General features: G+C 38.6%; 9 protein-coding genes, 1 long non-coding RNA gene and 2 pseudogenes across 21 annotated transcripts; 4 read left to right on the top strand and 8 right to left on the bottom strand.

Moving 5' to 3' along the window:
- Positions 1–527: 527 nt before the first annotated feature.
- ckmb (creatine kinase, muscle b) lies at positions 528–5079 on the bottom strand. The gene is made up of 7 exons (XM_051679763.1): positions 4918–5079; positions 3639–3848; positions 3329–3483; positions 2961–3093; positions 2028–2323; positions 1535–1724; positions 528–1012 (listed from the first exon to the last, which is right to left on the bottom strand). Exons 2-7 carry the CDS (start codon positions 3826–3828, stop codon positions 834–836), a joined length of 1143 nt encoding a protein of 380 aa, XP_051535723.1. The 5' UTR covers positions 3829–3848; positions 4918–5079; the 3' UTR covers positions 528–833.
- An 8596-nt stretch (positions 5080–13675) lies between these two features.
- Positions 13676–30491, top strand: LOC127430192 (kinesin light chain 1-like). Of its 3 annotated transcripts, none has more exons than XM_051679764.1 (14): positions 13723–14151; positions 19452–19485; positions 19671–19896; positions 22527–22757; positions 23368–23461; positions 23823–24048; positions 24136–24223; positions 24822–24923; positions 25186–25359; positions 26865–26964; positions 27085–27134; positions 28170–28300; positions 28385–28451; positions 29301–30491. In XM_051679764.1, the coding sequence occupies exons 3-14, from the start codon at positions 19687–19689 to the stop codon at positions 29385–29387; spliced, it is 1560 nt and encodes a 519-aa protein (XP_051535724.1). In that variant the 5' UTR covers positions 13723–14151; positions 19452–19485; positions 19671–19686; the 3' UTR covers positions 29388–30491. The 3 variants fall into 3 exon arrangements, 2 of the variants coding, with proteins under 2 accessions (XP_051535724.1, XP_051535725.1); XM_051679765.1 differs by having other exon boundaries at positions 13727–14151; positions 23368–23440; positions 29301–30490; XR_007895423.1 differs by lacking the exons at positions 28170–28300; positions 28385–28451; positions 29301–30491 and having other exon boundaries at positions 13676–14151; positions 25608–26964; positions 27085–27131.
- An 893-nt stretch (positions 30492–31384) lies between these two features.
- On the bottom strand, positions 31385–36388 carry LOC127429674 (general transcription and DNA repair factor IIH helicase subunit XPD-like; annotated as a pseudogene).
- Positions 36389–37385: 997 nt separating this feature from the next.
- On the bottom strand, positions 37386–39209 carry LOC127430216 (cdc42 effector protein 2-like). Its single transcript, XM_051679811.1, has one exon. The coding sequence runs from the start codon at positions 38974–38976 to the stop codon at positions 38104–38106; it is 873 nt and encodes a 290-aa protein (XP_051535771.1). The 5' UTR covers positions 38977–39209; the 3' UTR covers positions 37386–38103.
- Positions 39210–46379: 7170 nt separating this feature from the next.
- On the top strand, positions 46380–51424 carry LOC127430049 (uncharacterized). The gene is made up of 3 exons (XR_007895401.1): positions 46380–46453; positions 47486–47522; positions 50421–51424. It is a non-coding gene; the product is annotated as an uncharacterized LOC127430049 (long non-coding RNA).
- LOC127430048 (zinc finger CCCH domain-containing protein 4-like) lies at positions 51401–63602 on the bottom strand. Its single transcript, XM_051679480.1, has 14 exons — positions 63298–63602; positions 59680–59911; positions 59457–59564; positions 58767–58998; positions 58347–58495; positions 58103–58199; positions 57854–57990; positions 57656–57757; positions 57375–57486; positions 57119–57228; positions 56594–57024; positions 55928–56250; positions 55362–55604; positions 51401–54622 (listed from the first exon to the last, which is right to left on the bottom strand). The coding sequence occupies exons 1-14, from the start codon at positions 63375–63377 to the stop codon at positions 53022–53024; spliced, it is 3957 nt and encodes a 1318-aa protein (XP_051535440.1). The 5' UTR covers positions 63378–63602; the 3' UTR covers positions 51401–53021.
- Positions 63603–65453: 1851 nt separating this feature from the next.
- On the top strand, positions 65454–83862 carry LOC127430320 (SUMO-activating enzyme subunit 1-like). 2 transcript variants are annotated; one of them, XM_051680046.1, is made up of 9 exons: positions 65456–65707; positions 66021–66132; positions 66232–66405; positions 70902–71047; positions 71129–71228; positions 78577–78682; positions 80680–80824; positions 82223–82292; positions 83223–83464. In XM_051680046.1, the coding sequence occupies exons 1-9, from the start codon at positions 65607–65609 to the stop codon at positions 83313–83315; spliced, it is 1047 nt and encodes a 348-aa protein (XP_051536006.1). In that variant the 5' UTR covers positions 65456–65606; the 3' UTR covers positions 83316–83464. The 2 variants fall into 2 exon arrangements, with proteins under 2 accessions (XP_051536007.1, XP_051536006.1); XM_051680047.1 differs by lacking the exons at positions 80680–80824; positions 82223–82292 and having other exon boundaries at positions 65454–65707; positions 83223–83862.
- Positions 83863–110829: 26967 nt separating this feature from the next.
- rad1 (RAD1 homolog (S. pombe)) lies at positions 110830–119526 on the bottom strand. Of its 2 annotated transcripts, XM_051679700.1 has the most exons (7): positions 119382–119526; positions 117717–117930; positions 117520–117628; positions 117136–117394; positions 116695–116793; positions 114704–114833; positions 114002–114150 (listed from the first exon to the last, which is right to left on the bottom strand). In XM_051679700.1, exons 2-6 carry the CDS (start codon positions 117909–117911, stop codon positions 114716–114718), a joined length of 780 nt encoding a protein of 259 aa, XP_051535660.1. In that variant the 5' UTR covers positions 117912–117930; positions 119382–119526; the 3' UTR covers positions 114002–114150; positions 114704–114715. The 2 variants fall into 2 exon arrangements, with proteins under 2 accessions (XP_051535659.1, XP_051535660.1); XM_051679699.1 differs by lacking the exon at positions 114704–114833 and having other exon boundaries at positions 110830–114150.
- A 257-nt stretch (positions 119527–119783) lies between these two features.
- On the top strand, positions 119784–124290 carry LOC127430235 (intraflagellar transport protein 20 homolog). 7 transcript variants are annotated; one of them, XM_051679872.1, is made up of 7 exons: positions 119787–119873; positions 122325–122361; positions 122702–122749; positions 123258–123419; positions 123593–123678; positions 123759–123862; positions 123984–124290. In XM_051679872.1, exons 4-7 carry the CDS (start codon positions 123293–123295, stop codon positions 124063–124065), a joined length of 399 nt encoding a protein of 132 aa, XP_051535832.1. In that variant the 5' UTR covers positions 119787–119873; positions 122325–122361; positions 122702–122749; positions 123258–123292; the 3' UTR covers positions 124066–124290. The 7 variants fall into 7 exon arrangements, with proteins under 7 accessions (XP_051535836.1, XP_051535832.1, XP_051535837.1 ...); XM_051679874.1 differs by having other exon boundaries at positions 119796–119868; XM_051679877.1 differs by lacking the exon at positions 122702–122749 and having other exon boundaries at positions 119790–119873.
- Positions 124291–124444: 154 nt separating this feature from the next.
- On the bottom strand, positions 124445–125871 carry tmem97 (transmembrane protein 97). Its single transcript, XM_051679871.1, has 3 exons — positions 125629–125871; positions 125402–125546; positions 124445–125226 (listed from the first exon to the last, which is right to left on the bottom strand). The coding sequence occupies exons 1-3, from the start codon at positions 125740–125742 to the stop codon at positions 124952–124954; spliced, it is 534 nt and encodes a 177-aa protein (XP_051535831.1). The 5' UTR covers positions 125743–125871; the 3' UTR covers positions 124445–124951.
- Positions 125872–126633: 762 nt separating this feature from the next.
- Positions 126634–139099, bottom strand: LOC127429673 (fibroblast growth factor receptor homolog 1-like; annotated as a pseudogene).
- A 935-nt stretch (positions 139100–140034) lies between these two features.
- Positions 140035–241503, bottom strand: LOC127429469 (ubiquitin carboxyl-terminal hydrolase 32-like). Of its 2 annotated transcripts, none has more exons than XM_051678471.1 (34): positions 241323–241503; positions 216541–216668; positions 202305–202410; positions 200415–200533; positions 196281–196440; positions 185281–185412; positions 184928–185035; positions 183546–183661; positions 183090–183152; positions 182906–182989; positions 182323–182384; positions 180738–180840; positions 179130–179319; positions 178194–178372; positions 177062–177202; positions 174042–174201; positions 167488–167642; positions 166728–166809; positions 166518–166592; positions 165945–166083; positions 165671–165776; positions 165143–165316; positions 164754–164928; positions 164519–164670; positions 162721–162832; positions 162434–162630; positions 162169–162353; positions 161499–161585; positions 161280–161400; positions 149714–149905; positions 149195–149444; positions 147888–148324; positions 143250–143342; positions 140035–142676 (listed from the first exon to the last, which is right to left on the bottom strand). In XM_051678471.1, exons 1-34 carry the CDS (start codon positions 241378–241380, stop codon positions 142503–142505), a joined length of 4815 nt encoding a protein of 1604 aa, XP_051534431.1. In that variant the 5' UTR covers positions 241381–241503; the 3' UTR covers positions 140035–142502. The 2 variants fall into 2 exon arrangements, with proteins under 2 accessions (XP_051534431.1, XP_051534432.1); XM_051678472.1 differs by having other exon boundaries at positions 174084–174201.
- Positions 241504–243793: the final 2290 nt, after the last annotated feature.

Here is a 243793-nt window from a genome sequence, read left to right as displayed (position 1 = left end):
AGAGCGGTTATCTGAGTTACCATAGACTTTGTCAGTTCGAACCAGTCTGGCCATTCTCTGCTGACCGCTCTCATCAACAAGGCATTTCCATCCACAGAACTGCTGCTCACTGGATGTTTTTTGGCACCATTCGGAGTAAATTCTAGAGACTGTGTGCGTGAAAATCCTAGGAGATCAGCAGTTACAGAAATACTCAAACCAGCCCATCTGGCACCAACAGTCATCCATGAGGTTATCTAATCAGCCAATTGTGTGGCAGCAGTGCAGTGCATATAATCATGCAGATACAGGTCAGGAGCTTCATGTTGTGGCTGATGAGTGTGTGTGTGTGTGTGTGTGTATATATATATATATATATATATATATATATAATGACTATACAGTATAGCAGTGAAGGGTAATTAGATGATGACCCTTTTTTTCTGTTTAGACACTAAACTAGATATCCGCATGTGTGGGTAGATTTTGATTTTTTTGCCTTAGTGTTTGTTTGTGTGCCTGAGTATATAAGAAGTTAAAACACGGGGTGATTGTTACTTGGGGCTGTTTATTAACTTTGTACAACCAAAAAAAAAAAAAGGTTTAGGTGAATACAACACAGCCAGATATTCCAGCCATGTGGACATTTGATCCCAGGATGTTACAGAAGGAACATGAAGTTGAGAAGTAAAAGGACAGGAAAAAGAAGATGACAGTAAAGAAAGGAAGGAGGAAAAAGTAGGAAAAAGGGAGCAGGGTGGAGTGTCTCTTGGAAAAGTCAAGCAAGTGTGCTTGACAGATGGCATGATTGTATGAAAGAAGAAAAATACAAAAAAAGAAGCACATTTGCCAATTTACTTCTGGGCAGGGATCAGTTCATCGATGGACTCGCCCTTCTCCAGTTTCTTTTCCATTTCAACCATGAGCTTCACACCATCAACCACCAGTTGCACCTGCTGCACCTCGGAGGAGCCCAGACGATCAGCGTTGGAGATGTCAAACACACCACCGACGGAGGCAGTGTCAACACCACCTGGATAATGCAGGTATGACAAATGTCTCAGACAGATCATCACAATGTATTCCCTTCCAAAAAAAAAAACCAACAAAAAAAAAAACAGCTGAAACAAGCTGGTCTTAGCTGGTTTATGCTGGTCTACTAGCCTGGCCAAGCTCGTTTAAGATGGTCTTCCAGTTCAACCAAGGTTGTCTAGTTTAGTGGTTCCAAACCTTAGTCTTGGATGACCACCAACACTTCACATTTTGGATGGCACCCTTATCTAACACACCTGACCTCAACTCCACTCATTAGTAGAGGCTCCATGAGCAGAATTGGGTGTGTCAAACAAGGGAGACATCTAAAATGTGCAGTGTTGGGGGGTCTCTTCTCTAAAACCAGTCAAAAGACAAGACAAGAATGGGAGACCAGCTAATCAATTTAGGCTGGTTTTAGCAGTTTTTTTTAGCAAGGTGTTGCCATTTCTCAACATGCACAGTCAAACTTGTTAAACAGAAATCACTTTGGTGTTCATCTTCGGTATGATTTCAAGCCTACCTGTGCCACGCTTCTGTAGACGCAGTCTGGTCAGGATCTCCTCGAATTTCGCGTGTGTGCTAAGTTTGGGCAGCTTAACGTGTACACCACCACGCAGGCCGGTACCCAAGTTAGAGGGGCAGGTAAGAACGAAACCGAGATGCTCATTCCACATGAAACCGTGGTTGTGCTTCTTGAAGACATCCTCAATCTGTAACATAAAACCCAAATGACTGAGGTCTTTGGTTGCTTAACACATAAGCCTAGCCAGAAGTTTGCAAGTCTGGCATGATCATGTAATACATACTCGAACAATTTGTATAAGGCAGTGTTTCCAAACCTTGTTACTTGAGGATCTACAACAATTAAACACACCAGATTCAACACGTCAACTCATCAGTTGAGAGTCCATGACCTTAAATGGGTGTGTCAGATAATAGAGATACCCAAAATGTGTATTGTTGAGGAGCCTCTAGGAACAATGATTGGGAAACGCTGGTATATATGGACTTACCTTCTGCAGGCCAACACAGAACCTCTTGAAGACCTCCTTCATGTTTCCGCCCTTCTGCATGGAGATGACACGCAGGTGATCCTCCTCGTTCACCCAGACAAGGAAAGTCTTGTTGACGTTGTGCCAGATGCCTCTTGCGTCAGGCCAGTCACGGGCCATACCAGCAGCCAACAGCAGTGGGGAAACAGGCTTGTCAAAGAGGAAATGGTCAGCAATGAGCTGCTCCTGCTCCTTGTCAGTCATGTCCTTGAGAGGGTAGTACTTGCCCTTGAACTCACCATCCAGACTGTTTAGAGCTGCAAGAATATGGAGGAACAATACAAACTTTAGTGAGATCAGGCGTTGCTTTGTGGAAATGGGGGCTTTCGGACTGCCGCTAAAATTCAAGGGGCCCAGCACCATATCTGAGGTGGGTTCCTTCTCACCAGGGCCTAATTAGAAGGTTTGTGTGAGTGTTTCCCAGCCCTGTTCCTTAAGCGTGTCATTAGTCACATTAGTCATCAGTACACATGTGTTCCTTATCTGACACACCTAATTCAGGTCTCTGCTAGCAAGCTGATGAAATGAATCAGGTGTGATTGATTAGGAAGACATCCAAAATGTGTATTGTTGGGGAGGGAAAGAGTAATTTATATTCATGAGGAAAGCATAACCAGGTTGGACGATTCAGTAACAGTCATATGGAAAGCGTTACCTGATTGGACGGAGAAACTTTAACCCAAACCCAACCCTAACAAATCAAGTTGCACTTTACTCATTAATATGATACGCCTCCTGGAACATGGTTGAGAAACAATGCCATAGAAGATCTTATTGGGCCCACTTCATCTCAAGACCTGGGACAATGTTCCTGGACACCCCCTGACAATGGCCCTGCTCATAAGATAACAGTGTTTATTGGAGTTGCTTGAGATGAATAAACTGAAGGCTTACCCTCAATGGAAAGCTTCTCCACAGCCCTACGCTCACCACGGCTGTTGTGGGGGGGCAGTGTGAATCCCTTGATGCTGCGGCCAGTACGCACACGGCTGCTCAGCACGTAGTTGGGGTCAAGGTCATCCCCACCCTGCGCAAAGGGAAATGTCAAACATGGGTTATTAAAAGTTTTGCTTTCCTCTAAAGTAAAGAAGTTTCATGCTGAATCAAACAATTTCAACTGATTTAAACTGTTTGATTTATCAGGGAACTTCTTTAGCTTCAAGCTAGCCTGACCAAATTGATGCTTGGCAGGTTTAACTGTCTTAGACTATCTTAGGGATTTTTTTCAGCAAGGTTGTGTTCATCACCACATTTTTGCATACCTTCAGGTTCTCCCAGTTCAGATCAGTTGCATGCTTGTCAGTGGGCTTGTAGCCACCATGACGGTCAGAAATGATGGGGTCGAACAACTCCTTGAAGACCTCGTAGGACTCCTCATCACCAGCCACACAGCCGACGGTCATGATGAAGGGGTGGCCTGAGGTCAGGATGAAAGAGAGATGCTTTATATATCTTTATGGTTCCATGTAAAACAATCAAAATGATGCAGCTAAACTGTCATAAAGATTGACAGAATGTTTTCATTGTATTTTGCTCAGACCAAATGTTTCCCATGTATACGCTTGTCCTTACCAGGGTTGTCCACACCGGTCTGGATGCAGTCATCCAGGGTGAATCCGCTAGGGGTGGATTTGCTCCTGAGTTTGTTGTAAATGTCCTTAGTCAGCACCTTGGCCATGTGGTTGTTGTGCTGAGAGAGGTCAGGGAACTCCTCCTCCAGAGGGAACTTCATCTTGTAATCATTGTGGCAGTTCTTAGTCATGATTGCACTTTTCCGATGATCTGCCAAAAGACGAAGGAAAGCAAGTTGACTAAAGTTGAAAAAGTACCAAAATATAACTGCATAAATGGAATTCTTGCATAGACATTGAGAATTAGGAAGAGCTAGTTTCAGAAAGGTTTTTAAAAAAATAAGTGAAGCTAGTTTCCACAATAAGATGCCAACAGTTGCAGACAAGGAACATAGTATACGTTGTGTCTAAAGCAAACCACAGTTTCTTAGTAATAAAATATGTCTACCTGCTACTTCATATTTCTACACGGAGTGGTGGTTGCATGGCTTGCATGCTTATGTGCATCAGACAGCGGACGGTATTTTTAGCATGGCTGCCAAATCCACTCCCATCGGTCACACCAGATAACACATTTACCTCTCTTATTTCTGCTGGGGGAGGAACGCATGCACACTCGCCCCATAATTGGTATTATGTCCGTGTCAAATGGCTTGTGCAGAATTTAAAAGGACATTAGTAGACATATTTAATGCTTAAAGTAAGAAATTACTCAAATCCATTTGTACACATATTAAAAGCTTTTGCAGACAGTTTGCACAAAAAGAACACAGCATTTGAGATATAAATTATAAACAGACTATAGTCACTGAATACATCATCTATAAATTTCTCCAGGTGTTATGACCTTGCGCCAAAGTAGCAGAACCCTCACAACAGGTGTCCCACACACACAACTCATTCCTGCCATAGACCACAACCCTTTTCCAGAATGCTCTTTTATTAGCTCACCAATGCATGTCTCTTTAAACCTTGCTAGGCAAGGACAAGCTCTTTACAGACCTACCATGAGCAAAATAGCCTTGGCTCCAAAAATAAACTGAGCATTTTATAATCCTGAAGAAACTACAGAGCAAATAAGAGAGAAAAATCCAGATATATTGTGTATGAGTGATCTAGTCGTTAACGCCAATGAGATTTTTAATTTGTATGGGGAAAACGTTGGACCAACCACACAGAAAGTCTTGAGAATTAAAGTATTGAGTCATTTTTGCTGAAGTTTTTCATGTTTCATCAAATACCCCTTATTCCCACCCTTTTCAAATTGCTGACCCATTTACCTGCACAGGAGAAAAGGTAACAGTCCTTGGGATCAGATCCTGTTCACCAAAGCCAATGTAGGGGTTGCCCAGCCTTTCAAGATGTCAGACTTTGGTTTATATACTTCGACACTTGCTGCCCATTGGTTGCTCAGTTCATACCTGCTTAAGCCCCATTGGAGAACTGCGCTTCTTGATAGGGGTTTCAGGTTCTAAAAGGAAAGAACGTACATCACAACACCCGAGACGGGGCGACAGCTGTCCCCACCCCTTCACAGTGGCCTGTCCTCCCATGTTCAGAGGGACAGAGGGTTATGTCATAAACTCCACGAAGGCACTGCAGAAGCACAAAGAAGACTAATTTCCACATTGTAATAAATTTGTGGTGGTGGTGTAGTGGACTAAAGCACTGAACAGGTCCCCACAGCCACCACTATTGTGCCCTTGAGCAAGGCACTTAACTCCAGGTTGCTCCAGGGGGATTGTCCCTGTAATAATGGCACTGTAAGTTGCTTTGGATAAAAGTGTCTGCCAAATGCATAAATGTAAATTAAAGGATTTTTCAGTTCTATTTTGTTGGCCAAACACAATCATCTTTGCTGCTTTGTCTGCCTCTGAGGGAAATTCTCAAACATGATTACAATTTAAACAAAAGCCTATTCGGCCAATAAAATGAACCTTGAACACCTTTGCCTTGTGCCTATGAGCAGCTTGAACATTGTATTTTGATTTGACAATGTATGTATGAGTTAAAATAAATCATAGTATAGTAAAGTACAGTACAGTGTGTATCTATACTATACTATACTATACTATACTAAACTACTTTATATTATGCATTACAAAACTATACTATAAAACTATACAGCCCGTGATATATCTGATTCGCGTTGTGTCTAATAATGCCCTTCAGTCATGACTACATTCACAATATAGCATGGCCTCTCATACCTTATTGCTTAAATATAATATAGTATAGTAATAAATAGTATAGTATAGTAAGTAATTATAATATGGCAGTCATACTATAATATATTATATTATACTACACTATACTATACTATTCTATGCATTAAAATACTAAGCTATATTTATGCAATAAAATACGAGAGGCCATACTATGTCCACTTCGCATCGTGCCTAACAACGCCCTTAAGTAATGACATTATTCACAATATAGCAAGGTATCTTGTACCTTATTACTTAAGTATTGTATGTATAGTAATTATAGTAATGAACAGTATAGTATAGTAATTGTAATAATGCATAGTTTTACTATACTATACCATTCAATACTGTACTATACTATACTGTTCAATTCTAAACTATACTATTCATTAAAATACTATACTATACTTATTCAAACTTTAAAGACAACTGTGGCTCATAGTTTACAAAAATAGGATGAATTAATCACACTTTGATGGTAACTGGCCCTCACATGTTAATCTGAGTAATGGATCCAACCATGTTTTATGAGATAATCCCAGTACTTCGCACAGGCTTTGTGAAGGCAGGTTGTGCCCAATATTATGCATGGCAGTTTTGACATACAAACCCTGCAATTGTTGAGGTGATTGATTGGTGTCGCCAGACTTTTGAACAATAGATTCATGTCTGTTTTTTTTTTTTTTTTTTTTTTCAGATCCTGAATGAGAGGGTTCCATCCCTGGGAAAAGCATCAAGAGCACATGACTGACTGATCACATGACAGGTGGGCAGAATGTTCCAGATCACAGGTGGGCAGAATGTTCCAGAGCACTGTGGTGTAGAGTAGAGGAAACTATAACATCAGTGAAGGGACAGGTTTGTGGAAGTATATGTGTGTGTACAGTACAGACAGATGGAAGTGTAAAAAACTCAACCCTCCCCTTACTCTTTATTAAAACTCAGGGTCCAGTTTCACTATTGCACCCTGCCTATCTAGCCCAATGTGACTAAATTAGTTTAACCATTATCTCCTTCTTGCCTGTTTGCCAAACCAAAATGATCCTACTTGAGCCGTTGCTCATTCTTGTAGTTACTGAAGTGATCTGCCCTGCTGAACAGAAAAAAAACATTTCACATTCCTTTATATGAGATATGGATATGTGTGTATGAGACTGAAGATCATTCAGTCTCATGTAGTCTCTGTGGGGTGTGGGAGACTTTGGGTTGGAGCAGAAAGGAGTGAGAAGAAGAGAGGGGTTAAAAGGAGAAAGGAAAAAAGCAACTGTTCCAAAATTAGCCATAACATCCAACAGCACTTCATGACTATCAGTAAAGGGGACCAGGTGTGGGTTTATGATTTCTGAGGCCCCAAGCAACCGATCAACCCGGGGCCCCATTTAAAAAAATGGCCTAAAAAAAATTGATTGAAAATTGAAAAATCAAATTGATTTGAAATAATAATTTTAAATTCATTCTATCAGCTGTTGTAACCAAGTACATTCAAAATGTTTAATGAAATAAAATTCTAGTTCAAGATAATTAATGCATGTTTTCTTGTTTTTCCGACAATACAGTGATAAAAAAAAAGCAATATTTACCTACATATATTTTTACAAAACACTTTTTTTTAATGAATAGGGTGTGCAAAACCTATTACTTACATAATACTATCATTTTGGAATACAGTTGTTATTTATCATTATTATAATCCAACAATTATTAATTGTTGTCCAGTTTTTCATTGTAATACAGTATGATACAGTATTGTTATTACTGGATTACAGGATTTGTTGTATACAATAGTAATATATTTCTGTCTTATTTGTTTACTTTGACCTGGAGCTTATATTCTGATGCTGCAGTGTACTGTTCATTGTTGCAAAAGGCTGTATTTTATGCAAGCATCATAGGCAACATTTGTAACAGTATTGTAACTGTAGACATACAAGGCACGGTGGCCCCTCAGCACACTAGAGCAGAAGAAGAAAAAATATTGCTGTTTCTCAAGCACTGAAACTTTGCTTGGTGCAGAATAATCTGGAATAATGTTAAACATTGTAACAGTCACCTCTCTGCAACCTGAACTTGTTCAGAACGTTAAATCTTTGTGACACCTGAGCTAAAAACAATCTAGATGCAGCGCAACAACTGAAACAGAACGCAGGTGCCTCAACGTGTTTTTGAGACCTGAAGTTCTTGACACAGTGTCTAAAAATGTGCCGGTCCTGTGAGACACTGAAGAAACAGCGAGACGCACCAGTCAAGGGGACAGTAATGTCAGAAGTGTTATGATCAGATTTAGAATGCTGTATTCTAAAGGAATCAGACTACAAACTTTTTATCGATGACTGGATAAGATTGAACTGAACCTGAGAAAAACTTTTTCCCAATTCCTCTGATTCTAACATTCCAATTTAAGATGATTGAATCCTTGGTAGATAACAGATGCTTTGCATATGCTGCAAGACATTTCCAATGTCAATAGGCTGTCTACACATTGTTACATAACTATGCTGGCTGAATAACTTTAGATATATTTAACTAAATGTGTATGAAGCTCATCTGTCATCTTATAGCTGCTGTATTTCAGGATTGTTTGGTGCACACAATCTTTTTTTAATCTTTTTTCCATACAATGACAGTGAATGGTGACTGAAGCTGTTAGTTCTTTTGTGTTCCATGGAAGAAAGAAAGTTATGTTGGATTGGAACAACATGAGGGTGAGTAAATGATGACAAATGATTAAATTTGGGGTAAACTTTCCTTTAATTGCAATATTTCCGAGTGAACTGCAATGTTTCTGTATGCAATTTGTGCACATTTGCATGCATGTTTGATATGGGAACCTCTTCCGTTGAAACAAGAGTTGGTCCAGTGGCTTGTGCTACAGGCACTATGTTTAGTGCCGGGTTGCAAGGTTGTCTCTCTCTTTATGTCATTTTTCCAGATTGAATTGCGCTGACTCAATTATGAGTCCCTGCACCCATCCTTCCCCCCACCTGTCCATTGACCTCTGCCCTCAGAATTTAGAGTGACCATAATCACACCAACTACCCAAGTCAAATAAAATAATAAACCTGTTAAAAATGCAATAAGGTTTGAGAATGAGGTCTAAATGTGGTGTGATTTCTATTGTATTAGTACAGATCTGTATATGAACAGAGCTGGATAACTTGTCATTGAGTCTCATGGTTCAGCACTAAAGTGCCAGATATGTTCTTACTTTCAGTTTAAAGTTCATTGAAAATTTGATTCACGGAGCTCCACATATAGTACTGACACTTTGCTGAATCTGTATTATGTTATATCTCCCACATCTCTACAGTCAAGCCATATGCTCACCTAAACTGCCCTACAAAACCGGTTTCTGTTTCTGTCAATTCTCAGTTCTAGAAAAAAAAAAGAAGTTGTAGTTATTGCGTTTTGCATGGAAGCATAGATATCATGTTACAAAATTTACAAAATGTATCTTTGAAAGCACAGCTATAACCGCTAGCATTAACAGCTGTGCTGTACACGTCACTTGGGGTGTGGAGGGGCTTTACACTGACATGTTCATTGCGTTCTCTTTGCTTAGCACTGTTCTCCCATAAACACCTGTCTGCTGAGGCCAAAGCTTGTCCGCCTTCCATAAACTTTCTTTAAAAAAATCCCCCAATTTTCTCCTGTAATAAATGATACAATCAATTTGGGTGAGAAACAAAGCAAAAAATTAAATTATTTTCCACAAAAACTCTTAACTTCTGCCCAGCTTTCATATGTATGATCATGAGAGAAGCTTGTTTACGGGTCCTCACACTTTACGCATGCATGCTTACATGTTCACATGTGAATTGACCTATACGCGGTACAAACTGGACGTTTTCGCATGAACATGCAAGCTTGCATAAGTTTTAAAAAACTGAATTTTTGCTTTTTTTTCCAACCCAAAACCGATTGTATCACCAGGGGTGTAAAAAGTTCTCAGAAATTATACCTAAGTGAAAGTATGGATATTGAGTAAAAATGTTACTCAATTAAAAGTCAAAGTATCTAGCCAAAAACATACTTGAGTGAAAGTAAAAAAGTATTCACATTAAACTGTACTTAAGTATTAAAAAATTAAAAAGTTTTCATAACTGAAAATGAAATCAAGGGAGAAGATTGTGTGAGAGAAGATGTTGTTAAATTCGATTGGATGGTTAAGTCGCCTTTTTACTGTCTCAGACGACTGTCATATTTCTCCCCCAGTGGCATTCGCAACCCGGTCAAAGAATCATGTTACAATAATTGCGTTTTTGCAAAATTCTTTTTATGTGGCCTATTGTAAGTGACACAACAATTTCCAGGCGGAATGAACACTGTAGGCGCTAAAACAACGAGTTTTAGGGTTTTAGGTTTAGGGTAGAGATGTTGGTTTTGTTGATTTAAATCTCGATAGAACATTAAACTTAAAAACCTCATCTGTTCAGGAGAACATTTCACTCGCTTTTAGTGCCACACAGTGGACATTTCACCTCAGAACTGCCCTGAGACGTGTAATGAACCACATCATTTTATTTTGCAAAAACTTTGCCACAGTCACACAATGTTCGTAGCATGGGAGAAGGCACTCACGAATTGCGATGTCAGAGCACCCAGCCCCTTGAGACATAAAGAAAGATCCAAAAAATTCAAATGAAGCTTTGAAGAAAGTTAGTAATGTTGTTGGTTTTGTTAATTGTATTCTAAGTTTTGCTACCAAACCTTGCTGTTGAGCAGATGGATGAATTCAATAAAATTCGTAATTAACATTTACTCAGATTACATTATTTTTATTATCATTATCATCATCACTGCTGGTTTTATAGATATTATTATAGTTAATAGTTGCCTAACAACAATAATTCAGCAAATAAGGAGTAGCAGTTCATAGATATGATTTAAATATGTGTAGAAATAAATGACATGTACACATTTAATTACAAAAGCCTTTTGATTTTATATATATATTTGCAACATGAATGATAATATTTTACTTCATAAATGTCCAATCTGTAGAAGTAGCAGGCGTTTAGAATAAAATTTAGTACAAAAACCGTCAGTCACATATGGTCTAGTCACATAAATGTTTCAACGTATCCGAAGTTCAAATCAGATCCGAAATTCTGCCTCTCCAGATGGTCGGAACTCCACACAGCCACCATGGGACACTCCATTTATAATGACTGACCTCTGTCTGATGCAGTGAAAAGGTGACTTCAGTCCAGTAAGATGAAAGAAAATGATCTGCCAAAATGTAACGAGTACTTTTCAAGTTTATATAAAATTGTAAGATGTAAAAAGTACTATTTTTAATGTAATTAAGTAAAAGTACAATTATTCTGTTTAAATTGCTCTTGAGTAAATACAAATCCCAAAAAATAATACTTACGTATTTTTACTCAGTTACTTTACACCCCTGTGTATCACTCAGAAGACACTGTGTTTATAGATATATATACATACAGTATGTATATACAGTACTGTGCAAAAGTCTTAGGCACATAAGATGTTTCACAAAAGCATTTGTCTTAAGATGGTTATTTATATCTTCAGCTTTAGTGTGTCAATAGGAAATATAAATGTTAGACTCCCAAACATTACTTTTGCAAATAGAAAATATTAGAATAGAAGAACAGGGAGCCCTGCAACACATGTCATGGCCCCCACAAAGCCCCGAATATTGATTTAGCTTTTTTTATGTTTACTGGACTTTGTATGACATTAAGTGATGAATGAAAACTATTTATGTCATTATTTTTGAAGACATCCTCACTATGCAACATTTTTCACAGGTGCCTAAAACTTTTGCATGTGTGTGATATATATATACGCACACTCATATATATATATATATATATATATATATACGCACACTCATATATATATATATATATATATATATATATATATATACACTACCGTTCAAAAGTTTAGGGTCACTTACTCATTCTTTATTTTTTATTTTTTTCACATTTTAGAATAATTGTAAAGTCATCAAAACTATGGAATAACATAAATTGGGAACACATGGGAATTATGTTGTGATTAAAAAAATCCCAAATAAATCAAAACTGTGTTGTTATATTTTAGCATCTTCAAAGTAGTCACCCTTTGCCTAGAATTTTCAGACATGTACTCTTGACATTTTCTCAACCAACTTCTTGAGGTATCACCCTGGGATGCTTTTTAAACAGTATTGAAGGAGTTCCTATCTACGTTGGGCACTTAATGACTGCTTTTCTTTATTATTCGGTCCAAGTCATCCATTTACAAAAAAAAATTTGTAAATACAATTTTCATTTTGTACTTAAATAAATTAATGTGTCGGCACAATTATATTTTTGTCTACAAAACTAATTTCAAACATTTAAGCATATGCCTTCAGATCAAAAGATTTTTAAGATCATGAGAAACATTTCAGGCAAGTGTTTCAAAACTTTTGACCGGTAGTGTATACACACACACACACACACACACACTTTTATATATATATATATATATATATATATATATATATATATATATATATATATATATATATATTTTAATGCTTTTGTGAGCCTTTTCTGATATGTGGTTTTTATCCCCTTTAAAAACAATTGTTTTATGTGTTTGAAATTTTAGTTGTGGGACTGACATCATTCAATTCTTTTTGACTAAATGGTTTAAACAGAAGTAATTTTTAGAAGTCATTTACAGTATTTATCTTATTTTTACACTTATATTACCCTCATCCAATTCAGTATTTCAACTCTGTTATAGGAATAACAAATGTAACCAGTTATCAGGTTTTTATTTTTTACAGACTTATTTATTTAGTTATTTATAGCACAAAGTACAATTATATTGACTGAATAATATTGTGTGATGTTATTTGATATTTTTTACAATGACTTTCAACATCTTAAAATTTGAATGTTGCAGGGTTAACTGGTTGTTGCATTTATAACAGGGCACACCAAAACTGAGTAAAACTATCCAGAATTTACAGTTATCTATTCAAATTACAGGGCAATGGTAATCAGAAAAGCATTGCAATCCACAACTGAATAATTTATTAAGTAGGCCTATCTTGAATTTGCATTCACTGAACATTTTTGAAAAGCAGTCTCTTTACTTACAAACTGAAACCAGTCATAGCACATAAACTGTTATGTAAGTAACCCAAACATAGAGGGAGAGCGTGAGAGAGACAGAGAGGTTTTAGTGATTCTATTGACTTGAACCCCATTACATTTAGAGATATAGATTTGCTCTCCCTATTTGAGAGCATTGCACTGTCAAGTTGCCCTTATTGGGCATGGGTCTGCTAACCCCCTGCCCGTAGCAGCTGAACCATCAATCACTCTACTCTCCTATATCTGCTCAGCAGCCACAGTTGCTCCATTGCTATCACACTCCTTCCACTTAATATCCCAGTGCTCACTTTTCCTCCCAGATCACCCATTTTGCTGTCGCTCTTTCCGTGCAGCAAAGTGGGCCAGTGCCACTATTATTCATTTTTCTATTGCATTATGATTATTCACTCATTGGTTATATTCCCTCCAATAAGTGCTTTGATTTTGATAAATCTGTATGTTAAGCTAAAGACTATTCCTAGATGCATCCCCATCCCCCTGATCTGTGTGGTTTTCAATCATCAAGTTAAGCAAGTCTGATGGGGCCAAGGCTAATGCTGCTTATTTTACACCCCCCCCCCCCCCCCCTTCACCCTAAGCGGTTTTATTGAAACTATGCCAATGCGGCGTCACAGAAAGACTCCTCCTTATGCATCTCCAATAAAGAGTTTGTCTAAATTGACTTGGACTCTCTGGTGTAATACGTTTACACAGACAGTTTCTTTGCATTTGCTGCAGGTATTGTGCTTGGAAAACCCAAACTAATAGCTTTAATGGTTTCAACCCTCAAATAAAGCTTCTCAGAGGCACCTATGATACCTAAAACTGCTGTATAGGTAGGTAGCTCAAGATTTACGACACAGCCATGCAGTTCAATTTTGTCAGTACTAGTGGGGTACTTTCTTAAACATCAGTTTTGAACATCATAAACATAGTTGGGTCTGTTTGGCATACGGCGCATGCGCATTACAGATTGTGAGCCGGATCAGGTAAGGGTTGTTAATTCAGGCTGTCTGAGACACAACAACAGGTGAATGATCGCAACGGAGGCTGTACCTGGCTGTTTTTGGATAAATATATCGCCTCTACATCAAGGACAATGAAGATGTGATGCTACTGAATGGATATTTCTGTTGGAATTATATTTTCCATCGGATCATATAAATTGGGCCACGTCCGGCGGCCGCCGACAGCTTCTCGGCAGGTAAATAAATATGAGCTGATATGTTGAGTCATTGAAAGAGTCCACAGCCTTACTTTGAGACGTCTTTTAAACGTATTGTTTTCGGTGTTTGTATTCCAGAATTAGACAAAGTATTCGTTATTAATGCTAATCTGATAAAAGCCAACAGTTTAATTAAGGCTGATGCAATTATGAGTATAAATCCAGTTTCTAAATAGATTGTATTTAATTATAATTTATCTATATTTTTTTCATTTATCGGACATTCATTCATTCATGTTATGTCGTGCAGACAGCTTAAACCAAAATTTTGTTGATGTACATCCGTATTGTTTTTATTGTTAAATTGTCATGATACATGTTGAATATCAGATATTATAAAAAACAAATAAATCATCCACATACAGAAACCTGATATATTGCCAAACACACACACATGTATATACACACACAATTATAGTTCATGTATTTACATGGCATATGTACATATTCAAATTTCACTATTTGATAAATACATTTATGAAATATAAATCAGTGGTGATATGTTGTATACCGTACAGTTGAAGTCAGAAGTTTACATACACTTAGGTTGAAGTCATTAAAACACATTTTTTAACCACTCCACAGATTTAATATTAGCAAACTATAGTTTTGGCAAGTCGTTTAGGACATCTACTTTGTGCATGACATGAGTAATTTTTCCAACAATTGTTTACAGACAGATTGTTTCACTTTTAATTGACTATATTACAGTTACAGTTTGTCAGAAGTTTACATACACTAAGTTAACTGTGCCTTTAAGCAGCTTGGAAAATTCCAGAAAATGATGTCAAGCCTTTAGACAATTAGCCAATTAGCTTCTGATAGGAGGTGTACTGAATTGGAGGTGTATCTGTGGATGTATTTTAAGGCCTACCTTCAAACTCAGTGCCTCTTTGCTTGACATCATGGGAAAATCAAAAGAAATCAGCCAAGACCTCCAAAAAAACAAAACAATTATGGACCTCCACATGTCTGGTTCATCCTTGGGAGCAATTTCCAAACACCTGAAGGTACCACGTTCATCTAGTACGCAAGTATAAACACCATGGGACCAAGCTGCAATCATACCGCTCAGGAAGGAGATGCATTCTGTCTCTTAGAGATGAACGTTGTTTGGTGCGAAAAGTGCAAATCAGTCCCAGAACAACAGCAAAGGACCTTGTGACGATGCTGGAGGAAACAGGTAGACAAGTATCTATATCCACAGTAAAACGTGTCCTATATCAACATCACCTGAAAGGCTGCTCAGCAAGGAAGAAGCCACTGCTCCAAAACCACCATAAAAAAGCCAGACTACAGTTTGCAAGTGCACATGGGGACAAAGATCTTACTTTTTGGAGAAATGTCCTCTGGTCTGATGAAACAAAAATTGAACTGTTTGGCCATAATGATCATCGTTATGTTGGAGGAAAAATGGTGAGGCTTGAAAGCTGAAGAACACCATCCCAACTGTGAAGCATGGGGGTGGCAGCATCATGTTGTGAGTGTGCTTTGCTGCAGGAGGGACTCATGCACTTCACAAAATAGATGGCATCAAGAGGAAGGAAAATTATGTGGATATATTGAAGCAACATCTCAAGACATCAGCCAGGAAGTTAAGGCTCGGTCGCAAGTGGGTCTTCCAAATGGACAGTGACCCCAAGGATAGCTTCAAAGTTGTGGCAAAATGGCTTAAAGACAACAAAGTCAAGGAATTGGAGTGGCCATCACAAAGCCCTGACCTCAATCCGATAGAACATTTGTGGGCAGAACTGAAAAAACATGTGCGAGCAATGAGGCCTACAAACCTGACTCAGTTACACCAGTTCTGTCTGGAGGAATGGGCCAAAATTCCAGCAACTTATTGTGAGAAGTTTGTGGAAGGCTACCCAAAACATTTGACCCTTGTTAAACAATTTAAAGACAATGCTACCAAATACTAACAAAGTGTATGTAAACTTCTGACCCACTGGGAATGTGATGAAAGAAATAAAAGCTGAAATAAATTATTCTCTCTACTGTTATTCTGACATTTCACATTCTTAAAATAAAGTAGTGATCCTAACTAAACTAAGACAGGGAATGTTTTCTACGATTAAATGTCAGGAATTGTGAGAAACTGAGTTTACATGTATTTGGCTAAGGTGTATGTCAACTTCTGACTTCAGCTGTATATGTGCAAGTATAGGACTTTTTATATCGGTGAAAAACAAATATGAACATACACTCATCAAGCACTTTATTAGGAACACTATGGTCCTAATAAAGTGCCCGACATGGTCTTCTGCTGTTATAGCCCATCCACCTCAAGGCTCGACATGTTGTGCATTCTGAGATGATATTCTGCTCAATAAAATTGCACAGAGTGGTTATTTGAGTTACCATAGCCTTTCTGTCAGATCGAACCAGTCTGGCCATTCTCCATTGACCTCTGTCATCAACGAGATGTTTCTGTCCACAGAACTGCCCCTCACTGGATGTTTTTTGTTTTTGACTCCTGTAGACTGTTGTACATGAAAATCCCATGCGATCAGCAGTTCCATGCCTCATTTGAAATCACTGAGATCACTATTTTTTTTCCATTCTGATGGTTGATGTGAACATTATTAACTGAAGCTCCTGACCCGTATCTGCATGATTTTATGCATTGCACTGCTGCCACACAATTGGCTGATTAGATAATCACATGAATAAGTAGGTGTACAGGTGTTCCTAAAAAGTGCTCAGTGAGGGTATATTTCATATATGTTTTTTTGCATATATTGCCATAAATCATATTAAGAATTCTAGATTATGGAATTACAGCCCAGTGGTAATTACATCCAATTATGTGTTAGGCCTTTATATTATATTATAAACATACAATATATTTACTGTATATTACATATGTTAATGTTTTGATGGTTTCATGGTAACAATCACTAAATTGCTATATTTAAATATACTGCCTGGCCAAAAAAAATAAAAACATTTGCATACTCTATTTCATTGGACTGCCTTTAACTTTGATTACGGTGCGCATTTGTTGTGGCATTGTTTCAACAACCATATGCAATGTCACAACTTATATTTCCGTACAGAGTTGCATTCATTTTTGGCTGAGATCTTGTGTTGACAATGGGGGGAGTCGAACCACTCCGTAAAGTCTTCTCCAGCACATCCCAAAGACTTTCAGTGGGGTTAAGGTCAGGACTCTGTGGTGGCCAATTCATGTGTGAAAATGATTCCTCGTGCTATCTGAACCACTCTTTCACAATTTGAGCCCGATGAATCTTGGCATTGTCGTCCTGGAATACGCCCGTGCTGTCAGGGAAGAAAAAATCTATTGATGGTATAACCTGGTCATTCAGTACATTCAGGTAGTCAGCTGACTTCATTTTATTGCCACATAACATTGCTGATCCTCAACCTGACCAACTGAAGCAACCCCAGATCATAACACCACCTCCAGTGGCTTGTACAGTGGGCACTATGCATGACGGGTGTATCGCTTCATGTGCTTCCCTTCTTACCCTGACGTGCCCATCCCTTTGGAATTGTGTAAATCTGGACTCATCAGACCACATGACCTTTTTCCATTGCTCCACAGTCCAATCTTTATGCTCCCTAGCAAACTGAAGTAATTTTCTCAGAATAGTCTCACTAACAAGTGGCTTTCTTGTGGCCACACAGCTGTTTAGTCCCAATCCTGTAAGTTCTCGTTGCATTGTGCATGTGGAAATGCTCTTACTTTCACTATTAAACATAGCCATGAGTTCTACTGTCAATTTTGTTTATGATGTGACTTCAAGCATTTTAGTGATCTCCGATCACAATCATTCAAGATTTTTTTTCTGACCACATTTCTTCCCGAAGCTGACTGTTCACCATTATTCTTCCAGGTTTTAATAATGCGTTGGACATTTCTTAACCCAATTCCAGTGATTTCAGCAATTTCTTTAGTTGTTTTCTTTGCTTGATGCAGGCCAATAATTTGCCCCTTCTGAAACACAGTAACATCTTTTCCAGAACCATGGGATACGTCTTCCGACATGGTTGTTTAAGAAATGAGAAGCTACACACTGCATCATTTAGGGTTAAAAGAATTGTTGCCAGCTGAAACATATTAATCACTGCAATAATGATCCAATCATATGCTCTTAAGTGTCTGCTTATTTAAATCAAAACAGCAACTTTTTTTTTGGCCAGGCTGTGTAATACTGTTGTTTGTTCGGAAGCTTGACTGTTGACACAACACATTGTTGTGTTTGGGAATAGACTGCCAGTGGTAGACCCTCAGGTACAGCATTCAATTTTCTCAAGTGTTATTGCTTTAATTTAAAATAGCTCTTTCCACTACCACTCCTGGAGTCATGAGTTACTCCAGCCAGGACTCCAAATTGGCCCGGTTGCTAGGGAGTGTAGAATCACATGGGATAACCTCCTCATGGTCGCTATAATGTTAGGTTTTCGCTCTCTGTGGGGTGCGTGGTGAGTTGGGCGTGTCAGGGTAAGAATTCGCCTAAATATAATTCATATAAAAAATAAAGCTCTTTAAGACATTGCATACAGATCTGGGACTGGTATCAGTACATATTGTAGTTGTTTGTTTTAGAGACTTTCAGAGCTGGTACTTAATTACTGTACTGTTCCTTTAAGGTTTGCACTTGTCTTTTTTTTATATGGCAGTCAGTTATATGATAAACAGTTGCCATCGGGGTATGCAGTGCAATTTCAAACAGATAGGACTGAAAAGTGAGCTCTTCTAACAGTAACAGCCAAAATACTGAAATGTAATTTGAAAGCCTAAACATCAAACAACTAAACTGGTACCCAGTATTGTTTGATGACCTCATCAGTCTGGTGTAAACATTAGCACACTCCTTTACCTCCCCTGAGGGATCTTTGTTCCTACCTGTAAACTGATTCTTTCCTAGCAACTGTCTGCATGTTTTGTCTCATGTTAATATGTTGGGGTGGTGGAGAAGCTTAACTTCAGTTTTCTCTCTTTTAATAAGAATATAAGTGGTCTCGGTGCTTACTCCATTAAAACTGTCAGAATTGTTGTTACGATATCAGATGGCATTTCCATAGTATTTTGATGCTAGTTTGATATTATCATGGTATTTAAATTGTACTCCAAGGTACTTAAAATAATTTTGTGGAACTACCACGGTACATGCCCAAAAAACCATGGCAGTAACATCGTACTTTTTTGTACTGTTTTGTTATTGAAGTTACTTTTATGATTTGACATGATGTTTTTATAATGACTTTTTTTTTTTTTTAATGAAAATACTTTACCTTCTCTTTCTCTACAGCCAAAGGAAAATCTTGTTTTTACTGAGAAGTAAGGTCAGTTCCTCTTATTCTGCATCATTACATAATTTCCCTGCGACATTTCTCATTCAACATTTCCAAGCCATTTTCCCCTCTGTGATCAGTATTAATTGCATCAACCCAGATTCGTAGTTGTTTTTATAAACCTTGCTTAATTTACACATTGAATGCACATTAATACCAAATGCTTTGCTTCTCAGGAACTGGGTAGCAGGCATGTTGTCAGGGGAGGAGATATTATGCAGCACACGGCAAGTGATCGCAGGGCTAGAGGCTTTGCGTGGGGAGAACCGCACACTGCTGGACAGTCTGCAGGAAAAACAGCAGAGCCAGACGTCCAGTGAGAGCGGCAGCCTGGAGCAAGAGAAGACCAGTATCATTTTAGAGTCTCTGGAGAGGATTGAGTTGGGCTTAGGAGAGGCACAGGTGAGCAGCACAGGTTCAGATGAGGCTGTTGTTTGCAGTTTACTATTTTAAATATCAAAGCAAATGCTATAGGTGAAGTGTGTAATTTTCAAATGGAACTGCAAAAATAAAAACTGTTTTCTACGTGGTTTCCTGAACACTCCACCAGCCTGCCACTGGTCATATAATACTGCCTTGAATTCACACCATTGGTTGAGACAATGTTGCTGTGTTGGGCCAGTTAGGATTTTCAAACAAACAGAGTAATGTTTTGAAAGGGCCACAGGGCCTCAGTGGTTACACTTTTTTAAGGGAAATCAACCTACCAATGGTTTACGTGCAGCTGTCTTTGTATGTTCAGCAGGGATGTGATTCTCTCCCCCCCCCCAGAATGGGTGGTTAATGAGCACTTTTTTTTTTCTCAAACAAGTGCCATTCAACCTGCCCTTGGATGGCACCACTGCTGCGTCATGCATGCACTAACTGAGTTTAGAACACACAAGACGGGCTACTGATTTTCGTCAATGTTTTTTTTTTTTTAAGAAATCCAGAGAAATAAAAGCTTATAAATGGTTGGGTATAAAACAGGTTTGCCACAGTAATAGACGGGTTAAAAATTGCTATCGTTAAGGATTTTGAATGTGAAACTTGTAATGAAAATGTGAATTTATCTTCATATATAAAGTACTCATTGCCAGCATATCATACCATTTTTATGTACAATCATAAACCCCTGCATATGGAGTCCTAACAATAGAAAATGTCTAGATAAGTGTTTTTCCATTTAGATCAGGAAATCACAGACGTGCTAAAAATAGACATGAGTTTTTGGGAGACAACACACACTGTAAGAACTCTGTGAATTGAAATGCACAGTCCAGAAATAATAATGGCCACAGAATGTAGAAGTGCCAACCACTCTTAAGAACATGTAATGTTTAGTTTTTATTCATTTTATATATATATATATATATATATATATATATATATATATATATATATATATATACAGGTGCATCTCAATAAATTAGAATGTCGTGGAAAAGTTCATTTATTTCAGTATTTCAACTCAAATTGTGAAACTCGTGTATTAAATAAATTCAGTGCACACAGACTGAAGTAGTTTAAGTCTTTGGTTCTTTTAATTGTGATGATTTTGGCTCACATTTAACAAAAACCCACCAATTCACTATCTCAAAAAATTAGAATATGGTGACATGCCAATCAGCTAATCAACTCAAAACACCTGCAAAGGTTTCCTGAGCCTTCAAAATGGTCTCTCAGTTTGGTTCACTAGGCTACACAATCATGGGGAAGATGCTGATCTGACAGTTATCCAGAGAACAATCATTGACACCCTTCACAAGGAGGGTAAGCCACAAACATTCATTGCCAAAGAAGCTGGCTGTTCACAGAGTGCTGTATCCAAGCATGTTAACAGAAAGTTGAGTGGAAGGAAAAAGTGTGGAAGAAAAAGATGCACAACCAACCGAGAGAACCGCAGCCTTATGATTGTCAAGCAAAATCGATTCAAGAATTTGGGTGAACTTCACAAGGAATGGACTGAGGCTGGGGTCAAGGCATCAAGAGCCACCACACACAGACGTGTCAAGGAATTTGGCTACAGTCGTATTCCTCTTGTTAAGCCACTCCTGAACCACAGACAATGTCAGAGGCGTCTTACCTGGGCTAAGGAGAAGAACTGGACTGTTGCCCAGTGTTCCAAAGTCCTCTTTTCAGATGAGAGCAAGTTTTGTATTTCATTTGGAAACCAAGGTCCTAGAGTCTGGAGGAAGGGTGGAGAAGCTCATAGCCCAAGTTGCTTGAAGTCCAGTGTTAAGTTTCCACAGTCTGTGATGATTTGGGGTGCAATGTCATCTGCTGGTGTTGGTCCATTGTGTTTTTTGAAAACCAAAGTCACTGCACCCATTTACCAAGAAATTTTGGAGCACTTCATGCTTCCTTCTGCTGACCAGCTTTTTAAAGATGCTGATTTCATTTTCCAACAGGATTTGGCACCTGCCCACACTGCCAAAAGCACCAAAAGTTGGTCAAATGACCATGGTGTTGGTGTGCTTGATATTGATATATATATATATATATATATAATTGAGGTAAAAACGGCATTATAGACATGACATCACTTTGTTTTTTGTTTTTGTTTTTTTAATCCCCTTTTCTCCCCAATTTGGAATGCCCAATTCCCACTTCTTAGTAGGTCCTTGAGGTGGTGCGGTTACTCACCTCAATCCGGGTGGCAGAGGAAAAGTCTCAGTTGCCTCCGCTTCTGAGACAGTCAATCTGCGCATCTTATCACGTGGCTCATCCCAGCCTGTGGAGGCTCATGCTACTCTCCACGATCCACGCACAACTTACCACGTGCCCCATTGAGAGCGAGAACCCCTAATCGTGACCACGAGGAGGTTATCCTATGTGACTCTACCCTCCTTAGCAGCCGGGCCAATTTGGTTGCTTAGGAGACCTGGCTGGAGTCACTCAGCATGTCCTGGATTCGAACTCGCGATTCCAGGGGTGGTAGTCAGCGTCAATACTCGCTGAGCTACCCAGGCCCCCCTTGTTCCACTGATTCTAAAAACGTGTTATCATGTTGACCTCCACTTACTTTAGCACCCTGTTTCCTATTTCTACAGGTGATGATGGCACTGTCAGCACACCTAGGCTCCTTGGAGTCGGAAAAGCAGAAGTTGCGTGCTCAGGTGCGGAGGTTGTGCCAGGAGAATCAGTGGCTGAGGGACGAGCTGGCACGAGGTCAGCAGCAGCTACAGGAGAGAGAACAGGAAGTGGTTACTTTAGAGGAGCAGAACAGACACCTGCAGTTCATGAGCAGCATTCGCAAGTACGACTTTGAAGAGCCGCCTCTGGTGAGGGACCACCTGAAAACATTCAAATGGTTCACCTGAGCAGCCCTTTTTTTTTCTTTGGGTTTGTGAAGTACCCATCTTATTTTTATCATGGACCATTACTACAATTAATTTAAATGTGCACTTACCAATTTTTTTTTTGTTGTTTTGTTTTGCTGGCTGATATTACAGTCATTTTGGTCTTATAATGACACTTATTATTGTGGAATAGTAAGTCAAATGAATATTATTAATCAGCTGGTCATGTGATCTCACTATGTCAACCAACATGTAGCGACCCACTCAATATAGTAAAAAACCCAGCTTTAGTCTAGGCCACTGATGTGACTGGAGTCTTCATCTCATATGAGTGTACATCACTGTATACATATTTTTCAAAAGTACTATTCTTTATGTGTAAAACCTTTTGAATAGGAAAAAATACTAAGTGCACTTTACTAATATATAGAAGCATTGTTCTATTGTTGCTAATTTTTGTTTCATGAGATAAAAAAAAAAACATCCCTGTTTAATTATTTCAACTTAAATGGCTTGTTTTTATGTGAAAATTTAGTTTATACAAAATATTAAATGGTACTATTAAGACATGTTCAATATTTTTTCCTTACAGGAGGATAAAGATAGTACTTCAGGCAAGGAGTCCCTTGACGATCTCTTTCCCGATGAAGAGGAGAAATCTCACAGTATGGCACAACTCACTAGCTGTACATACCTCAGCTTTTCCTTGAGCTTTCCAGTGCATATTTGTTTAGAAACATGTGCAAATAGGCCTTCTATGTTAGCTGTTAGAGTTAGTGAAGATTTATGGATGAGGCTATGTTTAGGCTTGTTGTTGGTGTTCAATTTCATGAGCGCCACCAACACATGCGCTAACCACGGATATGGGTTTGGTCAGAACGAAATGTGACAGTAGGGTGATTATTACTATAGGTCTGGATTATGGTTAGACTTTGGGACTTTAACTTTCTAAGCCACAATCGGGGTAGTATTAGTCATTTTCAGTTTCTACCATTTGTTAATTTCTTAATGCAAGAAGGAAGCTCAGTGCAGCTCTTGTATTTGCAGTGTCTCAGCCACACAGTAGTGCCGCAGCTGCTGCCCAGCAGGGAGGTTATGAGATCCCTGCTCGACTCAGAACTCTACACAACCTCGTGATCCAGTACGCGTCTCAGGGCCGCTATGAGGTGGCCGTGCCTCTCTGCAAGCAAGCTCTGGAGGACCTGGAGAAATCCTCAGGCCACAGCCACCCAGATGTTGCGACCATGCTCAACATCCTAGCTTTAGTCTACAGGTAAATATTGTAGAACATCAAACCACATTCATTTAACCTTTAACATTTAAACATTTGATATTAATTTAATGTTTTGTCCATCGACAGGGATCAGAACAAATACAAGGAAGCTGCCAATCTCCTGAATGATGCATTGGCCATTCGTGAAAAAACACTAGGCATGGACCACCCAGCAGTATGTACTGTTTGATGACGCAATGTGCTACTGTTAGTGTTATTGTCTACAAAGTCAACATGACATCCAAATATTCCCTATTTACTTTCATACACATTCCTGGTCTTATTGTGTTTAGGATGATTCATCAGTACACTTTATTCCATAGAAAAAATGTTTGCGTACATAATCCTTGGTAATCCTTCCTTTCAAACTGCAAAAACTTGCTCTGACTTGACTTTCCTTTTCGGCTGACGGTATCAAGGGTGCGTACGTTTCAACCAACCTGTGCAGTGTTTCAGAAGGGATGCAGTTCTCCCCAATTGACTGCAAACTGTAGCATGGAAGGGCACTTTTCATGATTCAATCAATTCCCAATGGATAAAATCAATACTTTTTTTTTTTTTCCCCTCATGGGATATCCTGTTTTACTCTCAAATAACACCACATTACAGTAGTAAAATGGGTTGCGAAATATGTTTAATAATTACTTTAAATATTGAGTTTGTTTTTTGTCTATATTTCTTTGCAAATAGTACCATATTTGCAATTAAGTCAATGCTCTTTCATTAAAGTCAATGCTCTTTCATTAAAGTCGCGTGTTTGTGGTTGTATCTAGGTTGCAGCTACACTGAATAACCTGGCTGTGTTGTATGGAAAAAGGGGGAAGTACAAAGAGGCAGAGCCAATTTGTAAAAGAGCTCTGGAGATCAGGGAAAAGGTACTGAGAAAGAAGCATGGTATTCCCACCTGACCTTACTGTAACAGCTGTTAGATCGGATCAACTTACATTATCTGTTTAGTACCAAATAATTTTTAAACCTATTTTTAAGGGCTAAATCAGTAGATGATAATAAATTAATTACAGGTGTAATCATTAAAAGCTGAGATTAATAATGCAAAAAACATGATATCTCTTAGTATCTTAACAACTACTGTATGTTGCCTAGCTAAATATCAGGTTGCTCTTTGTCTGTTGACAGCTGCTGGGGACAGAGCACCCCGATGTGGCCAAGCAGCTGAATAACTTGGCACTCCTCTGCCAGAACCAGGGCAAATACCAGGAGGTGGAGCAGTACTATGAGCGTGCCCTGCACATTTATCAGAGTCGATTGGGTCCTGATGATGCCAACGTGGCTAAGACAAAGAACAATCTGGTGAGGAAATTAAATTGCACAAGCATTGCTTGTATGTTGTCTTAGCTATTACATGGTAGTTCAGTATTTGTCAAATGCAAGTGTTTTAATAATGATAGTGTACACTGAAAAAGTGTAAGTTACTTCAAAAAAAAAAGAAAAACTAGGAAACAATTTCCATGCAGAAATTGCTAGTACATTTAACAGACCATGTTTTCTTTTTCTTTTTACTTTTTTCTTTTATTTTTTTTTATCCCCTTTTCTCCCAGTTTGGAATGCCCAATTCCCACTACTTAGTAGGTCCTCGTGGTGGCGCGGTTACTCACCTCATTCCGGGTGGTAGAGGACAAGTCTCAGTTGCCTCTGTTTCTGAGACTGCCAATCCACGCATCTTATCACGTGGCTCGATGTGCATGACACTGCGGAGACTCCCAGCATGTGGAGGCTCATGCTATTCTCCGCGATCCACGCACAACTTACCACGTGCCCCAATGAGAGTGAGAACCACTAATCGCGACCCCATGTGACTCTACACTACCTACCAACTGGGCCAATTTGGTTGCTTGGGAGATCTGGCTGGAGTCACTCAGCACGCACTGGATTCGAACTCGCGACTCCAGGGGTGGTAGTCAGTGTCAATACTCGCTGAGCTACCCAGGCCCTAACGGACCATATTTTCAACTAAAGGCTACACACAATTTTTAGTGCTTTAATTAGAAATTCTCAAGCAGAGTTTACTTTGCAATACTCCATTTCAAGTAAATTTTACTCACTCTTTGTTTGTACATTTTACTCAAGCAATGTAGCCCTGAATTAAGCCATGCTTTTAAAAGTGCACAACATTTCAATGCTTTTTTTTTACTTAGTCATGTACCACGAAACCATCGTCTAGCTTTAATGTTTATGTAATGTTTAAAGTTCCAGAGCTGTGCATGCAGTCCTAAACACTTCATGCACAAAACATGATGACAGTAACAATCAACAGATAATTTTTTACTCGATCCTGAACAGGTAATTTTGAGGAGCAAATGAACTTCAGACTTCACAAAACAAGAAGTTACCAAACGTAACAACAAAATCAACAATAAAAACAGTGCAAACCAACTTGCAGTGAAACCATGCAAGTTCATTAATTATTCAAGCCTGGTGCATGCTGGGAACACCAGCTCCAAAAATGTACTTATTTTATTTAAACTGGCAAATAAATATGAGGTTTTCTACTTTAGGATTGATACGTGATGACACATTGTAAAGATAACAAACAATCATAAATAATATCTTCTTACAAGCTAGAGCATACATTTTTACATGTTTGAATGGAGTACAAATGTAGAATTTACTTAATATTTTCAAGTTCATGCTTTAACTTATTTAATGTAAAATGTACATCATATTTTCCGCTTTTTTACTTCTCCACAAAATCATCTTTTTAGTGTAGTGTAGTGTACTGTTGTGTTTATGGGGTGCAGTGGTACACATAATACTATGTGTATGTATTACACTTATGCTGTTTATGTTCTCCACAGGCTTCTTGTTACCTCAAGCAGGGAAAATACAGACAAGCGGAGGCTCTTTATAAAGAGATTTTAACTCGTGCTCATGAGAAGGAGTTTGGCTCAGTGGAGGGTAAAATGAAACTTACATGTCGCTTCAGAGAATTATCTACACTTCATAGCTGTTCACTTAAACACTACTAAACATAATAGGGTTCTCCAATGGTAACTTTGTATTTTCATGTCCATACAGGGGATGGAAGGCCGGTTTGGATACAGACAGAGGAGGGGAGCTCTAGACAGGTATATTCGGTTCCATATGTAGTGAACTTTAAGGGATAATTCACAAAAAAAGGAAAATTCTGTCATTTACTCTTGTACACTATCATGTTGTTCCAAACTTGCTCTTCCATGGAACACAAAAGGAGATGTCAGGCAGAATGTTTTATTGTTTCGACTTTCATTTTCATTGTATGGAACAAAGAGCAGTGACCATGTTTACATGTATTTAAAAAAAGTGGTTTATAAAGGGTTTTTTGCAGAAAGCGACGCTGTGATATGTCATGTAAACGAGCGTTTTAACACACAGGTTTCTCCCGGAGAACACGGCTTATGTGGCCATGTAAACGCATAAGCAGCGTTCTAACAATGCACATGTGCGTGAACAGACCACATAACAAATGTCATAGGATGGAGACCAACAACACGTCAACACATGGAAAGAATATAAACTATACCCATTTATACACACCAATGTAAAATATAGACTGTCCCTCATGTTCGCATATATGCGCTCAAGTACACTGGGAGAATGCCAGAGTTTTACGAAGAGGAAAACCCCACTATTGCAGCACAATTCCTCTGCAGGTCGCGATTGAAAGTGAAGGAAACAAACACAGCAACAACTGTGATATATCCGGAAATAAAGCATAGAAACCGAGAATAAAATAGCATCTTACTCGGATCCCATGTTTATTATTTACACAAGTGTCACTGTAAAATTACGTTGCTGTGGAGAAAGCTGCTTACTGATCGAGCCGAATGAATACGGGAGTCAAGAGAAAGGGGCTACCACAGCTCATGTAAACACCTATTCCAATTTCGAGCCTTAAGCAGATTTCTCGCAATAAACGGCTTTCTGGTGTCCATGTAAACGTAGTCCATGTCAGCCTTTAACATTCTTCAAAATGTTTCCTTTTGTGTTCCACGGAAGAAAGAAAGTCATATGGGTTTGGAATAACATGAGGGTGAGTAAATTATATAATTGTTATGTTTGGGTGAACTGTCCCTTTAAGAAGAAATGCACCTATTTAATCGATTTCTTCTCTGTGTGTTTAGGATGGTCTGGGAAGTCTAAAGCGCAGCGGATCATTTACCAAGCTCCGGGAGTCCATAAGGAGAAGCAGCGAAAAACTTGTCCAAAAGCTGAAAGGAGTTGGAACACATGAATCAGCCCCTCGAGCGGTTGGGTAATGAGACCCTGCTTTTTGTTAAACTGCATGTTCAGTAGAATAAAGCAGTATGTTTATCTGGACGCCTCTGTTTTTGAACAGGATGAAGAGAGCAAATTCCCTCAATGTGCTTAATGTGGGTGCACGAGAGAGCCAAGTAGCTGCCACGGTAGGAACTGAATGACTCCCAGATTTGGTTTCAGATGTATTTAGAAATATTTAAATAGAATTCTGTTTTCAATAATTTTTTTTTTTTTTTTTAAAGGAATAGTTAACAGAAAAAGTGAAAATTCTGTTACTGTGTACTCATCCTCATGTCCTGTATTACTTCTGTGGAACCAAGTTTTTTTTTATATTTTTAAGACTCTTTTCCATACAAAGTATTTATGTAAAAAAAAACAATGACAAAAAAGTAGTCCATATGACTTGTGTGCTATGTGTGGGGAGCTGACTGAAATTTAAGTCATTATTCACAAATAACCTTCACCTCCAGTGAGCTGGTAACTCGAGAACCACCGTGACTGAATCATTGAATCAGTTGAACTTGAGAAATGAATCAGTCTGATTTGTAATTGGTCTGTTCTGCACACAAAGCTATCGATGACTTCAGAAGACTTTGAATATAGTGCACAAGTCATATGGACTAGTATTACAGTGTTTTGGTTAGGTTTTTTTTGTCATGTTTTGAACTCAACAGTCATCGTCACTATGAATTGTCTTGAATTTGTCTTGTTTGGAAAAGACATCTGTGAAAATTCTCAGGTTTGGAGCAACACTGACAATGAGTAAATAATGACAGAATTGTAATTTTTGCTGAATTATTCTTTTAATGGATATTGTCCTAATATCACGAATTTACCGCTGTTTTGGACTAGGTTTTGAGCATAAACTAATACTATACAGTAGATCATTTCACAGAAACCAGAAATTGGTTAGAGACTGGTTATCTGTCCAAAATAAGTAATAAATATATTTAAAATAATTCATTTAAAATATTTGTTTTATTTTGTCCTTTCAGAGGCCGAGCAGGCTCACAGAAACACGAGGCCTGAGTTCCAGTACCCAGAGTTTAGCCCGCCGTGGGTCTCTGAGTGGAGACAGCTAACTTCCACTACCAGCGGCTCCATATGACATCAGGACTCTCGGGCAGTGCAGATAAGCCCGGAAGAGCTATCAGCATTACATCTGACTGGTCTGTAATGACTGCGTAGATCATATTGCGAGTTATATGAGATTATATGAGGCAGATGCTTCTGAGCAGTCTGTCAAAGTAGTCCTAGGAAAAGGGAAACACATTTGATTTGGCTTTACCAAAAAAAAAAAAAAAAAAAAAAAGAGGCCAGCTCTTTTTAAACTGGTACTATGCAGAAGGTTCTGATACTTGGTTGATATCAGTTTTATCTCCCTTTTCTTTAAAGGCAGTTGCACTATAAAATGTTACAGAAAATCTTAACCCATTGCATTCCAAATGGCTAAGATTGAAGAGCAGATTGATTGATTAATTTAGCTAATCATTGTGTCCAATATTAATATGTTAATCGCTATACTATGAATACAACAGTAATCTTACAGCATCATCACACTTTTAATCCATGAACTGCAGGATGCCGTTTGCTCACCAATACGGTTTACTTTTGTAGCATATTGCAGCTTAACACAAAACATATTCCATGTCCTCACTCCACTGTAGAATAGAATTATAGTGTTAGAATTGAGCACTTTCAACATTTGCACTAAATCAAGAATTTCCAATTTAAAAGGTACATGGAGGGCATGTTACATTCCAAAATGAATGGGATTTTACATACAATTTGTACAGTTGAGGTATTGTCAAATGATTGTAGTACTTGTGCCTATAAATATTGACTTTTTATTTTGCAATTTTAAGCACAGATTTGTTTAGTAGTCTATTGTGTACTGACTGTTTTCATCTCGATACTATTCCACAGTATATGTGGGTAGGCTTTTTTATGAGCAGAACTTACATGTACATGGGTAAAATGGTTTGTTTAGTGAGTGATAAATAATTGATGTAGATTACATTTTTCAAGTAGAAATCAATAAACTGTTACATAATGCCATTTAAACGTTTTACATTCTATGGCTGAAGGTAGCATATTTAATGAGCTTAAGATATTTATGTACTGTTTGTTGCTGAAGAACCAAATAAAATTGTTCTACCTCTGTTAAAATCAAAATGTGTTAAAAACAAAAGTGCTGTCACATAAATAAGGGTCTGAGCCAGTGATCTGCGGGGATTTTACGCTGGGTACCTCCTGGTATTTTCCCTCCATTTAATAAGCAGCCAGTGGCAAATAGCATAGAATCTAATGTAGAAATCTACAGTTCTACATTGTGCTTTGGGTGGCTATTCCCTGGAACACAGTTAGACTGTGTATTAGGGTGTTTGTGTGCCCTCTACAGATCATTTTGAGATGGCATCATTTCCCATCAGACAGTACAAATAAATGGCACTGAATGTGTAAAAGAACAGCATTTATTAATGCCTTTGGGTTTGCAGTAGAAAACAGTATTAAAATATGAAATTGTATCTTTAATACAAAAAGAGTATATATATACAGAGTTTAATCTACCACTGAATTTGTTTCATGGCCCTGTAAGAGATGTCAGATTTGCTGAGCGATCTGGGCAATTTTCTTCAGCATTTCCTCAGACTGCAGCTGTTCCAGGGTCAGCAAAGACAGACCCAACTGATCCTCCTGCCATACAAAGATTACAACAAAACTGTGAGTGAGAATCCCCATAAAAAACAGCCTGAATTCAGCACTAATGATTGCATCATACTAGGTTTAAATATACATGATCAAGTTCGAAATGCATTTAAAATTAAAGTATTTTAAATATTTTTCATACATTAGATAAACTTCATGGCCAAATGTATGTGGACACCTATTTAATGGCTTTGGCTGAACAGGTGAATGAGATGATAGACAAAAGGCTTCATTCAGAACAGTAAATATCAAGGCGTTTAAAGGCACATCACAGCTTAAGGTCATTGATTAATTCGGAGGATGATCAGTACAGGCTGAGAAGGGTTAATGTGGTCATTCATGCATTGACCTTACCCATCTGAATGGCTGGGCTATCTGTCGTAGAAAGTGTTTGGCCAACTGCAGTCTCATCGATGGTCAGATTTAGGCTTCCATCTGTAAGGTGTTCTTGGATCCAGCGGGGCAGTTTCCCTCGTTTATCTGCTCGTGCATAACGCTGAGGGGAAAAATAAATCAAGAAACACTTTGGAATTTTCACGCCATCAGTTTACGTACCTTGTCAGCAAAGATCCCTCGGATGGCCCTACCCACACACTGAGCTGCATGACGCATTGCATCAAAGGTCAGAAAGCCATTTTCCTATGTTTGAAACTGGTCTCCAAACGTGGTATTCCAAACGTGCCTGATTACAACAACCGAAATTGGGACTTCTAGATCAATTAAACTGTTTGAGCATTAAGTAGAATAGGTGCAAGAGTAACTGATGGAGAGTAACTGAACTAACTGAAAAACAAAACTCAACTGTCCTTTGTAATTTGCTGCTTTTGAAATCTGTTGATCGTAATTTGATTGTTCATTATTGCACATTGATTGATCAAGAGAATAGTACCCATCAAAATCAATCCCCTCAGACACCTTCCCTCTTGCCACTGAAAGAATGGCTCCTCTGCCATTCTCATAGGCCTGAATCAAACAGCAGGTGGGGTTAGATTAGAAAGATGGATTATTTTAAATTTTCTGAATTAAAGTAAAGACAACATTACATAACATGATTAAGGAGAACAGGATTAGGGAGCATTAAAAAAACGAATGTTTAATAATCTGTTAATACTTCTCCAGGGCCATGCTGGTCTCTGCTGCATCTTGGGTCTCTATGAAAATGAGCTTGTTCTTCTGGATGTTCTCAAGAATCCCCTACAAATCCAGCAAGACAAGTATGATTTTTTTGAGTAACACCAATAATTAATAGCACTGAAAAGTAAACAAATTGTCTTTTCATACCATGAGACCACCAGTGTTCTCCATGTAAACGTAACTTGTGTAGAACGCTACGATTCCGTCAGGGAAAACAGCGGACATTTCCAGCAGCAGGTCTCCATAGTTCCAGATCACAGCTATGTTATGTAAAACAGTTATCTTTCAATAGCACTGATTACAAATAAAGACAATATCACAAACAAAACCACATTACAACTTACCAAAATGTTCCCTGGTCTCAAATTTGGAAGTCATGGCCACCTGATCATTCCTTCGTCCAACAATCTGAAAACAAAGTTCTTGAAAATAGTCTTGAAAGGCACCTAATATTGTTTAAAAGACCTAAAAGTAAGTGACTGCACAGATCTTAAATGTACCAATGTTTGTACATTTGTTTTCTTTTATTCCACCACATTTAAACAGTTTAGCAGCAATGACATCCTGCATTGCTGTAGTTACAACTCACGAGAGGGCAAAGGCAGGTTTGTGCCAGTGTCATGGTAAAGGATGCCATTGTGACAGGCCGGAAGTCAAGAATGCGTGGGTAGATGTCCAGCGGAGAGAGCGACTAATTAGCGAGAGAATTAAAGACAATTTTAATCCAATTTGCCACAATAGCATGAGACTTCAAGACAAATATAATTACAGGAAATGTAAATAAAACAGGCATTTAAGAAGTGTAAGCTATCACTGTTGGTTATAAGGTAAGATTTTAGACTGGTAATTGCTTTCAATCAATTAGAAAGGTAAAGAAACCATGTTTTAAATGAATAGCCTGGTGGCGAGTGTGAAGTGTGCCTTCAACAGATGGCAAGAGTGTTACATTGAGATTATAATGAGGAGATTGGTGAGCAGGCTGTGCTTAATCTAATATTCAAGGGACGATACAAGAAGAGATTTTGTAAGATAGCACTACTTCTATTGTTTTCTATGGAAGTTTATATTAAAAAAAAAAAAAGTATTTGAAACAAGACTCTGAATTGCTCTAATTGAAAAATAAATGCATTGCATTAACAGTGCTTGCATTTGAGGATGCAATTTCATATGGTTGTATATTTAAGTGTTGAATATTTAAACTGCAAACATTTCTTACAAAATTTCATCATTAAAAATTCTATAATAATTATTCATAATAAAGTTCTAAAATAAATATTCACCCTCAAAAGTTCAGTTCCAAAATATTCTGTTATATATTATTCGGTAGCTAACATTTGGTCCATTAGATTTTGCTTTTCAAATTAGTCTCTAAAATTACCACTTTGCGATTAAGCTTAGCAGTAATTGAAGATTTTTCATCGGCACTCTACTGCTTTTCCTCCAATGCCAGAATGTGCAAGGCTGAGTTACAACTGAATTTCAACCACTGAAATTTGAGATGAATTTGCCAAGTAAAATGTTTTTACCTGTCGAAAAATAAAGATGAAAAGAAAAAAATCCTGAACTGAACTTTGGAAGGGGAATATTTATTAGTGAATATTTTGATGAAATTTTGTTAAAAATGTTTTAAATTGAAATATTCTCTGCTTAAATATACAGCCATATGAAATTTTATCCCTAAAAATGCAAGCACTGTTAATGCAACTTTTTCAGTTTTTCAACTTGCTTTTTTGTTTCAAAGACATTTGTCATTAATAAACTTCCATAGTTTTCTCCCTTGAAATAATGACTTGTATTATTCTCATTTATAATTTTCTGTATAAAAGTGTAAGGATAAAAGTGTCTGCTAAATTAATATATGTCAAATGTAAATCTTGACTGGGAGCACATCTTACCCCTGATGTAATAATGACTGACTGAATGCGCCCAAACACAGGCTTGATGGCAATAGAGGGATCCATACAACTAGACAGAAAAGATCCAGCAAAGTTAATGATGGTGCTCAAAAGAAGACATTTAAGACATGACAGGTTGTATTAGAGTAGAATTAAGGCACCTGAAGTGAAGAACAGGATTTGCTATTTTTGGCATCCTATCCTCAAAGGGCTCAATGATGGTGGCGAAGCCTAAAAGAGCATGATAATTTGTAAAAACTCACTTTTGCAGGAAATGTTCAGTAGATTGAGAGGAGTTTGAGACATTGGCTATGTTAAGGTGGGAGAACGACAGGAAGAGGCTTTGTTACCTTTGCTGTAGGTGCTGACAAGTGTAGTAAAGTGAGAGATCAGAGTGATGGCTGAGAAGTCAGCGATGTCGGCAAAACGTCTTCAGTAGAGAGCGCAGCCGCTCTGCACAAAATCTGGAAATGGGTTAAATAGATTTTTAGGCTAGGGTGAAAATGTGGCTTTATTACTTAATGACCATCAGTATTTCCAGTACAGAATAACACAAGAGTCTGACTGTGTCTACTTACCTCAGAGGCTTGCTCGTTTGCTTCTTTAAGGCCCTCAACTAATCACCTGTATTCTTCTCTAAGTTTGGCAGCGTCTGTTTCCTTAAAAGACAAACAGCATGAAGGCATTACATTTATATTTAGCAGATGCTTTAAAAATGAGGAACGTAACATGCAATTTGTCATACAAAAGATCATTAACATTTAGAACATTAAAAAAATGTTTTTTAAATCAGTCTGTTAAAGGGATAGTTCACCCAAAAATGAAAATTCTCTCATGATTTACTCACCCTCATGCCATCCCAGATGTGTAGGACTTTATTTCTGCAGAACACAAATTAAGATATTTTATAAAATAAGAATATTTCAGCTCTGTAGGTCCTCACAATGGAAGTGAATGGGTACCAACATTTTGAAACTCCAAAATCCACTAAAAGGGAGCATAAAAGTAATTCATACAACTCCAGTGGTTAAATCCATGTATTCAGACACGATATGATAGGTGTGGGTTAGAAACCGATCCAATATTAAAGTCATTTTTTTGTCGCTCATGGAATCAATGTACACATTATCTATAGGCAATGAAATCAGCTTTAATAACCACAGTCTGTCCACATGACGTAGATGACAGTAACAAACATTGTGATTTACCTATGCTGTGAGCCTCGAACACAACTACAGATTTTTTTGCAAGCTCTTTTGAGAACAGGTCTGCAATTTTTGGATCTAGTATGTAATGGTAGCTGTCCACTACTATGTTTGCATGGAGAATCTGGATGTAAAAACATGAAAGAAACGATTATCAATTGCATGCATAGCAAGTTGAAAACATCCATCGTATTATATACTTTCTTACAAAGTATCCTAATCAAAGCACTCACTGAGTAACGTGCCAGGAGGTACAGGCACCAGCCTTTTCTGTTCCCAAAATCTTTCAGATCATCCAAGTTATATATACCAGAGGGAAGGGGCACCTGTTTTCCTACTGCATCAAATTCCTGCATGCAAAGAATCAAGCATAAAACAAGCTGGGGGACTCAAGACTAAAAGACACACAAAACACAGCCTGGATTGTAAACAAATTAATTGAGTGTCAGACCTCGGCAAAATGTATGAAAAACGGCATACCTCATAGAACTGGTAAACAGGTTGACTTGGGTTACTGTGATGCTGTGCTCAAATGTATGACGCAGTCAAGCTGTGACACTTTCCATCTACTTCTTTCCAAAATGCAGAGAGCTCACCTGTGATCACACATTCATTTCTACTTAATGATTTCACTTGTGAAACTTATGTAACTGTCTGAAAACCCCCAAAAATCTCCCATGTTCCATTTACCTCAGGATGAATGCACAGGTTTTTCCGTGAAGAAAGTGCCAGTGCAAGGAAGTTGTTTTTGGCTCTTGTTTCCTTGGCATAATAATCCATTAGCTTCCTTAACTCCTCCACAACCAGTTAGAGGAGACCAGAGAGTTGATAAACAGTATAACAACAAAGGAGATAGTGATTAAAGCATTATATAATGGGCTATAGACAAGCATTCAGTGTTGTTTATAACTACCTTCTCAATCTCAGGTACAGTGCGAGAGCAGTAGATGAGCTTAGTTACTTCTAAAGGGTAAGCCTGCAAGTGATCAAAATATAAACCAAGATGTTTGCACTTTGCACAGCTATTAGAGTCATTATAAGTTTAAAACTGTAGTACACAGTGATACTGAAATCACTCACCTTCTGGTAAGCAATGATGAGGGAAAGAAGGGAAATTGTTTTTCCTGTTCCTGAGGGCATCTCGAGAACTCCATGACCCTGTGCAGATAAAACAGTGAAGAAAAACTGTACTATATAAACTATACTTTAGGTTCTGTATCTGGTCACCGTTTCCAACAGGGTTATTAATTTTTATTTTTTAAGGTTTTAATCATCATTTTACCTTCACTAGCCCATTTAAATTGTCCTGCAGAGTTGCAAATTATTCTTATTTTAAAGTACAACTATTCCATGTAGTCTCATAATTATTATGAGGTTATAAAACTGCATCCAAATATGCCATGTGACTATGCTGGCACTGCTTGAAATGCCATGTTTAAATATAAAATATGTAAATATGTCATGTAATATATAGTGTAGCTGTTGGTTTAATAAAACAATGGTTTGATTAATTACCAGTCTGCAGATTTGCATTAATACCAGTAGTCGAAATGATTAAATAAATAAATAAAAGTTTTACTCACTTCATGTTAACTGGTGGAAAGACTCTGCAGCACTAGAATGTCCCACGTGGTCAGTTTTCTGGACTTGTACACATTCATTTATGTCTCTATAAAACTGTCATACATGTGAAGAGTGGATCATTCTCAGTCGCATCTACTATGTGTAAACTATTTTGCTTCTATGAAGCAAAATAGTAATTTGAACGTGTTTAATTTACATAATTGGCTAGAAAAAAGATTTGAGTTTGGGGTGCTTTTAGAGTGGGCTCTATAATTTAAAAACTCATTTTAAAAATAATAATAATAATAAAAAAAGGTTCAAGGCAAAACTTTAAAGCTAACGTAAACAGAAATTGGAAAACAATTTCCATATTATCAGATAATGCATGTATATTTAAGGTTTTTGCCAGATTAGAAATTAATGTAAGAAGTCCCACATTTAGGGGTGTGCTTGATCACATTATACTTTAAATATGTGATCAAATAAATAAATAATTTGCTATGCTTCATCAAATTATTATAAGTACTGTATGTCAAATAAATAAAAAATCTTTATTAAAACACAAGAGGCATACTTTTATATAATATTTTATTTGGTTGTGTTTTTAATATATTACAATAGAATAAAATATACTGTAATATAACATTCCAACAAAGATAAACATTTACAGAGAGATTTCGTTTGTATTCATCGGCAGAAAAAGAATTACCTTTCGAAAGTCACAGGCCAGACTGCATAATATTTTACATATCTGCATAATACTGTATGTTTATGCATGAAAGTAAATTTAGATGAAAACAGTGCCATGTCCTGGTAATAGTCTCCTAAATGTACTTCAATTTATACTTTTTAACCTTTGAGCAGAATCTTTGACACAAAATTTCACTTTTAGAAACCATTTAACCAAAATCTCAATTACTTTCCCTGCATAACATTGTATCATAAGTATCAGAGAGCAAATATACTGTACAAAAATTAACAAATGGTTAGTGTTTGAATATTTAACATCTCCAGTTTGGTCAGAATGCATAGTAACACAACATATTAATACTGTTATGTTATGCATTAACAGTTGTGTCATTTCTTGGGCAATTGTGTTTTATAATTAAAGACAATAATCATTTGTGATAGTTATGTTCGGTTACATATGTGCCATTAATTTGCAGTATCATTGGCACAACCAGTTATTGCCTTCCCAATGCTCCCCCATTGTCCTCTGAAACAGTCATAATAAGATGCATTGAGTGTGCTGACACCTATATTATTCTATCTGAGGGCGTCTCCTGGTCAGATCATATTTCGTGTCTCTCTTCAACAGTCTTATAGCGGTCCATGATCCTAAGAACATCCTCCAAAATGGATGGTCCCAGGTCCAGATCCAAACCCATGAAGGACTCAGAGCGTGACATGGTAGGTGAGACAGCCGGAGACTCGCAGTGTTCACTCCGCAGGTCCTCATTACTAAGGCCTGCATCAGAGTCCAGACTCAAGCCTCGTTTGGGGTCCAGCGGTCCACAGCCATCTGACATGGAATCATCTGAGGAAGCCTCAGACAAGGAGCCTGTGGAAGGCACCAGGTGCGGAAGAAGTGGGATTGAGGCAGAGAGAATAAGATCATGGTAGGGATCAACATGATGCCCGACTCCTTCTTCGCACACAGACATTGAACGCTGTTGCTGAATGTGTTGATCTTGAACCTGTGGATGTGGACTATGATGATTATTCTGCTGCTGCTGGTTCAGATGAACAGGCGATGTGTGCTCATCTAAATGCAGACGAGGTGGTTTAGGAGGAGGTTGCTCTAGAGCAATAAACACTGGCATGGAGATGGTGGTTTTGAGGAGTGAATTGTGGTGAAAATTATGACTGTAATGGTAAGTGTGGCTCTTGCTGTTCACATCAAAGATCTCACCTAGACTCCTGTCCATGCTGTGGGAACGAGAGCCGGGCGCTTGATTGAGGGTGGGAAGCATGTCAAGCTTGCCTTGTAAGAATCCCACATCGCCAAACATGTCACCCTCTCCTTCTGGACCGACATGGGCACTGTGACGCACATCACCCAGGGGTGGGCTGATCATGTCACCTGATAGAACGTCCCGTATTTTCAATTTCTTGCCTCGCTTTGGTGTGGAAGTCTTTAAGTACATGGGTGTCTTGGCTGGCATTCTGTTTCCCAGTATTTAGTGTCAAACCCCAAGTCTTCTGTGATGATGTATTGTCAGATATTAAGAGGAGCCAAGTCCTCAGTCTGATATTAGCTCTTTCATAAGTTTCAATTGGTTTGTCTCCTTTCTTTTACTTTTAAATCTCTCGATGGAAGCGATGTCTTTTGACTCCTAAAGCAGAACACTTCAGAAGCTCCTGGAATGTTTCATCACAAAACCATCACTTCCACAGATCTAAGAAACAAATAAGGAGAACAAGAAAGACTTATAACCTGAGAAAGTCGAGACTGGGTTGTAGCATAAAACACACACACACAGAAGCGACGACAAAGCAAACAACACTGTTTTACTTCTTCCCTGAGAGGTGATTTACATTTTTTTCTCAGGTCTTTCTAGTGGCTTTCTTATAAATGACATACCCCTCAAAATTGCCCACATTCCAAAAAGTGTTTCAAAAGGTGTAATAACAAAGAAGTTATTTGTGTGCATGTTTTTATGTACTATATGCTTAATGAAATAGTCCCAGATATTTAGAAGTTGAGAAAGAGATTACTTTCTTATTAGTCCCACATACTGTAGTTCTAAGATTTCCTTTGAACTCTAGCCATTAAATTAGATCCACACTGGCAAATGCTATTATATTCAACATTTTAATGTAGTGGGAAGATTGCACAGCATTTGGAAAACGTTACTGAATATAACACAATAACAGCACTGTTTTATTTATTTACTTGATATAGACATGTCTGTGGCTTTTCAATAATGAGATCAAGTTGCTCAACAACTTTATTACACAAACATAGCCCCTGCCCCAGAAGACTGTGAAATCCAATATCTGACTCCACACCAGCTTTATCTATGGTCTTAAATACCTTATATGTTTTCTTGTCTAATTAAATAAAAAAAAATATATTTAATACAAACCATTAAAGGGCTATTGTGGGTTCAGTAGTCAACACCATTTGTGGCATAATGTTGATTACAACAAAAATTAATTTCTACTCGTCCCTCCTTTAAACAAAAAAAAAAGAAAAAAGAAGCAAAAATCGAGGTTACAGTGAGGCACTTATAATGGAAGTGAATGTGGCCAATTTTTGGAGGGTTTAAAGGCAGAAATGTGAAGCTTATAAATTTATAAAAGAACTTCTGTTAAATCGCATGTGTTATTTGAGCTGTAAAGTTGTTTAAATTGTAATTTTTACAGTCATTTTAGGGTTTACATTATATCGTATTGGAAACAAAGTGGTAAAATTGTTTATAACCTTACACAGAAAAGTAAGTGGTTTTATCACAATAAAATCACACATTGTTTATGTCTTGTGGCTCTACTTACAAAACAGTGAGTATTTTAACATTTACAGATTGGCCTCTTTTCACTTCCATTGTAAGTGCCTCACTGGAACTCAGTGATTTTTTTTTTTTTTTAAAGAAAATGTTTATTTTGTGGTAATCAATATTATGCCACAAATGCTTAACTTGTATTGAACCCGGAATATACTGTAATCATCTTTATTATTTCTTCGTTTTTTGAAATGTGCAATATAATTCACATTTAATTTCTTCAAAAGGGTTAAATCATGTTTTCAAATCAAGTTTTTATTAAAAAAAAAAAAAAAAAACAGGGCAAAATAGAACCTCTGCTATCCAGAGAGGTACAGTGATATGAAGCTCAAACATATTGGTATGTTAAATTCAGGGACTAAAAACGGTTCAAGGAACGAAAACCAAAAACGAACGAATTTTTTAGCAAAATGTAACCAAAAACTGGAACAAATTGATTTTCAGTTGTTCCAGATTGAAAATATTATTTTAAATGCTGGTAACCGGTTATAACGGGTTAATTTTGTTCTGATACTTTTTTAATGAAACTAAAGGCCAAAGGGTTTATCACAGTAAAGGTTTGGAACTACACCCCATGTTGCCCGAAAAAAATGAAACATGTGCTTTGATCCTGAAGGAAACTGCTGCATCACACAGTTGTGGATGTCACATTCTCTGAATGAAGACCTTTTCAACAACTATGTATAATTTCTACATTTACATGCACAGCTAATCCAGATACAAGGAAAAAATTATTAGAGGTAAAAAGTACATTTCTCAATTGTTTCCAAGTCTTCACTGAATTATTGTTAGATATGATGCATTAATACAGATTTGATGATGCTGGGTTTTGACTCAGAAGCAGATCTGTAAACTAAACTGTTAATTAACTGCTTGTTATGATTTCTATGCGATAAATCCACCACACATGGAAAAGCAATTATTGCTTATTTTGGTGAGGCAAGTGGCTTATTTTGGGCTTGTTTTTCCAGACCATGTTGCTTGTTTCTCTTGTCAGATCTGGCAACACTGCTATTGGTATTTCACTCACCCCTTAGTGCAGAGTACTGTCATTTTTAAAAGAACGTTATTAACCGTTCTTTTATTTTGTTCTAACCGGTAACCTTTTGGAAATGAGGCTGCGGAACTTCTGAACCGGAATGAAAAATACAGTTTTTGCTCAGAACGAACCTAAATGAAAAACATTTCATTTCTATTCCCTGGTTGAATTAATAATATGGTCCTGTCTGACGGTAAATTTAAGTGTTCACATGCATGTGATTGCAAATGTTCACAGATTATAGACTGGGAGAGGACAACATCGCTCAAGAAGTGGTTATTTTTGCTTCACCCCACTGATTTAAGATAATTACGCTGTCTATGGCACACCACACATTAAAATGAGCAGAAGAAAGGGCACATTTCTGCAGGCTTGGGGAGTAACAGATTACTTGTAACAGCGTTAGGTAATCAGGATACAAAAAATAAGTAACTGTAATCAGTAACAGTTACATAAAACTATCGTAATCAGATTACATTTACATGAAAAAAATTTGGGATTACTGTCAGGATTACAAGTTTTAATTTCTGACAGAAGAAATAGTGAATTTTCCTGACATACGGTGATACAGACAGCTATTTGTTTAGAGTGAGAGATGTTTAGATGCACGTTCTCTTCAGGTTCTCCCTCATGACTCACTTGAGTAAGGAGCACCTCCTACTGTCACATGCACAAATAACACCTGTCTCACATCAGCACTCTGCTCTCGAGGCAAACAGCTGCTTCATCGTGATGGCCACGGAAAAACATGCATTATTTTCTTGGAAATTTCGACATTATTCGCTCTTTAAAAGAGAAAAGTGAAACAACACTAAAGTTCAGTGGGCCTGGGTAGCTCAGCAATTAAAGACGCTGACTACCACACCTGGAGTCGCGAGTTCGAATCCAGGGTGTGCTGAGTGACTCCAGCCAGGTCCCCTAAGCAACCAAATTGGCCCCGTTGCTAGGGAGGGTAGAGTCACATGGGTTAACCTCCTCCTGGTCGCTATAATGTGTGGTTCTCACTCTCAGTGGGGTACGTGGTGAGTTGTGTGTGGATGCCACGGAGAATAGTGTGAAGCCTCCACACACGCTACTTCTCCGCGGTAACGCGCTCAACAAGCCACGTGATAAAATGCGCGGATTTACGGTCTCAGATGTGGAGGCAACTGAGGTTCGTCCTCCGCCACCTGGACTGAGGCGAGTCACTACGCCACCACGTGGACTTAGAGCACATTGGGAATTGGGCATTCCGAATTGGGGAGAAAAGGGGAGAAAATAAAGAGAGAAAAAAAAAATAGTGAGTTGTTCAACATTAACAGCTCATTTTCTATTTACTTGGTAGGGTGCAGTGTCCATGTTTATTTTCCTTAGATATAATAACAGTACTCATAATATTACTCAAACATGTTCTGTTGTCATTCAAGACATAATTGAATGTTTTAGAGGTCATATTGATTTTATCTTGACTTTATTTACATATGTGCCCTTGTGGTAATCCAAAAGTAACTAAAAGTAATCTGATTACGTTACTTTCACATTGATGTAATTGGTTTACGTTACCCATTACATTCATTGTTAAGTAATCAGTAATCTGTAACTGATTACATAAAAAGTAACCCTCCCAACCCTGCATTTCTGTTGTTGTTTCTGTCTGAGGGCCATATGGTTTTACCATCACAGCCAGTTGCTGAGATTTACTGGCACGTGACGCAACTGTGAAAAGTTGGCAAAAAAGAAAACAGGAGGAGGAGGTGATAAAATTGTATTTCTATATTTAATTTTGCAAGCTGTTTTTCTCTCAAGAAATTCATGAAGAGCAACTTTCGTACATAACTTATGGAATCCATCCTCGTGAACTTGAGAAAATCTCTTGGATCAGTTTTCCGTTCCAGCGACACACATCATGTAATCGCTAAACACCGTTAGTCCTTGAGATCAGCCAATTCCCGGATTTCCCTAGTAAACCACATGGTGTCATTGCTTTTTCATAGATGAAACTGTAGTCTTCCCACTGTGCCATTTAGAAAGTTTTGTGACTGTACGTTATTACACATAAAATAGCATACATTTACTTTATTTTTACAGTTTAGCTAAATAAGACAACAATATGGTCGTGTAACATCTTGAATGATTTATAGCCACTAAATTCTACAAAAGCATGCCCCTGATGAATAACGTTCATCAGTAATTATTTTCCCAATAGAGTGAATATAGCGCGAGCAATGCATAAGCCAAATCTTTCTCATGATGGACAGCTGCGGTAAATTAGCCTATCTCTAATTTTAGGCAATGAAAAAAGTTTGTTAACGACACAGTTTCAGATTGAAAGTCTGCCTCAAGCATATGACAATGTCAATCATTAAAACAAAATTTTAAAAATCTCTAGGCTACATGACACATTTCAATACAGTAAGAAGTTGAAATGATTAAATTACAATACACAAAACTAAAGAACACAACATTTCTGTACTTGCCTTGCACTTGCGAAAACAAAATATCTCGCTTGTCCAGGAAGGTTATTCCAGGGTGTTAGTGGATAAGCTGTGCTCTGAGCGCGTTCTCGGTGGGGCAGGTATAAACCTCTTAAGTGCGCTGAAGTGGAGGGTGACGAACTGCACAAGAAGGGCAGGGAGGGACGAGGCGTGCGTGCATGATGCTCGTGAATGAGGACATTTTTCACAAGAGGAGGGTGGGAAAAGTTTGAGTCGAGTTTGTACAAACTATACTGTCTGTGCCTACTGCTCTTTATTGTTCTGATCTAAGCACTGAAATAGAAACAGTATGGATTGTGGAAACTTTACTTACTCCCTGAGGATACAGAGAGCGATAAGCTTTCTCCTTAAAGGGATAGTTCACCCAAAAATGAAAATTCTCTCATTTACTTTACAAAGATTTTTAGAACAATAGGCTATCTAAGCGCTGTATATCCATACGATGCAAGTGAATGGTGATCAAAAACCACATAATGTCAGCATAAAAGCTATCCATAAACTCCAGTGGCTTAATCCATGTCTTCAGAACAAATTGGATCGCGATCGGGCTTGGGTGAAAACAGACCAAAATAAAAATCTTTTTTACTGTACATCTTGCCATCGCAGTCTCTACACATGATCATGATTACACTTTTTAGTGCTTGACGCATTTGATGTATTAATTCAGTTTAACCTCTTGTCATTCATTTCAGACCACTTTCACACCAATGTGTCCTGTGCCATGAAATCAGCCAACTGATTTGTTAAGCATTAGTGTTTGTTAAAGGAATAGCATTAAGTCTGATAATAAGCAATACAATTCTCTCATAATTTGCTCACCCTCTCCCAGATGTGTATGATTTTCTTTCTTCTGCTGAACACGAGCAAAGATTTTTAGAAGAATATTTCAGCTCTGTAGGTCCATACAATGCAAGTCAATGGTGGCCAGAACTTTAAAGATCCAAAAAGCACATAAAGGGAGCATAAAATAATCCATACGACTCCAGTTGTTAAATCCATGTCTTCAGAACCGATATGATAGGTGTGGGTGAAAAACAGATCAATATTTAAGTATTTTTTAATTGTTTAATGTATTTAAAGTCCTTTTTAACTTAATGAAAGATTATAAAGCATTAGATCTTCAACCATTCTGATTATAATTTAAGTAGTTCTAAAAACAGGTCAGAGCATAATTGCATACTATTTTTCCAAAAAACCTGCTTGAAACAGTTATAGGCTGCCAGAACGTCCAGGGCTGATTGCTTAAATTGAGACAAAAATGCAGACGTGCGCTTTAGAAAGATGTTCAGAAGATGACTTTATATCCGCTGCAATTACATTTCTTCAAATTAGAAACATTTGTTCACAGTCCATGTAGTTTCACTAAGACTATGTGCCAAGTTGACCTTAGACTACAAATATGCATAAAAGGCCTTCTGAAACCATTCTGTGGGTTTAGGCTCTAGTTAATGTTTATATAAATGCCACTGGAATTATTATCCGACTTCCAACAGTAATAGAATTGACATTTATAACTTTAACACATTCAAAACACTCAGTCTCACCCATTTTATTTACAATTGCTCTATCATAGATGCAGTGTTTGGTGTGTTGGAGAAAGTCCATTTCTGAGTGTTTCCTGTAAATTTCAGCATTATTTCACTGAGTGTGAATCATACTATGATGGGCCACTAGTCTATAATACTTCATTATTTGTGTGGGAAAAAAATTCCTAGAAAGTTATGATTCACTGACCTAGAAATTCCCAACTCTCCTCCCACAGAAAAATTCTAATGGCATTAAATATTTGATGACATTTTGTAAAATTGGGGAAACTTTTCTTCAATGTGGCATGGTCACATACTCATTACAAACATCCAGTTCACAGAATATTGCACGAATCTGAGGATTAAAACTGTCCTCCTCCTGTCTCTTTTCTGGGAATGACTATGAATGTGTTTAATGTCTGTTCGTCTGGTTGAATTAATCATGGTGGCTCTAATCCTAACATCAGCACTTCTGGGTTCAGTTGCTGGTCAGCTCTGATGCAGAAGGCCAAAATGTGCACCCCGAGGTCAACCAGCACCCTTTCTGTAGAGCCCCAGCAAGTCGTCAATCCATCAAAGATGTTACTGTGCATATTGTATGAACAGGCACTAAGTGTGGAATGCAGAATGAGAGACAGATATTGTAGGACAATTGACTAGCTAAGTGACCTAAGTAGTAGAAATTCTTGGAATTTAGAGATGCAACATGTGGTTTGCATTAGTGCTCTGAGTGTTTTCACAGTGTCCAGCATAAAGGCCTGTCAGAACACATGCTGGGAGGATGACACACAAAGCTGAAATGAAAAAAAGGCCTATAATTCCACTTGAAAACCACAATGGTCTCAGACATCTGTTACACTGATAAAGGAATAGTTCGCCCAAGAATTACAATTCTGTCATCATTTACTCACCCTCGTGTTGTTCCAACCCCAAATGACTTTCTTTCTTAAGTGAAACACAAAAGGAGATACCAGACCGTTTGTTAGCCTCATTCACCATTCACTTTCTTGGATGGAAAATTATGCAAAGATAGCTGAGACTGTCATTCTGACTAACATCTCTGAAAGTCAGTCATATGGGTTTTGAGCAACATGAAGGTGAGTAAATGATAGCAGAATTTTCATTTTTGGGTGAACTATCCCTTTAAGGTGCTTTACTGACATGTGACATTTTGGGACTGCACAGATATGCTTAAGTTGCTGTAAAAATCGATTTGAAAGGGGGAAGACTTGATAAGTAGGACAGACATCATGTGACTTCAGTTTATAACGGTCTTTATTGTGTTCTGTAGGCTAGATTAACATTTAAAATTGTTATATTGTGTACATGACAGTTATTGATAAAAACCGTTAATTATCGTATAGTGACAGATGATGAAGTGTAACTTGGAATAGACTAGCATTTTGCATAGGAAGATGGAAGGATGTTGTAAAAGTGTCAGCATGCCACAAACATTCACGACACAAATAAATGAACAATAAACACTTTTAACTAGTTTGTTTCTATGTGATCAGATATTTCCAGAGCAGGAGTACAGTCATATTGCATGTTTTCATTCTCTTTTGTCTATTTTGTCATTGCTGCCAATGTGAGCAGTGAATAACAAGACAAGAACACAATACATAGTAAAGTACTGAAATTGTACAAAGAGAGGAACGGGGGGGGGGAATAGTTTTTGGGTAATACTGGTGAAACATGTCAAAAAATGTCCTGGTCCTATTTTACTCCAAAAAAACAAAAAAACAAACAAAAAAAACAAAAAAACAGAAGAGAATTATTAGAATTAATGTGAATCATAAAAAATGAAATGTCCAGATGCGTTACTGGGAACTGGGGGGTAAAATGTGCTCAAGTGTACTGAAAATTATGTCACAATGCAAAAAATCTTAATGGTTCTAAATGTAGGCTTCATTTTCTTTATGCTAAATTTTATTTCATATTATTGTATTAATTTGAGGTTAAATATGACCAGGATATTTTCTTGACAATTTTTGTGAGAATCACTCATTTTTCTTAAAGGGACAGTTCATTCAAACATGAAAACGGTCTTATACTTTCTTTACAGTGAAAGTGAATGGTAAATAAGGCTAATATACTGTTATACTAATATACTATTTTGTGTTCCACAGAAGAAAGAAAGTTATATGGGTTTTGAGCAACATGAGAGTGAGTAAATAATGACAGAATATTCATTTTTGGGTGAACTATCCCTTTAAACACAGTTCACTGAACAGAGCTCAACACTTCAGTTTCATTGACAGCTCACTAAATCGGTGTGATGTAGTACTACAATTTAACGAGAGTAGACTTGGGAAAAAGCACAGCTCAGTGGGAAAAGAAATAAACAGACTGTATGACTCATTTAGCGCAGATAGCTCCCAGAGGGCTGAGAGGCTGCTGTGGGAACTCAGTACATTTGAAATGGAAGCAGTAATTATCATTACAGAGCTCTTTACACACAGACACACACTTTCTACGTTTAAGTTAAAAATGAAAGTTGCTTACTGTAGTTACACATGACCAAATAAAAGAACATTGTATAGATTAGCATGTCCATCATTTCAATCTGACAGCTGTGTGAAGCATTAATGTGCATTTACATGGCCTGATTTAAAAAGTTGCATAATCACAAAACTGAGTGTGGTATATTTGGATATGAAACTTCAAAGCAAAACAGTTGTATTTTTCCAAACTATTTTTATCCCATCATGACCAAAGCTTTAAATAACAATCTATTTTAATATATTACTTCCTCTTCATCCACGTCAGTGTGTATTTGAAATCGGAAGAAAATGTTTTGAGCGAAAAGGAAGGCTCCTCTCAGTGAGTGACTGAATGTCCCACTCTGTTTTTTCCAAAGGAAGTCAGTTTTGTTTTTGAGGTCTCTTGAGCAGACATCTTGTTCCTACTGCAGTGCCTGGCTCAGATCAGTCTTCCCAGGAAAAATGAGCACTGGGTGGAATTCCTCAAAGAGGGCAGGAAATAGGGTGGAGGGACCAAAGAGAAGGTTGTAGGTGTGACCACATGGGAATCGCAAACATGACACTTAGTACGACTAAATCTCCTAAAAAGTGCTAGATTGGGGTGGGGGTTACATTTAAAGTTAAATTATAAAATAGGCTCACTGTAAAACATTTTCATTGTTGGTATTCCATGATGTTTTGTTTTCCACATACATTTAATTGGGAGTCAGTATTAATTGTGAACTGGATTGCAGAAACCTTCACTTTTAATGTATAACTTAAGGTCCTATATATTTAATTATATACAAATATATTTTTATATAAAAATGTACAACAATATAAAACTAAATTTCAATTAATTGAATTAAAAATGTAATTTTATAGCTTATTTAGGAATGTTCCGGGTTCAATACAAGTTCATCTCAACACTGTTTGTGGCATAATGTTGATTATCGCAAATATTATTTTGATCTGTCACCTGTCTCTAACAAATCACTATTACAGCAAGGCACTTACATGGAAGTGAAAGAATACACATTGTTAAAGAATACCTACAAGACGTAAACATCATTTGTGTTAAAGGATTATTCCGGATTCAATACAAGTTAAGCTCAATCGACAGCATTTGTGGCATAATGTTTCTTACCACAAAAATGTATTATGACAACCTTTTAAAAAAAGTAAAAATCAAGGTTACAGTGAGGCACTTACAATGGAAGTGAATGGGGGAATTTATTTAAGTTCAAATTCAAAAGTATAGCCACGAGACATAAACAATATGCATGTTAACATTTTAGTGTGATAAAATCACTTACTAACCTTTTCTGTGTAAAGTTATAGCCAATTTTACAACTTCGCTGCCATGACGATGTAATGTCAACAAATCCTAAAACCCTAAAATGACTAAAAATGACAATAAAAACACATTTACAGCTCAAATAATACACAAGTTTTAACAGAAGAATTAATGCAAGTGCTTTTTTTTTAAATTATAAGATTATAATTTCTGCCTTTAAACTGTCCAAAAATTGGCTACATTCACATCCATTGTAAGTGCCTCACTGTGCTTTTTGCTTTTTTTAAAGCCAAGGAGGGATGATTTGAAACTATTTTTTGTGGCACTCAATATTAAGCCACAAATGCTGTCGATTGATGTTAACTTGTTTTAAACCCGGAATATTCCTTTAAAATGATTTTATTGTTATAAAATCACTTAAAAACTTTATCTTACATTGTCATGATGACATAAATCTGGTAAACACTGTAACACTAAAAACCATGTTAACATGTATGTTTACATCTTGTAGCTATACTTTTGAAACTGTGTGTATTTTAATGTTATGAACTGACCCATTCACTTCCATTGTAAATGCCATAACCTTGATTTTTGTTTTTTAATAAAAAATTTTGTGGCAATCAATATTTATGCCACAAATAGTCAATTGAGCTTAACTTGTATTGAACCTGAAACAAGCCTTAAATATCATAAGATGTCTAAAGCAATAATCGATCAAAATAAAAAAAAAAAGGCATTAAATGTTGTTAAAGGACAAAGCAACTGTGGATAAGTGTTTCTTTGAATATTTGGTGCCCTATTGTAGATCTCATATGGAGTTAAAATTCAATTAAAACCACATTGTTGCTTACATGGTTAAAAAAAATCAAGGCATCATTGTATGACCTATATCAACTGCAATAAGATCAGGGATACTATATATACACAGCCCTCTCAATTTAATTCTTGCATTTAAGAGAATTAGAGGTAAAAATATTTGACAATGAAGCATTGTTGTAAAGTTTCCATAAGTGTTAATGGGACAATCCTGTGACATGCAGCTGTAGGTTAGTTCTGACAACAGCTTTGCATGCAGTTTAAAACAAAGGCACTGGGCTAAAAAAAACTACTTTATAAGAACATTACACAGATTTAGCCTCCATTTAATCAAAGCCAGTTTCCCCTGCCAAAGAACATCAACACAGTTGCCACTCCAGTCATAAAAAAAAAAGCAGGGTGTGGTAGTACGCTGTATAGAAACATGTTTACCACAGACTAAAAGTAAAACAGTCAAATAAGATCTTTTTCTGTGGTTTCTCATTTAAGGGTGGTTCAACGTAATGGCAAATGACAACACTGTTCAGTAATGACAAACAAAAGGACACTATTTCAACACTACTGAAATTTCTTAGGCGGCAGTAGGTACAAACTTTTGTGTTGGAAGAAAAATGAAGGTATGTTTATGTAACCAACATTGCACCTATCAGCTGTTTTATTTAAATATATCCAACATAAAAAGAGTAAAAGTTTCTTTGTGATTTTAATGAAAATGTTTCACTTTTGTTCTTTGATTTATGAGTTAGGAGTGTCCAAGACCTAGAATCTATAGGAAATGACTCACATCATGCTCACAACACAGACAGACAGGAGAAAAAAAATATTACAACAGTCACTGATTCACCCTTTGAGTCGCCGCTCGTTTTCAATCTGCTATTGCCTTTATTAAATACTTCACAACTCCACCTACAATAAATGGTTACAAAAAGTTACCTTTAGTCAAATATGGACACTTTTCAATATACAAAGCCGTCATTTTGCAGAGAGGCAACCCAAAGAAACAAAATACAAAAACCGATGCTTCTGAGCAGTCCTTGTGACATACCACCTGTTTCAGGGAAAGAGAGAACGAGCTAGATTCTTCCTGTGAGAGAACAAAAGAATGACATGATATATTTTCCATCAGCTGTTGCACAAGCCAAGTTAATTTACAAACTAGATGGGAAGAATATGCACTATACACTAATGTGTGTGTGTGTATATATATATATATATATATATATATATATATATATATATATATATATATTTATTTATATTTACATTCATAAAATGGCTCAATTTGAGAGCCACATTTCAAAGAAAAAGAGCAGACCGCTTAAGTATAAAAAATAAATTAAAATGATCTCATATGTGACACAAACACTAACAATGAGGGGTCTCAGACGAACAATTTTGTTGAAGGGATAGTTCACCCAAAAATGAAAATTCTCTCATGATTTACTCACCCTCCTGGCATCCCAGATGTGTGATGTTTTTTTTTTTTTTTTTTTGCAGAATTCAAAAGAAGATGTTTAGAACAATATTTCAGCTCTGTAGTTCCTCACAATGGAAGTCAATGGGTGCCACAATTTTGAAGCTCCAAAATACACATAAAGGGAACATAAAAGTAATCCATATGACTCCAGTGGTTAAGTCCATGTGTTCAGACACGGTATGATAGGTGTGGGTGAGAAAGAGATCAATATTTAAGTAATTTTGTATGATAAATTCTCCTCCCTACCCAGTAAGAGGTGATATGCATGAAGAATGTGAATCGCCAAAAACTGAAGGAAGAGAATGTGAAAGTGGAGACTGACTGAGCAGGGAGGAGAATTTATAGTAAAAAAGTGCTTAAATATGGATCTGTTTTTCACCCACACCTATTACATCACTTCTGAAGATTTGGATTTAACCAACAGAGTCATCTGGATTACTTTTATGTTGCCCTTAAGTGGATTTTGAAGCATCAAAAATTTGGCACCCACTCACATGCATTGTACGGTCCTACAGAGCTGTGAAATTCTTCTAAAAATCTTAACTTGTGTTCAGCAGATGAAAGAAAGTCATACACATCTGGGATGGCATGAGGGTGAGTAAATGATGAGAGAATATTCCTTTTTGGGTGAACTATTCCTTTAAGTGGAGTGGTATGAACAAACCAAACACAAATTTGAAACATTAGAAATACAAGGGCATCCAAACAGACATGAAAGAGTTAACTAGACTAAGCAGAGAGAGAAAACGGGAGAAATTTCTTAAAAGGATCTTAATCACTGGTGAGGAACAAATGAAAAGTGCTGGTGAGCAACTACATGACTTAAGGCCAAAGTATATTTCGGTTGATTGAGTGTCACTATGTCTTGCGCAAAGTGCACATGAAGTAAATTTCATCTTTCACACAGTCCTTGTGGACTGTTTGTGTCTGCACACGTGCCTGTGTTCAAATGCACTAAGAGTACGATGATGCAGTCACAATGCATATTTGTCGAAGGCGTCCATATGGGCTCATGGTCAAAGAAGTATACTTCGAAAGCTAGAATGCGTGACCATAAACGAGACTTAGCAGCACACGGAAAAACAAAGTATACCCTAGCATTTAGTTCAGTTCCGCTGCAGGAGGCAGAGGGAGTGGCAGTGAAAGAATATTCCCCACTGCCATGCTGATCAGGTGGAACAAGGTTAAAGTCACCTGTCAATCACACTGGCCACTTATGGTTAAATTCAAGCAGGATAATGGGGTGGGGTTAATGGGTCATAATCCAAAAAAACCTGTTTGGTATAGACTGATGAAAATGTTTGTCTTTCATAATGCCAAAATGCACGTATACAAGTGTGTCTTGATGTACATATTCATAGAGGTCCTTAAAATGAACATTTATTTAAAAATTTCTCATCTGGTTTTAAAATAGACATTTAGTTTTCATCTCCCCTTATCATTAGTACAGACATAATCTTTTCCAATCCTAACAGTCCAAATAGAAATCTATATGGAAATACTGTGGTGTGGTATGTGACCTGGTAGGGGTGAGTCTATTTGCATGTCAAGTACATGTGAGACCGCACACTACAGTCCTAAAGCGGTTCACAATGACAGCAATAGAGCAGAGTTCACTGGCAAAATGGTGAGGCCGTGGGGTCAAAGCCTTTGAAAACGTCTTTTAGAGATGCATTGTCCTGTTCAGCTGCGTCAGGCTGGGCGGGGCTATTGCCACCAAACGGGCTCCCAGTGCCACTGGGTTTGCTGGCCTGCTTTACCATAGTGAACAATGTGGACACGGGCAGATTGTGGACCCCAGCCGGCTGTTCTGCAGTGCCAGCAGGGCCTTGACCAGCTGTGGATGGACCACCTGTAGCAGGTACCCCAGCTGCAGACCCTGAATTGGGTGAGGGTGAAGGTTTGGGTCGAGGGCGGTTGTAGCTGTTGTAGCGGTCGGTAGTCTGCTCCGTTGTGTTCTTCTCGGGTTCGGGCTGGTCCAGTGCCGACTTGCGTATAAACAGTGGCTCTTTAGACTTGGGTTTAGCTGAAGCCGCTGTACTTTCACTTGACTTGGGCTCAGGGGGAGGACTAGTGTTTCTAGTGGCCCCCAAGCTCTCGGCCTTGTCTGAGCCCTGAGTTCGTGGGTCATACAGACTAATGCCACTCAATACACTGCTGCTGCTGCCACTACCTACATTCCCACTTCCAACAACTCGAACCGACCCTCCTGCTGACAGCAGCCTAGGGTCGTAGGGTGCGATAGTGGGGGTGGAGGATGGACATGAGGCGGCAGCAGGGGGCGAGACTTGAGGGGCAGGCGTCTCTGAGGTGGACTTCTGGAGCCTGGGGTCAGCAGGGGCTTTTCGTGCCATACGGGGGTCAACAGGCTTCTCTGCAGAGATGGACGGAGGTGAGGAGATTCCCGTAGAAGCACCTTGTGCAGGGCTGGATGAAGTGGCGTTGACAGTTTTGAGGATGCGGGAGAGCAGCTCGAAGTCTGGGAGGGAAGAGGAGGCCTGATTAGACTGCTCAGGAGTAGGAGCAGAAGGAGGCAGTGTAGAGGGCAGGGTTGAGTGGTGCTGGGGCGGGGTGCGAGACAGCCGGGGGTTTATGACTGTAACTGGAGGGATACCAGGAGGCAGTGGGAGCAAGTCCTGTTTGGGAATGGGGATAGGGATGAGGTCTTCAGGACTCCACAGTACAGCCTTGGAGAAAGAAGGCTTGTTTAGGACTACATCCTTTTTGATGTGGCTGAACTGCTGTAGTTGGGAACGGGGATCACGCAAAGCCATGCCCATTAAAGGGTCCAGAGGGATGGGCACGGGTTTGTCCCTCAGCATCCTCTCACCCTCCTCTTCCTCATTGCTGGCCGGGGCAGTCAGTGGCGGGGGTTTGTACACAAGTGGGGGCTCAGGTTTAGGGGGATGTGTGGCTGCATGCCGCCCAATACGGGGATCTAGAGGAGTGGAAGGGGATAGGGATGAAGCATTGGCCTCAGATGCCTGAGAAGAGTCTGTGTTTCGTGAGAGACGGGGGTCTCGTGCCAGCCGGGGGTCTGCTGGTCGGCTGGGTGCCTGTGCAGGCTGAGACTTTTGCAGACGAGGGTCACTAGGAGCTGCGTCTGGCTTGGGGGGGCCTTGAGTTTGTGTTTGCTGTCGTAAAGTTTTGAGAATGGAAGTGACACTGCCACCACCATCCTCATCTTCACTGGAATACCAGTTTGCTGAATCTCCTATAAATGGAAATAAATGTAAGAGACAATGAACAATGAGTCCATTCATAACTATATCTAAAATGTCCCTTTTCTGGTAGTAAAACGACTTTTTTCAAAACAACATCCTTAGTTACACTCAGTGCTAAGAAAGCACCATCTAGTGGAAAGACAAGATATTTGTGAGGCAAGATTGCACAATCCCAGGCCAGAGGATGTTTACAGTATTATGAGGTCTTGAGCAGTGTCAAGCTCTGAGAAGAGTCCTTGAGCTGTTTCCTTCCCAGAAATAGCCTTGGCAACATATCAATTTTAAAGTCAGCCCTTTAAATATCTCAGCTATTAGTATTTTAAAACTTTTATATAAATCAAACTAAGCTTTCCTTGTAGAGTACTTCAATAAAAAGGGCACGTTCCTCTATAAAGGTTATGCATATTGTTGCCACAAAAATTCTATACGTTATGACAGGGGTTCCCAATTTCTTTTAAGTATTGTTAACCTTTGTATATATGAGTTTTCCAGCATCATCACGTTAATCTTAATGTTGTTTCCATCACTACTGTCAATGAACCTTTGTAATTTACAAATTTTAACCATTATATATATATATATATATATATATATATATATATATATATATATATTTTTTTTTTTTTTTTTTTGCAATTTCTAATCATAAACTGAACCATTTGGGAAACGCTGCATTATGATATTGTAGTAAATGTTCCCAGTGCAGGTAACAAAGCAGTTCAATAGTACCTTCATTCTCCCTCTCAGTTCCTCCTCCTTCAGCCTGTCTCCTGGCTCTCTCCTCATCCTCCTGCTGTTTCTGCTGGAGTCTCATAAACAGAACACGCTGTGCTGGGGGCAGGAAATCTGGCACTACAATCCCAGACTGATTAGACTGGCCTACATTAGCTGGGCCCTCTACACTAACAGAGTTCTGGTTCCCAGATGACTGATTATTGAAGTTCCCACCAACAACTCCTTGAAAGTTGTCACCTGAACCACAAAGAAAAGAAATGGGCTTAATACTAATCACAAGTTTCAGAAATAGAAAAGAGTATGTGCATAAAACACAGCAAAGTGATGTTGAAGTAGCTCAAATTGTTATGCTTTGGGTTTGATGAGCAGGGAATGCATGCACTGATATTTAATGAAATGTATGCCTGCATCTTAAACCTACTCTCTCGTTAAATAACCGTGTCTACCAAATTTATAAATGTAAATGTATATATAAATGCAGAGTGAAGCACAGTTACAAAACTGAAGTTACAATAGAAAATGAAGTCTGTAACAGAATCTAACTAAGAATTTGGACTCACCATCTCCATCTATTGCCATGACTTGTTGTTGCTGGTAGAAGTTTTCATAAAAGTTGGTTCCAGAAGATCCACCCCCTGGAGACATCATTCCCTGGTTTGGTGGTCCTTCTCCCTGTCCATAATTCATTGGCGGTCCTGCCATTGGTGGAGGACCCTGATTCATGGTAGATGGACCCATAGGAGGCATATCATGAGGACCACCTGGACCCATGTGTCCTGGTGGTGGTGCACCAGGGAAGCGGGGTGGAGGTGCACCTGGTGGACCTGTAGGAGGGCCCTGAGGTCCTGCAGCACCTGCAACAGCAGTACCAGGACCTGGTCCTCTGTAAAGAGTACATATGTATTAGTGTTGTCTGTATGTGCTAGTTTTTAAGAGTTAGTTCCCCCAATTTTAAAATCCTGTACTCACACTAATACTGTTTCAAACCCATATGGCTTTTTTCTTCTGTGGAACTCAAAAGGATATGTTATCAAGCCTCAGTCCCCCTTCACTTTCATTGCACTTTTTATTCCATACAATGAAAGTGACTGGGGCTAACATACATCACCCTTTGTGTTCCATAGAAGAAAGAAGCCATATGGGTTTGGAACAGCCTAAGTGAATTATGACAGAATTTTAATTTTTTAAAAGCAATATGACTTGCCAGAAAGAATAAGAAAGCTAACCTGACACCCAGCTTTTGTGCCAGCTGTCCTGTGGGCTTCACTACAATCTCAAACAAAGAGGGGATCTTCTTCCCAGCATTTCCTCCACAAGAAGGTGGTGGACCCATTGGTGGTGGAGGACCGTTGGGGTTTGGTGGCCCTTGGAAGGCATTTCCATCAAGGCAGGGGGGAGGAGGGCCTGGGCAGTGCCCAACTCCAGGACCAAGAACAGAGCCCAACTCCGGTGGTCCACTTAGCGGCATATTACCATGTGTGGGTCCAGGCATTCCAAAGTCCATGGGCGTGGAGGAATCCCCTTGGTTAGCTCTTGGAGGAGTTGGGAGAAGACCAACACCAGGAGGTGGTTTTGGAAGAGGGTTGATGCCTTGTTTTTTCAGTTCCTCCACCTCTTTCTCATCCTCTGCACCAGCTTCTGCATCCTCTGCCAACATCTTCATAGAAAAAAGAAAATGAAGCGGCGTTACTCAGAGTGGAAACCAACAATGACATGAAGCCACAATTGCATTTAAAAAGCTGTGATGTCACCTTATCCAGGAGCTCTTGAGTATCATCTGTTAGGGAGTCATGGGAGAACATGCACTCCTCACCATTCACACAGTTCCCTGTGGTGTGGAATAACTTGCAAGGGAAATCACGTGCAGTGGAGTCAAGGAATTATTTAGACACGTGAAAACTCTTACTCCTTTAAGACTTCCACCTGTTCCATTGAAGAGCACGTATATAGATTTGAAGAATTACACATGGCATGACAATATCAGCAAGCAAGACGACCAAAGGATATCATGCATGTAAGGACAGTTTTCCGCTCGTGCACAGAAACCAGTGATGTAGAACTTGCAGAGTTCTTTCTTCTTAGGCAGCTCAATGTCATGACTGAAGTTACAGTGGTCACCCTAATAATCAATTGAGAGCAATTAGTACAGAGAATGTTCCTTTTGTTGTCAAATAAGCCAAACAAAATGATGTAAAATCGCATTAGACAGACATTTTAAAACATATCAAGCCTGTTGTTCTAATTAAAGACTTAAATTGTGAATTCCAAAGCTGAATGAATGTGCTTACCCAAGTACAGCGGCCCTCAATATAGTATTTACAGATGGCTTTGCCCTTTTTGTCTTGCCCATGTTTCTCTGGCTCGTTCCTCCTCTGGCCTCCAGTTCCATCCTAAAACAGTCAGAGAACAAAAAATTCCAATTAAAAATAATGTTCTGATGATTGATTAATTCTGTGCTGGGTGGATGATCTGGTAAACTGTCTTACCCCCATGTCCATTTCTCCACTGTTGTCTTCATCAGGACACTGGTCTCCTCCACGGCCCCTCCCTCTATTTCTCCCTCTACCACGGTTCATACCTCGACCTCCTTTGCCCCTCCCACGTCCTCTTCCACCTTTTCCACCTGAATAACATAAAACAAAAAGTTAATAAAGTTTACTTAAATTACAAACATTCAAATATTTGTCAAACATGGCACTCAAGATTCAGGCGTCCTACAGTTAAGTAGAACTCACCACGCCCTCTGTCCTTTGATTTCCTGTACTGGTTCAGTTCTTTTGAGTAGTCATCATAGTCTTCATCTCCCATGTTTTCATAGTCATCATCTCCATACTGTCAAAAAACATGCATGTCTTATAAGTAAGTCAAGGACGAACCAATTACGTGTATTTTGTGTAAAAAGTGACTGGTAATAATGACAGGGATAGGGTATGCTTACTAAGTTCTTTTGGTATTTGTAATTGATGAATTATGACCCACCTCCATGTCTTCTCCATACATGCCATCCCCATCATCATTGTCTCCTCCCATTTTTCCCCGTCCCCTTCCTCTGCTGCCTCCTCTCCCACCACGTCCCCTCATTCCTCCTCTGCCACGGCCTCGCTGGTTCTTCATGCGGTTTTTACCACCTGAGTAATAGAAACGAGAGTCAGCAGAAATGTCTGTAATGACACTGACTCTGACACACCGGTGTTAACAATTCTTAAAGGCAGGGAATGAAGCAAGTGGACAGTGAACATTTCAGATGACTTGGGACACTAAGTATTTGCTAATTTTAGAGATAGCCTAAGATATAGCACTGCTTGTGATGTGCATCATATAAATCAGCCAAGATCACTCAAGCTGTCGTCAAAACTATTCTGCTCATATTATTAAATTCACATTGAAATTAACAGCTACCTCTACCACGTGGACCACCTCCACCCTCTTTGGCCTTGCGGTACTGGTTCAGTTCCTTGGCGAAGTCATCATAGTCCTCATCACCCATCTCCTCATCTACTTCACCTTCATAGTTGTCCTCATCATAGTCATCATAGCCACCATAGCCTTGTTTGTCCAACTTCATATAGCTGCCTTTCTTTGGCATGGGGCCTCCATGACCAGAGGGAGCAGGAGGGTAACCTCCTTGAGACTACAAAATATAGGCTGCAATTAAAATCTGATCTGATTGGCTGGCTAGTTTAGGCATTTCTTGTAGTGTTACTTTAAAGCTGAAGTGTGTCATTTCTGCAGTACCAAACAGAATTGCCAAAATAAACATTGTTTTGAAAACAGCTCTCTGAATACGCCTCTAGTCTGCAGTGAATAGAACAAACAGAATGCCCAGCCCCCAACTCACGCAATTGGTCGAGTCAATGTTGGTGTGTTTTATGAGGCGGGTCACTCAAAACAAACAGAAGAATTTTCATAGTGCCACAGAGACACAGTGCTTACACTTTTCAAGAAAATTAACCTATAAATGGCTGACGTATAGTTCTCTCTGCATATTAAGCTGGGAAATGAGAAAGTATTTTAGCACCGAAAAAGTTACACACATCATCTTAAAATAAAATCTGCACTTTGTTTGAAACTTCAAAATGTTTTACTTACAGCGGGAGGATATTGAGGACTGTATTCCCTGTACTTCCTCTTTTCACTGGGACTGTAATCTGACTCGTCACTGTAGTCCGAGTGGTCATCGCTGGAGGACGCATGTCGCTGCATCACACAATATACATTTGAGAAAGTGATATGAAAAGTAAAAGTATATATGTCTTTGTATCTAGGCTATGTATTGTCTTTACATAATAAACACATATGCATAAACAATGACCTTGTGCTTTGATTTGTGCTTTTTCTTGGCCCTCCTTTTCTCTTTTTCTCGCTCTCTCTCCCTCTTTCTCTTCCTCCTGCGCCGATGCGACTTTTCATCGTCCGATTCACTCGCATGGCGCTCCTTGCTGCGGCGAGGCTTATCCTGGTGCTCATGTCCCTCACCTCTGGGCACCTCTGCCTCTCCACCATCATCCTCCAGCTCACCTTCCTCCAGTTCCCCATCTTCTTGCCTGTTTGACAATTACCATTCAAACACTCTTATTAACTTTTGGTTTATTACAATAGATTACTTGCACAGAGATCATTTCTAGGTAAGTTGGAAGTTTCAATTGTGCTAAAACAGAGTAATAATGGGTAACTAATACAAAGTGAGACCAGCTCAACCACACCATGCAGTCAAATAATGTGCAGAACAAAGGACTCACTCTATAGGTTGTTACGGAAGTGGGCCTACATTCTTAATTCAGAAATGGCTGACTGCGCTATTAATCCAGTACACACTTGTCATGGCGTCACAGACAACCAACCATATTAACATGGCTTAACAGTATCTTATCTTCTAACATTCAGCCTATAGACAAACTGTTAGGGTATAACTGAGCAGAAAGAGAGATCTCTTGATCAACAAGGCTGCCACTCTACAGACTCAATGATGAAATACTGTAATTTAGTCGCTTCAAGCACCAAACTAGGGGTGTCAAATGTTCACTACTCACTTGGGCTTTAATGAAAACAATTAAACAATGTGATTATACAGCCACCCTGTTGTTAGCAGATCTAATTATGTACAGTGTTTATGAGGAAATAATACACTGGACATAATCATTTAGGCAAGACTGCAAACACTTTGAAACTCATCTCTAGAAATAAGGAGTTGCCATCTAACACAGTCTAAGAGACGCACTGCTACACTTTCACAGGGTGCCAATACATTATTGCCTAATCCCTCAACTTTGACCTATAAAAACACAACACTGCAACTTCTGACATGTGCATGGGTGCAACCAAATGAACTAAACTGTGAGTGAGACACATTTCAAGCACTATAAGTTAAACTAAAAATAATTAAATCAGCCGACTCATCTGCATTCATCATGAAATGTGCTTCTGATTCCTTAACTAGCACAAGGAAGGCTACACTGGCAACCAGTCAAATACTATTCTACAGTCAATAGGGAGATTGAGCTGGGGGAGCATGATTTGTATTAATAAAGATTAATCCAATGATGTTAATCCATCCTTTCCAAAGTGGTAAAACTAATTCTACTGAACTATAAATGTTACTTTATAAGGGGGCATTTCTCAGGACTCTTTCAAAGTATTGAGCCTTTTACCATTCAAAATATAAAGGTAAAAACTTTGAAATAGACTGTGTGAGCCAAATATTGCATTCTCTTGCTGCCTTATCAGCAATGGAAAATCTAAGCTTGCTTGACATCTGCCCCTCTAAACAGTTAATTATGGCTTTGAAGTAGTAAAGAAATAATAAAATCTTGAATTATCACTACATGAGTTACAAAATGCCATTAAAAAAGGACTCTTCCTCTTCGCTATTCTCTCTATAACCATTTATAACATGCTGTGATAAAGAGATGCATAAGTTTCAGTGTTACCTAACCGAGGGGGTCTCTCTTTTCTGTATCCAAAGGTTAGACATACAACTGACCTAAAAGTTTTCAACAGCAAAAACTTTCAATTTGACGCCTTATGAGTTTTACAATCTTTCACGCCTTTGAGTTACAGAACATACTGAAAACCCAAAACAAGGTAGTCCGACAAGGAACTGACAAAATAATGGTTCTTTTGAGGGACACAAACTTTTGATAACACCTGTATTACTTTTCTATGTGAGAATAATTGACTGCTAAGATGCCAAAAGCAACCTAAGCATTTTAACGCTACATGACTTAACAATTGCTAAGTCACGCAGTGTTGAATCGTTCGACAACCACCTCTATCCTTAACAAACCGTTACTAACAAACTTTGTTCACTATGAGTATCCTGAGCATTAAGTGACAAACTCATGCAATGATAATCTCTTCACTCAGAATTGCTGTCAGACCCAAATTCAAGCACATTCAAATTATTAAGTATGGCCTTTCAATTTTTTTTAGCAATGTAAACAGTACATAATACACCTACTGTGTAATACTATTTTCAACATTATGACTGTCTAATTGATTTTAAAGGGAGGTGAGAGGTATTTCATTTTGGGCCAAAAAGACACTAAACTTGCAGGCAGTGGTGGTATGTTTAAGCACCTTTGTGAGTTGCTTCATGTTTTGGCAAGACCTTGAATGCTTCTGAGACATTGGATCAAGCACTGGTTCATGAGGGATGTATGTGAGAACAAAACTTGAACTGTCACTGGAAACAATCAGCAAAACTACTAGTTAGTTCAAAACAAAAGCTGGTGTGTGCTAAGAAACGGACTATTAATAACTGTATCTGGTTAAGCCATAATTTAATTACCCTAATTTCCACCCTATGTATTTTTTTCCAGTCAACAACTGAACCTTACTAATAAGGATACTATTTTCTGCCTTATAAAATCGTTTTTTTTCCCTTCTTTAAAACAAGTCTTTTTTTTTTATTTTTATAAGTCATTACATTCGTCTTAAAAATACGTCTGATAATTAAACACACTGTATAACAATTTAACTATTAATAGTAACAAATCCCAGGACACTAATACTATACAGAAGTATGACTATATAATGTCTACAAAATGCTTTTGATTTTTACGCAAAACTTGATGAGGCAAAAACACCTAAAGAAATAAAAATGCATGGCTGATAATTCAGTGACGTTTCCAAAAAATATAAGTGCGTAGCTCGTGGGCTCTTCAGCACAAAGGCTAAGTGCTAAAATGAACATTGCTTACAATAAATCACACGCGATCTGATTAAACCACGCTAGGCTACACGTCGTCATACTGAACTATTTCAGTCCACGATAACTAACTAAATTAATCGCGGATTAATAAAGCGGGCAAGTTGTAAACATGCCTAGCTCGCCGCTAATCATTAGCTTCTGCATGGCGTGTTTATGTTATATTTCAATGGCAGTCCACAGGCTAATGTTAGCACTGCTCGCTTTAGGCCTCGAAGGGAAAAGCTCTATATTCCTTACTGTGTCACCGAGGGAGGAATTTGACCAGTTCCGCGAATTTTGTCGACATGTAACAGTACATACAGTTTGCGTCTGGCATTAAATCGTATATTTTTAAAATAATAACAAATAATGCTATTTACTCGTATTTTACTTTTGTCAGTTCTTTCTTTATCTGTGATGAAAGCACGAGTTACTAAACCAGTGTTTACGCGTAGTGGTGGCCACTTGGTCTTCGATCACTTGAAAAGACTCGAAAAGTGACCGAAAATGTAAATGTGTGTGTTTGTCCTGATATCGGGTATGAGCTTCCAGATTGCGCTGTGTAACGTTTCAAGATGGCGTTTCGTTACCTCTGTACGTTTCCCAGAAAAAGCGACTTTTAATCCCTTTGAGAAAAAAAAAAAAGAAAAAAAAGAAAAGCAAATGCCCATGCTTTTTGTGTTTGGTAAAAAGCAAAGGACAAATCAATAGTTGGATAGAAATATGATGATATTACTCGACCTTTCGTCAGTGAGAAGGCTGTTGTGTTCGTGGTTGGCTGTTGGGGAGTTTGGATGGACAGTCATGCTTTCCACAGCCATTTCCTCTAACGTAATACATTCAGTGCAAAAAATCAACTGTCTTATGCGTTACTTGACTTTGATCTACTTGTTGATTGGCTTTAGGAAGAGATTCAGTTCATAGTAGTCAATTCCCCACTAACAGTTTAAAAGAGAAACAGGTTGAAAACGTTCCTGAGGTTCTCCGTCCTACAGTTGCGATGTGAAATGAAACTCTTTCTCTTAAAATGGCGATGCTTCTTCTCCGAGGAGAAGGGGCGGGGCTGTGCGTGATGACGTCAGCAACGGAAATGACTGATCGGGTCACGTAGACCGAAAACATAAACAACGCAGCAAATATGATGCTTTAATACTGATATACATTAGTATTACTCGAGTAACTGCTTCTCAATTATGTTGTTTAAAGGCCATGAAAATAAACATTTGTCGCATGTTTCTGTGACAGAAAGAAAAACATTATAGTCTTGGGTTATAATTAATCAAACCAAAATAACTTAATAGTTGTAGTAAAATAGTAATAGTAAAATTAATAATATTTTCTTTATGTTATAACTATGAAGTTCGTATATAGCTGTGCTACAGTTTCTGCTCCAGGAACATTTTATGTCAGAAAATTATAAATAAATGCAATACACCTGCAATGCTTCATCAAGCAACAGTATATGCTCTTCAAGTAAGACATCACAGTTTTGTAAAGATAAATAAACTTTAGTTGAATAATTCTGTGAGCATGCACCAGTGAAACCGTGATTGAAACAGCTCTGCAGCTGCAAAATAAAAAACACCTGCACATTTACACCACAAGCCAGGGAACAATCAACATTGTAAGACATTGTAATGACACTAAACTGCACTAAAACAATAGAGGAAGATAAAGCTTTAGTCTTTAGTTCTGAATATGTTTCACAAAATCACAAAGAAATACATTTAAAAAAGGGTTAACATTTTTCCATGTTCATCTGTGAATGTGATTTTTACAGTGTCAGAAATCTGGGGATTCAAATTGCTCTTGAAAAAATATATATACTTGTAGGACAGTGGGATGAATATCATCAACTTTAGTGACAGCAAGGTCAATTTTGAAGTAAAATCACATTGGAGAAAAAAAAAACTGTTCAAGTGTTTCAGAAAAGGAAGAGCAGAAGCCACATATCCATCTCAAACTGAAAAGTTTTCTAGAAAAATCACCTCCCAGATAAATCCTAAACTGGATTTTGTAACCAGTCTTTTTAACCTGTGGAGCAACAGGGTATGTCAAATGAAAGATGAAGGATTTATCCCTTACTGAAACTTCAACATCTCCAAAGGCATACCACTTTTTTCCAAATTTGGATTGCCCAATTCCCACTACTTAGTAGGTAACCGTGGTGGTGCGGTTACTCACCTCAGTCCGGGTGGTGGAGGACAAGTCTCAGTTGCCTCCGCTTCTGAGACCTTCAATCCGCACATCTTATCACGTGGCTCGTTGTGCATGACACCGCGGAGACTCACAGCATGTGGAGGCTCATGCTACTCTACGCGATCCACGCACAACTTTCCACATGCCCCATTGAGAGCAAGAACCACTAATCACAACCATGAGGAGGTTACCCCATTTGGCTCTACCCTCCCTAGCAACCAGGCCAATTTGGTTGCTTAGGAGACCTGGCTGGAGTCACTCAGCACACCCTGGATTTGAACTCGCGACTCCAGGGGTGGTAGTCAGCATCAATACTTGCTGAGCTACCCATCAACAACAATTATTAAAGAAAAGAACAAGAACTGTATTTGTGTCCTATTTTATCTCATTGAAAGGTTTAGAAAAGGTTAGTTCACATCATATTTTTTTCTGAGTGAAAATCTAATTATTATGATCTTATAAGTTCTTTGAGTTTAAAGGTTCAAATGCACCATTGACTCACATAAAGAAAAATCAGAACCAAACAGACCTCTATAATCAATTAAATAAAGCAGACACTCTCTTCTTTGATATTCAGTTTGTTGAGCTCAATTTCATGTTATAAAAGGAATATGCTTTTGTAAAATGTATATGGAAGTACATTAAAGCAGAATGGACAAAAGAGGACAACATTTCCAAAAACTGGCACGTTCTCACAGCTCTTACGTCATCACGCTGCGCCTTTACGAATATGAGCGGCACTTCTGTCCCATTGAATGGGCAGTAGGAAATTACAGTGTAGTCCAAAATAGTCAAACTAATCTCTCAGACTATTCCTTACAGTTTGCTGTAAAAACCGGAAATATTTTGAAATGATTGATACCATCGAAAAAGAAGACAATATTATCAGCGAGGAGGAGGCTGCTCAATATGACCGTCAGATTCGCCTCTGGGGTCTGGATGCTCAAAAGAGGTTTGTGGATAGCTGTAATACACAAAAGAAATCTGAATATATTAAATAAAATGTTTTAATAGTAATGTGTGCGTGAAAAGCAGCGTTTGTAATTCATGTTAAAGAAACATTCATATTTAAAAAACTGTTCTTCTTAAAATCATCACAATGTTTTTAAATACACTATTTGAGTATCATTCATATTCTTGCATCCTGTCTGAAGCAAATAATGTATTTTTGATGAATAAATGTATTGATTATTGGGCTCGATGTATAGTGTACAATGTATTATAACAATTATACTATATATAATATATAAACTTAAAATTTTCAGACTTAGAGCATCTCGAGTACTTCTGGTTGGACTCAGAGGTCTTGGTGCAGAAGTGGCAAAGAACCTTATTTTGGCTGGGGTCAAAGGGCTGACATTCCTGGACCATCAGCAGGTATCAAATAAAAATTTACCAAACAGAGGTTCAAATTTACAGCATCACTTTCAAAGGTACATATCCAATCATGTGTTATTTATGACCTCCACCAATCAGGTGACAGAGGAGTCCAGACGCACTCAGTTCCTGATTCCTGTGGATGCAGATGGTCAGAACCAAGCCCAGGCCTCCCTGGAGAGAGCACAGTCCCTTAACCCAATGGTAGAGGTGAAGGCAGACACAGAACCAGTGGAGAGCAAGCCAGATGACTTTTTCTTCCAATTTGATGCGGTAATTGTTGGAACAAGCAGGTGTATTGGACAATTTGTAGACTAGACATGACTAAAGCACATACAAGATCGCTTATTATGTCCAAGGTATTTTAGAATTGGTCATCAAGTATAAAAAGACACTGCAGAAGTATTTTAAGTAGAGGAGCATAAATAATACATAATACTAAAGAGCACAATGGTGATATTCATAGATCTCCCCTTGCTGAAGTTGAACCTTTCAATAACCAGCCCAGATGTTTAACCCCTAAACTACACCACCCCAAAGCACATTTATTTTTTATTGTGCAAAATAGTGAAATAATTTTATTTTTTTCCCAGCATCCACTGCTTGTTGTCATGATTTTAAGCACTCTATTAACTGTTCTTTCAAGAAGTTAATGTCTTAATCAGATAATAAATTTCAGGGTAAATATTGAACAGCCTCGCTACAAAACGCTGGATTTTCGTGAGGTTTGTGAATTACATCTGTTTAAATGTGATATCGGCTTATTTGCAGACAGTATATGATATTAGTTTTATTAATATTTGCCTTTTTATCATTAAACATAACAGTTAAAAGTAACGGAACTGTTGAAAAGAGAGAGATGGAGGATTAAACAAGCAAGTACTTTAACATTATGAGCTCAGACGCGTCTGTCACGGCTCTGATATGCAAACTGAAAAATGAGACGCACATCGGTCTATTATTGTAGTAACACGATGGCACATATCAACAAAACGAATTGTGATTGGTCATTTACAGTTGTGCTCAAAAGTTTGCATATGATCACTATCCTTAAATAAAAGTCAGTTTTTTTGCATGATCAGTCATATTTTCAAAATCAATGCCAAAATTTCACAATTTCTGCCAGGGTATACAAACTTTTGAGCACAACTGTACATGCCTCAGATGGTTGCTTCATGTGCAAGCAGGTGATTCTTGGCGCCCTCGTGGCCTTAAGGAACAAATCGGCCAAATGGGAACATTTATCAGCCAATGCCGGTAATTATAACATTCCAAATATCGCCTGATTTATCGGCCTCTGCGATATATCGGTCGACCACTAGAGCTCAGTTCCTTTTACGAATTTTTACCCATTTTCGAATGCCCAATTCCCACTACTTAGTAGGTCCTCGTGGTGGCGCGGTTACTCTCCTCAATCCGGGTGGCAGAGGACAAGTCTCAGTTGCCTCCGCTTCTGAGACAGTCAATCTGCACATCTTATCACGTGGCATGACACCACGGAGACTCACAGCATGTGGAGGCTCATGCTACTCTCCGCGAACCACGCACAACTTACCACGCACCCCATTGCGAGCGAGAACCCCTAATCACGACCATGAGGAGGTTACCCCATGTGACTCTACCCTCCCTAGCAACCGGGCCAATTTGGTTGCTTAGGAGACCTGGCTGGAGTCACTCAGCACATCCTGGATTCGAACTCACGATTCCAGGGGTGGTAGTCAGCGTCAGTACTCGCTGAGCTACCCAGGCCCCCTTTTATGAATCATATTTAAACATTTTGAGTTTTGCAGAGTCAACAGAAACATTTCGATGTAAAGTTTGATGGACAGAAGCTATTTGTTTGACTCTGTAACATTTTGATATGTCGAGAGAATGGACTGGGTGGGATAGAGGTAACACACAGTACATTGCATGTGCCTTTCATGTCCACTAGATGTCTCTATGCTCTTTTGATTAGTATGATTTATGGCAGTTATACCTTCTTATTTTGCTTTGCTTTGTTTCCTTCAAACTCAGCGTGAACCCATCTATGAACAGTCAGTGTCAGATCCAGACACAGAGGGAAAGTTGTTAAAGTTTGTCTTTACCAAGTGTATGCTCTTTTTCCAAGCAAATCAGGGCTGTTCTTGGCTATGGAAAATGCAGTCAACACAGACATTGTTCAAAGTGCAGACAGGCTGCCTTTCATCTTGTGTCTGTCTGGGAGCTGGATGAAATCTCCCTCTGGGAGTACTAGTGAGAGTTTAGGAGGAGGGGGAGAGATGGTTGGAGACAGAAAGGAGGGAGGTGTTTAACATCATCTATTCTCTTTCATCTGTCTCTCTTGATATTTCTTTAGAAAGAGCAGAGGAAACATTGTGTGTGTCTGTATCTTTTTGTCATCTCTAGTGTATGTGTTTAATTCTTTGAGACAGTTTCTTACAAAACAATGTGCATTTACATTTAGTCAAGAGCAAGGCAACAATACACTGAACATCTTAGCATGTCACTTTAATTAATTTATTGCCAGTATGAACTGTATAAATGCATGAACTATTTTAATCAAAAAGCACAAGGATTATTTGTGCAACAAGTGCAGGGCATTTGTAGTGCAGGTATTTATTTATTAATTTGAGAATCACAAATAAGCGCCTCATGTGGTGTCATTGTGGGATGAGTAGGTTAGTCCTGATGAGGCATGTCTTGGAGCTTCGTTTGAATAATGGAGATTCAGCTGTTCTGGTAGATAATAGGAGTTTTTTTCACCTATGAAAAAGCAATTTCCTGTTTGACAAGCAACAAGACACTTTATTGGTCGCTTGACTTTTGTTTCTGTTCACACTGGCTAGCCCCGCCCACTGTGTAATCCCATTTATCAAAAATTCTGTTCCACATCCACTGTATAATAAACATTAAATATGTTCTGATTGACTCTGATGGTGTCAAACAATATATAAGCTTTCAGTGTGGACAGAATTTAGGGTTCCCACCATTAAAAAATGGTAATTTCCAGGACTGAAAAAGTCATGGAAATGAGTCAAATCTGAGAACTTGGTCAACAGAGATATATCACAATATACATATTTTAATGCAGTGATTCAAAACATCATTTACATTTTTTGATTTAAAGGTGCACTCAGTATTTGTTTGTTCATTAAAAAAGTTTCACTTCTAAAGAAATGTATAGTAGTTTCGAAACGTATAAAATCTTGAGCACTCACATGTGATGAAGACATCAGTCATATCAGTAACCTTATAAAAGCCATTTTATTCTACATGAAGATGGTCCCCTCATTGGGGCAGCCATGTTAAGTTCACATAACCAGCTGAATACTTCTTGCTTAATCTTAATAAACGCTCTGTAATTGGACACTTTCACTCATGGATTTTATTAACAATGGCTAACTGTGAATAGTGAATTTCTACCAAGACATTGGTAACTGAAAAGTATTGCGTTTGAATGATGCTGCATCCAAGCCCCTAGGTGTCAGTGTCAAGTCCAAGTTGATGTATTAATAAATTACTGAGTGCACCTTTAAAATGATGTCCGAAGTATGACCATGGCCATGAAACGGCTTTATCGATAAATATCTATTTATAAAAAAATAGATATTTGATCTAGTTTCTCTGCACGGCATAGTTTTTCATTACAAGCAGAAAATGAGGCCTCTCTCTTTTTAGTTGAACATAAGCATTTACTTTGTAGTCACTCCACATGCACAGCTGTTTATACAGTATACTGCATTATGCACAACATAGCAACAAAACCGTCGCCACGATATATGTCACCCTACCGTCCAGCCCTATTCGGGATATTTGTACAATAATAAGTATAATCAATAAAAACTATTCAAATTATTGGTGCCTGATCAACATACAAAGGAAATTCTGTCCAGCAATCTCTGTCAAATGATTTCTTATCCAATAATCATGAATGACTGGAAAAGTCAAAAGGTGTGCTTGTCACTGGAAATTTGTTTAGGACATGGTGTAATTTGAGAATATTTCCAGAGATTAAAACCAAGTAAATCTGCAGCATTGTAGAGGAGAAGATGCTGTTTTCTCTTTACATCCTCTAGGGGTCAGTGCTTGATAAAGATGTGCTCTTTGAAGTTGTCTGGTTGCCTAGAGGCTTAGAATGTTCTCAGGAAGAATGTGTCAAATGTGTATTGCCGCTAGTTTAATATTTTTCTCCATGCACCCTGGTCCCAAATGACCTGCAATTGTAGTGAAGCTGTTACTCCTCAGGGCATTACTTCATCGCAACAGCATTTCTGAGAAGTGTTGTTGATGTTCAGGTGTCAATTACATAACCTCGCAACCTCTTTTGAACAGGCCTGCCTAGATAAATAGTTCACTTAGGGTGTTCTTTTTGCAAAGTTGTGAGTTTACAGATAGTGTTCTGACAAGCAAAGTAAACAACCAAAATCAATGGTAGAGAAACTCCAGGCAGCAGATAAAAAGATGATGCATCTGTCCTTGAAGATCCACCCATTTAACGCATCATGACTCTTGTGTGCCAGTATGAACTGCCAAAATATCTAACGCAAGCAAAGCAGGGAATTCAAATGTCACCCCATTCTTATCTTAAACCATAAATGGGGGGTGTGAGAGGTTTGGGACCTTGGATAAGATGTACCAATGTTCTGGTCAGTTTTCAAACTTGGCTTTGCCAATTTTTTTGTTGTACTCATAAGATGTGTTTTGTTTTGAAAGATACATCAAAACCCCTGGGCAGTGGAGTGATTTAAAAAATAACCACTTATTAATTAATTATTTGTTTTATTCAGATTTGCATGACTGGGTGCTCCAAAGACCTGATGGTGCGAGTGGACCAGTTGTGTACCTCCAGGAACATTAAGATCTTCTGTGGTGATGTATTTGGCTACCATGGATACATGTTCTCCAACCTCGGCCTGGAGCATCACTATGTGGAGTAAGTCAGGACACTTGGATGAAAAGGTGTTTGTGTTTGATTCTCATGTGAGAAACTGATGGTCCCATTCAATATCCCCAGAGAGAAGCCCAAAGTAGTGAAAGCGTCTGATGAGGCCAATGATGGTCCTGAGGCAAAGAAACCAAAGATTGACCCCAATGAGACCACCATGGTGAAAAAGGTGGGTGTATTGATAGAATTAGGGTCTGTTCTAAAACTTGAGCTTCAATGCTTACATACGCAGCTGTCTTCTATGGCAGCATCCTAACTGAAATGGAGCCTCATAAGAGACCAATTTGGAAAGCTCTAAATAGGTAGCAACTCATTGCGCAGCACATGGGAAACTTGACTCGCAACTGATTTAAATACAGGTGATGCGAGTGGTTCGATGCAATACTCTAATGAGCAAAAATATACAGCGCACACACTTTTGGGGTGAAATTGTCAGTTTTCTTTATTGAAATTTTTTTTTTATTGATACTTTTCAATATTTGTTTTGAATGGATTATATTTATAATCAATTTGATAAAAACAGCCACCTTGAATTTATTGTTCCACAAAGCTCTTCATGGTGCATTCTGGGATTGTCAACCCAGGGAAGGATACAAACGATGATACCTTAGAATTTGTCAGAAATGAGAAATCTTAGGTGGTAGCGTAATTAAGTTACCTACAGTATCTTTTGTAATAGATGCCGTAAAGTGCAAAAGATGCCCAAAACTCAATAGGTTCTGAAACAGACCCATAGTTTCTGTTAAAGATGCTGTATGTTTTTAGATATCAGAATACTTCTATCCCTGTTTTAGTATGATATTTGGAGGTTGATTTCCCTGAAAAGTGTAGACACTGTGGCTTTTTGGCACTTTGAATATTGATATAGCAATAGTAGCTCAACCAATGGCGTGAGTTTGGGGTGGTACTGCCTATTTGTCCTAACAATTGAAGATTAGGTGAAGTGTTTGGTAAACCTGTTCGAAACATTATTATAATTTTTTTATTTATTTTTTGCAATTCCATTTGGTACCACTAGTGGTGCAAAAATTACACATTGTAACTTTAAGTTTTTTTTCTGATTAACAATTTTTTATTGATTCACATATTGAACACAGAAAAACAAAACATATATATACACAGAATCAACAATTAACCCCCGCTATTACCCCTCCCCCTCCCAGTCCCCAACCCCACCCTGGCCCCCAACAACACCCCAGTGGTCATACATGATTATAGACACACACACACACACACACACACACAGACACACACACAAAACAATAAATATTTCACTCCTGAAATGAGGGTGCTCCAGCCGACCTCCATCCCCTTAAAATGATGACATTGTCTATTCTCTACATCGATGATCGCACCATCACCCAAAATACAGAGTCTGGGGCAAAATGAAACCCGAGTGCCCAATACATCACACACAAAACTCTGAACCTTCAACCAAAACTCCTGGATCTTAACACACCACCAAAAGTCATGGGTTATGTCTCCATCCTCTGATTGGCATCGCCAGCATGTGGGTGTGTCTTTAAGACCAAGCCTATACAATCTAGAGGGGGTCCAATAGAATCGATATAAAATCTTGAATTGCATTAGGCGCACCCTTGCGTCTCTATATGCAGACTTGAAATTTTTTAGAATCCTAGCCCACACTCCCTCCTCCAATACCAAGTTTAAATCTTTCTCCCATAATCTCTTGACAGAAATTAATGGTCCGTCCCCCAGACTTTGATTTAGCAGGGAGTAATACACTGATGCCTCATGACCTCTTCCAAAAGCAGTAATCACCCCTCCCAGAGTGTCTGCCGCTTAAGGGGGGTGTATACTACTCCCAAAATAGTACAGAGCAGATGGCGCAGCTGTAAATACATAAAGAACTGAGATCTAGGAATCCCAAAATGTTGAACCAAATTTTCAAAGGTTCTCAACACTCAACTCTCATATAGGTCACAGAGTGTAGTAACCCGACTCACAATCCACTCTGACCAGCAGAAAGGGGACTTATTAATACATAAGTTTGGGTTCAGCCATATGCTCGAGGCAACATTTAAATAAATGTCCGAATTAAACACTCTGGACACTTTAGTCCATACAGAGTGCAAATGCAAGATAACGGGGTGTAATTTAATTCTCCGGTTAGTTTGATAGAAAGGCTTCGTAATGGCGAAATAGGGGCAAGAACTTCCTGTTCAATACAAAACCAGGGAGGGGCTCTCTCAGGTGGAAGCGACCAATGAGCCAAATGTCTGAGATGGAATGCTTAATAATAAAAAAAAATCTTGGGTAGGCCTAGCCCATCTTTGTCAATGGGCCTATGCAGCTTACTGAAATGTAATCTGGGACGTTTACCATTTCAAATGAAAGACTTCGCTATGCTATCAAATTGTTTGAAATAAGAGAGGGGGACATCTATAAGGAGAGACTGTAGCAGGTAGTTGAATTTTGGAATACAATTCATTTTAATAACATTAAACTTCCCAATGATCGATAACGATAAATGTAATGAAGCCCACCTGCCCACATCGCTCAAACATTTTTATTAAAGGGTCAAAATGAACTAAATCACACAAATTTGCGGGGAATAAAATATCCAAATACTTAATGCCCTGTTTGGGCCACTGAAAGGCGCCTGGCTGAAAAGCTGCTATCGGGCAGTATGCTGTCAGAGCCAAAGCTTCGGATGAAGACCATTTAACTCTGTATCCCGAGAACTTAGAAAAGGAATGAAAAATTCTGTGGAGGCAAGGCATAGATGTAGAAGGGTCGGAGACGAATAATAGAACATCATCTGCGTAAAGCAGAAGCTTATGCGCCACACCTCCCGCCATCACCCCTGGAAAATCCTCCTCCTCTCTTATCGTGGCTGCTAATGGCTCCAGGGCAAGACAGAACAATAATGGGGAAAGAGGGCAACCCTGACAGGTGCCCCTATCCAGAGTAAAATAATCTGAAATTAATCCATTTGTTTGTACCGTTGCTACAGGGTGTCTATAAAGTAACTTAATCGATCCAATAAATGCTCTCCCAAACCCGTACATTTCCAAAATCTTAAAAAGTTAATCCCATTCTACCATATCAAGCGCCTTTTCGGTGTCAAGTGAGATGGCAGCCGGAGTCTGATCATTTGCCACTGACCACATGATATTGATGAAACTCCTAATGTTATCAGAAGAGTTACGGCCCCGAATAAACCCCGCCTGATCTGTATGTATAAGAGATGTCATAACTTTACTTAATCGGTTAGCCAAAATTTTGGACAATATTTTAACATCTAGCTGGATCAGGGAAATTGGACGGTAACTCTTACACTCGCTTAGATCTTTTTCCTTTTTAAGAATCAGACTGATCCGGGTTGGCAGAAGCTTTCCATTCTTTAATGATTCTGTATAAACTTCTAGCAAAAGTGGAGCCAATTCTGTAGCATAAGATCTAAAAAACTCAGCAGCAAAGCCATCTAGCCCCGGAGTCTTGCCTGTAGGCAAGGCCTTAATTACATCACCAAGCTCCTCCAAAGTTATCTCAGAATCAAGAGAATTTTTTTGCTCAGTCGTCAGTTTAGGAAGTTCTAATGGTTCCATACATTTTCTAATATTTTCATCAGTAGACGAAGATGTGGAACTATAGAGATCAAGATAGAATTCTTTAAAAGCATTATTAATATCAATGGCCAAGATAAAAATTTCACCACCAGCAGATTTCACTGAGGGAATGGTAGAAAAAGATTCTCTCTGTTTATATATCTAGCCAAAAGCTTCCCTGCTTTGTCCCCCAACTCAAAGCATGACTGTCTTGCCCTGAATAGCCAAAACTCCACCTTCGGCGACAAAATAGTATTATATCTGTATTTCAATTGGGTCAATTCTCTGAGGCCATCAGACCACATTCGGCGCTTCAGCTCTGCCTCGGCACTTTTAATATTCCCTTCCAATTCCACAAGTTCTCATGCTTTGGATTTTTTGATGAATGAGGCATACTGTATGATCCAACCAGTAAGAACCGCCTTCCAAGCCACACCCACAGAGGATACTGAGGACCAACTGATCTCCACATAAACATTAATTTCAGCCTTTAACATTTGTTGGAATTCAGGATTTTGCCAGAGGGATACATTAAAGTGGCAACTATATGATTTCTTTTTCTCCGTATGTGGCAACATCTCACCAGGGTGTGATCTGAGACTAAGATGTTTCCAATTGAGCAGTCAACAACAGATGAGATGAGGGACTTGGATATATAAAAAAAACAATCTATTCTAGAATAAATCTTATGGACTGATGAAAAGAATGTATAGTTCCTACCAGATGGGTTCAAAAGTCTCCAAATATCTGCAAGACCAAGATATTTACACATCCTGTGAAGCGTCAATGTTGCTCTAGGGGGCTTACACACTTTTGCTTCACTATGATCAAGGACTGAGTCCATCAATAGATTAAAGTATCCTCCCAATATTATATCATGAGGGGTGCCAGCGGCTTGCAACACCCCTTTGAGATCTATAAAAAAGCCATGATCATCAGCGTTAGGTGCGTAAATATTAGCCAAAATCAACCTTTGCCCCTGAATTTCTGATAAAACAATAATTAATCTTCCTAATTTATCTTTACTCTGTTTGAGACATTTGAATTGTTGATGTTTATTTGTCAATGTAATGACTCCCCTGCTCTTACTTGAGCCAGCCCTAAAGAAAACATGCCCACCCCATATCTTCTCAAATTTGTCAGCTTCCTGCGGGGAAAGATGCATTTCTTGAAGAAACACTATATCATATTTCTTACATTTAAGAAAAGACATAACCTTTCTTCTTTTTATGGGGTGCTCCAACCCATTCACATTCCACATGGAGAGAGACAATCCACTCATACTAACATTTGACATTTTCACATATTAGAAAAAATAGATGTTGTGTCAAAAACAAAATTATAAAGATCACATTCCAACATTAGTGCAACAGTCAAACCCTGAACTTCCCCCAGAACCAAACAAACAGAAAAAAGAAAAACATGCACATTAACCCCGTGTACGACAGCGCCAACTGGCGTCCATCCCTCTAAACTCAAACAGTTCATGTACGCCTAAGAGTGCCCCCGCGACAACTTTGCCGTTGGATTGCTCAAGTTCGGTGTTTCTATACAAATTTTGTGAGACAGAATTACATAACAGAAGAAAATCTATAAAACAAACTCCAGCCAATACGCGGGATAAACACAAAGAACGTGTAGATTCATCCACATACCTGTCCCGAAGGTGTCTTCCTCCAAAAAACAAGCTTCAGCTGCTAGCGGAACCAGCACAAAACAAAAAAAAGCCGTTCAGTTTCCTTAGGCAGTCAAAGAAATGTTCAGTGAGCCGGCCCATTCGACTGCTACATGAGTGCAACAAATGACTTAATAACTCCAATGTCCTGCAAGAAATACTCCACAAAACAAACTCCAACCAATAGGAGGCATAAGCACAAAGAACTTGCAGATTCATCCACAACACTATCCTGAAGGAGTGTTACTACACAAAGCAAACTCCAGCCGCTAGGCGGAACCAGCACCAAAAGAAACAAAAAAGGCACCCAGCTTCCTCGTACGGTCAAGTGAATGTTCAGTGAGTCAGGCCCACTTGGCTGCAAAGTGAGTGTCACACAATGACTTACCTACTCCATTGACTTTATGAAGGACAATGCTTGTTGGGGACATGTAAATACTTTGCAGCCATCCTTAGCATCTATTCTCAATTTGGCCGGGAACATCAGTGCAAAAGCGACCTTCCATTGATGTAAGAGTTTCTTGCATTCCTTGAATCTATCACGTTTCTCTCTTGTCAAATTCGCAAAGTCTGGGAACAAGAAAATGCTGTGGTTCTTCCAAGAAAGCCTTCCTTTACTCCTCGCCTCGCATAACACGAGATCTTTATCGGATGATCTCAGAAATTTGCCCAGAATTGATTTGGCCTGTCTCCCTCAGCGGATCGCCAAGCAGGAACCCTGTGAGCTCGCTCGATTTCCAGCTTATGGCCTGTTATGTCGAGCAGACTCGGAAAGAGCCCATCTAGGAATTTCCCCATATCCGAGATATCCTTCTTTATGCTCAGGAATTCCAACAATTCGGACGTTGTTTTGTCGATTACGATTCTCCAAATCGCCAATTCGTTCCAAATCCACCTTGGATGTTAGCGTATTAGCAACTGATTCCCTCTCCGTTGACTCCAGATAATCGATCCGTTTCTCAACATCTGCAACTCTTGTGACCAATTCAGTGAATTTCATCTCCATGGAAGTGATCGATCGACGTATTACAGCAAGATCCTCCAAGTCTGCAACGACCTTCGTCAGCATTGCCGACACATTCATCAATTCACACCGCATTTCTTTCAATTCACCGTCTGAATTGAGTCTGGGGCTTCCGGCCTGCTGTTGAGGGGAATCAGCCCGGACACGTAAGTGTATTTTAATATCTCCAGAGCCCGAGGATTTTGAATTCTTTGATATATTGTCTTCCTAAAACAATTAAGGATCAGGGTGTATCGAATCTCACAGGTTTGTTAAAACTATCAAAGTGCACAGAGCTCGCCGTTCACATGTCCGACACTCGCATGGCGCCCATGAGACCTCACGTGGACTCATCGTCAAAATATCACATTCCAGCACTGGATCGCCACTTATCATTACAAACACGAACGAAATGGACTCTTGCTCAAGAACCGGCAATGTTTTTTCGACCTTTTCTTCAGTATTAATGGAGATTAATAAAAGGCATTAAGGCATAAAATTACCTTAGGTATCCAGGGCTAATATTGACAACATCGTCTAGTCTATTTTGAAGTTGTTTGCATCTGTTTTCCTTTTGTTTTTTTTAAATCCCATTTTCTCCCAATTTGGAATGCCCAATTTCCACTACTTAGTAGGTCCTCGTGGTGGCACGGTTACTCATCTCAATCCGGGTGGCGGAGGACAAGTCTCATTTGCCTCCGCTTCTGAAACAGTCAATCCGCACATCTAATCACGTGGCTTGCTGTGCATGACACTGCGGAGACTCATGCTACACTCCGCGATCCACACACAACTTACTACGTGCCCCATTGAGAGTGAGAACCCCTAATCGCGACCATGAGGAGGTTACCCCATGTGACTCTACCCTCCCTAGCAACCAGGACAATTTGGTTGCTTAGGAGACCTGGCTGGAGTCACTCATGATGCCCTGGATTCGAACTCGTGACTCCAGGGGTGGTAGTCAGCGTCAATACTCGCTGAGCTCCCCAGGCCCCCTTTTCTTTTGGTTTCTTTGCGAAACGTAGGGCAGTAGCAGTTCATTTACATCCATTTTCATGACTGTGAGCATAACTGCAGCGCACGCTTAGAATAAGCAGAACGTAATTGTCCATTGGTGTGGACGCTAATATAGTTATCATTATAGTTAGCATTATAGTTATCTTTCTTAGTATGAATGGGCCTTTAGTCCTTTTTTTAATTTTCAGTCACACCTATGATCTTTAAATGCTGGTTTCTCATTTTTTCTCCTCTGTCTCTTTTAATATAGACTGTCAGTTTCTGCTCTCTTAAAGAGGCTCTGGAAGTTGACTGGACAAATGAAAAAGCCAAAAGCTGTCTAAAGCGTGTTCCTACCGACTACTTCCTTCTGCAAGGTACACCTTCAGTAACTATCATTTCGATGTTTGTTAAATGAATGAATCTGTCAAACAATGAAAAAGTGCAGAACAAGAGTTTCAAATTTTGACTGAAATTAAAAAGATTGAAATGATATATTTGGTAGCAACACCATGTGCACCTTTTCTACTTTTTGTGCTTTATTAACTTGCAGTAACACGGATGTGTTAGTAAGTGATGCAGGTAATGATGTAATTAGAGTGATGCCAATCCCTCGATTAAAGGAATATTTCCCTCAAATATTATAATTATTTCATCATTTACTCACCCATATGCCGTCTCAAACTCATATGACTTTGGTTAGTAAATGATGGGAGAATTCTCTTTTTTGGGTGAACTATTCCTTTAAATTAGATCTCAAGTGGTCACATGAGACGCATTGTTAATAATACCAGGTGTAAACAGTCTGTTTCGGCTTACAACTTGTGATCAGATCATGTGAGATGAATGTTAATACCAGTAGTAAACATTAATGGAATTTAAGATTAAAATGAACCGCCAAGCTTCCAGACGGACTATGACGCACACCTTGCTGATCTCTGCCAGCATCATCTTGGTCATAGAATGGACTACACTCTTAGAATACATAGACGATAAATGAATACCAGCTAAAGCCTTAATCAGCCAAATAAATGGATACTGCATCTACAGTACGTGCACTTTTGAAAACAATGTGGAATGGAATTCATAGACATGTAATCAATAATCTTATAGTTCGTATAAAATTCTTTAGTTTAAATACTGGCCACCAACATTTACTTGACTTGTATTACACATAACTAATTTTGCTGTTGTATTCATGCTGTTCAGCTAGAGGGGAACTGCCGCGCCCCCCCATTTTTGTGTTCCTCGCCACAGTCGCCTTTGGCTTGCTCACTGGGTGCCTAAAGTTTTAGGCATGATTTTTAATATCGTTATTCATTATAATTGCACAATGAGGGCTTTAATAGCATGATTTTTTTTTTTTTTTACAGCATACATTTCTGTAAAGCTGCTTTGAAACGATGTGTGTTGTGAAAAGCGCTAACAAATAAATATATGACTTGACTTAAACAGGGTCTTAAATTGGTTAAGGACACTCAGAGTACTGTAGAGTACAGGAGCTTTACAGAAACAGAATTTCTGACCAGTGTCTGCCTGGAGTCTGTAGTGCCAGTTGGTCTTATGTGTAATTATAGACAACATTTTTCTTTTAATATTAGTGCTCACCTGGTGTCTTTACTGATTGCAGTTTATTTTCCATCACAGGCTGTCCATGGCCAGTCATGTGCAATAGCTCTCAAAAACAAAACGTGCCACCTCTGCACCTCTCTGTCATTACAACTGACTGTTACCTCTACCCCTCCCTCAACATCTAGTGTTACAATTATGGAAAAAATAACACTTCCTATTTGTGCGCTGAAGCATAGGAAGACTTTAAATATATTGCAGTGCTCAAAAATACCACACATCAGTTCAAACAGCTTTTAAGGAAGAGCTGTTTCCTCTCTCTTAACTCACTGATTTATTTGAGGTTTTATCGCTTCAGTGGTGTGACTAGAACGATATTACATCAGTGTTATTTTTTTTTTTTTCTTCAAACCCTCAGATGTTATTTTGATGTCGCTTTCACAATCTGGCGTCTGGAGAGCATTATATAAAATATGCAGCTCTGAAACTTGAAATTTCATCTCTGTGCCAGATATAGTGAGATAGCATGAATGAGTGGGTGTCTTTGATATATGTGTGTGTGTGTGTAGTACTGTGCTGCCAGGTGGAAATACAGTGGGCTGGGGTTCATTGTGTTGTAGTTGGTGGGCAGTCAAAAAAGGGGAAGTGATACTTTGTGATGGCACTTGGAAAATAGCCTAGAGGAGCAAATAACCTTTACACGTACCACGCAAATCTTCAAATACATCTCCCCTCCACTTACATCCTGTTTAAATGTGGAAGACCCACTCTTTCTATGCTCTCTGTCTGTATCTTTCTCCAACAGTACTTTTGAAGTTTCGTACAGACAAAGGTCGCGATCCTCAGCCAGCCAGTTTCGCTGAAGACTCGAGCTTACTCTTACAGATCCGTGATGATGTTCTTGAGAGCTTGGGCATGAGCACAGAGCAGCTCCCTAACACCTTTGTGAGGTACTCATCGACCTAGAAACTCACTATTCAGATTCATTGCATCTCATTCACTAACAGTGTGTAAAAGCACTGCGCAAACATTTTCATGCATAAATCATGATTCATAAATAATACTGCGCAGTTCTAAATTTAGAATGAATTTTTTAACCAACTCGAACCACACATATGCAAAAATCACAGACTCTCGGTGGCCTTCGAAACCTGAAAAGTTTTTATGTTGGATTAAACTACAAACTTTGTTGAGGGTTTTTTCAGAATCCCTAAACTGAGGCCAAAATATCCAACACTTACTCCTAGAGCTTTCAGGCTACATCCACCAATCTCAGCACAGACCTTCAGACTGTTAGTATAATAGTGGAATAGTGTGCTATGTCTTTTCTAATTGACCAGATTTTAAGGTTTTCGCACAGCAGACTATCAAAAATCAGAAAAAGTCCATAGACTTATATTGACGGAATGTTCCAATGGGCCAATGGAATGCTCGTTAATTCAGACTACATCTGTCAACAATTTTAATGTAAATAAAAGCCAACAAAAGGCCTTTAATCCTCCAGAAGTCTGTCTGTCTGTCTATGTGTCTATCTGTCTGTCTGGTATAAATTAGTTAAAACTTTCAGACAAGGCTTTGTCAAGCCAAAATTAAAGTTTGTCCTGAAAAACTTTACCTGTCTAGTTTTAAATGTTATTATTAGAAATTGAGTTCATTAAAAACAGCTTATTCAAAAAATCAGACAATGCAAGAAACCACGTTTTCATGAGATTTCAAAATCATTTGGTTATTCTCTGCTTTTGATATTAAAATGCATATAGTCATACAAACAACATTTGCGCATATTGGATAAGCCGGTAAGAACACCAGTAAAGGTGTTTACATGCAACGTAAAAACAGGGGGAAAAAATCTGTGTTTACTAAGGTGTATGCTTAAACCATTTATGACCTGATATGAAGTGATAAAAGAAAACCAATTAAGGCATTTACATTTCCACATACGTTGTCGACTTAGGCATAATCGTGTAAAATCATGCATGTAAACGGGCTCATTGAATAACTAAGTGACCCTGCAAAAAGTCTTGTTTATTTCAGAGTAACAAAACATACGTATGTGCATTTTAGACATAACCGGGATAGGTTGTGTTTAAAATTGCACCTGATCACATGTAGTTCCCACATTTAGAATAAGCCGGATTCATCAACATTAGAACGTTGATAAAAACTCGTGAAGTTGTGTGCAGATTTGTTGTGAATCTGTCCAAATTTATGCGCTAAATTTTCTGCTCAAATAAGTATGAAAACTTGTGCGCAATTATTAGTGAATGAGACCCATTCTCTCCAACATCCTCTCACTTTCTCCTCAACTTCACTCATTACTTTTTGATGTGTTTGCTTTGTCTTCACAGTTACTGTTTCTCTGAGATGTCCCCAGTGTGTGCTGTAGTCGGAGGAGTTCTTGGGCAAGAATTAGTCAAGGTGAGATTTTACAGAATTTTCATTGTTGGGTGAACTATCCCTTTAACATCATCCTTTCCCCCTTCATACTGTAAAACCTTCCATTCAAGTTCTTCATAAAGCCATATAGCCTAATCCTCTATAACACAGCACTTTCACTAGCTGCGAAAGTGTCTTTTCTGATGGGGCACTGTGAGAACCGTATGGCAGCTGCCCTCTCCATCAGAATCTGGGCTAAATCCAAAACTTTTATCTGTTGACTGTGTAAATGCCAGAAATGACGAGGTAATACTCCGGTCACTGATGAAATCCAGTGGCGACCGCCTGAAATCTTCACATATAATTCCATAAAATGAATTAGATTAAATAACCCAAAGCATAGTGACGTAATCGGTGAGTTTAGAGTGGGTAATTACACTGTGTCCGTAGATTATAGACGGAAAGAGGAGATACTGTAGTGTAGACCATGTGAAAACAAGCATTTTTAAAATTGTTCCAAATTAGGCATAGCAGTACACTGTAAATGGTAAACGACTGCAGGCATATCTTTCTTGAAGGGTGATGTCATTGCCCAGACTGAGATGTGAGGGAGGGGATCAGGGCTGTGTGGGGTGATGGAGTGAACGCCATGGTCTTGGGAGTGATGGCTGGGCAGGCCTTGAACCCACATGGCAGTGGAGTGAAGCCAGGCTGTCTCGCCATCTCCCTGCATGATGAAACAGGCTGCAATTCGCATATGGCTCTCTGTTCCTCACTGCCCGTTGCCCATCAATCTCTGTCACCACAACAGAGAATGTGCCCGATGTGTTTAATCAAACCAGTTAATTACTCAACGGCAAAACTGTTATTAAAATTCTAGTTCTGTGGCGCCTAGATCTGCACACAACTCAAACGTTTGTGACGTGCCTGAAGGATACCGCATCTTCTCATTTGTTTGTGTGTGTTTGACAGGCGCTGTCTCAGAGAGATGCTCCTCACAGGAACTTCTTCTTCTTCGACGGCCTAAAGGGCAGCGGGTTGGTGGACTACTTTGGATCCAAATAAGTGACCCCTGGAGAACACAGAGAGATGAGTGCACAAGATGTGTTGGGTTGTATGTGTGCTCTCAAAACACCATGGAGTTTGTTTTCTGCCAGTGGCCGCAGGCATCGAAATCTGTCTTTGGACTGTACCTTTGCATAGCAGTATGCTGCACATTGATAGATGCCAGGAGCAACTAGGACATGTTGCCCAGCTTTTTATGTTCACACACTAATATAGATGCACACACGTTTTCAGCAGGGTTAAACTTGTGATTTCTACATTTTGTATAAAAATAAAATAAAAGTCAATGGAAATGCATTTGTTTTGGATGATATGTGCTTCTGCTGTTATTGATCTCAATAACACATAATAAGATGGTGCTCTAATATGTCTCTGAAGGTCTCTTTGCTGTCCATGTGACACTGAATTAGAACAAATGAAAAAAAATGTGTTTGTTTTTGTTTAAACAATTTAAAATGAATTGGATATGTTTTGTGTGCTCTTGAGCTATTTATTTCAGAAAATTAAACCACGCATATACAATTGTGCTCAAGATATTGCGCATTTTTCAAAAGATAAGAGATATCATAAATATTCTTGTTTTTATTTTTTAATTTTTTATTTAGTACTGGTCTGAAGAAGCTGAATAACAGATATTATATATAAATGGATAAAATAACTAATATTACAAAAGAAAATATCCTGTACAAATGTTTACACACCCTTGGTTATTAAAGGAATATTCCGGGTTCAATACAAGTTAAGCTTAACTGACTGCATTTTTGACAGTAATACTGATTACCACAAAAAAAAAATAATAATAATGTAACTCGTCCCTCATTTATTTAAATATCTTGGTTACAGTAAGGCACTTAAAATGGAAGTGAATGGGGCCAGTCCATAAGCATTAAAATACACACCGTTTCAAAAGTATAGCTGCAAGATGTAAACATGTGTTAACATGATTTTAGTATGAGGACAACTCTGTTCTGCTTGATTTTAATGTAATAAAATCACTCGGGGGTTTACTGGCATTGTGTCGTCATGGCAACAAAGTTGTAACATTAGATATGACTTTACACTGATAAGGTTTGTTAGCAATTTTATTACACTTAAATCATTTTTTTTTTTTTTTTTAAATAAACAAGGGATGTTTAATTTTTTATTTTTTTTTTGTATGGTAATCAATATTATGCCAAAAATGCTGTCGTATGAGCGTAACGTATTGAACCTGGAATATTCCTGGAATGATCTATGTTGCCTCCTTGAGTGTCAAAGACTGTTTGTGATGGTTGTTGTAAATTGTTCTGAGTGGCAAAGCTGGAACTCAACATCATTGAATTCAAGGAAACTAAAAACTTTCAATACCTGGAAACTTTGTCTAGAACAAACCAGGGAATCTAGTACAACTATCACTAAAAGCTTCAAACAGTCATTTGTGCATTGAGGAGATAAAAACAAAAAAACATAAATGCAATTCAATTTATTTAAATTCCTCTAATTATTAGTTTTTAAAAAAGATAATCATCTTGCAGATTTTCCAAGGAATATGTACAATTAAGAGCAGCATACATTCTTCCATCCCCAGATGTCCTACTTGGAATTCAGTGCTCAGTGTATTACTCAGCCTGTGATCATTTTGACTTTGTAGGAAAAGCCTGAGCCTGCATGTTGTCAAGTCTTGTTTTTTTTCTTGTGACGTTGGTACAGGGAAGTTCTTTTATTAGCTTTGCCCAGGTATGTAATTTGCTGGACTGGTACTGCAGGGTTTATGACTCCAAGGCAAATAAGAACTCGTATGTTTTGATTCCTCCATTTTTGCAGGAAGAGAATTGTCCTGCCTGTCCAGTTAGTTGCAGTGGAATGTTAAACAATGTAATACTTGATACGTGAATCTTCTAACCAGAAGTTGGGGAAACGAACAAAACTCACAGCCTTACATAATGGAGCAAAAATTGTCACAACTGTACAAAACAATTGTTCCAAACTTGTCACATTTTCACTGGGCTCACAATGGTGGTAGACTTTGGTGTTCATATTGTGTCTTGCAGACATGCAAAATCAGGGCTTTGGGCCTTTAATGGATAATAAACATGTTACGTGTGCCTTGAATGACAACACAGCATCAGTGAGTCAGATGGGAAGACTGGTCAGACTGGTTGAGCAGGTGTTGAGTGGGAGTGGCAAGTTATACAACCGTTTCTTTCTACTTCTTTTTTGGGTTTAGGAAAGTTGGCAGTAGAAACATTTTACCAGGGTACCACTAATAGCCTAAACTATTTATAGATTCTTATCATTGTAGGTTTCAATCAATAAGGAAAAGATTTTTAACTGTACTGTGCTAATTTTAACAGAAAAGCTATGTTAAAGTTCTGTTCTGGCAAAACTTCCAAAATGAACAACATGTTCTCATTTAGTTGGCATCAGTTTATGTGTATTTTCTCAATGAGGACATCCACTGATGCACAAACTTTGTAAAGCAGCATGTTTAATCCTAATATTTTCAATGTCCATACTATGTAAGACTCTGCCACATACCAGGGAAACATGTCTCCTTAAATTGGCTACCTCAAATGTTTAAACTTTAAATTCTGCATATGATTTTACAGATATTTAAAGTTTAAGTATTGTTTATAGACTGATATTTGACCATGTTCACACTCAAATGCAGTTTGTCCATCTTGAGTAATAGGTTTCATTTGACTTGATTGGTTTGTAATAAGACAGAGAAAGAAGAAAGATTTAAGTCATGATCACCTGGAAAATATGAATTTTGATGAACTAATTGAAATTTTAAGGAGTAAAAAGTGGGTTTTTATTTTTTTTAATTGGAAATATAATTCAGTAAGATTATAAGTATTTGGTTTCAACAGTACTCGAGTATAAAGCAAATTTCCTAAAATAGTAAAATGAAGTACAATTACATAAAAAGGGGAGACCGGGGGCTTTAAAATTTTCAGTCATGGACAGACTACTATGCATCTTCCTGTCATCTTTTGGTATAAGAGGCATTTATTTACTGCATGTGCCATTTAGTACCATTTAAATAGTTATAATGAAAAAGAGATCATAATTTTGTAATAAATCAAAAATTTCAATAGCAGAAAAAAATAGATAAATAAATTAGGCATGATTTTTTTTTTATTTTTTATTTTTATTTTTTATTTTTGTTACAAATTTTGTTACAAATGTGAAACAGTCCCACTTATTTTTCTGCACTTAGCATGTGCTGAAATGGTGTCATTACCATAGCTTGTTTTTAAAGAAATGTAGTGTGTTGTATTGCGCCTCATCTAGGGTGGAAAAAGTGCAATAAGAGGTTTTTGGTAGATTCCCGCCCCAGCTGTCAGACCAAAGCAAGATAACACAGGGTTATAGAGAGGTTTTGAATTTATTGTTTTAAATAGAAATATTGCCCCTGGTCCCCACTACTCAAGCCTGCCAATGACAATCTACAAAATATTTTCTCATTCTTAAAGAGTGTAAAATAAAACCACAGCCCCAACTTCAAAACAAGAGCACGACTTATTAAGACCCACTGCTCTTTCTCTAGCTTACGAGAGAGCCAGATTAATTATGGACAGTGCGTTAAGCTCCTCATTTGAATTAAGCAACCTTCCTCTTATCTTGAAGGAACCCCCAAAGCAAGATGTTCTTTCTCCTAAACAGATGTGTTGCTCTCAGCTATGAAATGCATAAATGTGATGGGATATAGAACAGCTCTCAAATGATCAACAGCTGTTAAAGAGCCCATATTATGCTAATTTACAGGTTCATAATTTTATTTTGGAGGTTCACTAGAAAAGGTTTACATGCTTTAATGTTCAAAAAACACATAATTTTTCTCATACTGTACATTGCTGCAGCTCCTATTTTCGCCCTCTGTCTGAAACGCTCTGTTTTAGCTCCTGTCTCTTCAAAGCCCCCTTTTCCGAAAAGCCCAGTCTGCTCTGATTGGTCAGCTGGCCCAATCTGTTGTGATTGGTCAACCGCTTAGAGCTTGTGTCCGAAATGTAATGCACCTTACCATTAGTGATGGGAAGATCGAATCATTTTACTGACTTGGATTTTTGAGTCTCATTCAGCAAAATGAACGAATCTTTATTCAAGTCATTTCATTCATTTGAGCAGAATTAAATAAAAATGCTACAATTTCAATAGCCAAATCTCCCCCAACACATCTACTTACGCAAACTTTGATTATAGTCCCAATAAGGAAAAATGTATAATGCAGCCAAGGACAAATTATGAGAAACAGAAATGATTACTGCACCTCTGGAATCTTCTTGTCAGAGTCGTTCGTTCATTTGTTACCTGACAGCTGTATGTACATAGCTTATACGGCTGTCACGTGACAAAAGAATGAACGTCTTGGACCAGAAGACTTGAGATGTGAACTAATTATTTCTGTTTCCTGTACAGCGCCTATGTGGTTTTCACGTAACAAACGAATGGAGGTTGTGCAATGCACATGCGCGGCCAACACAAAATGAACGAATCACTCTCTGAGACTACTCGTTCTTCTGAGTCGCATAGAATATTCATTCAAAATGAACGACTCGTTCATGAACGACCCAACACTACTTAACATAACTGAAGTAGCCCTTAGGCAGGCATTATGCAGATGTATTACATAATGACATAGCTAAGTCACGGAAGTAATGGCTGGATTGCAAACCAGGCGTTTCAGGCAGTTCAGGGGCAGTGTTGTCTGTGGGAGAGAATAACTCCCTTTGGCGTGGACTTTGTGCTTTGTAACTTTGCAGACCTTTTTACATGCAGAAACAGCTATATTACACACTAAAGGAAAGCATAATAGGGCTACTTTAAGAACACTGAATAGGCCTGCAATGGAACTGTTCAGGGAACACGAAGATCATAATCTATCACATCTTGTTCTGTTAAGCTTCATGGTGTTCACAAAATGAGTACACAGCCCCAACATTGTGTAAATATTTGTTTATATCAGATGGAATATGCAAAAGAAAAGGTCCTTTCTGTTCATCTAATGTGTCGGTGATGGGATCACAAAGGCTTTACTGATAAGTACATTGTACTTTACTGTACAATCAACAAACATCAACCACAGAGATGTAATTCTCATATTTATTGAAAATGGCAAGGAAAAAAAACTATACAAAATTCATTTAGAAATTTTTACATACAAAAATCCATATGGCAAAAGTACAAAGCTAGAAAATGAGTCTGACATGAGCTTGAGAGTAGTGTGGATTTCACAGTACACATAAGGCCTTTCCCCCGATGAGGGGCATTAGCAGAGAACACAGGTATCAATGAGCAGTCACAGGGTGGTCACAGGAAGCGGACCACACAAGTGTTTGACACAGGAAGTGATGAGATAGGCAAACACAGAATGGACATCTCTGGTCCACATAATGCCATAAAAACAAAGCCGAGTGGTTAGAAGAGTTGATTGCCCACAGTTTTATCAAATTTGTTTTTTTGTGGAAGTACTTGAAAGCCATAACAGTGTTATGAATGTGTAAAGGTGATCCAGTTAAAGGCATCTGAGAAAACTGTATCTGAAAACAACGGACCACCCTCACATTGATTCATTTAGAACATGTCTGTTCAAGTATGATGGTAGTTTGGCTCAGTTGTTGTTTTTATTGTTTTTTTAACATTAGTCTGATACTATTTTAGACAAATGACAACAGAAGAGAATTGAGTGTGCTGTTTTTCACAAACTTGTTTAGGGGAATGTTCACAAAAAGTTAGAGATATTTGGTCCAAAGAACACGACACTTATGTATATCTCCATGCTTATTTAATCCACTTGATCGTTGCAAAAGATTAAGGAATATTTCATCGAAATAACCAAACGTACAAATGGACATACAAAATAAATTAGCCTGTGCTTTTCTGAGACTTCAATACGCAAGTACGTGGTAACTGGGATTTTTTAGAACTCTACAGGACTTCAGATAATCAACTGTCAATAAATTTGCAAACAGGAAGAAATCCACTGGATTTTTAGAACAATAATTGCGACCCAGTGTTGGTCCAAATAATTGAAGAACAAACTGTTCTTACTCATTTGAAACAGAAAAAAAGGAACTTAAAGTACTTTTAGGTCATTGCATTTCATCAAAATATACACACCACATAAGAAAGAGAACTCCCATTTCCTTCTATCTTTTGTCTTTTTCTCACAAATATATGTACACGTGTAATCCAAACAAATATTAACACTGCTAACCAGCCATTTCATTAACTAGTGGTCTGGCTTTCCAACAAGTACCTCCATTGGAGGTGACCAATCTTTGAATTAAAGGAATAGTTAATCCAAAAATGAAACTTTTGTGATCATTTCCTACTCACCCTCATGTTGTTCCAAGTCTGTTTGACTTCCTTTTTTCTTTGAAAGAAGATATTAGGCCGCATGTTAGCTTTGGCCACCAATCACTTTCACTGTATGGAAAAAAGATGCATTGAAAGTGAATGGTGACTGAAGCTAAAATTCTGCTAAACATTTCCATTAGTGTTCCATGGAAGAATTAAAATGAAATGTGTTTGGAACAACATGAGAGTGAGTAAATGATGACAGAAGTTTTTTTTTTTTTTTTGGATGAACTATTTCAGTGCCAAATTTGTGTCCCAAAGTGTAAAATCAGGTAGGAGGCAACAGGGCACTGACAGTTTACCTGCACACCATCCATTGATTGTCTCTGAATGCTTTAGTTAGTACACAAGGGGCTCAAAAAGGGTGCAAGCAAGGCACAATCCAACTGTGCTCCATTAAAATGTGCTTTACTCAGTGAAGCATACCGTTATCTTGATAGTCTAGACAATTATCACCCGTTTCCCATTAATGGTGTGCGGGCATGTGCCCTGCGCCACTGGTGACTGATAGTGCTGCACGATTATTGCTCCTGTAAGGCAGCTGAGAGGAGAACCCATAACAGATAAAGTACTTCTGGGCCTGAGGCGCTACGCAAATCTAATCAATCTCTTTGCTTGAGTGCAACCCAGCTTAATGCAACCTCTCAGCACAGTATTCAAAGATGCAAAGGAGTACGCAAATGCGCTGACAACAACAGCCGTGTCAAACTGAGAAACCTACTGGCTGTGCTTCACATGTATCAGAGACAGACACAGGCACACACTCCACCTACTGATGTCTAAATTGGGACACTTCAGTCACTATGCTACATCAAAATCCATTGGATAAAGATAGAAAACCAATATACAAAATATACAAAAAAACAAAACTAAAAAAAAGTCACAGATAAAGAAACAAAAAATGGATATCCGATCCTGCAGAAAAGTCCCCGAGCAGAAACAGTGTTTTAAGAGCGCCTGCACTCTTCCTGTGACTTCAACCCGTTTTTTTATCTGAGCCCATGCTGGTAGAAAGCATTGATGGTGTCAGCGACGAACGCAACGAGCCCGCGGTACAGACCCCTCCAGTTTTGCCATTGTGGGGCAGCGTTCTGAAACAAAGAGAAGAGAATTAGCTCACTAAGTGTTCACTTTTATGTTTTATGCAATAAAGGGAACATTTTAAGTGACTCACAAAAACTTGTTTTTGAATGTTGTATCTAAGCATTCAGGGACTGTAAAACAGCACAGCTGACCTACTTAGATTTTAGATTTCTCTCTAATCATCTGCCTATGAAGGAAAACAGCCCAGCAAAATCAATTTGAGGTCTCTGACTTAGTTCTTTCACCAGGTGGAAACTGATTTTCAAAGCTCCTCTTTGTGTAATTAGCTTTTTCCACCTCTTTTATCCAAAACAGAAGCAAGGTAATCACTTGAACGTTTGTAACCAATAGGAATGCTTGCACTGAGAAACCGAGCTGTGATGATCTGTGTTTGAGTGGGTTTTTGTTAGCAGAGCTGTGTATATGTGTGTGTGGGTTTGCAGTGCATGTGTGAACACACCGGGTGGGGTGAGGCTGTCCCAGACAGACAATGTCTAAGTGGAGTCAGGAGAGGCAGCATATTACTTGTCAACAGCTGCTATGAGTCATCCTCTAAAAATACCTCATCAGGGGGGGATGAAGTGAGAGAGTTTGAAAGTAAGAGAGAGTGAAAGAATGAGCAAAACAATGAGAAAGGTGCAAGACGGTAAATATGGCCATAATAATTGATAATTGATTAAGAGATTATTGTGTTCCAACAACTAATTTCCCAGTTCTCTGACATTTCTTTGGGGTTACTGGATATGGTTTAATAAAAATATTTGATAGAAATTGGACTCAGCTTAACTACAACCACAACAACAAAAATTATATGAATTTTCAATTACTTTTTATGATTTTATTAATTTCCATTATCATTTTCAGTCTTTCTACCAGACACTGAACAAAAAACTATTTAACCGAAATTGCATTCACTATGAGAAATTTCAAGCCATAAATTAGTTTTATAAACGGATAAGATTTAATTACATAATTATTCTTATTTATTATGAATATTATTTGTACATTTCTATTTTACATTTCTACATTTATTAAAAAAATATTTAACCCTATCTTAGCTCAACTAGAAGAGCATTTTATTATTTTCCACAACTTTATCAGGATTTTTACTTTACGCAATACAAAAAAACCTATTTTACAAAAATTCCACTTACTATACTTACAATTTCTAGCCAATAAAATATTATTTTTATGAAATAATAATTTTATTATTTTAATTTATATTATTTTTTAAACGTAATTTAATAATTTTCTCATTTGATTATTTTTTTTTGTTAATATTTTTTTACATTTTTATTAAATGTTAAATGTTATATAATATGTATACACATTATCATTTTATATTTTAAATAAATATTACTTTTCTAGCTGAGCATAACTAGAAAAAAGTATATACACTACAGACATTTCCAAATGTAATTATTTTCCATGCCTTTTTGGGCTGAAAACCACAAATTTAAAATTCCCTAATATTTCAAAATTTCCATGAGCGTGGGAACATTGAAAAGTGAAAGAGATGAAGGTGCCACATGTGGGCAAGAGACATGGAATACAAGAGTGTCCAAGGGAAAGTTACTGAACTACTGAATGCTCAAACTACAGATGGGACCAGAGAGAACCAGAAACAGAGAACTAGAGTGGGAGGAGGGGAAAGATCTGTTGTTAGCCCTTTTCTACCGACATGGTTCGTGTGCGGGTTCCTGGCCCGATGCGAATTCTCGAACTGTTCCACGCATTTCCACCACAGAAAAGGCCGTTCCATGGTCAAAAACCTGGTTCGACACCAGCCCCAAAAGCTTGCTGGTCTCTACACAGGAACCGATTACGTCAGGGGATGGAGGGTGGGATAATGTTTTGTCACCATGTTAAAGTTTTCCCAAACAACAACAGTAGCTACCGTCTGCAGCAGAAGTACTTCTTTGCAATTAAAAACCCACAAAATTATCAGACATCAAAAGTGCTTAGGTAACATGATGAAACGAGTGCTCTACTTGTGATATGGTATTTACGCAGATCTGAGATAAACTAGAGAGATGGCAAAGGAAAAATTACTCTACAAAAATGAAGATACAGCATGAAATTATGCATGGCACCTTCAATCGGACAAGTGACCAAATCATAAACAAATTGAAAAACACTTAAGGGAGTACAGGGATCATAAGAAGGACATAAGCAAAAGGGACAGTGGACGGAGCAACAATTATTTGGACTCGGACACCGACCAGCCTGCTAACTAACCAGTGCAATAAATTCAGCCAGTAACACTCGTGATAAACAGTGAATCGCTGGTGTCCTCTGCAGATGATCTCAGCAAGTTTTTTATTTGCCAACTTTGTTAGCTTTCCTTACACTGTTGTCATCTTATTTTGTGCATTGTTTTTTTCTGTAAGGAGATTTTGACTAGCTACTTACTAAGTTTGGAAGATCGCGGCTATCTGTTAAGTAAAACGGTGGGATTCTCAATCAATAGTATTATATGCTATGGCAAAAATCCACTGTAACAGTATACAGAACATAGCAAGTTAAGCCATAGTTCATACAATATAATGTAATTACATTACCTGTCGTCTTTAGCATAGATGACGTCTCTGACAATCTTGTGGAGCAATGTCATAATGATGGATTGCATTAATCCGTATGTTTAAATGTCCTCAAAAACAAGAGTAAAAGCTGTATACAAAGACACTGTGATGCGCTAGGTTTGTTTATGTTTGAGATAGTCACGTGAAACTACCACGTAGACAGTAACCCGTTACGTCACCGCTTGGCTCTCAGGTCAGTGGAAAAGCACGGTTGGTTTACAATTACGGCTCCAGATTACCCCGGCCGTGAGAGAACCATCACAATTTCGGTGGAAAAGGGCTATGTGGTCCACAAGTCTCACAAGTACATGGTGGAAGAGAATCCTCCTTCTGCACTCATACACAAGAGCATGCATACTGCACAAACACACTGAGCTTTTGTTGCTCTACTGTTTAGGGAAGTCCCTGCCATGTCATTCTAAGTAAACAAAGCCATCAACCAGTAAAAACACACCGGTATCAGAGTTCACAAGGCTACGCGACAGGTCACAGATTTTCTACACGTGACAGTGCCGGCAGCAGCCTCGACTAGACAAACTAGGATTTTATTACATTGCGTGTGTCAGTACAGGTGTGAGTAGGCATGCATTTTTGTTTGTGTGTGTCTGTGTGTGTGTACACAAGAAAAACTCGGTCGGATGTGTAAAAGCAATCATTCCTCATGCAAATGCATGACAGGAACCGGGATTGAGGAAAGTAGTGTGCACACATAAGGATAAAGGTATGAAATTAAATGTGTATCCCAGAGTGTGTGTGTGTTTGTAGTGTCGCCTGGAAAACTGCACACTGAGGCAAAGCAGTGACATCATGTGTGTTTGTTTGAGAAGAGAAGGGGGAAGCTGGGTTTGGTCGGGGGGAGGGGAGATTAGTCCCTGTTTACTCCGGCCTGCCTCACTGCCTAACTCCTCACGCGATACAACAGGGATACAGAGCGTGAGAGAGAGAGAGAGAGAGGGAGGGAAGGTTATTAAGTTCAGCCACAACTGGAAACTCGACTCCAGTCACAACACTCACTACGGACTTGTGAATATCATATTGATCCATTTACTAGAAGACCCACTGGAGGCTACACTAGTGCACGCCCTGGCACACTCCCTTATATTAACAAACAGAGACACTGTCCATGCCTATTTACTTTGTCATACTTAATGACACTTAATAAAAAAAGCAGTGGCATATTTAAACTATTGTGACTAGACAAACATGATTCTTACCCTCTGAAGTAAAACAGCGTTCATCTCATCTCCAATGGTCCTCAGTTGTGTGGCCACCCTCTCTACCGCCTGCTCCTCCAGTCTGGGATTGTCGTCACCACTAGAGCTGCTGGACGTTGAGTCTTCTGTGGAGCTCTGGTTGTCTGATTGTAGATCAGGCAGGGGTAGCTGTCTTTCTCTGGGGCCGGGGAGTTCCTGTTCTGTACCTAGGCAGAAGAAATGTTGAACAAATATGAATGGTGGAATAAAGACTAAATTATAGATTAACAATAAATATACAATTACTAATACAGTACAAAATTAATTAGACCCATTAATGGGCTAGGTTGATACATTGGCCAATATTTGGCAATTTTGAGATTATCGGTATAGGACGATAACTGTGTCCGCTTGATCAAATAAAAGAAAGCAAAATCTACTAACAGCCTAGTCAATGAATAATAAACCATTTCTGTTTACAATTAACTTAAGTCAGGAATGCAACGGTACAAAATTTGTGGGACGATGCCGATATTCGATTATTTAGAACAACATCTGCCGATGAAGACACAATACTGTTTTTAGCTTAAACAGCCTCCAATTTAGCTTTAACAAACTTGTTATATTCCTTGCTGTGTTAAGCTTTAAGGCGAGTAATCATATTAGTTGTGTTCAAAGTTTTAAGGTTCGTTCTACCTTGTGAAATTCTAGCAGTGCAAATTGCAACTCTTCTGTCATTGTCACTCAATTAGTAAGTAATTCCATACAAGCGATATTTTATTTCACACAAAGCACGAGTTTTAGGCTAATTGTCTTATGTATTTTTTAGCCTTTTTGACAGGAAATAATCTGCCCTGATCATTGGCTGTTTTTAAACAATTGTCTAATGTCCGATAGTGCAGATAATTGATTTTATCGGCTAATACCGATGTTTGGCCAATATATCGGTGCATCTCTAGTAAAAAAGTTTCATTTTGTAAATTCGAAATGTTTAATTTGAGCATATATTTATACATCTTAATTGCATTAGCCTAAATCACATATATAATCAGCATGATATCGGCCATCCGCCAACACCCTCGCTAGTTAGGGGTATTGGCAACTGAAAAACCCGTTGATTGACCACTATAAAAAAAAAATCCCTAATACAAACTCTGTAAAGTGCATTCTTCTCTCTTACTTTTTATCTCTATTTTGTAATTAACTTGGCTGAATGTGACACCACATGTTGCTCTGTTTACTGCTCATTTTAAAATGACTAGTTATGAGTAGTTGATCCATTGAGTGTTTATCATGATTTGTTGTCATACTATCTGGTAATAATGTCATGCAGCCTTAAGTTCATTGAGGGTTACTACTTTCAGAAAAAAATGCTACTGATGCAATGTTTAAAGTATACTCATAAAAAAATGAGATATACAGCAATGTGGCACAGGTTCAGTTTTGAATAAATTGCAATCTATTGTATTATTCAAACTGATGTTTAACAACCATATAACATGCAGACATGCAAAAGGATGAGTAATCTAACCAAAAATAGATTCAGCAGAGATTACAATGGCAATGGGATTACATGCATAACAGTGAGCTAATGCAAGTTTGTTTACTTTAATATGCACTTGATGTCATATGTTGAGCCACAATTGTGTTTTTGTATTAGGTCCTCCTAAGTAGTAAGTACCAAGTGCTTTCTAACATTATAATATTCACTTTCTATTCTGTGATACTATCTGGCTAGGAATTGTTGGACCTCTCCTGAACTCTTTTCCTTGCAAACCTCAAATTTATTGTTGGGGTGACAGCAGGAAAGAGATAATATTTAACCTCATAAGGAGGAGTTCAAGTGTACTGTTGTTCTAACAGGCCATAGCGTTCCTCCCTCAAAATCTCTGTGCTAACCTTCTGTGACACCTGGCAACCAAGTGACCCAGTTCAACAACTCCACTTAGGGACATCGAATAGCTGAATAGCGAATAGCTGGCTTCCGAGTTCACTCTTAAAATCCCAAAGCCCACCTGTCACTCTTGTGCCCTCCTCTGAAAGTAAATCTTCATTGGCAGTTATCTGTCTAAGTATTATACAAGGTGTCTCTATTGTAGTTATAACCTTCTATTTTACACTTTAAAGTTCACCAAGTTTGCAAGCAATCTCTTGATCTTAATATTAAGTATATGTGTGTTTGTGTCTATGTGTTTCGTAGAGGATGCCCTGCAGTAAATATTGTCTGTCATTATTTGGTCATTTGTTGCAGTTACAGGTGTTGCAACGGACAGAAGCTGATATTTAAAGAAACGTACAATCTACACACTTGAAGGTGAAGTGTGTAATTTCTGTACCTCGAGTGGCACCAAACAAAATTGCAAAAATAAATTTTTTTGTATTGTTTTCGAACACACTCCCCATCATTTATTGGTCAGAAGAACAGATTGTCCCACCCCACACTGACACCATTGGTCGACCCAATGAGTGCGTTTACATGCACGCTCTTACTCTAATTATTCATAACCAAGTCGACAACATTTAAAGTCATATAAACGGCTTTCCATAAACCGGTCGACACAGGTAGATTTTTGTCCATTACCCTGATTTCTATCTGCAGGTAAACATGAGTCCACCGGTTTGTTCCATTTGTGCTTACGTTCTCTTCATGTGTTTCAGGTGCCGCTGGCTCACGGAATCAGCGTTTCCATGGGAACCCTGATTGTTTCCATGGGAACGCTGATCATGCCAACTTTCAGCGGACGAGAGGCACCTGATCGAAACTTGTTTTCTGCCTGAACACCACTCTGTTTCGTGTTCATTGCTAGATTGTTGTTGTGTGTTTAGTTACTCACCACTCTCTCTCCTGTTGCGTTTTCTATATTGGTTGCCAGACTTCGTTGTAGTGCCTGGATTGTGGTTACCATCCTGTTGGTCGCATCGCTCGCCTTCACTTGAGTATTCCTCATCGGTTACCTCTCTACACTAGATCTGCTCTTCACACTACCACGACACACGCAAACCTACAAACACACTATCCTCCAGAGGATTCCTTGTGGATCTGTGCTCAACACTACCACAACACACACAAGCCTAAAAACACACTCTCCATCTCCACGCTGCTGTCGGTGCCGGGTTCCCTCATGCTTCACCAGCTCTGCTGTTTTATATTCAATATATTCTGTTACTTTGCCTCCGCATTTGGATATCTGGTCTCATCCTTCTGACATTTTCTGTATCCCATGGTCAATTCGAACACTCGATTCTGATTGGGATGTCGGGTGGTTCATTGTCTCCACGTTGTGAATTAAAATAGTTTATTACATGACTCTCTAGAATACTTGATTCTGATTGGTCAATGGCGCCATCTAGTGGTCTGATATTTCTCAGTAACAACCGCACATCCATGTATCAGACCGCTCATCCGGGTAATACGAGCCATCTTTACTGCTTCTTGGATCACTGTGCAATCTCTGCAAGTAAGCTAATAAAATAATGTCAACTCAAATCAATGTTTCTTGTACAATTATTTATTTATTTGGCAAGTCGTTTGTAACAAGATGCATAATGAGCAGCGAAACGTTCATTAATAACAAAATAAACACCAACATAATTCAGCTGTTCAGATTGCTTTCTTCTCACATAATTACATAATTTCAATGCAAATCAAATTTTTTTGTCCATTAATTTATTTCTTTGGTTAGTAGCTTTGTAATAAGCAGGATAATATACAGTCAGCCATATATTATTGCAAAATAAACCCCCAACAGGGTGATCAGTATCTTGTATCACCCTGAAGGTTTATTTTGCGATAACAACCAGCTGACAGTACGTTTTCCCATACTTAATGCAAACCTAGCCGTGGATTATCTCTTACTTGTCCAATGTGTGCAAGTGCATGTCTGTTTATATTTTAAAGTGTCAAAAACAGGGAATAATCTGATTACTTCAAATATCATGTAAACACATTTTCTTGCGTTGTTGGATTGTTTGGATGAGCTGATTTTTGGTGGTTATCAGTGAATTGGTGTACATGTGAACATGCTCAATGTTACTATGTCAAGCTGCTCAAACAAGCAGAGCAATGTGCTGATACCACTACAGAGATGTGATGTTTATACTTTTGGGGAAATCACATACACTGTTGTGTACTGTATATTTGGTCAACTACAATGTTTTGCTCAAGGTTCAGGGATCCTTCACGCACTTGCTTTTCTCATGACACGAATACGAGCAACTATGCAGAGAGAAAATGCCTCTATACAGAGGATTAGTGGCGCAGCCATAAGAATCTGCTGATCCTCGTTGCAGGTGACTTGAGAGCTTCGGAGTGCTGTGTTCTGGCTTGTTGCCAGGGTAACTGCAAGCCTGTGCAGCCTGAGCTGAAATCCAGCCATTGGTGGACAGGAATGAAGGGTGGGCTGGGATAGGGTGGACAGCTGGAGGACAGGGAGGGACCAGGGGCAGGCTATCAGCTAGTGAGGAAAGCCTTAAAGTAGGGGTGTCAGCAGAAGTGACAGGTAAGGTTAACTGATAGCTAAAATGAAGTTAAAAACACGAGGAATAGAGAACGTAGGGAAAAGCTGCAAGGGAGACCACAACATTGAGGCGATACTCGATTCTCTGAGACACACTGCCATTGTGGACTGAGCAGTGCTTGACAGGAAGCCAACAGCAAAGAACATGTCTAAACATGCCACAGCAAGAGCTCTTTGCAGGGGGGGGGGGGGGTAGATTTCTAATACCATTTAATGACAGCAAATAAGACGTACACAGAATTGCTGCAATGACATGAACACTTAAATAATGCTATGTTTTCTTAAAATTCACTCAAAAATTGTGCATGTTTATTTTGCATGGACAAGGCTGTTGGTATGGGAAATGACACAAGGAAAAACAAACTCATCTGAAAATCTGTCAATCAAATGTGGTATCAGCTGATTAATGGACAATTAATTGACCTGGCTGATATATCACTGATAATCAAATTCACCATTGCTTTTCAATCACTGATGCAAATAAACATAAATTCACCAGCATTAACGCTTTGTTGCAGAGGCCTACCTGTATTGTCCCTGAGTGGATTGTCCTGATGTTGGACACTGGCTGAGATGAAGGTATCTTGTGCGGGGATGTGGGGTAGCGGTACAGATACAGTGCTGGTCTGAGTGGCAATGGTGTGGTGCCGATGGTGGGGCTGGATGATGCTGCCACTCTGCCAGGCATCCTGACATAGCACCTCCATCCTGCAGCTCTGTGGTGCTCCAGGGTTGCGGTCGCCCACCCTGTTTTCCATCTCTGGTCGGGCCATACCATATACAGCCTTAAAATGGGAAAGGCAGAACAACTGCTATAGAAAACACCTGATTTGTCTGATTGCATGCTTCTTCTTCTGTTTAATAAGGAAGCTCTCAAAATTACATCATATGCTACTGCATGCAAATTCAATTTATAGGGCAGCTGTCAGACTAATTACATTATCTGAAAATAGAGCTGAGACATTTCAAGAAAATACTTCTATCATAGCTCAAAAAGCGTGGTAATAAAATAATTGGTTTAAACATTACATGGAGAGTTTAGTATCAATAGCTACTGATGCTAGCAAACATTGTAGCAATGCATTTTTCATAACTGACCCTGCAACCTATATTTTGAGCGACCGCAAGATGGCAGAAACGGCACCCTCGTGCTTGAGCCTGGAGGATGTGTTTGTAAACAAATCCGTGCACGCGATGTCACACACTGCTTCTCGCGCGCTTTAACATTTCTCCCGCGTTCAACAAAATCTTACACGTCAGAACTAGCCTATGAAGTACACACTGCTTTTAAAAAGCTTCATTCCACTAGAATGTATATTGTGTTTTCTTTATTGCGCCACCGACTGTGATTTTATCGATTTTTTTTTTCTCAGTTGGCAAAAGGGACTGGTGTCGCGAGCGTGGAAATTATGAAGCATCGGAAAAGTGGCACCTACAGCAAATACACAGTAGGTGACTTGTTGAGTGATGCAAGCCTGAAAATTAGGTAAAGATCTGAAGATTAGGATAATCATGGAAAGTGACAGTACTTTGATATACAAGGCAGTTGTAAATGCTGTGTTCGACGGACCTTTTCAGCAGTTGTTATATTTCGATCTACAAATAGCCTAACCGGTTGACACATGATTAAATGGAACATTACAATGAGCTATAGGTTAATCCATAACATCCTCTGAATATCATATTTTCATAAGTGATTCCGTAATATGTCATCATCAACTGATATTTTTAACGCTTGCACCAAAGACTGACAAATGGGTGCACCACACTGGCACACAGTGAGTCACGGTTATTCCTTTTACTAGAGGCACACATCTAAACTTGATGCGCTACATACTCCGCACAACTCATCTTTTCGGATGGGACACCTATTTCACCTAAACGAGCACAGATGTACCCAAGATAAAAAGTCATGTTTTATTGATGCCTACAAAATTGCATGTTCTACAAGAATGAAAAGTATATTTATGCTTACCTTTAAATATTTGGCTCTGAAGTCAGTAGTAGATGTTATTCCAGGGTTAGGGTTAGCCGCGCGGCGATGATGACAGCAAGTTGCTTTCACTCGCGTGAAGCGCTCGCTGAGGCCACGCCTTCTTCTGCCAGTCTCATAACAAGTCCTGACATGCTCATCATCGGGGGCGTGGCGAGAAACAGAGTGGACACACACACACACACACACATTTACGGACCAGTCAGGACAGCACAGGCACCAACATCCCCTGACACGCCCAATGTTGTTTGTTTATTCGCAGTAAGTGTTGCGCTATTGTAGTACTACTGAGGGGAATCGTTCACATTAAAGTTCTCGTCAGTCTCATGAGTGACTTGTGGCATGTATTAAGGGCCATTCAGACAGAACACGTTCTAGCACTCAAAAAAGCCAGACGCAGCCCAACGAATAGAGCAGAACGCAGGTGTCTCGAGGCACGTTTTTAACACTTGACGTTTTTTTTTTAACGTGACACGGCGTCCTTCTAGCGTATGTTTACACTGAAAAACAACGCGAAGGGATGGAGAAACACTTTCGATGTGAACTGCCCCTTGTTGAGTAAAAAAAAACATTCCTCATAGTATGCGACAAATTAAGTGTCAAGTTCAATATTATTGATGCAAATTTTCCATGTATATCGTATAGTCTGCTGTTTAAAAATAGGCATATTAAATTAACCTTTAAAATGCAACCTTTTTATGCACATTTAACCATAGCATTCGTTAAAATGTAGACAATAAAACTAGGATCAGTTTTATTGTGAGAATCATGAATAGTCATTAATAGGTTATAAATAACGAATAAGGACTAATCCATTGGTCTCTTTGTCTTTAACATCAAACAATCCCTTATAATCGATTTTCAGAGCTCAAAACAAACTTGGGGAGATTTAAGTAGCCTAATTGAACAGTGAAATTCCCCATTTCTTCCCCTTTGACCTTTGTGGAGCAGCTTCCGACCGCTTCTATTGTCCCTATGCAGATGCGATGCACATGATGGAGGAGTTTCAAAACAAACATGGATGTGGTCGCTTGTTTGCTGACCTTCTACCCCACGGCAGATGAAGGAGCTCCCTCTGTGTTCCGGGGAATCCCCACGCAGGTACTTGTCTGGGCATATTGCCCCAGGCAGACTGCTCCAGGATGGCATGCATCGTAGTCGTGTAAAATGCTTGATTATAGGCTACATTTGTATTGCCATTAATTCATAAATAAATTGCCATTAATTCTTCCAGAAAATTTAAAATTATTACTCGTCCATTATTTCTTGGAGATTAAAAAGATTTAATAATTGAACTTTCCTGTGATAGGGATTTATTTATTTTATTTGCAAATTAAAAAGCAAAATAAACATGTATTTAAAAAATAATAAAATATAAATAAAAATAATAATAATAAAAAAATTGCATAAAATATAAATGTAGTTATAGACACCGATCAGCCACAACATTAAAACAACCTGCCTAATATTGTGTAGATCACCCTCGTGCCACCAAAACAGCGTCAACCCGCATCTCAGAATAGCATTCTGAGATAATATTCTTCTCACCACAATTGTACAGAGCGGTTATCTGAGTTACTGTAGACTTTGTCAGTTTGAACCAGTCTGGCCATTCTCTGTTGACCTTTCTCATCAACAAGGTGTTTCTGTCCACAGAACTGCTGCTCACTGGGTGATTTTTGTATTTGGCACCATTCGGAGTAAATTCTAGAGACTGTCGTGTGTGAAAATGCCAGGAGATCAGCAGTTACAGAAATACTCAAGCCAGCCCATCTGGCACCAACAACCATCCATGCGATTATCTAATCAGCCAATCGTGTGGCAGCAGTGCAGTGCATAAAATCATGAAGATACGGGTCAGGAGCTTCAGTTAATGTTCACATCAACCATCAGAACGGGGGAAAATGTGATCTCAGTGATTTGGACTGTGGCATGATTGTTGGTGCCAGATGGGCTGGTTTGAGTATTTCTGTAACTGCTGATCTTCTGGGATTTTCACGCACACAGTCTCTAGAATTTACTCCAAATGGTGCCAAAAAAAAAAAAAAAAAAAACACCCAGTGAGCAGCAGTTCTGTGGACAGAAATGCCTTGTTGATGAGAGAGGTCAACAGAGAATTGCCAGACTGGTTCAAACTGACAAAGTCTACAGTAACTCAGATAACCACTCTGTACAATTGTGGTGAGAAGAATAACATCTCAGAATGTTATTCTGAGATGCGGGTTGGTGCTGTTTTGGCAGCATGAGGGGGACCTAAACAATATTTGGCAGGTGGTTTTAATGTTGTGGCTGATCGGTGTGTATGTAAGTTTGATATATGTTAGACTTTTTGTATATTTTTATGTGGTTTTAATATATTTTCAAGGATTTAAGGCAGCTGTATCCTATACAGTAAGGTTTTTTATTCATAATTCAAATTTTTTTTTATTCGAAATGTATTCATTTATGTTTCATGGTATATATTGTCGCATTGTTAAATGGTTATTTGTTAGAGCTGAAAATCGTCATTGTCCAATTAATCAGTTATTTCTAGAATATCAAAGAGATTTCTGTATTACTTTCATTGTAATTTTATATATGGATCTTTCCTGGGATTCGCTAACATTTCAACTTGAATTATAATTTTTTTCAACCACATTTGATTTATTGTCTGAATACTCCACAACATATTAAATCTCCAACAAATCATATTTTCCCATGTCGGGCATCAAAGCCCTTTTATTATTTTCATTTCTCTTTCTCTCTCTCTCTCTCCTGATTTGGACACTTTTTTTCTCAACCCCATCACGGATATTATGGAAGTGGATTGAAAATTATTCTACAAAATACTGGTTATAAAATAAACATCTACCTACTGCTAATGTTTCCCTTATATCAATTTAATCACTAGCCTACAAATATAATATTAATGACAGTTTAATTTACAAATAGGCAAATTGTGTGTCTGTGGTCTCATTATTTTTGTTAAAAATATTTTAAGTTCTGATTTTTAACTAAAACCCCAACTTTTATGTGTTAGCCCTTAACATGTCAGGCTGTGTTCAGCAATCAATACATTGATTTTAATTATGTTCCCATCAGGGGCGTAGTTTCCAGGGGGGATGGGGGAGGTACCCCCCCCCAATACTGAAAACAAGCAAGTACAAACCCATCAATATTTATACCATGATCAAGGGAAACATGTAGATGCTTCAAGCTGCATCCCCCCCCAATATTCAAGCCAAATCTACACCCATGGTTCCCATTTTACCCAATATTGTCACTCTCCTCTCAACCCCCACCAATAGCGACTTGCACCCACATATTTTAAACACCATGTTTCATTCAAGTAAATATATAGAATATGTGATGTATAATTCATAAAGTATTCCATATTTTTGTTACAATATTCATAAATGTGGTGAATAGCTCAACCCTGTCACAGGTTGACAGTGAAGAAATTTGAAGAGCTTGTTTTTGTTTTGTTTTTTGCTCAAAATTTCCACTGTTTCTCATGTGGTGTAGGACAGAAGACCACATGGCATACATGAAATTAATAAACACTATATATATTTATGGATTAAAATATCATTTTGAAAAGTACTAATTTAATATCTTAATTTCATGTGATGGGGTTGAATTGAAAACGATACCCGGACCTGACTATAATACACATCAAATTTTAAATACAAATTACGATGTTTCCTGCACCATGCTGTTGAAGAAAGCTGAATGATGTCACTTCTGATTAAAAATGTCACATATGGGTGGAACCAAAATTTTATGGGCTGAAAATGGTTGGTGTGATGGGGTTGCGTTCAGACTGAGGGACAAAAATTGATAGTCTGGTTTTTAAAAAAATCATGATTTTTATTTTATTTTTATATAATATGTTTCTTAGTAAAGAACACAAATAAATGTTTACATTAATGACAAAAATTACAAACAGGGTGTACATTTTGTTGATTATTTAGGTACAAAATCAGTGAAGTGCCTCAGGTGCATGACAAAATGCTTGATATAAGATAAAAAGACATTCACACCCCTTCGGTCTCCACCACTCCAGCCATCAACTGCTCTTGTTCACCCGCCCTCTAATCAGCCACACCTGTTCCCAATCACCTCATCAGGGACTCTATATAAACACACCTCATTCACTCAGGAGCCGTTTACATGACAACGTTTTCAACTAAAAACGGAAAACTTTTTATGCGTTTTGGCTGTTCGTTTACAAGGCAAACGGCGTTTTTGGGGCCTGAAAACTTAAACTTTTGAAAACGGGTTTCAAAGTGCACGTTTTTGTAAACGATGACGTCATGCGCACGCGTATTACGTGTTATATAAAGAATGATGGATTGATAGGCATCAATTTGAGATGTATAATTATCAATATGAATACTGGCGTCTGTGCAAATAACAATCAACAATTTATTAATTTGGTGTGTTTTGTGTGGAGTGTGAACATTGTACAGTAGGCAGAACCTGCAATTTGAAAACCTTGAAATTAATGTATGGATTCAGATGGAAAAATGTTTTGTATTTTAAGTGTTATTTAATTTTATTTGATGTACCTTTACCTTGCAATTCATTCACCCACCGCTTATGTATATAGCCTATAGACAGAGGTGTGATGTACAGTATTCAATGATATGCTTAGAATATGAAAACATGAGGCAGTGAAAATGCATGTTAGATCCAGTGTACACAAGACCTCTCTCTCCATCAGAAGATATCCATAAATCAGAGTTCTGTCTGATATCCAAAACCAATCAACATCAACAGCTTATGTTAACTCACTCTCCTACCAGCCCAAGAGTCAGCAGGGGGAATACAGAAGAAGGCAGGAGACGAAGTGATGGTAAAAATGAGCAGAGCTTATTGAATAATCTTGAGAGTTCAGTCTATAGGCATGCGCGTGAGTACTTCAAAACTACAATGGCGGACTACAGGACTGTGTGTGTGCTGCTCAAGATTTAGTTTATTGACGCTTCTCCAGCAAAGTCATTGTAGTAATAAAGCCGTCCGTCATCCGTCCAGACAAACTTGTTCGATGCTTTCGCCATCATCTTCATTGTTTGTATTCACCGCTCTGTGGAAGAATGCTTATGTGCGCAGGCGCGTAGTGTTTCTTTACAAAGTGACATCGCCAACTACTGGCCTGGCATGCATAATACTTTTATACGTTTTTAGTCGTTTTGGCGGATCCGTGTGAACCTTTTGACAACGTTGTCGTCTGTACGCGAAACTTTTCAAAAACGCAAAGGAAAAACATTTCCGTTTTTAGTACATGGTTGTCGTGTAAACGTACCTTCAGTGTTTAGAGTCTTTTCTCAGATCATCTCTTATCACGCCGCTAACATTCCTTATATGTTAGTTGTTCTTTGTTTTGCCTTTTATAGTGTTCAGTGTTTTCTTTGTAGTTTTGTACTTTTTTTTTTTTTTTTTTTACATTACGCTTTTTTCCACACAAAGCGTGACAGTTCTTTTATGATAAAGATTATTATAATGCAATAATTCTTTTTATTAACATAACATCTTGTTAAATGCTTTTAACATTTAATTTTAATGAACCACCACTTTAAAAAGTCTAGGGGACTGAAATATTACTTAATCCCAAGAATGATCCAGAAATTAAAAAGCAAATTAAAACTATTTTAAAAAATTATAATATATAAAAATTACAATTATTTTAATACAAATATTACACTGATATTACAATAATTTTGCTATTTATATGGTAGTTTGTTCTACAGTCTTTTAATGAATTTTTAAATATATTGTTACATAGGGTTTTCATATATTTCCTAAGATTTTAAGTAGCTGTATTCTACACAGTAATGGATATTTACTGTATTTATTATTCATTCATTCATCTTATTTATATTGGTATAGTGTTCTTTCCTTTGTGAGTTCAGGTACATATATACATGGTACAGTTAATACCTGGGTCATCTATACTAAATCATCAAATAAGAACCAAGCAACATTTTTGCTGCCATCTCACTGCCGACATGAAAGATCAATCACAAAAGGCAGTCCTTTAACTGTAAATAAATAACTTCTCCCTTTGCTCCAGTGTCCATATTACAGCTATGAACAATAAGCCTACCTACCAAAGTTCACTACATGGGGATAGACATTGCATTTTATGAGGGAAAGGATCAATGCATTCGTGTGCTGAGAATGAGAACACGCTGAGAATTGATGCACGTTTTGTGTGCAATAGTTACATTCGTTACCAGAACACAACATCCATGTAGGTGTGTGTTTGATGACATGAGAGTGAAGCTCAAGTATACTTAGTCTTGGTGACATCATCCCATTACTTGACTCCCCCCCCCCCCCCCATCTTCACTCATACTATACTATACACAAGATCTGATAAACCTGTAAACTGTCTCCAGCACTACCCATTCACCTCCCACCACTCAGTTTACACATATTAGCTTTCATTACTGTATCCAACAGTCCCTGTTGCACAAGAGAGGTGGCACAGTGTAGCAGCAGCCACCCTTCATAAGGTAATGGGAGGGTGGTGAGAAACAGTCCATAGAAAATGATCTGCAGGTACAGCTCCAAACAATAGGACTTGACTGTTTTAAGCACCCATTTGAAACGTGGTCATCAATAATAGTTATTGTGCAGAATGTTATTTTGTGTATCATATTCCATAAATGTGGAATAGTGGACAATAAGGTAACACTTTGTATTAAGGTTGTGTCATATAAGTTAACATTAGTTTATATGAACTAACAATGAATAATAATTTAACAGTGTTTATTATATCTTGGTTAATGTTAGTTTCTACATATACTAATACATTTTAACATTAAAATCTGGATATGTTAACATTAGTTAATGCATTATGAGCTAACATTAACTAGCAATGAACAATAGTATATTTACAAATTAACATTAACCAAGATTAATAAATGCTGTGATATTTTTTGTTCATTGTTAGTCCATGACATGCATATGTATTAACTTGTTAAAGGAATATTTCACCCAAAAATTCTCTCATCATTTACTCACCCTCATGCCATCCCAGATGTGTATAACTGTCTTTCTTCAGCAGAACACAAATGACTCCATTCCATACAATGTAAGTTAATGGTGATCAGACCTTTGCAGCTCCAAAATTCACATAAAGGAAACGTTGATAATCCATAAGACTCCAGTGATTAAATCCATATCTTCAGAAGCGATGTACTGTAGTATGTGTGGGTGAGAAACAGATCAAAATTTAAGTTCTTTTTTTACTCTAAATTTCCATTCACATCTGAAAAGTCACATGAGGTGCCTGTTTATTTTTATTTTCACATCTGAAAGTGAAAGTTAAAGTGGAGATTTAGAGTAAAAAAGGACTATAATATTGTTCTGTTTCTCACCCACACCTATCAGATCGCTTCTGAAGATATGGATTTAAACACTGGAGCCATATGGGTTACTTTTATGTTTCCTTGATGTGATTTTTGGAGCTTCAAAGTTCTGGTCACCATTCACTTACATTGTATAGACCTAAAGAGCTGAGATATTTATGTTTGTGTTCTGCTGAAGAAAGAAAGTCATACGCATCTGGGATGGCATGAGGGTGAGTGTATGATGAGACAATTTCTATTTTTGGGTGAACTATCCCTTTAACGAATAAAACCTTATTGTAAAGTGTTACCCTTTACAATAAAGTTGTATAGTTAACATTGTAGTTTACATGAACAAACAATGAATAACACTATTACAGCTAATTTCTATATATACTAATACATTTTAATATTTCAAGCTGGATATGTTCACATTAGTTAATGTATTAGGAACTAACATTAATTTACTATAACTAACAATGTATATATTAACATTAGTTAATGCAACATTTAACATGAACTAACAACAAATGATACTTTAACAGCATTTATTATGTATCTTGGTTAATCTTAATTTCTACATATAGTAACATTAAGATGGATATGTTAGGTAATGCATTTTAAACTAACATTAACAGTATTGTATATGTAGAAATTAACATTTACCAAGATTAATAAATGCTGTAAAACAAAAAGTGTTCATAGTCGGTTTATGATACTTAATGCATTTACTAGTGTTAATGAATAGAAACTTACTGTAAAGTGTTACCCTAAGGTTGTATACATTAACATTAATTAACGCAAAACAAGTTAACATGAAATAACAATATGTGATATTTTTACATCATTTTAATTTCTACACATACTAATATATTTCTACCAAACTGGATATATTAACATTAGTTAATAAATTATGACTGAACAATGAACAATAGTATATTTACAAATTAATATTAAACAAGATAAAGCTATATTGTATTCATGACACCTAATGCATTAATTAATGTTAACAAACTTTATTGTAAAGTTTTACCAATGATTTTCATGTCACAAATAATCTCAAGGAAAGGAAAACAATGGGTTCTTTAACATAACTGATTACAGAGTTATGCATCTGACACATAAGAACCATTGTCATCTGGGCAGATTGTGCCTGATTTGAGATTATCATTCAGTTGAATGAAAATGACTCATTTGTGGTAATGATTTCTTGATATGAAAGTCATAATGATCCAAATGGAATGTGTCTATAGAGACAAAAGCAACAATCATTAAAAGCATTGTAAAAGTCAAACTGTTTATGTAAAAATTGCTTTGTTTACATTTTTTCTTTCAAATTTCTCATCGTAGAAACAGAAGTGAGAGAACTTTCAATTGAGACCCAGTTTCAGTCACACTTTTAAATGTTTACAGTACACAGATGACTGTAAAAGGAAAGGAACTGACATAGAACACCATAGTTTGTGAGCATGTTTCACTTGTAACCACATTAAACTTTTGTCATCAGTGCTTTTACCCATGCCTTCAGTCAACATTAAACAGATGACCAGGGTGACAAGGAACCTACAAGATCACGATTAACTGTCACAAATGCATTCAAACTGTCCATATTACTCATGAGCTGAGGTAATATTTAACATAAGGATCTTTATATGAAATTTATTCTTAAAAGCTTCAATACTACTTATTCAGAATTTGTGGTACCTTTAGCAGGTGTCATGTTCATTGCGGCCTTCTAAAAGAAGAGCTGCATAAGATAAAAAGCCCATTGTCCAAGTGACGGTCAATCACACTGGAAGGGAAGGACTATAGTGATGTCAGAGTTGCTACAGCCATTACCTCATCTCCATCATCAAGGATCATTTCACACATGGTTGCAAGCTGGGGCATGAGGGAGAGCAGTATTAATGGGTTTGGGGGTGGATTGCTGAGTGCTGTTAAGGCCAGCTGTTGCCATCATGACCCCATGTGACACTCACAGTCCCAGAACAATGGTTTGTTGATGCAAGGTATTTTTAACACAAAGTGAAGGAATGTTATACTCAAATCATGTTTATGCATGGTGGAGTTTCCCATGCCTGGGTGCCTTTCAGCTGACTAAGCAGGAGGTGTTGGTATTGCCTATTGTAAGTACACCTCAATTTCACAGTCATTTGTTTTGTTCAAAGACCCACCTATCTTATTGGATGTTGATGGCTTCTTCAAGGCTAAATAACAACTTAAGTATTTATCCACTAAAGGGTGATAATTAGTTTAATGTTGATTTACATGAACCCAGGGGCAGGGCCAAAAGGGTGGCATGGGGTGGCAGCTGCCACCCTAAAAATGAGCTTTGCCACCCCAACCCGGACCCCGCACGCGTCCTGGAGACAGTGCGCAATGGGTTAACCCGTCCGTGTCACGCATTGTCCATAACAATGCCCCCATCCCAACCCACCCCCAACTCTTGCCATCCTGGGCAAAAAATCCTGGACATGCCCCTGCATGTACCATGTCCATTTTGTGAATATACAGTATGTGTAATGTGTACATACTGTGTGTGTTTGTATGCTGTTTATTCTGTACACTACATTGTGTGGACCACGTACCCAAGTTTTTCACTTTTACTTTTGCTATTGCTTGTATGTTGTGGAGTGACATTTAAATGACTTTATTTCATTTGAATAGCTGGCTATTAAAAGTCTGCATGAACAAAAAAATAGGTTTTGATACTTCTAATTCACTTTCATTAACAGTATTTTAGGTTACGTAGCGCAGACACCTGACCACATTTTTTTTGAATGTATGTAACCTCCGTCACTTAATGTAACAGACAATATGATGACTCATAGTCCCTGGTGACAGCACTGAAACCCATGCACCTTCTCTTTATCTCCCATGGGCTCTCTTGTTGCTAATTGTTGGCATGTCACAACAGTTAGGTCATTGCTGAGCTTGTGTTGTTTACAAAACCCAGCAATGCCATTGGCAGAACCTGACACCACTTGATTCACTGGTGGGTCAAGACAGCGGGTCAGTGCAGGATTGTTTATCTGAGAAATGGGGATTGTCCACTTCATCTCCAAGCTTGTGTTCAATGTGCAAAAAGTGATGCCATCCCCCTGACATCACCTCTTTGAGTGATATAGTTCTACCTGGATCAAGTTGCTTACCCTTATCAAATGATACACAGGTCTTGGTCTGTGGACAGTGTTTACTTGGTTACGCCGAATGTTGTTGGATGTTGTCTGTCCATTCCAGTTACTGTTTATGTGCAAGTAAATAGATCAATTATAAAAGAAAATTATAGATGTAGTGAAATTCACTATATTTCAATGTAATTGATTGATCGTGATTTTATAATTAGCCAATTAAAGAACTTTGCTGTAATACAAAAGCCTTTCTGTCCATGAGTCATTGAAAGGTTGTCTGTGGTGATAAAAATGAGAAAACATAAGTTTAAAACACACATGTCAAGTTCATAGAAATGTAATCTTTGAGTCCAATTTAGTTTCATACATTTTTGAAAAACATTTTTAGCATTTTCTACAAAAATGTATTTGATAACTTTTCAAAAAAAATTTTTTTTTTCAAATTATATATATTTTTCTAAATATCTTACATTATTGAGTCAAGAACATCAAGACGTTTTCTCAGGGTTACACCACATGACCTGAACAAAATGTGTATTTCTTTTTTAAAATGTCAAATTATCTGTTATTTTATTTTTACTTTACACTCAGGCTTGAAGGTCCAAAGGGGTCCTCTCTCTTTCATGGTTAAACGGAAACAACAAAATGGCAACTATGATTAGTTACACCACATGACTGATTTGGTCTTTTGGACAAAAGTTTTTCAAATATTAATCACATTTTAAAACACCATTTTTTTAACCGTTTTTTTTTTTTTTAAAGAAATATTAATAATGTATGATTCTGTTCTTCTCATGGCAACATTTATTTTTCTTTTTAAAGGAGTTACATTTTGGTATGTTCTCACCCAAAAGACATGGATTTAACCACTGGAGTCATTTGAATTACTTTTATACTGCCTTTATGTGCTTTTTGGAGCTTCAAAGTTCCAGCACCCATTCACTTGCATTGTACTGACCTAAAGAGCTGAAATATTCTTCTAAAAATCTTTGTTTCTGTTCTGCAAAATAAAGAAAGTCATACACATCTGGGATGGCATGAGGGTGAGTAAATGATGAGAAAATTTTCATTTTTGGATTAACTATTCCTTTAAGGCACAGAAAAAAATATATAATAATAATAATAATAATAATATATATATATGACTTTAAACTCAGAAATTGGAAACACGTTCAATATAGGTGTATTTAAGCGATTGTTTTGTGTGATAATTTTTTTAAATGTATATTTAATAACTTAATAGATCTAAAAAAAAAAATTATCACTTAATATCTTTTACCTCCACCCTGGTCATTTGTTATCTAACTAAAGAGGATAATAAAAATATATAAAAATAATGTAAGATTTCAAACAAATTAGATCAAAATCACTATTATTTATTTTAAGCATATGAACCTAATCTAATGATAACAGCGTTGATACTCATTTAGTGGGCTTTACTGCAGTCTCTAAGCAGCTTGTATGCGGCATTGACATGCATCATGAGGGCAGTCACCCGCTGAGATGAGCAGGATGGAGCTCGCAGAGCGACAGAAGTACCGTTGTTTTGCTCCTGTAATGTTCCTCTGCCCGGAAACAGTGTTGCCTCGACAGCTGCGAGTGGCGAAGCGATTGGTCGCGAGGCGGCAGTTCAAGCATCGCGCGCTGTTCTGGGACTTTCTTTTAACAGTGCGTGCGTCAACCAATATCAACGTAAAGCTGCTTGTTTGCCTCACAACGCCTTCGTGTAATAAAATGAACATACATTAAAAATGTCGATGTTACAGGCAACAACTTTAACCGTTCGACTGTCTTATAATTTAGGCCATTATCATACAAAATATTATTAGTTGCAAGCTGACCATTGGATATGGTCACTGAATATGTTATACATATGTCTTGCAACATTACTCAATTATATATATATATATATATATATATATATATATACACACAATTTATATTTGCTCTAATGAGGGCATTTACTGTAGCCAATTCCTAGGGGAGAACTTTATCATAGATAAAAGAGTAAACTATTTTTGAAGAGGTAAAAGCAAGGCCAAGAGTCCAAATATAACCATGTCTATGACATTAATTTATGCATAATTCCATCTTGACACATGACGCAAAAATGTTCCGTATCAGACTTCTAACACATGTAACAATTAGCATCTCTTTGTCGCCCTCTGCCGATCAAGCACAGTGCTGTCAAATTCAAGGCAACGTCCATTGGTTGTTAAAAGTGAGAACTTTATCATAGTTAACCTTTATTTAACTACAGAGGGATGTACTATCAGAAGGGGGATATTCCATGTGTAATGGATTCACATGAACCATCAGGTCAGTGTGCATTAAATATCAAACAATAAAACATTGCTCTTTCAGAAAGCCTTATAAGCAAAGATGTTGAACATAAGAACTAACCAATCAAATGAAGCATCTCCATTGTAAACATTACATTTTTGGTAAAAGTCAAAGGAAACAATGAAAAATGTCACGTCTATTCTTCTTCCACTTCTTCATCCGGGCAGCAATAGTATTCCACAAAACAAATCTGTCCATCATCGTTCCTCACAAGATACTGTAGAGAGAGGAAGCCTCGACTGTCGGTCCTCACTGAGACTTTACAGGACAGGGCCAAGGCCTTTGTAGAGGGCTTCAACAGGGACATTTTATACCTTTGAGAATTCACACGAGAGAAAATAAATCTTACTGACTTCTGACAAAAAAAACTATCCAACAATACATGTTTATATTATCTAAGGAACAGTTCACCCAAAAATGAAGTCTGTCCTCAATCACTCCACCTCATGTTGTTCCAAACCAGTATGACTTTCTTTGATTTCATGGATCACTACAAGGAGATGTTAGGCTCATTGACCACATTTACATGCGCTTGAGAAAACTGTTTATTCCAGGGTTTTTGTAGATAGCGTCATTCTGAAATGTATTGTAAACGAGTTCCTTTCGGTTTCCGTTTAAGGGATTAAGAGAAAGCGGTTTAACACACACAGGTTTCTCCCAGAGAACGCAGCTTATTTGGCCATGTAAACGCATACGCAGCATTCTAACCAGTTTTTGAGGAGTGCGCATGTACGTGAACAGACCGGGATAACAAACATCATAGGATGGAGCCCAACAACACGTCAACACAGTGGAGAGAAACCAACATTTTTGGGAGTACAGTGGAAAAACGCACATACACTATAAACTATACCCATTTATACATACCAATGTAAAATATCAACTGTCCCTCACGTTTGCGTATATGCGCTCAAGTACATTGGGGGAATCCCAGAGTTTTACATAAGAGGGAAACCCCACTTGCAATTCTGCAAACACAGCAACAACTCTGGAATATCTGAAAATAAAGAGAAGCAACAGAGAATAAAATGGCAAAGTCTTCCTTGTATCCCATGTTTGTTTTTTACACAAGCGTCGCAGGGAAATTACATTGCTGTGGAGAAAGCTGTTTACTGATCGAGCCACATGTGTATGGGAGTAAAGAGTATGCCGCTTATACAGTGCATGTAAACGGGAACGCCACTTTCTCGCAAATAAACTGCTTTCTGGCATCCATGTAAACGTAGCCAGTGTTAGGAACTAACAGCCTCAGTCACCATTCACATTCCTTTTATGGAAAAAGTGCAGCATCAACATTCTTAAATTCTCCAGTCAGTCAAATGGAACAACATGAAGGTGAGTAAATGATGACAGAAATAAAAAAATAATTTTGGTTGAACTATTTCTTTAAACACTTACATGTCAATGTAATGTATAGCTATTTTTACTATAAGCATCTTAAAGGTGCATTCAGTAATTTGAGGATAATTTAAAAAGTTTTACACATTAACAAATGAAGTTTTTTTGTGAAGAGTGATCTGGTGTATATTCACATGAGATGAAGACTGCACTCATAATAGTTTTCCATAAAAAGTGTTTTTATTCTACATGGTGCGAGTCACCCCTTCAGTGTGTTTCGCCACGTTGAAATGACATCGTCCGCTGTGTTTCACTAAACGTCGAAGAAGAAAATCCTCATGCTCATTGGCTGCCGCCTATGTAGATACGCTTGGCTAGTGTTGTTTGGTGAAGTAAAGAGCAAAAAGAATACAATGGAACATATTTATAATCGTGCTTTAGAAGCAGAGACAACAGGAGATTCAGTAGCTGTACTGCCAAAGAAGCGAAAAAGGTCCGAAGCAAGAAAGACCGGCAAAGACAAAAAAACTAGAGTAAACATCAGTACGGCATACACAAGGTGGAAAGATTTGATGACGGAGAAAAACATGAGTAGTGATGCCGATGTTGCTTCTTTTTTTGGACAGGTAATACATTATTAATTGTTTAGACCACCCTCTAAAATAGTATCAGTGGAATTTACAGAAAATTCATGCAAGTTTCCCACAAACTTTTTAAAATTACGTGTGTAACCAACGTATGTTAGTAACGGAGAGTTTTCAGCTGTGTTTACAAACGCAACCGGAAAGCAATGTGTAAATTTTATTTTCTTTGTTATCACAGCTATAGTAATCTATAGCCCATCTACCTCCACCTCTATCAAACGGCATATGTCTTCAATCGTTTAGTAGCTTGGCACAGCGATTGTTGAGGATTTTGTGTAAACCATGATGTTGGTTTGCTTGGAAACAAAACGACTTCTTCAAATACAGTATTCATGGACATGCTAAATTTGATCATCAACAATTCTAATCTTTCCATTACCATATCATTCTGTATCACTAGATAATTGAGGTTTATTTTACGCTTAGCAGTTCTCTAATAAAGGTAATAACTGTCTTTAGAAATAACTTGAAACATAGACAGTCTCCAAAGATTATTGATATGAGGGACAATAATAATCTATCCTTAACTGTAGAAGTCTGTTCGCTTGAATTCTGACGTTTGTTTTTAGGCAAAGCAATTATATTGTAGCAGTAATAAATAACTTTATAAATTACCTCAAACTCCGACATTTTCCAGATGCAAATGATATTCCAAAGCTTGCGGGGGCAGCAGAGACGATCATGCTGATCCACATCGATAGATGGCAGTATAGTATCTAACACCACTGTCGTATCGGTACTTAAAAGTACACGAAGAAGAGCAATGCTAACGCTAGCTAGAGAACTACTGAATGCCCCTTTAAGAGATCTATCTTGTGACAAGGTTTGAAATTAGCACACAGATCAAACACACTAAAATGGCAAATGTCATCCAACCTGTTTGTCTGCGTTTTAGTACACTGGAACAGCTCCATCATGTCTGAGTCTTTAGGGTAATCATAATGGGCATTCCCAGAGTTTCCAAATGTGGATAATCTAGGGTGAAAAGGAAAATTTTATTTTGAAGATGTATTGACATTGCATTTGTAGAGTAACCTAGCAATACCATCTCCAAGATGCTTGGAACCTCCTATCAGCCAACAATCTTGAAAATCTGTGCGCAAGTGTATCTAGGAGAATTGGTGAAGTTCTAAAGGAAAAGGGTGGTCACCAAATATTGATTTAGTTTTTTTTATGTTTACTGGATTTTGCATGAAGTTAATTGATGAATAAAAATGATTCATGCTATTATTTTTTGAAAACATCCTCACTATACAACATTTTGCACAACTGCCTAAAAGGATTGCACTTTACTGTACATGTTTAATATTACTATACCTGAAGTAAGGATGGCTTGGTGACATAGTAATCTGCAGAACCTCACTGGTCATGTCAAGCTCAGAGAAAGCCTCTTTGAGACTGTCTGACTGCAGAATAACCTTGTTGATTACATTTGTGCTGCAAAAATCAAAGTCTATGGGCTCCTCTGGCTCCTGTGTATTGATTTTGCACACAGTGACCACGCCGCCTTCCTCTAGGAACAATGTCAGTGGGTATCCATAGCCAGCGTAGCACATTTTCAGGGCAGTGCACACACCTTAATGGTAAAAGAAGAGAAAGAATTAAAATACTTGCATGAGAGTAAGAAATGTTCTCCGACATTAAAATATATCAGGGCTGAACCATCATAGATATTTAAATGTTATGATGTATCATGTATACCTGGCACTGTGCTTCCAGCAAATATGGTGAGGCAATCCAGGAGCACAGTTAAGTTCACCTGAAACCCGACTGCATCCTCTTTGATGATGTATTCTTGAAAGATGTCAGCCTGACGTAACACATACAAATGCACAGATCAACCCATCTCCTAAAACCTGAAACAGGGTTATGTCGGAAGCTGTTCCCCACACACAAACCTGAATGAATGCATTGGCTTGAAGACACTTGGAGTCCTCCACTGTCACCTTTAAACCATTCTGCGTAGCATTGAAGATGGCATGGTCCTTGAAAGAGATGGCTTTGAGGATGTTGGAGAGATTCTTCGCATTATCCAGACTGGCTATAAGAATGTACTGCTCATCATCTGCTTGGGACTGAGTTGACAGAGGCATGCTTCTGCGATGTCAACATCTGCAATGAAAAAAATTTATAATAATAATAATAATAATAATATTATATATATATATATATATATTGCATTGCTATTAACTCACCAGCTGCTTTTAGAAATTTACAAAGTATCATGATCCATGATCATAATATACACTGATCAGCCACAACATTAAAACCACTGACAGATGAAGTGAATAACATTTATTTCGTTACAATGGCACTTGTCAAGGGGTGGGATATATTCAGCAGCAAGTGAACAGTCAGTTCTTGAACTTCATGTGTTGGAAGCAGGAAAAATGTCAAGTGTAAGGATCTGAGCGACTCTGACGAGGGCCAAATTGGGGTAGCTAGACGACTGTGTCGGAACATCTCCAAAACGGCAGGTCTTGTGGGGTGTTCCCAATGTGAAATGGTTAGTGTCTACAAAAAGTGGTCCAAGGAAGGACAACCGATGAACCGGCGACAGGGTCATGGGCCAAGGCTCATTGATGCACGTGAGGAGTGAAGGCTAGCCCGTCTGGTCCGATCCCACAGAAGAGCTACTGTAGCACAAATTGCTGATAAACTTAATGCTGGCCATGATAGAAAGGTGTCAGAACACACAGTGCATCACAGCTTGCTGCGTATTGGGCTGCGTAGCTGCAGACCAGTCACAATGCCCATGTTGACCCCTGTCCACCGCCGAATGCGCCTACAATGGGCAAGTGAGCATCAGAACTGGACCATGGAGCAATGGAAGAAGGTGGCCTGGTCTGATGAATCACGTTTTCTTTTAGATCATGTGGATGGCTGGGTGCGTGTGCGTCGTTTACCTGGGGAAGAGATGGCAGCAGGATGCACTACGAGAAGAAGGCAGGCCGGCGGAGGCAGTGTGATGCTCTTGGCAATGTTCTGCTTGGAAACCTTGGGTCCTGGCATTCATGTGGATGTTACTTTGACACGTACCACCTCCCTAAAGATTGTTGCAGACCACGTACACCCCTTCATGGCAACGGTATCCCCTGATGACAGTGGCCTCTTTCAGCAGGATAATGCGCCCTGCCACACTGCAAAAATTGATCAGGAATGGTTGGAGGAACATGACAAAGACCTCAAGGTGTTGATTGGCCTCCAAATTCCCCAGATCTCAATCCGGTTGAGCATCTATGGGATGTGCTGGACCAACGAGTCTGATCCATGGAGGCCCCACCTCGATACTTACAGAACTTAAAGGATCTGCTGCTAACGTCTTGGTGCCAGATACCACAGGACACCTTTAGAGGTCTTGTAGTCCATGCCTCGACGGGTCAGAGTTGATTTGGCGGCACGAGGGTGACCTACACGATATTAGGCAGGTGGTTTTAATGTTGTGGCTGATCGGTGTAGAAGTTACTGTTACACCCACACAGATGGTCAAGCTTCCCATCCCATTAAAGAAAGAAGTAAGCATTAAACATATTCAACGGCGACCTTTCATAAGTTAAACTTACCCAATACACATAAAAAAAATGTTTACATCGTTTAAAACAGAGCGAGTAGACTTTTTTTCGATGTTGGCGCCATTAAAAGTTGTCGCCGCTCAATCGTCCAATATTTTGGACAACCTGTTATTATTCATCCTGTCCCTCTCACGCCCCACTGTGTTCTGGTGCGGAACTGCAGGGAGTATTTAAATACGGATTTTTTAAATATCAGAATAAGGGGGACTTTGATGTGAGAAGTTAGCCATAAATACACGTTTGACATTAATTTCTGGCAATTATAATTTGATTTAATTATCATATATTTTAAAACATAAGGGTTGTTTTTTCCCATTATTATTAATACAATGTGCCCAACATAAATGTTAAACTGTGTCTGTGCACCCCTCTCACTCATCATGAGGTGGTCCGGCCGTCGCTTGGCAGCCAAGACGGACAGACAGATGCGAGGAGGCGGTCAGTTACTCCAGCAGAAGTAGCATATAATCAAACTGAAGTAAGGTAGGTTAGAGCCAGTCGCTTATCTTTTTAACTTGATTTAAATATCTTAGTCAATCTAATAATTTGAGAGAGTAATTGTGGATAGTGCAGTTTTCTTTTCGACCACATGTTCACTAGGCTACTTACCTTGTCTGGTCAAGGTCTGTTTGTTTTTGTTTATCTATTCTAGCTCAATAGCAGTCCAGAGTTTTACAAGCAACAAATAAATATTTGTGAGCAACAGTATTTCTTCGTCATTTTTGTAAATGTGATTTCTGGTGTGGACAAGCCGAGTTGTATTGAAACGGCAGCTTAATGACAAATCCATTTAACCAGCTAACTAGCTAATCGGTTAGCTAGCTTATTGTGGTTAATAGATATGGTGACACATGTGCTTTAAAGGGATAGTTCACCCAAAAATGAAAATTGTCTCATTTACTCACCCTCATATAATATCAGAAGTGAATGACTTTCTTCAGCAGAACACAAAGATTTTTAGAAGAATATTTCAGCTCTGTAGGTACTTTACAATATAAGTGATTGGTGACCAGAACTTTAAAACTCCAAAAGCACATAAAGACATCATAAAACTAATACATAAGACTCCAGTGGTTAAATCTCTATCTTCAGAAATGATATGAAAGGTGTGTGTTAGAAACAGATCAATATTTAATTACTTTTTTTACTATCCACTGATCAGCCACAACATTAAAACCACTGACAGGTGAAGTGTATAACATTTATTATCTCATTACAATGGCACCTGTCAAGGGGTGGGATATATTCGGCAGCAAGTGAACAGTCTGTTCTTGAACTTCATGTTGTTGGAAGCAGGAAAAATGGGCAAGTGTAAGGATCTGAGTGACTTTGACAAGGGCCAAATTGTGATGGCTGGACAATTAGGTCAGAGCATCTCCAAAACGGCAAGTATTGTGAGCTGTTCCCGGTATGCAGTGGTTAGTACCTACCAAAAGTTGTCCAAGGAAGGACAACCGATGAACCGGCGACAGGGTCATTCACCCAAGGCTCATTGATGCGAGTGAAGAGCGAAGGCTAGCCCATCTGGTCCGATCCCACAGAAGAGCTACTATAGCACAAATTGCTAAAAACTTAATGCTGGCCATGATAGAAAGGTGTCAGAACACGCAGTTTGCTGTGTATTGGGCTGCATAGTCGCAGGCCGTTCAGTGTGCCCATGCTGACCCCTGTTCTCCGCTGAAAACGCCTAGAATGGGCAAGTGAGCATCAGAACTGGACCATGAAGCAATGCAAGAAGGTGGCCTGGTCTTATGAATCACATTTTCTTTTAGATCATGTGGATGGCTGGGTGCGTGTGCGTCATTTACCTGGGGAAGAGATGGCAGCAGGATGCACTATGGGAAGAAGGCAGGCCAGCGGAGGCAGTGTGATGCTCTGGGTAATGTTCTGCTGGGAAACCTTGGGTCCTGGCATTCATGTGGATGTTACTTTGACACACAGCACCTCCCTAAAGATTGTTGCAGACCACATACACCCCTTCATGGCAACGGTATTCCCTGATGACAGTGGCCTCTTTCAGCAGGATAATGCGCCCTGCCACACTGCAAAAATTGTTCTGGAATGATTTGAGGAACATGACAAAGAGTTCAATGTGTTGACTTGGCCTCTAAATTCCCCAGATCTCAATCTGATTGAGCATCTATGGGATGTGCTGGACCAACAAGTCTGATCCATGGAGGCCCCACCTCGATACTTACAGGACTTAAAGGATCAGCTGGACACTTTCAGAGGCAGTGATGTGCACACTGCACAGACCTTAGCAGGGGCAAAAGGACATGGACAGAGTGTCCTCCTCACTCTTAAAGGCACCTAGTTGTTGAGCGGGGCTGGGGTGGTGGGGGGGTTGTGCCGTAGTAAAGACATCTCCGCTTAAATCTCCGTGGTCTTAAAGGCACCTCCGCTTAAAAGGGCACCTTTACATTTGTGAAGGGCATCTTTATATTTGCGAATGAAAGGGGCAGGGTCTTGCGCCCTGTAGCCCCTGTTCTGTGAACGTCAGTGTTCAGAGGTCTTGTGGAGTCCATATCTCGATGGGTCAGAGCTGTTTTAGCGGCACAAGGGGGATCTACATGATATTAGGTAGGTGGTTTTAATGTTGTGGCTGATTGGTGTAAATCTAAACTTTTACTTCCACATTCTTCTTTATTTTGTTTTTTGGCGATTCGCATTCTAAGTGCATAACACCACCTACTGGTCGGGGCTGGTCAAAGGTGGAGATTTACAGTAAAAAGGACATGAATATTGATCTGTTTCTCACCCACACCCATCATATTGCTTCAGAAAATATGGATTTAACAACTGGAGTCAAATGGATTACTTTTATGCTGCCTTTGTGATTTTTGGAGCTTCAAAGTTCTGGCACCCATTCTCTTGCATTGTATGGACCTACAGAGCTGAGATACTCCTCTAAAAATCTTCTTTTGTGTTCTGCAGGTGAAACAAAGTCATACACATCTGGGATGGCATGAGGGTGAGTAAATGATGAGAATTTTCATTTTTGGGTGAACTACCCCTTTAATGTTGGCCCATTATGCTGCAACATCAGCAATATAAAGCTGAATGTAGAGGCGCTACACAGAAATAGAGTTGGAAGGAAATGGCATTAGCATAGCCGTGTGGTTTAACTTTGACAGTTGTTTGATGCAGTTTAGTGATTCTCAGGAAACCTGTCAAGAAAATGGCCTGGTCCTATTTTACCACACAATCAAAAAAGTTGGAAGTTTTATATATAAATATATATGCATATAGAAAATGAAGTTGATTTTAGGGCTATTGAGATTTTTTACATTGTGACATTATTTTCATGACAGATGCACACATTTTACCCTCTATCACTGAAAAAGAGTTCTCATAAAAAGGTCAGTATGATATCTTCATTACCACAGCATGGAAAAAATATTTTATTGAAATTGTAAAGTGAATTTCACTAATTTTAATTTTAATAATTGTACAACAGCATCTTTTTACTGTAATAAATATAGGCTTCATTTTCATCATGCAAAAAATAAATAAATAAATAATTCAGATACTCCCACCCCAACTAACGCCATTGGTTGAGTAACATTATTGGGGTGGGTCTAAGAAGGTCACTCAAAACAAAAGAGGAATTTTTAAAGTGCCAAAGAGACAAAGATTTTTTTTACAGTTTTCGAGAAAATTAACCTGTGAATGACTTACTTAGTTGTCTCTGCATATTAAGCTGGAATAGAAGTATTTTTTTAACACAAAGAAAGTTACATCAGCTTTGTCAATATATATCTTTGGGGGGGGGGGTAAATATAACCAGGACATTTTCTTGACTGGTTTCATGAGATTCACCCAGTCTATCTCTATAAAATGATGCATCTCTATTACATTGTTGTTTAGCTTTCCATCAGTCACACAGGCAGTTTTCGGTGGTTATGGCTAAAGACCCGTTGGCAGAGGCTGGTCTTCATTTTGATGAACTCAACAAACTACGAGTACTTGAGCCTGACGTGAGCCAGAAAACTACAGAGCTCAAAGAGGACTGTGAGGACTTTGTTGACAGTGAGTTTTAGTGTGCTCATTTTGATGTTGAGGAGTGCACTTGATCTACTTTAATGTGCAGAGTGAACAGCAGTTGTCTTTGGGGAAATTGTTCTGCATCTATTAGTGTTTCAGAGTACAGACAGACCAATGGCTTTGCATTGCTTCTGATTCGCATTTGTTTCTGAAAACAGAGATTGGCCAATTTCAGAAAATTGTAGGTGGACTTATTGAACTTGTGGATGAACTAGCAAAGGAAGCAGAAACCGAAAAAATGAAGGTATGTACTTGCATTTACAATGAATATAAGTCCACATTAGTCTTATGTTCATTCTAATGACCTACATGATTATTCTACAGGCCATAGGTGCCAGAAATTTGTTGAAATCGGTTGGAAAGCAACGCGAGGCCCAACAGCAACAGCTTCAGGCTCTGATCACAGAAAAGAAAATGCAGTTGGAAAGGTACAGTCATATTTGGCTCATAATTAAACTACAAGTACTGTTTCTAATTGATCAGTAATCTATTTGTGCATTGAATTCTTGACCGTAACGAGAACATAAATTCTTCTCTTTCGTTTTCCAGATATCGAATAGAATATGAAGCTCTTCAAAAAGTGGAAGCAGAGCAGAATGAATTCATTGACCAGTTTATACTGCAAAAATGAAAGTGCAGTTTGCTTTCAAGATTCCACTATTTCTTCAATAACATCCTGTCTATTGGACAAGAAAAGTGATGTTATGCATCTGACTCACAATGACTTCCTATAAGTGCTGGGTCTCAAGCTAGGTTAATTGAGTTGACTAGTCAATAGGTGACAACCTTTGACTCTCTGTTGCATTAACATTGAGTGCTGTTGTATGGCCAGATCCAAGGGAAACACACTTCCCCACAATAGATCATAATCTCAAGTGAATGCTATTTATATACAAATGAAGTTATTTATACTATTTATATGGAAAATTACTTTGTAAATTTGATCTTTTTACAACAGGAAAATGCAGTATTTGCATTATTTACTGTAAATAATTTCATCATGAGACGTCTTGGGATAAATGTTTTATTTTTTGTATGATTTGTACTTTAATTGCTGTTTGCGACTTGAACCCATCTACAATTTACTTTATCATATCCTCAAGACATCTTTACAGTTTGGTAGTGGGACCACACCAGAAATACTTTACATTGGACATACAGCAGAAGTACTGTACTTTTCAAAACCAAATAGTGAATTCATTTATTATTCGGTTACATTTTCCATACTGTGTAGATCATCAGGTGTGTTATCTCAATATTTGACAAACTTCATACACATTTTAAGTACAATTGAATAAAAATATATTTTGCAATTACATTATTTTGTCATCTGTAAACAAAATATTTAATCAATTACTGCTTGATGTACAATGGCTGCATACAGTTCTCGAATTTCTGTAATTTGTAATCAGTACCAGATTACATTCAAGAGGTGAATTACAATGTATCCAGCCTTACACATACACTTGTCAAAACAGTGGAATGTCTAGAGGTCTGTGGAAGGGATGAACTGGCATCTATCTTTGTTTCTTGGACTTTGTGGAAGCTTTTCCACTTGGAGAGGTTGAGTTATATGCTGAGCTGAAGAGCATGGTCAGAAGTATCATAATAGGGATGATAAGGTATGGCGCATAAATAGACACAAGGGTCAGACGTTCATGCAGAGTTTGTGGACCTGGATGTGGTACCTGAGGAAAGTTATAGAACAGGATATGGCCTAAAATTGGGACCAGAGTGGTGGCCACATGAACGGAATAAACAATTGCTGGTGTTCTGATCCATTTGCAGCCACCTATAAAACAAAAATAAATAGGTATGGATAATGAGACCATTGTACGCTATGAAGCCTTTATCACAAATATGCACATTATTGTCACCACTAGATGTCACTATTGTGCCATTCTAAACGTCTAATTTCATAAATCATTCACTCAAATCTTTGCATTAATAGATTGACCAGTACTGACCCTTCAGGAAGGCGTACGCTGCGACTGGGAAAAAGGGCAGCTGCACAAGAGCCTCACAGAATACAAAAGACCTGAACCATACAGGTGGGTCCATCATCATCGGATCCTTGAATTCGGCAGCATACCACTGCAATACGTTTTTCAGCTGTAAAGCAAATAATCATATCAACCCTTAACCTAGATATGTGCAGTGACGAACACAAAGACTGCACAAAGTGCAAACTTACCGCTGGTGGATACACATGTTCAGGTAGTATAGCTTGAAAATCAATGAGGACAGTAATTGGAATGTGCGATGCAAAATAAATGAAATATACAATTTCTAAGACGCGAAGGAACATTTCGAATTAGGAGTTTTAAAAACAAGTCAATGGTAACTGTATTTCCTAAATTCCTCCTCTGTCCGAGTTGTGTGGCATCAGTGGTCAGTGTAGAGTAGCGTGTTGCTCCTCCGTTTCTGATTGGTCCTTCTGCTCGGTTATTACGTGTCTCTTTCTTTCCATTGGCCTATCAGCTCGGTTGATTCCTGAAGTGGGCGGATTCCTGATTGCTTATTGGCTAATAATCATGGAGCGTAACCGAAAAACACAACTCTTGCAAACTACCATAGTAATCATGTTTCCGCCAAAATGCCTGTGAAAGGCTACTACATTTAGTTACATTGGCCACTTCATCAAATAAAATAATAATAATAATAATATTTTGAAAGTATTTCTAAAAGCTTTTTTTGAAAGTTTTAAGAATATACCGCAACAAATTTTCACCAAAAGTTACTATGCAAGACTTTAGTGAAGCACAAGTCTCCATTAAACATTTAACGATAAATTATATGGTGTTAAAGGTGCACTCAGTAATTATTTCCCAATTAAAAAAGTTTTACTCCTAAATAAATTAATAGTAATTTTGCACTCACATGAGATGAGTCATATCAGTAACCTTATAAAAGTTTTGCCCCATGTTTTATTCTACATGGGGCAGGGGGCCCTCATGGGGGCTGCCATATTAGAATCACATGACCAGTTGAAAACTAGTCGCTTTATCTCAGTAACTGACTTGTTTTGGACACTTTCACTCTTGGATTAAATGAATCGTGGTTTATTGTGAATAGTGAATTTTTACAATGGCATCTGTAACTGAAAACTATAGATTTTGAATGATGCTGCATCCACACCACTAGGTGTCACTGTAAGTCCAAGATGACACGAGCAAAACATTGCTGAGTGTACCTTTAATAATATGTGCATTGTGCGTTCATCACAACAGATGTGACATTTTTTTGAATATTTTATTTTCAAAATTATCCATGGAAACATGTCAAAAATACTTTTGGTTATTAGAGTTGTGTAATGTCCTTACATATTATTATTATTATTATTATTATTATTTTTAAGTATGTATAGATTTAATGGAGCGTTACATGAGAAAAATAACTGTCACAAAAGTTTGCCGCAAAGCTCATTTGCATGTGAAAATAATGAAAATAAAATAATATTTGCCACAGGAGTTTGCCAGAACTCTCGATTTTAGTAAGGGGGGGCCTAGGGTTCGATTTTCCTTCGATTTTTGTGCCACCCCTAAAACTTCTGACGCACCCTAGACCAAACACTGAAACACGATCAAGGGGGACCAACCCAAGCAAAATTATCAAGGAGGAGCACCCCTGGTCTGACAAAGAGATAAACAGTTGGCCACCTTAAAGATCAAACTGCAGGCCTATTATGATGACAATAAATCATCCTCACTCACGTCTCTTGACAATAGGTTCTGGGAACAGCGTTCTTATATCCAGTACAGATATTATACACCAATTGCTCAGATGAGTTTAGAGTTGGGTAAGGTATGGTGCCTGTGACAAATTAAATACAATAAATACAATAATCATTTTGCAAAAATTTTGACTCATTAAAACATTTTGCAAACATCATGTTTATGGACCCATTTTCAGATATTTCTCACCAAATGTTTGCATTTCCCACAGCAAAATACCAAATGCCCAAATATCTCCCTTAAAACTGTAGTAGTTGTGCCATAAATACTCCGGAGGGTACCATTTCAGTGGCACACGTTCCTACTAACATTAGGGGGATACAGATTTAGGTGGTTGATCAATGAGGATATGCTGGCTAGAATACCTGTTTTACGTAGTTTATTAGCTCACCTTGTGTTGTTTTTTCCTACTACTGTGCCTACTCCTAATGCGGGTCAAGTCCCTGGCCAGACCAAACTCTGTTACCTTCACCTCCCAGGGGAAACGACTCACCAGAATGTTCCTCAAGGCAAGGTCACAGTGCACTATCTGGACGGTACACAGAAAACATTCAAAATCATTCTTTTCCACTATCACTTTGAAAATGCTTCATCATGTTTATGGTGTAAATAGAAAGGCTGTCCATTTGAATAATGAGCTGGTCATTTCAGAGAATAGTTCTATTGTGTGTGTTTGTGTGCCCATTTTTGATACCATTTTGGAGCACAAGTGTTCCATGGCCAAGGCGATGTGGTAGGATGCAATGGTAAATTGGGTCGGCGCTCAGTTTCTCTCTGTTCTGGACAAAACTGCGCAGTGTACCATAACTCATGAACTCCATGATCAGCATGTACGGCTCTGAGAAAACAAACACTGCTTTGGTCACATGATGGGATGGAAGCAACTACATTATTATATTTTAGTACAAGTTTGACAAGTTTCCCTAAAATTAATGTAAATAATAGTAAATGAAAGGGAATGCTTGCAATATTGCGTTTCAAGTGTGATAATTAAAGTAATATTCAATGCCAGTTAAGCTCAATCAACAGCATTTGTGGCATCATGTTAATTACCACAAAAAACAATTTCGACTCGTCTCTCATTTTCTTTAAAAAAGCAAAAATCGAGGTTACAATGGCACTTACAATGGAAGTGAATGGGGCCAGATTTGGGAAAGTTTAAAGGCAGAAATGTGAATTTTATTATTTTACAAAAGCACATATTAAATGTACTGTTAAAACGCATGTATTATGTGGGCTGTAAAGTAGCTTCAACCATCTTTTTTGCAGGAAATAACAGGGTTTTCATGTTATGTTGTCATGGCAATGTAGTAGTAAAACTGGATATAACTTGATCAGAAAGGTTGGTGAGTGATTTTATCACACTTAAATCATGTTTACATGCATATTGTTTATATCTTGTGGCTAAACTTTTGAAAAAGTGTTTTAGCGTTCAAAAATTGGCCCCATTTATTTCCTTGTATGTGCCTCACTGTCAACCAGATTTCTGCTTTTTTTAAAGAAAAGGAAACTTTGTGGAAATCAATATTATGCCACAAATGCTGTCTATTGAACTTAACTTGTATTAAGCCCAGTATATTCCTTTAGAATAGTTACACCAACATGACATATTCTTACAGTATATATTGTATAGGCTACTGTTTACTGTATAGTGGTGCTCAAAAGTCCACATCAAACACATGGGATTCAAAATCTAATTTAAACCCGGAAATACAGGAGTTTTAGGATGTTATGATGAATAAAAAATATTTAAGACTCTGCACTATAGGTTACTAATCAAATAAGCAATTTGTGACACTGACTAGGTTCATATCTTTGTACGAAAGGTCAGATTTCTTTGCATCCATTGAGCAGATTTCTTTGCTTCCGTTGAGCACACAAGACGCTCTTTAAAACATTCTTTTTTTTCTGATTAACAATTTTTTTATTGATTCACATATTGAACACAGAAAAACAAAAAATATATACACAGAATCAACAATTAACCCCCACTATTACCCCTCCCAATCCCCAACCTCACCCTGGCCCCCAACAACATCCCAGTGGTCATACATGATTATAGACACACACACAAAAAAATGAAAATAATAATAATAATCACACATCGAGAAATGCCAGATATCCGCCCCATTTCCCCACAAACAAGTTCAATTTCCCCAGTCTTCTAAATGACCATTCTTCAAAGGCCGCCACCCTCCCCTTCTCCGAGCACCACTCCTGAAATGAGGGCATTTCAGCTGACCTCCATCCCTTTAAAACTATCTGTCTGGCGATCATGACACTGGTTATGACCCAACTCTTTATGTGTCTAATCTCAACATCGATGACTGCCCCATCGCCCAAAATACAGAGTCTGGGGCAAAATGAAACTCAAGTGCCCAATACATCACACACAAAACTCTGAACCTTCAACCAAAACTCCTGGATCTTAACACCCCCCCAAAAGACATGGGTTATGTCTCCATCCTCTGATTGGCATCGCCAGCAGGTGGGTGTGTCTTTAAGACCAAGCCTATACAATCTAGAAGGGTTACAACAGAATCGATGTAAAATCTTGAATTGCATAAGGCACACCCTTGCATCTCTAGATGCAGACTTGATGTTTTTTAGAATCCTAGCCCACTCTCCCTCCTCCAATACCAAGTTTAAATGTTTCTCCCATAATCTCTTGAAAGAAGTTGAAGCTCCATCCCCCAGACTCTGAATTAGCAGGGAGTAATACACTGATGCCTTATGACTTTTTACAAAAGCAGTAATCACCACTCCCAGAGTATCTGCTGCTTTAGGGGGGCGTATGCTACTCCCAAAAATAGTGCAGAGCAGGTAGCGCAGCTGTAAATACCTTAAGAACTGAGAACTAGGAATCCCAAAATGTTGAACCAAATTTTCAAAGGATCTCAACACTCTGCTCTCATACAGGTCACCAAGTCTAGTAACCCCCCTCACAATCCACTCTGACCAGCAGAAAGGGGACTTATTAATACATAATTTGGGGTTCAGCCATAAGCTCCAGGCAACATTTAAATAAATGTCAGAATTAAACACTCTGGACACTTTTGTCCATACCGAGTGCAAATGTGAAATAATGGGGTGTAACTTAACTTCTCCGGTTAGATTAATAGAAAGGCTTTGCAATGGCAAAATAGGGGCAAAACGTCCTATTCAATACAAAACCAGGGAGGGGCTCTCTCAGGTGGGAGCGACCAATGAGCCAAATGTCTGAGACCGAATGCATGATAATAAAACAAATCTTGGGTAGGCCTAGCCCACCTTTGTCAATGGGCCTATGCAGCTTACTGAAATGTAATCTGGGACGTTTCCCATTCCAAATGAAGGATTTGCTATGCTGTCAAATGCTTGAAATAAGAGAGGGGGACATCTATAGGGAGAGACTGTAACAGGTAGTTGAATTTTGGAATACAATTAATTTTAATAACATTAACCTTCCCAATCATCAATAAATGTAATGAAGCCCACCTGCCCACATCTCTTGAAAACCTTTTTATTAAAAGGTCAAAATTAACTAACTAAATCACACAAATTTGCTGGCCACTGAATGGCTCCCGGTTGAAAAGCCGTTATCGGGCAGTACACTGTCAGAGCCAAAGCTTCGGATTTAGACCAATTAAATCAAAGGAGTTTAGAAAAGGAATTAATAATTCCGTGGAGGCAAGGCATAGATCTAGAAGGTTTCAGAGACGAATAATAAAATATCATCTGCATAAAGCAGAATTCTTATGCACCACTCCTCCCGCCATCACCCCTGGAAAATCATCCTCCTTTCTTATTGTGGCTGTTAATGGTTCCAGGGCAAGACCAGTAATGGGGAAAGAGGGCAACCCTGCCAGGTGCCCCTATCCAGAGTAAAATAATCTGAAATCAATCCATTTGTGTGTACCGCCGCTACCGGGTGTCTATAAAGTAACTTCATCCAATAAACGTACTCCCAAACCCGAATATTTCCAAAATCGTACAAAAAGATAATCCCGGGGGGCCTGGGTAGCTCAGTGAGTAAAGACGCTGACTATCACACCTGGAGTTCATGAGTTCGAATCCCAGGGTGTGCTGAGTGACTCCAACCAGGTCTCCTAAGCAACCAAATTGGCCCGGTCGCTAGGGAGGGCAGAGTCACATGGCGTAACCTCTTCGTGGTCGCTATAATGTGGTTCGCTCTCGGTGGGGTGCGTGGTGAGTTGTGCGTGGATGCTGCGGTGGATGGCGTGAAGCCTCCACACGCGCTATGTCTCCGTGGTAACGCGCTCAACAAGCCACGTGATAAGATGCACAGATTGACGGTCTCAGATGCAGAGGCAACTGAGATTCGTTCTTCCGCCACCCAGATTGAGGCGAGTCACTATGCCACCATGAGGACTTGGAGCTGGGCATTCCAAGTTGGGGAGAAAAAAAAGATAATCCCATTCTACCATATCAAACTCCTTTTCAGCGTCAAGTGAGATGGCATTCAATATCATTCGCCACTGACCACATGATATTGATGAAACGCCTAATGTTATCAGAAGAGCTGCGGCCCAGAATAAACCCCACCTGATCTATATGTATAAGAGATGTCATAACTTTACTTAATCGGTTAGCCAATATTTTGACAATATTTTAACGTCTAGCTGGATCAGGGAAATTGGACGGTAACTCTTACACTCGCTTGGATCTTTGTCCTTTTTAAGAATCAGACTGAGAGGCTTGTGTCACGGTTGGCGGAAGCTTTCCATTCTTTAATGATTCCGTATAAACTTCTAGCAAAAGTGGAGCCAATTCTGTAGCATAAGATCTAAAAAATTAACCTGCAAAGCCGCCTGGCCACGGAGCCTTGCCTTTAGGCAAGGCCTTAATTACCTCGCCAAGCTCCTCCATGGTTACCTCAGAATCAAGATATTTCTTTGCTCAGTCGTCAGTTTAGGGAGTTCTAATGGTTCCACAAAGTTTCTAATATCTTCATAAGTAGATGAAGATGTGGAACTATAGTGATCAAGATAGAATGCTTTAAAAGCATTATTAATATCAATGGCCGAGATAAAAATTTCACCACCAGCAGATTTCACTGAGGGAATGGTAGAAAAAGACTCTCTCTACTTTATATATCTAGCCAAAGCTTCCCTGCTTTGTCCCCTGACTCAAAGTATGACTGTCTTGCCCTGAATAGCCAAAACTCCACCTTCCGTGACAAAATAGTATTATATCTGTATTACAATCAGGTCAATTCTCTGAGGCCATCAGATGACATTCGGCGCTTCAGCTCTGCCTCTGTACTTTTAATATTCCCTTCCAACTCCACGATGAATGAGGCATACTGTATGATCCAACCCCTAAGAACCGCCTTAAGTGCCTCCCAAGCCATGCCCACAGAAGATACTGAGGACCAATTGGTCTCCATATAAACATTGATTTCAGTCTTTAACATTTGTTGGAAATCAGGATTTTGCAAAAGGGATACATTAAAGCGCCAACTATATGATTTCTTTTTCTCCATATGTGGTAACACTTCTAAACTCACCAGGGCATGATCTGAGACTAAGATGTTTCCAATTGAGCAATCCACAACAGATGAAATGAGGGACTTAGATATATATATATATATATATATAAAAAAAGATCTATTATAGAATAAATCTTATGGACTGATGAAAAAAAATGTATAGTCCCTAACAGATGGGTTCAAAAGTCACCAGATATCTGCAGACACATCCTGTGAAGCGTCAATGTTGCTCTAGGGGGCTTACACACTTTTGCTTCACTATGATCAAGTACTGAGTCCATCAAAAGATTAAAGTCTCCTCCCAATATTATATCATGAGGGGTGCCAGTGGCTTGCAACATCCCTTCAAGATCAATAAAAAAGTCCTGATCATCAGCGTTAGGTGCGTAAATATTAGCTAACACCAACATTTGCCCCTGAATTTCTGCTAAAACAATAATGATTCTCCATTAATTTAGACATTTGTATTGTAGATGTTTACTTGTCAATGTAATGACTCCCCTGCTCTTACTTGAGCCAGCACTAAAGAAAACATGTCCACCCCATGTCTTCCCAAATTTTTCAGCTTCCTGCAAGGAAAGATATCACATTTCTTACGCTTAAGAAAATAAATAACCTTCCTTCTTTTTATGGGGTGCCCCAATCCATTCACATTCCACGTGGAGAAAGATAACCCACTCATATTAACATTTGACATTTTGATATAATAGAAAAAATATATTGTGTCAAAAACAAGATTATACAGACCACATTCCAACATTAGTGCAACAAGCGCCAACAGCGCCAATCGGTGTCAATCCCTCTAAATTCAAAAGGTCCATGTACGCCTACGAGAGTCCCCTGCGACAACTTTGTCATCGGATTGCTCAAGTCCAGTGCTTCTGGACAAATTCTGTGAGGCGAAATTAAATAACAGAAAATACTTTGTAAACCAAACCCCTGCCAATAGGCAGAATAAACACAATGAACATGTAGATTCATTCACAGAACTGCCTCGAAGGTGTGTTCCTCCACAAAACAAATTCCAGCCGATATAAAGGCATTCAGTTTCCTCAGACAGACAAACAAGTGTTCAGTGAGCCGGCTGTTTATGAGTGCAGCAGATGACGTAATCATTCCAATGTCCCGCAAAAATATTCCACAAAACAAACTTCAGCCAACAGGAGGCATAAGCACAAAGAATGAACATATTCATCCACAACTGTCCCAAAGCAGTGTTATTCCACAAAACAAACTCCAGCCGCTAGGCGAAACCAGCACAAAAAGAAACAAAACAGTTCCTCGGATGGTCAAAAGTGTATTGAGCGAGTCAAATTCACTCGGAGGCCGCATAAAAAATTACACGACTTACTCAGTCCGTCAACTTTATAAAAGACATCCTTTGTGTGGGCATGTAGATATTTTGAGACCATCCTTATTATCCATTCTCAATCTGGCCAGGAACTTCAGTGTAAAAGTGATCTTCCGTCAATGCAAAAGTTTCTTGAAGGAGTGTTATTCCACAAAACAAACTCCAGCCACTAGGCGGAAACCAACACAAAAAGAAACAAAAATGGCACCCAGCTTCTTCTGAGAGCCAAGAGTAAGTACAGTGAGTTAATCCACTCTGGAGCTACATGAGAAACACCAAATGGCTTACTCACCCATTGTTTCTTTGAAGGACATTGCTTGCTTGGGACACGTAAAACTTTGCGGCCATCCTTAGTATCTTTTTTCAGTTTGGCCGGAAACATCAGTGCAAAAGCGATCTTCCATTGATGTAAGAGTTTCTTACATTCCTTGAATCGATTTCACAAAGTACGGGAACAAGAAAATATTGTGATTCTTCCAAGAAAGCTTTCCTTTGCTCCTCGCCTCACGCAACACAAGATCTTTATCGGATGATCTTAGAAATTTGGCCAGAATTGATCGGGGCCTGTCTCCCTCAGCAGATCTGCGAGCCGGGTCTCTGTGTGCTCACTCGACTTCCAGCTTATGGCCTGTTATATCGAGCAGACTCGGGAAGAGCTCATCTAGGAATTTCACCATATCTCTGCCTTCTTCATGCTCAGGAATTCCAACAATCCATACGTTATTTCGTTGACTCCTATTTTCAAGATCTTCCAGTTTTTCCAAAATGTTTTCCACGTGTATCTTGGTCGCTAGCGGATTAGAAGAGAATTCTCTCTCCGATGACTCCAGATAATCGATCCATTTCTCAACATCTGCCACTCTTGTAACCAATTCAGAGAATTTTGTTTCCATCACTGATATCGATCGACGTATTACAGCGAGATCCTCCAAGTCAGTAACAACTTTCATCAGCATCACAGACATGTTGGACAGTTGATGCTGGATTTCTCCCACCACACCGTCCAAACAGAGTCCCTGGTCCGCAGGCCCGTCAGAGGTTTCAGCTTGAGCACGTAAGTGTCTTTTAATGTCTCCAGATCCCGAGGATTTTGAATTCTTTGCCATGTTTACCTCAAAGAACAAATATGTAGCTGGGTGTATTAAATCTCACCGGATTATAACATGAAAATAATTGAAAAACTAGCAAAGTGCGCAGAGCTTGCCGTTTACACGTCTGCTCCTTGCATGGCATCACGTGACCTCGCTCTTTGAAACATTCTTAAATCAACATGGATCATCAGGTTTTGCACAATCTTGTATCCCACTGTATGTGCAATAGTGATTCTTTTAAGGTTCATTAAAGTCACAAAGCAAATATAGCTGCAAGCAGCAATTATTGGGGTTCAAGCGGCATAGGGGCTTTAAGTGCATGTGTCACAATGTTAAAGCATTATTCAGATAGCTTGTAAGCACCTAAAATAGAGCTAAAGCAATATAATTTTATTTGTTTATTTTAAAATTATTTTATTATGATATTTATGATGGTTTGGTCTGCATGAATAAAAATATCAAGCATCAATGATTTTAAGAAAATCTGTAAAAAAAAAAAGAATTAAATAAATAGAAATAGTTATAAAACAAAACATTTCATGATAACTTTCGACCAATAGTTGGCACGGTCACCGAATTTGTGTGGTGGTGTCAGGGACTGATGCCAATGAGACATACAAAATTCCATGTCAATACAGCAAAGCGTCACTGAGATAAAGCTTCTGATGCTTTTTGGCATCTTGCCTAATTCGTTGAAGTGCTGTTCAAGAACCATTTAGTCTACCAAAAAACTTTTGATAATTTTTGTTATGAATGTCCCTAGATGACACATGACAAATTTCGAGCGAATTGAACTTATGACACATGTCTCTAGGCCTTGTGGTTTGGTCTGCACGATCAGTTTTAGGGGCTTGAACCCCTAATAAAGCACAAGAATAGAGCAGTGTGTCTTACCCTCCACTGTATTCCAGTCAAGCAGCTGCATCACATTTTTATGATACGCCAGCTTTCTCATTATAGACACCTCATTTTCCATCTTCTTAGGGGTGATACCTGCAAGTGACAGCCAAAACATAATCTAAACAACTGCAGGCGCGTGATTAAGATTCTCACACAGCTTGATACAAAAAGCTGCAAGAGTTTAAATGCATAAGATGGGAATGAAATATCTTCTCAGGCTGTTCTACCTTCTTTTCCAGTTTTGCATGTGATTAGTGCATGGCCTTTACAAGTGCCCCTTGTAAGCCTTGCTTTGTAGAACACCCCTTCTCTCCCCGCCTCTATGAGCTGAATGAGGCTCAGGTCTACTTTTGTGAACTGATGTACCTAAAGGTTATTGTTTGAGGACTATACTAGTTAATCACATTTGACTATTTGATATACATTTACACATATTAATATATACAGGTGCATCTCAATAAATTAGAATGTCGTGGAAAAGTTCATTTATTTCAGTAATTCAACTCAAATTGTGAAACTCGTGTATTAAATAAATTCAATGCACACAGACTGAAGTAGTTTAAGTCTTTGGTTCTTTTAATTGTGATGATTTTGGCTCACATTTAACAAAAACCCACCAATTCACTATCTCAAAAAATTAGAATACATCATAAGACCAATAAAAAAAACATTTTTAGTGAATTGTTGGCCTTCTGGAAAGTATGTTCATTTACTGTATATGTACTCAATACTTTGTAGGGGCTCCTTTTGCTTTAATTACTGCCTCAATTCGGCGTGGCATGGAGGTGATCAGTTTGTGGCACTGCTGAGGTGGTATGGAAGCCCAGGTTTCTTTGACAGTGGCCTTCAGCTCATCTGCATTTTTTGATCTCTTGTTTCTCATTTTCCTCTTGACAATACCCCATAGATTCTCTATGGGGTTCAGGTCTGGTGAGTTTACTGGCCAGTCAAGCACACCAACACCATGGTCATTTAACCAACTTTTGGTGCTTTTGGCAGTGTGGGCAGGTGCCAAATCCTGCTGGAAAATGAAATCAGCATCTTTAAAAAGCTGGTCAGCAGAAGGAAGCATGAAGTGCTCCAAAATTTCTTGGTAAACGGGTGCAGTGACTTTGGTTTTCAAAAAACACAATGGACCAACACCAGCAGATGACATTGCACCCCAAATCATCACAGACTGTGGAAACTTAACACTGGACTTCAAGCAACTTGGGCTATGAGCTTCTCCACCCTTCCTCCAGACTCTAGGACCTTGGTTTCCAAATGAAATACAAAACTTGCTCTCATCTGAAAAGAGGACTTTGGAACACTGGGCAACAGTCCAGTTCTTCTTCTCCTTAGCCCAGGTAAGACGCCTCTGACATTGTCTGTGGTTCAGGAGTGGCTTAACAAGAGGAATACGACAACTGTAGCCAAATTCCTTGACATGTCTGTGTGTGGTGGCTCTTGATGCCTTGACCCCAGCCTCAGTCCATTCCTTGTGAAGTTCACCCAAATTCTTGAATCGATTTTGCTTGACAATCCTCATAAGGCTGCGGTTCTCTCGGTTGGTTGTGCATCTTTTTCTTCCACACTTTTTCCTTCCACTCAACTTCCTGTTAACATTCTTGGATACAGCACTCTGTGAACAGCCAGCTTCTTTGGCAATTAATTTTTGTGGATTACCCTCCTTGTGAAGGGTGTCAATGATTGTCTTCTGGACAACTGTCAGATCAGCAGTCTTCCCCATGATTGTGTAGCCTAGTGAACCAAACTGACAGACCATTTTGAAGGCTCAGGAAACCTTTGCAGGTGTTTTGAGTTGATTAGCTGATTGGCATGTCACCATATTCTAATTTGTTGAGATAGTGAATTGGTGGGTTTTTGTTAAATGTGAGCCAAAATCATCACAATTAAAAGAACCAAAGACTTAAACTACTTCAGTCTGTGTGCACTGAATTTATTTAATATACAAGTTTCACAATTTGAGTTGAATTACTGAAATAAATGAACTTTTCCACGACATTCTAATTTATTGAGATGCACCTGTATGTTTTTAAAGCCAAATCTAAGCATTTGCAAATGCTTAAATTATGTCATTCAAAAATAAGAGGCTGATTTTCAATTAAGATGTAGCGTACCTGTTGGAGAGGCTTCCAGGGTAATCTGCAGCTTGACATTTTGTCATTTGTTGTTTGTTGTCGTTGTAACGGGATTTCTGCAGTGTGGTCTAGTGGTTCAGTAGGGTTCAACACGATGGGAGATGGAGGAGGAGAATCTTGAACTCGGAGGCTCACAACAAGTCTCCCATGTCTCAGCTCATGTATGATCTTCTTCATCGACTGATACCTTGGGAGGGAAACAGAAGTTGAGAATTTGTCAATATAGTACTTAGGTAACATTTTACAATAAGGTTCAATTTGTTCACATTACTTACAACATAAAGTATCATGAACTAACAAGGAACATAATTTTACAGCATTTATTAATCTTGGTTAATACCAATTTCAACTTAAAGTGTTAAAAATGTATTAGTACATGTAGAAATTAACATTAACCATGAATAATAAATGCTGTAAAAGTATTGTTCATTGTTAGTTTGATTTAACTAATGTAATGTTAACGAATACAACCTTATTGTAAAGTGTTACCGGTACTTATTTATATTGTATTTTTAAATGTAATAAAATTACATTTGAATACTCATTTATAAATAATTCAACACACAACTTCAGGTTTTATCTCAAACATAAAGGGTTAAATTGTTAAACAGTCCTTCATAAAATTTTTTATGATTTTTTTAATATTTTTTTTTTTTACTTTAAGCAAAGGCATCCAAACACAGTTATAAAGAGGACAGTAACAGCATAGACAGAGATTAGGATGATGTGTTCAATGCCATCTGTAAAAGAGATGAAATACACCAGATAATCCCTCAGTGTTCATAAGAGCCATTATCTACAAATACTTGAAATTAAACAGTCTCCAAATTCGCATGACAAATCTAAATTTGTATAATGTAAAGCATATATTTGTCACCACATTTAATAATTTCTAAACTGTTCATACAGTTTAACAGCCATTGAATACTTACTGAAAACTCCTTGTGAATCTGTCATGATGAAACCAAAAGCATCACAAAATCTTTCAAGTCATCTAAGACAGTTATTCGAAGAGTACTAAAAGAGGAAAAGACACAAATCAAATATCCTCTGTGTAATGTTTCACAGCCCCTTGGTAAATTTTGATGTGATTCATTTTATATCCTCAAAAAATAAAATAAAAATAAAATAAAAAAAATAAAAAATAAATAAATACATAAAGTAAAACAAAACACTTAAATGAGAGTTTGCCTTCATTGTATGGCATATTCCTTTAATGTCAACCAGTCACGTTCTCGTCCCAAATTGTTTAAATGTAAAACCCTCTTAGGAAAAAATTAAAAAGCATGTCTACACAACCCCAGCCCAAAATCATTATACAATGCATACCATTTTCTATCCTTCTTCTGCATGTGAACTCATTACATGAGCATACATGAAGACCACTGAGGGTAAGGTGCACTTCTGAACAATAAGCCACAATTCTACACTACAGCGCTTGTGGTAGAGCAGAACAATTCTGTAAGTAGCACAGTGTGTAGGTTGACACATTTCCTGATTTAATTATGCTAGCCTTCATATATATATAAAAACTGTGAAACTATGTGACCCACCAAACCCACACGAGCACACACACAGTCTTGTGATCATGATTGTGATCTATTTGTTTGCATATATCACTCAAGGGAAAAATTCTGGAGGAAATATTGACACTCAATCAAGAAGGGTGAGTAGATGTCCTATATTAGGTTAGTTAAAATGTCAAATGTGGCTTGAATGCAAGGAAGCAAGCCTGACTGATGGCACTGGACGGTTTACAGCCCAACAGGGAGGTGTGATTTCCTCTTTGATGCTCAAGGAAACACCTCGCATCATTCACTAGCAAGCCATGCACATTAAATAAACACTCCCTTTCATGTAAATCTGTGCAACAGAAGGGACACAAGCGTAACTGCAATTGGCTGCATTTAATTTGTTTCTTGAATAATTATTACAGATCAACAGTATCACTCCATATACAACTACAAGTACATTTGTACAGTTCATTTTCAAATACATCCTTTTCATTGGCTTATTTACAAAACATGTATGTACATCTGTCAGTGCAATGTCAATTTTATTGTTTAAACAACACTTTACAAAACTAAGTTCATTAAATTAATACATCTCTAGCAGTTCATCAAAATTAATTTAACAAAATTATGACTAACAAACATGGACAAAGACACACATCAGTAGTTGATTGCACTACTTGAAAAGTGATAATTTTTGCCATTTTAATAAATTATCCCTGTATCAAAAAAATTCTGTGAATGTTTCAAATTCAGCTGTATGTTTGCCGTTACTGTAATCGTAATGCAGCTTCCAGTTAAACTAAAAGCACACATATATAATTCCAAGTGAAGCAAGATTTCAATTTGAGAAGAGTGAAACATTGTTCAGGAAGACAATCTTTTACATTTTGATTTTCAATGTTGGATAGGCATTTTTTTCTTTTAACATTAAATATCTAAAAATTGTTTACAGTTCATATAACATAAGTGCATTACTCTTGATGACTATAATTACCTTACAGTAATACAGTTGTGTTTATTTCACAAATGTTTATCTTTTTTTCTCTTTTTTCCGACAGGGATAATACCTTTCTTTGATGGCTAACATTTAGTTTGAATATCTGTGACATGGTAATCTTTAAAATACAGCAGCAAAATAGGTATGGGTGAATGATCCCCAATGATTTCCAAGGGGTTTAATGCCCCACGTTTAGGAGGAGCTCATTCAGTTGATGAGAAATAAGAGTCTTTCAATATTTCATACATATTTCACAGTGGTAATTAAGTTTGGCTCAACAGAAATGCTACTAGAAACCTGGAACACCCTCCGACACAGAACTCTAGAGATTTGAGCGGTTTAGGCAGAATGCTGTTCTCTAAGAGCAAAAGTTGTGAAATTTTCATCCATTCTAACAAGACATTCATACAGATAACACTGTTCATACAACAGACCTCTTTCTTTAGCTTTCGTCAACAGTATTCAATGATTTCCCCAAACTATGTACATGACCAGTTAAAAACTTTGGCTTGGACATGTGAAGTTTCCCTTGCGAGACAACATTGATCAGATATGTATCTGGTTGCCGTTTTTACTCTCTGCCTTCAGCAGTATATAGAGAAGCAAAAACTACAATGAAAACAGGAAAACAATGTAGAAAGTGGCATGTTTACGGCATTATTGTTGAGAGGATGCTGTGATTTGATCTGACTGCTGAGACTAGTTAAGTGTTTGAAAGCCCCAGTTTAGGCAAAGTGAACTACTGCATTAAAAAATAATATCAATGATAAAAATAAGTTGTTATAAAAAAATAAAAAACAATCAAACAAAAAAGATTATAAAGCTATACATTTACTCTTTGAAAGAGGAATGAAGCCTGAAAATAAACCATCTTAAATAAGATTTAAAAGCAAAACAACAACAAAAAAATCTATGCATAATTTGGCAGCGGAGGAGAGGGAAGATTTTAAGTGGTAGAAATTATCTTTAAAATGAAATATTATGGACATTTTTGGAAAGTGAATTTTGTCCATAAAGAAAATAATTTCAACAGCTCCCCAATGATATAATACTGTCATGTGGATTTTCAATAAACAGTTGGCCAATAAATAGCAAAAATGTGAGGTAGCGTATGCAAATTACAAAAAAAAAGAAAAAAAGAAGGCAAAAGCCAACAAAAACAAAACAAATGAAAACCAAAAAAAAAAAAAACCAAAAAAAAGAGAAAAAAAAACATGAAACCAAATTAAAACAAAACAAATAACATGAAACAAGAACTAAAAAAAAAAAAAAAAAAAAAAAAAAAAACTTTAGAGAAACCTTTAGGGCTCTTTAATAACTACAATTTAGATCAACGCAATAGATCAGTTTCCTAATTAAAATAATAGATTCTCGCTATTAGCATTCCAAAAAATTAGCAATAAAGGAGCATACGCTTGTGTCTGATACAGTGATATAAACACAGCATTTTTTTTATCGTTATGCGATTTTCTTTGTTTGCCTGTGTAGGCTGCAATGTAAAAGAACGCCCAGTTTTGTCTGGTAATCGTGCTATCAAGGGATTGGCCAACTTCCAGTCCAGTACAGAGTAATTTTGTTTGCTTGGCAACAATGACATAATCGCTACAGTTCTCTCTCTATTCACCCATTCACATGTTGTCCCTCACGCACCCCCTCACTCGTCTAAATGAACTGTCAGGTCACCTCTGTTCTGAAAGTGCAGTCAGTGGCGGAGTTAGGCCAGTCAACTAACTGATATTTTGTGCTTTCACAAATGATGGTCCTTTGGGGCAGCGCTGCCGTTTCAGTCTTCATTGCACTGGCATACCGACGGATTTCCCTAGTGTCTTTCATGTGAAAGAGCATGACATCACTGAAGCACACAGTACTTTTTGTAGTCAGATTCAAAGTCTTCGTCCATGCTAGTGGTGTCTGCCATCTTTTTGCCCTCTGTTTTTGGCAGAAACTGCGAGTAGTCCACTCCCTGCTGTTCGTAGAACAGGATGTAAGCTGAATCGGTGTCAATCTCATCCGAGTGAACTTCCTGAAGAGAAGACATGAAATAGTTTGTTTGTAGTGTTGCTCAATACGTTGTTGTCATAGGCGAAGGGTAAACGTACTACAGGGTAAGGATTGCACTGCTTAATTTAATATATACTTTAAAAATCTAAAATTATTTCAGAAACAAAGACATTCTCCTAGCACATGCCGTATTGTTCAGCCATACGCACTCCAGTGATATCAGATGAATTTGGCTGCAGCCACTGATCTGGAGTCAGCTTTTCTGTTCTCAATGGTAATACATTTTTGTGTATTACTGGGGTGGATAAACTGATCCTAGACCAGCAGTTAAGCCCCGCATTATCCCTGAGTGACAATGGGAAATCTCTTTCAATACCTACAGTATCTATATTTGTTGATAGCCTACACATCATGCCCGTGGCCAGGGTAAAGCTTAGCCTCCCCCAGCCTTACACACACTCCACCTATGTTTGTTGTCTGAGCTTTTTCCACTATGTAGAAATATCTGCATGTTCTTGCTGTGCAGAAAGTTGCACAGTGCTAAACAATGTAATGTCTGAGACGTCAAAGAGCAAACACAGAGTGAGGATCTTACCTTGCAGCTGCTGTCGTTGTAACAGTACCATTTTTCGTTGGGGTTTTTGGCATAAGTCACATAGTGCCCCCCTCCCATTATTCCTGAATGGCACTGAAAGAAAAAAAATTCATTTGTGTCAAAGATATTGCTTAGAAAAGGAATTGTTTCTGGGCAGCTAAGTTGTAATAATAGAAAATTGTCTCTGAAAAACAATTACTTTTCTGTAAAGTGAATTGTGTCCATAGAGAAAGTATTTTCTCCCAAGATATAATAATGTCACACTGATTTTTTCCATGGATAAATTGCAGAAATGTGAGGTAGTGTGTGGAAATTAGTGGTCAACCGATATATCGTTGAGGCCGATAAATCGGCCAATATTCTGAATTTTTTAATAATCGGCAGATAGATTTTCCTGTTTGGCCGATTTGTTTCTTGAGGGCACTGTGTATCGCCTGCTTGCATGTAAAGCGACTGAGATGACCAGTCAAGGTTCATTTTGTTGATCCATGCCATCATGTTACAAAATAATAGACTATTGTGCAACACAGTCTATTTTAAACGGTCCGCATATCAGAGCCACGGCAGATGCCTTTGAGCTCATAATGTTCAAGTGTTCGCATGTTTCATTCTCCCTCTCTCTCCTCAACAGTTCCCTGTAAATTTTAACTGTCTTGTCTAATGATAAAAGGCAAATATAGATAAACTAATATCATATACCGTCTCCAAATATACACATATCTCATTTAAACAGATGTAATAAACAAACCTCACAAAACTTGAGCAGATCCAGCATCCTGTGGAGCGCTCATTTATTTACCTCTAAAGCACGTATTCTCTCTTCAACAGCTCCCTGTTACTTTTAAATTTCTTTTCTAATGATAAAAGGAAAATATCAATAAAACTTCTATTATATACCGTCTGCAAATATACAGATATCTTGTTTAAACAGATGCAATCCATGAACCTCACGAAAATCCAGCATTTTCTTCCCGTTGAGCGCTCATCTACAGTAATATCTTCCTCTAAAACGTGTATTCTATCAGCCAGAATCAAAACTTCAGGATCAGGTTCAAAAGTTCCTCTGATTCACAAACACGATGGTCACCGTCATAATCCAAGCAGGCGATTCAGGCCATTTAAACTGTCAGGAGATTGCTGCTCGTGCTGGATCCACATTAGCGTGAGCGCAATTTCAAAGTAAAAGCGTTTCACATGTGCTATAATTAAATGTCTTATTCACTATGCACTGTATGTACAATTGGTTTGATTTGGTATTTTTTTTAGAAAATGCGATTGCTAATGTGGACATGGTTGCTGGACGACTGTGTGTACTGTTATTTCAGTACACGGCTGTGGCTCAGGTGGTAAAGCGTGTTGGCCACTAATCGCAGGGTTGGCGGTTCGATTCCTGGCTCAAATGACTCCACACGCCGAAGTGTCCTTGGACAAGACACTGAACCCCAAGTTGCTCCCAATGGCAGGCCGTCATTGGTGTGTGAGTATGTGCGTGAATGGGTGAATGAGTCACAGTGTAAAGCGCTTTGGAACCGCTAAGGTTAAAAAAGCAATATATACGTGCAGACCATTTACCATTTTAAATTACTTTTATGTTATTTACTAAATGAAATTGTGTGATATATTGGCATTGTATCAGCCTATCGGCCACCTTGCACTCTGGACATCGGCATCAGCAATTAAAAAAACCATATCCGTCGATCACTAGTGGAAATTACTTTAAAAATAAGCCAACAGAACCAACAAAACAAAAGCCAACAATAAGTCATAAGCAAACAAAAACAAAACAAATGAAAACAAAAAACAAAACAAAAATGAAAATAAAACATGTTAAATCAAAACAACACAAATTTAAACAAAACAACATAACACAAAAGACAACCTTTAGAGAAAACTTTAAAGCTCTTTAATGCTATAATTTATAGATCTATAATGCTATAATTATAGATCTATAAACTAAAATTTATAGATCAACACAATCTTCAATCAGTTTCCTAATTAAAATAATAAATTAATAGATTCATCAGTTCTGAGTTGTAATAATAGAAAAATATCTCTGAAACACAATGGCTGTTGATGTGTATGTGACGAGGAGCAGGGCGTGGCTGGGCCGAGAGGACGCACGCCCGGCGCTCAGTTGCCCAATCAGCGGGAGAGAGGTAAAAAGAGAGCCCTCGCCGCTGAGGAGGATCGCGATGCCGAGGAGAGGATTGGTTCGATGGTACTGGAGCGGTCCGCCAGGAGATGGAGGAGACTCTGCTGTCCACCAGGAGGCCGAGAGGAGCTGTTACTGTCCGCCAAGGGACAGAGGAGTCGCTGCCGTCCGCCAGGAGGCAGAGGAACCACTGCCGTCCACCAGTAAGTGGAGGAACTGTTGCCTTCTGCCAGGAAGCCGAGGAACCGTTGCCTTCTGCCAGGAAGCCGAGGAACCGTTGCCTTCTGCCAGGAAGCCGAGGAACCGTTGCCTTCTGCCAGGAAGCCGAGGAACCGTTGCCTTCTGCCAGGAAGCCGAGGAACCGTTGCCTTCTGCCAGGAAGCCGAGGAACCGTTGCCTTCTGCCAGGAAGCCGAGGAACCGTTGCCTTCTGCCAGGAAGCCGAGGAACCGTTGCCTTCTGCCAGGAAGCCGAGGAACCGTTGCCTTCTGCCAGGAAGCCGAGGAACCGTTGCCTTCTGCCAGGAAGCCGAGGAACCGTTGCCTCCGCCAGGGGATGGAGGAACCACTGCTGGCCGTCAGGAGGAGGAATCCAGTGCCATCACCCGCTGTTGTGTTCCAGTAGGATCGCTGGAGAGCTGGCTGAGGACCGAATGGTGGCGTGGTTTTTCTGTCTTTTCTTTGCTCTCTCTCCCTCTCTGTCTCTCCCACTCTCTTTCTCTCTCCCCTCCCCCTACCCAGGAGGCGGGGAAGACCAGCCGGCGACGGAATGGCCGAAGGGGCAAGTCCTCCCCTCCAGGAAGGAAGGGGGGGGGAGTAAGTTAGACCGGAGGTTTCCCTGGCCTGAATCGGGCGGTGGGGGAATGTGACGAGGAGGAAGGTGTGGCCGGGCCGAGAGGATGCACGCCCGGTGCTGAGTTGCCCAATCAGTAGGAGAGAGATAAGAGGAGGAGCCAGGGATGCCAGAGAAAGAGAGAGACGCACAAAGCTCTGTGTGTGTGCGTCATTGTTTACGTTCAAAGTCTTCGTCAGTGTTCTATTAAAAGTCTTGTGATTGTTAATCCGGTTCCTGCTTCATCCTTTCCCTACCAAACAAGAGGCTTGTCTGCCACAGTGTAATATGCTACTGTGCATTGATTGTCAACTTCCAATTATACAACAGTTAGTTCTGGTCCACTAATTTGATTGGACAAGCAGCGTTCCAAGAATGTTTTACTGTTGTATCCTTTGTCCGTGTTCACTCCAAAGTATTCAAATTCCATGGTTTGCAACATTGTAACCAAACTATTTTCATTAGTAGAGCAAAAATAAGCAATAAATCTGGCAATATTGTGTTTGAAATCATTATCATCTTTATTGAACTGTTGTATAAAAGTAACAGTTCTGCAAAAGCAAAGTAATATTGCTAAGTGGCACATTTAATTGCATTGTATTTGGAATTTAAAATCTAATCACTTCTCTTAACAAGCGTGGACATGGTGTTCCAGACTCACATGGTGCCCTAGGCAAAATCAGAAATGAGCAGCCCTCCACCCCACAAAATAATAATAAAAAAAATAAAAAATAGTGACAAATTATCTAACTACATTGAGACTACATTTTTATTCTATCAAATTATATTATTTAATTATATTATAAATCTACAATACATTGTATACACTTTATCTTGCACAAAAACAATCATGATCTCAATGACATTAAACAAATAATGTGGCAACATTAAATTGAACAAATAAATTCAAACCAAATAAAATGCACTAAATAAATTGTTTGTTTATTTGCTAAATACATAAAAAAAAAAACACTTTTATATTAACTGAGTTGAAAACATAGTGATAAACAGCTGTAATAATCTAAATGCTTTGCTTCAAAAAAAGAAGACGCACTGAACCATTTATTATTGTTTCATTAACATCAACCGTCCAAATTAAACGATTTCCTAAAATGATTTGGACTTCAAAACGCTACATATAATTTGAATGGCGAATTGTTTGTTTTAAACAGATTCATTAATGAACCATCAAAACGAACTGATTCACTTAAATGATTTGGACTTACTGAGAGAGAGAGAGGACGGTTTAGGTAAACTCGTTAGATTAATGTCGCAATTATCATTAATTGCTCGGCTATTGCGTGCACAATACAATGAGACAAAAAGCTATGTTGTGTTTTGTCATGGTACACCATTACTTGTTGTAAAAAAATAAACAGAAAATAGCTCGGAAAAGCTAAACTATTGTGAAAATAGAAACTATTCTGTAATGCTACTGTTTAATATGCAATGAAGTGGGGATGCAGCTTGGCTCGTTGGGGCGCCCCGGAGAACAATGCCACCCTAGGCAACTACCAATACTGCCTATGACAAGATCCACAACAGAGCATGGAAATATTAAGAGAAATGTAATTAATTTTTTGAGGAGAAATTTTATTTTTTCCAATCACCAAATACAGTTTGAACTAATGAAAAACATAGACAAGAGCCACTTACTGAGATTGCATATAAATTGTAGAGGGGCTCCAGGCAGATGTCATCTCTTTGGTGAGGGGTGTCCAGCTCTGCGCTGACCTCTGTGTGTCCATTACTCTGACTGCTGTCTTGTCCCAGTCCATTCACCATGATGACATCACAGTCTGTGCTTGAGGCATCCAATGACCAGGAGTCCTGTGTGTTTGCGTCAGACAGCATGACCGTCCCCTGATTCTCCCCATCCGTCACTATGCCTTGTTCTGGCTCTGTCTCGCCCTCCTTGCTGCTGCATGTGATACTGCTGTCCAGGTTTTCTTTGCTGTTTGACAGCCGATGTCTACTGCCCAGCTGGGGCAGACGCAGACGGCCCTGTTTCCGTCCCGTGTTCCTGGGGCTGCTACTGGGGCTACTGTTTCTGCTTAGTGGGCTGACTACCCTCCTGATTGAGCATGGGGTGCCTGAAACAATAAAGCAACATTTTTTTTCTTACAGTTTATCAACATGCAGTAGCACACTGACATTGTGAGTGATATATGTAGTGATCAAGGACCCTCCTCTCAAAATCTGATCACAAGTGGGCACCAGGTGTAAACAGCGATGTGTCTCAGCCGACCACTTGTGATTGGATCACTGTGGCAGTGGGGGCGTGGTCGAGTGTCTGTCCGGAGGGAGAGAGAAAGCGGTAAAGGCACTGCCAGGGGCGGAGGAGTGCCCTGCCGGCTGCCAGAAATGCGGAGGGGTCGAGGGAAGACCACCGTCCACGAGGGGAGGAGGAAATCGACTCCACGACCGCCTGGAGTTGTAGGGCCACTGCCAGGGACGTAGGAGTGTCCCCACGGGCCGCCAGAAACGCGGAGGGGCGTTCTGTCCGCTGGGGGTCGGAGGTTTGACACCGGTCCGCCCGGGGAGGACCGGCTGTCGTCCGCTTGAGAGGGTGGAGGAGTGATCGAGGGCCACGCGACGACGCATCAGAGAACCGGCTTGACAATACAAATAATAGTTTAATAATAAACTTAAAAACACACAAACATAAACACATACAGGGCAGCTGCCTGTAATTCTCTCTGTCTGCTGGTAGCGTGGCCGCTTAAATGCCGCTCTCCCCATGCTCACTGGAATTAGAGACAGGTGTTAGACATAATTTAGCTCAGGTGTCAGTACCCTTACCGCTTTCTCTCTCTCTGGACAGACGCTCGACCACGCCCCTACTGCCACAATCATTTAAAAGACATTTCTTAGAACTAGGTGTAAACAGGGCCAGAGAATCTCACTTACTGTTCATTTAACAAGCAGCAAGGAGAGGAGAAAGAGCAGGGACAAATACAAACCTTTGCCAGAGGTGGGAGGACTGGCCACAGTAGTAGTTGAGACAGAAGACACAGAGGAGTCTCCACTCTCCAGCTTCTGGAGCTCCTCTACCAAGCACTCGCTCTGGCTCTGCAGGCTGCCCATGCTCTGAGCCACCTCCCGTGGGGCTAGGAACGCACTGGGGTCGAAGCTCTCTCGCGGAAACTTCACAATCTTCTGAGACTTAATCCAACGGCCGTTGACAAACTGGAAGCGTTTCAAATGAACAATCTGAAACAAGACATCGAAAAATGATTTAAACTGATTCAGGGCAAATCTAACAAAATGCAATTTAAGTTTCTGCAATTAAAACACTAGGTGATGACTAAAGGCATTTTCACAACAAACACAAACCTTTATTTTCAGTTTGTTTTCAAACTGCAATTTGTGTCAAAATAATAACAAATATGATTTAAGCAAAACAGGTGTGTAGCACCTATAAAAAAAAATTGCCAAAGAAAGGGGACAAGGAGATAATCTGAATAATTTGTGTTCCTGACCAGTATGGGGGGCAGCCTCCAGAGGTCCAGCTTCTTGGTGGCCAGGCGGTGGGTCTTGCACTTGGAGCAGTAATAGAGCTCATCCTCTCCCAGCTCTTCTTCACTTGTAAAGGCTTTTAAACAGCTGTCCAGGCTGATGGGCTCGGCCTGAGCACGCCGACTCTGCTCAACACTAGGATGCTCTTCCACTATCTGTTTCATACAGACAAAGCAATTAATTACATTACACACTGACAGAACGACTTCATAACTACCCTGAAACAGAGAAGTGGACTAGAAAAAGGGATTATTTGAAAGTTTTTCATATATTATCCAGCCAGACTGTCATTAAATTGTGGCTATTATGACCTGTTATTAATATTGGTTTAACTGTTGATGTTATACTAGTGAGTCTAGATCAAAGGCTAAAAGTTTGGCTGGTCTGCATGGCCCAGTAAGCCCCGGATGGTAGATGCCATAACTACACCATCTGGGCACACAAGACATCTCTCCTCATTGGTGGGCATTCTAAAATAGCCATGTGTTCACATGAGATAATTATTTTGAAAGCAACATGTAAATGGCAAATATTTCATATTTTAGATGTTTTGCCAGTGATAAATTTTTTGGGAGAGCTCTTAAAAGTGTCTTTCTCAGCTCACTAGCTCAAGGCTACAATTGCTACAAGGCTGAATTGAGTTCGCAAGCTCCTCGTCCAAATGTTTTGGCATGCGTGGATAATTTTGTTCATCCACCTGCAACAGGTGGGCGACCTGTAAGACGTCTCGGAGTGACACATGACAAGAAATGCTGTTAGTCACTAAGACACGTGCTTGAAGAAACACATTTTATTATATATATATATATATATATATATATATATATACACACACACACACACACACACACACACACACACACACACACACACACACACAGAGTACTGTGCAAAATTTTTAGGCACTTGTGAAAAATGTTGCATAGTGAGGATGTCTTCAAAAATAATGACATAAATAGTTTTATTTATCACTTAATGTCATACAAAGTCCAGTAAACATAAAAAAATCTAAATCAATATTCGGTGTGACCACCTTTGCCTATAAAACAGCCCCAATTCTCCTAGGTACACCTGGACACAGTTTTTCTTGGTTGCTGGCAGATAGGATGTTCCAAGCTTCTTGGAGAATTCACCACAGATCTTCTATCTATTTAGGCTCTCTCAATTGCTTCTGTCTCTTTATGTAATCTCAGACAGACTCGATGTTCAGTGGGGGGCTTTGTGGGGGCCATGCCATCTGTTGCAGGGCTCCCTGTTATTCTATTCTAATATTTTCTATTTGCAAAAGTAATGTTCGGGAGTCTAACATTTATATTTCCTATTGACACACTAAAGCTGAGGATATAAATGACCATCTTAAGACAAATGCTTTTGTGAAACATCTTATGTGCCTAAGACTTTTGCACAGTATTATGTATATTTTAATAAGGTCAATCAGTCTAAACCTTAATGACATAATTCCAAATCATCAGTAACTTTTCATGTATGACACTACCTTTACCTTTCAGTGAGGTCACTGCCATGACAGTACAGGAAAAACATGACAAACTGACTTGAATAGGAATGTAGTAGGCTATGACTAATTGAAAAAAATCTAAAAAGTGATGCTACATCTTACGATTGTTGTTTAACAAAACAACGTGTGTTGCTGTTGTATGATATGGAGAAAAATCACTCTGAATTCCTTTGTCCACTTTCTCTATTATGAATGCTCAGTTACACCACTGTAGACTGGACTCTTAGCTGAATGCATAATAAACATCTCAACCGCAACAACCATCTGCTGTACAGCACAACACAAAAGGATATATTTCTGTGGCATTTCTCCATTAGGATATTATTATTTTCCAATTAACTGCTCCCTCATCCTTATTAAAGACAACATCAAGTAAACCATAAGATTGGGTTGGTTGCAGAAATTATTTTTGCAATCATTTTAGCAATGCTGCCTCATTGCAGATACGACAGCATGGACGCTGCCCTTGAACGTCCTTGTTTACTGTTGGCTGTGTTTTACTTAAATGAGCTCTGAGGTCCTACAGGACTCCCCACGTCTCTTAATGTCCTCATGATGCAATCAGAACACTTCAACAGTTACAATCATTTATTAAGAGCTGCTCCGGAATGGTGGGGTTTGTGTGCAGTTTGCAGCAAGCCGAACAGATAAGACTGGCCTTGACTTACATTTAAAAATTTTTTTTTTTATTTCATTACATTTTTCAACAATACAACAAAACAAGCAAAAAAGCCAAACAAAAAGCAAAGAAGAAGAAGAAGAAAAAAAAAGTAAAGTAGTTCAGAGCACAAATATAGAGTTGGAAACTAAATTAAAGTACAAGGATCCAAGGCATATACAACTCCCTCCCTCCCCACATCAAGTTATTGTCCATAGTCCAAATTGCATGTAATGCCTAAAATCTCTAGCAGTTTCCCCATTTTTGAATGAAGAGGTGAGTTCTACCCTCAACACAGTGCCTCAATTTCTCCAAGGTCACCAAGTCAACAACCAGAGATCTCCACAATGGAACTGAGGGAGGATCATCCCGACCCACTTCAACATTATGGCCTTTCTGGCCAGCATCAACAGTGATTGAATGATGTCCTCATGCCCTTTTAGATGATCAGGTATTTTCCCAAGCATGCATAACAAAGGGTTTTCTGGCAATTGTTGATCTAATGATAAACTAATCTTGTGACATACTGCCCTCCAGAATATCTGAACTTTAGTACATTCCCAGAGACAATGCAATCTGGTTCCCACAAGTTTTTTACATTTCAAACAATTTGGAGAGACTCCTGTTTTATATTTACTATAAATGTAGGGTGAAATGTAAATATTGTGTAGAATAATATATTGTAGCTCTTTATATCAATTACAGATTGAAATCTTGGAAGGCAACAACATAATTTCATCCCACTCCTCATGATCAATCTCAGATTTAAGCAGTGTACTCCGAGATCTTCTTAATGCTGCTTGTTTGTCAGGGTTTAAACTGTATAATTTAAGAGTAGAATTAAGATATAAAATGTCTATGCTCCCTATGGTCCAGAGAGAACCTCTCCAATAAGTGGAAATCATTTGAAAAATTGAGTGTTATCTTTTTTATACACATAATGTCTGATTTGTAGGTATTTATAAAAATCCTTGTATGGTACAGTATATTATATTGGGCTTTTAGAGACTCAAAGATCTAAATCGACCATTACCAAAAAGATAATAAATTCTTTCAATTCCATTCAGCCGGTGAGTGCTTTTGAACATTTTACTAAGTTTTCGCCATGCCCATATTACATTCCTCATTAGGAGTTGTCATTAATGCGACTTGGTAGTTCGCTAGGACATTTACCCAATAAATTTACAGGGGAGTAGGGTTTGCACATCACTTTTTGTATACCAAGCAAGCAAGGGCTAAGTGATCAAGTACCCATGAAGAAATAATTCTGGCTTGTATTGACAGTACATAATTTTCTATATTTGGCAGGCCCCATCCACCTTGTTCTTTTGGTCGCTGTAATGTCTCTAGTTTAACCTTTGGTTTCCTACCTGCCCAAATAAAGTCGGCTAGTGCTTTATTAATATCCTTTATATCCCCCTGTTTCAAAACGGTGAATAACATTGATTATATTATATTTTTGGAAGAATTGTCATTTTAATGAGGTTTATTCTACCAAGGAATGAAATGGGAAGATTCCTCCATCTTAATAGTGTTTCCTTAATAGTTTTTATCAAGGGATCTATATCTTTGACATACAATAAGCTAATTTTAGGGGTAACTTTTATGCCTAAATAGCTGAACCCCCGTGGGGCCCAGCAAAATGGTTTAACAAAAACCGGTTCAACATTTCCACTATAAGATTATTTTTTAAGATATGTTATTTCTGACTTGTCCAAATTCACCTTATACACTGATATCAGACCAAATTCATTAATGCTATTGACTAAAGCTGGTAATGATTTTCTAGGGTCTGTTAGGGCATCATTGGCATAGAGTAGAACCTATTGTTGCTTTGTTCCAATAGTTACTCCCTGAATATTTTGATTTTGCCTGATTGCTATGGCTAATGGCTCTATAGCCAATGAGAATAGAAGTGGAGATAACGGAATTCCTTGTGCTGTGCCTTTCGTTAATTTAAAGGTCATAACCGAGGCTGTAGGTGATTTATATAACAATTTAATCCATCTAAGAAAGCCTGAACCAAAACCAAATCTCCTTAAATCAGGGTTTCTGCAGGTTCAAAGGAATGAAATTTAGAAAAATTTAAGACCACTTTTGCAATAATAATAATAATAATAATAATTAAAATAATTAAATAATTCTTTAGCTAGTAAATACAAAACCACTGAGACTACTTGGATGTCTCTGGACATGTTTTTTATATTTTACTGTGCATTTATGTGTTTCCTTTTTTAAAATCAGTTAATACAACATTAAAACTCTAAATGAATTAATTAAGAATGCATGTAGCCTAAAGTATGTAGCCTAAATTGTGACCCTTCTCTTTAGTCACTTGCTTTCCAGCAAGACGTTAAGATCATGAGAAACATTTCGGTCAAGTGTTTCAAAATTTTTGACTGGTAGTGTATATTCCCACTCAATTCTATCAAAGACCTTCTCGGTGTCCATAGTCACTATGGCACCTGGAATTTGACAGAAATAAAGATAATGAACTATATTAAATAAACGTCTTGTCTTATAATATGAATTTCTGCCCTTTATGAACCCCATCTGGTCAGCGTTTACAATAGAAGTCATCACATGTTCTAGTCTATAAGCTAGTATTTTTGATAGCATTTTATTATCCACTCCAAGTAAGCTAATTGGTCTGTATGAAGAGCATAGTTCTGGATTTTTATTTTTATTTGCTATTAAAACTATATTGACCCTATACATTGAATCCAGGAATCTAGATTCTTCATACGATTTATTAAGAAGTTTTAGAAGCAACTTGTTAATTTTCACTTTCAGTGCCTTATAAAATTCAGTTGGGAACCCATCCGGTCCAGGTGATTTCCCTGACTGAATTGCAGAGATTGCCTTGTCCAACTCTAATATGGAGATGGGGGCATTTAGTACTTCTGCCTGAACACTAGATTTCTGTGGAATAGTTAAATTGTTAAGAAACTCACCTTTCTTAAACCTCTCTAGATCAGTTTCTGAGCTATATAAATTTTTATAGAATCTTCTAAATCTGTCTTTAATCTGCCAATTATTTATTTGCCTTTGATTATTCTCATCCTGTATGGTTGCAATGAAAGACTTTGTCGGGGTGTTCCTAGCCAATCGTGCTAAATGATGATTTGGTTAATTACCCATTTCGAAGAGTTTCCGTTTAGCAAATAAAATGTCCTTTTCTGCTTTCCTTGTTATAAGATTGTGTAAAGTTATTCTGGACTTAAGTTAGCTAAAAATCTCATCTGATTTAGTCATGTAGTAGTCTTCTAATTGTTGTAATTTTTTTTCCGATTTCTAACTGCTTTGCCACTCGCTCTTTGTTTTCTGACTTGTATATGAGATAACCCATTCACTTGAATATTTCTTGTGTTCTTCATCATTTAAATGAGTTTCTTGTAAAAAGGCTATTTGAATCTTATCTTTTTAAAGAGAATTAAGGACAGCCTTTCTTTTGATTACATTATTAGATCCCTTGATGTTCCATGTACATACTTTAATACTCATTCACTAACATTTTTCCTATATTTTGCGATCCATTCGATTTTATCCATAAAACTTAAACTAGATAGACCTGTGACTCTTGAACTTACAAAAAACTCTCCAACAAACATAAAAACTTGTCCTGAGCAAAAACAGAACCGAGAGCTCAGATTCATTGAAAACCCTACCTTAAAGCAAGCAACAAAAAAAGAAGGAAAAAGAAAGTGGAGAACCAGAACTTCTCTCCAACTAACCTCATTGTGCTCTGACTTACACAAGGCACAACTACTATAGGGAATCACAAAAGAAAAATGTTACAGTTCCCCCTTACTGCATTGCAGTAGCAAACAGTCCCAGTGTCTTTTAGTTTCCTTAAGGTGTTAGACATATTTAGCATACCAAACTTGAATTTCAGTACCTGGATCCATCCCTTGGTCTGACAGGCAGTTAGCTCACTATGCTGACTGTAGTTTTTGGACATATTTGTTAATTTCTTCCATATTCAAGATGGCACCACAGATGGACGCCTCAGTGTGGAGCTCTCCAATTCTTTTGTTGTTTTTGTTTGTTTGTCCTGTTTAATAATTTTTTTCCAATCAGTTTGACCAGGGACGAACTGTTGAACATTACCAGACAATCTTTTCCCGGTTTTTGACTATTCTGACATTTTGCTGGACATTTTAGTCAGAGGTGCAGCTGTGTTCTTCAAGTGCGCTATGAGACACAAACGAGGGAAGCGAGCTGGTGCGCTGGTCAAGCTCAGACAGTGCGGCTTTCAAACAGCACTGCCGAGTATTCATCTAGCGAATCACCGCTCTCTTCCTAACAAAACGGACAAACTACATCTCCTCACCCATACAAACAAGGACTTTACAAACTCTGCAGCCTTGTGTTTCACAGAAACCTGGCTGAGTGAAGCCAATCCGGACAGCGCATTACATCTGCTTGGCTACCAGCTGTTCGGAGTGGATTGCATTGCGGAGTTAACGGGGAAAACGAGAGGCGGTGGAATGTGTTTTTACATCAATGAATGTTTGTGTACAGATGTAACAACGTTAAAGAAGATGTGCTGTCCTAATTTGGAAGCGCTCTTTATCAACTGTAAACCTTTCTACTTGCCATGGGAGTTTTCCTTGTTTATTCTGTTGAGTGTTTACATTCCTACCCATGCGTGTGTAAGCACAGCGCTGAATCAGCTGGCTGATCAGATCACAGACACAGAGCAACAACACCCAGACTCACTTATTATTATTCTCTGCGATTTTTAACAGAGTCAGCCTCACCCATGAACTGTCAAAATACAGACAACACATTACGTGCCCCACCAGAGACAGAAATATACTAGATCACTGCTACACAACATTAAAGAATGCATATCGCTCTATCCCTAGAGCAGCTTTGGGACTCGCTGATCACTATCTGGTTCATCTTCATCCGACCTACAGGCAGAAACTTAAATCAGCTAAACCTCTAGTAAAGACTGTAAAAAGATGGACCAATGAAGCAGAGCTGGAACTACAAACCTGCTTTGACTGCACTGATTGGAGTGTTTTTGAAGCTACAGACACCAATCTGGAAGAGCTCACAGATACTGTGACATCATATATCAGTTTCTGTGAGGATATGTGCATTCCTACTAAGACTTATTTAACGTTCAACAATGACAAACCATGGTTTACAGCAAAATTCAGGCAGCTTCATCAGGCCAAAGAGGATGCTTACAGAACTGGGGATAAAATCTTGTATAATCATGCCAAAAACACACTGGCAAGGAGATTAGAGTGGCTAAAAGAAGCTACTCTGAGAAGCTGAAAAACATGTTTTCAGCTAACGACCCTACATCAGTGTGGAGAGGTCTGAAAGACATTAGTAACTACAAGACAGCCAACGCTGTAGGGAATCAACAATTGGCTGACGACCTGAATGTGTTTTACTGTAGATTTGAAAAGCCCAGTCTCACACCCCACACCCGCTTTGGCCTTCACTTCACACAAACACCTCTTGCAACCACCCTCTTCCCCCCTTCTGCTACTCAATCTGCACTTAGGGTTAGGGTTAGATTTGTGAAAAGGATGTGTGCCGGGTCTTCCGGAAACAAAAGACAAGGAAAGCACAGGGCCCGGATGATGTTTCACCCACTTGTCTAAAAGCCTGTGCCAAACAGCTGGCCCCCATCTTCACACAGATCTTCAACACATTATTGGAGCACTGTGAAGTTCCCAGCTGCTTCAAATGCCCCACCATCATCCCTGTCCCAAAGAAGCCCAAGATCGCAGGACTTGATGACTACAGACCCATCGCTCTGATGTCTGTGGTCATGAAGTCATTTGAGAGACTGGTGCTGGCCCACCTAAAGGACATCACTGGACCCTTTCTAGATCCCCTTCAATTTGCTTAGAGCAAACAGGTCCGTGGATGATGCAGTCAACATGGGATTTCATCATATCCTGCAACATCTGCACAGACCAGGGACATATGCAAGGATCCTTTTGTAGATTTCAATTCGATTTTCAACACCATTATCCCAGCTATTCTCCAGACTAAATTAACCCAACTCTCCGTTCCCACGTCTGTCTGTCAGTGGATCACCAGCTTTTCAGGAAAATCACTTCCAGCACCTGTACAATCAGCACTGGTGCCCCCCAGGGATGTGTGCTCTCCGCACTACTCTTCTCCCTCTACACCAATGACTGCACTCGCCAAGGACCCCTCTGTCAAGCTCCTGAAGTTTGCAGATGACACTACTGTCATCGGCCTTATCCAAGATGACGACGAGTCTGCATACAAAAGAGAGGTTGAACAGCTGGCTGTCTGGTGCATTCAAAACAACTTGGAGCTGAACACACTCAAAACAGTGGAGATGATTGTAGACTTCAGGAGGAACACCCCAACATTGACCCCCCTCACCATTCTAAACAGCACTGTGGCAGAAGGAGTAATTCAGGTTCCTGGGCTCTATCATCTCACAGGACCTGAAGTGGGAGATCCACATTGACTCCATTGTGAAAAAGGCCCAGCAGAGGTTGTACTTCCTTCACCAGTTGAGGAAGTTCAACCTGCCACAGGCGCTACTAATCCAGTTCTACTCAGCAGTCATTGAGTCTGTCCTCTGCACTTCAATAACTGTCCGATTTGGTTCAGCTACGAAATCGTATATCAGAAGACTACTAAGGACAGTTCGGACTGTTGAGTGGATTACTGGTTGACCCCTGCCCTCTCTTCAAGAACTGTACACTTCCAGAGTGAGGAAAAGGGCTGGAAAAATCACCCTGGACCCCACTCACCCTGCTCACTACCTGTACCTGTATTTCTATATATACTTATATTTTCTATTTTCTTTTTCTTTTTATTCTATTTTTTATTATCTCTGTCTTGTTGTTGTATTGTTTGTGCACTGGAAACTTCTGTCACCAAGACAAATTCCTTGTATTTGTAAGCATACTTGGCAATAAAGCTCATTCCGATTCTGATTCTAATATTCGAAAGGGAAGAACTGGTGCCGTCAGGATTGAGAATTTTAATAACAGCAGGATATAGAAAGGCATATGTTATCCCTGCATCCCTCAGCAGCTTGCGAGCCTTCATGGACTCCTTTCTTTTCGTCACAACTTCCGCAGAGAAATCCTGATAGAATGAAACACCCCCGTCGTCAAATGTTATTCTGCCTTTCATCCTAGCTGCATGCAAGATTCTCTGCCTGTCAGTGTAGCTGTGCAGTCTCACCAACACAGCTCTTGGATCTTCCTTACCAGCCATTCTCAGTGGAGGGCCAGTCCAGTGGGCTCTCTCGATCTTAATCCAGTCTTTTTGCATGTCCAAAATTTCTGGAATCCACTTCTCTAAAAATTCGACCAGAGTCTTTCCCTCTAAGCCTTCTTTTAGCCAGAAAATCCTGACATTTTGCCGGCGGCTTTGGTTTTCAAAACTGTCCAGATGCTCTTATGCCATTTTAAAGGGATAGTTCACCCAAAAATGAAAATTCTCTCATTATTCACTTACCCTGATGCCATCCCAGATGTGTATTACTGTCTTTCTTCAGAAGAACACAAATGAAGATTTTTAGAAGAAGACAGAGCTCTGTCAGGTCCTTATAATGCAAGTAAACGTGTGCCAGCACTTTGACGGTCCAAAAGTCACATTTAGGCAGCATAAAAGTAATCCACACAACTCCAGTCGATCAATGAATGTCTTCTGAAGCTAATCAATATGTTTATGTAAGAAACAAGTCGATAATTAAAACATTTTTAACTTTAAATCAGTGTTTCCATCCAGGGCTCTGATGCTCTTTGAAATGGCAGAACTCTCGTGTGACATTCGTTCTTCTGTTGTAAATAAGTGCCGCTTCTGAATTCTCGTGTGAACTCACTGACGCGCCTTTGTCACGCAACAGCTACGTAATGCGTCAACTGCTGGCAGGACGTGCTTTTAAAGTTAATAGCATTTTAATTATATATTTATTTTTTACACAAACATATCAATTTGCTTCAGAAGGCATTTACTGATTGACTGGAGTTGTATGGATTACTTTTATGCTGCTTAAATGTGACTTTTGGACCGTCAAAGTGCTGCCATCCATTTACTTGCATTATAAGAACCTGACAGAGCTCTATCTTCTTAAAAAAACCTTCATTTGAGTTCTTCTGAAGAAAGACAGTAATACACATCTGGGATGGCATCAGGGTAAGTGAATAATGAGAACAATTTTAATTTTTGGGTGAACTATTAAATTAAGCTGAGCCTCTAAGGAACTCACTTGGGGTGAAGTCGTAGCCGACACATCCTCAAAGACTGACACCTGCTGCTGTATTGTTCCCAGCCTCCCAATTAGGTTGTCGAATTTCTCCGTCAGTTCGTTAACAGGTTTGAGTATATTCGCCAATTTATTATCTAGCATTTCCTCTATGTTTATTGGTCACAAGATCAACAAACAAATCATCTCTTTGTGCACTCGGCTCCTTGATATCTGTAGCGCTAGCTTCACAAATGGCATTCTCCTTCGCGTTGGCAATTTCGCTTCCTTGGCTAGCCAATGTAGCATTAGCATGGCCTTTTCCTGCTTTCTTATGTCCATCTCTCTTCTTGGTCGATCCAGGATGAGCAAAACATCATCTAAGGACATTCTGGATTCTCCCAGGTGTCACTGGTTGAAATTATACTTAAATAATTAGTTTACATCATTCCAGCAGGGAGATAAAAAATGTATGTCTACTCAGCTCTGTGCATCACGTGATCCCCCAAAAAGCAATACAAACACAAATTCCATAAACACACACATTTCGCAGATTTATTTTGGGAACTCAAGGGAATTTAATAGGCTTTATTATTATGATTATTTTTTAAAGACTTTTATTGTCTTTACATTTACAGGTATAATTGTCTTTAGTTCTTAATCTGTAGGTTATTAGTCATTTTTCACCTGTTATCGTTGACGAATGCTTGCGTGATGGCAAATGGGGCCGTTGGAGATGGTAAATGTTTGGATTTGGGGAGGTACGATTTTTTTTTCACTTTATTTTATTGCTTTTTCGTTTAGTTTGAAGTGCAGTTTGAATTTAGAAACATCTTTTGTTTATGTTTTTCATGTTTCAATAAATGAATTTAATTTTTAAAGCAAAATCAATAAAGCAAAAATGCGTTGATGATATAATCGTATATCGCAACATTTTTTAAGGCGATTATCGATAAAATATATTTTTCATATCACCCAGCTGTATGGCTCAGGTGATTCGCTAAAAAGAGTGGATGTGGAATGTTATGGAATGTTAACCGACAGCTTTTTTCCAGGTATTAGAGATTCTTAGACTAGATCTCCCTTTTCAATCTACTAATTAGGCACGATCACTCTGGAAATGCTGAGTAAGACCCTAGTACTCACCCTTTCCTGAGAGGTCTGGTAACGAAGGTGTAGGGCGGTGGGGTCCCAGTCTACAGCGATGTAGGCATTTCCCAATGATGCTCTGTCATCGTTACACTCCACTGTGCAGCCTCTGCAGAACCTGGCAAAGTCACCGACAGCCCTCGTCAGTCATGTAAACCCACACTGGAGTGTCAGATAGACATTAATCCGCATGCATAACTGATTAACTTTTCTTACCTGTACCAAGGACACCAGGCACAAGAGTTACCATCTTTCTGCACCACCCGCAGAGTGAAGGGGTACTGATATCCCATACTGTCATCACTGCAAGAGAGCATGACACTTTATATCATTATAAATGTATGCATAGAGAAAAATGTAAAAACAATATAAGAAACACTAAATAAAAGTTTAATTTGTCACTTGATCTTTTAGGGGGCATTTTACCACTTTGTATCTAAAAAGAGACAGTACAGAGGAGACAGGAAATAACTGGGAGGGGTAATGGGATATTGACATGATCCTGGATTCGAACCTGCATCTCCTGCATGAGCACAATGTCTCAACATGTCTAAAGAACAAACAATAACTGCTAGGCTATGGTTCCTACCATCACTTTTATTACATATTTTAAAATTTCCGTCTTTTATTACAAACCTACTCAAACAAAAAAAAAAACTTCCAATCTTATTGTTATATGCATAAAAATGTATATCTTCCTGCAGCTCAACTGGTAGCCTGGGAAGTGCATGGGTTTTTATATCCTGGGAATGCACATACTTATGAAATGTATAACCTGAATGCACTGAAAGTCAGTTTGGACAAAAGCATCTGCCAAATGCATAGATGTAAATATAAAAACAATGTTGTTAGTGTATGAGCCCTGTGAGCTGCGAATGCCACTGACCAGTCCTGAGCATGGTTGCTGGCCTCCTGTGGGGGCAGAGGGCTGGCAAGCCGCGACACCTGGATCCACACAGCATCATACAGGTCCTTCTTACTGGTGTGCACTGTGCATGGAACTATCAGCGGCATACCAAACAGACTTGGCCTGTTCTTCTGAGAGGACAGGAAGTACAGCTCCATCCGCATCTGAGGGTACAGACCTCGCTCTTAGAATTCTTGAGACCACCACGTAAAATCCAACAGTGATTTCAAACTGTGCTGCTTACCATCTTTCTGTGCATGGCAATGATGTACCCAATGAAGGGACTGTCTTGCACTGGCACAGTGTGGCCGTTAGGGATACCGTTGATGAGGGGCTTCTCAGGTGCACAGGGAACCACCGTGCTTGGCATGCCATTGGGAATAAGTCCAGACTTTCCAATGTGATTGTTTCCAGCTGTCCCATTAGCCATTGGTGCAGATTCTAAATAAAACATTTATAATGAAAGTTAGTAAGAAAACTTCTGTTTTAGGGAAAGAGAACAAAAAATAAGAAGAAATTAATCCTTGTTACCTGTTTGTACCGGAGAGGTGACTGAGGTGGGTGAGCCAGGCACAGGGATCTCAAACGCACAGAGGAATCCGTTCGCAGAGTGTCGCACCTTCTGGTTGTCCTGAGGAAAGTTCTACACCCAAGCACACCCAAGTGTTAATTTAAAAACCAGGTGACTTTGATTGCCATCAAATTCATGGGCTACCAATAACAACAACAGTGGCCCTGTTTACACCAGGTATTAACAACCGTCTCAAATGCATCTTCTGTGACTTCCACTGGGATCCGATTTCTTAGAGGGGAGAGTGTCTAATGACATTACTACAAGGGTTGTCACAATACCAAAAGTTCTGTAACCAATATTTTCACGATTCCCATTACCAATTTCAATACCACAGCAAAACTAATTCAAGGTAAACAGTGATCCACATTCTCAAGCAATTATTCATGGGAAGTCAACAGTCAGTAACATAATAAGAAAACTATATAATAAGAAACTTAGAAACAGCAAATACACAAGTAAAGATAATACGACAAAGATAAACCCATAATAAAAATTAGGTGCTTGTTTTAGGTAGGCACTAAAGGCCAAAGTACACTTTGGTTGTCCACACTGCTGATCGTTTTCGTTTGCTGTCAAAAGAGTATACTTTGAAAGGCAACGCGGTCGACCAGGTACGATTCGATGTGGAACACAGAAAAACTAAATATATCCGGGCCTTAAAGGAATATTCTGGGTTCAATACAAGTTAAGCTCAATCGACAGCATTTGTGGCATAATGTGATTACAACAAAAATTAATGGTTACACTTTATTTACAATAAGGTTCAATTTGTTAACATTAGTTAACAAAATGAGTTAACATGAAATAACATTAAACAATACTTTAACAGCATTTATTAATCTTAATGTTAATTTCAACATACTAATACATATTAAAAATCAAAAGTTGTATTAGATAATTTTAGTTAATGCACTATGAACTAATAATGAACAATTGTATTTTTATTAACTAACATTAACATAGATTAACAAATGTTGTAAAAATATATATATTTAATTGTTTGTTCATGATATAATGCATTAACTAATGTTAATGAATGGAACCTTATTGTAAAGTGTTACCAAATTCATTTTCAATAGTCTTTCCTTAATTTTTTTTGTGAGGCACTCACAATGGAAGTGTATGGAGACAATTTTTGGAGGGTTTAAAGACAGAAATGTGAAGCTTATAATTTATCAAAGCACTTACATTAATTCTTCTGTTAAAACTCTAAGTATTTATGTATTATTAGAGCTGTAAAGTTGTTTAACTTGGCTGTCATTTTAGGGTTTGTTGACTTGACATCATCATGGCAACGAAGTTGTAAAATTGGCTATAACTTATTGCATAAAAGGTAAGAAAGCAATTTTATCACATTAAAATCAGGTTTATATGCATATTGTTTATGTCTTATGGCTATACTTTTGAAAGTGAGTATTTTAACATTCAAAAATTGGCCCCCATTCACTTCCATTGTAAGTGCATCATTGTCACCTTTAAGAAAAAAAAGATTGATTGTGGTAATCAATATTATGCCACAAATGCTGTCGATTGAGCTTAACTTGTATTGAACCAGGAATATTCCTTTAAGTCAAATATGATGTGGTCAGGTGTTTCTGAATACTTTAGAATGTGTTATGAATGATCCAGACACAAAACGCATTAGATCCCATTTACACCGGTATTTTGTGCTGTCCGCTTTTGATCGCATTGCCAAGATGGATGTGAAAACCAGGTGTAAATGCATCACTGTCTGATGTGTCAAGTTGAGCTGACCTTGATGTTGGAGGTGAGGACTTCAGCCAGTAGGATCTGCTCAGGTTTCAGGCTGCATAGCTCACTCAGCTGTTTCTTCAGGCCCATGTACTTCTCATCCATGTTGAGACGGAGCCCGTACCGGACTGGCGTGGAGCCATCAAGTTTGATAACTGCAAATCAAAATAACTTTTATGTGAATATCTGCTTATGGATTTTACAGGGTTTAAGATGTTTCCCCTCTGCTCGACCTCACCTGTGATTTCTAAGTGCATGGAGCTGTCCATGGGCAGCGGCAGTGAAAGGAAGTTAAAGGGGTCGAAACGAGCGCTGATGTGGCCACAGGTCTTACACTTCACTTGGGACCTGAGCTGCCCATGGAAAAGGTCCACCACGATTGAACGATTTCTTCGCAAATGGTTTTCCCAGGCCTGCAGAGAGAAACACCCACTGAGTGAATCACATTTTAATCACAATCAAGTTAATGTCCATACTGTTGGTAGTTCATATTGCCATCTTTTCATTAATGAATCATCAACATTCCTATTAAAGTTTATTAAGAAATGCTCAGCTGGTGTAATGAGTCTAGCAGGGGTTCAAAGGCAGAAAGAAGCTGATGGGAAGCAGGAGGAGTCTGAAACTGACCTCAGTGGCCACCTCAAGGTCTGGCCGTCCATCACTATCCTTCAGCTCCACATACGGCTTCTCATGCACACGATTCAAATCTTCGTGAAGCCCATCCAATAGGAAGGCCAAGAGCTCCTGGGAATCTTGCTGCTGGAAGCCGTTGAATCTCGGTGCATACTTTGCTATGGTCCACTAAATAAAATTAGATGAATCTTAGATTCTTTTAAAGAAATAGCCTAAAGAATTTTAACTACAAAAATGCAGTGGATGATAAAATAACATTTGGACTATTTTGGACACTTTAGTCACACATGTATGAATTTCATTGCATAAGAAACAAAATATCAAACCAAGTAGCATCTACAAACAAATGATGCTACTTTTTTATGTTTAGCTTGAAAAGTATGGTTGTGCTGTATTTCTTCAAAACAAATGCCACTTTTGGTTTTGCAGTGACATTCATACATTACCCTTAAGTGTCCAAATACTTTTTTGGTCCACTGTATTTGGGTTGAGTGCGCATGATTAGAGAGGTTAACTACCCACCCGGAGTTTCAGAGGTGCAACATTCTTCTGGGTTCCACTCCAAAGTTCCTGTATCAAATCCCCATAGCATTTGGCCATATGACCTCGCATTCCGATTGGATTGGTTCTGTCAGGTCAAGGCATAGCTCATTGGTCAAGAGGTATGACAGATGACTGTGACCCATTAAAAAACGTTCTAATTGACTTTTTCATGAAGTGTATGGATTCAAATTCCTGAGTATAACCTTGTTGCTACAAGTAGTTTAGGTATAACAACGCTCCCATGTTCTCTTACCTGTTTAGCTCATAAAGGTGTCGCCCTGAGATAAAGTACTCTGTGAGGGGCTTGGTATTGCTAACACACTGAATACTGGAGTTCATGAAGCATGTGTTCCCCAGGTTGCTCAAGCCTGTGGCGCCCTGCTCAGTAGGGACTGCAACAGAAAGGGAAAATCACAAGTCACATGAAAGTGACTGAAGGTTAGATAAAGTTTAGGCTGTCAAGCATGGCCACTTGAGATGAAGTTCAATTACTCAGTATGTCACAGAGTTTGTTTGTAAGATGGCAACATATTGGGTCTTTAAATGTCATAGCTGATGTTTATCTTGATATCAGTTTCGTATTACTTTGTTATGTAATTATTTCATGTACTCTTGGTGCTTCTGTGCCAGTGTGTTAATAATCTACTTTGATATGAGGTTTGTTAGAAGAAAGCGATCTAGAGAACTATATTATAGCACCATCTAGTCGAGGTCAAATTCTAATAAACATCCTGACATTTGTAGATTGCTTGGCTGCCCTCCAATACTGCAAAGACTTTGAACACTTTTATGTGTTTTACCCTTTTTCAAGACCTCTGGACATTACCTTTGTGTCTGTCGATTTTGCTGCTGTTCGCAATGAAAGACATTTCTTCTGGCCAGCTCATGTCTTTGTTTCGAACTAGAGAAAGAAAACAAATCTTTATTCTCCTTGTTCCATCAATTCTTTTATGCATGCTTTGCAATTTTATCCACACTGCTCAGCAAATGTTAAGAGATAAAACTTTAATTAAGCGACAGATAATGTCAGACATACCCTCAATGATTAAGTGCTGTTCGTCTTGAATTTTCAAACTTTCTAAAGTGTGATCTTCATCATCCAGAAGAGTGAGGTAATTCTGTCAAAATGATTAAGATGATATAAAGCAAGGTTATTATACAATATACTGTATGTCTCACAAACTCTCTTGGCCTCACATTCAGTCTATAGAATTACTGAAACATTTAAAGACCCCATGAAATCGCTTGATGAGTTCGGTTTTCTTTCCTGTGTTGACATATTTCCTGTTGAAACAGGAACATATCGAAGTGGCTCATTCTTTTTTTTTCTTTTTTAAATAGCCAATAGTCTTCAGTCCTATCACAGCCATGAATCAGGATTTGCAACTTGCTAGTCAGTTGCAGACGATATAAAGGGTGGGGTGATATTTTAATTCCAGAGAGCTTTTGATTGGACAAAAATCTGTGTAGTGCCTGATAAATTATCAATATATTTGGTCAGTTTTCCCGGAAGAGAAAGTCTGTAAATTCCAAATACATACAGTATATCTGCTACAAGAAAATGGTCAACTTTTAGGAGCATACTGGCAGACAGATGGCTAATAGACACAGACTAAAAGCAACCAAACTTCAATTTTGAACTTGAAAGCATTTCCACAGTTCACTGCAGTGAGGTGCCTCAGTTACAGTGAAGGGATACACTTGCACGACGATAGACTTATGAATATCTTTGATCAAAGCACAGTACTACTACATTTAATGCTCTGTTGTCCAGTATCAGTTAAGGAGGTCCCCACCTCGCTATTGTAGAGCCAGAGGCGCATATCCTCTTCTTTGATGCGTAACCTCTGGGATAAGTACTCATGAATGTCTTTAATGGTGCCCATCCTGCTGAAGCAGCCTGTGTACGCCAGCACACGCTTCAGAGGAGCGTTAGGAGAAGGAACGTTTCCTGTGTTGGGAATGAAGCAGCTTTTAGCATTCTCTTTGTCACATACAATAAAACAATTACCAGTTTCAAACAATCCCAAACGATCAGCTCCCTGCTGAGATGTTCTAACTTTAAAAAAGCGATTTGAAAGCAACTACAAGATCACAAATTAATTTAACTTACGGTGTTAATTCAGTCAAATAATATTTTTATGGTTTCATTTTAAGACAATGATGGGAAATGTGAAGATTCAGTCCACTTCATACATGTATCCTAGTATGCATGCTATTAAATCAAACAGTCACAAGGAGCACATCAATATTACACACGCACACGCACACAGCCCCACTACCTGATTGCCAGACTGAGGATTAGTTGTAAGGCAGCAGCAAGAAAGGGCATTTAAAGGGAATATTCATCAAATCATTAATCAAGCCAATTTAATTAATTAATTCAGTCAGTTTTCTGAAAAATAAAATACAAATCAACTGAAGATTCTAGTGCTGATTACTGATTTCAAAGGAAACAGAATTATTTGTGAAAAGAGAAAGTATTTTGATTGGTATGATTGCAAAGCAAACAATTAAAGGCAGGGTTCCCACTCCTTTTGACAAAATAATTTCCATGATTTTTTCAGTTGTTTGTGATTACTAGATTACACTCAAGTAAGGCAATTTCTGGGGGCCTGGGTAGCTCAGCGAGTATTGACACTGACTACCACCCCTGGAGTCGCGAGTTCGAATTCAGGGCGTGCTGAGTGACTCCAGCCAGGTCTCCTAAGCAACCAAATTAGCCTGGTTGCTAGGGAGGGTAGAGTCACATGGGGTAACCTCCTTGTGGTCGCTATAATGTGTGGTTCTCGTTCTCAGTGGGGTGCGTGGTGAGTTGAGCGTGGATGGCACGGAGATTAGCATGGGCCTCCACACGCGCTGGGTCTTCGCGGTAACGTGCTCAACATGCCACGTGATAAGATGCGCGGATTGACATTCTCAGACGCGGAGGCAACTGAGATTCGTCCTCCGCCACCTGGATTGAGGTGAGTCACTACGCCACCACAAGGACTTAGAGAGCACTGGGAATTCCAAATTGGGGAGAAAAAAAAAAGGAAGGCAATTTCTAGTTGATTACATATTTCAGCCCTGAGCATAACAAAAAAATAAAATAAAAAATAATAATATATATATATATATATATATATATATATATATATATATATACAAAGTTCCATGGCATTTTAAAGTGTGTTTTAAAGGAAGTTCAATTTAAGTTAAACTCAACTGACAGCATTTGTGACAATGTTTATTACCACAGAAAATAACTGACTATATATATATATATATATATATATATATATATAAACGAGGGACTAGTCAATTATTTTGTATATATAAATGCAGTTACAGTAAAGCACATACAGTGGAAGTGAATGGTGCCAGTCCATAAATATTAAAATAAACACAACAAGACAAACATTTAGGCCCTGATTCACTAAAGGTTTGTGTTTATAAAAACACGTGCAAATTTGATGGCATGTACAAAAAGGTCAGAGCTGATCTACTAATGTAAACTTCTGATAATTGCGTCTTTCAGATGTGCAAGTAGCACGACTTGGCAATTTTTGCATGTTTCCCCGAAATGAATATGCAGTTTTGAGGTGTGGCTCCAAATGTGCAAAATAAAGGGCGGTTTCGATACAAATGAGATAAATAAAAACACCTGCAAAATGATTTATCAAGCCTGATAGTCATTTCAGAAACGGAAACTGCAAGAGCAAAATAATACGAATGAAATGCTGGTATTAATGTGATTTGTGCTGTGCATCATGCCGTCATTTTAGCAAAACAGAGACTTACATAAACGGAGAATACATAGAATACACATTGATGACATGCATTAATGTGCAATAATTTCTTGTGAAAATTTTTTTTATTCAGTTGTTTTAGAACTCGAAATCATAACTGATAACGTACTGATGATCATACAACTCTTATAAAACTTAGATAAAAAGAGCCTACCAACAATTTATGCCTAAATTACGATGTATTTCAATGGTTTAAAACATTGCTTTTAACTGGCAAAATATTTTAAGTGGCAGCTCCAGTGCTTGATCAAACTGGGCCAGGCTGGTGTGCACCAGTACGCAGAACAAGCGTCTCTTTGCTCCCAGGAAACAAGCACTGAGCGCTGGTTCCCACAACTCAGTGGTGTAGTGCTGACCGAAGAGGTGTGCATACTGAGGTGGGCATACCCCTTAACAATGTTGGTTAAGTTACTCCAAAAAAGTAATTAATTACTAATTACATCTTCTACATTGTAATTAGATTACTGTACTAATTACTCTGTCTGAAAAGTAATTAAATTACTCATTACTAATTACTTTTCTAAAACCTCTTTTATAAAATTTGTAACTCAAAAATGATCACTCTCTTTATAATTTCTTCTCCAAGCAAGTACATTTGTTGCAAAAGGCGGCATGTCATGTAAGCATCATAGGCAACATTCGTAACAGTATAATAACAGTAAACAGTTTTAACAAGTTACAGCGGCCCCTCAGCAAACCAGAGCAGAAGGGAAAAAATACTGGCTCACCGTTTATCACGAGCTGAAACGTTACAATCTGAAATCATGTGTAATGGTGTAACAGTCACATGAACTTCTTCAGGTCAGAACACTGAATTTTAGTGACACCTGCACTAAAGATGAGCTAGACACAGTGTAATAAATGAAACAGAACGCAGGTGTCTTGAGGTGCATTTTTAAATATTGAGGGTCTTTTTAACTTGACACGGTGTCTAAAATCTGTCGGTCCTGCGCGAGACTCGAAAGAAACAGCAAAACACATGCTGCAGCAGTCAAAGACATCTGTCTAGCATGTGATTACACCAGAAAACAATTGAAACACAGTGCAGATGTGCACAAAAACATGTTCGGTGTGAACAGCCCATGCAATCTCTCAAAAGTGTATATCTATGTTACCGTGTCAAGTGCTTTAGTAGGTACTTGTGCTTCGGATCTGCATTTGTCTTCTAATCTGCATTTGTCAAACTCGTATATGGTTAGGATTCAGGTGAGGGCGGGGTTAGGGCATCTGCTGCCTGCCAGGAACAATGGGCCACGTGCGCAGGCATATTGCCTATGCATTTAAAGGGGCCACGTTGAATTAGAAAACAAATGTTATCATTAGATGTTAAATTTCTATTTTCAATTCAATATTGTTTTATACAAATTGTTGAGAGTCTATACAGTATGTAACGCAAGTACATCATAAGTAACTGTAATAAAATTACTAAAAATATGAACAGTAATCCCAACTTCACTTTTTTAAGGAAAAAGTAATTTAATTATAGTTACTTTGTAACGTGTTACACCCAACACTGCCCCTGACATACCCAGTCTCTAATGTGTAAAAAACAATGGTCTGCTGTAATCATAGTCCCATATAAATGTATGTCAGTGTAAGACATAAGTATATCTTGCTGGCATGGTGTACAGTACACTACTAAGAGAACCAGGGTATGGTAACTTGATGTTAAATATCTGTTTCAATTAATAGGTTTGATTAATGTTCTTTTTATTACTAGTAACATGGGTAATACTTTAATAAAATAAAAATAATAAAATACATAAGTTATAAACTGTTTTAAATGGTGACTCCTGCGCTGCAGATGCATCATCATTTTCACTGTTGACACTAGACTGAAGTGGAAAATATGATTAGTTAACAACTGTCCATTTGCATCTGAAACAAACATTCTGATTGGCTGATCAGCTGATTCGGACTTTCTGTCTTGCCCGTGTCTTCTGCTGCACTCTGTATGCCCTAGACTACACTACTACCTCCTCTGCAGCCTACAATGTCTCTCTCGGCTTTTTTGATTAATTATGAATTATGTTTTTTGTCATACACAGGTATTCTCATCAACTACTCTTACACTTGCTAAATAGCAGGGATTTTATGATGATAATGAATAATCGTATGAATATATTTATATTAATATATGGCATATAACATTGATTAAAAATAAAAGAGTATTATTTAGTAAGAGCCGTAGCTTACATTTACGAGCCTGCATTTGGTGCAATTGCACACACAAAAGCCTCCTTTTAGAGGGTGCCCAACATATTTGCACATGCTGCTATTTGCAGTTTTTCTAAGTAAATCACCTGCAATATGCACATGTGAGATCCCAAATAACACGTGCACATGCAATTCGAGAGATTGCACAAGCAAATTAGTACCCATTATTTGGGATCTTAGTAAATCAGTGCCATGATGTGTTAACACAATTGTACTGTGATAAAATCGCTTACTAACCTTATATGTGTAAAATGATATCCAATATAACAAATTCGTTGTCATGATGACGCAATGTCGGTAAACCCTGTAATCTGTAACCCTGTAAAATCCCTGATTTTATCACACTCAAATCATGTTAACAAGTATAATGTTTGTCTTGTGGTTACACTTTTGATATTTTAACATGCACTGTATGCACTTGCCCCATTATCTTCCATTTTAAGTGCCTTAATGTAACTGCAAGTTATTGATTTTTTTCAAATAATCAAGGAAAGAGGATAAATTATTTTTTTGGGTGGGAATCAACATTATGCCATAAATTCTGTCAGTTGAGTTTAACTTGCATTGAACCAGGAACATTACTAACTTTACTGTTTTTTTTCAATTTCTATTATTTTTTCCAGGCCTGAAAATCACAGCGGGACCATGGGAACCCTGTAAAGAAAAAAATTAACCAGAGAGCACCCATCTTTACCCACACCAAACAGTCATCTGAGTCTGGCTGAGCCATGTCCGAGTTGCACACAGTATTTCTGGTCCCACTACAGTCTGAGTGCTGAACAACACTTTAAATTAGGTTAACGCAGAGCTCAGTGGCCCTTTCCACTCCTGCTTTTTGGTAAACCTGATAATAGCCTGTTTAACAAAACATGCTGCCGTTTCTCAAGCCCTAACTCACAAGATGACACATAGCCCTTTTCCACAGACATGGTTCGTGTGCGGGGTCCTGGTCCGGTGCGAATTCTCTAACTGTTCCACGCATTTCCACCGCAGAATAGGCCGTTCCGGGGCTGAAAACCTGGTTCGACACCGGCCCCAAAAGCTTGCTGGTCTCTACGCAGGAACCAATTACATCAGGGGGCGGATAGCGGAATAATGTTTCGTCACCATGATAAACAGTAGCTACCAACTGCAGCAAGGAGTACTTCTTCGCTCTATAACAACAATAAAAAAATAAAAAAAAACTATAAAACTGATACAATTCAGACATCAAATGCATTCAGATAACACGACGAAACGAGTGCTCTACTTGTGATATGGTATTTACGAAGATCTGAGATAAACTAGAGAGACGGCAAAGGAAAAAAATACTCTACAAAAATGAAGATACAGCACGAAATGTTGCATGGCACCTTCAATCGGACAAGTGACCAAATCATAAACAAATTGAAAAACACTTAAGGGAGTACAGGGATCATAAGAAGGACATAAGCAAAAGGGACAGTGGACGGAGCAACAATTATTTGGACTCGGACACCGACCAGCCTGCTAACTAACCAGTGCAATAAATTCAGCCAGTAACACTCGTGATAAACAGTGAATCGCTGGTGTCCTCTGCAGATGATCTCAGCAAGTTTTTTATTTGCCAACTTTGTTAGCTTTCCTTACACTGTTGTCATCTTATTTTGTGCAGTGTTTTGTTCTGTAAGAGGATTTTTGACCAGCTACTCACTAAGTTTGGAAGATCTGTTAAGTAAAACGGTGGGATTTTCAATCAATAATATTATATATTATGGCAAAACTTCAAATACAACCATCTGGTACACCAATGTTAATAATGATTCCACTGTAACAGTTTACAGAACATAGCAAGTTAAGCCATAGTTCATACAATATAATGTAATTACATTACCTGTCGACTTTAGCGTAGATGTCATCTCTGACAATCTTGTGGAGCAATGTAATAACGATGGATTGCATTAATGTTTAAATATGTCCTCAAAAAAAAAAAAAAAGAGTAAAAGCTGTATACAAACACACTGTGACGCGCCATGTTTGCTTATGTTTGAGGTAGTCACGTGAACCTACCACGAAGACAGTAACCCGTTACGTCACCGTACGGCTCTCAGGTCAGTGGAAAAGCGCGCCCGGTTTACCATAGGCTCCAGATTACCCCGGCCGTGAACCAGCGGAGCACAGGCTTGGCACGAGAACCATCGCAATTTTCGGTGGAAAAGGGTGAGAGAGAGCTGGGTGCTGGGATCAGGATTTGGCTCTTTAGAGGTTAAATCAGTAATCTAGAGAGCTTGTTTTGCCAAGACCAAGTTGAGTGCATTTAGGAGATTAGGGGAGGTGGTCTAGGCAGTGTACGGAGCCTCTCTCTTGCTGCAGGCTTACGTTACCTCTGGGCATGTTTGGAGGGAACATTCGCAGGCTGGTCATACCCATATTGACCCAGATGTTGGACTGTGGGGTGCGTGTAGCTGGCTGCTGTCGCAGGAAGAGAAGGTACCGGGGGAAAAGCTCCAGTTCTGGCTGTCTCTTGAGTGTAGACATGATGACCTGAGGGGGGGAAGAGAAAGGACAGCATAAATACCACAGAGAGAGAAAAGGCCCTTTCCCATCTGCAGTCCTGGTAATTTTCCCTTAGTAACGTTCTAGAGGAGAACTCTTACGAGGAACGGAACACCCATGGAGACTTTTCCCGTTGCATTCGCACTCACAAAATAACCACCGTAGTGACGTCATCTAGTATAGAACATTTTTATTCCAACGTTATTTGCATGTGCATTTCAATAGCAACAACAACAAAAACAAAATCAACAACACCAACAGAGGACGCCGGGATCGGAGCTACACTTTTGTTTGTTTAGGGCTGTTTTATATACAAACTTTGGCTGCATCGGAAAACGTAGGCAGCTGCCTTATCAGTTAATGGTTTAAACAACAGTGTTTTTGGATGAACAGAACTATCTGAACAGTTTAAAAGGCACCTTATTTCATCCTACCTTCATCCATCCTTACGCAGGCCCCGAAGGCAGCATTTTCCAGTTTTTTACTTCAGTCTACTAAAACGGACTTCACAGAGGATGAATTGATGCAAGCTCAAAGACACAGGATTCTTCATGAGCCACTGTCTGAAGTATGGGCTCAGGATGGAGTTCACCAAAATTACCTGCCATCAACTTCTAGCCAGACTGCGATGCTCCTCACTGTTTGTTTGTTTCTTTCATTTTTAACACCATGCCAGCATCTATGGCTATATTCTGCTCCTCACTGAATGATACCTATATTAACTTGGTCAAAGGAGAGACAACACTCTCTTAAACTACATAGAAAATGAATTAACCACAAACAAAAGCCTTCATCGGCCAAAATCAATGGACAATACATCTACAGTACGTGTATTTCCTCAGTTAACTCGGGATGACTTCAAGGACTTTAACACCAAAACTTATAGTTTATATGAAATCATTTTGTTTAATCCTTGACCCACAACACTTACTTAGTTTACTAATTTTAACCACTAATAGTTCTAAACATAAATAACTAATATTGGCATTATATTCATTCATTTTCTGTTATAGCATAATTTCATGCACAGCTGCTTTGAAACAACATCTGTTGTGAAAAGTGCTATACGAATAAATTTGACTTGACTTTAATATTCAGATGCAGCCTGTGTCTTCATGTTACAGTTTAAACTGGTCTCACGAGGTGTGCGTGTGGTGCTCCGTGCAGCAGCCGGAGATGATGAGACGAGGCAGCAAAAGCGCTGTTTAACTATGTAGCACATGCTGAACTCAGCGGACAACATGTTGAAAAGGCACTACAAACCTATTTATCAACACGATCTTTTAAAATAAAGGCTTTTATGACTCTGCATATATTACTGTACTGAAATACTCACTCATTGACTTAAAAAAGACGTCTTGATGCAAGTTAACCATGCAGTAACAGGCACGCAATACTTCCCTCATGTTAACTAAATTTAATGTTTAGTGTACAATAAAGTTAAATTACCCACTCTCGATAAACATCTGATTATGTATATCTGTCATCCTAGGAAAAAGTCAATGTAGTAATCCAGAATTCAATTTATTTTCTGTATAGTCAAACAGTACAGATGCAATGAAAACTCAAATCGTGTCATCCGATGAAGTCACACACACACACACACACACACACACACACACACACACACACACACACACACGTGAAACGGGTGATTCTCTTTGGATACTCTGTCATATGTTATTTCTCTTAAGGGAATTGTAAAATTAGCACAATCCACTCAGTAGCAGGCTAGCAGCTACAGTAGTTGCTTACTATTGGTGGCCATGGAGCTCCTCTCATTTCACAATGCAGGTTTTTTTTTATCCTCTTTTCTCCCCAATTTGGAATGCCCAATTCCCAATGCGCTCTACGTCCTCGTGGTGGCATAGTGACCCACCTCAATCCGGGTGGCGGAGGACGAATCTCAGTTGCCTCCGCGTCTGAGACCATCAATCCACTTGTTGAGCGTGTTACCGTGGAGACGTAGCACGTGTGGTGGCTTCACGCTATTCTCCACAGCATCCACGCACAACTCACCAAGCGCCCCACCGAGAGCGAGATCCACACATTATAGCGACCATGAGGAGGTCACCCCATGTGACTCTACCCTCCCTAGCAACCGGGACAATTTGCTTGCTTAGGAGACCTGGCTGGAGTCACTCAGCACGCCCTGGATTCGAACTCATGACTCCAGGGGTGGTAGTCAGCGTCAATACTCGCTGAGATACCCAGGCCCCCTCAATGCAGGTTTTTAAACCAATCACAGGCTACAGCACTTCCCACAGTCCCTATATGCCCCAAAAGTATCTACTCCGGAGTAGGGGCTAAAAATGTTCCCTAAAACGGCTTCGAGGAACTATAGTGACGAAAGCGACGAAAAGCACTAGTCCCAGGGAAAAGAACCTAAAACGGGCTTTAGTACCGCCAGTGGGACAGGCCCAAAAGACACTCAACTTAGAGGGCACATGCTTAAGAGAGACTCTGAATTAAATCCCATAAATTAGACATTTGGATGCCAGATTGCCACAAAATTTATTTTAGATCCAGAGTGGCCCCTAAAAGTATTTGGATGATTGAGCCAGTTGTACTCAGTTGTACTCACTGTTCAAAATTAAAACAAAAGTATATTGACACTTTCTAGTTTTCAAATGTTAGTGGAACATGTCCATAGTTAATGTGATGATGGTAACTGACTTCATACATCTAGTAAAAAATTCCTTAGGTCAGTTGGTTAAAAGAATGCAAAAAAATGCAAAAAAAGGAAAGTAAGCTTTGAGAAAAGGCTGTTGTCCAGAGCAATGATGATCCAATGGAACACAAAAAAAATGCTCTTGGTCATGCCACTGATGAGAGCCTTGATACGTACCGGTCGTGGCAGGCTGAGGTTGGCCCCATACCAGTGGTAAAGTGCCCTCCATACTGGCTCTGGCACCGTCTCAAAGTCCCGGCCAGCAATCAGCTGCTGGGATTTCTTCAGACGACCTCCTTCCATTGTCAGTGTGGGAGCCTGGATAAAAGAGAGAAACTCACACACTCAAAGGTCGTTCACACAAAGGTTCAGGGTTTGACTAGTTAGCTTCGGCATATGCCTCCTGCCAGCATATGCTGTAACTACTCCATTGTGCAGGGCAAAAAGCATCTTTCTCCACTGATGCCTTTCAAAGAGTATCTGACTATTTATTTCTTTAAGCAAGCAACATATAAATGGCAAAACTTTCATTCTATTATAGTAGAATAACTCTCTCTAAGTATTAATGACCTCCTTGGTTCACACTGACAGCAATCTGCAGTGACAAAACCACAAAAAGTGAATGATTTTCAATAAGAGTTGGCAATATGAGGATGCAACATTTAACTTTATGCAAATGTATGGTGAATACAAATAGGAGTACAGACAGTGAAGCTCACATGATCCACCTCTTTATTCAGTTAGGTACTGCTGTCGAGTAGGAATGCCTACTATCAACCGACAGTACAGCGTCTTTGTGACATTTAGTAAATTAATCACGGTCAGCGTAAACGCCCCTTCGCCCTGCTCTTCTCTTATGACTGTGAGAGTACGAGGCTGAATAAAGAGGGTTACTGCATTATGTTGGGTTAAGAAAGATTTGCCTGATGATATAGTATGTTACATTAATACAAGACTGTAAATGTGTTTGTGAAAAGGCATTACTAAAGCAAGCAGTTTCATACAAAAATGCTCTCAGCTTAAAAAAAAACTGCATTTATTTACTGAAAACAAATGCTACAAAGCATTCATCCCAGGATTAATCTGCTCTAGGTGATTTCAATTTAAAAAAATGACACTTTAATGTACTTCTGAGCTCTCGGAGTTTCAATTAGGGTGGAAAGCAAGACAACAACTTGAAGTTGTTATTTTCCCTGCAGGTCTACTATATGCACTTCATTGCACAATCATTTGAATGGACAAGAGAATTATCAGCGGAGGTTCTGAACATCCTGCTAACAGTGGGTGTTCTGAGCACATGTGCACTGACCTTCATGGGCTCAGTGGTTACTAGTGGCTGGTTATCAATGGCCCCCGGCCTCTGTGCGGCCATGCTGCTGGGCAAATGACCATTGGCGCTGGAGAAACACTGGTTGTTGTTGTCGGAGATGTTGTACTGTCGAGCGAAGCAGACGTCGGTGGCAGAGGAACTGATGTGTGGAGTCAGGCCTGAGGAAGTGAAAACACACCGTGTTTTAGGCTGAGCTTTACGGCCTTTTGCCTTTATTAGACAGTACAGTAGAGGTAGAGAGGAAAGTGGAGAGGGATGGAGAGAGAGAGGAATGGGTTCGGGACATGACACAGACTGGTCTCAAACCTACAAGCCTGTGAGCACAACACCTCTTTTTTTGTCTTCTGAGCGCTACACACATAGGCTGCACGATTATTATTCAAATCATAACTGTTGATTATTTCTCTTGATATTGTAATCACAATTATTATTATCAATTAATAGAGTTTACATTCAAATTCTTGTTTTATTTGGAACAACTGCATGCCATTTTAAGATGAGGAGTGTAACTTCTGCGCAACCAAAAGGAATTGCAAAAATAATAATCAGAATTCTCCATCTTCAATTGGTTATACAAACTGACAGACACAGCAGAAACTCACACCACTGGATGAGCCAATGTATGCTGTTATCCACACTTTTCACCATTAGTAAATTGTAACAGCTGTAATCATAATCTTGATTATTTCATAAATTGTGCATTCTTTCTACCTACTAGACCCTTAATTGTTTTAAATTATATGGACAGTGGAGAAAATGGGGAAATAAGGGGGTAATGGTAATAAGGAACAGGATCATGAAAATGACCCAAGCCGTATTCGAACTCACATCAACCATGTCAGCAACACGGCTCAATGTGTCCTAAGGTACTCTTACAACAATGCATGAATCTTGCTAAAGAGCTTTCTCACTTACTATTCCCAGTGGTTTCTGAGGCCTCTGATGAGCTGGACATATTGTCAGGGAATTTTTCCTCTTGGGAACTGGGGGAACGAGCCACTGTTCCAACTCTGTTCAGAAAAGACTCTACAGATGCTGTGGATTGAGGACTTCTCAACCCACTGCCCTGCATTGATGGCTGCTCCACGACAATGGAATTATTATCCTGTTTAACATAAACAATTGCATATGAAAATTACAAAAGCTGCATCTTCTGCATGGTCAGTACTATCAAAAGATAACTGTGCAATGAACAACTAAAGCCTTTAAAAGCAGATTGCACCATTTTCTGTAAGTCATTTGTTTAGTTAAAAATTACCACCTTAGAAATAATGTGTACAATGGACTCTGTGACCCATGAATGTCTCACAGATTGCATTTACACTGAAAGGCCTAATGCTGAGATCCAATATTTCGACACGTTTGTCTCGTCAGTTTACATTTACGGAAGACCAAATTGAGTGTTTATACACTGCAAAAAAATAAATAAATTCTGAATTAGTATTTTTGTCTTCTTTTCCAGTAAAATACATAAACATTCTTAATACAAAAAAATGATAACAAAAATAAACTTGTTTTCCCTTTGAATTAAAGGCTTGATTCAGGTTAAATTCAAGTTAAGCTCAGTCGACAGCATTTGTGGCAAAATGTTGATTACCACAAAAATGTATTTCGACTTGTCCCTCCTTTTCTTTAAAAAAAAAAAAAGAAGCAAAAATCGAGGTTACAGTGAGACACTTACAATGGAAGTGAACGGGGGCCAATTTTTTAATGTTAAAATACAGTACTCACTTTTTCAAAAGTATAGCCACGAGACATAAACAATATGCATGTAAACATGATTTTAGTGTGATCAAATGACTTACCTTTTCTGTGTAAAGTTATAGACAATTTTACAACTTCGTTACCATGACGATGTAATGTCAACAACCCCTAAAACAACTGTAAAAATGACAATTTAAACAACTTTACGGCTCTTATAATACACAAGTTTAACAAGAATTAATGCAAGTGCTTTATAAAATTAAAAGCTTCACATTTCTGTGTTTAAACCCTCCAAAAATCGGCCACATTCACTTCCATTGTAAGTGCCTCACTGTAAGCTTGAGTTTCGCTTTTTTTTAAAGAAAAGGAGGGACGAGTCAAAAAAAATGTTTGTGGTAATCAACATTTTGCCACAAATGCTGTTGATTGAGCTAAACTTGTATTGAACCCGGAACATTCCTTTAATTCAAAGGGAAAACAAGTTTATTTTTCTTACGCCATTGGCAGATTTTTCTTCTTGTTTTAAGCATAAAGTTTACAAAATTTTGTCAGATTTCTCTGAAAACAAGACTTAAAATATTATGCAATTTTATTTGTCAAGTACTTATATCTTGTTTTAAGAATATTTAGAAATTTTGGAAAACAAGACAAAAATACTAATTAAGAAAGGATTTTTTTTTTTGCAATGTATATATACTGTATATATACACTGTAAATTGTATACATTATATATATATCCAGAAAACTGTACACTTCAAACCTCAGTCTCCATGTAAAACCTTGTAATGTAGAAGCTGTACAGAGATATTTCACACTCACATATCTGACATAGTCCTTCCACTGCTGCCACCACTGCCTGGAAATCAGGAACCAGTTCTGACTTGGCTGCAGTCCATGCCTGCTCTCCCTCTCAAGCCAACCCCTGTGACATCATAAGTTATCACAGGAATTGACATTACACACAAACACCAAAATAAACCCACAAAAATTCCTTCTATTCTGAACCAATAAGACAATATAAGAATAGTTCACCCAAAAATGAAATTTCAGTCATCATTTATTCACCCTAATGTTGTCATACACTGGCGGCCAGCAGTTTGGAATAATGTTCAGATTTTGCTATTTCGGAAGGAAATTGGTACTTTAATTCACCAAAGTGGCATTCAACTGATCACAAAGTATTGTCAGGACATTACTGATGTAAAAAACAGCACCATCACTATTTGAAAAAAGTCATTTTTTATCATCTAGACAGGCCCCTTTTCCAGCAGCCATCACTCCAACACCTTATCCTTGAGTAATCATGCTAAATTGATAATTTGGTACTAGAAAATCACTTGCCATTATATCAAACACAGTTGAAAGCTATTTGGTTTGTTAAATGAAGCTTAACATTGTCTTTGTGTTTGTTTTTGAGTTGCCACAGTATGCAATAGACTGGCATGTCTTAAGGTCAATATTAGGTCATAAATGGCAAAAAAGAAACAGATCTGCAGAGAATTGCAAAGAAAAAGCCACTTTTGAAACAGAAAAACAAAAAGAAAAGGTTAGAGTGGGCAAAGAAACACAGACATTGGACAACAGATAATTGGAAAAGAGTGTTATGGATCTTAACCCCATTGAGCTTTTGTGGGATCAGCTAGACTGTAAGGTGTGTGAGAAGTGCCCAAGACAGCCACATCTATGGCAAGTGTGGGGTGAAATGTCACCTGAGTGTCTGGACAAACTGACAGCTAGAATGCCAAGGATCTGCAAAGCTGTCATTGCTGCACATGGAGGATTTTTTGATGAGAACTCTTTGAAGTAGTTTAAGAAGTTCTGAACATTTGTTTCAAATTGTAATAGTAATTTTTCATGTTATTAATGTCCTAACTGTACATTGTGATCAGTTGAATGCCACTTTGGTGAATAAAAGTACCAATTTCGTTCCATAAGAGCAAAATCTGTACATTATTCTAAACTTTTGGCCGCCGGTGAACATGTTTGGAGTAAATGATGCCAGAACTTTCATTTTTTTGTGAAATATCCTTTAGCAATACATTTGGGAAATGTGTAAAAATCCAGCCAAATCGATACAACAGAAACAGTAATGAGTTGGTACTGCATTTACAGTGTCTTTATGTGGATCGTCAGTACTGCTGGAAAATTCAATTGAGCTGTGAAATTGTTTTCTCAATCTGTGTCTGCTCTAAAACAAAGTAGAGCCAATGGAAGTACAGCGGATGGTATAAACAGATAAAGCATAATTATGAGGCTCATCGGGGACTGAAATGCAATACAGCACTCATAAAGCTTATTTTAAAACATGATGTATTAAGAAAGTGCTCTGTGGGAAAGCTCATGAAAGGAAGGTTAGTTACGGACTGTGATTGGGTGAGAAAGCCTTGCCATGTCCTACACTCACCTAATGATCTGGCCTTCCTCTTCAGGGGTAGCTGGACGTAGGCCCAGAACGATATGACACACCTGACAAAGAACCGATTAAACAAGCCATTTAAGGCCAGACCCAAAACAACAATGCACAACCTTCGCTGGATACAAATGTGTGTCCAACAGTTTTATTAAGAGGAAATATTTGCCTCCAGGAATTGATTTTAAGTGGCATTTTTACCTATATGGAGGGCATTTCTATAACCACGCAAAACATTAACATTAAAATTCTTAATCTGAACAATTATGGCTCTTACCTGTGAAATCAAAACTGATACTATCTGACAGGTCATTACAGCGTCTGCAGAAGCAGTAAACCTATAACTAGATAGGCCTAGACTATGATTTTTTTATACAGATTTTAAATGCAAGACAGTAGAAATTCACCACAGGGGCATTGTTTGCCCCCACATTTGACATATCTGGGGCATTTCTGCATCTGGTCACTTTCCGTAGCATTTATGCACGCAGTCATGAATCATTTCTGACCCTGATGTCCAGAATATGAAGCATTTAGGCACAAATGTTTTAGTAAAATATTGTAGGCTGGATTTTACCTGAAACAGCAGGTTGAGGAACTCATTGGCGAGGGCACTTTTCACGCTCCATATCTGATAGTCCTCCAGTGTTAAGTGCCCTTGCTGTGAATACGACAATACACAAAAATTAGGACATTAAGAGTCAAAAGGATGTGAAATCTACATAATCTTACAATGCTAATAAAAATAAAAGGTTAATTACTTTTGTTGTGTCATGCATTTTCAGTATGTCCTCTACAATGTCTGACACGCTGGAATCAAACTCCTGAAACATTCAATAGCATAAATAAATCATGAAATCGATAAGAAGTAATTCCATACAAAATGACAAGAAAGGACTGCATTGGATCTAAGAAACACAGTGATAGCTCCGGCTGCACAACTAAAAAATGAATCCAGAGGAAGTTAAATTTAAATGCATACCTGCAACTCCATGATTTGATCTCATTTGCCTTAATCACCTTATTAATAGGCCACATAATCAGTACACTGAAATAACATCCCAGCAGTAATTTGTTGCTAAAGTGTTATCAAAAAGTATATTTTGGTAGCATTGGTTAACCAGATAGCTATACCATGATACATCATGGGCTTTTTGCAGCTTCTGTGGATGGAAAGTTGGTTAGTTTGATTTGACAATGAGCTGCTCTGCACTTACGGGTAGGGTGTCTGTGCGATTATCCTTCCACACCTCCAGCAGTGCCACCACCATCTCATGGATCTCATCCCTGGACAGAACTCCATCCCGATCTACATCAAACACTTTAAAGCAGACTGCAATAAACCAAGACAAACAGCTTTAGACAGGGAGCATTCATCAAAGAGAAAACAACGGTGACATTTACGTCAAACAGTGCTGTCTGCTAAAATAAAATTAGGACACACCTGTCTTAAAATATGAGAATATGTCCAGGATGGTTGCTTTGAATCCTTGGAAGTGGTTAGGCAAATTGTATACATTCAGAATACTGCAGTGGAATAAGATGAACAACTAAAGGCCTATTCATACAAAATGTGAAACGAATCGTTGTCGTCTATTCACACCAAGACCAGAACAAATATTCATCACGCTAAATGAAAACCAAATTCACTCCCATACCTGATGGCGATGATCAACAAATTTACTGTACAACAAACGATGCACACATCTTACAGCTTCGGGCTGTCAATGTGAACGCATTAACTTCTGAGTTTAAATAAGTTTTACACCATTAACACATTTACCTATCCGTATTTTCCAGAAATAAAGTTGCACCTGAATATAAGTCACACCTGGTCAAAATTGCATTGTTGAGAGAAAAAAAAACAAAACAGATACTGTAAGCCTTTGTATAAAGCCACTTACACACATGCAGCGACTTCCAGCGACCAAGTGACACGATTCCATTCATTTTCAATGAGAACTATTATGCAAATAAATTGCAATCGCAAGACCTCTCAGAATATGAAAAAAAAGCAACGTATATTCCGGAAAATACGGTAATTTTGCATTATAAGGGGCCAGAATGCATTTATGCATCCATCTGCATCATTGTTACATTATTTTTCTATGTAAACGTGATCGATGGATGTCATTGACCATTGTGCCGTGTCTTGCTGTTTTTTCAGCCTCTCACACAGGAACGTCACATTTCTTAGATGCTGCGTCAAGTTAAAAATAACTTCTGCTTACTGTTATATTTGTTTCACTGTGTCGAGCTCTTTTTAGAGCAAGAATGTGTTTGGTCTAAATGGCCCTTAACTGTTTCATTCAGTTCTGTGTGATTTCTTAAGACTGGTCAGAAATAGCCGCCAGAACCATAAGAATAGCAAAACGGGGTCATACTCCCGTTTATCAGAAAAAGAGCTTCTTGCAATAATTCATTTATGAAAAGAAACTCTAATGTGATGTTTAACAAAATATTTTGTCTGGGCAAGCAGCAAAACCATCCTTGTTAAATATGTAGGATTAAGTCCATAAAGTGCTGGGGAATTTTGTCATAGTATTTAATCATTGCAGGTTTTCAACACAGAGAGAATGAGAGGAAATAAAACACTCACACTTTTGCCTCTCAGCCACAGGGCCCCGACAACATGCTGAGAGTCCACACGATATCTCTTTAAAGTCAATATGATTGTCCCGATTCTCATCAAAGGCATGAAACAAGCCTGAAAAAGGGAAGGGAAGAAAAGAAAAGGTCAGTGCTCAGATTAGCCAAAAAGAATAACTGGATTCTTTGGAGATATTTTATCACAAATGAGCCAATATATTTCAAAAGCCAGGCCTACTGCTACTAAAATAAGATGAACTGTGACTTTATGGGTGGCACAAATGTTTTGAAAGTATATGAGTAGCAGGTAGATGCATGTCTGAATGTTTGTGTGTCTTAATCTTGTAAGAGATTTTGTCTTACCTTCACTTAGTGATGCATGAATAGGGGGTGAAACCAGAGGGACAAAGGTTTCCAAATCAAAACGACCTGTCCTTGACTGGGCTTTCAGCAGCCAGTAGCGCTTTTCCAAGTCGATAATGTCGGATTCTTCTACTGCGAGACAGAAGACAAAAGAAATCAGCCTCTGAAATGATACCTTTTCATCTACAGACAAAAAAGTAATACTTTGGTACAGCAATGGTCTCAGATGGTAAAACCATGTGTGGTGAGCAAGGCGGAGCTGAGAGGCGTCTGGGCAGAGCGAGGCCGGGAAGATAAGTGGCGAATGACTTCCACCTGCGCACAACACCGGCCACGCGTTCCAGCGAGGGGAGGCAGGAGTATTTAAGGAGAAGAGACAGTGGCAGACAGGAGAGTGATGTACGAAGCTCGTCCACGTGACTGTTTTAATGATTTGACGCAGCTGGCTGAAAAGCAGTGCGTGTTTTTGTTTCTTTGTACGCTGAAAAGTGTCATTAAATGTCTATGTGTTTGTCAAGCCGGTCCCAGCTTCCTCCTTTACCATCCTGAATTGTTACACCATGATACGCTAATAAAGTACTGACATTTACGTACAGTACTATAATTTTTACATGGTACTCAACTAAGGCTGTCACAATTATGAAATTTGGCTGACGATTAATTGTCAACCAAATAATTGCGATTATGACGATTAATTGTCTGTTTTAGGGCTGTGACGATTAACTGTCTCTTTAAGAGCTTTCACGATTAACTGTCATATAAACTGTCATATTTGTTAAGGTGTGCTTTCTTTCTGCATGTGTGCTTCATACACCTTAAGAAGTCATTTTTATTTAACTTGAAATATATAAATATTATATGCCTAAAATAAGCTGTCTTTGACTATGTGAACTGACTATTTTTTACGTTTAAATTTTTTTATTATTAGGGAGTTGGCATCACTACCCCTACTTTCCATATCTGGGTCAAATATGACCCTAGTGTATGTGTTTACTATGGTTTTCAATACAATTAAACATAGCCATTCAAACGAATATAGGCCACCCTGAATCAATATTTAATGTCTAATATATATGTTTGACAACACTAATAAATGGTGATTTTCACCATAATATTTATACATTAGAAAACCACAACTATAATGGGCTGTGGTGAACGACATTGGATGCCATGAGAGGAATTGCATGAATGACGAGTGATTACATAACAACTAGGCCTTCTGGGTGAAAGCATGACTCAACCCGAATTAACTGATAGACTGGACTATATATGGTGTCAGGGTGGGGGTAGGTTAAGAGGCCCCAGGTTGACTACCCTGGCTTTGCCATAATCTCTAGCTTAGGCTAATAGGATCTGGCTTGCTCCTCCCATACTAACCGCCACACATAAGGCAAGTGTCAAAACACAGGAATACAAATCTGATCTTTTGTCTAGCCTGATGTTCATTTCAGACCAACTCCCTCTATGTTATTCAAAAACAATACATTTTAGAAGAATGCATGACAAATATAAATAAACAAACTGATCCATACAAAAGAATGTCGTAGGGGTTTCTGGGGACAGCAATAAATTGTATCGTAATGAACAGACTCAGGATTGTCCTGTAGATATACAGGAACTCCTGCTATCTCAGACTTGAGCAGCACAGTTAAACCTCTGTGGTTTGACAGACGATGGGGAGTCTGACTGGAGTGGGTCGATAGTCATTATTTCCCATAGTGCTCTGAGAGAGCATGTCTACTGTCTACGGGGCAGATCCTTGAATACATAGAGACTAGGACCACAAAGAGGAGTCTGGGGATCTATAGGGGTTTACAAAACCACCTGCCACTGCTCACGATCAATGATTCAGTGTCATTTTAGAAGCAGATGAGAGTGGAAATCCATGTAGACACAAAGCAACACCAGTTAACATAAAGACTTCATATCCAATATGCGTTTAGCGCACCGCCAAACGACATTTCACAACAAATATCCCCATGGTTTAAAGTCTCATTACAGTGTAGCACCTAATTAATTTTGTGACAAAGGATTATCATTATTCAGAGAAAAGTTATTATTACTGAGATCAATGACGGTTTATCTGTTAGTCATACTGTAGCTGGAGAAAACTGAATACCTACTTGAGTGTTATACATCGTTTGTGCACTGTACAGTGACAGCTAATCTATAAAACATATTATGCGCAGTATGGATCCGCAAAAGGACCATCATTCATCCTGAATGTTTGCAGCTTACCTTAAAGGGATAGTTCACCTAAAAACGAAAATTCTGCAATTATTTACTCACCGCCATGTTGTTTCAAACCCATGTGACCTAACATCTTCTATAGAACACAAAAGAAGATATTAGGCAGAGTGACAGTCTCAGCCACGATTCACTTTTATCGTATGAAAAAGTTGTAATGAAAGTGAATGTGACTGAGGCTGCCAGTCCTTCACATTCTGCTTAACTTCTCCTTTTGTGTTCCACAGAACAACATGAGAATGAGTAAATGAAGACAGAATTTCATTTTTGGGTGAACTATTTCTTTAATCTGAGGCACCATGGGCAGTTCATTTCATGCTAGCTGTGGCCTGATATAATCTTGCTATGCAATGCATCGTGGCGAGGACAGGCATTGTTTCTTTGGCTAGTATGACACTGACGGCCTCTAAAACTGTCAAAACCCATTTCACCTATTGCTTATGCTACATTTCCATTGCTTTCCAATTACAAGGCACAGAGAACATCTAACACATGACAGAGCAGAAATTACATGTCTGCTGTGAGACGCATAAATACTTTGTATTCAGTAGTGAAAACAATAGCTACAAACAAATATCTCTTGTGGACAAATCCATTCTTTGATGGCACATCAAAATCAAATATATGAAAAGTGCTCATCATTCAAACACCAGTGGGAAAGCAACATTTAATGCTGTTCTGAAGGAAATAACGCTTGTCAAATAACAGAACTGTACATTTCTCCTGGGGCAAACAATAGAGCAATTTCAAAATTCTATACCTGGGTGGTTGACATGAAATGTCAAACAGTGACAGCAGTGTCCTTCAGTGTGTGATGCTTTACTTCATCTTCATCTATTTAAAAGGAATGTAATACAAGTTCAATACAAGTTAGCTCAATTGACATAATTTAAAGCATAATGTTGATTGCCACTGAAAATATATGACTTATCCCTCTTTTATTATAAAAAAAAAAAAGCACAAACAGTTACAGTAGGCGCTTATGATGGAAGTCAATGTGGCCAGTCCATAAATGCTAAAATACACACTGTTTCAAAAGTATAGCCACAAGTGTGATACAATCTCTCTTCTAAAATTGCTTGCAGGGTTTACGGTGCAAGGTTTAGGGTTCATGGCAACCAAGCTGCAATATTGGATAGGTTTGTAAGAGATAGTATCACACTAAAATCATGCTAACACGTATAATGTTCACATTTTGTGACTATACTTCAAACAATGTGTATTTTAACGTTTATGGATTGGCCCCATTCAATTCCATTGTAAGGGTTTTACTGTAACTGTGATTTCTGCTTTTTTGTATAAAGTTGTGCTCAAAAGTTTGCATACCCTGGCAGAAATTGTGAAATTTTGGCATTGATTTTGAAAATATGACTGATCATGTCTTTTATTTAAGGATAGTGATCATATGAAGCCATTTATTATCACATAGTTGTTTGGCTCCTTTTTAAATCATAATGGTAACAGAAATCACCCAAATGGCCTGATCAAAAGTTCACATACCCTTGAATGTTTGGCCTTGTTACAGACACACAAGGTGACACACACAGGTTTAAATGGCAATTAAAGGTTAAATTTCTCACACCTGTGGCTTTTTAAATTGCAAGTAGTGTCTGTGTATAAATAGTCAATGAGTTTGTTAGCGCTCACGTGGATGCACTGAGCAGGCTAGATACTGAGCCATGGGGAGCAGAAAAGAACTGTCAAAAGACCTGCGTAACAAGGTAATGGAGCTTTATAAAGATGGAAAAGGATATAAAAAGATATCCAAAGCCTTGAAAATGCCAGTCAGTACTGTTCAACTGGAAAATTCTGGGATCTTTCGATACCAAGCCAAGGTCAAGTAGATCAAGAAAGATTTCAGCCACAACTGCCAAAAGAATTGTTCGGGATACAAAGAAAAACCCTCAGGAGAAATACAGGCTGCTCTGGAAAAAGATGGTGTGGTTGTTTCAAGGAGCACAATACTTGTTGACCCCTCTCCAAACATAGCGCTTATGGTTGTGACCATAAAGCTCTATTTTGGTCTCGTCACTCCAAATTACAGTGTGCCAGAAGCTGTGAGGCGTGTCAAGGTGTTGTCGGGCATGTTGTAACCGGGCTTTTTTGTGGCATTGGCTTCTTTCTGGCAACTCAACCATGCAGCTCATTTTTGTTCAAGTATTGTTGTATTGTGCTCCTTGAAACAACCACACCATCTTTTTCCAGAACAGCCTTTATTTCTCCTGAGGTTACCTGTGGGTTTTTCTTTGTATCCCGAACAATTCTTCTGGCAGTTGTGGCTGAAGTCTTTCTTGGTCTACCTGACCTTGGCTTGGTGTCAAGAGATCCCTGAATTTAACACTTCTTAATAAGTGATTGAACAGTACTGACTGGCATTTTCAAGGCTTTGGATATATTTTTATATCCTTTTCCATCTTTATAAATATTCATTACCTTGTTACGCAGGACTTTTGACAGTTCTTTTCTGCTCCCCATGGCTCAGTATCTAGCCTGCTCAGTGCATCCACGTGAGCACTAACAAACTCATTGACTATTTATACACAGACACTAATTGCAATTTAAAAAGCCACAGGTGTGGGAAATTAACCTTTAATTGCCATTTAAACCTGTGTGTGTCACCTTGTGTGTCTGTAACAAGGCCAAACATTCAAGGGTATGTAAACTTTCGATCAGGGCCATTTGGGTGATTTCTGTTATCATTATGATTTAAAAAGAAGCCAAACAACTATGTGATAATAAATGGCTTCATATGATCACTATCCTTAAAAGACAGTTATTTTGCATGATCAGTCATATTTTCAAAATCAATGCCAAAATTTCACAATTTCTGCCAGGGTATGCAAACTTTTGGAGCACAACTGTATAAAAAAGAGGGACGAGTCAAAATTACTGTATGACAAATTACTTGTTATGTTCTTCATTTATAAGTCATTTTGGATAGAAGCGTCTGCAAAATGACTAAATGTCAATGTATTTTTTGGTAATCAACATTATGCCACAAATGTTGTTGATTGAGCTTAACTTGCATGGGCTGGAGGCTGGAACAATTCTGTATAAAACCATTTCTAATACTTCCATGTCTATTTTGCAAAAAGTTTCATGGCCTCATATTAATTGAGAGACTTTTGTAATTTCACACCACATGACTATTAAAGTGAACTGCAAAAAAAAATAAAAAGGTGACTGAAAATAGTGACCAGTTACAACACCTCAAATATACAAAACATTTTCCCTTTTACACTACCAGTCAAAGTCTGTACACATGTGATCACATGTATATTACTCATGATTGCACAGATTTTTTGATCTTAAGGCTTTTGCTTAAAAGCTTGAAAGTCAGTTGTGCCTGCCTATATCTGAATTTCTTTACAAAACTAAAATTTGGACCAGAAAGTAAGAGAAAAGCAGCCAACAAGTGCCCAGAGTACATAGAAACTTTTATCTGGTTTATGGTACGGCCTTTGAATAAGCTAAAATATAAGACTTATCAATAAAAATTTACTTCTTTGTTCATTACATAATTCCTAAACTTCCATGTTATGTCATAGTTTTGATCCATTTACTAATGTTCTTAAATGTGGAAATTTGTTATTTGACATGTTATTTGTCAGCTTCCCATTTAAAATGCCAGTACTCACCTAGAGGAGCAATTCTATCAGAGTGGCAACAGAAGAACCATATCATATTCCACCGCACATGTCACGGCCCTGGCTGTTAGATATGGCGTGCACCGTAGCAAACTCCACGTGAGCTACCATTACGTTGGCAAAATGCAGTTACTCGCCATCTTTGTATCCAAACCGCTTCCCTTTCTCACAGATTACTGTCACCAAGTCATCACTGTCATGTCCTTTCTGATAGGCCTCTTGCCTGCTAGCACTAGGCCTAGTTTTGATGTGAAGCATATTCCGGAAGACACATGAATTCATAAACTCACATACACTCACATAGATCACACAGGTCATGACTGTCTCACACTGAAAGCACACACACAGCCCTCTCACTGCGCTAAGAGGATAATCTGGAGCGGGCCCGCAGATTACCGTGTGTTGCTCAGGTAGCTTCTCTGATTGGCCACAGACGGAGACACAGCTCAGGTTTTTTTTTTTCCCAAAGCTGTCCTTGATTGACAAAGCAAACCTATTTTAATTGTATTGACCCATTTGCATAATCAGTTTCCTTTTGTATTTTTTTACATCTTGTTTTCCACACAGAGAGACTATAGATTGTCTGTGGATGTAAATACATAGACATGGTGACCACAGTGAAGTGAATCAAGCCCAGCCCTGTGCATTCATTCTATGATGGAGGAATATGCTATAGACAGAACTGATCATGGTCATACTAATAATCAGATGGGCTCATAAATTGACCATCCAGTAATGACTGTATACAGTCAATGGATTCAAGACAAAGACAAACTACTCTGGTGTATGCTGTTTTAAACAATCTATAGGCTACAGTTCTAAATCACAAACAGAACAGGCCTGTAGATATTGGTTTGTTCCTGCCCAGAACTCATTTCGAAACCTAGGCTCTTTGGGCATCATCGATTCAAACGTTTGACCATGGCGGATAAAAATTATGTCTAGCTTACAAGATTCTTTTAAACACTGAAAAAGTTACCAAATTCCTGGTTCAATTTAAAGACCCCATGAAATCACTTCACAAGTGTAGTTTTCTTTTCTGTGTTGATGTGTTTCCTTTCGAAAAAGGAAGTTAGGGCTGGACACCTTTTTTTTTTTTTTTTTTAAATAGCACACAGATTTTAGTTTACGTCACAGCCATGAACATAATTTGCTGCTTGCTAAAACTAGTCAGAAGTAGGTGGTACTGGCAGGGGCACATTCTCATTTTAGAGAGTATTTTATTGGACATAATGAGAGAATGCAAGATGAGTCATCTAGGGATTTTGCGATTAAATTATTTTTACTATTAACCACAATTAAAAATGTCAAGGGTAATTTAACCGTAAGAATTTAGAATCTATGATTCAAAACAGTCAAATGTTTTATATACATGGGGAAAAAATACAATATATATAATATATACAAAAATACAATATAATATAACAGAGTAAGCCTAAATGTGAAAATATCTTGTACTTGTGCCTGGCTGGTTCGTGTAGCTGTTACTATGGTTACGGACGGTGTCCGTGTGATGCCTGGCCAGGTATCGTGGACTGAACGTGAAATTTAAATTCATGTGAAACTGGGGCTACACACGAACTCCAAAATATAACAGAGGAGTTCGATCTACCAGACTCATATCCATCAAAAAAGCAACTTAAACCGGCTGTTTGGCTGACTGACTGAAGACGAAGGATGTAACATGCAGACAGAATTTAAGGTACACATCCTACAAATGGGACGGGATGTTCCACTAGCCGTCAAACAACCAAACAATGAGTTTGACAGTTTTAGCCCTGGTGCTTGCTTTTATATGTAGTGATAAATTGAAAGATACAACTTCTCTGAATGTTTAACCCTTGTGCGTCAATTTAATGTCTGTGCCAAAAAACTGCCATAATAATATTATATATTAATATTATTTTCCACTTTCAATGAGTTAATTTTTTTAACCAACATCAGTCCTGATCATAACTACCGAATATTCATTCATTTTCAGGATTTTAAACCTTTAAATTATGTTTGTTTACATAATGCCACTGTTGTTTTTTTACACACACACACACACACACACACACTTCTCAATACACACATACAAAACACACTCTGACATCCATACCAACACACCCACACAATTTTAGCTGCATCATTTATTCCATTGGCCTGCAGTGCTCTATAATACAGCAAACAGAAAATAGGAAAAAAGCATGTATTTGCTCCATAGGCTAAACATGAGAAAAATGGCGCCATCTGGTGGAAAATATAAAAAATTAAAATTTTGAAGCCAGGGCTCCAGGATGAAAGCATAATATCACAGAACTCATGATTTTATGCTTTAATGGCACTGGGATCAAATACTGCCATTTTAATGGATTTCAATGGGGACATTTTTGTCCTTAAGGTCCTGAGTGTAACTATTTTGTGTACACAGTGTATTATAGATGTATTATAAATACCAAAATTCCCCCAAAAATACACACCTTTGGCAAAATTTATGCTGTTGGCATTAACGCAGCCAAAATGATCGAAAAAACAAAAATGAAAAAGACAAAAATGTCACGAAGGTCGCAGAAGGTTTAAGCGTGCCGACACGTGCCGCAAGCTACATGTTGCGCTCTGCACTTTGATGCGCAGCGAGGTTCACCCTGCGAATTCAATTACTCTAGTTACAATGAAGTTTGCCCGGGATGCTATTAAGCGTGATACCTCCGATTGATTTGTGTATTTATCCGTTTTCCTATTGTTGGGCTGTGTTTAGCATCCATACAGTATATCCGTAAGAAATGCATCCATATTTAATTGTGATATTACTTTTTTTGCCTCAGTGCTGTTGCATAATAAAAACATTCGCAAATAATCGTAAAACCGGTTAACCGTGATTTTTTTCTCAGAGGTTAATCTAATGTCACACCGTAGCATCCTTAGATTTATCAATATTTATGGTCCATTTTCCCAGAAGAGATTATACATTTTAAATGTGTATATTTGCTAAAAGTTGATTTTGTCTAAATTTAGGAGTACACTACCATATAGATGACCTTAAAACACAAAAATCTAACTTTCTATTCTGCAACAGTAATATATAAAAACACATGCAGAAACTGGCAAAAATAAACACCCATTAATCTAAGAAAAAATCATGGTAGTCACAGCATGGTCACATGTGAATGGGAGTCAACTGAGCAGTGCAGCACATCCTGAACTGAATACATTACAGGCTTCCCAAATTACTATTTCATGCCAACAAAAGCTCTGAGTGACTGAGTGGGTGGGAGATCTTCACCACCTAAATAAATCACTGTCTCCACGAGATGAGCCGCAGCAGCTCTGAGCCAGTGCTCAGATATTCTGTCATTGTGCAGGCCCAGGGTCTCTGAACATGGATGACAGGAGAATGGACACAGTCATTTCCTCCACTGTGTCAGTCTTGTTTTAATAGCTGGGTGACTATGTGTGTGTTCACTGAGTGGGAAGTGCTGTCTGTCACTCGATATTATCTCACACAGATGCCTCTCTCCCGGTGGAGGGGAGGCCGGCTGATTTGCTGATGCCTCTTGTCTGTCAGGGGGAGAAAGAAGTGGACAGAACGAGATGTACAACTTGTTCACAAACCTGCAGCAAAGATCATTTTCTGTCAGCTTAAGTGACAAACAATTTCTCTGGCACATTTAAATGATAACCTTACAAATTCCATTTAAGGCAATTCTCACTCGAACACAACTTTAAATAAACATAAACCTTTAAACTGACAAACATAGGCATTCCTGTAAATAAGCAGCTCAGTGTTGAGCGCATATTCAGAGACTATTAAGAGTATTGACAGAGTATGGAGGAGGGAGAGAGTGAGTATTTAGAGAGTATAGGGGAAGCATTGCGAGAGCGTTCAGAGAGATGCAGTGAGAATTTAGAGAATACTGAGGAAGTATTGAGTGAGTATTCATAGACAGGTTTGTTTTTAGCTATAAGCGGCCGCTTGGGGCCCTGCAAAGTAAGGAATGTTTTTATTTTATTTATAAATATACTAACAGCTGCTAGTAAGACTCAGGCAGCTGTTATGGCACAATTAGACAGTTATAGGGGGCCCCCTTGTGGCCCAAGAGGGAAGGGAGAATGTAACTGCAAGGAGAGAGTTGTAGCTAGATGTGACAGGCACCTACACGCTCAAAGTGTTTTCGTCATCATGCTTCAACTGATGCTTCATGTAGGATTTCGCTTAGGGCCCCCATATGCTCAGAAACAGCCCTGTTCAGAGAGCATGGAAGGAGAATACAGAGACTACTGAGGAAGTATTGAGTGAGTATTCAGAGAGTACAGACAGAGTATTGGGTGTGTATGGAGAGAGTATTATATGTATTGACAGGGAATGCCAAGAGTACTGTTGAGGGATTAAGAGCATACTGAGAGTATGGAAGGAGATTTCAGAGAGTACTAAGGAAGTACTGCGCTAGTTTTCAGAGAGTATTAAGAGGGCATGAAATGAGTATGGAGGACAGACTGAGAGAGTATTCAGTGAACAAGGAAGGGGGCATTCAGAGAATATAGAGTATTGAGTGTATTCAGAGAATATGGAGAGAGTATTGGGAGCATATCATGGTAATATTCAGAAAATATAGAGGAAGGATTGAGAGTATTCAGAGAATATGGAATATTGAAAGAGTACTGGGAATGTCTCAAAGGAGAATTCAGAGAGTACAGAAAAAGGACTGAGAGAGTATTATTATTAGTAGTACTGTTTTATTGTTGTTATTATTCCCTTTTTCAGTATTCAGAGAATATGGAGGGACTATTAGGAGTGTATCAAGGGATTATTGACAGGCATGACGAGAGTATTGAGAGGGTGGGATTGAGAGAGTTTTAATGAGTATTGAGGAAGAAGAGAGAAATAATGGAGTATCAAGAAAACCCAGTATTTGGAGGGTATCAAGGGCGTATTCAAAAAGTATAGAGCAAGTATTGAGAAAGCATTCAGAGAATATGGAGAGAGTATTATGAGATCATCAGGGGAGTATTGAGAAAGTATTAAAATAGGACTGAGAGAGAATTAAAATGAAGGGACTTTCCAGAGAATAGACAGCGCATTGAGAGCACGTTTAGAGTGTATTCAGAGAGTACTGTGACACTTACAGTGTGTGACACCTGCCAGGGTTTGGTAGAAGGTGGGTGTGTCACTGTCATCGGTCAAGGTGACACACACGCCTCCTGACAGTAGCCAGCGGGAGAATGTGAAAGCCTCTTTATTCTGCAGGAGCCAGCTCTTAAACTTATCATAATTCACCTTCTCTCCCTGGACAGAAAGAGACAGAAAGACTATAAATAAACAATATTTTCTGATGAACCCATGACCAGCTTAAAGAGTGATAAAAGAGAAGTGAACAAATGAGAAGTTGGGCTGCGTGTTAGTTGCTTCCTCTGTTCAATGAAGGGGAAGTACTCTCATTATTAATGTGAACTGAAGTATGCTGTGTGCAGATATATTTGTGGGAGTGGGTTGGGTAAAGAGATAAGTAAAAAGTCTTAGAGCCACTATCAAGGGACCATCAGTGCTGCACTAGATTTCTTTAAATCAAGAAGTGATGCTGCAGAAAAGAAGACAAGCTAATAGGGAAATAAGTGGGAACGTATGTCAAAGCTGTATTAGGTGACCTTGTCAGTTGCAACATTTGCACTGTCACCTTTTAAGCTTATTATTAGAGTGGGGCTATAACAAAGATGAAGCTCTAGCCAGTAAACACAAGTTTAAACAGGGTAAACAGTTCAAAAGATATTGTTTATATAGATTTTGCCAGACCAAGGGACTTAGTGTTAACAGGCCTGACAGAGAGAGGATTAAAAAGGCCTGTATTCCATTTATCAGTGAGCAAATACCAAATTGAGCTAATCCCTGCAGTAAAACTCTACACTTTCTCTGTAATACCCCTTTCAATCACCGAAATGGTGCTGGATCTAGCAGAGGATCTGCACACCTCTTTCAGAACTGGCCTGCGTTTTCATTGAATTAAGAGCCGTACAATGACATAACTGCCTTTGTTACTAAATAGCCTTCACACAAAAAAAAAACCACACTGTGCTCTTTGTATACGAGTCTAACTAAGTACTTTTTTATATCCAAAATAATTTAATTCAGACTCTTTATGCTATCACAAGCTTTTATGTCACAGTCAAATGTTATTTAAATACATAAATAAAATTAATAGCAATCAATTCACTATTAATTTAATTTATAAACTTATACTAATTTTAGTTTACTTTAATTTTACATTTATAAATAAAATAATTTAAGACAAAATAAAGGGAGAAATAAAGCAGCTGTGCATCATGATAAAAATAGGAACAGGGTGTACGCAGCAAGGCACCACATTGGGTGTCGACAGACTTTTGTTAACAAAATGGGAGCAATCTATCTGGCCTCCTTCTGACGTTAATGGTTACTGATTACTGGTTCGAGACCAGCAGGCTTAAGGTGCAGATACGTTTGTTCCTGTCCAGAACTACCGTTTTTAAATGGAATAGTTCCAGGCATCAGGAGCCAGCACAATGTTGTGAAAAAGGTGCATAAGTTAGCTTATTAGGAATGTCACAATATGTCAATGTATCGATTATTGATCGGCACGTTATTTTCGCGATACATTTTTAAAGCATCGATATACACTGGTGGCCAAAAGTTTAGAATAATGTACAGATTTTGCTCTTATGGAAAGAAATTGGTACTTTTATTCACCAAAGTGGCATTCAACTGATCACAATGTATAGTCAGGACATTAATAACGTGAAAAATTACTATTAAATTTGGGGGGGAAAATTCAGAACTTCTTAAACTACTTCAAAGAGTTTTCATCAAAAAATCCTCCACATGCAGCAATGACAGCTTTGCAGATCCTTGGCATTCTAGCTGTCAGTTTGTCCAGATACTCAGGTGACATTTCACCCCACACTTCCTGTAGCACTTGCCATAGATGTGGCTGTCTTGTCGGGCACTTCTCACACACCTTACAGTCTAGCTGATCCCACAAAAGCTCAATGGGGTTAAGATCCATAACACTCTTTTCCAATTATCTGTTGTCCAATGTCTGTGTTTCTTTGCCCACTCTAACCTTTTCTTTTTGTTTTTCTGTTTCAAAAGTGACTTTTTCTTCGCAATTCTTCCGATAAGGTCTGTACCCCTGAGTCTTCTCTTTACTGTTGTACATGAAACTGGTGTTGAGCGGGTAGAATTCAATGAAGCTGTCAGCTGAGGACATGTGAGGCATCTGTTTCTCAAACTAGAGTCTCTGATGTACTTATCCTCTTGTTTAGTTGTATATCTGGGCCTTTCACATCTCTTTCTGTCCTTGTTAGAGCCAGTTGTCCTTTGTCTTTGAAGACTGTAGTGTACACCTTTGTATGAAATCTTCAGTTTTTGGGCAATTTCAAACATTGTATATCCTTCATTCCTCAAAACAATGATTGACTGACAGGTTTCTAGAGAAAGCGGTTTCTTTTTTGCCATTTATGACCTAATATTGACCTTAAGACATGCCAGTCTATTGCACACTGTGGCAACTCAAAAACAAACACAAAGACAGTGTTAAGCTTAATTTAACGAACCAAATAGCTTTCAACTGTGTTTGATATAATTGCCAGTGATTTTCTAAATTAGCCAAATTAGCAATTTAGCATGATTACTCAAGGATAAGGTATTGGAGTGATGGCTGCTGGAAATGGGGCCTGTCTAGATTTGGTGCTGTTTTTTACATCAGTAATGTCCTGACTATACTTTGTGATCAGTTGAATGCCACTTTGGTGAATTAAAGTACCAATTTCCTTCAGAAACAGCTAAATCTGTACATTATTCCAAACTTTTGGCCACCAGAGTAACATTAGCCAACATTTAATTTAGAAGCCTAATTTGTGTGCTTTCCACTTAAAGGTCAGTTGGCCTTCTGTTTAATGTAGTCTGGTGTAATAGCTTTGGAAGCCCACAAGGGGGAGATGCCGGTCGCACAGGTATCACACAGGACGTGTTGATGCAGTGCAGGTGGCAGTCCAAAGTTGTGAATCCAGTCACCATACACACAAAAGGGCTTTTCACAATGCGCTTAACCCCGGATTATCTTCATTCTAAACCCTGCTTTTAACCCCGGGTAAAGCAACGTTTCACACTTGTCATTTTGAAAGGGGGTTAACCCTGTATTGCGGTGCCAGAGGTATACAGTGTGAAACGATGTGGTGTTAGAATGTTTTAGAAAGTTGTTTAGCCTTAGTTGTTAGTTGTTAACCTGGGGTTTACGAATGTACAGTGTGATACATTGGAACATGAATACCCAGGATTAATTATTAATCCAGGGTAAAGTATGAACAGTGTGAAACATGAAACAGGTAACCCAGGATTCCGTTTACCCGGGGTTTAGAATAACCCAGGGTTAATTTTTCAATTGTGAAAAGCCCTAAAAGTTACAATGTTTTTTTACTGAACGATTACAAATTGTGACATTTATTATGCAATTTCTCTGTATGTATGTACACTTCAATAGACATGATGACAGCTCAAATAATACATGAGTTTAAACAGAAGAATTAATGTAAGCGCTTTTATAAAATTATAAGCATCACTTTTCTGCCTTTAAACCCTTCGAAAATATGGCCCATTCACTTCCATTGTAAGTGCCTCACTGTAACCTCGATTTTTATTTTTTTAAAGGAGGGATGAGACGAAATATATTTTTGTGGTAATCAACATTATGCCACAAATGCTGTCTATTGAGCTTAACTTGTACTGAACTCGTAATATTCCTTTAAGTTACCCTGTTGCTCACACTTTACCAAAGTTGCGTTGAGAAAAATGTATGAAGAGACAAAAACTATTGCGCAAAGTGTAGCCCAATTTATGTATAAAAAACAAATGCTGATATAATCGGAAACATTTTCTGATTATCGATGCGTGAAAAAGGCATCGATCCCAATCCTGTAGTTTACTGTTCTGCATTTAAAGAACCTAACTTGCAGTTTATACATTTCAGAGACGTGCGACTGCTAAATGTTTATTTTTGATGACACTGTATAAACCTCCTGGTTATCATTAAAAAAGCTGTTTTTTCAGAGAACAGGGAATTTAAAAATTAGAAATTAAAATCGTAATTTCCCATTAGTCAATTGATTAGAATCTCTCCCCTCTTTTGAATACTCTCTGTGAATGGATGACCTGACGTTTAGTCTGAGAAGTCATTATTGATAAATAGGTGAGACTGAGGTGAATCACACAGGTGAATTTACTGCACTGACCTCAGTGAAGCACTTCCTAAGAGAAGGCGGGACTTCCCCATCCACTGAACGCAGCATGTTCTCCACATCATCCCGGACAATATAGGTGCCTGAATCACTGGCAAACAAGCTAAAGATGTCTGTGGATACAGAGGACATGATGGTTAACACACACACACACACACACACACACTCTCTCTCTCTCTCTCTCTCTCTCTCTTGTTATCAGAGTCTCGCAGGCAATGCGTCTTGCACCCTCACATCAGTCATGGCTGTCAGAGACTAGTGAGAGAGTGACACACGAGCACAGAGAGTACATCGACAGGTAATATCAGACTGTGAACCTACGGAGAGTGGGGTGTGTATGCGGCTGGGAGAAACCTTTTTTTTGTGAATTTATACTTATCAGATAGCTGTCTGATCATGAAAAGACCACAGCTGGGATTCACCTCTTGAATGATAGCAATGTGATCATTCAAAAGGTGATCTGAATTGTCAATGCATCTGGTTCTTCAGGCCACATACGTAATCTTACTCCTTCCAAACAGGACTATGTCAGCATATGGAGGTTTAGAAGGACTGCAATCCACATGTGCATTTTTGACCACAAACGTAGAAACAATTTTAGAAATAAATTGTATCAACAAGGAAGTGAACTGTTATATTTGCAATTTGAGTGGGAATAGTTGATTGATTTATAATCATTTTACAGAGACACATTTATGTGGCCAAACGTAAATGCAATGTGCATACCCAATCAGATAACATTACGATCAATCACAAGAAGAGACCAAACGTAGGGCGAACAGCACAAAACAAAGCGAAATAATAGCAGATTATTGAATATGTTGAGCCTGAGGTGTGCTTGTTTCCTAGATTGTTATTTGTAATGGAATTAGTCGGGTACCTGCTGTGACACGCAAAACACACACATAAGGCTGGCAAAGGATATTTTAGAGCTGATGCTTAACTTGAACTTCTTAGAATGAAGCAAATAAAAAGAGAGTAATTAATCTATACAGCCTAATGCACAGAATTTATTAAACAAACAGGTAGAGAAATCAATTTGCAAAACAATGCAAAAATGTGCAAGTATGCTAAATGTATGCTGGGGTTGCACTGTATTTTGCAATATGCAAAACTTGAGATAACTAAATGATAACAGAGAATAGACTGGGCATGCGTCTGTTACTTGGGGTTTGGGTATGTTTGTGCACGCTCAGATGACGTCATTTGTGAGACGATCAACAAGCCGTCATGATTCGCTCATCGCGAACTGGTAGTCTAAAAACTTAGCACAAGTCCCACGCAGCAGCTGCTCATGATTTAGTGCCAAAACGAAGAAGCACCTCAATTACATGGCAGTATTTTTGCTTTAAAAGAGATTACCAAATGCTGACTTAAGTGACATGTAAAACATGTAAATCGCGGGTGGCAACGCAAAGAGGAAACACTACAAACCTTTCAGTCACCAAAAGTCAAAGCACGATTTGTATCAGTTGTGTTCAAGAAAAGAATCCCCAAAGGAAAGATTTTACCTGTGAGTTGGTGATTATTTAAATTATGTTTTATGTTTTTGTTTACATTGAAGTCAAAGATATCATTTTCAGATTGTTGACATTACTTTTTATCTAATGCTACAGTATAAAATTGCTGTTCACTTTCAGAGGTTGTAGATGAAGATGCTTCTTTTCCCCGAAAGAACAAGAAAAATGTATGTTTGTTATATAATTTAAAGTGGTTTAAAATACTTAGATTTATCATATCGTATATTGCATTATTTAACAAGTTATCGCATATCACATTTTTCTTCAATATTTTGCAGCCCTAATGTATGTCCAATAAATAGATTTTACAGCTGTTTTAGGTGCAGATGTGTGCACTGTAGTCAAAGCCCCTCTGTACACTTACATTTGGCTTTCTCTTCATCACGTCCTCTTGTTAATAGAACTAGCCCGACAATCAGGTAGTTGAAGTGTAGCCCTTTGGATGTGCCACCAAAAGAGTTGTAGATCACCTACAACAGATGAGAAAGTGGAAAGAAGGGTGCTCATGAAATTTGATCTCACTGATGCAACTTAAAATGCACATAATTAATCAGCATTTAAAGGGGGGTAGTTCACCCAAAAATGAAAATTCTGTAATTTACTTACACTCATGTCATTCTAAACCCATATGACTTACTTTTTTCCTTAGAACAAAAAAGGAAATATTTAACAAAATGTCCGAGCTGCTCTGTACCAGGTCACAATTCACTTTAACTGTACGTTGTACTTTCATGAATGTGAAATGTGACCAGGGACAGAGCAGCTTGAACATTTAGCTAAATATCTCCTCCTGAGTTCCACGGAAGAAAGAAAGGTTTGGAGCGGCATGATGGTGAGTAAACAAAGACAGAATTTTCATTTCTAGGTGAACTATCACTTTTAATTCTGTGTTCAGACATTGTCTTCTACATATTAAAGGTCATACAAAGGTCATCAAATGACAGATGGCAATGACATACTGAGTTTAGTATATAGTGCTAATAATACATTTAACTTTATTAATAGAAAAATTAGCGGAAAACAAAAAAGCTCAAAGGGCACGTTTCTAGATAGAAATTCAAGTCTTATCCTCAAATGCAGGCATTTACAGAACAGACCAAATTTAGCCTTATAATGCAAACTACAATGAAACAGAAAACATATTTTTCTTATATATAATATATATATATTTTTTTTTAAGTTACACTAAACAGAAAGTCATTACTTCCCAGCAGCACACCACATTACAACATATACTAGTGTTCAGCACATCAGGAAGAGAGAGCCTGGCCATTATCTCAGACCTTTGATTTCCGCTGAGATTCAGAGAAACATCAGACTCTTAATGATTGTGCTCCACAGATTCATATCTCCCAATAAACCAACTGACAAAGTTTTGTTTCATACAGAGGAAACATTAAGTTTGCTCTCTACCCAACACTGCGAGGCTACATGTTTCAGCACATTATCTGTAAAGATATCTGAGCAAAATGTAGCCCAGTGGGAGGACTACCAGTAAAACACTTTTGTCTTCCTTCTTTTGATCAGTCTGTTCCACAGACACATATCACGCAGGCATAATTCCCTTTTATGTCTGGCGTGACACCATGTCTTACCCATGACATTACATATAACTAAAATCTTCATGCCCTCCTGCTGCACAGTCTAGCACTCTGTGGCGTACAAAACAAACATTTACAAGGATCAGTTCAGGAGGAATATTATCATGTTCTGTTTCCTGCAGTTCTGAACAAGTCGGTGGTTGTGCCAAAGTAAAAAGTGAAACACAGTGAAACGCCATTGTGCCAAGTTGAGAGTGGGTTTTCCATACATTGACATTGACAGGTCTCCTGCCCTGTGGTGCCAGTCTTGTTCTTGATGAATACTAAGGAGCTTTTAGTGCACTGTGAGCATGGCCAACTGTACAAATTTAGCAAGTGAGAGTGAATTTTAACTGACAAGTTTGAATAAAACTTGACTGGTGAGCAGGGTCCAAAATTCACTTTTTGCCACATTTGTCAAGTTTGCCACTATCTGCACTAAAGACAAATGGCAGACAGGGGATATGTTCAGGAAACCTCATTATTTTTGCAATGCCATTTGGTGACAATAGTGGGGCAGTTACACTGTTCATACTAAAAAATATATACATTTTGTTGTACCCACAACTTAGGAATTATTTAGCTGTTTTTCACCTTGCATATTTGCAGCAAACAGTGCAGATCATCGTAGGGTTGCACGATTATGGCAAAAAAAATTAAAATAATTATATATATTTTCAAAAATGAAAATCCTCTCATGATTTACTTACCTTCAGCAGAACTGAAGTGAAGATTTTAATAAGCAGATTTCAGCTCAGTTTGTCCAGACAAAGCATGTAAATGGGTGAGAGTTAGTTCATTTCAAGCAGAAATACAGTGCTGGGCAGAAGCAACAATTTAAAGTTAAAAACTTTTAAATTATCAATTTGTTTCTTACACCAACCTATCAGTTTGCTACAGAAGACATTAATTGATTGTGTGGATTACTTTTATGCTGCCTAAATATGCCTTTTGAACCGTCAAATAGCCCCCATGGCATCCATTTACATGCACTGTATGGACAAACTGAGCTGAAATCTGCTTATAAAAATCTTCAATTCGGTTCTGCTGAAGAAGGAAAGTTATACACATCTGGGATGGCTTAAAGGTAAGTAAATCATGAGAGAATTTTCCTTTTTGGGTGAACTAACCCTTTAATAAATATTATATTCACAATTATTCAAATATACCATCTACTCACTTCTCTGCAACTATAAAAGCATGCACCTTTGAAATATGTATACTCTGTATTGAGCCAAGAGGTCAGTGTGTGATATTTGGTCACACATCTTCCCATCATCCAAATTCACAGGTGAGAGTACAACAAACTTGAACTTTGGTAGGCAGCGGAATTTCATCGTATGAGCTTGCGTTTCCTTTTTCATTTGGTTCTGACCGAGTTAATTTTGGAATTTACTGGGGAGTCTTAAAGATGAAGTGTCGGCTCGTCCGATAACACAGCCGGACTGAACAACAGCTTGTGTGCAGGGGATCTAGCACAAGAGGTAGGATAGTTCTTGGTAACTAGTAAGCATAATGATAAATATTCAGAGTATCTTACTGAGGTTCCGACAGTAATAAGCTAACTTGTGTGGCAATGCCAGAGTATAGCTTCCCTGCCCAGAAGCAACATGGCAAGAATCAAAACCCAAAAATTCCCTCAAAATCTCACGTTGTAAATGTTCACTCTGGTTTTACTCCATTCTTTGTCTCTTTGTCTTTTAGCAAGTTTCCGAATTTTGGCAAAGCTAAGTTTCGTTTCCTTTGTAAAACATCTGACATGGACATTCATATTCTCCCGGCTGAACGGTTTACTACAAGTAGCCACGCCCCAAACTCACGCTATAGGTTTAGATAGAAAGGGATGGGTGGAGCTGAGCGGGCAACTCAAAATATAAACAATGTTTGATTGTGACTGGGAGGCTCAGTGTTTACACTTTTGGGGGAGGTAAACCCACAAATGGCTTATTTATAGTTGTCAATGCACAATAAACTGGGATATTAGAACATATTTTGACATCAAAAAAAAGTTACACACTTCACATTTAATGAAGTTAAGTTTTGGTTAATAAACACTGCATTGGGGGCCTGGGTAGCTCAGCGAGTAAAGACGCTGACTACCACCCCTGGAGTCGCGAGTTCGAATCCAGGGTGTGCTGAGTGACTCCAGCCAGGTCTCCTAAGCAACCAAATTGGCCCGGTTGCTAGGGAGGGTAGAGTCACATGGGGTAACCTCCTCGTGGTCGCTATAATGTGGTTCACTCTCGGTGGGGCGTGTGGGGAGTTGTGCGTGGATGCCACGGAGAATGGTGTGAAGCCTCCACACGTGCTATGTCTCCGCGGTAAACGCGTTCAACAAGTCAAATGATAAAATGCGCAGATTGACGGTCTCAGACACAGAGGCAACTGAGATTCATCCTCCGCCACCCGGATTGAGACGAGTCACTACGTGACCACGAGGACTTACAGCACATTGGGGATTGGGCATTCCAAACTGGGGAGAAAAAGGGGAGAAAATTAAAATAAAAAAAAATAAATAAACACTGCATTGTCATCCATCTCCACAGCTCTATCCTCTACCATGTGGATTTGTTTTAATAAAGCTGGCTGCAGTTTTGGCCACAGGGCAGAGAGGATTCAGAGCTCTGGCTGACCCTCGGAGGAGCTGTCAGTACTCGACTAGAATGCACATCTTACCATTATGTCGCAATCTGCACACAAAGCTTCCAGGTTAACCTATGGCATATTTAGCTGAATATAATTACATCTGAATCTTTTGCTGAATTGTTTTTGCTGGGTGGATATAGCTAGGTGTGCTCCCATTCATTTATAATTGACAGAATTAGATTTGCACATATGTATGTCACTTTATCAATGCGTGTATGATAAGATGGGTGATACTGTGTACTGTACACTAACAACACTTCATGGTTCCATGCCATGGTTACTGCACACATTTCACTTCTTTGTTACAAAACAGTTTACTTTAACACACACGGTAAAATGAAGTGCATGAATTTCTGGACATAAATTGAACAGAGTGACAAAGTAACACCAGCTAGCCAGAATACACATCGACAGAAGCTATTCTTTTTGAGAATGGCTCAGATTTGCTTTCATAATGAATAACATAGCATGCTTCCGTAACATGTAATCATTGCCCTTTGATGTAATAAAAACACTGAGTGACTGAAGGTGGAGGTAATGATCAACTGGAGCATGCCAGAGGCTAACACGTGTGGAGACAGTAAGTGGGAGATAAAGTAGTATGCAATTCTGCGAGGGATTTAATGAGGCAGGGTGCTAAAGATCAGTGCAAGGTGTTGGCTGACTGCTAGCTGAGTTCAGGGGAACTGATCCACTTATCACACTGATGATATGAGCAGCTGGGGGCTCAGGAATCCTCCAACCTCTGCTGCTGATGATGGACGCAGTGCGTGATGTCACCTACAGTCTCTAGATTAATTTACCCACGGGACTGCAGACACTGACTTTTTAGCTGCAGTGTGTGTGCATTGTAGTTTAAGTGAATATTGCACAACAGTAGTGGTGTAACGATACATCAATCTGGATTAATGCATCGATCAAATCACCAACGTTGCGATGCCATTGATTCAACGTGTAAACATCCATGTATTTTATTTTTTTGGATGCACCTTTATTTTTACATTCTCATGCCAGCCATGTCCGTACACATTTCCATCAGGAGATGCAGCAACCTTAAGATATTCATCTCACTTTATAAGCACTAAATATGCTTTTCATGTGGGATATAAATGTTTGTCGAGTGATTGAAGCCTGAAGTTGTGGTCTGATTTATCCGTGCACGCATGTCAACACGACTGCAAGCTCCAGTTACAGGACAGAGCATAACGGCTCACATGTACAATTAAATCAGGCTTCCCTTGATATCGTGGCGCATGAGACACATTTGAATTCTAAATGAGAATTTTCTATTTTAAAGCGCTATGGAGTAATTCAACCATGTGAAACGGCTAAACAGCCCAGATATTCTGAGCAGTGCTGACGCGGGAAAGAGAAAACATCTGCCCTGCACCAACATCAATTATAAGACTTTTCACATAATCAAAACCCTTACTAATATTTATTACTGTAAACTCTTAACAGAATTTTTCAATACAACTGTGGAAGTTGTAGCCAAGAATAAACACGTAACGCACATACTCTCCTATCGTTGGTATTTAAGTATTTTGGATTGATAGACTTGCTTGACTGTTGTAGTTATGAAAAAATGTCATTGTAATGTTTACATCATTCCACAAGGCAATGAGCTGTCATCAAATGATTGATTATCACGTGTGTGTGTGACTTTTATTTTTTATATTATTTATTTTTCTGTTTTAACTGAAGTCAACTCAAAGCACATCGCTGCATTCTCTGAGGGATCTGCAAACATCAGATAGCTGGCTAAGAGAATCGATATACTGTAAGACTGTATCATGATGAAACGTACAATTTCCTCAAATCTAACTGGACAAGCAGCATTCCAAGAGTCCTGATATTAACCTCACTGTATATGACTCAGCTTGTCTGTGCTCACAGCGTTAGCAGAGCAAAAATAGACAAAATAACTAGTCATGTTGTCTAAAATGTAAGTTACTTAATATTAACTTCTTGTTTAAAGAACTGTTGTATTATCACAATTGTAATTGTGTGCGCGGCTGTGACAACCTATTGCCAAATATATGAATATCTGAAAATATGTCGTCTGAACAAGGAAGTAGCTTCCTGTCTTTGCTTACAGACATGACGTAAACACTCATTAGGGCTTTTCACACTGCGCTTAACCCTGGGTTTTCTTCATTCTAAACCCCGCTTTTAAGCCTGGGTAAAGCAATGTTTCACACTTGTAATTTTGAAAGGGGGTTAGCACCGCTTTTTACCCGGGCTTATAAAACCCTTCTCCGGAGCAGGGTTAGCCCTGCACTTGCGGGGTTAACCACGCGTTGCGGTGCCAAAGGTATACAGTGTGAAATTATGCAGTGTTAGAATATTTCAGAAAGTTGTTTGGCAACAGACAACCAATCACATAAAGCCTCAGTACTTACCTCATTAAACATGCATGCGCTTTTTTCAGTCGCTGAAACTTTTACATGCTGTTTATACATTCTCCATCTGAGGGAAACCAGTAAAGTGTCGAACAGTGGTGACAAATGCGATAACTGCAGTGATGAAGACACAGTATTCCATGTTTTCGTGGCATATTTCAGAAAAAGACAAACAAAACTGATTTACTTGGTGACATTTCCACAGAACAGCAGAGCAGCTCCATTGACAGGTTGTGTGTTGCGAGCTGTATTCGTCCAATCATTGTTATCGACACCGCAAATAAGAACATTAACCCGGGGTTTATGAATGTACAGTGTGAAACATTGGAACATGAATACCCAGGATTACTTATTAATCCAGGGTAAAGTATGAACAGTGTGAAACATGAAACAGGTAACCCAGGATTTTGTTTAACGAGGGTTTAGAATAACCCGGGGATAACGTTTTCAAGTGTGAAAAGCCCTTTGGACGAATGACGGAAGCCTGAAATTTCCCACCAAATCGAATCCGACAGCTTTGAAAGTAAATCATTATTGTAGGCTTCCCGTAATGACTATGTACTACGTACAATATTGTACTATATAATGCTATTTTGTTCTTTTCTCACAAAAAATTTAGTGTACCTTTAAATATATTGATTCTAAACCTTGGTAAGAAAATAGAGATGCACCGATGCATCGGCCAAACAAAAATATCAGCTGAAAAAAGCAATTATTTGCACTATTGGATATCGGTCGATTGATTAAAAACAGCCTACAATCAGGGCAGATTGTTTCCTGTCAAAGGGGGGCAAAAAATGCATTGGACATTTAGCCTACAACTCAAATTGTGTGAGAAAGAAAATGTATCTTGTGTGGAATTATTTTGAATTGGTTGACAATGAAAACAGAGTTTGTAAGCATTGCACTGAATTTCAGGAGGTAGAACTACCATTAAAGCTGAAGTGTGTTTTTTCTGCAACACTAGCACCACCTAATGGAATTGCAAAAATAAACAATGTTTTCAAAAAAGGCTTTTCGAATATGCCCCAGTGTGATTTTGATCAAACAAACAGATTGTCCCATCCAGAACTCACACCTTTGGTTGAGTCAGTGTTGTTACGTAGCATCTAGACGGGTCACTCAAAACAAACAGGGTAATTTTCATAGCGCCACAGAGACACAGTGTTTTAATTTTCAAGAAAATTAATCTACAAATGGCTGACATATGGTTGTCTCTGCATATTAAGCTGGGATAGAAGAAAATATTTTAACATCGACAGTAACACACTTTCACTTCACTTCACTTTTATTGTCACACAACTATATACACAAGTGCAATTGTGGGTGAAAGTCTTGGGTGCAGCTCCGAGCAACATAGCATTCGTGACACTGATGAGACATAGATGAGACTGTAACACTTCTCAGTGGAAGGAGGAGGCGAGAAGCAGATTTCCTGGTTCAGGTAAGCGTTTTATTTTTTCTCACTGCAACAACCACACTCTTCCAGGGCTTTCACAATGTTCAATAATTCACTCTTAAACAACTACTTCAGAAAAATAAACTCTCAGCTTTGCACTCATAAGCTCTTGGCTTCACAATAAGGTCTCTAGTGCCCAGGTTCTCTCTCTCGTCTACCTGCGGTGTGGCTCTATTTATGCCGCTCTCCCCGTGCTCACTGAAATTAGAGACAGGTGTTAGACATAATTTAACTCAGGTGTAAGCGCCCTTACCGCTTTCTCTCTCTCCGGAGAGATGCATGACCACGCCCCCGCTGCCACAGAGACATATACCAATTTGCAATAAACAGATTTACACATCACAATTTACATATCTAATATACACATAATTACACACAACACAATATACAAATAATAATATACAATATACAGTATACAATACACACAATATAGAATATTGTACAGTATACAATACACACAATATAGAATACACATTATACAATTAAAAAAAAGTATATATAGTATATATAAAATATACAGTAGGTTGTATTGTACTGTATTGACATTCAGGCTGTCGGTTGATAGTCAGTTGCCAGTGTGTTGTTAAGATAGAATATAATTTAAGACAGTGCAGTGTGAGATAATAAGATTAATAAAGTGCAGTGTTGATGTATATTGATCGTGAGAGATCAAGAGTTCAGAAGTCTGATTGCTTGGGGGAAGAAGCTGTCATGAAGTCAGCTGGTGTGGGTCCTGATGCTGCGATACCGCCTGCCTGATGGTAGCAGTGAGAGCAGCCCATGACTTGGGTGGCTGGAGTCTCTGATGATCCTCCGAGCTTTTTTCACACACCGCCTGGTATATATGTCCTGGAGGGATGGAAGCTCACCTCCGATGATGTGTCTGGCAGTCCGCACCACCCTCTGCAGGGCTTTGCGGTTGTGGGCAGTGCTATTGCCGTACCAGGCAGTGATGCAGCCAGTCAGGATGCTCTCTACAGTGCTGGTGTAGAACCGTGTGAGGATGTGGTGGTTCATTCCAAACTTCCTCAGCCGTCTCAGGAAGAAGAGGCACTGATAAGCCTTCACAACGGCCTCAGTGTGGACGGACCATGTGAGTTCCTCAGTGATGTGGACACCGAAGAACTTGAAGCTGCTGACTCTCTTCACCGGTGCTCCATTGATGTTGATGGGACTGTGTTCTCTGTCTTTTCTTCTGAAGTCCACCACAAGCTCCTTTGTCTTGCTGACGCTGAGGGAGAGGTTGTGCTCCTGACACCAGCGTGTCAGAGTGAGCACCTCCTCTCTGTAGGCCGTTTCATCATTGTCAGTGATCAGACCTACCACCATCATATCATCAGCAAACTTAATGATGGCATTGGAGCTGTGCTGCCACACAGTCATGTGTGTACAGGGAATACAGGAGTGGGCTGAGAACACAGCCCTGTGGGGCTCCAGTGTTGAGGGTCAGTGATGAGGAGATGTTGCTGCCCATTCTAACCACCTGGCGTCTGCTTGACAGGAAGTCCTGGATCCAGCTGCCCAGAGCCCGGAGTTTCACATAAAGATTGGAGGGCACTATGGTGTTGAATGCTGAGCTGTAGTCTACAAACAGCATTCTTACATAAGTGTTCCTTTTTTCCAGGTGGGAGAGAGCAGTGTGTATTGTAGATGCTATGGCATCATCAGTGGAGCGGTACAGAGCAGATGTAATCTCTGATTAGTCTCTCAAAGCATTTGCTGATAATGGGGGTCAGAGCAACAGGACGCCAGTCATTTAAGCAAGTGATTTTGGATTGCTTTGGTACAGGCACAATGGTGGACGTTTTAAAGCATGTGGGGACCACAGACAAGGAGAGGGAAAGGTTGAAAATGTCCGTAAAACACCAGCCAGTTGGTTCGCGCACGCTCTAATGACGTGGCCCGGAATGCCATCTGGACCCGCAGCTTTATGGATATTCAGCCGTCGGAAGGATCGGGTTACATCCGCTACAGAGACGGAGAGTGAACTAACCTCTGTAGCTTTGGCCGCAAGAGCTCTCTCCCCGAGGGCGGTGTTTTTTCCCTTGAAACGAGCATAAAAAAGTATTTAGCTCATCCGGGAGAGAGGCAGTGTTCATGGCGGAGTTTTTGTTCCCTTTAAAGTCTGTGATGATATTAATTCCCTGTCACATGCTTCTAGAGTTGGTGGTGTTAAACTGTCCTTCAATCTTGTTCCTGTACTGGCGTTTGGCTGCTCTGATAGTTTTGCAGAGTGCATAACTGGCTTGTTTATGCTCCTCCGCATTCTCGGAATTAAAAGCGGAGGTCCGCGCATCAAGTGCAGCGCGAACATCGCTATTTATCCATGGCTTCTGGTTGGGGTAGATCCGTATTGTTTTGGTCGGAACAACATCCTCTACGCACTTTGATGAAACACGTTACACTATCAGTGCACACCTCGATGTCGTCATCAGAGGCGGACCAGAACATCTCCCAGTCCGTGTGATCAAAACAGTCTTGTAGCGTAGAATCTGATTGCTCCGACCAGCACTGGATCGTTCTGAGGGTGGTTGCTTCCTGTTTCAGTTTCTGCCTGTAAGAGGGCAGAAGCATAATGGAAAAGTGGTCTGATTTGCCAAATGGTGGGTGGGGGAGGGATTTGTAGCCATCACGGAAGGGAGAGTAGCAATGGTCCAAAATCCGGTCCCCTCATGTGTTGAAACTGATGTGTTGGTGGTATTTTGGTGCGAATGATTTAAAATTGGCTTTGTTAAAATCCCCGGTCACAATGAACATGGCCTCAGGGTGTGTGGTTTCCTGCTTGCTTATAATCCCGTACAGTTCCTTGAGTGCCCGGTCTGTGTCGGCTTGTGGGGGGATGTACACAGCTGTGATAATGACCGCTGTGAATTCCCTCGGAAGCCACTTCAGCTTTCACAACTAATTTGATAACTTACCTTGAAGCTCAACAGCAGGGGATATGACAAGTTTGTTAAAGATATAGTGGAGGGTGGCTCAGCTAAAAAGGGATAAGCTTCATAATTCAGTTAATGGGAGTTAAAAAAAAGGAAATATAATTAGAAAATAATTTAATGTGTGCTTACCAAGAAGCTTTTCAGAATCAGTTTATGTAAGTTAATAATGTGCTTTTTGTTTCAATGTTTTTTTTTTATATAACTGAAACCAGTTTTCTGAAACATGGAAGACATGTAGAGACACCAATAAGTTAATATTGAAGTTGTGTAATTAATTATCAGTGATTTTAAACAAGGTAGTATAAAAAAAGCAGAACCGCCAAACTACTTGTATCAGCAGATTTTGTTCAAGATAATGTCTTACTGAAATAATTTTTTTTTTTATCTGTGCATCCCTATTAGGAAGGGTTGAGCACAGTACAACTCTGTGAATCCCGAAAAAATGGTGTTAACACAGTGAGAGGTGAAAATTTTACATCAGGAAGGAAACCTCAACTCCTTTTCTGAAATTGCCTGTTAACCGGCACTGTGTGCTAAGTGACATTAGAAATGGAGATGAGAATGTGTGGAGTGCTCAGAGATATGTTTGAAGGATCGTTACAGCAGAAGATCCAGTCTATAAAATCATTACAAGCTGCTCAGCAAGATAAAGGATTGCTCTTACAACAAGGCTGTGGGAAAAGACCTAAAAATATAGCCATAACTACGCAAATCGCTTTCTCTTTCTGTTTTTCTTGGATCAGTGGCATTTTCATTCTATTGAAAGAATGTCTTTGGATTGCAGCCATGATGGAATGTTCATAACAATACCTGACAAAAGAATTTATAACTTTAGAGCGAAGCCCTGTAAAAAGGCCTCCATCGGATTTAAGGACTTCTTTTAATTGACACTAAGGCGTTTTCACACCTAGTTTGTTTGAGCACTCCAAGTGCTCTCAGAGTGGTATAACGTGTATATGTGAACAACCCAAGTGGTCTCAGACCCCCCTAAAAGGACCCAAAAGCGAACCGTACTTTCTCCATTATTCTCGAGATGATAGATAAAGAAACATATTTTCAAATGCACATAGAATTTCAAATGTTTTCCTTCATGCGAAATAAGGGCTTGTTGGTTTTATTGGAAAGCCTTAACGTGAGTGAAGAATTTAGGACAGAAATGCACTACACATTGATACTACTGCATAATGTAATACATTTGCCGGTGTTGTCTGGGTTTCACAAATCATATAACATATAAAATATTACATTTATGTAATTCTATCCCTGTGCAATAATTGTTTATGAAAAATTCAATATTCTTTAAAGCCTTAAAAATAATCATATAGCCCCATTTTATTATATGACTTCAAGTTAAACATCAATAAATTACTACTTAAGGTGTAGGCCTATCTGTCATAAGCATATGTGAACCTTAAGAAGTATGACAATTTGTAAGACAATTGCTTATCATAATAAATCGCAATTATTTATGAAAACGTATTGTCAGCCAAATTTCATAATCGTGACAGCCCTAGCTGCAATGGGGTCTGAGTTCTTAAGGAGCTGTGGTGTGAACATCAAGAGGTCTGAGACCACATTAATGTGAAAAGGACCAAAAAAGATACTGGGTCCTCTTTTAAGTCCACTTACATTGTGAACACCAAAAGCACTGAGGTCATTTGCGGCTGGTTCCTTTTGTGGTTCACTTTAACCGAATTGGGTTTGGTTATCTTAAAACGTACTATATGTGAAACCACCCTAAAATGCCAAGGAGAACTGTTATAGAGGAGATCAAGTCATGGGGAAGACTCCAAATGTCAAACGTTAGGATGTGGACAAATGTGTGAGCCTGTTACCATAAAGCCCAGCCCATTCAGTAAGTACTACTCTGGGTTACAAATTGGAAACCACATGACTGTGGGTATTTAGGACAACCAAAACAGAACTAAATACGAAAAGGGAAATAGCCTTGTCAAATGGCAGCCAAATAAATCACCTTATCAGCAACTGCATACTGGTACAACTAATATTGTCTAGATTTTATGACCATTATGTAGCATTTTTAAATGATTTATTTTAGATTTAATTACATGCAGCAGGCCCCTGCCTATTAAGGGATGTCATCTAAGCACAGATTCATATGATTAAGAAAATGCACCATTAGTTCTAATGAGTAAAATCAACTTTATTTTAAGAAAAACAACAAACAAACGAATGAGGTTTCACTATAAAATCTATTCTATTTATTTGGACAGGGTGGATTTTGGATCCCACTTTCCCATTTCAGTATTATACATGTGGGCCACATTGTTCCCCCTCTTGACTATTTCAAGTGATTGCAATTGAATTTCAGCATCTTCATGTGACAGACTATTTACTGTGTCTTATAAGAACTCAGATTACATTTAATATTTTGTTTTGTCCATGGCACATGAAGATGCTTAAGTTCAATTGCATCTGCAAATGAATATGGTAAAAATTCAAATGAAAATAACTGGTTGTGGTCCTGAAAACCACAAGAGAAAAAACACAAAAATGTCTCTGGACTAGTTAGCATGTCAGCAATAAACCAGAGTGATTTGCCTTTGGGAAACAGATCAATGAATCAGCCACACAAAGATGCTAAAACATGAACACACAGCACTGAAATAACCAGTGGGAGGCTGGTAGGGTTGCACGGTTTACCGGTCCTAACAATGTATTGTGATACCAAAAAATGTAAACGGTACGATATCATCTTGTTGCTCATTTTAGTACCATATTACAGGATGCTGTCATTAGTAAAATGATGTGAGATGTGACAAATTTGAGATGAAATCAATAATAATTTAAAAAAAAAAAAAAAAAAAAAAAAACTCTGGATATGGCCAAGTGTGATCATTAAACAGCAGAAGGATGTAATTTAATTAAATAATATACAGTCACATGCACTGCACGCTACAGAACGAACAAGAGGTGCCGTTCTGCTCGGTCATAGGATTCCCCCCCACACACTCACAAGCACGCACACACTATTATCATCTGTAAGCAATATCACAAACGCAAGTAGCCTTGTGTCACAGGTAATCTGATTTTTTTTCCATTCCTGTTTTCTTTAATATTGTGAAGATCTGTTGTTCAGCATTTTATTTTTACCAAAAATAAAATAGCAATTTTTTGTAAAAAAAAAATTAAAATAATAATAATTTTTTTTTTATATTTTTATTTGATTAAAATTGTATATATCAATTTGATTAAACACCATTTGATCATAACATTTAATAAAAAAAAAATAAACGGAAAACGCATAATTTGTATCTGTAAGACTTTATCCAGTCATTTTCAGTGTAATTTCATCAAAAATCTTGGCTTTTTATTTGTTGATCATAGTATCAATTTAGTATCAATACCAAGGTACCAGGGCTGGTATCGTACCAAAGCCAAAATGTTGGTATCAGGGCAAGCCTAGAGGCTGGACATGTGAATTTGTCAAAAGAGAGAAAGAGAAAGAAAGAGAAAAGAGAGAGAGAGAGAGAGAGAGAGAGAGAGAGAGAGAGAGAGAGAGAGAGAGAGAGAGAGAGAGAGAAAATGTACTTTTATGATGCTTAGGTTGGCTCACCTCTGCAACCTTAGGTGGGACTCCATCGCCCAGTACTTCCTTGTAAAAGCATTGCTGGGTCATATAGACGGACAGGCCACTGGTCCTCTTGAAGGCATCTCGCAGACGTTTAAGCTCCACATCAGTGACTGTGAACATAAGAGAGAGTTGTCAAAAAGCTTTAAAGGATGTGAGGAGGTAATAAATAAAAGAGAATTACAAAAAGAGGTTCACTGTTTTATACCCAGTAGAGATTTTTATGACACCTGGATGTCCAAATGCCTGTTCACAGACCAAGTCTAATCACACCTAGTTTGATGGTGAATTTTCCTCATTCTTTAAAGTTTGGACACTATACAAAAAAAAAAAAAAGCTAAATCTAACCTCTAAGGCCATGTCCACACCAAGGAGCTATTCAGACCGAACGCTTTCAGGCACTTAAAGCTAGACACAGCAAAACGCATATAACAAAAAGCAGGTGTCTCAAGACGTGCTTTTAAAAGTTGATGTTCTTTTTTACTTGACACAATGTCTAAACAAGGTATGCTGAAAGAACAGTGAGATGTAGTGCAAGTCAAAAAACGTCTGTCTAACTCGTTTTTATGGAAAAGGAGTGCAGAAAAATACAAAAATGTGTTCATTGTGAACTGCCCTTAAAGCATTGATTTTGCTACATTTACGAGTTTTCAACACGAAAATGGATTAGTGTGGATGTGGCCTCTATTTTTTTTTTTTTTTAATATAGGCTAACTCATTTATTAACATTTTTTCAAAACGTTAATTAAGGTTTTGTTCCTCTAACACATGGAACAGGAAAGTGGGGGGAGAGAGAGGGGGGTGCAGAATCAGGACCTGATGCATGCCAGATTCGAACCTACATTCCCATAAGCACAAGGCTCATGTGCCATCCACCATGCAATGGCTCTGAACAGTATGATATTTCTCAATCTAAGTGAAGGAGTCCATACGTATGCATCAATTCATTTTCTTGTCATGCACATTTTCCTTGCAGAAAATTTGTATTTGGTGTGAATATGCTTTAGGCCTAAGAAAGATAGCTCTACCACTGAGCAACATTAAAAAGCCTAAGTCCAATTAGGATTTTGCCATCTTTACACATTTCTCTCATCTAGCTCAGAGCATGTTGAGCTATGATGGCAGAGAGGGACTAAAGCCAGTGCTCTTTCATTTTGCACACACACAGGCACACACTCATCCATTTTAAACATCACCACCCCTGCAGCCTGTATTTAACCCAGACACTTAAGGGAGGCCATCGCTGCTTCTCTCCCTGCATAGCCTTGTACTGCCTAGCACAATATATCACAGATCTGCTCATAAACCACAGAACTGTTCTATCTGAACCATCCTTAACAGGGTCAGGGCCAAATGCAGAGACCCCCAATTAGGAATGGGCATTTTGGCTATTCTGACTACTCGAGTACTCGGCGAGTACTTGAGGGGCAATGACATGAACATAACTGTATATATACAACAGCATGTCTGACAAACGTCTTTGGCTGCTGCATTGCGTCTTGTTGTTCCAGTGTATCGTCTATTCATTATTATTGGCTGTTATAAAAGAATCTGTTACAAAATGTACAAAAGATTGCATAATCAAAATATGATGCTTCATATTTTGTCATTATGTGAAGATTCGCTGACCAACTCAATGAAAGAATGTGCACAACGCGCGTCTCTGTCTGTTCTTCCTTCAGGTTACCGTAGTAATCTTAGTAAATGCGCACCAGTTTTTTTAGTGACTGTCTGAACCATCTATTTTCAAATCACGGTTGACTTAACAGGAGACGCCATAACCATCGCGTTTTTAATATGCGTGTTAAGTTGACGTTCAATTTTGAAGACGCTGCATTCTTTTCCATTTAGCTGCGCTCTGTCTAGCTGTTTGAAACACTTGCAGCGCATTGAGTCCACTGCCACACGCCTGGTGTGTGTGTGTGTGTGTCCCAAGTGTTCGCTCCTGTGGGGAAAGCCGCGATGCTCCATACTGTTGTTGCTAGGCCTGTCGCGATTATTAAATAACCGTCTGATCGCAGTTATTTGAGACAACCACGATTATTGGGCATTCAAATTCCAATCACATTTATAAGAGAATTTTAAGCGAATATACTGTGTGTCATTCAGTTGAACTCCGAGCATCACTGAGCCACAGACATCAACCAGCTCCTGTCCTGAAGAGGGCGTGTGAAGAGCTCTCATGCGCTCGCTGTCAGCAGAGGTTCGCACCAAATGCCCGCGAAAATATAAACAAACAAGCGCAAACTTTGATAGTGAATGCAAAGCACTCCTGTTTCACTTTAAATGATTGTGTTAATGGAAAATGTTCCTGGTTCATACATGCTGTGTTAATGACACATAGCGACAAAGAGGAGGTCACACATACTTTATTTCTGTGATGAAACGAAAGGTTTTGCTTCATGACACATAAGGGCTCATGGGTTTAATCAAAGCATTAAAATAGCATGTTAAAGTGAAGAAATTAGGAAATAAATATTTTTCTATTGCATAATATTTTAAAAATATAATATAAAATTGTATTTAATTTTTTTTTAATAAAATATAAGTTCAAAAAACAACAGTGTAAATGTAAAATTGACCAAAACTAAAGTTGACCAAAAAGAGAGACATATTTTAAGTATTTAGAAATATTTTGATATTTAAAACATTATTTTCATGTCATTCATAAGTTTTTAAAGCCTTAAAAGGAAATCATAGATTATTCCTATTGTATTATTTTATTTATATATTTAAAGTTAATTGTGTAAAAATGACTTCTCAAGGTGTTTGAAGAACACATGCAAAATAAAAGCACACCTAAAAACATATTACACTTTATATGACAATTAATCGTGAAAACCCTTAACGAGACAATTTATCGTCACAGCCCTAAAACAGAACATTAATCATCATAATCACTATTATTTGTTTGACAATTAATCGTCAGCCAAATTTCATAATCATGACAGCCCTAGTTGTTGCTGTGATGATTCATGAAGCTTTCCATTCAACTCGGCGTGTCGGAATTTCCACATTTCAACTGGGAAATGTGCAACGGAATGACACTTTATGTCGGACTTCTAACTTGGAAACTCGTGCGCAAATCTTCAACTCCCATACGTCGAGATGCAGGTGTGTGTTACTTCACGCAAACATTTCAGCACCCAGGACAGGGAGGTTTACAGTCAGTGACAAACATTCACTTTTATTAAATAATATCTATTAATGAGTCAAAGTTTTTATATTAAATGATAATAAAACATGTTTAGCAAACGTTTTGCAGAGACAGGTGTTCAAAACATGATTAATTACTCTCTTTTGATTATCGTAACGATAGCATTGCAGCGTCTTATATCGGTTTTGGTTGCTATGAGACATCTCTGACAATCAATGTAACCCTCAAAATCACAACAAAATCAATCTCAAAATTAAAAATAAGCTCCCTCTTTGACACTTTTTGTTTTGTTGTCAGGTAACTGTCACTGAATTTTGAATTAAGTGAGAAGTCACATCATGCTTGGTCACCATCAATCATCGTTTTCATGATCGATCATTGCTGCCACGTCCAAGTACCCGAATACTCGTCCCCATCCCTACCCCAATCACACCACAAAACCACACTGATCTCTGCAAATGGGATTTTTTTCCAAAATACTTTTCTGAGAGAACAGAACTGACTTTGAAATGCCACTCCAGGAACTCAGATGTCAAAGTAGACTGCTTGGAATTATGTGGCACATTTCCAATAAAGGAATGCAACACTTGCCACTCCAGTGTAATTTATTAAAGCAGCACCACTATGTTGTGATCAAAGGATGTGTGCTTTGGGGTCAGAACCATTTGTGCACACAGGGGCTGATGAGGACTCTGATAGTGTTGTGACAGTACAGCTGCTGGTGTTTTCCTGACCTCTGTTTATGTCTGTTTTTTTCTCCAAACAAAATGGAGTGCGAGTGAGCACTGGATCTGACAGTTCTGGTATTAGGCTCCACCTGGCCTGTCCTAAATTTGATTTGACATGTTGATAGATGTCAAATTAAAGGAAGAGATGAAACTTGTACAGTGGTACACAATCTTGGCTATAGTTCAAAAACCATCATGACCATTTTCTTGAGTATTTAAGAGACACATTTTAAAAACAACCCCCAAAATGCACACTTAAGGTTGAGTGCTTGATTTCATAGCATTGCTTTAAAATTGTTCTTTTAAAATCTGCAGTTAAAGGAATAGTTCGCCTAAAAATGAAAATTCTGTCATCATTTAGTAGTCACCCTCATATCGTTCCAAATGTCATTGTAAGGCTTATTAATAAGACTATTTTTTCCATAGAACACAAAAGGTGAATTTTTGAAAAATATCCTAGGCCACTCTTTTCCATATAGCCCTAATTAAAATACATGAGGGCTGGGGCTGTCAAGTTCCAAAATGACTTGTGCAATATATTCCAAACCGAACTCATCTTATAACACCTGTGGCTGCTAGCGTGCAATCATATTTTAGAGCTCCTTGTGTGCAAAGAAGCGATTTCCATATGTATGTCCACATTATGTAGGTTTGTGTCGTGTGCTTTGGATAGAACAGACACTAAAATAATAACAAAATAAATAAATACCAATAAAGTCCCATCTCCACGATGCGCATCGTCACATTTTTAAACCACGATGTATCGCGCCACGATAAAACGTTACACTCCTGTCTGATAGTGACTGTAAAGACAAAAATGTAGCTTTGTTCAATATGGAATAATATGCTAAATCTTCTTACATAAGCAAATAAACGTAGGTGGGAACTTCCCACATTTTAAAATTGTGGTAGGTCACTGCCCAGAGTGGGCACACATCATAATCAGGGTTCCCACTCTTTTCAAGGCACAAATGTTCAGGACATTCATTTTGAAGCAGGCAGCACATGTACATTTTATATATTTTTTTCATATAAATTTTCTTCCCATCATAATCAGGGTTCCCACTCTTTTCAAGGCACAAATTTCCAGGACATTTTATGTGCCACATGGTTGTAATATTTAAGCAAAAACTGCATGAGAGGTAATTAAAATTGTGGTTATTGGTGGGTTATTTTTTTCAAAATTCTGTATTCAACAGTTTAATAAAATGTATTCATCAAAATGGTGTCTAATCAAATTAATTTGTTAAAACTTTAATCAAATGAAAAAACAATTCAACATAACATTGCATTATTTTTTAGCAAATGAAGTGCTTTCTACAAAATCCTCACAGTACAATCTGAAACAACACTGGGGATCTTTTTGTGAAATGAAGTGCTGCACAACAGAACATCACAGATGTGAGATATTGTTTTAATACATTATTATTTAATTGCATTAAACATGATCATCTTTTTCCCATTTCATGTGTCCATTTAAACTGAGCTTTTATTTTGCTCTTTCTGTGTGTTTGACAGTAGTTTCTCACCTCCGGATATGCAGTTTGCTACATGTTCCAGGTTGATTATTAAACCCCATTAAAATAATTATATATTCTGCATGTGCAGCATGCTTCAGAGCACTCTTCTCACTGTCATCAACTACACACATACACACCCAGAGCATGCGTGATGCTCATAAGAGGTGTTTTTTGCATATGAGCTGCTGGCTTCACACATTCATTTTGAAGCAGGCAGCACATGTAAATTTGATATAATTTTTTATTCAATCACAGCCTTGTGCGGTTTAATAATCACACTTGGACATATCGTGATTTTAAATTGATTAATTGTGCATTCAAATATTCATTTTCATCCCAAATATGTTAAATTCTGTGGCATTTTATAGCTAATGCAATTTTTATGACTGGATTCAGTGATTTCATCTGATTTCATTTCACCACATCGAAGACATCATAGGGCCCTACAGTGTTGGAACAGAAAAAAATTGCACTATATCAATACTTGTACAAAAACCTTGTCAGCGACACAAACTATACAAATACAATTTTATTACACAAAAATATTTTCCAGGACAAATAAATATTTTCCAGGACATTTAGGTATTTTTCTCATTTTCTATGACTTTTTCATGACTGGACAACTGCATTGCAAAATTCCAGCTTTTCCGATATTTCCAGGACACGTAGAAACCCTGATAATGACGTGATTTACAATGATACTTAAAAGGTGCAATATGTAATATATTTACTGTACTAAAGCATAAAATTATCATGATATGTTATCAGAGATTTGGGAAATATGCCAAGTTTAAATCCTGGCTTCTCCGAAAGCAATACTACTGCCAGTATATTCTACTTTGTCCGTTCCGGGCTGGAATTTCTGTTTGTGTTTTGGCCTGTGTGATCCCGCCCACTGCCCATTTCCCAATAGTATTTCGACACCCAGAGTTGCCAGATTTGAAACAAGTTAGCGGGCAAACACAGCGCGCTGCAGCCATGGAAGCCAGCAATACATCTAGTGAACACTGACAGAGTTATAAAAAATCCACATGAGCTGGTTTATAATTTGCAAACAATAAAAACATTGCAAACGTATACATTAGCTGATCAACTTACAGTGTAAGGCTTGTCACTTGCCATTGTCAGTTTGCTCATTCCTGTTGCGTGTCCTCAACCTGGCAACCCGTGTGAGCTTCGAGACTGGGGAGGAGGGGGCGAGGGAGACAACTCTCTCCAGTATTTAGATTTTGGACTGCAGTACCCATTTTAAACGCTTGATGTCAATGTTACATATTGCTCCTTTAAGTTACAACAACTGACAAGCCTCAGATAAAAAAAATAAAAAAGACTTTGAGCCAGAACATTGTCATTAAAAAGCCTCTTGAGGCTCGCAAGCCACAGGTTGAATATCGGGGGTACTTTCTGCCTATGGATGTTGATGACTCAAAGACAAATGAGGAGGACACAAGAAAATTTCAGAAAACTGCACCACGCTTTTCTGGTTCTTCCACTGAACCAAGCTTAAACTGGTTTTTCCAATGAGTCAATGGAAAGAAACATTGTTTATATCTTACATACGGCTCAACCCATTCACTGAATAATCCTGTCACAGTCTTCATAATACCAGGAAGAAAGGGATACTTTGCCCTGTAAAGATATGAAGGCAGGAAACAGACTGCAGATATTCATAGAAGTTGCACAGTATGGACCATAAAAGACTCCCTGAGAAAACAGTTCTGAGCACTGTGGGTCATAAAAATTCCTCAGGACTAAAGGAAGGTTACTGGTTTTCTCACAAAGCAGGCGAAAAACCCTTAATTGCCAAATTACGTCCATTCTTCCAGGTCACAAGAAAGGCACTGGGGGAAAGATGAGGTGGGCCAATGAGGTTTTTTCTCTTTGTGGTGATGCTATGCACAGACCTGGCTGTGGATTAGACCATTTTGACAGGTGGGAAGAGACCAATACTGTAAAAAAAATCCTGTTAAATTTATGGTAAAAAAAAAAAAAAAACTGGCAGCTGTGGTTGCCAGAAATTCACTGTAAAAAATACGGTAACCACGTTTCAGGCTTTACGGGATGTAAATTTATATTTTACGGTGCATTACTGTCGTTTATATTACTAAATAATAAACTTGATACATTAACCTTCTGAAATTGCAAAAATCTGCTTTATACTTTAGAATGTATTGCTAATCACCATAGTAATTACAAAAGGGCACATGATGACATGAAGTTCATCAATAGAGGCCCTTCCTGGAGCAATGACCAATACACATCTAGAGACAGTGCTCAGTGTCACTCACACAAACACCATCAGGGTAACACAAGTGAAATTAAAATAATGTAATAAACTTTAACTAAACTACATCAAATATAACAAAGAACACACCAATGTACATAACTGATATTAAAAATAAGAAGAAACATAACTATTCCCCTAAAATATAATGAAATGAACTGGGTCACGCAGGGAATGCCTGATTATTGTTTTTTTTCTGTAATTTTAACAATAATTTACCAGAAAAAGTACATGTACTCTCTTGTTAAACATAATATATATTTTTACTGTTAATTGTACAGAGAATCATACGTTTTACATTAAAAAAAAAATTTGTACAACATTTTACCGTAGAACTACATGTATTGTCTTTTTAAATATATAAAAAATGTTACCGTATATTTTAAGGTAACTACCCGTTTAATGTTTGTTTACTGTAGCATTTTTACAGTCTTTTACCATTAGAATTACGAAAACATTTTACAGTGTACCTACAGTTGAAGACAGAAGTTTACATACACTTAGGCATTAAAAACTAATTTTTTAACTACTCCACAGATTTAATATTAGTAAACTATAGTTTTGGCAAGTCGTTTGGACATCTACTTTGTGCATGACACGAGTAATTTTTCCAACAATTGTTTACAGACAGATTGTTTAACTTTTAATTGACTATAATCACAATTCCAGTGGGTCAGAAGTTTACATACACCAAGTTAACTGTGCCTTTAAGCAGCTTGGAAAATTCCAGAAAATTATGTCAAGCCTTTAGACAATTAGCCAATTAGTATCTGATAGGAGGTGTACTGAATTGGAGGTGTACCTGTGGATGTATTTTAAAGCCTACCTTCAAACTCAGTGCCTCTTTGCTTGACATCATGGGAAAAATCAAAAGAAATCAGCCAAGACCTCAGAAAAAAAAAAAGATTGTGGACCTCCACAAGTCTGGCTCATCCTTGGGAGCAATTTCCAAACGCCTGAAGGTACCACATTCATCTGTACAAACAATAGTACTAAAGTATAAACACCATGGGACCAAGCTGCCATCATACCACTCAGGAAGGAGACGCATTCTGTCTCCAAGAGATGAATGTAGTTTGGCGCGAAAAGTGTAAAACAATCCCAGAACAACAGCAAAGGACCTTATGAAGATGCTGAAAGAAACAGGTAGACAAGTATCTATATCCACAGTAAAACGTGTCCTATATTGACATACCCTGAAAGGCTGCACAGCAAGGAAAAAGCCACTGCTCCAAAACCACCATAAAAAAGCCAGACTACAGTTTGCAATTGTACATGGGGACAAAGATCTTACTTATTGGAGAAATGTCCTCTTGTCTGATTAAACAAAAATGTAACTGTTTGGCCATAATGACCATCGTTATGTTTGGAGGTAAAAGGGTGAGGCTTGAAAGCCGAAGAACACCATCCCAACCGTGAAGCATGGGGGTGGCAGCATCATGTTGTGGGGGTGCTTTGCCACAGGAGGGACTGGTGCACTTCACAAAATAGATGGCATCATGAGGAAGGAAAATTATGTGGATATACTGAAGCAACATCTTAAAACATCAGCCAGGAAGTTAAAGCTTGGTCGCAAATGGGTCTTCCAAATGGACAATGACCCCAAGCATACCTCCAAAGTTGTGGCAAAATGGCCTAAGGACAACAAAGTCAAGGTAGTAGAGTGGCCATCACAAAGCCCTGACCTCAATACAATAGAAAATGTGTGGGCAGAACTGAAAAAACATGTGCGAGCAAGGAGGCCTACAAATCTGACACTGTTACACCAGTTCTGTCTGGAGGAATGGGCCAAAATTCCAGCAACTTATTGTGAGAAGTTTGTGGAAGGCTACCCAAAACATTTGACCCTTGTTAAACAATTTAAAGGTAATGCAACTAAATACTAACAAAGTTTATGTAAATTTCTGACCCACTGGGAATGTGAGGAAAGAAATAAAAGCTGAAATAAAACATTCTGTCTAGAATTATTCTGACATTTCACAGTCTTAAAATAAAGTAGTGATCCTAATTGACCTAAGACAGGGAATGTTTTCTACGATTAAATGTCAAGAATTGTGAAAAACTGAGTTTAAATTATTTGACTAAGGTGTATGTAAACTTCTGACTTCAACTGCATATCTCCACAGGCTCAGTTGACATTTCATTTTAATATATGTAGGGTTGGGAACTTAGAACCGGCTCTTATTCAAAAACGGTTCCATTTTACACAAAATATCTGAACCTAATTATTTTATGACTGTTATCGTACATGCGTTCTTCGGCTGATGCAGATGGGACACCATGCTAAAATACTCTGACAGTGTTTCCTGCACTACCATTCAACAGAACTGCAACACAGATTGAATCAGCAGCATGAAACCTACAGCGCAACCAGTTAAGTCCGATTCCAGAATGAATGACTCTTATGAGTTGGTTCTTTTGACTTGAGACAGCAAACCATACATCCTGAACGAATTACTCTTATCTGCCAATTGAATGAAAAACGTACTGAACCGCAAGCCATTTATATTGTCATGGCTGACTCAAAATTAACCAAGAACTGATACTGTGTTGTGTACTTAAAGGAATAGTTTACTTAATCTCCGCTAAATACTGCAGACATTTTCAGTGCACTCTGCATAAAGACAGGAGGAACTCCTGACCAGTTCTGAGGTCATTACGGGCCAATTAAGTGGGTAAAATTTGCATTTCTCACACTGCTCTCTCCAAAGGTGCTAAAATGATACAGTATCTGCAAATCATAAGATGGTGGCAGATTATGCAGAGTGATAGCACAACATTGCGGCTATTAAAACGTGTATAAAAAGAGATGAAAAATTCCCTTTCTTGAATTACTTAACTAAATTTGCTGAATAATTTTATTGGCTGACAAGTCTCTGGATTCAGAGCAAATAAAAAATTAATCACAAATTAAACCTTAAAGATCCCGAAGTCAAAAGAATGTTTGAAACAGAAAAACAGTGCTTAGAGAAAGAAATCTGGGATCTCTGTTGTAGACTACACTTCACATTGAGTGAGTCACACTAAAATAAATGCTCTTCTTTAGTGACTCAGTTCCGCAATCACACTAAATATCTACCTGATTAAATTAGTTTATTTCAATTTTTCTCCAAAATAGTATCCAAAAAGGAAAGCCCAATCCTTTGTGGGGAACAGACTCAGTGGTGTTCATATTAACTTGATGAAAAATGGGGAAAAGAGGAAATGAGGAAATGCAAATATCTTCTTGCTTTGGGGAATTCGGTGACAAGTCTTCTCTTTGAAATGACACAGCAACAGACTGCATGACTGCTAAAGCATTCACAGCCTCTTTGATTTTCCTTTCCTCCTCCAGTCAGAGTGCTGGCTTCCACTCAGAGAGAGAGAACTAGATCTATAATGCTCTGAGTAGTCTATGATGGAAGCCTGCAGGATATACTGTAACCTACAGTAAACATAAAACTAATTTCAGTGCACTACTACCCAGAAACATGACCTACTTTGAGCTCCTAGTAAGCTCCTTTAATGTAGGGTCTGTAGGTGGAGGCAACCTTTCATTCTAGGCAGAGGACCACAAGGACCGCGTGAGTGCAAATGAGAAGACTGACCCTTACAGGTGAAGAAAAATAAAGAAACATGAGTTTTTGAAGACACAAAATAATTATCTCTGGATTCGTTGGCATGTAACCTCACTTGACTCACTGTAAGACTGGAAGATGGTATTGTAAGCTGGCTACAGACAACAGGGCTGGGACAAAAAATATAATATTACTTAAGAATGAACCTAGAGAATATATATATATATATATATTTTAAGAATGACATATATATATTTGTGTGTGTATATATATATATATATATATGTGTGTGTGTGTGTGTGTGTGTATATATATATATATATATATATATATATATATATATTTTATGTAAGTGTATGTGTGTGTGTGTATATATATATATATATATATATATATATACACACACACACACACACACATATATATATACACACACACACACACACATATATATATATATATATATATATATATATATATATATATATATATATTATTTGATTTTTTTTGGATTGTGTGTGTGTTATGTAGGACCACAGGGGTGTTCGTTAGGGGTCAGGGTGGGATTGTATTAGTAGGGTTTAAATCTAAAATGTTGATTCATTATATATGTGTTGAGTTTTTTTTCCACTGTCATGCACATGAATCAATAAAAATGTTAAAATCACAAAAAATTACAATTGTGTTTCATTATACCAGAGGACATTTCTCTAAAAAAGTTCTTTGTCCCCATGTGCACTTGTAAACTGTATTCTGGCTTTTTTATGGCAGTTCTGGAGTAGTGGCTTCTTCCTTGCTGAGCAGCCTTTCAGGTTATGTCAATATAGGACTCGTTTTACTGTGGATATAGATACGTGTCTACCTGTTTCCTCCAGCATCTTCACAATGTCCTTTGCTGTTGTTCTGAGATTGAGTTGCACTTTTTGCACCAAACTACATTCATCTCTAGAAGACAGAATGCGTCTTCTTCCTGAGCGGTATGATGGCTTCGTGGTCCCATATACTTGCATACTATTGTTTGTACAGATGAACGTGGTACCTTCAGGCATTTGGAAATTGCTCCCAAGGATGAACCAGACTTGTGGAGGTCCACAATTTTTTTTCTGAGGTCTTGGCTGATTTCTTTTTATTTTCCCATGATGTCAAGCAAAGAGGCACTGAGTTTGAAGGTAGGCCTTAAAATACTGTGGAGGTGAGGGTGTGGTTGAGCGCCCATCTGGGGAGAGAGAAAGCGGTAAGGACATCCACCTGAGATGAACTGTGACTAATTACCATCTCTATGTTCACAGTGAGAGTCGGGGGAGATAAAAACACGGCCAGTTCACAGACAGAGGGGAGAGCCCGGCAGCAGCAAACCCTCATGTGACACTGGCAAAGACAGGAGCGCAAGATGAGCCAGAGGCCTTTCTGGAGCTCTTCGAGCGCATGGCCCAAGCTCTGGAATGGCTGTGGGCGCAATGGGCAGTCCACCTCCTACCGCTGCTGACCGGGGAGCCCCAACTCGTGGTCCAACAACTCCCGGTTGACAACCTACTGAGGTACCCTGAGCTGAAGAAAGCCTTCCTGCTTTTTTACACCATTCTGCTGTAACCACCGGAGGGTCAACTTGGCCTTGTGCTTAGGGTCACTGTCGTGCTGGAAAGTCCAAGAGCATCCCATGCGCAGCTTTCGTGCAGAAGAATGCAAATTGTCTGCCAGTATTTTCTGATATCATGCTGCATTCATCTTGCCATCAATTTTCACAAGATTCCCCGTGCCTTTAGAGCTCACACAATCCCAAAACATCAGTGAGCCACCACCATGCTTCACAGTGGGGATGGTATTCTTTTCACTATAGGCCTTGTTGACCCCTCTCCAAACACAGCGCTTATGGTTGTGACCTCAAAGCTCTATTTTGGTCTCATCACTCCAAATTACAGTGTGCCAGAAGCTATGTGGCGTGTCAAGGTGTTGTCAGGCATATTGTAACCGGGCTTTTTTGTGGCATTGGTGCAGTAAATGCTTCTTTCTGGCAACTCGACCATGCAGCTAATTTTTGTTCAAGTATCATCATATTTTGCTCCTTGAAACAACCACACCGTCTTTTTCCAGAGCAGCCTGTATTTCTCCTGAGGTTACCTGTGGGTCTTTCTTTGTATCCTGAACAGTTCTTCTGGCAGTTGAGGCTGAAATCTTTCTTGGTCTACCTGACCTTGGCTTGGTATCAAGAGATCCCTGAAGTTTCCACTTCTTAATAAGTGACTGAACAGTACTGACTGGTATTTTCAAGGCTTTGGATATCTTTTTATATCCTTTTCCATCTTTATAAAGTTCCATTACCTTGTTATGCAGGTCTTTTGACAGTTCTTTTCTGCTCCCCATGGCTCAGTATCTAGCCTGCTCAGTGCATCGACGTGAGAGCTAACAAACTCATTGATTATTTATACACAGACACTAATTGCAATTTAAAAAGCCACAGGTGTGGGAAATTAACCTTTAATTGCCATTTAAACCTGTGTGTGTCACCTTGTGTGTCTGTAACAAGGCCAAACATTCAAGGGTATGTAAACTTTTGATCAGGGCCATTTGGGTGATTTCTGTTATTATTATGATTTAGAAAGGAGCCAAACAACTATGTGATAATAAATGGCTTCATATGATCACTATCCTTAAATAAAAGACCGTTTTTTTTTGCATGATCAGTCATATTTTCAAAATCAATGCCAAAATTTCACAATTTCTGCCAGGGTTTGCAAACTTTTGAGCACAACTGTATCCACAATTCTCAATTATAAACGATCGGTTGTATCGAGTGTCGCAGGACACTCAGACAAAAGAAGATACAACCCAGCTGTTAATACCAAGGAGCCGTCGGGAAATGTTGTTCCAGGCGGCTCATCATAATTTGATGGCAGGTCACTTGGGACAGGGGAAAAACACTAAGCCTTCTCATGGCCCGTTTCTATTGGCCTGGCATTCGCGGGGATGTTAGCCGGTGGTGTGCGACATGCCGCGAATGTCAGCTGGTGAATCCGCTGGCCACTCCAAAAGCGCCATTGCGCCCTCTTCCGTTGATAGAGATTCCCTTTGACAGAGTTGGCATGGACCTCGTCGGGCCATTAGAACGGTCAGCACATGGTCATTGCTTTGTGTTGGTTCAGGTGGACTACGCAACACGATACCCGGAAGCAGTGCCTCTTCGCAACATCTCAGCATGTAGTGTTCCAGAGGCACTCTTCAGAATAATCTCCTGAGTGGGGATTCCGAAAGAAAGAAATCCTCTCTGACCAGGGCACTACTTTCATGTCACGTACACTACGTGAGCTGTATGAATTATTAGGTATTAAATAGATTCGGACAAGCATGTACCATCCACAAATGGACGGCTTAGTCGAACAATTTAATAAGACCTTAAAAAATATGATTCATAAGTTTGTGCACGAAGATGCTCGGAATTGGGATGGTGGCTCGAACCCCTGTTAATTGCAGTATGAGAGGTCCCACAAGCCTCCACGAGGTTTTCCCCATTTTAATTATTATATGGCATAAGCCCCTTGGCGTGTTAGACGTCATGAAGGAAAATTGTGAGGAGGGACCTTCACAAAGCAAAAATGAAATTCAATACGTTCTTGACCTGAGAGCAAAACTTCACACACTGGGGCATCTATCACAGGAGAATTAGCTACAGGTACATGAATGTCAGTCCCGAATGTATAACAGGGGAGCTCAGCTACGGGAATTTGCACTGTCTCTCGCCGTCACAATGTACAGAGGTTGCCAGGTTGCAAAATAATTTCTCTGACCTGTTCTCCCCTCTCCCCGGCCTCATTAATCTCATAAAACACCACATCAAGACAACCCCAGGGGAAGTGGTACACAGTCGTCTCTACCGCTTACCCAAACACAAGAAACAGGTAATACGGGACGAATTAAAAGCCATGCTCGATATGGGCATAACAGAAGAATCCCACAGTGATTGTGGCCAGCCCGGTGGTTCTGGTACCTAAGAGCGATGGATCTGTCCCATTCTGTGTGGATTATAGAAAGGTCAATGTGGTGTCGAAATTTGATGCTTATTCAATGCCTCGTATTGACGAACTGCTTGATCGGTTGGGCTCGGCTTGCTTTTATTTGACACTGGATTTGACAAAGGGATATTGGCAGATCCCCTTAATGCCAATGTCCCGTGAGAAAACGGCCTTCTCCACACTCTTTGGATTGCACCAATTTGTGAACCATCTGTTCGGTTTGTTTGGGGCCCCGGCTACGTTTCAGCGTCTTATGGACCAAGTCCTAAGACCGCATGCTGCGTATGCCGCTGCTTATTTGGATGATATAATTATTTACAGTAATGACTGGCAATGGCATATGCAGCATCTGAGTGCTGTTCTGAGGTTGCTGTGACAAGCGGGGCTCACAGCAAACCCGAAGAAGTGCGCAACTGGATGGGTGGTGGTACGGTATCTGGGGTTCCACTTGGGTCATGGGTAGGTGTGACCTCAAACTGATAAAACCACAGCGATCGCGACCTGCCCAAGACCCAAGACCAAAAAGGAGGGGAGACTGGCCGGCTACTATCAAAGGTTTGTGCCTAATTTTTCCGATGTCACCAGCCCACTAACTGATCTCACTAAAAAGGGACCCCAGAACCGGTCCAGTGGAAAGAGTCGTGCCAACAAGCTTTCACGCAGGTAAAAGCTGCACTTTGTGGTGGGCAGCATCTGCATTCCTGATTTCTCCCTTTTGTTTTAAAGACAGATGCATCGGACAGGGTGCTAGGTGCTGTTCTGTCCCAAGAAGTAGAGGGGAAGCAGCGCCCGGTGCTGTACATTAGTCGAAAGCTCTCTATGAGAGAGACAAAGTACAGCACCATAGAGAAGGAGTGTTTGGCCATCAAGAAGGTGGTCCTCACTTTCCGCTACTATTTGTTGGGACGAGCATTCACCCTCTGTTCAGACCACGCCCCACTCCAATGGCTCCACTGGATGAAGGATGCCAATGCCCGGATCACCCGTTGGTATCTGGCACTCCAGCCATTTAAGTTCAAGGTGGTCCACAGACCAGGGGCACAGATTGCTATTGCGGAATTTATCTCCAGAAAAGGGGGGGGTTGGCAGTCCGGACAGTTCCTCCCGCCTGGGTCGGGCGGTGGGGGTATGTGGAGGTGAGGCCGTGATCAAGCGCCCGTCTGGGGAGAGAGAAAGTGATAAGGACATCCACCTGAGATGAACTGTGACTAATTACCATCTCTATGTTCACGTGGACACTACAGGACGCTTGACGTAATTCACGTCATCAGCAGAGTGCTGGAGCACTGAACCCGTGCAGCCCAGTTTTTTTTCTAACCGTGCATCTTTGAACATGCAGAATGCACATGCACCTGGAATTATTTGCACAGATGTAATCACTGGTAAACAACAGGAGACAAAGTTAAAAATGTCAACAGTGGATGTACATGTCAAGAACATGTTTGTGAGAAGGTCTGGAGATACTTGGATTAGTATAACTCGAGCCTGACGGACTATGAAGACACTTTATGGGTCTAAACTCAATAAGAGAAATAGTCCGGTGTAGACATTTGCAGATATTCAATAATATGGTATACTCCGATAATTAACATGCACAATATTGCTATCGTGAGCACTTCAAAATACCGTGAACATTTCTAGATAACATATTAACCAAATTGTTCAGATTTTTCTGAATGCACTGTAGCATTTCCATCAATAAATCAACATTCCCAACACTAACTCTTACAGTTATAGGAAGACAAACCAAAGTACTAGGAAACTCTAAAATTCATGTTTCTTTTTCAAATAAGTTTCCCTCAAAATGTTACCATTGTTGTTACTTGTTCATTTGCAATGAAAACAAACCATTATAAATTAGATAAATGCAAAATAGAAGCATTGGACTCAGTCTTTTGAAAGCCACCATGTCTCTTTGAATCTTATATGGTTTGATCTTTGCTAAGTTACTTTCTTTGTGATCTTTTAACTTAAAAAGTAAAAAACAAGTAACTAAATCTTGTAATTAAGAACAACAAAGTTTATTAATCTTTCAAACTTCTTTGTAATTCAATACAATACCGTGATAATACCGTATCGGTATTCCTGAAATACTTCAACATTTATCATGATATGAAAATGTTACACCGTCACATCCCTAGTCTGGTGTCTTAACAGTCGTAGCGAGCATGCGCCAACCACCTGTGTATGCATGCCCAGTCAGATGGAGTATACTTTGACAGGCTCGCGTTTGACTGTACGCAGACGCTGAGCGTTTGCGTCAAAATCGAAGTATACCTTAGGCTTTACAGGAACAGTTCATCCCCAAAAATGAAAATTCTAATGTAGTCTCAATGAATGAACGTTACTATAACTAAACAGATTTTTACGTGCCACTTTCTACATTTTGCTGCAGTTTAAATTAACACTAGAGGAACTACAACAACTGTGTGACGTGAATTTTATTCACTTTCACACAAATCACAAAGAAGAAGAAGAACCTTTATTTTGTCACACATTATACATTTGCACATATACAGCGAAATTCTTTTTTTCGCATATCACAGCCAAGGTGGGGTCAGAGAGTAGGGTCAGCCATGATATGGCACCCCTGGAGCAGATAGGGTCAAGGGCCTTGCTCAAGGGCCCAACAGTGGCATCTTGGTGGTGCTGGGGCTTGAACCCCTGACCTTCTGGTCAGCTACCCAGAGCCTTAATACTTTTACTATTAGGGCTGTCAATTGAGCAGAGAAACTAAATTCAAATTTTTACCTTAAATATTTGCAATTTGAAATTTCCTTAGTCCACAAGAGGGCGCAATAAATACATAAACCATACAGCACCATTACACTACTGAAAGAACATTCCTGGCTGTAAAAAAAAAAAAGAGCATTTCATTTTCAACTAATGTGCAAAATAAATAAAAGTTTTAGTCCGTCCATATTCTCAAATGTTAAGTCAAAAGAAAAATGGGGGGGGGGGCACTTTAATAGGCAGTCCACATGGTGTTACACTTGCACTGATGCCACAGTATACCACCCCAGACACAAGCTATAATAACAGTGAAATACCACATTGTTTTTTTATTAATTACAGTTGTATGTAGGGTAGCAATAGTCCCAGATAGCAGAGGTATTTGGCTGCACTTGGCGGTGAAGCGGCTCAGACTATCAGCCCAGGCCAGGGGCTGTTTAATCAGATGGAAAACAACAGAATGGAACCGAACGCAAAGATCTCGAGACACACATTTCCAAGCTGAACATCTTTCCTGACAAAGCATTTAAAAAACTCATTGCTTAATCTGAGAAATGCTTATAAGAGAGCAAGATGCGACGGTCAAGTACCTCCACCTACTGTAAGGGGCTGTTCACGTTAGGGCTGGGCGATATGTAAAAAATATTTTAGCGATAATTGCCTTAAAAAGAATGCGATATCCGATTACATCATCAACCTCCCTGCCGAGGGTTGGTGAATTTTTTGCTTTATTGATTTTGCTTTAAAAATGTAATTCATTGTGTGGCCTGGGTAGCTCAGTGAATAAAGACGCTGACTACCACCCCAGGAGTCGCGAGTTCGAATCCAGGGCGTGCTGAGTGACTCCAGCCAGGTCTCCAAAGCAACCAAACTGGCCCGGTTGCTAGTGAGGGTAGAGTCACATGGGGTAACCTCCTCGTGGTCGCTATCATGTGGTTTTGCTCTCGGTGGGGCGTGTGGTGAGTTGTGCGTGGATGCCGTGGAGAATAGCGTGAAGCCTCCACACGCGCTATGGCTACGCCAACACGAGGACTTAGAGCGCATTGGGGACTGGGCATCACAAATTGGGGAGAAAAAAATTTATATATATATATATATATATATATATATATATATATATAAAAAATGTAATTCATTTATTGAAAAAATCTTATTTAACCACCTCCCCAACTCCAAACATTTACCGTCTCCAATGACTCCATTTGCCATCATGCAAGCATCCATCAACATTACTAATAGCCTACAGATTAAGAACTAAAGACAATTATAAATGTAAAGACAATAATAATCCAAATAAATAAACCTAATAAATTCCCTTGTGTTCCCAAAATAATGATGCCAAAGGTGTTCTTAGGGGGCCTTAACTTTTTTTCCTTAGCTTTTAATTAATTGCATTATAAATTGTACTATGTCAATTTATCTTATCCTGTCTTTGTTGGTTTTAAATGCTTGTTGTATGAATGTGATTTTATTTTTTGTAACTCCATGTACAGCATTTTGGTACCCAATGCGGTTTTTGAAAGTGCTCTATTAATAAAGTTGAATTGAGTTCTTATCGAATTTGTGATTGTATTCCATTTTGGTAATAGAGTTAATGCTGCCTAAAGAAAAGAAAATAAATCTAGGTTCAAGGTGAACGTGTCTTGCATTACTTTATGATTTAATCACTTTCGTCTTTATTTTATACAAAGATATATATTACTGAACCTGCAGAGTCGCGTTCACAATGCATGTTACCCGTGTGGAAATAAAGTGAAATAAAATCACAGCACCTCCCGTCCTGAGATGATCAGAGATACTTTGCAGCATTCTCACAGATGACATTATTCTTGCAAACAGTTTTCAGACGAATGAAACAGAAAAAAAAAAAACTCTTTACATGCGCTTGTTCCACGAGACAGGCTCGCGCTGCACGTCTACATGTGTGTGTTCTGCAATACTGGCTTGTGCTGCACGCCTCTGAACAAACAGTGAATCAGATACAAGCATTGACGGCTTTTCTTTTGTCTGTTCTTAAAAATATAGTAAAGTGTGTTTCTTCAAGCGCATGTCTTAGTGACTAACAACATTTCTTGTCATGTGTCACTCCGAGTCTTACAGGTCTCCCGCCTGATGTGAGTAGATGAGCAAAATTACCGCGCATGAAATACATTTGGACGAGGAGCTTGTGAACTGGATTCGTCATATTTTGCGGGTGGCAGGTGCTAATTTCACAACCTGGCCACTGTTTAATATATTTGGCGACTTCCCAGATCCATGGTTTTGCCATTTCCTGATACTGTCGATCATCATCTGTTCACAATCGGCACCGGGATCCGATATCCGATTACATCGTCACATCGCCCAGCCCTAGTTCACACCAAACGCGTCGCTTCTGCAACCATCCATTTGTTTTTCTTTCTAAACACGTGATAAACAAACATCTTTGTTTCGCTTTTTGTTTATTCAGCATCTTGTGCAGGAGTGCTGTTTTAGATGATGTGTCTAATTAAAAAGAACTTTAAAAAGCATCTTGAGTCACCTGCATTATTTTAAACTGTATTTGTTGCACTGTGTCTAGCCTTTTTAGCACAAGAATACGATCGATCTGAAGTCATTGTCAGTTCTTGGCACACATCCAAAATTCGAATACACAGTTTTAACATTCGAATGTGCATTTTTTTTCTTAAATTCGATGAATATTCAAATTTTTATTAGACAGCCCTATTTACAATAATGCATCATTTGAAAAACGAGATTAGCTTCTCCAGTAGCTCACCTGATAGAGTGTTGGACTCTGGACTCGGAAGACCACAGTTCGAGTCCATTCAAACACACAGGTTGACACTAGAAGTGACATGAAATGTACCTTTCATTTTGTATTTTTTGGATACTATTGGTTAGGTTTAGGCATTGGTTAAGGGTAAGGATCTGGTAAAATCTGTTTTAGTTACCTCTCATTTGATTTGAGAACACTTGGTTACTTGGCTTCCCCCCACATTCATTCTAATCACACAATGCACGAATGCGGTAAAAACATCCGTGCAACTCCACTCGTTAATGGTCAATCAGAACACACGCTCGCCATACCATTTCAGTGCTTGTTTTACATATCAGTAAAATAAAAATGACAGTGACAGCTTGGATCATTACTACTATATATGCAATTTCATGACATAAAATAAATTGATAGAATGTGGAATTTGTATATTTAAAAAAAATCTAAAATGTGATCATAACAATGAAAAGCAAAATTTTAAACAAGATATACACTCTCACATACTATAGAGTGTTTAGTCCTATTTATGAATATACTGTATGAATATTAATATGTGTGAGAACATGCCTGCTTCCAGGTTGGCTTAATATCTTTTTCAGTTGCATTACACTTACATGTCAAGTCAAAGTCTGGTGAGTAAAAACAAAATGTATTCTGTACAAAAATGTATTCTTTTTCAAATGTGTCAGTAGAGGGTTGCATTATGACCACGTGTAAACGGTGATTTGTCTCACCTGTCCATTTGGGTTCAGATGGCCCAAAATGCATGTGAGGATGGGGCTGTCCATCTAACTAATGTCTCTTTTTGTGTTCAAAGAGGATAGTAAGTCATAAGGGTTTGGATTTTTGAACAACTTGAGTAAATGATGACAGAATTTTGCATTTTTGGGTGAAGTATCCCTTTAATAATTAGCAGTGTTTCCCATTAATTACCCATCACTATCACTCCCAGTCAGTCAGCCCCCCCCCCCCACTCACTGCTCTTGACTGAGTAACTTTAGTAGCTTTAGGTATTAATGTATTATAATCATACAGTAAAGACCAGTAGTAGTTTTATGTTGCATTTCATTCTGAATGTTTACTTGAATACATGATAGCCTACTGCTGTTAAAAACAGCACAGAATTTTCTAAATTTGTATTTTTTGTTCTATTTCTATTCATTGTTGTTTTTTTTATTATTATTTTATTACTAGTCTTGAATAATTACTTAAGAACTTGATACCATTCTTCCATAATTAACATATTAGTCAGTGTTATTATGTGTTGTGGTTTTGAAGCTGGTATTGAGAATCGTCAAATTTCACTACTGACTACTGAAATTCTGGTATTGTGATAATGTTAAGCCTACATTCTACATGGTAGATCTTGCTGCAATAACATGATGAAAAAGTAGATCTCATTCCATAGAAATGTGAGCACCCCTGCTGTTAATGGTGGTGATGGAGGCTTATCTTTATTTGACTACCATACGTAACATAACATAATTATCATATGACAATAGCCTCCCCTACCCAGTGCAGTTTACATTTCTGTCGCAAAGAACTGAGTTGATTGCATAGGTACACTATTAGGTTAGGCATCAGTCATAATTTTAGAAAAATATACAACATAAACTTTGACATGTTACTTAAGCATGTAACTTAAATGTCCTTTTTTTCTCTCTGGACAAGTAACTTTTTTACTCTGACAAGTGAATGACAATTTACTTGTCTGGAGGACAAGCACATGACGATGATTAATGTCGAGCCCTGGCTCAAATGTATGCTCTAGTCGATTTTGTGTTTTGACCATTTGTGAACTGCGTTAAACTCTGTCTTGTTTATGCTTTTTTTTTGCCGTGTCATTACAATTCATCTCTATACAACCAATGTGTTTATGATTAAATTACTACAAGAGCACAAAATTGTTTTCAAGGGCACAGAGTTTTTCATAGATCTAGCCTCTTAATTTTACTCTCAAAGTGCAACAGATTGATGCATTTAACTTTAAAATGTACAAAATTTCTTACAGGGGAGCATGTCCCCAGACCCCCCTACAGGGTCCAAGGTCCACCCACCACAATCTCACAAAATCCTGTGGGAAACACTGATTAGAAAGCATGATTTCAAAATAACCTCTATAACACAAGTAGTATTTAAGAATAGGAAGAAAAAAAAAAAAAAAAAAAAAAAAAAAAAAAAACACCAATAAAACAAACAATAAAACACTGACATGAATGTCATGCCTTCTTAACACTACATTATTGTGATGTCAGCAGCATTGGCTATTGGGCAGCATGGCACAAAAAGCTGCAATTAATGTGCTATCGCAGTGTGGGTGCAGCTGGAACAATTAGGGTAATTCTACCTCTGCTGGTGGGCTCTTGGCCAGCTAACCCCCTGCTTCCCACCAACGCACACACACACGTGTTTGAATGTGCCCACAAGCCAAGACACACACAACGCTGTTGATGAGAGCAAAAGAATGAAATCACACAATCTTGACTTTTCAATACCACTCACGAATTCCTTGTAACTTGTGAATCATTATGTCAGCAACGATGTCAACAAGATAAAGACGCAAAACCAGCCAAACGTACAAATTCCTCTATAGTTGTTATAGCTTTGGCTAATTTAAATCTTGACCTGTGGTTTCCTGGTAAGAGAAACTAAGATGCAAATAACGCCTATGCAAAACACCAGCTAAATTCTGCTTATTCATCAAGGTGTGGAAAGATAAGCACTGCTGACACGCTCGATCTCAGATGCCAGGCCAGTATCTGCTCTCAGCTACCTTTGCGTACACAAACCTGATCGCTGCACAAACATAAACACACCAGCATCACAGTCTGTCAGACTGTTTGCTTCTATTAGACTATGCTGCTAGCCAGATTTTAGTTTCAGAAATCTAGAATGGATGTCATCAATGTGTATCATCAGAAACCTGAAACCAAACTTGTGGTCAGGACATGGAAGCAGTAGCTTATCATTATATGTGATATCAGAGTGCTAGAAAGATTCAGGTGGTGACACAGTAATACTGGCATACTGGATCAACAACATATACAGCCATAGTACACTCAATATCTACCTTCATCTACATAATACTACTTAGAAACCACTTACGCAGAACCCAGATGTACTGCCTTGGTTTGAGAAAGCAAAACCCATGTAATTTGAAGTGATAACACCACACCAGTGATGAATTTACACTATGTCATTTTCATTATAATGTCCCAACAGATGAAGATTTAGTGTAAAAGATAAATGCGATTCACAGCTGATAGGAGCTGTCATAAACTTGTCATGTCAACAGGCCTTTTCAACAATGATTCTTCCATTACTTAATTCTTGAACTTACATTTGCCCTTGAAGATAGAAAATGACACTTAGGCAATTCCATATCGTATTAATTTAAGGTGAAGGAGTGGTAAATACACAGATGTTCAATACTAAAAGTGTAAAACAGGTTTCAATGTGTCAGGAAAAGCACTTCCACCGTCTGCTCAGGATCACGCGATGGTGCACAACGTGAATAACGTTGGGGGGGGCAGGGGGTAAATGTTGACAAATGTTGACAGATTAGTGAAATCTGTTTATCAGAGTGAACGGAGCGCTGCTGCACCACCCAGATTAGTTACACTTCCAGCCGGCTGCTCGTTAGACATTGGCTATGTCTCATAAACCCTAGTGAGCAGTCTACTTTCTACTAATTTGGGTCAGCAAAGGCGCGTGCGAACGTTTGGAATGCGGCTATGATGGCAAAAATACTGTCTAGGTTGGCAGCTCACGTGATTTTGGGACTCTGACAACAACATTACATCGAATTACACTACTAACACAAAGACAAGTCCGAACAACCCCACCTTCACCCCCAAATCGTTCACAACCGCTACTTGAGCGAGCTGACGCATAACAGCTCTGTGAAATGACAGGTTGAGGCTCGTTAGCACGCAGAAAGAGTTCATATGTGGGCTTAACTAGCTGGCTAACGCTGCTAACGCTAGCCGACCGCCGTTAATCGCTCAAGATCAAAGCTCTTACCTCTTTTAACGGCCTCGTCATACGAAAGGAAGCCTATCCGTGACTCTTTGGCGCCCATGGTGCCCTCATTTCATAGCAATGGCAGACATGTGCAGAGTGTGACCGGTGCCTGTTGCCTTGTTTTCCGTTGTTGTTGTTGTTGTTGTTTTTTTTGGTGTCCGTATCAAGTCAAGCGGTGGAGTTTTGCGTTCTCAACGAGTGACGCGTCTCAGTGCCGACGCCTCCAGGCTGGATCACGTGACTTCTGTCCAATCAGAGCGCAGGGGGCGTATGCGCGTCAGTTTCTCGCAAGAAAAACGCAGCGTTGCAGCTCAGGCGCAGACGTCTTTGGCCAATAATGGGCTGACATAATGGTCAGAAATTAACTAAATTAACTTAATTAAATATTAAGCAATATTTTTGATTTGATTTGATTTTTAGAAGTATTTTTTAGCTAAATGAGAGCATTTAAAAAACACTGTGCAGCCCTTTTATGTAAAATACTGGATTTAATCAGTTTATTAATATAAATGTCAAATTAATGCAGTAAGGTTGTTACCTATACATTTAAATCATAATTAAATCACATATTTTATGTAAAATGTTTTGGATAAAATATTAGAACAATATCAGATGTTTAGAGCGAATTCATAAACTAAAATAAATAAATAAATAAATAAATAAAAGTTTAAGATTTACGCATTTCAATTTCATAAGAAAATTCCATCAAATTGAATTGAGTAATCTTTAATAAAATAAAATAAAAATCTAATATTTAAAGTTGTATTATTATTATTATTATTATTATTATTACTATTATTATTATTATTATTATCTTTAAACATTACACAATTCAAGCTGATGGAATTTATTTTATTATATATATATATATATATATATATATATATATATATATATATATATATATATATATATATATATATTGTTTTAGTTTTTTTGTTTGTTTTGTTTTTTAAGTGCAATTGGAGCATTTTTTGCCACTACATTTTTAATTTTTTTTTTTTTTTTTAATTATTTTTTTTTTCACTTTCGTCCCCAAGCTCCCATTAATTCCTGACCGTAGCTGACATACTGTGTCTCCTCTTATGTGGTTATTCTAGGCTATTAATGGGGAAATAGTGTGGTTGTGTCGGTTATGTAAATATTATGACAATCCAAAGGCGAATCTGTATATAAGCTATTATATGTATACTTACATATTTTATTAATATGTTATGATTAAAATGGATATATTTTATTTTATAAAGCAAAAAACTTTCAGGCGCTTATCATTTGGTGCCCTCCAATGGACTTTGGTGGCTATTGAAACACGAATTACGCGTGTTTTCATAAAGACGGAAGAGACTTTTCTGTTTACTGTATATAAATGTCACTTATGGAGAAGGGTTTGACCCTTTTCCAGTGAGATTAATATTTCAGATAATTCACAATGACACTTTTGATTAGTTTCTATTCAATTAGATTTCTGTTTATTATATAATGTTTAATAAGAAACAAATAAGATAATGGAGAGGAGGGTTAATATTGACACGCAGGAGCATCTGCGATACAGTATGGGAATGCATGTCTGTCTGTCTGTATGTGCCGAGTGTAATTGGTGAGTCAGGGCAATAATTAAACCCATTTTTTTTTTTTTTTTTTTCAGAGAATTGGAAATATTAGGTCACTCCCACTAGTTGGACATGTCTGATGCATTTCAATATGGTAATGATGCTGTCTTTTTATAGGTTACATTCGGATTCTTCTTGTACTCACTGCCTGGGTTGTGTATACTAACCCATTGAGATTTGTACACTTGTGTTATCACTTATATTGGATTTTAAGTAACTACATAAAGTTGGGGAGTTACACTATATTATTGTACAAGAGTAATTCTATACTACTATATATGGCTGGAAGCAAACTGTGTTCATTAACTGTCTATTTATTTGGTTTAAGTACATTTAAATTGTTCCAGTATTTTAATCTTTGTGCAGGGCTGGCTGGCTGGGCAGCACGCCTGCTACAGCAGACCTCCAGGTTCGGAGCATGGTTGGATGTGGTCGTTGACAACATAGGACGTTGCATGCTCTGGAATAGGTTATATGACGTAAGTTCAGTTTGGAAACAGGATTTCTGCTGATTGCATATTGGTCAATGGTCACTTATATACATTTGTGCTAGATTACATTGCATTGACAGCATTAGACAGCTCTGTGTCATGTTTGTGTTTTCAGTTGAGTGGTGTGTATTTTGTGCAACCACAATCCCAGAGGAGCCCACTGGAAGAACACTTTCACAGAGAGCCCTGTTTGGGTGCAGGCGGTGATGGCAAAAGGTATGGCAAGATGTATCATCCTTCCATGTTTTGTATCGTTGCACACAGGATAGATATCGATGAATATCAGTAGTAAAAATAACATCAATCCCATCACCACGCAGGCTCCAAGAAAGTGCAGTTTAAAAGTAAAGCCACATCACATAAACATTAT

This window comes from Myxocyprinus asiaticus, chromosome 39 (genome assembly GCF_019703515.2).
Source record: "Myxocyprinus asiaticus isolate MX2 ecotype Aquarium Trade chromosome 39, UBuf_Myxa_2, whole genome shotgun sequence".
Lineage (NCBI taxonomy): Eukaryota > Metazoa > Chordata > Actinopteri > Cypriniformes > Catostomidae > Myxocyprinus > Myxocyprinus asiaticus.
This window is presented reverse-complemented; position numbering and strand designations above follow the sequence as displayed.

What these genes read in the sequence shown, in the direction of transcription:
- ckmb (XM_051679763.1), bottom strand. Translation starts at nt 3,828, where the DNA reads ATGACTAAGAACTGCCACAATGATTACAAGATGAAGTTCCCTCTGGAG. An exon ending in TGAACTGGGAGAACCTGAAG is followed by an intron (nt 3,094 to 3,328) that starts GTATGCAAAAAT and finishes CCCTTTGCGCAG; the next exon opens with GGTGGGGATGACCTTGACCC. An exon ending in TCTACAGAAGCGTGGCACAG is followed by an intron (nt 1,013 to 1,534) that starts GTAGGCTTGAAA and finishes TGCATTATCCAG; the next exon opens with GTGGTGTTGACACTGCCTCC.
- LOC127430192 (XM_051679764.1), top strand. Translation starts at nt 19,687, where the DNA reads ATGTTGTCAGGGGAGGAGATATTATGCAGCACACGGCAAGTGATCGCA. An exon ending in ATCCTAGCTTTAGTCTACAG is followed by an intron (nt 24,049 to 24,135) that starts GTAAATATTGTA and finishes GTCCATCGACAG; the next exon opens with GGATCAGAACAAATACAAGG. An exon ending in GGAGTTTGGCTCAGTGGAGG is followed by an intron (nt 26,965 to 27,084) that starts GTAAAATGAAAC and finishes ATGTCCATACAG; the next exon opens with GGGATGGAAGGCCGGTTTGG.
- LOC127430216 (XM_051679811.1), bottom strand. Translation starts at nt 38,976, where the DNA reads ATGCCAGCCAAGACACCCATGTACTTAAAGACTTCCACACCAAAGCGA.
- LOC127430048 (XM_051679480.1), bottom strand. Translation starts at nt 63,377, where the DNA reads ATGGCTGTGGAAAGCATGACTGTCCATCCAAACTCCCCAACAGCCAAC. An exon ending in GTCCTCAATATCCTCCCGCT is followed by an intron (nt 58,999 to 59,456) that starts GTAAGTAAAACA and finishes TATATTTTGTAG; the next exon opens with TCTCAAGGAGGTTACCCTCC. An exon ending in CTCAAGAGCTCCTGGATAAG is followed by an intron (nt 57,025 to 57,118) that starts GTGACATCACAG and finishes TTTTCTATGAAG; the next exon opens with ATGTTGGCAGAGGATGCAGA.
- LOC127430320 (XM_051680046.1), top strand. Translation starts at nt 65,607, where the DNA reads ATGATTGATACCATCGAAAAAGAAGACAATATTATCAGCGAGGAGGAG. An exon ending in CATTCCTGGACCATCAGCAG is followed by an intron (nt 66,133 to 66,231) that starts GTATCAAATAAA and finishes TCCACCAATCAG; the next exon opens with GTGACAGAGGAGTCCAGACG. An exon ending in CTGGAGCATCACTATGTGGA is followed by an intron (nt 71,048 to 71,128) that starts GTAAGTCAGGAC and finishes CAATATCCCCAG; the next exon opens with AGAGAAGCCCAAAGTAGTGA.
- rad1 (XM_051679699.1), bottom strand. Translation starts at nt 117,911, where the DNA reads ATGCCTCTGTCAACTCAGTCCCAAGCAGATGATGAGCAGTACATTCTT. An exon ending in TGCTGGAAGCACAGTGCCAG is followed by an intron (nt 117,395 to 117,519) that starts GTATACATGATA and finishes TTTACCATTAAG; the next exon opens with GTGTGTGCACTGCCCTGAAA. An exon ending in ACTAAAACGCAGACAAACAG is followed by an intron (nt 114,151 to 116,694) that starts GTTGGATGACAT and finishes GAATTCTCAAAG; the next exon opens with GTATAAAATGTCCCTGTTGA.
- LOC127430235 (XM_051679876.1), top strand. Translation starts at nt 123,293, where the DNA reads ATGGCTAAAGACCCGTTGGCAGAGGCTGGTCTTCATTTTGATGAACTC. An exon ending in CTGTGAGGACTTTGTTGACA is followed by an intron (nt 123,420 to 123,592) that starts GTGAGTTTTAGT and finishes TTCTGAAAACAG; the next exon opens with AGATTGGCCAATTTCAGAAA. An exon ending in CAGAAACCGAAAAAATGAAG is followed by an intron (nt 123,679 to 123,758) that starts GTATGTACTTGC and finishes ATTATTCTACAG; the next exon opens with GCCATAGGTGCCAGAAATTT.
- tmem97 (XM_051679871.1), bottom strand. Translation starts at nt 125,742, where the DNA reads ATGTTCCTTCGCGTCTTAGAAATTGTATATTTCATTTATTTTGCATCG. An exon ending in AACATGTGTATCCACCAGCG is followed by an intron (nt 125,547 to 125,628) that starts GTAAGTTTGCAC and finishes TTTGCTTTACAG; the next exon opens with CTGAAAAACGTATTGCAGTG. An exon ending in AGCGTACGCCTTCCTGAAGG is followed by an intron (nt 125,227 to 125,401) that starts GTCAGTACTGGT and finishes TTTGTTTTATAG; the next exon opens with GTGGCTGCAAATGGATCAGA.
- LOC127429469 (XM_051678471.1), bottom strand. Translation starts at nt 241,380, where the DNA reads ATGGGCGCCAAAGAGTCACGGATAGGCTTCCTTTCGTATGACGAGGCC. An exon ending in AAATGCATGACACAACAAAA is followed by an intron (nt 182,990 to 183,089) that starts GTAATTAACCTT and finishes TCGTATTCACAG; the next exon opens with CAAGGGCACTTAACACTGGA. An exon ending in GGAAGGACTATGTCAGATAT is followed by an intron (nt 179,320 to 180,737) that starts GTGAGTGTGAAA and finishes TATGTTAAACAG; the next exon opens with GATAATAATTCCATTGTCGT.